The following is a 213,483-nucleotide window of genomic DNA, read 5'->3' as shown; positions in this document are numbered from 1 at the left end:
AGCTCTGCCCATCCAAGACAAGTATTTCTCATTCCCTTTCCAAGCTGCCTCAGTTTGTCAGATGTGGTGTGTGAGCACATGGGAGTAATGCTGTGTTCCGGGGCCTTTCCGCCTCCACACCTTTCTCCCAGAGAAGAAGGACTGAGGGGCAGCAGCAGCTAGTATGAACGGATGTTGTAGGTACATGATCTGGGTCCCCATGATCTGACTTGACTTGGAATGGCTCTGGGCCAGGCCTGGGGATTTACCGTAGAACACTGCCCCCTAGTGGAGCCGTAGCAGAATGGTCTGGCGATGTGGGGATTTTCCTACTGTCTGCTGTTTTCAAACCTCTCTTAGGTGAACCCCAGGCATTCCACTTTAGCTGTAGTCCTGAACTAGCAAAGCAGATTCACTAATCAAGGGCTTGATTATTAGTAGACCAGTTGAATCAGGTTAACTCAGGAGTAGTTCAAGTACCCAGATGGTCTGGGGTTCCCTGAGGAGAGAACAGCCACTATGCCATTCCAACTATTTTGGATTCCTCATACGTTTAGGTGCGATCTGGTAACACGAGCATCCTATTGGTGAAATTGACGAGCTCCTGCAAAAACCCACTGTTCTCAGAAATCGGTTTGACCTTGTGTAAAAGTGATCTCATCCTGTCATAAGACCTGTCACCAATCCCAGTAAGAAGGAGGTTCAGGGGTGGAGCAGGTTGTTTGGGGAGGGGGGAAGCACTCGGTTGTCACTCGTTTTTCTGTCTTCTTAACAACCTTTCGATGATGATCACGTGCCCGGAGTGCATCTTTAATTTGAGGAACATCTAACTTCTAAATCCAAACTCTCTTTCTCATCACTTCCAGGAGTCTCCCCAGGACAGTGCCATCACCAGAGACATCAACAGGACTTTCCCAGCTCACGACTACTTCAAAGACACTGGAGGAGACGGCCAAGACTCACTGTACAAGATCTGCAAGGTGAAGAGATGGTTAGCGGTGCTGGTGGCCTGAAGTGTAGTAGGGGTGGGGTCAGTTGTGTTGGTATTGTAGTAGAAAAGCCTTGTTATCCACAAGCAGAAAATGGGGTTTTCAGCAGAAACATGAAAACCTTTCCAGACATTGCAGAAATGACCCCACTCAAAGATTGGTTGGAATATTAGTCAGATGGCTTTTCCATTGCATGGTACCAGCTCGACTCGGCTCTACACACCTCGGTTCGGTTTGCACTGCAGAAAGTACCCTGTATCCCCCCATAGTGACATCACCAATGCGACACTCATGGGAACAACAATGGTGGATATTGTACACCTGATACCTAATGCCGAAAAGCCAGCATTTGCCAACAAACGTAAACCCTGCTGTGAACAGAAAAAATTGTTGAATGAACTCCATACATTTTCTTATAAATTGACAAGCTTTGAACTTAAAATGGCAAATCAAAAGTAAACAAAATCTGGATAACATGGTCACAGACCCTGTTTGAAAAAGTAGAATAGAATTATCGCCCTGCAGTATAAAAGATGACATATCTAGAATGTTCTGTTACATTTAAGTGTATACACCTAACAACTCAACACCAACACATTTAAACCAACCTACATAACCCCTCCATCCCAATTAAAAGGTATAAATAATTGCCTGATTAATTGCAGGCTATAAGGACTCGAGTAGCCTACTGTAAGCTACAAGGCAGCCTTTATACCGGTGGTACCGAGGAAGCACATGTGAGCAGTAACTTTGGTCTTAATACATTGCAGAGTGCAAAAATTATCAGGAAGCTTGGTAAGGCTGCTTCTGTTTGACCAGTGCAATGTATGCCAGTTAGCCTATAGAAAACCCCAGAGGAGGAAAAAAACGAGGTCCTTTTGTGGGATACAAAAACAGTGCGTGTTTGTGGGTCTCTACCGGGGATAACAATTGATTTCAACGCCCGTGCATAGGTCTAAACCAAGAGGAGATTTGGGAAAATATGATCGCTTAAATTACGAGTCTGGTCCTATGCACTGGCACTGATATTAACCCATTTCAATGCAAGGACTCCTGTGTCAGACCCGCAAAGACGCGCAGTTTTCGTCACTGGAAGGCTAACAGCAGAACGGCCTGTTTTGCTTTGATGCACGCTTTGAGTCACTCTTGTCCAATCAGATGTCTTCCGTGTTTCCACGTCACTTTTTAGTATCGCCTCAGCTGGCTTAGAACCTTGACGTACCTGGTACTATCTATCTTTTGGCCAGTGGAAAAGCAAAAAAGGCGAGGCATGTCGAGCCGAGTCGGTACCATGCAGTGAAAAAGCTCCCAAAGCTGGTAGAGGTGAGGCGAGTAGAGCCGAGTCAGTACCATGCAGTGGAAAAGTGCCAAAAGCGGGGAGAGGCGAAGCGAGTAGAGCTGAGTCGGTACCATGCAGTGGAAAAGCTCCCAAAGTGGGTAGAGGCCAGGCGAGTAAATTCGAGTGGGTACCTTGCAGTGGAAAAGTGCCAAAAGTCTATTGTAATACATGCCGCTATCTAGACTGAGATTATTGACAGAATTGGTACATTTCGTGTCCGATACTAACTAGGGAAATCCGTCAAAGGGCTAACACTTTCAAATGATAAACGTGTAGACCCAGTTCCCAAACTTATTAACCGCTGCTAATGTTTAGGGTTTTTTGGGTTTAAGTCAATTCTGCTGGCCAGAGGGTATTGATCCATCAACGAGCCAAAAGCAGCGTTTTGGTGTACAGTTGACTGGGTTCATTCCCAATCTCCGATGACTGCTGGAAAGTTTTGCGGCCATCTAAGTTATTATTTCTGTCATATAGCATGTATAATTTATACACCCGGGCAAGAATGAATCAATCCTTTCAAACAATAACCCCAGGTGCTTCTCAATAATTCACCAGCTATGTATGTATGTATGTATGAGTGAGTATGTGTGCGTGTATGTGTGTGCGTGTATGTGTGTGCGTGTATGTGTGTGCGTGTATGTGTGTGCGTGTATGTGTGTGCGTGTATGTGTGTGTGTGCGTGTATGTATGTGTGTGCGTGTATGTATGTGTGTGCGTGTATGTATGTGTGTGCGTGTATGTATGTGTGTGCGTGTATGTATGTGTGTGCGTGTATGTATGTGTGTGCGTGTATGTATGTGTGTGCGTGTATGTATGTGTGTGCGTGTATGTATGTGTGTGCGTGTATGTATGTGTGTGCGTGCGTGTATGTATGTGCGTGCGTGTATGTATGTGTGTGCGTGTATGTATGTGTGTGCGTGTATGTATGTGTGTGCGTGTATGTATGTGCGTGCGTGTGTGTGTGTGCGTGCGTGTGTGTGTGTGCGTGCGTGTGTGTGTGTGCGTGCGTGTGTGTATGTGTGTGCGTGTATGTGTGTGCGTATATGTGTGTGCGTGTACGTGTACGTGTGTGCGTGTACGTGTGTGCGTGTACGTGTGTGCGTGCGTGTACGTGCGTGCGTGCGTGTGCGTGCGTGCGTGTGCGTGCGTGCGTGCGTGTGCGTGCGTGTATGTATGTGCGTGCGTGCGTGTATGTATGTGTGTGCGTGTACGTGTGTGCGTGTACGTGTGTGCGTGTACGTGTGTGCGTGTGTGCGTGTACGTGTGTACGTGTGTGCGTGTATATGTGTGCGTGTATATGTGTGCGTGTATATGTGTGCGTGTATATGTGTGCGTGTATATGTGTGCGTGTATATGTGTGCGTGTATATGTGTGCGTGTATATGTGTGCGTGTATGTGTGTGCGTGTACGTGTGTGCGTGTATGTGTGTGCGTGTATGTGTGTGCGTGTACGTGTGTGCGTGTACGTGTGTGCGTGTGTGCGTGTGTGCGTGTGTACGTGTGTGCGTGTGTACGTGTGTGCGTGTGTGCGTGTGTACGTGTGTACGTGTGTGCGTGTGTGCGTGTGTGCGTGTGTGCGCGTGTACGTGTGTGCGTGTGAGTTAGGACTTACTGAACGAATGGGGACCAAATGTCCGCATGAGTATAGTAAAACCAGAAAAAAAGTACCTCATTGGGACCTTTTGCCGGTCCCCGTGAGGCAAAAGTCAATTTCCGGCTCAGGGTTTAGGTTTAGGGTCAAACTTGCAATTGATTTTATAGTTAGAATTGGGGTTTCTTTAAGGTCCAGGTGTTGTTGGTTAAGTTTAGGGTTAAGGTTAGGCATTACATCTATGTAAAGTTTAGGCATAAATGTTACTTTATTGAGGTTAAGTTTAGGGTTAAGTTTAGGGTTAAGTTTAGGGTTAAGTTTAAGGTTAAGTTTAGGGTTAAGTTTAGGGTTAAGTTTAGGGTTAAGTTTAGGGTTAGGTTTAGGGTTAGGTTTAGGGTTAGGTTTAGGGTTAGGGTTAGGTTTAGGTTTAGGGTTAGGTTTAGGTTAGGTTAAGGTTAGGGTAAGGGTTAGGGTTACGTTTAGGGTAAGGGAGCATGCAATTTCTATTTTCTGGTCCCCATGAGGGTAACTGTACAAACGTGTGTGTGTGTGTGTTTGTGCGTGTGTGTTTGTGCGTGTGTATGTATGCTTGTACTGGAGTCTATTAAATCCATGGCAGTACTGCTGTGGCTGTTTTAGCATTGACTGTTTCAGCCAGACACCTCATTATATAAAGTAATTCATTCTATAATGAATATAACTGGGTTTTAGAGTGGGCTACAGCTCCCACTTCTGTCTTCATTTGGAGTTCAGGGAGTTTATCATCGAATTCATTAGGAAAGCTGGAGTCGTGGCGGATCGCTCGGCCAAGTGGCTTAGCACAGTGGAGGCGTTGACGATGGCGGGATTGGGACTGCCTCAGGCAACCCATTCAAAGCACGCCGCTGTTTATAGTTGATAGCTTCCGATAAACAACCGTGTTGTTTTGATGTTGTTCAAATTGAGAGAAGGTACTTTTTGATTTGACTGAAGCCTTAACGTGTGATCTCTGGTCTGCACCATCCCCCAGGCCTACTCTGTGTACGATGAGGAGATTGGCTACTGTCAGGGGCAGTCTTTCCTGGCTGCTGTTTTGCTGCTTCATGTGAGTGACACGCGACCAATACTGAAATGATGTGCACACACTCCTGCTGTTTCTGTATGTTTTATCCGTCTTTCAGTCTGTTTCTGTATGTCTCATCCGTCTTTCTGCCTGTTTCTGTATGTGTTTTATCCGTCTTTCTGCCTTTTTCCTGTCTTTGTCTATTGTGATCTCTGTTTCGGTTTGTGTTTGTCTCTCTTAGTAAAAAGTTAATAGAATGAAACCATTTCCCCAGTTAAAATCTGCTACCGCAACAATACTCATGTACAATAAAGATATAATACTAAAATAGTAGGATGGTTGCATTGAAATGACTAAGAAGCCTTTAGGCGTGACATGAAAACTTGACCCAACTCTATTGCTCTGTTTCTGCATGTTAGCATGTCTCTCTCTTTGTTTCCAGCTCTCTCTGTGTATGTCTCTCTTTGTCTCTCACCATCTGTTTCTCTCTCTCTCTGTTTCCCATTGCATTTATTTGTTTATCTCTGCTTCCTCATGTGTCAATGTCTGTGATGAGCGCTTTGAGCTGGATGAAGCTCAGGGCCCACTACAAGACCTCTGTCTGACGGAAACACCGACACCTAGTGGACAACATGTGAGCTGCACCTCTTTGCCTATCTCGTTGCTGACGCTGGCTCTCGGTCTTGTCTTTTGTCCCGTGTGTAGATGCCTGAGGAGCAGGCTTTTAGTGTCCTGGTCAAGATCATGTTTGATCCACGCTATGCACTCAGGGAGCTTTTCAAGCAGAACTTTGAGGATCTGCACTGCAAGTTCTTTCAGTTGGAGAGACTCATGCAGGTGAGGTGACATGTGTGCTCAGCCAGATATCTGGCGACCTGAAATGTTGGAATCTGTTGCATATTTCATGTGATTTTTGGATTAAAGTATTTGAAATGTCTATCACACCATCTGTTTGGTTGTATCACAGGTGTTCCTCTTTGTCCGTCTCTTAACAGGAGTACATCCCAGACCTTTATAACCACTTCCTGAATGTGGGGTTGGAGGCTCACATGTACGCCTCTCAGTGGTTCCTCACACTCTTCACTGCCAAGTTCCCCCTCTACATGGTGTTCCACATTATAGACCTGCTGCTCTGTGAGGTAGCCCTGACCTCTGACCCCCTCTCCCTGACTCCGATTCCTAGCTTTTACCCCAACCTTCAGCCCTCTCTCCCTTACCTATACTCCTCTCATCCACCCCCTTCTCTCTCTACATTATAGACCTGCTTCTCAGTGAGGTGTGGTAACCCAGTCTCCATCTCTCCTCTCACCCTTGCCCTGTCTCTCCTGCTCTCCCCTCCACCTCCCTCCTCAGTTTTATGCCATCTACAGTGCCTCGGAAGGTATTCAGACCCTTTCACTTTCTGCTTATTTTATGTTATGGACTCAATTAATAATTCATTAAATTGTATGTATTGAAAAATGTAAAAATGAAATATGTAATATATAGGCGTATTCAGGCCCTTTGCCAAGTCACTCCCATTTGGGTTTAGATGCATCATGTGTCCTTTGATCACCCTCAGTATCCCTATAAGTTAATTGGAGTCGACCTGTGGCAAATTAAATTGATTGGACATGTTTTAGAAAGGCACACTCCTGTCAATATAAGGTCCCACACTTCACATTAGAGACGAAACCAAGCCTTAAATTCCAAATAACTCTCTGCAGACCTCTGTGACTATGACTATTATGTTGATGCATTAGATCTGGGAGAAGTATTTTAAAAGATTGCTAAAGCATTGAAAGTTGTCAGGAGCACAGTGTAAAGTGGAAGAAGTTTGGAACCACCAAGTCTCATTGTAGAGCTGGCTGTCTGGCCAAACTACGTAAGTAATCGGACAAGATTGGCCTTGATCAGGGATGTGAGCAAGAACCCAGAATCCACTCAAACAAAGCTTCAGCATCTTCTGACTCAAGTAATGAGTTATTTTTCAGTGAGTCGTTGAGCTGTTCATCATTGGTTTCATATGCCGTCCTCCAGCTAAGTGTTCCAACCAATAACTGTTTATGTTCGCAGAGTAAATTAGATCAAGCCAGGCAGAATTAGAAATTTTTGTAACTGATAATTAGATGCATGTTGCAGTAATGAATGCAACCTGCATCTAGTTGTGATGATACATATATTTAAATGAAAACACACACTGAGGCTTTTTAAAAAAGAACAACTGACTCTGTAAATTTCAACTGTTTCATTATTCGAACAGCTGGCAGCAGAGTTCTACAGCACTGGCAGTATTTATACTCTGTCCTCCAGCTCAGTGAAATGCCCAACAGCTGTTTATTTTACATTCGCATGTCAGAGCCTTAGCTCATTTGCAATTATTTAATGGTAGTTTAGGTACTTTTTAATTATTATGGTAGTAATCTACTTTGTTGTATTAGCTAGAGGGTTCCCTGAGCACTTCATAGCCTTAATTCTCAGAAAATCTATGTTATATGTTGGTATTTTAATTTTAACTATATCCAAATTGAATTAGAATCGGGAGATCAGTTCTAGGATAAGACGAGAACAATACAGAGGTTCTAGAGTAAACATTGTACAGAGTGCACCGAATCTCAAAATGGGGCAAGGATTAATCTTTCAACATGACAACAATCAAAAGCACACAGCCAGGACAGTGATTAAGTCGATTTAGTGGTCGAGCCAAAACTCAGATGTGTACGCCATTGAACATCTGTGGGGAGACTTGAAGATAAGTTAATTTACACTGCCCATCCATCCTGAAACCGCTTGATGGAATCTACAAGGAAGAATTGGGGAAAGCGCCCAAATCAAGTGTAAAAGCTGGTAGTAAGAGTAAAACGCTGAGATCAACGGTAAAGGCACTTTTGCAAGGCACTGAACACGTTCTGAATACTTACATATTTTAGGTATTTTCATTTTTCAATGAATTGTCCTACTTTTTTAAAAACATGTTTTTGCTTTGTCATTATGGGGTATTGTGTGACGATAAATTGCAAAAAAACATTTAACCGGTCATAAATTGGGCCACAACACATCAGAATGTGGAGAAAGTGAATACTTTCCAAAGGCACTGTATATCAATTTATTATTACTAATATTAAGGATTAATTGCATTTGCGTGGTCATAGCACACTATCCTGTTCACATGAGAGTTAATACTTAAAATTGTTCCTCCTCACAGCTCTCTACATCTTTCTCTCTCCCCCTCTCTCGCTCTTTTTCTCTCTGCCAAGCTCCCGCTTCAGGGACTAACGCTTTCTGTTTCCTCTCCTAGGGAATCAGCGTGATTTTTAATGTGGCCCTGGCTCTGCTGAAGGTGAGTTGCCGTCTTGCTGAAAACACACGGGCAGTGCTTCTGTTTCATCCTCACAAACACAAACAAACGGTTCCTCCCACTCTATTCCCAGTGCTCTTGGCAGCAGAAACGTTTAGAGGATTTTCCTCTGAGAGGATGTCTTGGCTAAGCCCGAGGCAGCATCAGAGCTTCTCGTGCTGGGATGCTCTATGTCCTCGCCTCTTCCTCACCATGTTTCTCCTCCTCCTAGACCTCGAGGGAAGACCTGCTGGCCACAGACTTTGAGGGGGCGCTAAAATTCTTCCGGGTTCCGGTTCCCAAGCGCTACCGCTCAGAGGAGAACGCTAAGAAACTGATGGAGCTTGCTTGCAGCATCAAGGTATTAAGACATCGAATGTCACCCTGCAGAGTGGAAACTAAGCTAGCCTGTCTATGTTCCCACCGCCAGCTGTATTTACAATTTAATAAGGATACCGACCACTGATACCGTAAAACTTTACCTGGTGCGCACATCAAATATATGTAAACTGTCCGCCAGCTTCATTGCGTTTTGGTACACCAGAAGTCAATTCATTTCCAGCATGTATGCATTTGCGTTGCCAAGTCTCTTCTGGTGCATTCTGCGCGGTGCCTACGTGGGATATTTCCAACTTGCACTTCAAATTCCATGATGCATGGCGTTGACATAGCAACACTGAACGGAGCATCATGACTCGTTTCAGGCTTTATGAGAAGATTTGAATCTACTGGGAAGCTCTTCTCGACTGCTTTTTGTCTTCAGTTTGTGTGATGTTAAGGGGTTTTAGTGCCGTGTTCTTAGCTGCTAGGGCATGGCAGTCTCAATGTCAGGGTTGTGGGTTCAGTCCCCAACTGGGACCAGTAAACAAAATAACTGATCTCCCTCCTCTAACTCACTCTGGATAATCATGTTTGTGAATTTTCTTGAATGCAAATGTCCTGAGAATACTGTGTGTCCTATATAGATGACTGATACAAATAATACTATTGTTCATAGTTTACTTTTACTAGTTAATGGAAAAACTGCATGTCTTCAACGGAATGCAAACGTGGCACTTCATTCCACTGGCGAACGAATGGCTTGATTAACAGTATTAAATGGGGCTCTTATTTTAACTAGGCACTTTATATGCTCCACTAAAGATAATGTTAAGCTGATTGATGGAAAGACGTGGAAGTAGGCAAACGGGAATGAGATTTAACACTACTCCTCTATGACCAGATGAGGACAGTGTTGAGCTGTAATAAAAGCTGACCAAGTGTGGATGGCAATATTAATACTACCACTAATATGAGTAATAATATTAAAAAATATATACATTATTTAATAATATTTAAAATATATATGCTATTTAATAATATATAAATATTTATGCTATTTAATATTAAAAATAAATACACTATTTAATAATATTTAAAATAAATACGCTATTCAATAATGTTTTAAAATATATGCGCTATTCAGCAGAATTGTTTTTCCAAAATCATTGACAGTCATGCATTCATATGTTTTTACTTGTGAAGGTAACTTTGTTGCCGGAACCAGTAATGACGTACTGGATATATATATGTATATGTTTATTGTTGGGAATGGGACTGTATTTACAAAACAGCATTCTTAAAGAAAGGGTTGGCTAAACCGCCATACATAACACGGTTGAGGATTGCCTGTGATGTATTCTGATTTAAACTCTGGCAAGTCATTACAACAGGTCAGTCTCCTTCAATCTGTGCCTGTATTTAATGTCTATATATCTAACACAACGTTCAGTATGAAGTAGATACTGATAAAGGATGACCATTCTAACTGAGTGAAGGTGGGGCATGGGCCATACTCTCTGACACCTGCTCACTCAGAGCTGGTCGCCTGAGTTTAATTCATAGCCTGATTAGGAGTTTAAGGGTTAAGAGAAACACCCGAGATATTTAGTGGTGTGCAAATTCACATAGACACCCCCCCTCACGGTGTCACCTGTTCCTCGCCCCCACCTCTACCCACCAGGCAGGTAGATGTGTTGTTATTCCATCCTTAGGCCCAAGCAGTGAACCTGCTCTTTTGTTCCAGTAGTCAGAGAGAAAGGGAGTGTGAGACAGACAGACCGCCCTGTCTCCCGGTGGCAGTTGCGGTGGATGTTGTGCGTTGCAGGGGTTGGATTTAGTGAGCGTATGCATCAAGCTACATGCGGAAAAGGCTTGGCGGAAATTGCGGCAACGGGTGAGATTTGAACTGCTGTTGTACACATACCCAGAGAATGAAGTAGGTGGGATGTTTATATTTATACATTTATTTATTTTATTTGTACTTAACACGGTTAGAATCGACAATTCCATAAAGGTACTTGTTTCCATGCGTGCGTGCGTGCGTGTGTGTGTGTTAGGTCTAACTGTACCCATGGGGACCAAATGTCCTAATGAGTATAATAAAACTGGTCCACATGAGACAAAAGTCAATTTCTGGCTAAGTGTTTAAGTGTAGGGTCAAATTTACAATTATTTTAGAGTTAGATTTGGGGTTTCTTTAGGGGTCCAGGCGTTGTTGGTTAAGGTTAGGCATTACATCTAGGTAATGTTTAGGCATAAATGTTACTTTAGGGCAAGGGAGCATGCAATTTCTATTTTCTGGTCCCCATGAGGATAGCCATATTAACTTGTGTGTGTGTGTGGTTTAAATCCTTCAGGTGCCGATTCAGATTTGTTCTCTAAACACACCAACAGCATAGCTTTACTGAGAGGTCATGCTGGGGTCAAAAGGCTTTCTTAAATGCTGCTTTCACACTACACTCTGCTACGTTTGACTTCTGCTTAGGTTTATCACATCTCTTACAGAAAGAACTTCAGTCAATCTTTGTATCATTTAAAACTGTAAATATTTTTGTGCGTGATCTGGCCAAAGACCGTAGCGCGCACACAACTCTATAAGCAAAACTCACAACATTTTAAAAACATATATTTACTTAAAGAGAAAGACAATTGTTAATTTGGGAAGTGTCATTAAATTACAGGTCAAAGCTTTGACAGGCCCTCTCTTCATTGTCCGAGGTAGTTTTAAGTATAGCTTTAAACTCTTTCAAAGAAACAACCTCCTACAATTTCACGCATGTCTGCAATTCCCTCCAATTGGAAGGGTCCGGTGAATAGACCGCTTTCTACCCAACTAGCCACAGCCAACAAAATCCATTTGTCTTATCTTAGGCGATAGTTGACATCTGTCAGCAGGACACTAAGTACACAGATAAAATGGGAACTCCCTCAAAAGGCTAAGTAAGACCAACCGACTCTCATATAGAAAGGAACAATGAAACCATTGGAGATTGTACCACATCTCAGTGTCTAGCATGCATAATGACACCGCAAAAGGAAACTTGTAAGATTATAGCAATCACGTATGGACAGAGACTGAGGAACGTCCTGGTGTGAACTGTTCTTTCATCCATGTGATTCTATAAAAGCCATGGACATTTCGCCGGCCTGTCTCTCGAATCCAGGAAGTGACAACAACCCAATCACGTCATATGTTGTGTCAGTGACTCGGGTTTGGTTCTTATGTCGTTGTTACCAGCGATGTGTCATCTGCCACATGGGTCTTTGATCTCAGCGCGCGCCGACGTTCGGTTTTCTACTCTGATGGATGCTGACCCCGGGATAGATTGGAGCTCTGTCTTGGGCAAGACGGGACTCCTACTGCCCTGAGCGCTCCAGCCCCTCTCGCTGCGCCCGTATCGGTCTCAACACAAACACTGACACACACAGCTCTGAAATATTAAAGGCTAGCATTGACACACTGTTCTAGTTCTGCAAACTCATCCATTAGCCGGAAAGCATAGCAGGTGTGTCCCAAGTCTAGCGTAGCCAGTCTAGCTGCAGTCATCACTGGCACCATTGTGGCCCTGGTACTCCACAACAGACCCGGTTCTGTACCCAAGCCGTAACCGGAGGAAACCACAGTCTGTTCAATAGACTTTATTTACAACGAACCGCCCGATGTAGAAGGACCATATTTACACCCCGGCAGTGTTCTGCCAGCACGTGGATAGTGCTTGGAGAAATGGCCGCTCTGTCCTCTAGCTCTTAGAACAGGGGGGTGGGGAAGTTCTAAGTGAAAGGGGAGATGGAGCATTAGAAGGGGGCTGTTGATGAAAGCGCGTCTGGCATCACTCAAGAACGCTTCATGCTTTTTAATTTGTTTTTTAGCAGACGGAGGCACTTCACAACGCCGCATTTACTGTGTGACCATCAACTCTGTCTTTCTCGTCACGCATGCTGGTTCAGTGACCATTAGTAAACAAATGTTTCCCATGCCAATTAAGCCCAGGAGTTGATTTCAATACACATTGTTTGGTATTGACCTGGTTTTTGTCAGAACGCGCCTGATTGGAACTGGAGGCTGTGTGTCAATTCTCCCTTTGTCCAGTAACCGTGCGGTCTGTCCCCGTCTCCCCAGATCAGTCAGAAGAAGCTGAAGAAGTTTGAGAAGGAGTACCACGCCATGAGGGAGCAGCAGGAGCAGCAGGAGGCTCCTCTGGACAGATATGAGGTACCATCAGTCACAACTCCAGGCTGTCCAGAAAATTACCTAGTTCCCAATAAATTGCCTGTAATGACTCGATAGTGATAAATCTAATTGTTTTGTATCAATTAAATTATTGCTACTAGTTTAACAGCTGTTTTAACAATGATTAGGAGATTAGTGAACCGATTCAATTTCCAACTTTTAATTTCTCTATAGGCTGTTCATCGTAATGAACAACATCACCAAGATTCCTGCGTTGAGCAGTTGGTCTGTTCGTTGTTCATATTCTGCTATTAAGTCCAAGCTACAGTCAGTAAATCAGTCGATCGTTCAGATTCTTCACTTTGCCCCGGTTGGTGTTTTGCCGTTTGGTCTGGCTCCAATAAACATCACCCAAGAGGGATGATCGTCGCACTACACCGGAGTAATGGAGGGGAGATAGTCTCTTGATATACTGCAGTCATCATACATCTACTTGTTAACAGTTTTAATCTCAGCCCAGTTAATCGTTGATTATCGATGAGGTAGTAGTCCTGCCAAGAATGTCTTGAAGGGAATTTGTGTACCCCAGCCTGGTCAATGTTTAATCAAGGCCTGTTCTCAAATGTTGTTATTTACAAGCATAGTTAAACATTATGTACGTCATGAACCTGGAACAGGAAGACTGGAGTTTCTACACTCTCTTCCCCTCTGCCTGTCTCTCTCTTTGTCTCACAGCCTCTACCTCGGTTCTCCCCATCTCTCTACTTTTTCCTTGTCACTATTTACGTCTGTCTGTCATTCCTAACGTCAACGTTTGTTCTCTAGAGGGAGAACCGACGTCTCCAGGAGGCTAATATGCGTCTGGAACAAGAGAATGATGACCTGGCTCATGAGCTGGTTAGCAGCAAGATAGCCCTGCGCAAGGACCTGGACAACGTAAGTTCAACCACCTAAAGTTTCTTTTAAGACTTGTTTAGGTGTGTACACGTGTGCCTGTAACAGTTCTTCTACACTCACCTAAAGGATTATTAGGAACACCTGTTCAATTTCTCATTAATGCAATTATCTAATCAACCAATCACATGGCAGTTGCTTCAATGCTTAGGGGTGTGGTCCTGGTCAAGACAATCTCCTGAACTCCAAACTGAATGTCAGAATGGGAAAGAAGGTGATTTAAGCACTTTTGAGCGTGGCATGGTTGTTGGTGCCCACCGGGTACCACTCATCTCCACTACAAATAGGAAAAAGAGGCTACAATTTGCACGAGCTCACCAAAATTGGACAGTTGAAGACTGGAAGAATGTTGCCTGGTCTGATGAGTCTCGATTTTTGTTGAGACATTCAGATGGTAGAGTCAGAATTTGGCGTAAACAGAATGAGAACATGGATCCATCATGCCTTGTTACCACTGTGCAGGTGGTGGTGGTGTAATGGTGTGGGGGATGTTTTCTTGGCACACTTTAGGCCCCTTAGTGCCAATTGGGCATCGTTTAAATGCCACAGCCTACATGAGCATTGTTTCTGACCATGTCCATCCCTTTATGAGCACCATGAACCCATCCTCTGATGGCTACTTCCAGCAGGATAATGCACCATGTCACAAAGCTCGAAGCATTTCAAATTGGTTTCTTGAACATGACAATGAGTTCACTGTACTGAAATGGCCCCCACAGTCACCAGATCTCAACCCAATAGAGCATCTTTGGGATGTGGTGGAATGGGAGCTTTGTGCCCTGGATGTGCATCCCACACATCTCCATCAACTGCAAGATGCTATCCTATCAACATGGGCCAACATTTCTAAGGAATGCTTTCAGCACCTTGTTGAATCACTGCCACGTAGAATTAAGGCAGTTCTGAAGGCGAAAGGGGGTCAAACACAGTATTAGTATGGTGTTCCTAATAATCCTTTATGTGAGTGTATATTACCTGTATACAGTGCTGCTTGGATGTATGGTCATTTAAAAAAATATATATATGAATAAATTCATAAACTCAGATTTCATGTGTGCAAAAATGTGAACGGCTTAATTTAATAGCTAGTGGCACCTCCTTTAGCAGTGATAACAAAGGAGAAAATGTCACCTAGAACCACTAATCAGTCTCTTTTTTTCTTGAGGAATTTTTGCCCACTCCTTACAGAACTCAGCCTATTGAGTGAGGTTTGAGGGGTGTCTTGCATGTACTGCCCACTTTAAGTCCTGCCACAACATCTTGACTAGAATATAGGTCAGGACTTTACCAATCCACTCATCTGTGTAGAGAATCGACTTTTAGAAACATTGAGGTTTATTCAAGTTGTCTCTAGAAAATGAAAATGGGCAGTTTGGTTTTTTGACAGCAGAGGTTTCTTCCTAGCTTCTTCCATGAATGCCATTTTGATTCAGTGTTCTTGTTATTGTTGAAACGTGCCGGAACCAGAGGTGCCGCAGGGGAGGTCTGCAAATCTCCAGATGTCTCCAGGGTCGGCATTTACCTGATTTATTCTTTGTCTTGTGGCTCATGGGGATATTTTGAAAGCATGTCCCCTACTTTGCTGAGTTGCTGTCATGTTAAATGTTCTCCATTTTTAAATTATTTGCTTAACAGTGGACTGGTGGAGCTCAAATCTTTTTGAGATTTTTCTATAGCCTTCCCCAGACTGATGTGCTCTCACTACCATCTTTCTGATGTCCTGTGATATCCTTTCCTCTCTGCATGGTGAGAGGAACACCAAACTGTCCAGGTTTCTTGCCTCCATTTAGTCCCGCCTAAATTATTTCCAACAGATCCCTTCCCATCTTTGATTGGTACATTTTGTACCCAATTATTTACCCACCTTATTCTACTTACCTACTTGATTTAGCTAATGCTACTTGGGGTTCACTTATATTTGCATCTAATTCCTTTTTAATTTTGTTTTGGTACTACAACCTTAATTTCCTCTAAATCAACATATGGAATTGTTAAATTAAAACCTGTTATATCAGGTATAAAAAGAGACTGGTTGTGATTAAATAAATTCTTCATGGTGAATACTACATAATCTATATTTGCACAAAGGGTTAAAATACTTTCAAGCAGCACTGTATATTAAATAAATCATTTATCTATTGAGCAGATTTTACTGTAGTGTAATGATAGGAAATGTTGTTTACATTTTTTTCAGACCCCTCCACTTTCTCCACATTGTGTTGTATTGTAGACTTAATTGATAATTGATTACATTATGCCCGTAACGTAACACCCCCATAACATCACACCCGTAACGTCATGCCCGTAATGTCACGCCCATAACGTTCTACTGCGTCCCCCATGCATGACAATAGCATGGCTTTAACAGAACGCTAAAACTGAGATGTTGATGGACCTTTCAGCCTTACAACAGCTTTACAACAGCCGTACACCATCAAAGCTACAATGGAGTAGCTAAGGAATATAGTGTAAACATCTTTGAGTGGTCCATTCTGAGCCCAGATTTAAATGTGTGTCATGACCCTAAAGATTGCACTGGCCTGATGCAACCCAAATAACTTGGATGGACAGTTTTTTAAGGAGGAATGGTAAAATATTGCAAAGTTGGTAAAGACCTACCTCACCAGACACACAGCTTAGAGGTAGACTTATTATATTAAAGTTTTCTATTTTGAATACCTCATATTATTTCACAAAGAAATCCACTTAAATGTTTGGATTATAGTGAGTAGATTTAAATGCATGGAACTCTAAAGCACTTACACAACAAAATGTAAGAAAGTTTAAGTTTGCTTTCTGTAGGTAATATACACTCACCTAAAGGATTATTAGGAACACCTGTTCAATTTCTCTTTAATGCAATTATCTAATCAACCAATCACATGGCAGTTGCTTCTATGCATTTAGGGGTGTGGTCCTGGTCAAGACAATCTCCTGAATGCCAAACTGAATGTCAGAATGGGAAAGAAAGGTGATTAAGCAATTTTGAGCGTGGCATGGTGGTTGGTGCCAGACGGGCCGGTCTGAGTATTTCACAATCTGCTCAGTTACTGGGATTTTCACGCACAACCATTTCTAGGGTTTACAAAGAATGGTGTGAAAAGGGAAAAACATCCAGTATGTGGCAGTCCTGTGGGCGAAAATGCCTTGTTGATGCTAGAGGTCAGAGGAGAATGGGCCGACTGATTCAAGCTGATAGAAGAGCAACTTTGACTGAAATAACCACTCGTTACAACCGAGGTATGCAGCAAAGCATTTGTGAAGCCACAATACGCACAACCTTGAGGCGGATGGGCTACAACAGCAGAAGACCCCACCGGGTACCACTCATCTCCACTACAAATAGGAAAAGAGGCTACAATTTGTACGAGCTCACCAAAATTGGACAGTTGAAGACTGGAAGAATGTTGCCTGGTCTGATGAGTCTCGATTTCTGTTGAGACATTCAGATGGTAGAGTCAGAATTTGGCGTAAACAGAATGAGAACATGGATCCATCATGCCTTGTTACCACTGTGCAGGATGGTGGTGGTGGTGTAATGGTGTGGGGGATGTTTTCTTGGCACACTTTAGGCCCCTTAGTGCCAATTAGGCATCGTTTAAATGCCACGGCCTACCTGAGCATTGTTTCTGACCATGTCCATCCCTTTATGACTACCATGTACCCATCCTCTGATGGCTACTTCCAGCAGGATAATGTACCATGTCACAAAGCTCGAATCATTTCAAATTGGTTTCTTGAACATGACAATGAGTTCACTGTACTGAAATGGCCCCCACAGTCACCAGATCTCAATCCAATAGAGCATCTTTGGGATGTGGTGGAACGGGAGCTTTGTGCCCTGGATGTGCATCCCACAAATCTCCATCAACTGCAAGATGCTATCCTATCAATATGGGCGACCATTTCTAAAGAATGCTTTCAGCACCTTGTTGAATCAATGCCACGTAGAATTAAGGCAGTTCTGAAGGCGAAAGGGGGTCAAACACAGTATTAGTATGGTGTTCCTAATGATCCTTTAGGTGAGTGTATATAAACTCTGCTCAAAAGAATTAAGGGAACACGTAATCATCACAGTATAACACCAAGTCAATTAAACTTCAGGGATATCAATCTGTCTAGTTAAGAAGCATAAGCGATTGTGAATCTGTCTCCTGTTTTGGTGCAAATGAAAGTGACAACAGTTGCACTGGAGAGGTAATAGCAAGACAACCCCCAAAAAGAGTATGGTATTGCAGGTGGTGGCCACAGACCATTGCTCTCTCCTTACCCTCCCTGACTGATTCTTCTCTAGTTTTGTGTTTTGCCAGTGTCCTTGTCACTACTGTTAGCATGAGTCGGTACCTGCATCCCATTCAGGTTGCACAGTAATCCAGCTCCTCCAGGATGGCACATCCATACGTGTCATCGCAAGAAGGTTGGCTGTCTCCCCCAGTATAGTGTCAAGAGCATGGAGGAGATACCAGGAGACGGGCCGTTGCACAAGGAGAGCTGGACAGGTCCGTAGAAGGGCATCAAACCAGCAGTAGGACCGGTATCTGCTCCTTTGTGCGAGGAGGAACAGGAGGAGCACAGCCAGAGCCCTACAAAAATTCCTCAAGCGGGCAACTGGTATGCGTGTTCCTGACCAAACTGTCTGAAAGAGACTCCATGAAGGAGGCATAAGGGCCTGGTGTCCTCTAGTGGGACCTGTGCTCACAGCCCAGCACCGTGCAGCTTGTTTGGCATTCACAAGAGAACACCAGAATTGGCAGGTCCGTTGGCGCCCTTTCTTTTCACAAATTTGAGCAGGTTCACACTGAGCACACCTGACAGACGTGAAAGAGTCTGGAGACGCCGTGGTGAACGTTATGCTGCCTGCAACATCATGCAGCATGACCGGTTTGGCAGTGGGTCAGTGATGGTCTGGGGAGGCATATCCTTGGAGTGTTGCACAGACTTCCATGTGCTAGCCAACGGTACCCTGAATGCCTTTAGGTACTGGGATGAAATCCTCAGACCCATCGTCAGAACTTACACTGGTGCAGTGGGCCCTGGGTTCCTCCTGGTGCTGGACAATGCCTGGCCTCATGTGGCCAGAGTGTGTGGACAGTTCCTGGATGATGAAGGCATTGATGCCATTGACTGGCCCTCACGTTCCCCAGACCTGAATCCAATTGAGAACCTCTGGGACGTTATATATTGGTGCATCTGACACCGCCAAGTAGCACCACAGACTGTCCAGGAGCTCACTGATGCCCTGATCCAGGTCTGGGAGGAGATCCCCAAGGACACCATCCGCCGTGTTCTGGAACATGCCCAAACGTTGTCGGGAGTGCATACAGGCATGTGGGCGCCATACACACTACTGAGTCACATTATGAGTTGCCGTGATGAAATTCACGCAAGTTGGAACAGCCTGTGATTTCAGTTGTTTCCTTTGATTTTCAGTGAGTTTGAATTCATTCCTCAATCGGTTGGGGATTTTGGATTCCATTTACCGTTTTGTTCTCAACGAATTACACAATGTTCAGTAAAGATTTTGACCTTTAATATATTTCCTTCATGGGGACCTGATGTGTGATTTAAGTGTTCCCTTCATTTATTTGAGCAGTGTATACGCTAAGTGACTTGGTGTATATGTTATTCAACACATTTCTATATTCGGAGTGCCGTGCTATACCAACTGAGTTAGGAAGGACTGCTAGATGTGGTATTTGTTTGATTTGGTATTATCCATTGTCACTGTACCTGTGTGTGTCCCTCAGGCTGAGGAGAAAGCTGATGCTCTGAACAAGGAGCTGCTGATGACCAAACAGAAGCTTGTGGATTCAGAGGATGAGAAGAGACGGTTGGAGGAGGAGTCAGCTCAGGTCTGTCTGTCAGTCTGACTGGATATCTGTCTGTCTCTCCTGCTGTGTAGATATGTCTTTCACTCTGGCAGGCTTGCTGTCTAGCTGGCTGGCTGGATGTCAGTCTCTGACTGGAAGCCTGTCTAGCTTTCTGGCTGCCTTTTTGACTCCAGCTGGTCTGCTGTGTATGTGTTTGGTGGCTGGATATCTGTTTAACTTTGACTGTCTAGCTGTCTTTCTGTCTGATGCCCAGTCAATCAGTCCATAGCTGACAATGTATGTAAATGTCTTTTTGAAATAAAAAAATTAAGTTAGTCTTGGAAGGACAATATAAGTTCACCCACAAAGGGATTTGATATGTTTCTGAAATGGCGAAATAATGACTTGAAAGTAAACTGCCATTGTCCCCCTAAGACTTCCTGAATATTGTCTCAGTGTGCATGTTGAAACCACCATGACTGGAGAGCAGGGCTATTGCATCCTTCTGCCTGCATTCCAAGGACATTACTTTGTCCCACACCTGCCAATACCTTCTCCTGCTACTTTATTTAGTATGACGTGTGCAGTGCTCTCAGGGGGCATGTGTCCTTGCCACTGTCCTCTTGATTACTACATCACACTCCGCCTCGAGTGTGTGTGTTTGTACCACTCGTTAAGTGTTTCTCTGCTATAGGCGGTATATACAGGTCCAAGGACACTTGAGTCCTGACGGAGATGAGATCCCTTATATTGCAGGTCAGAGGTCAAGTTTACAACTATGAGTGTTATTAATTCTGGATTTAATATAAAATTGACACGTGTGTGTGTGTGCGTGTGTGTGTGTGTGGTTGGGTGCGTGTGTGTGTGGGTGTGTGGTTGGGTGCGTGTGGGTGTGTGGGTGTGTGGTTGGGTGCGTGTGTGTGGGTGTGTGTGTGTGGTTGGGTGCGTGTGTGTGTGTGGTTGGGTGCGTGTGCGCGTGCATGCATCCATGTGTGTTTCCACAGCTGAAGGAGATGTGCAGAAGGGAGCTGGACAAATCTGAGTCTGAGATCAAGAAGAATGGCTCTATCATCGGAGAGTACAAACAGGTGGGGGCAGCAGGAGATCTGCAGGGTTTTCAGATCCATTTTAGATATTTGTCAAGTAGTATTTTTAACCCACAAAATTAAAACATATTTATTTCCTGCCTTAGAACTTCAGATGAAAATTTGCCGCCTGGCATCTGGTACGTTCACAGAAACGTTGATCAATGATCCAAGTTAAAGAAAGTATATTCTGTATCCTCCCTGATGAAACCATCCCGTCAGCCACTTAACACAGCTTCATTTCATGTGTGTTGATCTGAACTGACAGAGTTTCTTTATCCCTCAACGCAAACATCAGGTGACATGCACAAAGTCACACTACACAAGGCTGGTGGCACAATGCGAACAGAAATTGTCCCACTATTTTTAAAGCTGTACCTTTCACAGGAACCAAAAATTCTGAACAGCAAAGTAGAAGATTAGAGGAAATGATCAAATGGATGGTGATTGTAGGCGGGCAGTGCCTATGTGTCGGCTGAAAGCTTCTCTTCAGATCAGGAAGAAAAGAGGTTCTCGCTGGTCCCGGGTGGGGTGCTCATGTGGTTTTAATAGGCAAACTGCCACTGTGATTTATGGTAGAGGATGGTAATTGGCTCATGTGAACTAACCCCGCCCCCCCCCCCCCACACACACACACAAGGAACAGGTGGCTGACAGACAGGGAGATGCAGGTACAGTGGATTAATTTTTACCCCCCACCACACCATGAAGACCAAGGAGCTTTCAAAACATATCCAGTTCAAGGAAGCGCATATACCTTTATTTATATTAATTAAAGGTATTCAGTGTTGTATGTGGTGTTAATCAAAGTGGTGTTAATCCCAATTAAAATACTTAATTCTACAACACACTTAATTGTGGCAACACAAAGTTCTTGGGGGCAGGCTTTGTTCTATCCCAGTACTAACACACCTGATTCCGTAATCAAAGCCCATTGGTAAATTGGAGGTGTTTGAACTGACCTTGTCCAAATCACTTAGTGTGCCGGTTGGCTATCTATACTGGGTTGGTAGAGGCGAGAGTGAGTGTATGTCTGAGGGAAGATGATCCAAACCCTTTATAACCTGTTCTCAATAAAGCACTAATTATGCCCCACCAAAAACCAGCCCCTTTCAAATAACCTCTAGCCTATAAATTAAGTTTTTCTCTGGGATCATTTAACACTTTGTTTGTTAATTTCACTTGCTTATGCAGGTTAAATCATTTCAGTTTTTTGTGTGGCATAACGCTAAATGCTCCCCCTCACTATTTTAACCATGATATAGATGCCTCAATGAGCCAGGCGTTGTTCTCTAAATGAAGATGTGTGTGGTGTCGCCACGGTGACAGTGAGTGCAGAGTGGGATTGATAGGATGTCTGGGGAGGGGGTCTAATTGATCAAATGTTTCCGGTTAAGACGGCTAATTTGCCATCGATCTCCCTGCATGTTTGTGACCGGTAATGAGCATGTGTAATGTTGGGTCGTGTTTATGAAGGCACACAGTAGTAAAACTGTTTTCAATGGAAAACCAGAACGACTGCTGAGTTATAGATGTTAGATTACCCTTAGTGTTTTAATGTCTCCTGCCTAAGTCAGTGCCTCAAGACCCCCCTGAATTTGGTTTGCTAAAGATCCCACAATGCATCTTTACATGTGAAATGGTAAAGCATTTGCTCATCTGCAATCACACATATCAACAACGAGGAGTGATGGGTAGGTGTTTAAGATTTATCTTGTATGTGGAGTTGACTTCTGTGTTCTAACTTTTGACCTTTTTCGTATGTGCCAATGTAGATCTGCTCCCAGCTTAGTGAGCGTCTGGAGAAACAGCAGACATCCAACAAGGGCGAGCTGGAGAAGATTCGGGTGAGACATGGCATACCATCTCATGACCCTACTGTATTCAATTGAATGACACATGGCTACTTGCCTGGCGACTCCCAACTGACATTTTTCACTGCTCTATCGTTCTCTACACATCAGTCTGAGACTGGTGTTGTTAAAGTCAATTCGGTTGACTTTAACATTTGTGGTGTAGAATGATCAGATTTCTAAAATGTACCTTTACCCTGGAGTGTTCATTGTTTTCCAGTACTGATCAGAATGGTTGATTTTATTTCATTTTTTTGCTGTCTAGATTTGGCCTTGGGGTAGCATTTGGCCGGAAACATGTTGTAGTAGTCAGGCAATACACCCACACCAAATGACAGGCCAGTGTATTTTAATCGTACTTGCTTCGTGCAAGTTAGTTTGGATTTCATTTTTTTCACCGTAAGCTTAGTGAGTTCATATTCCTTGCTCATTTATTCCATCTTTATGCATGCAGGTTAGTCTCATCGAGATTAAATCTCTTTTACAAGAGACCACGCACCGTGGAATTTAAAATGTGTACTATTAGCAAACACGATTAGAGCCACAGCCTAATATTCAAACCTCGGCAGTCTTGTATGAGAATGAAGAGATTAGGAGATAGAATCCACTTCTATCCCCATTTTTGATGACCGTAGCAGAATAGCCCAGCTCCTCCTCTCCCCCCTGTGTCTGTAGGACTCTGGATGGCGATAGCAGCTCATAATGGAGTTGCATTAGAGCTCCTCGTTTCGACACTAGAAAATGGTGTTTGTGGTGGGGGAGAGAAGGGGGAGAGAAGGGGAGAGCTCCCAGAGCAGACTGTCTCTCCCGTGGAGGACTGCCACATAAGGCCTCTCATCACCCCTCCTCGCATTCAGCCCCACTGCTCATTAGTGCTGCAGCAGCCTGTACTTACTCAATCCACATGGCACCGCGGGAGAAGAATGACAGGTGACGGAGGGGGGAGACTGAGGAATAAAGGGAGAAAGGGGCCGCTGTGTGAGCACGTTGGAAAGGTGTGAATCCACAGCAAGGCGGTTCTGTGAGCTGTGATCAGTTTCCACAACACTCTTCCCTGAGGTGTAACCCTCACTGGGTTATGTGGTGTTGTCGTGTTATTACACGTGACCTGGTCTAACCTGCCGCCATGACTTACCCCCTTGGTCTAACCGTGACTCTCACTCCAGTCAAAGGTAGAGGGAGGGCTGTGCTAATTGCGGTATTGTTTTCAAAGTGAGGGCTTGTCCGGGATACAGTCAGACATATAGTATTATAAAGTGTGCCTTGTTTAACCTGTGTGCTGGTCACTCTTGCCCCCAGCTGAAAGTGGAAGGCTGCGACAAATGCAGCATCCTGTTCAACAAGGAAGGTCGTCTGAAGGCACTGAAAAAGATTAAAGAGGGCGCAGAGGAGGAGACGGATGAGGAAAAGGAGGCTTTGAAGTACCAGCTCAGGGAGATGGAGCTGGAACTGGCCCAGACCAAACTCCAGCTGGTGGAGGCAGAGTGCAAGATACAGGTATTAGGCTCTCACCAGAAAAATGACCCCCACGCACAGGGTCAAAAGAATTTGAAATTAAACTGTTTTATTCTCATTGTTCAATCTTATGGTCTTTCCTTACCACCTGGTAGTTCTGCAGCCCCTTGCCTAACTTTTTTCCTGTTTTTGTTTTGTCCCCGACCTCAGGACTTGGAGCACACCCTGGGACTTGCCCTGAATGAGGTCCAGGCTGCCAAAAAGACCTGGTTCAACCGAACCTTAACCTCTATCAAGACTGTGACGGGAGCACAGGGCAAGGAGACCACTTAACCTGAGACCCCTCACGCCCCCTCCTCCTGAATCTCCCCCCCGTCCCTCTCCCGGCTTTCCCCTTTCCTCCCCCTGGTCCGAGGTACACCCACTAACTGGGCCCGGAGATAACCAAACGTTAAATCATGGGTGTTTTAAAAAAGGACTATAAGGCTGAAAGGTACCACTAGCCCAAATGAAACATTGTACTTCATTAACAAAAAAAGAATGCATAAAGAAAGGCTTCAACCTTAGTCTTCAAACTACTGATATTTAACAGGAAAGGGGCTCTAGGTAGCTACGGTCCTTCCATTGCAGACATGGGAAATAAAACACTCCATTCTACTGTCCTGTCTACTCGGACAAACATCAACTCCAGCTGTAATCTAGGATCTAGGTACTACGAGTGCTAACAGCCACCTCCTCCAACCTTTTCACACTGAGCTTTTCTAGTTTCCGTTCAACAAGAACTTTTTCTATACATGTATGACTATGAACATGCCTCTGTGTAGATGTGTCCTGTATGTCTGAAGATTCAGCACAACAGTGTGTGTGCATGCCGGTTTGTTTAACCTGCGTGTGAGCGTTAAGGCGTGTGTTTGTATGATTCCTGATATTTCCCAGAGTTTGGTTTCCCTGTGAAGTGTATTGCTAAGCGTATGAGAGACCCGCTTGCTGTATAGTCGAGATGGGCGCTATATGATAATGATGCTGATTTTATTGACGAAGCCTTGACACGAAGGTCGAGATGAACACGATTACAGAGTAACAGTAGATAAGCAGCCTGGCGTCTGGCTGGTCAGTCCGGCTGGTTGCCGCAGTAGCAAACGGAGGCCACTAGTGGGCAGTGTCCTGGCGCTGTTGTCACAGTGCATATACAGGGTTGGGGTTGAAGCATGATCGCAGAGGCTGCAGACAGATATGGCCCTCCCTTGGCTCAGACTCCACCCACAGGTGTAGAAGACCTCCCCGTTTTGGGACTAACTCCTCCCTCCACCTCTGCGTCTGAAATCGCAGCCTTTTGTTCCCCAGTCAAAGGTAGCGTACTATACATGGAATAGACCAACACACCCGACTCACTTCTCCGGGGGTTCTCTAACCAGGGGCACATTATAGAATGACTTGAATAGAGCATTCTACCTATAAGTGGCATGTTTGTTCTACTTTGTGTATTTCTATCTGAATGGTCCCTCTTTAGTGTCTGTGCCCATATTGGGGGAGGTCCTACTGGCTGTCTGGGTATCATGGGGGGGGGCTTTGCACCTTATTATTCATATTTATATAATGTATGGGATCGGGCTGAGCTTGCTTAAGTCTGTTGGTATCAGTCGAAGAAGGAATGCAGGTGCAATGTACCGAGAACAAAAAAGCCGTTTCGATAAGGCACTAGGTTGTACATAAGAAGCATTATGATGATTTGTTTTTGTTTGTTATTTTGTATTTCTACCCCTCTGTAATTGTACTAAAAATAACATTGCCTAAAATAATGACGTACTGTGTTACAGATTAACGATGACCACAATATACATTATTTTATTTTTTTGCTCAAAGCTTCTGTCGTCTAAAACGTCTGACAAACTGCTGTCTCATTCATTACATGCCAAAATGTACCTTCATTCATCCAACATTACTGAACGTGTGGAACATTGTACTAGTGTAGGTTTCATTGTTGTGTATACTTCATGAATTTCAATATAAAGCTATGAACACACTGATCTCTGTTTCACCTTGTATTCAATTTTTAAGTGTGGGTGGATTGTAAACCTTAAAGCTAGACTATTTCTTCTCTTCCAAGCATTTTGTCACATTCAGAGGGATCCTGTAAATTCACTGAATTTGTGATCAATAGAAGGAATATCCGATTCAGTTGCTCTGCCAGTTCGAGCACACAGGCTTCTAACGTTTCCCTGTCCTACTATACAGCCTTGAACATGGGTTTAAATGACCACCACGGCACCCTACTCCCTGTGTAGTGCACTAGTTGTGACCCGGCCCTTGGACCAGTAGTGCACTGGGAAGACTCCCATTTGGGCTCCCCTCCTACAGTATCCTCCCCCGAAAAGACCTTGAAAGACCTTCATTCCAAACAGGTTTCTCCTTTGTGCTCTTTTTAGCATCCTCATCCACCTTCCTCTTTTCAACTCTTCCACTCTCTCCATCTGTCTGCAGATGAAAAGGGACCGTAACTCAGGGGCCCAGTTGCATCCATAACTCCCTCTCCTTCCCTTCCTTCATCTCAAACCTTTATATTCAGCTACAGAAATTGGACAATGAAGGAGACTAGAGAGTGGAATACAAGACTGACAGGCACTGTGAAAGCTAGGTAGGAGTGGCCCTGCTTAGAGACAACATTATTTGGGTTTGTTCTCTAAGCAAGGACACTAACAATTTTTTTTTGTTAGGGTAAAGGTCCTGAATGTAAATACACAATAAAATAAAATAAAGAATGTTTTCCTAAAAAAAACAAATGCAATTTCACTTTTTACCAATTTAACTTACCAACATATTGGTGTAATTTATTTTAATTATAAATTGGGTAAACCAAGGTGGCATAGTTTGAAAAACTGATTGAGTTAGGTTTTGCTAGTGATGGTCGTTATTTTAGCAGCAGGATATTATGCTGGCAGTACTCATTTTCTTTTTCCAAATAAAAGCCACCAATGAAATTTACAAGGCAATATAGTTAATCTAGTCTGTAAAAAAGAACAGACAAGAACAACTTTGTAACGGACATTAACATAAAATGTACCGACTAGATTGTTAACAACATTGCCTTATATATTTCAATTATGGCTTTTATTTTGAAAGGGAAAATCTGAGTTAGCACTGCTAGCATAATATCCTGCTGCTAGAAGAATGGTAATGAAGCCTCAAATGGCCGTCACTAGTTTTTGCTGATTTTAGTTGTGTTTATAGATCTATTTTCTTTAAATTATTTTAATTAACTATATTATTTTCTACCTGATCAACATTTTCAATAAAAAAATTGAAGTGATAACTACTAAATATTCTTTATGCAATACTCTCATGTTTTTTGGTTTACTTTTCACAAAGTCTGGTAAATAACTATTCTCTACCCAGTAGCTGGATGTGTTTGAGATAATCAAAATTTCAATGTATCATTGTTTAATTGGGACAGGGTGTAAAAAGTACAAAGTAAAAGTACTCAACTGGTTTGGCTGTGTTCACCAAGTATCTAATTAATGTTCTAAATAACCAGTTAAAGGGAGTTCAAAACCAATTAAACAAAATTAAACAAAAAGGAAAAGTGTAAATGATCAATTCAGGTCATTGGTTAGTTGCGAACTCTGGTCATTTGGCTGTTCCTTAGGAAATTCCCCAAACTGGTCAACCTAGCCGACTACTTTTACTTTGTACATTTTACACCTGACTGATCTACAAATGTGTCATCTTTTGTGATGAAAAGTGATTTGTAGATCAGTTGTTCTGTCATTTCTATGCTCTTGAACATGGCCATTGTCAATTTATGCCACGTAAACATGCTATCAGAAATTAGTAACATAGGATGAAGAATGAACTTAAGTTATTTGGCGGTGAAAATGAACGTAGGTGAAATTGACAGATTGTTTTGCGTACTACTATGTAACGGAAGTATTTGCAGTGGTAAAGGCAGTGTTAGGGCCACTAGCTAGCTTATGTCACTGCCTCATTCACCTGTTGCCCTAGAATAAACATCCCCTTAACACTAGTAACATCAAGATGTAGAGTTTATTTGTAAGTGGAGTTTGCAAGTCACTAGTGTATAACCTGTTCTTAAAATGTTTATATATATAAAACAAGTGTGAAAAATAATTAACTCTCATTACACTAGTCAAGCTTCATTGATTGGCAATTAGGTTATATTCTATTGAATACTGGGATATGACGAACTTACCAAAGACCAACAGCAAGCCATTTAGCTGGTCTGGTCCACTCCCTCTATGCCTGCGGGCTCAGATCCACTACTCGGAGCAGGAAGTCAAACTGCCTTGGTCAAAATGAAGGTACCTGCAAAAAACATCCCCCAGAAGCGGAAGTAGCACGGGGCCGAGGGGGCATAGGCAGCAGGACCCATCGCATCTAGGGGCCCAGCTAGGGGGTCCACGTTCCACCACATAAAAAAATTATTATAAAATGATATACCAAAGAACATATTGTTTTGCACTATATCAAAATGTATAGTATGTAAATCCTGGCATTGATTTGAGCGGTTGTTGCTTATTTTATGAAGTATTGGATAAAGACATTTAAACAGTATGTCTTTATACCCCGTTTTGGGTCCTCTTGGTCTGGGACGTGCACCTGCACCGCTGGTGGAGCAGGACCAGAGTGTTCAAATTCAGAAATTACATATAAAATACTTTTGGTATCTTACCTCAATGTATCAAAATGCATAAAAATTATTCTTGAAAATTATAATTGAAAACCGTTAACAAAAAAATCATATTTCATATTGACCACTTTAGTAAAATATATTTGGTGCCACAAACTACTGGCCAACATGAGCTACCAAAATGATTTAGAAGTTTGTCAGACCTTCCATTCTCTAATGGGGAGGGGGGAACATTTTCAGCAGGCATGACAATAGAGCTAGCTGAAATTCCACCCCCCCTTACAAATTTTGTCACTAGAGCAAAATACATTGTGGCACACACTACTGGTAAATGTATGCTACCAAGATGATTTTGAAATATTGGGTATGGTCTATAAATGTGTGCTTATAGACTAGTACACGGGAACAAATTGCCTAACAGAAAACTGCAAATTACAGGCGTCTTTATTGTGAACAAACTGCAATTTCTTTCAATAACAAAATGTCTTTAAGGACAGAAATAAATGTTTTGTTCAACTAAGATCAAACATTGGCTAAATTGAGAACCAATTGAAGGGCAAACATCTCCACACTAGCAAGCATATTGCAGCAACCGAGAACAGCGTGTGCGTTCACGTGAGGGGGGGGATCAGATTCTGGCAGGGGGACAGTTTGGCAGAACACCGGGGTAAATGTAATTACTGAGAGCGAATAGCTACCATTTGGCATTGCTTGCGCACACATTTTGAGTTGACTGACTTTCGAAGCTGCTCTATAGAGGACGTGTTCTTAACAATTATGTTGGCTAATTTCTTTACATTTGTCTTTCAGAAGAACTTTCAACACGAGATTAGTTTTCAAATTATCATCATCTTCTGTCACATATGTTAGTTGTCTATGAAAATAATGTGATTATGCAAGACTGACAATGTTGTATTCGAATTTGTGCTGAAAACATGGTATGTTATGTTTGCAATGGGAAGTCATAGTTGTATATTTAGATTTGAAAATGTTTTGTTTTGTGATTGGGGTTTACTGACTTTATACCCAGTCAATAGAATGGAATGTGTTTTTGTTTTCCAGTTTATATTTTTTCTACTGGCCTGGGAGATCTGTTTCGTTAAATGTCCCTAGTCTACATGGAGTGGATAAGGTCACAGACACAATGAAACTATTGCTGTCACATTGTGTCCATGACTGTTGTGGTTATATTAGTATAGGGGCCATTCCATAGAATTGTTGCCATTTTCATGTTGTACGTGTAAGTTTTTAAAATTAAACTTCATTATAATTTTTTTAGCACTGTTTCTAATAACACACGTGTTTAACTTTTACAAATGTGTTAAGGTCAATCTCAGGCAATTGTTTTTTTTTTTTTTTACAAGGTTTCTGGCACTAGAACCGCCAGGCCTTTCAGACCAACAGTATCAGCCAGAGCCAAACACCGTTTGGTGTCATTAGCATATGAATCGTCCCTATTAGCATGGACATCCTCCGCAGCATCACCATCCAGCCAGGGCATCAGTTCATCTACTGGATCGTCCTCAAACTACATGGAATAGTTCCAAAAAAAATATGAATTACAGAATTTGTTTGTTTTAAATGGTTAAAGTATCTCCAAAAAATGTGTTTGTATTGAAGGTCTTATAATACGGAAAAAAAAAGACTATGAAAAGAATAAATAGAACAATTATTTCTAAGAACACAGGCTATAGTATTTTCATTCATTTATTAGGCCCCAAAAAATTACACAACACTTCAAATATTCAAAAGGAATTCCATTACAATTGATTTTCATGTGAATCTCATTTTGATGATGTACAAGATAAAATAACAGACACTATCGACACTACCGCCATGCATTCAGTGAGGGGTGATTAGCGCCTGGGTACTATTTCGGTACCATCGTTAAGTGCTGTGGGCTGTTGGCCGATTAAATCGGAAAACAGGTCAATTGTCACTAAATAGTTTTCTGTTTGTGAGTTTAGAATTCTGACAACTGAACAATGTAATACAGTATATGCCCATGTAAGAAAAGTAATGGAAGGAGGAGGGTGTTGCTTTTTAAATGGAATTACAAACTGTCGTGGAAATTCTGAAACCTGATGCATTCTTACTGTTTAAAGGACTGAGTCCCATTGTTTGGATGTGAGAATTAATGAGTTACTAGTCAAAGATGCCGAGAGGGATCTGGTATTTGTCCTAGGGAGACATCATTGACCAGCATCCTTGACCGGCACCACTGGATTAGATGGTTACTCGTAAATCTGTATAACCCTTTAGTGATTATCCAGACATTGTGTCTCCTCAGGAGTTGAGAAGGATAAGGTGGGGGGACAGCCCGCCCTTTGGGTAAATGTTACACAAGACAGATGGGCAACAACTTACCACACCCCTTTTTGTATGTGATATATACTGTTGAGCTATATTGAGTTAGAGACTCCTCGGACGATTATGTTGGTAAGCGTTTGACACATCTCTCATATTTGCAAATATTAATAAACTGTTAGAATGTGCCTAGAGTATTTCGTCTCTGTACTTCTTTCTTAAAGAGTTCTGATCGATAAAATTACCATCACAAAACCTTAACAGCAGTCCACGTAGGCATTTGGTGGTCCTAGTGTTGATGGAAGATTGCATTTTTCTCCGTCCTGTTATGAAAACTTACTCTAACTTTTTAAATATCAATTAAAAATCAAGCCAATTAGTTTTTATTTTTCCCTCAATTAAGAGGGTATTTTACAGAATTTATTGGTTACATGTTCAAAAAATTTATATCTGTAGCTAAAAAGTCACAATATATGCAGGCCTCAATATTTTATAGAATTTATCATATAAATGTTTAAATGATGGACCAAACATAATTGAAAAATTTGTTGTTTGTTTTTATTATTTTAATAAAACACTATTAAGTAACAGGAATGAACATTTGGTAACAGGAATGAGTGCTTGTGTGTGTGAGAATAACTGGATGTCACACAACTTCTTTCAAATAAACAAAGATAAAACAGAGGTCATTATATTTGGCAGAAAGACCTGTGTCTAAATTTCAACATAAAAGCTGTAACAATTGTGTGTGCATGCTTTTGCAAGTGTGTGTATGGAGTGTATGCGTGTGTGACTGCTTCTTCCCTAAATAGTTCTTGCATAGTTTGGAGCTGTGCTTTGGGTCATTGTCCTGTTGTAGGAGGAAATTGGCTCCAATTAAGCACTGTCCACAGGGTATGGGATTGTGTTGCAAAATGGAGTGATAGCCTTCCTTCATGAAGATGCCTTTTACCCTGTAAAAACTCCCACTTTAGCACCACCAAAGCACCCCCAGACAATCACATTGCCTCCACTGTAGGGCTTGGTGATAATACAATAAATATAATTATCAAGTTCTTAAAAATATTTAAATAATGGAAACTACATAATCTTTGATATTGCTAATTTTGCTTTGTGCATGTCTGATACAAAAAGCTTTTGTTACATTTTTAAATATCTGAGCAGACAACTAGGAGACAGTAAGTGCATACCCATTAGATGCTCACCTGCTAGCTTTCATAGCTATGAAACGTGGTTCGCACAAGCGCTTCAAGAGGAGTCTGCCATGGCAGATATTGGAGTTTCTATGGATGAATGGTCACCAAGAGACGACATACAACTTCTGTAATATGGTTCAGGTTGGTTTTTTTTTGTCTACCAAATATGCGAGAAAGTTGTACAGATGAAGACTGGCAATAGCACCTACGTTTTGTTTTATCTGAAACATTTTGATCCTGTTGAGTACGGTGACAGCATGACTATAATATAATATGACTATAATAACCGTATATAAAAAGACAAGGTTTTGTTTTTGTAAAGTATATATTAAGATAAAAATGACAGGTATATAGTCATTAATATTGTATCGACCAAAAGTATTTGATACATAGTGATGTAAGTTTTGGGCCAAATTGTCCAGCCCTACTCCACCATGCTTGACAGATGATCAAGCACTCCTCCAGCATCTTTTCATTTGGCCTGTGTCTCACAAATTTTGTTCCTTCTGAACACATCAAACCCTTGAATCATCTGTCCATAACACTTTTTCCAATCGTCCTCAGTCCAGGGTCTTTGTTCAGCCTGAGATATGGCTTTTTCTTGATGACTCTGCCTAGAAGACCAGAATTCCAAAGTTGCCTCTGCACTGTTGACAATATGACTGGTGTTTTGCAGATACTATTTAATGAAGCTGCCAGTTAAGGACCTGTGAGGTGTCTGTTTCTCAACTGCGTTTGTCCTCTTTCTATTCTGCCCCCCACTCCTCTTTCTATTCTGCTTAGAGCCAGTTTGCGGTGTTCTGTGAAGGGAGTAGTACACAGCATTGTACGAGATCTTCAGTTTCTTAGCAATTTCTTGCATGGAATATGCTTAATTTCTCAGACAAAAGATTGATGAATTTCTGAAGTTCTTTGTTTCTGACCATTATGTGCCTGTAATCAAACCCACAATTGTGCGTTCTCAAGGTGAGGGCCCTGGGTCTTAACACCTCCCTTTGCAAGTAGATCCTGGACTTCCTGGCAAGCAGACACCAGGTGGTGAGAATGGGCAACCTCACCTGCTCTGCACTGACCCTGAGCATCGGAGCCACTAAGGGCTGCATACTCAATTCCCTTCTGTATTCCCTGTTCACGCATGACTGCGTGGCCACACACAGCTCCAATGTAATCCTTAAGTTTGCGACCAACACCACCATCCTGGGTCTCATCTCTAACAACGTTGAGACCATATACAGAGAGGAGGTAAATTACTTGGCTACATGGTGCCGGGACTACCACTTCTCTTTCAAAACAAGACGGAGGAGATGATCATGGACTTCAGGATGCAGCAGAGGAGAGTGTCATGCCCCCATACACACCAGTGGAGCTGAAGTGGAGAGAGTCTCCGACTTCAAGTTCCTCTGTGTTTTCATCAAAGATTACCTCACCTGGTCCAGGCAAGCAGACTCAGTGGTAAAACTGTATACTTAAGACTCAAGAAGTTTGGCATGTCTGCAAAAACTCACCAACTTTTACTGGTGCACCATTGAGAGCTTCCTCTCAGGCTGCATTACTGCCTGGTACGAAAGCTGGTCCGCTACTGAACGCAAGTCAGCGGAGCACATCATCGGCTGCCATCTCCCTTCCATGCAGGGCATCTACCCTACAAAATGCTTTAGGAAAGCACTGAACATCATAAAAGACTACAGCCATCCAGGCTATGGTCTGTTCACACTGCTGCTGTCTGATAGACGTTACTGGAACATCAGGGCGCACGTACTTCCAGACTCACAAACAGTTTTTACTGCCATAAGGCTTTAGGCCATTAAGCTTCTCAACTAGCAACATTGTTCACATGAACACTTCATATGCTCTGGTCACTTTCTATGTGCATTCAATGTACATTAGCACATTTTAATGTATCCATTTATAGGCACTATTACACTTATACAATATTTAAGATTGATTTTCAAACTGTTCATATTCCCATTTCTACATTCTCTGGAATTGCTGTTTGTTCCTATTATGTATATGTTTGCTATTATTTGTGCTTTATATACAGCTCTGGAATTCAACACTACTGTTGTTTGCTCCTTGGGGTTTAAGGCCGGGTGTCTCTGTAAAGCACTTTGTGACAACTGCTGTTGTAAAAAGGGCTTTATAAATACATTTGATTGATTGATTGATGGAATAAATTAAGAGACCACTGCACCTTTTTCCTTTCCTTTCCAAAAAAGTCAAAAAGGATGATTTTGAGTGAGGAACTAAAGGGTTAAAATTAAGAGACCACTGCAAATTGAACCCTTCTGTTCCTCACTCAACACTTTTCCTTTTCAACTTTTTTGGAAAGGAAAGAAAAAGGTGCAGTGGTCTCAATTTTCTCCGGAGCTGTATTTCTTAATGCCAACTGCATAGATGTCGTATGCCATGTCACAAGAAGTTCACTGTTCAGAATGATGCTAAGTTATTCAGTCCATCTGACAAATAAAAATACTTAGACTTTGAAATTGATGCTCCAGATACTCAACTACTATAAAGAAGGACAGTTTTTCCATTTGTGCTAACATAATTGCAAAAGGGTTAGCCCTTTAAAATAATAAACTTGGATTAGCAAACACAAGGTGCCATTGGAACACAGGACTGATGGTTGCTGATAATGGGACTCTTTCCGCCTATGTAGATATTACATTAAAAAAATAGCTCCAATAGTCATTTACAACATTGTCTACATGTATTTGTGATCAATTCGATGTTATTTTAATGGACAAAAACTGCTTTTGTTAGAAACCGGCGGTTTCGTGTAGTGGTCAAATAATGTAGAACCTGTAACAAATCGGGGGAGAAGTTCACCCAAGTTTATTGGAAAATTGCAGCACAGATGTCATTTGGTGAATGTTCCATTATCTTCTCTGTAATGTTCCATTATTTCTTCACTGTAATGTTGGTTACAAACTGATATATACATTGAAGGGTGTGTCTACCTAGCAAAGATCAGGTTTCCAAGACAGTAACCCCCATGCCAAATGGTCAATGTAAACATTCCTGGGGTTAGTAGAGCGCAACCTACAGAGAGATAATCTAAACAGAGAGGTTTCTGTTGTTCTCATTATCTAGGCACATTCACTTCCAATGAAACGTACATTCACATTGTTATTGTTAATGCTCAGATTCCACACTTTTGATAACAAGGACATTTCTAAGTGACCCCAAAAGGTAGTGTATATACCAAACACATTTAAAATGGCTATTTCATTCATATTTCTCACTCCTGTTACTTTTATTCAGTCATGTTACCCTTCATATGAGTAACAGGACTGAGTTTTTAGCAAAACATTCACAAATACATGAAATGTAGCCATATGGCATCAATGATAGTATCATGAGAACACTTAACAACAAAAAAAACATCTAAGAATTAATTCAGGTAACAGGACTGAATGTTGAGATTGACAGTCTCAGTCATTCTTATAATATGATAATAAAATGCAGGAAAAAAAAGTGTGAGAGAACTATCTTTTGGTCTTCCCATGCACATAGACTCAAACAATGCTACTTCCTGTCGCTCATGTGACTTGTGGAATGTCTGACATTTTTATAAGGGGGAATGTGTCAGGGTAAAAGGACTGAGTGAAAACCTAGGGACATGATCATCTTCTATTTTAGCTAACATTATGAATTTCTGATGAGAAAAAAAAATGGTATGTCTAAATTGGAAATAGTGACACAGTAATACAAAAATCTTTATATTTCATAGTAAAGTGTAGTGTTAGAGAGTGGGGACGGCCCATCAAGCAGTGTCATGCACTCTTTTCAGTGTTCTAGTTTTTATTAAGGTTTTACATGATGCAATAAGGACAAAGTGCATGACACTGCTTGATAATAGAATGTATTAAACAGATCATGCACATTTATGCATTTAATGGTCTGTGGACCGAAAAAGGCACTGATTCGGCAGAATGGCCCATAGGCCTACAGGTGTAACATTTTGGTCGGTGATAGTTGCAAGGTGTCATTACTCTGAGCTGCTAGGATACTGTTGTCTTGCAGCCCGAACCGCAGACCTGAGTAGGTTATGTAAGCTACAATAAATGTCTCTCTCTCATTACTCTTGGCAGTTTGAACAGTTTGGTTTAATTAGTACGAAGGGTTCTCGACGTACACGCGATTGCTGCACCAATTCACAGTAAGCTCACTAGCCAGCTTACCTAAGATCTTTGGTAAAGATATCAAAAGGCAAGCTTGAAAAGACGCTACTGACATTTATCACATAAGATGAATATGTAATTTAGCATAATCAATTACGGTTCCCCACTTTTGTTTTCTCTGACAGAAATGACAGAACATTCGATTTCACATAGATAATCGTAATTTCACAAAATGTTATCAAGCGCTTTAGTTCGACCTTCCTCCCTGCCTGAAATTCCTGTGCGATTTGAGGCAATGCAACAATTAGGGTAACTTGTGCTTAAACGCCTCCTTGGGTTAAACAACAATAAACATAATTCTCCACCAAACTACCAAATAAAAGCAAATTTTATTTGCACACATTTCTTGGTTGCCACTATTCTTGTTCATCTAGAAAATGTTGTTGAATCATCTCAACGGAGTAATTCCACAAAAACAATTTTGACAAGTTTATTATTTTTTGTCATTTAGAAAACATTGTCATGTGATGTGATGAGGTTAGACCTCTAAACGGATTTTTAATATGTCAATAAAAAGGCCTTAGGCTAAGTAATCCATTTGATCAGAGAAAGAAATTATAATACTTTTTTATAGCAATCCTGTTATTTGTGGTGATAATGTTTGGGGCTACAAGCCCCCTCTCCTTTGGGGCAAAATAAGTAGCTTTTAGTTTAATAGCTAGTTTACTGAGTATATATTAACATCTAATATAATATTATTGATTTAATGTTTTTAACTTAATACTTTCACATGGTTTACAAAACATTTGAATATAGTAATCAAAAGTTATTTTAAACTGTAATACATGTTATACATTTTTGCCTTTGGATATTGGAATGTGCAATATAACAGTTAAAACTGGTTTGTTAACTCATTTAAATACTGCTATAAAGATTTAATTATTTTCAATAGTATAGATTGCATAGAATGTGATAGAATGTGTCACGATCAGGACCCTTTACATAGTTTGGCATTTGATTAAGTTGCAATAAAATATAATATTTTTTTCTAAATGTATTCGTCTGATTATAGTCAATACGTTCATATACAAATCTGACCAAACCTTGCATTTTTGTGTCAGAAAATACAGGGCGTTAAGGGGGGCGTTTTCCCCATAATTACCCTACTTCGTGATTTATGAACTGCCACGTTGTTGATATTTGCCGTTATTCCCTTTTAAGTTGAATTGTTTTCATGAAATCTTATAAATAAGGGAAAGCGAGAGGTTGAACCTACCTGAATCGTCCCACTGTAAGTTTTTACTGTATTGACCAAAGGCATATACATTTTCAACTACTCGTTAACACAAATATCTAATCAGCCAATCACTTGTCAGAAACCCATGGTCAAGATTATCTACTGAAGCTCAAACCAAGTATCAGAATGGGCAAGTTGATTTAAGTGTCTTTGAATGTGGCGTTGTTGATGGTGCCAGATGGGCTGGTTTGAGTATTTCAGAAAGTGATGATTTACAGAAAATGGTCCGAAATTGATAATATCCAGTGAGTGGCAGTTCTCTAGGCGAAAATGCCTTGTTGATTGTCGAGTGCTGCCGCCGTATGGTAGACGCTACCTGAGCATCAGGGCACGCACAGACTAATTTTTCCCATAAGCCACATCAACCAACAATACTGATCCATGATCATTATGATCACACACGAACATTCCAGATGCTCTGATGTCCTTTCAGGTACTGGGCATTAGAATAGTCCTTTTCATGGACCATTCATAAGCAGATTGCACTCATATGTATCTATAGTATTCAGTACTTCTACCTTAATGTTCATACTCCCCAAAACTTTCAAAAATTGATGCTAGTTTATTTTTTTTAAATATATATTACTGCCAGACTTGCCACATCTATAATATTCAATGCTACTAGCAATATTGTTTACAGTACCCTTTTAAACTGCTGCTATGTACAGTGTTAAGTTGTATTATTGCTTTATCGTCTTGATATATTTTTGCTGTGTATATATTTTACGTCTTCATTCTCACTACATAGATGTAGTGTGCTATGTCACCGTTCATAAGCTTATTACACTCATATGTACCTATTATATTCAATAATTCTGCTAAATTGTTGCTAGTTTACATTGGTATGTATATTACTGCCATACTTGAATATCTATTAAGTCCAATAATATTACCCAGATTCCTGCTATATCAATAATAATACCCAGATTCCTGCTATATCAATAATAATACCCAGATTCCTGCTATATCAATAATATTACCCAGATTGCTGCTAGTTTACAGTATTTTTGTTTTACTGCTGCTATATACTCTATAGTGTTGCTTTATTTTTTTGTCAGGCTATATTTTTGCTTATATATTCTACTTCTTAACTCTCACTACATAGTTGTTGGGTGCCATGTCACTAGAACTTCATTGTGCAGGATGATGCTGGGTTGATCAGTGCAAATAAATCTTGAAACTTAAGAGGTCAGAGGAGAATGGCCAGATTGGTTCGAGCTGAAAGGCAACAGTAACTCAAATAACCACTCGTTACAACAAAAGCATGCAGAAGAGCATCTCTGAACGCACAACACATCAAACCTTGAAGCAGATGGGCTACAGCAACAGAAGACCGCGCCAGGTGCCACTCTTGTCAGGTGAGAACAGGAAACTGAGGCTACAGTTAAAATATCAACGGTTCAGGCTGTTGGTGCTGTAATGGTGTGGGGGATGTTTTCTTGGCACACTTTGTGCCCCTTAGTACCAACTGAGCATTGTTTAAACGCAGTTTACCGGAGTGTTGTTGCTGACCTAGTCCATCCCTTTATGAACACAGTAGGATAACCTGCCATGTCACAAAGCTCACATCACAAACTGGTGTCTTGAAAATGGCATTGAGTCCACTGTAGTCAAATGGCCTCCACAGTCACCAGATCTCAGTCCAATAGAGCACCTTTGGGAGGTTCTGGAACGGGAGATGGCATCATGGAGTGCAGCCAACATCTGCAGGAACTGTGATGCTATAATGTCAATATGGACCCTGATCTCTGAGGATTCCTGCACCTTGTTGAATCTATGCCATGAAGAGTTAAGGCAGTTCTGAAAGCCAACAGCACTATCAAGGTGTACCTAATGAAGTGGCCGGTGGGGGTATATTTGCAGTTGTCTCAAATTTCTTGTGTAGATCCCCATCCTACAATCCTTAAAAGCAAGTCATAATATTTTGTTTTTCCTAGCACTGGGCTGGGAAATACTCCCTATACAGTTAGTTAGGAAGAAGCCTCTGGCCTGGAACCTGCTAAGTAAACTTTTTTAATTTGTTTTTTGAAAATACCTTAACAGAAATACTTATTGTCAGAAACCACAAACTGTTCTTGGCTGTGGCACTTGAATTTGACTATGGATAGATTTTACTTTTCCTAAAACACTGTATGGATGCAGTTATCATTACAATCACAAACATTAAACCGTTCATTAGGATCAATCTATAGTTCATTCTACCATATTAAGAAGTAATTATTTGATGAGTTAATGTGTAATACATGTTTAATATAAAATAATTGTGATTTAGTTACTTCAATGTCTCTTTCCATGTGCTGCTTCTGTTATTTTGTCCACCCCCTGTATCTACCCACCATCAAGGTTGTCTACCAAACACAGACCCCATTGTTACAAATCACAACTCAATATTTAGATCTGACTGCACGCTCATTCAACCAATGATGTCATCTCTTGTTGTGAAATTTATAAAATACTGTGCTTTATTGTCTGAAACCGCCTCCAATCACCCAAAATTATCTAGGAAGACTGAAAACAATAACTCAAATAATGTCTGGCGATTGAATTTCCCAAAAATGTCACACAAACTATCAAAATGGTAGCCATTGATAATGCGCCCATGATTTGAGGTTGAACATGTTACAAAACCGTTCTAAAGCCAACCCTTTCTATGAATTATACTTCATGCATGCCTTGGTTGTCAACAATACAAGGATGCTCGTCTATTTGGCATGCTGTGGAAATGAAATTCCTGTCGGTTGTCTTTGTATATTCTGTTAGTTTATGTGCTGTTTTTAAACATGCCACATCTGTCTTCAGTTGTGCCTGATTGTAAAGGTATACCTTTATAACATAATTCGGGAGTGTTTATAACATTGGGGCCCCCGTAAAGTTATCACCGTGCTGAGGTTTCCACAGGCGTTATCGCGAGGCGTGGGAAATGTTACTTGACGGGAGTAACAAGCGTCAGCATTATGCAATTAAAACACAGACACGCCAACACCCCCCCTTCTCTATTTAACTTGCTAAAAATACAGCCAGCCATCTCACTGCAGAGTATAGGCATGCTTATGAGGTTATGTTGCAAGCAGGCACTGAGGCAGCATAGTTTTGTGATTTGGGAGTCGAGAGGGGCCAGACGGGTTCACACCGGTTGGGCCTCTGGGAGCCCAACCCATCTCCACCCCACCATCTCTTCAGCCCATTACAGTCTCTGCTTGGTGCAGATACAGGAAAGAGGAGTGGTGCCTTCCTGCCTAGTTGGTCATTTCCAATCTAAAATAGTAGCATCGCGGACCCAATACCGGAGCTGCTGAATGTATGTATGTATGTGTGTTGGTGCTGAGACCCTCCCGCTGTTTTTGATTACTTTCCCAGGTGGAGGGCCGGTGTCTCTATAAACAGCTTGGCTCTAGTCTTCCACAGTACAGATAGTGGTGAGTGGGGGAGCGAGAAATACTTTGGTCTCCTGTCTCAACTGTGTCGCTAAATCAACCATTCTGTGTCTCACCTCACACCTGTATATTAGCAGCTATGGTGCATATCGAGTTGCCTGCATCCTTCCTTCCTCAGTTTCCCATCCATGCTTCCTGTACTATTCTGAAATATTTTGTCTGTCTTCTAGGCTTTAACTTGTCTTCCCTTGATGACGTGCATTATGTTTGCTCTCAATACACATGGAAGGAGAGGAATGAAGAATCAAGGCAAGACATGGCGAAGTACTTTTAGTCTTGATCGGTGGGTTGGGCCGGATCAGCTGACCAAGAACCAATGACTGAGGGTGCAGAGAATGGATCAGGTTGTGTCAGTTTGCTTTTAATGCAATGTCTCAGATTACTCGGGTGGTGGACTGGTGTCTTATGACCCAACAGAACCTAATTTCAGCATGGAAAGCACAACTGGGTTCAACTACCATTCGACCCAATAGACCAAATAGAATAGTCCCAAAATGTGTAACGATGCAAAAACAAAAAGATGACAGGAGCTTTATTGGTCATATGATCTGGTGAGAAGAGGGTAGCTTAAGGCTCTCATTTCATGTTTAATTTTGGTGTATACTGTCATCTCAGTGGTTCTAGCCAGGTCTATTTGTCTTATCTGTGTAATGACTTAGGATGATCGTTTACAGTCTTCACTGGTGTTTAATATGGGAGATGTCATTAGAGATATTAGAGATGTCATCTTATACGTTGACTCACTTAGCAGTTATGCTGCTTTGCACGTGATTGACAGCTGTTTTAGCTCAGCTATGGCCTAGTTTATTTTTCAGCCTTTAAATCAGTCCCCAGCCACCATTAAAATAATCAGTACCTCTGGCCTAACATTTCTCCCAACTCAGTCTTAGAAGGAATGTGACAGTGCAGAGAGATCTGGAACACTGCATTTACTGTTATGTTAGTTCCTATTAGGGCTGCAACTAAGAACTTTTTTGATAATTGATTGATCGGATAACAACCTATTCCGGGATTAAATCCAAAGTTTTTATTTATTACACTTGCACAATTTCCCCTTTAAAGCAACTATATAGTAGTGATGCAACAAATAGAAAGCATGTGCAAAAATGTAAGGGTTTTATGACTGCAAATTAGGGTTGTGAAAGTTAAAGCGTTGAGTTAAAAAATGCTTAACGCCGTTATTTGTCGCAATTAACCCATTTTTCTTGTTTGAGCCTAACTCTCACACTGTAGGCTCGATAGAGCTAGAAAGGCATGCCCTCATTTCCAACCAGAGACAGCGAATCACTGCTACAGTGGGAGAAGCTACTCTCGGAGACAAAATCTCGCAGCAACAGTAGAGAGTTGAGAAGGGTTCAGCTTTATGCTAATTTCCAGTGAGCAGGCAGTGATGGAGTTCGGCGACCGATGGCAGGGCAGATGTTCTCTGGATCCTGAAGTCCCTTATTTTTTCCACTCGCTAGCTAAAAACTCACTCGCTAGCTAAAAACATTGACAAGAAACTTATAATTGAGATGTCTGATTTTCACATTATTTATGATGCTTTTCTGACTTCATACAGAGATATACAGTAAATCTAAAAATGGATGCATGGAACGTTTCAGAGATCGTTGGAATCACATGTGGGCAATACATGCACAACCAAAGAAAATTGCTATTTGAACATTGACAAATCATTGACCTGACATCATCGTAATACATTTTTAGTAGTGGAGTCACGCAAATACTAAATACTTATTTGTAATTGCAGAGACGGATGTTTTCCCTATACTGGTTGACTGGTTGTCGCTGGTATACGGGCCGCGGTGGTGGTTTCAGACTTTTAATTGGAGTAGGGCGATGGGCGGCAAACTGCAAGCAGTTTTGCGAGCGGCATGGTGCTCGATCCGGTGATCGGTGCCGCTTTCTGTGCACGCTTACCCACGGTTGGAGGCGCCCAAGTGTCAATTATTTTTAACTTTTGAACGCCCGCGGCCCATATCAACCAATCAAACCCTCATTCATTGACAGCACGGATATATGAGAGGGAAAAAATGCAGTGTGAAGGAACGTTGGTGCCGTTGTGTGCTTCTCAGGTGGGTGTTAGCCTATATTATGGTCGCAAAAGGAGGACAGTGGGTTTATAATACCCTAGTTCATACTAGTTTGACTGGGTAGCTTCGCACAGGCACAACTAGTGAAGTTGTTAATTGAATGTCAATCTTCATGTGTCGTTTTGTTTTTATATTATAACAATATAATCTAGTAATTATAACAAGAATAATATCGCACACAGATGAGAATTGCAAATATTCTGCTTACCTAGACAATTACATTACCTATTTAAAATGAACACAGGAAAAAAAAAAATTGTTTGGCTTTCATTTTTATTTATTTACAAAAACATGGAACATCTGTAGGCAAGCTTCTAAACAACATAACTTTGCTTTGTTACTATGGTAACCAACGTAAACTCACTTGTCGCTCATGCGCAGGCACTTTTAATTAGGAAGATACACCTGCTCGATTGGGCAGTGTGCACGCTCGGTCCAGCTCAGCTACAGCTGGTCAGCAATTTTAAAGGTTGAGCAAGCAGACAATGTGCGTGCAAGTAGCATAAGAAACATCCATAGTCATGAATCTTATTTACTCGCCACTTGTCTGTGAGTTCTGCCTAACAGTGGGTCGTACGTTAGTCTGCGCTTTTCCAAGTTGTTGGAAATTGGGAATATCGTCCCAAATTCATGAATGGAAACGGTTCCTACCGCTATTGCGAAGCTGCATTGCTAGCACAAATGACTCCAAAACAGTTCAAACTACATTCTGTAATCTGTCGCAGTGGCATAGATTTTTTTTTAAACAGTACACTGACGGCCGGCGGAATTGGCTGAATTCAAACGGGCGAACTATTTCCTATAGCCACCATATACAATGCTTCTGGCATACAGAGCATATCATTCCCTCTTCATTATGTCTGAGACACTCAAAGACATTTTGCCTTTGAGCATCAAAACTATGAATTAGAAGATCTAGGAATCACATAAAAATGTGAAATCACTCATCAAGCTTCATGATTAATCACATTCAAGATTATTGCTTTCTATTTTCATTGTTATAATATGTTCTTATTAATCTGACTTGCATTAAAAATGCATCAGAGCTGTAGGCGTATATATTACAGCCTTGTTGAAATGTTTTGCCTTGATGCCACATCATTTGTCCCCCTCTCCTGACTTCCTTCAGTTGTTAACTACTTGGCTATGCTGCTTTTGCTCATCCAATGTCTTCCCGTTTATATATATTGTTAGTGACTTAAATATGTTAATTGTATATTTTGACACTGTATATTGGATATAAAATGTTGTTGGGGACAGTAGCCTACATACCAGGGATGGAAATTACATTTTTTGTCCACCGGCCACTGTGGCTGGTGGATTTCAAAATCTACCAGCCACTCAATGTTTTTACCAGCCACTTTCTTGTTTTTAACCAACAAAGTGAAGCGTGTTGACGACATACAGAGCAGTACATTATCAGATTTGTCTCGTCGTAAACTAACCAATCGCGGGACTCACCATTGTCTGCTTTTCTCCATCGTTCTTTAAAAAAGTTTTTTGACTTTCGCCTCTTTGTCCACTGGCTCCTCCTGAGATGTTTTCTCAGCGGACCTCTTAACGCCTGCGATGTAACGCCACATTTTTTTTATGTGCGCCGCCTCTAAAGTGTACGTAAGAGGATTAGTGCCAAGCAATAATACAAAAAATAAAACCATCTCGACAATAAAGTCACATCGTTGTGTTTCGAGAAAAAACTCGTTATATTTTGAGAAAAAAGTCAAAATACAATCTTGAGAATAAACTCATGAAATATCGAGAATAAAAGTTGAAATTAAATGTAGAATAACGCATTCGATCAGTGTGCATTGCATAGCCTACTGAAGACAGAGTTGGATCAATTAGTCAAGCTATATTATAGACTTTCTTTCAGTAACAAAGAAATACTATCAACTATTAGCTAATTATGACAGAATTATAATTAGCATACGAATTTAAAAGAGAATTTGCAAGCGGCTAGGTCTTTTTAGAAAAAAAAAATGTGTCCAATTTGCGCGATGTACTCGCTTTTGTCCAACATGAATTGACAACCAGTGGACAAATGCAAGGTTATCGCTGGCTTCACCTATGCGCGATTCATCCCATAAAACGGATTATTAAACTTTATTCTTGATATTTAATGAGTTTATTCTCAAGATTGCATTTCGACTTTTTTCTCCCTAACCCTAACCCTAATCTTATAATTACTTTAATGTCGAGATGGTTTTATTTTTTTTATTATTGCTTGGCACTAATCCTCTTCCGTAAAAGTGTCCGTGTGAAACAGTATGCTATCTTTATTTACCCGCCACGGTGACCGGTAGGTGAAGCGAGTTTACTCGCCACAACACAAAATCACCCGCATTTGGCTGGTGGCGGGTGCTAATTTCCATCCCTGCTACATACCCTAATCTAATCATCTTTTCTAGTCATCTTTGTCTGCCTACAGTACGTCATCTGAAATGTTAACACATTTTATGCGGATTGGATGTAGTTTAGGTGTTAAGTTTTATTTAAATATTTTGACAAGCTTGGGTATTAAAGAAAACTAGGTTCCACTTGTTTTTCCGACATTTCTCATCTCCGCGATGTCAGGACCAGTAAGGTCCTGTATGTAAGGTTGCCAGATCATTGACAGTAAACCGTGAAATCCACGGAAACACTATATCTTCTATACAACCCTATCTGTAAATCGAACCTCCCAAACCCATAAAAAAATAGCCAAATTGTCGGGGAACCCTACCCATCTAGCAATACTGCAAATATGAAAAAAGTTTCCTCCTACCTTGATATTGGTTGCAGTATATCGCTGGTGGAAAGCGCAAAATTATGTTTTACCATGCCCACACACAGAGGTGGTGCGAGAATTTGGGATGGCGGGAATATTTTTGAATTTGGGAATATTTTTGCTATATTTTTGTTTTATACATTTCTTAATTCTTACTTTCATTCTAACTTGTGCAGGATGGCACTGTGTTATTTGATGCATTTGATAAATAAACGTAGAACTTTTGTATTTCCTTTGTTTGAGGTCAACTTCTGCTTGCTTGTGGATCTTGCATTAATCAAATTCTACCCGCTCTGCAATTGGGACAATATCTCTGCCTCTTCCAAGGCGTATTGTGGGAGAATCAATGGATTGTCCCACAAAACTTTTCCAATGAGACATTACATTTTTGTGACAAACATTTTTATACAAAGGATTGTGACCCCAGTTCACTTAGAAGAGGGCTAAAGGCGAATGCAATTCCATTAAGTTACCCAGTTCAACCTGTGGGGACAAGACAGATTGTAAATAATATTTCTGATTGCTATGTTATAAAACACATAGTAAACATTACCTCCAGATATTCTGGACAAGGGTTGGGGATTAACATGTTCACCATCACCGATGTGACTGTTTTAAAAATATTACTCTGAAGGACCAAAAATGTGCCTGAAGGACTGTCACTAAGGGGACTGTCATAGAAATATGATTTATGGACAAACTATCCCTTTAACCTTACATTTAGCATGGTTAAGCTATGTGTATTTCTATGTTGCTGCTAGTTTAAGCTAAGCATTAATGTCATCGCCAGTCTCATTTCCACTAAAATATATTCTAATAGCAGAATCAACTTCCCTGCTATAGTAACAGATGTTTTACAAAGCTGTTTGAAGCTTGTTTGAAATGTGCTCCTTTAAACTGCTTTGATACTTTATAAATAAAAGAATAATGGTGAAGAGTACGCTTAACCGCCCTCCCTCTGACCTCGTCCACTACACCCCCTAGCAAACGGACACTATTTAAATGTAAAGTCGCTCCCCAATGCTCCTTGTGGGTGTCCTAAACATAACATATCCCAAATGGAGTGGTCCAGATTTACCTTAAACTACGTCCTGTTTAGTGTATAAAACTGAGGTTGTTTCTTAGTACACTCCTTGGTCCCAAATATCAGTAGTTGCATTCAAAGTAAACAGGATTACATTTCTACATCTGATTGAAAAGAACAATCCTTGTAGATTTTTCTACACTTTAATTGTAACTTACTGTGAACTTGTAATATATTCACTACTATTAGGCAGTAAACAGTATATAGCCTTTTAAACTGTTATAATAAACATTTCAGTTTCCATTATGATGACACCAATCAAATTAACTTTAAAATGTTCAGTCTCTGCTCGAGGAAAAATAGATATTAAATTACTACACCACACAGCAAGAAATTGTTTATAGTTTGCATTTATTTCATGGTAATAGAAAAGGAGGTTGACACTTTAAAGATTCAGCACTTTTAATTTTTTCAAGCATAAATTATGGCAAAAACAGTGACAAACATATCACCATGGTGATTTTGCTACTAATAATTTAATACCACAGCTAGCAAACATCTACCGCCGTCATTTCGAATGAATGGCTTCTATATTCAAGCACAGCTCGCTCACAGAGGTTTGTGCACAATCACCACTTCACATTGAATTACCTTGTTGATATTAACTTTATAGTTCAAATTGAAATAATGCCACATGATCATCGTAAAACGTGTCGCACAACTCGGACAAGTTGGGCTGCTTTTTATGGGGTGACTTTTGTGTCAAAATCCTAAACATTTACTTGAATTTACTGCCACAAATGTCAATCCATAGTCAAAATAATCCAACTAAAAGCTTCTATTTACACAAAGATGGAGGAAGTTCATCACTTCAAAAAAACATTAATAAGAGAATATTAAATTAAAATGTAAACACAAACCAGGCAGGAAGTGCCCAAATGACCCAAACAAGTAGCTTCAAAAAGATGTATATACGTATACATGTTTATCATATATATATTCTGTTTATATATGTCTCTACAAAAATGCAAGTACAGTAGCTCTGCCATGGTTATACATTCTATACATTCTACTCTACAACAATACTGTACATTCCGAACCAAAAAGCTTTGATCGACAGGATATTGGACAACACTGATGGTCTGAGATCCTCGAGAGCGAGCTTCTTGTATCCATTTGTGACAGACTACCTACCATATTGTGATCGACTCAACGTGACCTTTTGTGCAGCAGCTACTTAGAGCACAGACAAAAAAAATTCACTACAGCAATTCAATTTTGCGCACCTCGCACTCACAGGCCGAAATAAGATCTGACTCCTATTTCTGCACCTCTGCAGGATCGCAAATTGAATTCCCAGCTTTCTACTTTGGCTTAGTCTCACACACAAGTCCCTTTCCCTCTCTCTCTCTCTCTCTCAATGAAACACAACAGTAGAAGATATGAACATATAAAGAAATATATAACTAATGACCTTACAATAACTATACACAGCTACAGCCCAATGTAAAGCACCAAGGTACATGTCATGGTGGAAAGAAGTAGTCATTCCTCTGTAACAAATGGCTCCATTCCTCTGGTATATCTACAGTAATAGCTTGTGGTTCGCACTAAAATACAATCGTCGAGCTTGGGTTGAGAGCCCTATAGGAGAAGAGTATGTCTTCCCTTGTGTTTTATCATTGTTCTCTGGGTTGAGCGTTTTGGGGATGAGCGTGGATGCTTTTGAGGTGGGTTGGAATAACAGCTAGTTTGTATGTGTGTGTCTGGTTGGCCCTGAGTAGGAGGTGCTGGAATATTGCTAATGTGGTTCTGTTGTTGTGCTTGTTGTATCCCATGTCACGGAGGAGGACCAATCCCAGGGAGAGTTATGGGAGAAGTCAAGAGGGACGAGGTTATGTAATCCAATCCATCACACACACCAAACGATATGGAATTCAAACAAATATTATCATTATTTATCGCCAGCCAACCACACTGGCAACTCAGTGGTTTTCCATAATATACTAACTCCAATGCCTCCTCATTATTGCAGTATAGTATTTCAAGCCGTAATATATTCAGCCCAGAGTTCTTTCCACCAATATCTCATCATATATTGGCATACAGTTGTGTGCAGTAAGAACATTTCCCCATTTAGAAGCAGCAAGCCAGACCTGGGTTTCAAATACCATTTTGAATCGTTTCAATAGTTTTACTATTTGTTTTACTGACAGACGGGCTGTGTTTGCACTTTAGCTACTATACTGCTGGTTTCATTGGAGCATGAAGGCTCTGTAAAGTTCAACTTGTGTTTCATATGCTGTCATACAGCCTTTGAACCCAGTGTATGCTACTGAAAAGCAGAAAGGTGCTCTACATTCTGGCCCAACATAGAAAGCTAGAGGCTTGGGTCATCTGCCTGGGGCCATTCCAAGGGGAAATAAAAGGCCAACCAACACTGATTGAAGGAGGGCGTCCAGAAGTGTATTATTTATGTGGGCCATCCCTGCCTAAAAGTCTCTACATGACACATCCTTCAGAGGGAGCAGAATGGTGCATTAAAGGGGTTATTTTATACATTTGTGCCCTGGCCACAGCCTTTGTCTCTGAAGCCTTGAAGTGGATTTCAGAAGATTTCTCGAATATAAGAAAACAAGTCTGAAAACTAACTTTGAGCTCTGGTACTAGCCTGCTACTGTCAGTGATAAGATAGGGGAGCCTCTCCAAGCCAACCCAGCCCACCAAAGCCTAGACTGACACCCCCACCACCAAAAGGGCTATCTGTACCATGTGGCTTTCAGGAAATCATGGGACTAAGCACTCTTTCAAAAACATCAACTGGATATAGTCCATTGGTTCTTGGATAAAGGTGGCCTGCAGGGTTTTCCTCCATTGCATGTGAGGCTTTGGTTTTAGTGTTACTCTGCCTCGGGTATGGTTATACACATTCTCAATGAGACACCCGTATCAGGAGCCTAATCGATAGGAGTGACTGGCCATCATTCAATCAATAGGAATGATTAGTTGCCAGTGAATAGACCCCGATTTGGCAGATTTCAAGTACACTTCAGATCTGAAAGGGGCTTGTGTGCTTGACAACTACAGATTATTAACCACACTATGAAATATTAAATGTGGACATTGTTTAAAAGTAAAAGATCAAACTGAACTAAACTTTCTCTTCAATAAACATTCAACAACTTACCCATGATGTTAGTTAGACTTACCAGGATTTCAAACCTAAAAGATTGATTGAAGTTATTCGTCTTGAAAATTACAGAGGCTTCACATTTAAAAAACAATTAAAATCCCAAGGAAGTAATGCTTTTCATGTACATTCTGTACATTTCTTTCTGCAACTCCTTCTAGCTGAAATCTGGTCTATTAAATTTTTTGAGAGGCTGTTATGTTGAACTTCTGCAAGAGCGATTAGGATGAAAAATAAGAAGCTTTTAGCAACTATAGCTACATACATTACTACACACAGTACCATGTGTTTGTGAAAAGATCTGACCCACCAACCCAAGTTATAAATATATGCTTCTATATTCCTGGGCATTTACCTTAAAAACATGCTTTCCCTTTATGATCTCTTCTATGTAGAAAGTAGTCAGACTGTGCAGTTGTGGATATGTTTAGGGCAATTCATATGAAAAACAAAAAAGTGGTATTGCAGAATTTACTAATGAGATGTTGATTTGGGGTCAGCGAAACATTGTTAGCAGCTTTCATATAAATAGGATTTAAAAAAACATATCTATCTGATCATGTACTTTGTGATCAATCCATTTGGATATAGGACAGATGTAATGAGCCATCCTAATAAAGGATGTGCACTTATTCAAGGCCTGGCAGTATGGCCTTGACGCTGGGTTAGTAATCTTGCTAGGCACTGTAGTTCACGTTCATTACCGCCACACACTAACCTCACACGGACTCATATAACTACAGTTTACTATGAGTTCAGCCCATTAATTACATATAATTCTATGTAGTTATTATATAAAGACTTTTATGCTATGATGTATGTATAAACAGTCGTAATATAGGGTAAAGTAAGGCTGGGGGTTAAGAAACGACTGGGTCTGGCTTTCTACAGCGGAGCTATAATGAACATAATCTCGGAGTATCCATTTAATTAGATGTTGCCATTGATGTGTGGGACAGTTGTAGAGGCTGGTTGGCCTTTAAGGTCTGTACTGACCTTTGGGTTCGTCTGAGCAGCATGCCGGCTCTCTTCACACTCACTTTCCGCTACTGATGTACAACACATTGCCACATCGGCCGTGACACCACAGATCGTTTGGGGCAGTTCTGCCTGTGCGAAAAGGTTCAGAAAATATGCTCTACACCAGCTGCGCAAACCGTGTGTGAATTGAACCTGTTAGGAAGCAGTGGGGCAATGGAGGGAGGGTCAACAGATGCGATTGGCCAGCGAGCAGGTGGTGTTACCGTGACCAGGCCGCCCACCGCTGTGAACTGTGCTTTTGGTCCCACGTTAAGCTATCGGCCATAGAGACGGCCTGGGACTGGTCTGGGCTGGCAGGGGGTTGCCGGGGCTAAATTACTGCAGCTGCTCAACAGGACAATGACACAGAGTACAGTATGCTCCAGTCTGCAGAGGCAGTGGAGCGGTGAGAGACGACAAGTGTGCTTTCTGATAGGAAGTCAACAGGAAGTGAGTGTGTGGCATTCTGAGTGTGTGCGTGGGGGTGCGTGTATGCGTGCGCTACGAATGGTAGGATGACTAGGTTGAGTGAGAGTGCGCCTCTTGTCTGAACGGGCTCTGCTAGGCCAGAGAGACTGAGCATGTCTGGAAAGGCTCAGATGAGAAGACAGATGTAAGGGAGGAAGAAAGAATCACTACCATTAGCACAGGTTAATCAAGAAACTGGTTTCCTATTGCATGTTCTAGTAAGAGTAAATGACTGTGTATATAAAACTGGAAGAAAGCTATATTGTGGGATTATGATTACATTTAACTTTGTAGTTCTAAAATAATGTATACCAACAATAAGTATATAATGTATTTACATACGTACATCATCAATAGTATCAACACATAATATAGACTTATAGAAACATTTACCGTACATATATGCATATAGTCCATGGTACAGCCACACATACACACAGTGAATATACAACTGAAATGCAATTGCAATGCTGTGTTTGGGTAAGACTCAATTGAACATTCACATCATATCAAGTAAGCTTGAAGCCAAACAGTTCAGTTGTAGTATTGCTATGTAAGAAAGAGACCAAATGACCAAGGTACTCAGCCTTTAGTTTTGATGCAGCCAAGAGTCCAAAAAGTCAAATAAAGTATTGCTTTTTTTAAGTTTGTTTCCTTTAATTTGGGTTGTGAGGAGACAGAACAGAGTGAGAGGAGTTCAGATTGACCGCTCGCTGGCTCTGTGCCGTACAGCGGGAGACAAGGGTCAAGAGGTCAAGCTCTGGTGCGGTTCTGTTGGTACGACAGTTTAGAAGCCACACAACCTGATGGTTCTAGAAGTCAGAGAAGAGATCTTGAGGACCCAAGTGAATAATAAAAGGTGCGATGGTCCGAGGCTGGTAAAAGGGATTGTCAATGAAAAGACCACCTACAGTGAGGAGGAGAGCAGAGAGACGGTGTAATTACTGTGGAGCCCTGTAGGAGGCAGCGTGACTCACTCTCTCCATAGGTCGCTAGCTCTGCTCTGTCTGGCTGTATGTGGGGTTTTCATTGCACTGGGGCGGATCAGGTTAATAAAAGACATCAACTTAAGTTGCAACGGTTACCACTTTCTGACAAAATCAGTCCAACTCAAATTACAAAAAAGGAAACTACTTCAAAATAAAAAACTTTGGAGCTCATTCATTTCAGATAAGAAAGCAGAGATACGTGATAAGAAATGTAGCAACTTTGAAGTAATTTTTTCTTTTGAAAGAAAATGTGGTTAGTACATAACTCTGACAAATCAAACCGTATGTGATTTTGGAGAGAGTATTGTACGATGACTGCCAATGTGACAAGACAGAGGGAGCCCATGGGAGGAGGGAGGGGTTTCGGGTCAGGCAGTTTAGTTTATAAGGAGCCCCATTGGCTGTCACACATGCAGCAGCTACATTTCCTTGAGGTCCGCATGAAGGCAGTTTATATGGGCTTCCCCTGGCTGTCACTGAGGTTGGTCCTCCCCTGCTTAAACAACCATTGGACAGGACCACTAGGACCTCTGGCCTATGGCTGCGCCTCATAGCTGTAATCATGAAGACGGCAGTCTAATTGGACGGTCTCCCAGGGGGCTTTTCTCTCAATGGCGATGGTGACCAAGTCCTCTCAGCCACAGGCCAGCAGACTCATAACCTCTCCATAATCCCAAGCAAAACCACTTTTAACCAATCAAATCTGACTATGACTGTCTTAATTGCTTCTGTGGAGATCAAGTTTCACCAAATGGAGACACATCGAATTAGAGATAAGATCTCACATGGGATGAATAGTTGAGCTGTTGTGTGGCGTAGGCAGGATGGATGTCAACATTGTGACTGAGGTAACTGCTTGTTTGTGCTGGCCCATGAGAGAGGACTGCATGAACAGCCGACTCACTGACACACACTCATCAACAAAACGCATCACAAAATAACCACAGAAATGAATCAGGACCAAAAGGTAGAAAAATCTCCATGGGTTCGATAGGGTCCCTTGTTGCTGCTTTCGATTCTCCGGTGTGTAGCTGTGTGGCTTTGTTTCCATGTTGTGCTGTGCTGTACGTGTGTTGTATAGGACTCAAGGGGACCAGCCAACTAAGCAGCCATATTAGATTGCTGTGTGAACTGTGAATGAAGGTCACGACTCGGGGGATGTGATGCCCCATGTGCAGTAAGTGATGGGTGTTCTGGGAGGGTCAGACTCAGGGCATGTATCTAGGACAAGCAGTACCGTTGGCACCCTTAATCCAGTTCAACTCAGTCAATTCAGGATAGAAGAGTCAGAATTAAAAGGATAATTGAACAGTAGCGGATTTGAGCTTGTATCTATTACAAGATGTAACAGAAGTTAGAACAGGCTGTTTACCCTACACTATACTTCCTATTCATTACAGAAGCAGCTCCTATTTCCTGTCATGGTCTTGCAACTTCCTGTTCACATTGGCAAAAAGCTTCGCTAGTTGCTATTTATTGATAGGACTGTACTGTTATTGTACCTAGTTTCAGTTAAGACACCAGGCACTGGTCAGCTTGTTGTAGAGGATAAAGGTTTTATTTGTCCACATTACTTTCATTATTACTACTATACATCCTTCACACAGCTCAGGTTTACAGAGAATGTGTCATCTGTGTCAGAGGTCTAAACCCTTCCTACCGAAGAACAAGAACAACAAGTAACAAAAAAAGGATGTTATAATTTAGATTCGAGAGAATGAGGTAACAATTCACAGTAAAAATCTTTCAAGTCTTTTTAAGAACTTAAACCAGCAGGTTTTTTTTTTAAATCAGTAAAAGTTTGAAACATTAAGAAAACAAAACAAAAAAGCACTTTGTTTACAAATCATCTTCTGCTCAAGTCCTTCAGTTCAGTTCCCCCCTTAAATATGTTGGGAAAAACAAAAAGACTCCGATTCCCTTTTAAAAAAAAAAGTTGGGGTGTTTTGGTACACCTGTGCTAAAAGAAATAATGGGGGACTGGGTAGCCGGGCATTTTCATGACAGGCAACAGAAGCATTCTCTTGGGGGAGAAACCTAGAGAAGGAGACACGAAAAGAGCACTCCACGTGAGTCTATGGCAGGGCAAAATGAATAAAATGGCACGGTTCTGTCCTTTGTCATGATCCACCACAGTGCCTAGGCCATAGAACTACAAACGACAGAAAACTAAGTTAGCCATTTTTTAAGGGCTATTGAGAGGGTTTGTTCCATTTGTTCTACTTCTATAGTCCAGGGCCTGGGCAGAAATACGACAGACTGCAGGGAGGGGAAATACGTGTAGGAAGAGTGTGTGATTGAGAAGAAAAGATAGACTAAGGTCCATGGAGGTGTGAAATGCAGGGTAGTGGTTTGTTTGTTTACCACTATATATGTTATGGAGCGGTTATTCTTGTGGTGTCTGGAATATAGCAGGGCAGTGGTTGGTTGGCTGGTTTGTTTGTTTACCACTATATGCGACATGGAGCGGTTATTCTTGTGGTCGATGGGCTGAGGTTTGGTGCTGTGGTCCTGCTAGCAGTAGAAGTATTGTTGTTTTTAAATGTGTTGTTGGTGTGTTGTTTCTCTATCTCCATTTAGAAATCCCAAAGCAGCAACAGAAGGCTGAGCGCCGCACGACAGTGAGCGTCAGAAATATAAAGAATGTATGACTGTACAGGGAAGGATTAACCAGCATGCAACACCGTCTCAAAATGGGGGAGGGGCAAGGGATCCGATTTCACAGCAGTCAATCACCAGAACTTCATGACTGGCCACATAACCAGGTGGCGAACACTAAGTGAAAATCTGTTTCTAGCTGTTTATATAGCGGGTGGAGACCAGACCGCGTCAAACAGACCCAAGGACTAGGCTACAGAAGCATCTCGGAGTAGAACAGAATTCAAAACTGATGCTTCATCACCATCTAAGAATTTCCCAGGGTCAGCCTCTCCATGGTCTCCCCAGCCCTGTACTGAGCCCGGTCCAGTCTCCGCCGCACATAAGACTTATTCAACAGCCTCCAAAACCAGAGACTGGCAACTCCCTCTGTTGCAGAGGGAAGGGGCCTCTGATGCCACGCAACACAACACACAAGGACTGGTCTGTTCCATGTGTAGCGTAAGAGATGGAGAGAGAGAGAGGGAGGGGGGGGGCAAGTGATGGAGAGGCATATATTTGTAAGCGCAGTAATCTGTTTTTCAGTGGGTACTTATGTATGAACGTTTGCAATGTATTGCAGTGCATAGATCCATTGGTCAAACTGGGTGTGGGCGGTGAAGCCCAGTGAAAGCTCATTGGTGTATTGGAGTTCTGCTGAGTGTGCGAGAGCCGAGCCCACTGAATCTGATCCAGTTATGGAGTGTTGAAAGAGGCTATGGGAGACATTCAAACACTTCAGAGCTCTTTGACGCGCTACTGGTTTCCTGGCACTGAGGCGGGCGGCCACAGCTGAGCGACCACAGCGTCCAGCCAGACACTCATTGAGGATCCACACTGTGTTTAGCGAATTAAACAAACCATTCAGTGAATGCATAGCTACGTGTTTGTAAAGATAAACTGAAGTTCAGGGCAATTTTAGGTTGGAAGGTGCGACACTGTGCGACTGTCGCTGTGTGTGATATTCAACATAGGTTTGTTTTGAAGTTTCTAGAACAAGTATATAGAACCCATGTCCTTGTGTGTGTGTGTTGATGGCATTGGTCTCTGCCTGACTGGGCTGCTTTGAACCAGGGTGGGTGTTGCTTTTGCTGTGAAAAGAGATATAGCACATCTATGTGATGAGTGAAGGGAGGGCTGACGGACTGACAGAAGCGGCAGGCAGAACGAGCAGCAGTCTGGACACTTGGGGGCAGGGGTCGGGTGGTCTGGGGGGGCGCAAAGAAGCAGCGCAGCAAGGCTCGCTCCAACCACAGTAAGAACCACAAGGTTATGATCATTTCCAGTTTTGACTTTAACTTCCCCGTTCAGATTCAACCAAATCTTATGTCAATCGGGACCTCTAACATGTCAGTGAGATTTGTTTGGGTTGTATGATTTTCTTTCAGAAAGGCCTCCAAAAGAGGGGAGGAATGGTGAGTTAGGGCAGGTGTTAACCCATCCCACTGAGTTAGGGCAGGTGTTAACCCGTTCCCCTGAGTTAGGGTAGGTGTTAACCGTTCCCCTGAGTTAGGGTAGCTGTTAACCGTTCCCCTGAGTTAGGGTAGGTGTTAACCCTTTCCACTGAGTTAGGGCAGGTGTTAACCCGTCCCACTGAGTTAGGGCAGGTGTTAACCCGTCCAACTGAGTTAGGGCAGGTGTTAACCCGTCCCACTGAGTTAGGGCAGGTGTTAACCCGTTCCCCTGAGTTAGGGCAGGTGTTAACCCATTCCCCTGAGTTAGGGCAGGTGTTAACCCGTCCCACTGAGTTAGGGCAGGTGTTAACCCGTTCCACTGAGTTAGGGCAGGTGTTAACCCGTCCCACTGAGTTAGGGCAGGTGTTAACCCGTTCCACTGAGTTAGGGCAGGTGTTAACCCGTCCCACTGAGTTAGGGCAGGTGTTAACCCGTTCCACTGAGTTAGGGCAGGTGTTAACCCGTCCAACTGAGTTAGGGCAGGTGTTAACCCGTCCAACTGAGTTAGGGCAGGTGTTAACCCGTCCCACTGAGAGAGAAGGAGGGAGGGGGTGACTTACCGTAGGCGGGTGCGGCTGCGGCTGCACTGTATCCATATGGAGTCCCGAAGCCTGTCAGACATGTTTAGGATTTTATTACGATCATCATCAACATGGCATCAAATGGAACAGGATGGAGGCGGTCACATTGCTAAGCCAAAACTACATTTCAGACACAAATCACAAACCCAGACGGAAAATCCACGTTGCTCAAAATCAGATTCATTCTGACATATGCGGCGCGTAGAATGGAACTGAGAAATAGAGAAGTAGGACCTGAGGCGCCCATACTTACATGTCCCAGGGATCTGCGTGTAACCTGGGGCAGCAGCGCTGACGAAGGCTCCTCTGGTCAGGGCGGCCGCTCTGCCCCTCCCTCTGGCCACATGGGCTGCTACTGCGGAGGCAGCGGCTGCCGCGGCTAGAGCCCCTTTGGTCTGCCAAAACCAGACAGAGAGCGCTGTTGTATAGGCAGCACAGCACCATGCATTGAAGCTGAGCGGGGTCGATCCCTGGATTGGGGACCAGTTTCTTCCGGAAGTGGCGTTGGAGGGCCAGTAGCCCTACATTTTCCTCTGGTTTTAAGATTAAATGCTATCACCCCAGGGCAGTGAAGGGAACGTTGCGTTTGGGACCATCTTTCCGATGGGATGTTAAAAGGGTGTCCTGACGGTGGTCAGTAAAGATCCCATTTTCAATCTCAAACCCTCACACCAACATGGTTACCTAATCATCCCCAGCTTAAAATTCACTCACTGATCCCTTCTCCTCCCCCTATATCCCCTAGGTTGTTGCTGTAAATGAGAATCTTTCAGTCAAATCAGCTGGTAAAATAATGGTAAATAAATTGTTAACAGCTGCTATTGACTACAGATTGGACCTTTTCATTAGACAAGGTTCATGATATCCAGGTTCCTTAGAATGTCCATACTCTAAAAACAAACCTTAACCTGTATGCTTACACTAGGCAATTAGAGTTGTCCTTTTAGAGTGATTGATCAGATCCTCCTGTAAAGAAGCAGTGATGTTCCTCTAGAGTGATAGTGCTGCTTGTCTAGCCAGGCAGTACTGGTGTCAGAACAGAGAGATGGTAGCGGTTACTTACTGTGTGAGGGATGATCTTCTTTTTCTTATTTGCAGAAGCGTTGGGGCCTGAGAAGAGTTTCTCCAGAGCTGCCAGTGCAGCAGAAGCCTTAGCTACCTTCTTATTGGGCCCCGCCCCACGGAACTTCTGACCATCCACTTCCACCTATAGAGTGAGAGAAAGTGAGAAAAGAAAAAGAGTGACAGGTTTACTGAACGTTAGCATCCATTGAAATAGTTGATAGAAATGGTTGGTTGAGTTGAAATAATGATGGTAAGGAGGACTTATGCTACTTCAGAAGCACTTTATAGGTGTGGTGTGATTTCTGGTGACACTGAACTCAAGCTAGCTGCTCGTCTGTTGGATAGTACTGAACTCTAGCTAGCCATTAACTTGTTGGATAGTACTGAACTCTAGTTAGCCGCTCGTCTGTTGGATAGTACTGAACTCTCGCTAGCCGCTCGTCTGTTGGATAGTACTGAACTCTCGCTAGCCGCTCGTCTGTTGGATAGTACTGAACTCTCGCTAGCCGCTCGTCTGTTGGATAGTACTGAACTCTCGCTAGCCGCTCGTCTGTTGGATAGTACTGAACTCTCGCTAGCCGCTCGTCTGTTGGATAGTACTGAACTCTCGCTAGCCGCTCGTCTGTTGGATAGTACTGAACTCTCGCTAGCCGCTCGTCTGTTGGATAGTACTGAACTCTCGCTAGCCGCTCGTCTGTTGGATAGTACTAAACTCTCGTTAGCCGCTCGTCTGTTGGATAGTACTGAACTCTCGTTAGCCGCTCGTCTGTTGGATAGTACTGAACTCTAGCTAGACCGCTCATCTGTTGGATAGTACTGAACTCTAGCTAGACATTCGTCTGTTGGATAGTACTGAACTCTAGCTAGACATTCGTCTGTTGGATAGTACTGAACTCTAGCTGGACATTCGTCTGTTGGATAGTACTGAACTCTAGCTAGACATTTGTCTGTTGGATAGTACTGAACTCCAGCTAGCCATTCATCTGTTTGATAGTACTGAACTCCAGCTAGCCATTAGTCTGTTGGATAGTACTGAACTCCAGCTAGCCATTAGTCTGTTGGATAGTACTGAACTCCAGCTAGCCATTCGTCTGTCGGACAGTACTGAACTCTAGCTAGTCATTCATCTGTTGGATAGTACTGAACCCCAGCTAGCCCGCTCATCTGTTGGACGGTACCCGAACTCTGACTTCAGAGTGCTACTACAAAGCCACAGATGTCATGGGTGGTAGGCCAACGTGATCACACCCTGCTGAGTGCCTGCTCCCGGTTTTCACCTTTGACCAGCTCTGAACTCGGGCCTCACTTAAGCCAAACCTTCAGTCTCTTGATTTTCATAATTATGTTGTTTCTAAATGTTGTTGTTGCTGTTGATTTACAGCAGAGATGGGGACAAGTCACACAAGGTCAAGTCCAAGCAAGTCTCAAGTCTTAACCATCAAGTCTCGAGTCAAGTCTCAAGTCACAGTTCAGATAAATCAAGCAAGTCAAGGGTTCACCCTAAGCAAGTCAAGTCAAGTCCTTATAAGTTTCAAGTCAAGTCAAGTCACAGTACTAAAGAGATGAACACACACACATACACACTCACTGTCCTCTGTTTCTGACGTGCGCTCGGTGAGAAGCTCGATTTCAAAATCAAATATTTTTCTCCTTCGCGGTACAATTTTTTGGAAGCGAAGGGATCTTGAATCAGCCTGAAGGGGTTGTATTCGCTATAACAACCGCCTCGCTATACCTTATCCCACTTATTACATGGCTACCCACCAAATAAATCAATAATTTGACACAAAATATTGATTTCAAAAGGAATTTATTGATTTAAAAACGATTGTATTGCTTCCTCTAAAGAAAATTGTCCGTTCCGTCTCTGGTTAGAATCCTGCTGCGTCCATAGCAACGCGCTGTTTTTCATGGCAACGGTCTGTTATCAATAAATAACATGCATTCTGCACTGGAATTCAGCCAATCCATGTAATAAGGGCTAATAATAACAACCTTATAAACTAATTATTGTGACTGAAAAACTGCCTAATATGTAATTACGCTGTAATTATTCTTGTCTGTATGAGTAAAAAAAATAAACCTTTTCGAAATGTTTAGATGCTAGTAATCACATCGGCGCCTCCATGTTAGCCTTTCATGCAGTAAAGTTAACTGTTATGGTGTAAGCACAATGCTTTTTAGTTTCCACACGCAGTCCACAAACACTTGAAAATGCGCACATTTAATACAGACATTATAGCCTACGTGTAATAATATACATGCCCGCTAATTTTAAGATGCCAATCAACATTAAAATTCAGGCTATGCCACTGTTATAGTCAAATTCCCTTACATCTATTTACCAGACATATTCAGTAATGATAATGGTCACATTTCTAACAAAATAAATAAATAATAATATGCAATCAAGGCCCAATTATGACAAACAAAAGATTAATTCATTTCATTAGTAACTTAATTGTTATAGATCTTAGTGAAACTAAATATAAAGAGATTACTTTCTTACCTTTCCTTGTGGTTCTTAAAATGACGAATGAAATTTGATGTTGTTGTTGTCGTGTCAGATACTCTTGTGTTGCATATTTTGCATCTGGCAAATATTTTTTTATTCACACGGTCCAGTTCAAAGTCCTTGTAGCCAAACGATACTATTTGTGGAGCTCGACTAACGTTACTGTCTGCCGTGTTTGGCGCGGTTTGAATTGTGCAGCGTTAAAGGCACTGATTAGTGGTGCTGATGTCGCAACATATAAAATAATTTTATTGCTGTTTGTTTATTAAGTTCAAGTCATTGTCGAGTCTTCCACTTCAAGTCAAGTCAAGTCTCAAGTAACTTGTTCTCAAGTCAAAGTCAAGTCATTTTCATGCTTTAATCAAGCAAGTCACAAGTCCTGAAAATTGTGACTCGAGTCAGACTCGAGTCAAGTCATGTGACTCGAGTCCCCCACCTCTGATTTACAGTACTTAATTTCTTTGTATACTGAATAGTCATATTATTATTATTATATAATAAATAAAGATGGACTGTAGGTTGGATGGTGATGTTTTGCAACAGCTAGACCAGCCATAGGGTGGATCTAAAGCTCTAATACACACATCAGATGACACGCACACTTAATGTCAGCTGTAACTGACTTGACCTCACAGGGATGAGAATCTCTGAAGGAAGCCCATGTCCCTGGAGGGATGAATGGATTTAGGGAAGACAGAGCGCTGCTCTGGAAGACACCAAGTGGTGTGTTTCTGATGAGATACCAGCTAGCAATGAGTGTTCGCTAACTTTGAGGGACTGTGCTGCATTGAGTTAGGAGCAATCATTCACTGAGGTTGAGTGTGTGTGTCCAATCTAGGGTTCCAGCGGAGACATGCATCTGTTGTATTCCTCACCTCCATGACGAAACGTTTGTCATGGCTGCCGCCACTCTCTGATATCAGCTCGTACTTCAGGCCACGACGCTTCTCGTTCAGCTCCATTACTGGGTTCTTTCCACTGGCCGTCAGAATAGGACCCTGAGTTCGGACCTGAAAGCACATGAGCAGAATCCCAATGAGATTACAGATAACATCTCTAACAATAAGGTTTTAAAATGTCTTCAGTCAAGTCTAACTATTGTATGTGTGTGTCTGGGTTCTGTACCTCCAGTGTATTTGAGCTGTCTAATTGCGTTGTGTTATTGCTTGAGTGTGTGGATGATTCACTCTTCCCCTCGCCGTCAGACTTCTCATCTGCACTGCAGTCCAGGTCCGTATCAAACCCGGTTGGATAGCCCATGGCCTGCAGAACCTAGAGATGGGATGAGTGACAGCATGTTAGACAAATCCAAAATCCAGTCATCTGTGATTTCATTCTCCAAAACCGACCCCACGTTAATTCACAGGTAGCCTGTCAGCAGAGCGAAGTGTCCTTGCGGGTTCCAGAACCGGTTGTGAGGGGTGTTTGAACTCCGACACGCTTCTGCCGTTTCATGAACTGGTTCCCCTCGAGGCTAATTCACTGGCAGCACACACGTCCTGTGGGGGGCTGCAGTCAGTGGACCAGTACCTTACTCTGTGTATACAGAACAGGAGCGCTCTTTGTTTCTGATCCAAATTGGTGTTTGTGCTGCAGCTGTGCACCCCCTCTGAAAACACACGCACGCACGCGTGTCCCCGGGGCAGCGATGCAGAGCTGAGCGGTAGGGAAGTGAAGAGCAGTGGAGTAGCGTTGGGTCCTTTTAGGGCAATACGAAGAGGATAGAGGATTATCCCAGCTCTGTGCTTGGGAGAGCCTCTTTGTTCACAACGACTTTGGGATTACACAGATTTGGCTGCCTCACGGCTGCCAGGAGAGGAGGCGAGGAGGAAGGGGGGGAGCTGACTGACCGACCCCCGTTTGCACTCCTCTGTCTGTCTGTCTGTATGTTGGGACTCTGACCCGGTTAACAAACGTGAACACCCCCATCATGATATTCCTCCGTGCTTTCCATTGCCACCCCACCAAAAACTCTTGACCCTTTCCTAATATTTATCAGCACTCCGCTCACTGATGTGCGGATTGACGTCAAACACTTACCTTGACGGCGACGTGAAGTTTGGCGGTCTTCTTGGAGGATCCTGAGGCTTCGTAGACGGTTGTGTCTACGTCGACTGACATGGTGAAGACGGGAGCGTGGACTGGGCCGGACTGGGACAGCAGCTTGTACTGCAGACCCGGACGGATCTGATTCAAACGCATCAGAGCATTCATTGGTTGGTTGGTGTCTATTGCTTTGCTGTCGAGGACTAGGGAAAAGAGAGAGAAATAGAAAATGAACTAAATGACAGTTGTCTAATCAATCAAGTGTACTATATTTAAAAATGCCTTCAGGTATAAAACTAAAGGAAACCCTTGAGTAAATGAGGGCTACTAAGCTGTTTCCTCTATTGGCCCCTGATCTGTACACTTAAGTGATATAAGAATCATTTCTGACTCCTTATGTGAGTAGTTACTGCTGACCTTTTCATTGTGTTGGAATATAATAATGGGGAAACAAAAAGCCTGCTTTCTATTTGATTCCAACACTAAGTAACATTCCAACCACAAGAAACTATTTCCTCACATCAGTGACAGAAAGCTGTCCATGGGAGCTGCACCGGCCAGCAGCGGGATCCTCAGGTGTAACTTCAGGTTCAGACTAGTTCTACACTATTCCCCTCTGGATTCATCCTTCAAAAAGAAAACTGCTGAATCTGCTCTTCTGGAACCAATTCCTTTTCCGCTAACGGGGAGGACAGAATAGGGGACAGCTGGATGGCTTTGAGAAACATTAGAAATCAATAGGATTTATTTCCCAGTGGGTTGTTGGATCTGCCTCAAGGAGATAGGAGGCCAAGATGGGGAAACGATAACCTGCTGCTGCCAGATCGGTTTGTGTAGTACAGACAACTCTAATGGCATTGTTTAGTACCAACAACGACAAGTCCACTATACCAGAGAGACAGACTCAAAGCAAGACTCCCATTCAAATATTCCCAAGGGGAGTACAGATAAGTAGATAGAAACAAAGACTCACATTTTTAGAGGCGATAAGAATATCTCAAGCATTTCCTCAATCTACAGGAGAATGTGTCTTTTAGGGTTACGGAAATCCCTTTTTCCATTGAGATTACCAGGAAAACCTCCAGGGTCAAGATACTTCCATATTCCGAGAGGCTTTATACAACCCTGTTTCCCAAAAAGTTGGGACGCTTCAGTAAATGTAAATAAAAGCAGAATTCAATGATATGCCAATCATTAAAAACCTATATTCAATACAACATAGTACAATGACAACATCAAATGTGGAAACTGAGACATTGTTTCTTGAAAAATATATGTCCACTTTAAATATGCAACCTATTTCAAAAAAAGTTGGGACAGAGGCAACAAAAGACTGGAAAATAAGTGTAATGATAAAAAAAACTAAACCTGGTGGAATATCACACAACTAATTAGGTCAATTGGCAACAGGTCAGTAACATGATTGGGTATTTAAAGATCATTCCATAGAGGATGTGTCTGTCATATGTAAGGATGGTTGAAGGGTTCACCACTCTGAAAGACAATGCACGCAAATAGTGCAAGAATTTTTGAATAAAGTTTCTCAACATAAAATTGCAGTTTTTGGGGATCTCATTATCTACGGCATTTAATATCATTAAAATATTCAGAGAATCCGGAGAAATATGGGTGTGCAATAGCCGAAAAACAATATTGGATGGCCGTGGTCTTCGGGCCCTCAGACGTCACTGCATTAAAAACAGACACGACTCTGTAGTGGACATCACTGCATGGGCTCAGGAACACTTCCGAAAACCACTCCGTGAACACAGTACGTTGCTGCATCCTTAAATGCAAGTTAAAACTCTACCGTGCAAAGAAGAAACCATACATAAACAACATCCAGAACCACCAGCGCCTTCTATGGGCTCAAGCTCTTTTAAGATGGACTGAAGCAAAGTGGAAAACTGTCCTGTAGTCTGACAAATCATAGGAATCATGGACATGCGTCCTCTGGACAAAAGAGGAGAGGGACCATCCAGCTTCTTCTCAGTGCACAGGATAAAATTCAGCATCCTTGAAGGTATGGTGCATTAGTGCACATGGCATGGGTGACTTGCAAATCTCTGAAAGCACCATAAATGCTGAACAATATTTACAGGTTTTGGAGCAACATGTGCTGCCATCCAGGTGACATTTTTTAGGGAAGGCCTTGCTTATTTCAGCAAGACAATGTCAAACCACGTTCTACACGCATTACAACAGCATGGCTCCATAGTAAAAGAGTCTGGGTGCTAAACTGGTATGTCTGCAGTCTGGACCTGTCACCCATTGAAAACATTTGGCGCATTATGATACAAAATATACGACAAAGAAGGCCCTGAACTGTTAAGCAGCTACAATCCTGTATCAAGCAAGAATGGGAAAACATTTCAATTTCAAAACTTCAGCAATTGGTCTCCTCAGTTCCCAAATGCTAACAGAGCATTGATAAAAGAAGCGGTGATGCAACACAGTGGTAAACGTGCCCCTGTCCTAACTTTGTGACACGTGTTGCAGGCATCAAATTCAAAATGGACATTTGTTTTTCCAAAAACAATATTATTTCTTAGTTTCAACATTTGATATGTTGTCTTTGTGCTATTTTCAATTCAATATAGGGATAAATGATTTGCACATCATTGCATTCTGTTTTTATTTGCATTTTAGGCAGTGTCCCAACATTTATGGAGACAGGGTTGTATAAACAGGCCCTGGTCATTCATAAATTGGAATTAGGTTAGCATTTAAACAAACTTGTTAAACTAATTCATTTTATTTGAAGAACAAATGTGTCAACAGAGAAAACATTTGATTGTCTAATGTACATTACCATAGAGTTTCTATATCAAGCTAATTTTCAACATCTGTCCCTGGATAGTTTTTAATGGAAACAAAAGAACTAGCAATGTTATAATTAAGGAAGGGGGTGTTGGATGGGGCATAAAGAATACCACAAACCCAAGAAACCTTATTGCTATTACAAACCTGTTACCAACATAATGAAAATCTAAATGTCTCATAAATTTCTGCTAACCGACATTCGGTCTTGAATAACCTGTTTTAAAATATGTAATAGCTACAGATGTTTCTGACCAAGCTATAACGTTGAGACAAACTCATAGCGGTTAAACATTACAGATCAACAAGAAAAGGTCATATGATATTAGTATGGAAGCTGACCTTTCCTCAGGTTCCTCTTCATCTTTTTGATGAGGTCTTTGTCATCTGTGGGCCCGTCCTCATAGGGCCTCTTCAGGCCAGAGCCTTCCTTATCAGACCAGGGGTACTTCTGGGAGGGTTTACTTGATGGCAGGGGGTCCATCTCTAGCACCTTGTAGATCTGACCAAATGCCATCAGTCTCAGAGCATGCTGAAAAAGAGTCAACACATGAGGGGGAGTGGGAAAGGGCTGAAGAGAGAAAGGTGAAAAGAACGAGAGGTGTACTGGATGCTAGCCTAATGGAAGGGCTGCTGAACCCGGAACTCCTCCCCAGGTAATGGGGTTCGTGCCTCATCTCCACCAATCTGTGTACTGTATACCCCTCAACAGATGAAAACAATCAGCAGACAGGTGAGGAGAGAAAGACGTGAAACAGCGATAGCGCCTAACAAAACAAAAACAAATGTAATCTCCAACGGTTCATTGATCCCATTTACAGAACACCAACATTTTTTACGGTTGTTTGTTTTGATGCACAAGAGACTCTTCAGCAATAACATCACAGTTACCCAGCAGTCACTGGGGTTACTTAGCAACAGAACCTCCAGTACAATCCCTCGATAAACAACAATAGAAGCGGAAGCATTTGAGCGTCACTTTTCTGGGGCTAAGTAGAGTTATACAGAGAAGCCACTGGGCTTTCATGGTTCACTGTACCTTTGACTAAGTATGGAGGGAGACAGGCCTCTATTGTCATTGGCACTTTGGCACCAACTCCACCACTGAGAGAAGTTAAAGGAAAAGCAGCACTAGTTGTTGTACATCAGGTTTATAATGGAGTGTGAGGATTGGCACCCCTATTCTATTGGTGCAGTGTTTATGTCCCCTGTCAGCTTTGAAGATACTGTAAAGACATATCACCATCACACAGGGCAATAGCACTTTGACCTTATACCACTGCCTTTTCTGCTGCTGGTAGCGAAAAAGTGGTCATTCATCCCTTTTAATCTAGATAATGCTTTCGATGGCTGGGAAGAGGTGGGCATTAACGCCATATGGGATCTGTGCCTAGAAGGAACCTTTGCTTCGTATTGCCAAGGTTTGGTGAGTCTTTCTAAACTTCATTGGGAATGGATTGTTTTGGTTTTGTTTGTGATGTCGCTGTGTAGGTTTATTTTAAGTCTATTTCAATTCTGTCTTGTTTGTTTTCTGACTTATTAAAAATGGTATCACCTAGCCTGCACTAATTTGTCATTGTTTTTATTTCTAACATCCTATTTGAGAAAATAAAATAGTAATGTAATGTCTTTGGGGCTGCACACAGTGTCTAGGGTATTAGCTCAACAGTACACCTCACAAATGCAAATACAACAGAGGTGCTCAAGAAACCGACCAGAATGAATATGAATACAAAGCGTTGCTGCTCTCTATCCTATCAAGCTGTGTATCAGCTACAATACAATTAACCATATTGACATGCGATTGCTGTTTCACCTTCCTACAAAAGAGAGAATAGGAATATCCACTCAGACATGCAGCTCACTCTCTCTAACCTGGCTCAGTGGAGCGCACAAACACACGCAGACATGCCCTCACTACAATTGAAAAATTGAATAGATTTAATAATGTTGTGGCATTGCTTTGTTGTCTCTGATACTTGAGGCCTTGAATTTGTGCAAGGTATGATAAAATAAGCGGACATTTTTTAGGTCATTTTCAAAGCTGTCCAAAAACTGCCACTACATTAAAGGAAAAGGGTCTTCCAGAAGCACCATGACCACAAACTTACTGTATAAAGCTTCCAGGAATGGTTGAGGAACAAATATGGACAAATTCTGGAGTTATCAGAGAAAAGCCCAGATATAAATCAAACAAAACCCAATGTAAGATCTGAAAACAGAAGTAGGTAGAGGACACCACTCAAAGAATTTGAGCAATAGAATGCAGAAATTTCCAGTAGAAACATACAGTAAGCTACTGTAAGTATTTCTCTGCAGCCATCTTTGCCAGACGCTGTGTAACCAAGTACTAAATCTAAAATGTTATCAAGTTATTCTACATTTCACAATGGCCGCGGGTTCAGGCACCGGTGGTGCCACTGCCGATGGTGGCTGGAGAGGGGGGTAATAGGCATAGGGGATTTCCTTGTGCCGCCACGTTCTAGCAAAATCCCTGATGGGCGGGCGCCTCTAACCTGGCTATGAATAAGGCAATGTGAGCAGGCGTTTCCTCCGTGTTGGCTCAGATTGACTTCCTGGTAGAGGGAGGGGGTGTAAAATAAGAACCTGGCTGTTTGGAAAAACTTGGCTACAGAACTTGAAGCCATTATTTATCTAAGGGATGAACATATTGTACATTACCTTCGAAATAATGCACAACGCAACGGGACGAGGTGTAGCAATTGTTTATGTAACCACAGTATACCAACAATGACATAAGCAAACATTTTGTAGTAGAAATTGTGTTTTCATCAATTTATATATGTTTTATTAATGCATTTATGCCTTTTCATGTTTTGGTTGCAACAGACACGACCTAGCCATGCTTTTCATTAGTTTTTAAGTTCTAAATAAATATAGAGTAGTAATATGAGAACCAACATATGAGAAGTAATTTTAGCTTATAAACCATGTAAATATAAACAGTAGTATAATATATAAAGTAACATTTCTGCTAGAATTTTTTTTCCTTATGTTGTTGTTTTTTCTTTTTAAGTCTATAAATCAATCAAGTTGTCCCATGTGAAATGTAAGTAAAGGACAAGAGAAGCATGCTAGTATCATTTTATAGGCTTAAAATGAACAAACAATAACTTTAGCATCCATTTAATAGTAGAAATATTGAAAATAATATTAACTTGTTTCATTATTCATTTATACTTTCTCATATTTTGGTTGCTACAGATGCAACCCAGCTAGCCATTTATATTATATTGATATGCTTAGCGTGCTGTGTCACATCATTCCCAACTGCATTCAGATTCAACAACAGCCCAACTTTACATAGCCTTTTTTTGCTAAATCATATTAATCTGGAACTTAAAATTCTGTGAATGTATTCAATCTTTCCCTTGAATTGGTGAACTGTCAACCACTTGCTAACAATACATATTGGTGTTTTCTGAGCGAGCCACTAGTGCCACTGACTAACAAACAAATACATATGCCATATAAACGACAGAAACATTTATAACACTTATAAAAAAAATATGTATCAAAAAAAGAAACTGGTGGACCATTTATGTCTATGTTGTATTCTTAGTTAAAATTACTACACACAAGTACTGGAATACTAACTTAACTTGAATATTCTAATGACTGTGCACATCATTAATACGGAGGTATGATTCATGGTTGGCCATGGCAGTGGTTTCCCACGCTCATCATTAAGACCAGCTCCTGGGCCAATGGATTGTACTGATGAGGTGTGTGTGTGTCCATGGCCCAGTCCAGATAAGAGCAGGGCATCTTTACAAGGGCTTTCCTGTCTGATAGGAGCCTAATCTCCAGACTACAGATAAGATTAGACTGCTGGAAGCCCCCAGGCCAGCAACTCTCAACAATCGGATGAACCTGAGTACAGATGGTTGTTGGAACTGAGTTTCCACCTGGATGCTATAGACGACGGCCTTCAGAGTTAACCACTGGGTTTCTTTATTGACAGTGTACACTGAGCTGAAGTCAATTAGAAACGCTGTTACCTGTGCGCTGTAGGTGATGGCCTCTGCCTCCTCATCAGTCATGACCGCCAGAGTGTTGGTCGGCTCCTTCTCACACGGGTCGTGTAATCCAGGTCCCCCTGGGATGGGTGGAATTTGACATTCACAAATGGCAGAATCATAGTAGTGTCATTCATATAGTTTGTAAATAGATACATAAGTCACTTAATCACTTTCTGAAAATATATGTATATCAATATAGAACCGATTGTTTTTTTTCACTGCTGCTTTAAAAAAATATACACTGTTGCGAACCACCCATCACCACCCGGGTACCACTATTAACTGAATAACTGAGAAACATCCCAGGATCACAACATCGCTTATTTATTTTATGCGTCCATTATCATGCACTTGGATGACATCCTAAATGAATCAAACATGCCATAGTGTAGTGGAGCTGTTTCATTTAGTTAAATGCAGAACGGTTTAAACAGTTTGCTCTATGACTGTTCTATATTTCGGCATAGCCTACAGCTTGCTTTTGAGTGCCTGAGTGCTTTTTCTCAGCCTACTTCAAAAATAAATAGTAGAATAAATAATTACAGATTGGGTTTTGTTTTATGTATGAATTGAATATGGAGTGAGCATGTTGAGAGTCCGGAGAGGAGTGCTCAGTGAGTGATGAGTGGGAGTACAGACCGTTTAACTTCTCTTACATACTCTGGCCTGTGCTTTGGGTAGAAAGACATAAGTAGCCTGCTGGCTCAAAATAAAGTGACAGAAGCAACACTCCTACAATACGCCGACCCAGATATGGTGCACCTGCCCTAACAAATGCAACAGTCATGGACAATGATGTCGATTTCCAGCTAGGGTCCTGGAAAGTGACAAAGTACACTCACAAGTAGACTACACATGTTAAATAAAACAGATCTTCCAGTTGATAGAGAAAAATTACTGAATATACAGCAAAATAAAAAAAGCATTCAGTTATATACAGTGGGGCAAAAAGTATTCAGTCAGCCACCAATTGTGCATGTTCTCCCACTTAAAAAGATTAGAGAGGCCTATAATTTTAATCATAGGTACACTACAACTATGAGAGACAAAATTAAGAAAAAAAATCCAGAAAATCACATTGTAGGATTTTTTATGAATTAATTGGTAAATTCCTCTGTAATTATTTGGTCACCTACAAACAAGCAAGATTTCTGGCTCTCACAGACCTGTAACTTCTTCTTTAAGAGGCTCCTCTGTCCTCCACTCGTTACCTGTATTAATGGCACCTGTTTGAACTTGGGAGCAATTATAAGAAAATGGAAGACATACAAGACCACTGATAATCTCCCTCGATCCGGGGCTCCACGCAAGATCTCACCCCGTGGGGTCAAAATGATCACAAGAACGGTGAACAAAAATCCCAGAACCACACAGGGGGACCTAGTGAATGACCTGCAGAGAGCTGGGACCAAAGTAACAAAGGCTACCATCAGTAACACACTACGCCGCCAGGGACTCAAATCCTGCAGTGCCAGACGTGTCCCCCTGCTTAAGCCAGTACATGTCCAGGCCCGTCTGAGGTTTGCTAGAGAGCATTTGGATGGTCCAGAAGAGGATTGGGAGAATGTCATATGGTCCGATGAAACCAAAAACTTGTCGTGTTTGGAGGAGAAAGAATGCTGAGTTGCATCCAAAGAACACCATACCTACTGTGAAGCATGGGGGTGGAAACATCATGCTTTGGGGCTGTTTTCTGCAAAGGGACCAGGACGACTGACCCGTGTAAAGGAAAGAATGAATGGGGTCATGAATCGTGAGGTTTTGAGTGAAAACCTCCTTCCATCAGCAAGGGCATTGAATATGAAACGTGGCTGGGTCTTTCAGCATGACAATGATCCCAAACACACTGCCCGGGCAACGAAGGAGTGGCTTTGTAAGAAGCATTTCAAAGTCCTGGAGTAGCCTAGCCAGTCACCAGATCTCAACCCCATAGAAAATCTTTGGAGGGAGTTGAAAGTCCGCGTTGCCCAGCGACAGCCCCAAAATATCACTGCTCTAGAGGAGATCTGCATGGAGGAATGGGCCAAAATACCAGCAACAGTGTGTAAAAACCTTGTGAAGACTTACAGAAAATGTCTGACCTCTGTCATTGCCAACAAAGGGTATATAACAAAGTATTGAGATGAACTTTTGTTAGTGACCAAATACTTATTTTCCACCATAATTTACCAATAAATTCAAAGAATCCTACAATGTGATTTTCTGGAAAAATAAATCTCATTTTGTCTCTCATAGCTGAAGTGTACCTATGATGAAAATTACAGGCCTCTCTCATCTTTTTAAGTGGGAGAACTTGCACAATTGGTGGCTGAATTAATAAGTTTTTGCCCCACTGTAGAAATAGAAATGCAGAACTACTACTTCCCATCACAAACATCAGTCAGCTAAAAAGCTTGCTCAAACAAGGAGACTGCTAGCTATTCTATTCCTTTATTAGTTCTAAGTGTTATTTGGTCCCTCCAAAACAGTCCCACCCATTACAAGTCTAACTGTGGTTGATTTTACTGTCATTCCAAAATTATGATCAAATACAGTTTCCTGGCAGATGCCTTCCCTCCAGATTCTGAAGGCAGCCCTACTGGAACAAATATAATGAATGTTCTGGACAGATACACAGAACCTGTTTTTCTTTACTGGGTAGGACAGACAGACCAGTTGGTAGGTCCAGTATGGTACCTGGAAGGAGGATTCCTGAGGCAAGACATTCCATGACCCTACGGAGGGCCTCCCCTGCCCCCAGCGGCCGATTACACGTGGCAATGGCCTTCTCACAGATCAGCTCCAGGGGCTGGGGAAATACCAAGTCAGAGATTACATCATCTTATGGTAACACACAAACCAGTCGATGTCTCAGAGAGAGCCTTTACTGTTTTTCGGGTATTCAACAGTACCTAAGTGCAGGAAATTCTCTCTAATACCGAATCCTTTTTTCCCCTAGTACGACTGGATATATGATAGGTGAGCAAACTGGTCCTGTTCACCTTTCGTCTGTGGCGTATCAAGACTCACCCATCCTTTGAGCGGCTCCCAGGCCGGTAGTCTGTTGCACATGTCTCTCAGGATTCTGAGGATAATGACACACGACTTCAACCCGTTTACTCTGGCCTGGGAGAGGAAGAGACAGATAATAAAGATGTGAGTCTAGGACACTGACGCTTGAACCTGCACGAAACCAGAGGGGTACATGTCCTGTCTGTGAGTGTACACAGGCAGCCTACACAATGTACTAGTTTGGTTGCCGGCTGTAGATAATTCGCCAATTTGAGATTAGATTCCCTTTGAATAATAACTTAAGACTGCCACTAGCTTGAAGTTATTGAATGACACGTAAGGAATTGTTAGTTTTAGTGTCCAAATAAAGGTTTGGGGGTGTGGGGTGATTAGGGAAGCTTTGACATTTTGGACAGTCAGGCAGGTTCCAAAAGAAACCGAAGTACATAACAATTGCTTTTGTAGCCTTACAATATCCTCCCCCCTTCTGTATGTGCGCTACTGCACCACACACACAAGACCATTGGGAGACTCAAGGAATGGCTCAGTTTTGGATGAGAGAACTGTTCGTTTTAGCATTTGGACATCTTCAATTGTAGCCTACAGATGATAAACAGGGTGTCTTGAATATTTCACTGTTTGACATATTTTTTTTGGACTCATTCATTGTCGTGTGATTGTAAGGCTACAATAACAATGGAGCGGTAGTAGGAACTGAGAGCCAACCTGGAACCATTTGGCATGTCGCAGAGCCGCCAGGGCCACCAGGCATCTGTGCCTGTCCAGCACGTCAGCAGGGTCTGTCAGCTCAACACCCTCCACTGGTGGAATAAGAATGGGATATATATAACAAAGTAGAAAACACACACGCACAAGGGTGTGTTTGTCATTGACTGTCTTGCAGTCGGCGACTGACTTCTGACTCTTCACCGACTGACGTTCGCCAACTGCAACAAAGTCCATTCCAAACCAGACAAACATACATTCCTATTCCCAAATCCAAACTGTAGCCCATACCTCCAAGCCATCTGATCTAAAAGGATTGGAGAGGTGGAAGGAAAGGGTTTCGGTGTTTTGCTGACATCTCTCCTATCTGATCAGATCAACAGGAAAAGACAAGGGCGTAGGTGTCCAACCCATTCCACTGAGTGTCTGCAGGTTTCTGCTCCGTCCTTTCACATGGTTCTTTAAGGTCACATGAGTTAGGAATTTCTCCTCTTCTGTTTCTTTAGATTCTAATTGGACACAGACTGAAAGGAAAAACTAAAAACCAGCAGACACTAGGACATCCTTGATATGAGTTTGACAACCCTGGCAGGGCTGCCCAATCCCTTTCCAGGAGGGCCGAAAAACTTAATTCCTTTCTTTCTACCTTGTACGTAGCTGGTGTCCCAGGTCTGAACGATAAGTGTTAAAATCATACAGGTTTCGGCAATCTGGGAAGAAGATTCTGCAGCCTTGGTGTAGGGGCTAGCGGGACAATATAGAATAGGTCACATGTTGAATGAGGCAATGTTCTGTCAGAACACAGCAAATGAGTGGCAGAGGATAAGCATCCTGGCAATCTGATTGGCAGTGTCAGATTAACAGGGATGAATGGAATTTTGGGTAGTGTAGTTAAGTGAGAGAAAGTGTTAAAGCCCCCATTGCTTCCTTCTAAATTATTTTAAAAAGCCTTCCACATTTGTAGAACAAAATTTTCACATAACATAAAAAATTTAAAAACTTTTCCCGTTCACTGATACCCATATTTCCAGAACATCTCTTTATTTGACCAGCAACAGAAAATTGTCTAGGATGCAATGCAAGTGGGTTATTATGATCAGACAAAAGCACTTTAGAATCATTTATCTTACATTGTTATTTCAGAACCATCTTTTCATCACAGGCACATTAGTCTTAATATGTGTTATGTATTGGTTTAATTTGTTGGGCTCTGTTCTGTTCTGTTTGCGTGTGCTAGCACAAACGTGTTTGATTATAGAAAATACTTCTTAGAACAGAGTAGGAAATAGAATCAACGCTTTCTAAACACGCCATTCCAGAGAAACTGACCTTATAGCTAGAAAGGACAGAAGGACCAGCAAACCTCCTTTGAGCTCATTATAAAGTACCTCCAGGTGCGGAGGTTTCCAGTGGAGAAAAGACACCATAGTACATGTACTCGTATTGGACGACAGGCCTGTTACATTCATTCTACCATATCTTATCACTGCCTGTACAGTACAGGAGAACTCCTAACTAGGTTACTGCAACAGCTCTTCTTCTCTTTGTGGAGCCGGCGGACAATAGCTTATAGTTTCCACTGTGGGCCAATCAAGTCTTTACACTGGTTCTTTCACTCATTTTCTTTCTACTGCTCTCTCTGCTCTCTCCTCTTGGTTTTCCTCCTCTCTCTTTCTCCACTTTTCTCTAAAAGAGTATGAATGGAGGCTCTTTGGGAACAGACTTTTATCGTGGTCCAACGAGTCTCTTATGAACAGAGGTTTATCTAAAAGAAAGTGGAAACTAGTAGCCTTGAAACAATTCCCATAGTTTGTTTCGCAGTATCTCATCTCCAAGTAGAATAAATCCCAACCTCCTTTACATGAACTATTGATTATGAGCTATATGACCAAGCGATTATGAAATCCATACCTTGATCTATACACACCCGGTAAGAGCCGTAATAGTATTGATGATTCCATTAAGGAGCACAAAGCTGTGTCAGAAAGGGCACTTATTGAAACATTGATACATTCTAGATCGTAATATAATCTAAAAATACAAAGCAAATAGGATCTACAAAGCACTGGCTTACAGGGTCTACAAAGCATGTGCTAATAGGATCTTCAAAGCATTGCCTATCTATCTTAATAGCAGTAATAAAGCGTTAGTGCATGCCTATCTGTTTAAATGGAGTGGCTCTCAGTACAGCATAACATACAAAGTGAGCAATGTTAAATCCTCAAAATTACTCATCTGAATAATAACCGGTAGAATTACTCTCTAAAATGCTAAAGGGCGTTTTGCACATTCCTACCTTTGTGTATGTTTTTATGATAATGAAATAACTCCATGAAAACAACTTTTAGGTCCAGGATTACACACATTTCTGTGTAATTACGGGTCATTATAGGAACAGGGTCATTATAGTTCTTGAATTTATTCAGATTAGATTCAGTTAGTTTCCAAAAATGTTTATTTAGTTTCTATTTCTTGTTGTTGATATTTCTATTTTTTTATATTGTCCCACAGTGTTTTAGTTTGTGTTTTTGTTGCTGCTTGTGGACAAGTGTACAGATATCAATAACTACTTTGGTAAGGCAACTTCATATCTCTGTGCAGTTGTCTTGAGTAAAACAAAACACCTTGACACTGTCCTAATGGTTTATGACCAAAGTCCCGTTATCTGACGTTGACATGTTTCAGAGGTAAATAAATCTTTTATTTTTACAAACTCAATTGATTTATTGTTTGTCAAAAAAACGAAACGGTTTTATGTATACATATACTTTGTTCGGCCTCAGAAAACATCTCAGTCTATCAGTTTGCAATTTGATACTGTTAGGGTTGGGTCTGTTACTTTCTAAATGTAATCTGTTACAAGTTACCTGCCTAAAAAATAACATCTGAATTACCCAAAACTCAGAATCGAAATCTATTTAATTTCAGTTGCTTTTTAGATTCAGTCATTAGACATAAGAAAACTAATATGGATTTCCAATGCAGATATACAGTTAAGCATGGGTTTGAAATCAGCCAGCTACTCTGCCAGCTCTGTATTCCAATTTTTTTTTTTAAATGAACAACATCTATTGCAGGATCAGTCAATGTCAGAACTTAAATAGATAGCCATGAATTGATATTACATTTTATGTAATAAATAAATGCCAATAATTATAAACTACGATGTACACCTGCATTTTTGCTTAAACTAAACCAAAAGGCATCTTCAGCAGCCAATATAAACTAGAGATAAAGAGCCACTGAAAATCCTGACTTGCCATGGCTTGCAATCACTGGGTAGAGTACTTAATAATAATTATAAAAATGTATTATATTTATATTGCGCTTTTCAAGACGCTTTACAAAATGAACATGGAACAGAAACAAAACCAAAAAAACTTGCTGCCACACATTTGCTCCTCACAGTGTAATACCTTTAATATAAAAAGCTGCATCTCTTTAGCCGATAATATTAAAGGCACTGCAATGTCAAATTTTTGTTTAGACATTCAGTACTATAGTAGCAACACATTCGGAAATATCTAAACCTCTGGATCCTATAGTTTTGGCGAAAATGCCTCTGAACAAGATTACTAAACTGTATTTTTTTGTAGAAGATAATGTAAATATCAACATACTCTATTTTTACCAGGCTACACCAGAAACTTGAAACCTATATGGGAAATGCTCAGGCGTCTGTGTTTCACAACCAAACTAAATGTTTAGAAGAACATAACACAATCATGTTCATTTAGCTGATTTCTGTACAAAGGCCTGAAAATGTTTAAATTATCATCAAGGCCTTGCACAACTGCGTTATTAAGCCCTTTTATTGATACCCAATAAAGATCTTCGGAGACCAAACTAGGTTTTAATCTTAGTATAGATTTTCTAAAATGATAACGAAGAGCTTGTTGTACCTCACCTTCACAAGCAGCTGTAACAAACCAGAGAAACTGGCTATGTTCTTTCAGCTATGTATAAGCAAAATGCTTTGTACAGACAGCTGCTTGGACTGACATGGCCAGTGTTCATACAAGTTGACATGACGATTTCTTCCTGCCCGCTGAGTTTCCGTATGAAATTGAGCCATCCCTCACTGCGACAGGGCCCGCTGACCCCTCTGATGACCCCTCTGTTCGACCACCCCCTGTCCGCAGTGATCTATGGGTGCCCCCGTCATCTTTTACCCCTCACTCGGACCTTACTGTCGAAGCGGGATGGACCAGGAGTGCGATGGATGGATGTGTTCCTATTGATTTGGCCCGTCTACTCTTTCTCGGCTGCGTGACAAACGACTCCTGATTAACACAGGGCTCGCTTGACTTGAAAGTATTTTGCTACATGGGGATTAGGGCGCGGTTTGGGCCTCGAGCTGCTTTCTACTTCCCAATTACACACCACCCCACTGGCCCCTTCCGGTAGACTACCACCCACAGACAGATGATAACAGAGAGGGCTGCAGCCATTTTGTAACCCTCCAGAGGGATGTTAAAGCAGTAGTTTCGGCTCTCACCACACCTCTTTGTGACCAACAGCTTCTCAGAACAAGAGTGAAACTGCACAGAAGACGGAGAAGGGGATGAAGGATGAAAGGAAAAAGGAGATCCAATCTGATCGCATGTTATTGAGAAGATGCTCTCCACGAACGCTATTCAAGGGAGTAAATATGGTAAAATCAGCTTTTACCCTCTGAGTGAACTGAAAGTATAAACTATAAATCTTCTCTGTGGGGTCACGCATTTTTTGTGGACTTCCCCATGGTCTTTAGCACAGGCCATGGTAGCCATGGTCCTGACACCGAGGGTCTTTAGCACAGGCCAGTGTAGCCATGGTCCTGACAGCGAGGGTCTTTAGCACAGGCCAGTGTAGCCATGGTCCTGACAGCGAGGGTCTTTAGCACAGGCCAGTGTAGCCATGGTCCTGACAGCAGTACATGCTGTCAGAGTAGGCTGGGGAATCACTTGGACCGCTGCTAAAAGTCGAACACTTCTCTTTTAACCCCCGGGAAAACGGGTCAATACATATTCAAGACTATAGGAGCCTAATATGGCCCAAACGGCTGGATAAAGGACAATGTTACAGAGTTGTGTGTGTCAGAGTGTTTCTGTCTGTGTGTTTTGAAGACATTGTGTAGAGGGAATATGGTGTCTTACATTTATCCCCAAGGCTGGCGGATTGGAATCCAGGCATAGCTTGTTGGAGGACAGTGGACCATGGATTTATTTCCTGATCAAAGCAAACTGTGTCCCAGCAGAGAAGTGCTAACAACACGGCTGCTACAGCTCTCTGCACTACTACTGGTGGTTACAGCCACCAGAATGGGGCTATGTGCAAAAATAATTCTAATTAAGAAAGGAACTGTTTTCCAAGATTATAAATTGTTTAAGTAAAAATAGAAGTATGTATACTAGAACAAAAGTGATTTTGATTACTATCACTCAAATCAAATTCCTCAATATTTTTAGCTTATTTCTAAGAACAACATTTCTTCTACAGATTGTAATCTATACAGTTATAATAAAAATATTAATGCGTCCATGAAACAAGATGACATACTCTGCCACCACACTCACAGAGCATTACTATCCTATATTAGTGTTATTCTACACTCACCTAAAGGATTATTAGGAACACTATACTAATACTGTGTTTGACCCCCTTTCGCCTTCAGAACTGCCTTAATTCTATGTGGCATTGATTCAACAAGGTGCTGAAAGCATTCTTTAGAACTGTTGGCCCATATTGATAGGATAGCATCTTGCAGTTGATAGAGATTTGTGGGATGCACATCCAGGGCACGAAGCTCCCGTTCCACCACATCCCAAAGATGCTCTATTGGGTTGAGATCTGGTGACTGTGGGGACCATTTCAGTACAGTGAACTCATTGTCATGTTCAAGAAACCAATTTGAAATGATTCGAGCTTTGTGACAAGGTGCATTATCCTGCTGGAAGTAGCCATCAGAGGATGGGTACATGGTGGTCATAAAGGGATGGACATGGTCAGAAACAATGCTCAGGTAGGCCGTGGCATTTAAACGATGCCCAATTGGCACTAAGGGGCCTAAAGTGTGCCAAGAAAACATCCCCCACACCATTACACCACCACCACCAGCCTGCACCGTGGTAACAAGGCATGATGGATCCATGTTCTCATTCTGTTTACGCCAAATTCTGACTCTATCAACTGAATGTCTCAACAGAAATCGAGAGTCATCAGACCAGGCAACATTCTTCCAGTCTTCAACTGTCCAATTTTGGTGAGCTCATGCAAATTGTAGCCTCTTTTTCCTATTTGTAGTGGAGATGAGTGGTACCCGGTGGGGTCTTCTGCTGTTGTAGCCCATCCGCCTCAAGGTTGTGCGTGTTGTGGCTTCACAAATGCTTTGCTGCATACCTCGGTTGTAACGAGTGGTTATTTCAGTTCAAAGTTGCTGTTCTATCAGCTTGAATCAGTCGGCCCATTCTCCTCTGACCTCTAGTATCAACAAGGCATTTACGCCCACAGGACTGCTGCATACTGGATGTTTTTCCCTTTTCACACCATTCTTTGTAAACCCTAGAAATGGTTGTGCGTGAAAATCCCAGTAACTGAGCAGATTGTGAAATACTCAGACCGGCCCGTCTGGCACCAACAACCATGCCACGCTCAAAATTGCTCAAAATCACCTTTCTTTCCCATTCTGACATTCATGTGCCATGTGATTGGTTGATTAGATAATTGCATTAATGAGAAATTGAACAGGTGTTCCTAATAATCCTTTAGGTGAGTGTATATCCCCCATCTAGAATCAAACATCTGGGGTTTTGGGTCACAGTCTGTTTAAAAAAAGACTATTCCAAATCAGGTCTCCTGATCTATCCTGCTGACGTAAGTCTACTGATAAAACTTTAGCCGACAAGAAAAAAGATCTACTGTTCGATAGTTTATCATCTCAGGATAGAAAGGACTTTCTCTCTCCATTCAGCAGCTTCTGCTCTACTGGAATTTTGAAGTGTGTTGGCAGCTCTGGTAAGTAACGGCTGATTTAATCAGCCAGATTAAATCATATACATATAGCCTGTTTAAATATTAATCTATTTAACTGAAGTGATTTGGTGAAATGGAGTAAAAATTAATTTATTTCAATAAATAATTTCATAAAAGAACGGTTTCGCACACACAGATTAAGCCTAGTCCTGAACTAAAAAAGAAAAATCCAGAATAAAGTTCTCCATTGAGCTTTTTCAGTCCTGCACTAGACTTGATCTTTGTCCACAAAACCAGACTACAAGTACAGCCCACAGAGGAAATAGAAAACCTGTGACTTTCTGGTCTGGAAAGGAGCCTACTGTAACTAAAATATTTGCTTAGAAAAAGTGTTGGTTGGTTCTCATTTACTAGCTATTTTACATGTGTAACCCCGCAAGCTTTCTCATTTTGCTGCACCAAAGATTTTGGAAGTTAACTTGAGTTTCAGATCACAATTTATTCAATTTGAAAGCGGTGCAAATTGCCTTGATTATCGATACCTCTTTCCAACAATATTAAAACCCTTTCCAGAATTAAGTCAGAAGGACTTTGAGTCAGGTGTCAGCCAGGCTAATACAAATGTACGTCCAGTCATATAACCTGGGGATTACTACCTACTCCTGACACATTTGCAAACAAACACCTCTACATACCTAGATTAGACAATTAATTTTCCCCTTGCCGCCATTTCACTGGCTTTGGACGGGAAAAGCCCTTAGGTCAAAACCAACAGATATTTGTTTTTACACCAATAAGTATGGTACCTTGTTCGTCCGTGTCACTATCCTCTCTCATCTTTGGGGAAGTCAGGGTGACCTTTAGGGTGAGTTTGGGCTCCATCGTGCTGCACACCAAGATGGCCGCCTCCGGCACACAGCAATGCACCTCGTACTTCTCGTCTGTTAACTTCTGTTAAGGGTCAGAGGTCAGTAACCGCAGGAGTTAGAGGTCAGGGGTTAAAAGGGCACAGACCGGTCAGGACGACGGCAGACGTTCTCGGGTTTAGGCTGTGGAAGTTATTAAGAGCCAGCCCAACAGTGAAGTTCACTAACAAGAACTTGTTCAAGTACTTACACACTCATAGACAACAACTCACAAACCAACACAACCATATACCCATCCACTTAAAAGATGAGAAGAGGGAGTAAGGGAGAGCAAAAAAAAAAAAGATTTTAAAGAAATTGCTGATTGAAAACAATGTTGTTGTGCAGGCTGAAAGCTGGTTCTGTTACTATAATCCCTGTATTAATTTAGACCACAAAATTACAATGTGAATGTCCTTTCTGAGCATGTGTGTGTGTCAGACCTTTTTATTAATTCCCTCCTCATACAAAGGGAAATCAATTACCCGTGACCCCCGTGATCCGGCTTAAGATGAGATGATGAATTTTAGTGTCAGCCCCGCTCAGTCGGACAGACATCCGCCCGCACGCACAGTATTTCTAAATCCGTAGCCAGAGTGTGTTCGGCGCGAGGCAAATGCTGACATACGAGGTGGCTGTTTAACTGTGCGGCCACACAGGACCAATCTGCATCCCATTAACATGTGATCTAAAGCCCTGGGATCTCTGACTAAGACACTATTACCAGAGGACACGCTGTCTCTTTACCAGGCAGGACATTGTCCTGGGATCTCTGACTAAGACACTATTACCAGAGGACACGCTGTCTCTTTACCAGGCAGGACATTGTCCTGGGATCTCTGACTAAGACACTATTACCAGAGGACACGCTGTCTCTTTACCAGGCAGGACATTGTCCTGGGATCTCTGACTAAGACACTATTACCAGAGGACACACTGTCTCTTTACCAGGCAGGACATTGTCACTTCACTCTGTGGAGTGTGTTTTCCCTTCCTGCTAGCTGGCATATTTTCCGTTGCAATCACTCGTGGCCGTGTGTGCCTGTATTCCGTTGCTGCCGTGTGTGTTTTTCATTAATTAGGAAACCTCCTGGCTGACAGTCCTATATTAATGACACACGGTAGGTAGCAGTGTATAAATAGAAGCGTGTCTTTTCTCCTGACTGTTGCTGCCCTCTCCACGGCATCCAGTAGCCTACTTAGCCCCACCCGGACAGCGCTGTCATGGGATGGCCACGGGGGAAGTGGGGCTGATTCTGACTTCTGCAAAGCAGGCAGAAAGTGGGGTACATTTGTGCTGCAAAACCCCACCTAGCAAAACCGACCGCACGCGGGCATTTAAGTAGCTGCCGCAGCGACTGGTTCTGGGCTTGAAGCCCTGGGGGGCGTGTTAGAGAGAAGTTGGTGTGTCATGTCTCCTACCTGTATCTGTTGAGGCAGGTTGTCACAGACCATGCACAGCAGCGTCTCTGTGGGCTTCTCTCTGCACATGAGGACCAGCTCCAGGTCCATGTCCTGCTTGATGAGGAGGCCTTTAGCGACCAGGCCGATCCTCATCACCCCACACAGCACGCCTCCACTTGGCTCCCTGAGGACCAGATGCACAAAGCCAGGGTGACGCGCCGCACTTTAGCAGGCTGACTGGGCTTTGCAATTTCCCTTGACTACTGACACACTGAACTCATTGAAGGAATCAAACACTGATTATTATTATAAAATCAGGTCATAAAAATATGACGGATGGTGAACATTTCCGTCTTAACCGGTGGTCTGAAGGCAACACCCAATATCCCAACATGCATCAGAACCGGAACCCACCGGCTGCTGCTGTCTGTGGAGTCATCAGGACTGGGACTAACGTCGTCGTCGTTCGGGTCGTCGTCCTGGTCGACACTACCGTCCTCGGTCATGGTGCGTTCTGTGGTGTCGGGCTGGATGTCCATCTGGCCGGCGACTGCTTCCGTCTGGCAGCTGCTGCCCACCAGTTGGTCGGTAGTGCTCTGGTCTATCCAATCGGAGACGTGTTTAAGGGCTCCCTCGACGGTGGACACCAGGGTCTGGACGGCCTCCAGCTCCGACGATGACGGGTAGATGGTGGAGTGTTTGGCCATGACGTGACGGTCATCGTTACCGAACGAACGGAAGGACCTCTGTAGGGTGGAAAGGGACAGCAAGAGACAGAGTGTGTGAGGGAGGGAGAGAGACAGGAAGGACGAAGAGTAAGGAACACACTCATGCGCAAAACACTGAGCTCACAGCAATCTACCAGGCCTGCGCGTGCGCACACGCACAAACATACACACGCACACACACACACACTGCCTGAATCCACTAGGCTACTTGATAACGGCCCGTTTCATCCAAGGGCACCTCTGTGGACAAGCATTCAGCTGTGGATTACAGTCTAATCAATCAAACTCACCTCGGCTTCTCCTGATGGCCAAACAAACGTCTGCCCGGGTAACATATCCTCTAACAGCCCAGTCTGCTCCCTTCCATTCTCAGCCTGCCATGTCCTGGGTTCATCTATATACCACAGTGTGTGTGTGTGTGTCTGTCTGTACCCTGTCCTGTGCTACTCTCTCTGCACACTATGGACAAGCCTCCACTGACTCCACTTTAATTCCGTTTTCACTAACGCATAAGTGCGCACTTTTCAGCACCCCTGTCAGAGTGAACGGCCCTATGACACCGGGCCGGGGAGGCAGCTAGTATTAAAACGCCTGTCAACCCTTCAGTGGTTCAGAGTGAGCGCGTGTGTGTTTTTCCAGAACATGTGTCATCCTTATGGGCGGGACATCAATTCGAGGCCAATGACAGCCCCCCCCTCCACCCTGACAAACCCCACTCAATCAAGCGGAGTGCAAGCCTTCTCCCCTGGGACACTCACCTATTTCAACCAGGCAACCTGTCCCCTGGAAGGAGTGAAATGAAGTGGATACGGAGGAGGCCTTTCTGGTGGAACTATTCTATTCAAATTCATATCTACCGACACACGTCGGAGAATAAAATCAGAGCTTGTTGGCTCCTCGCATTGAACCCTTATCAGGATCCACTCCGGTCGAGCCATTTGATGTAGCCTAACAAGGCTGACAAGCCGAGCGTAACATGCTTGATAGCTTATCTCAGAACATTGACAGCCTGTCACTTCAATTCAGTATTAATCGGCCACACAGTGCCGTTGTCCTTATCAGAGTCCTGTATGCATGTTTTATGTTATAGTCCTCACCCCATACACTTGACCTCTCTCTTGACCTTCAGATTAGCAGCGGACTAGGCACAGAGTGACATGACTCATGCAATCGATCACCTAGGATCGCTGCCTCTGCAAAATACGACTAGCCATTTAGTGAACGGCTACAGAACACTCATTTCCATGCTGACATTTTCCAGCGGGCGTAGCTGGAAGAGAAACACCAAGGAAGGTCAACAGATTTATTTAGTTGTTGTTGTTCCAATCAGGAGGAACATGGTTACTCTTTCATTCCGGCGTTGTTTGGTAGCATAGAGTGTGTGTGTGTGTCTCTGTGAGCATAGCGGGTGTGTGTGTGTGTGTTTGGGAGCATAGCGGGTGTGTGTGTGTGTGTTTGGGAGCATAGTAGGTGTGTGTGTGTGTGTGTGTGTGTGTGTTTGGGAGCATAGCTGGTGTGTGTGTGTGTGTGTGTGTGTGTGTGTTTGGGAGCATAGCGGGTGTGTGTGTGTTTGGGAGCATAGCGGGTGTGTGTGTGTGTGTGTGTGTGTGTGTTTGGGAGCATAGCTGGTGTGTGTGTGTGTGTGTGTGTGTGTGTGTGTGTTTGGGAGCATAGCGGGTGTGTGTGTGTTTGGGAGCATAGCGGGTGTGTGTGTGTTTGGGAGCATAGTGGGTGTGTGTGTGTGTGTTTGGGAGCATAGCGGGTGTGTGTGTGTTTGGGAGCATAGCGGGTGTGTGTGTGTTTGGGAGCATAGCGGGTGTGTGTGTGTTTGGGAGCATAGTGGGTGTGTGTGTGTGTGTGTGTGTTTGGGAGCATAGCGGGTGTGTGTGTGTGTGTGTTTGGGAGCATAGCGGGTGTGTGTGTGTGTGTGTTTGGGAGCATAGCGGGTGTGTGTGTGTTTGGGAGCATAGCAGGTGTGTGTGTGTTTGGGAGCATAGTGGGTGTGTGGGTGTGTGTTTGGGAGCATAGCGGGTGTGTGTGTGTGTGTGTTTGGGAGCATAGTGGGTGTGTGTTTGAGAGCACAGGGTGTGTGTGTGTGTGTTTGAGAGCACAGGGTGTGTGTGTGTGTGTGTTTGAGAGCACAGGGTGTGTGTGTGTGAAACTCCAACAGCGTGTTGCAGTATGTACAGGTGAAGTCAATAATCCTGCACTTCCATTAGTCTCTATTTATACCTCCCTACATGTCACAGTACAGTAATATTACACCATGGTGTGTGTTTGTGTGTGTCTTCCCACTCAATACAGTAACAGGCTCCCAGTTTATGAGGCGTTTCAAATGTGACCGACGAGCTGCAGGAACCGGGCCTGGCGGGCTGTCACGCGGCCCCTCAAAAGACCCTAAAGGTAAGCGGGGGAGCCCACTGTCACATAGGCCTTCTAAATCTGCGCTCTTTCCAAATCTAACAGCTCCATTCATTCCTAGTAGATTAGGCTGGCCCGGTGATTGGATTCTGGGCTTTCATGGTGCTGTAGGTGGTTTTACTCACAACCAGGGACGTGGTAACGTAGGGAATGAGTAGTGGGAGCAGCATGGGGGCTCTGAAAGACACCAGTGGGAGATACTGTTTGGCTACCTTCCAGTGACACACAAATATAGTCTGGTAACACAGTGTGTTCTTCACACCTTGCTATCTCACACACACAATTTGGCACACCACTAACATTCTCTATTCCACCCCATCCCTCTGGAAAGCATTCCAGAGGTCCCTCCTGCAATATGTTTCTGAGACATCGATCAAATCAAACGCTGATATTAACACATAGGAAATCATATCACTATCAGCCTAAAGAGAGCCCAACCAGAGACTGGAGAAATAGCTGGTTTTGCTCAGTTGAAATAACGTTTTAAACACTTGGAATGGTCTCCACAAACACAGCGTACATTAATATTCTCAACCACATATCCTCCTCAGAAGACATCTTTAATGACCTTTTAAACACAGCGTTGAAATAATAGTCCTCTACGAAACCTCACCACTCAAGTCCGGATGCACTGTCAACTACTTACACACACACACACACACACACACACTCCACTGGGGTTTACAGCACACTGGGGACCACTGTAAAAACACCTTTCCCGGGCGGGGGGGCCGGGGTGTTGGAGTGGCATCAGCCTGTGAGTCTGATCTCAAAAACAACCCACATGTGTGTAAAGTACATTAGATTGTTAACTCACAGAAAACAAATGAATCTACTAGGCACCACAAAGGCAAAACTTCCCCTGATCCGCAAGAATAAATGCAGCTACATTTAGAGCACATGATTATGGCTATTTGTGATGCCTTGGACAGAATGCTAAAGGACATACTAATTGCTCCCTGGGCACCAAATGTGTCAGCTCCCCAGACCTTTTCCATGGACGGGGTCATTATGATACACTGGACACAATGATAACCCCTGAATGAGACTAATGGAAAACCCCAAATCTCGTCCTAGCTCAGTAGTTACTTTTATTTTGATTACAGAAAACTAAAGATGGATTCATTGTAACTGCCCACAGGTACACACACTGCTGTTGTACAGTCAAAACAAAAACCACCAATTTCACAGTGTGTTTTAGGACATCAGCAGAACTGTAAGCAGTGACGGATGGTGATCGTTTTATATTCAAGGGAGTGATGGCGATTTATTTAACTATTGAAATCAGGGTGTAATTGTGATAGGAGTTTTGTATTTACAAGGAATTAACAATGAATATCAATAATATATTTGTCTAAGCTCATTAATCGCTAGACATAATTCTTGGACTCTATGCATACAACTTTCTCATTAAGGTGAGCAGGGTTGAGCCAGAGGGTTACACTGATCTTCCCTCAGTAATGCAGTTTGATAGAACTTACATTGAAATTACAGTTACCTACGTTTAAAAAAGTACTGTCACAGTGAAAACTGAATTGGGGAACATCAGATTGTGGTACATACACAGGTACAATATACCTTTTGTGTTAAATGGTAGGGGCAGGTTTAACATGTACCCATTCTAACATCTCGCCCAGTGACGGCTCGTTGGCTTCTACAGTAAGTTCCACTTCTGTCCTTAATAAAAAGTTGAATGACATACAATTCAGTCAAGTACAAGAATTATCACAATAATAACACGTTAACAAAACTAAGTATCGGATCAGAAGACACTCAAAGTCTAGTACTCTGAATTGTTGCTGTTGGTGCATCCCTAAATTCAGTTTTGTATGTAAGGAGATAGGAGTATTGGCTATTTAATGTTTACACTGCAGAGCGAGCATGCTGCTGTTGGTAGTGGTTTGTATGTACACGTGCCAGCTACAAGAGAGCTGTATTTACTTTCGCCCCCCCCACGTGTAGATTAAAGCCACACATATTACACCAGACATGTACTGCCCCGATGTGTCTGACGGCAGCCACATTACTAAAACATAGACCACGTAATAAATGTAGAGCTCTGCTGTGTAGTGAATGTGCTTCCTGCCCTCACCAATAATAACATGTTCTGTATTCAAAGCTCTCGAGTGGTAGCTAACCACTTACTGTTCTGGTAGCACGCAAGGCATGCACCGCGCACGCACATGCACACAACTGTGTTTTACTATGTTGGTGGGGAGATTTATTTGTATTTTTTTTATATTTTTACACCTTAATCCTTTCTTTTAATTTTTGTAACTTAATGTTAGATTGTCTTTTAGCCTGGAAACAGTCTATGAGCTAGGAGAAATGTACTGTATCTACTGTGTGGTTCAGCTTCTTTACACTGCCATTACAAACACCAGTGACAGTTTAGCCACTGCTAAATTAAAATTAGTGGAATAAATGGGATGTGTTCTACTACGGAATTAATTACTATTTGTTTTCAATTACAAAAAGGTGATTCGACCATTAAAAAATAAACATCCTAATATGCCCACATAAGCTCCATTAATGTTGTTCTGCTCTGCAGGGGAAAACACCCAAGCTGTTCAGTGTGTAGCGAATGTTAAGTCCAGAGGTGTGTATGAAGTTGGGCTGCGCGTGTGTCATGTCTGCTTGGAGTGTTTCCGTGCTGTGCGGCCACAGGGGGCGTTGAGCGCACTGCGAGAGACGTGATGTATGTACAGTCCAGGGCCGTAGAAGGGCAGTGACATGGCGGGGAGAGAAGAAGAATATGACCAGCCCCGAGCAGATGGCATAAAAAATTCATCCGGTGATTTATCAGCACTACGCTTGGCAGCTCCTGCACAAAAGATGGCCCCATTTAAGGTTGATTTTTTTATTTATTTCTTACAGTCTTTTCAAATTACCACAGACACGCTTGTGTGCAAGAGCAACACACAAACACGTTACCCACACTAGCATGGATGGAAAACCAGATCCTTTTTCCAATTACTTAGCCTCAGTGGCGTCAAACACCATAAAGTTGGTGAAGAGAGATTTAATAAAGGATCCTGTAAACAAACACACACAAAACACACATCTAATACTACCTGCCATTTTACTACTGTTATTAACACTACAATACCCATCCCCACCTTAATAAAAACATGAATGTTTCAGAACTACAACATCCACTAATAACAAAATAACAGGTTTAATATAGGATTGCTTATGTCTCAAATCATAATAAGACACCAGTTCCTAGATCCGTCCTTTTAGAGGTTTCACAATATGGGCCCAGGAAATGCTACTCATTTTGGCTCGGGGTAATGTGATCGTGTTCAGTGTGAACGTTTATGGTCTGCTATAAAGGCTTATGGCTTCAGAGAATGATTAAGGAGAGTCACTGACTTTGCATGGTCTGACATTTAACTGACTACCTGGGTAGAGCAAAGCTGACACGGAACAAAGGTTTATAACAGGGTCCTGCTGCATCCCTGGAATGCCAGAGGTTTACACAGAAACAAGACCCCACGGATCCTGTGAGATTCGGGCAGGCTAGGAACAGGAGAGAAGATCTAGTACAGGACAAGAATCAACAGACCACAGAAAGGGGCAGTACGGTTACATTTGTGTTTTAAGTGGTTTTAATAGGACATACTGTTCAGAACGTCCTTTCACCCTGCCCCTCAATCTCCCAACAGTTACACATGTTTGAGTCTTCGATTTCTATAAATTAAATAGGGATGCACCAATATCGTCCAGGAATCTGTTGGGCGATCATAGGCAAACATTTTATAATCGTCTGGGAGGTAATTATGTCTGAATAGGCATCCAATGCTGTAGTATTTTTTGTAATAAACAGTACCACGTTTGGACCCCTACTAATTTAAGGGTATTCCTTTAGATTACCTATTTTCCACATGTAGAATTAAAGTGTAGAAATCAAGACTGTGAAATAACACATTTCTAAAAAAGTGTTACACAGTGTTAATCCATTTCATAATGTAGATTCTTCAAAGTAACCACACTTTGCTTTGATGCAGCTTTGCACACTCTTAGCATTCCCTTAAAAAATTAAAGAAATACTCTTTAGTAGGTGTCTGAACTTTTGACTGGTACTGTATATAATATTTAAGTTATTTTAAATATTTAATTTCTTTAAAATATTTAAAATCTTGTATTGTTATAATTTTCTCTTTGGCATTTTCTTTGAAGTCTAATACCTTATTTACCATATTTATATCCTTTTGTTATTAAAATACAAAAAAATATTTTTGTATGATTTAGTCTACATTTGGTGAAATTGGAAGCACTATTTAATCTAATTAATGATAGGGGACACAGATACAGAAATGACTAAACATCAGTATTAACACTGGCTGATGTGTTATATGAATTTTGGTTATCAACTAGCAAATGAGAAGGAGCCAGCTAACGCAAGCTAACAGCTCATCTTGAGAAAAGCCCAAAAGGGAGGCTGATGCTTTGGAAGTGCAGCGAGGAATTGGGGTTTCAGGCAAAGAGATGGAGCTAACAAAGTTATTTCCGATTTCTGTGAGCTAAAAATGAACACAGAACAGAGCAGGGAGACTTTCATTAGGGCAGGACACGTTAGTTGTCGGGGGTTGTGGGATCAGGACAGTACAGAAAAAGAAATGACAGGACAAGACAGGAATTCAATTTCACTCCTGTGTCAACCTCTAATAGAGAAGCTAGGATTGTGTTTGTGTGTATATGTGTGTGTGTGTGTGTGTGTGTTTGTGTGAGCGCTGTGTGTGTACACAGAGGCAAAAATACAACGAAAAGACAATGTGAAAGCGAAGCGTTGGGCTGTGCGGAGCAGAGGGTTTGAGCTCCAAGGTCACCCCAGCTTTCTCCTCTCTCCAGCCTCGCCCCAGTCAGCAGCTTGTCTGCATTTCCTTCCCGGACCAGGAAACTAGCGTTCCTGGCTAGCGTTAGCACAGCCCTAATTATCCAGGGTTATTTATGACCCCGTAGGTTTTAATAATTCATGGTGCTGCCTGCGCTCCCCTGAGGCTTAGTTCCAGAGTCAGGGGTAAGGCCCATTGATCAATCCCAGATCTCTCTTTTCACCTTTCTCTCTTCCTCGATCTGGCTCTATAGTCCTCTCTTTCTCAGTCCTCTCTTTCTCAGTCCTCTCTTTCTCAGTCCTCTCTTTCTCAGTCCTCTCTTTCTCAGTCCTCTCTTTCTCAGTCCTCTCTTTCTCAGTCCTCTTTTCCTCCATGGCCTTATCTTTTTCTCCCTCTTCCTCCCTTGCCTCTGATGTTTCTCTACCCATCCTCACTCCCTCGGTCTCCCCCTCCGCCAACTCTCCCCCCATCTGGCTCTGGTGTTGCTCTGTTATGCTACATCATCAGGTAGACCTCTCATTGCCACACACCGATCTGCACTGCAGTGTCTCACCAGTGCGCCGCTTTCATCAGATTGACCTATCACGGCCCAGTTCTAGAAGCATCCCTTCTGCGGCCTCAGATCAATTTTCAGCCGGCCTCAACCTAATGCTGAGTTAGAATAGTAGCCAACACTTTAAAAATGGCCGATTCCGATCTTACCCAAAGGTCCAATGTGTAGAACTGGGCAGAAATGTCCTTTGGTGCATATGATGGAGATGGTCATGCCCAGGGTGTGGCTACACACTGTGCCACTGTTGTTTTGGAAGCCCCCGTCTTGACATTATAATCACCACCTAGTGACATTATATGGTGGCCTTTTACCAGGCGGTTGTGCTAAATGACAGTGTGTCCTTAATTGACCTTCCTGGTTAAATGCGATGTGTTAAATAAAGACATAAATATTTAAATAGGCATCCATGCTGAAGATATTCACCAGGCTTTCCCAGCGTGTGCTCTACTGAACAAGAACTGTATTGAGCCGTTTGCCATCGTTAAAATCGACAGCTTTTACTGTCGGCGAGTATAGATTAACATCATACACTTCACTCATCCTACACTCTGACAGAAAGCTCTGGCACCAGCAGAGAGAGACACACACACACACACACACACACACACACACACACACTTACCATGCCTGCAGGAGGAGTGGGGGCTCCTCGTCTGTCTCCCTGTGCGGCCCGGGATGCGTTGCCGGGATGTGTTGCTCCGGCGGCTGTGCGTTGTCAGGACAGGTCAGGGATCTTTTCTGCTCTCGGACTCCTCATACGCTCCCCTCTGACGACACCCCCCCACACCTCACCTGGCTATCTCTGTCTCACCTGGAGGAACGGAGAGAGAGGGAGGGAGGGTGAGAGAGATACGTAAAGAGAGAAAGAGGGAGTGAAGAAAGAGGGAGGGAAAGATAAAGAGAAGGGGACAAAGGGAAAGACTGATCAGTCAGATGCACAAGCCAGAGAATCAGAAGCAGGACACTTCATACCAAAACCCTCCTTAATGATCCGCCTCCACCACACCCAAAATCCCTTCCCCACTGCCAGGCTACAGCCATGGTAAAAGCCCCCACGTCCCACACCCCCTGGCTGGGTGGCATCTCCACGTCACCTTTACTGAGCCAAGACTATGACTGTATGTGCGCGCGCAAACACATACAGACACACGTGCGCGCACACACTCATACAGACATACACATACATAGACACACACACACACACAGACATAAAGATACACAAACATAGACACACACACACACACACCTCAGCAGGGGTAAGGGCCTAGTCTTTGTCTGCGTCTGAAGAGAGGAGGAGATGAGAGAGCATGGCTAAGCTGAAGACTAGACAGTTGGCTCTTATTCATATTTCATGATATGGGAGGAGCGCTGCTGAGAAACCACTGATGCAACGCTTGTTTTTATAAGCTGAGATGCGCGCACACACGTGAAAGTATGTGTCTGGCGTGTGCGCGCATGTGCATGCGTGCGCACGAGCGTGTGTGCGTGCGAGCGTGTGCACGCATGCACATGCACGCACACACGCCAGACACATACTTTCATTAAAATAAAAAATAAAAACACTGCCCCAGTTTCAGTGATTTATCTCATCAAAATTATTCCACTGCCCACTGGAGCCCTTCCTGTCTGTCAGCTTTCCTATCCTCTGGCTCACTTCATCTGCTCCGTCGCCCCGCCAGTGAAAGAATTTAGCCCTGGCGGAATATTAATTCATATTCATCCTAATCATCGTTCAGCATCTATGTATCACAGCTTAGCGAGAGGAGCCGGTCCAGATTATGGTTGACCTCTTAATCCTGCTGGTCATCTGCGTTAATCCGGACCTGCTCTTAAAGTGGTTTCCCTGGAAGACAATCTCCATCCCGGGGAATTAAATTGGGCAGCAGGGGGAGAGGTGCCCATGAGGACAGGAGTGTCGGAGGGGAACACACATCGTAACCTCTGGTTACAAAACAACGGCTGCAGAGGCGGTGGTGAAAGTCAACAAGGAATGCAGTCTGGCAAGCCTGCAAAATGGAACCAGGAAGTGGGACCAGGAAGTGAGACAGCACAACAGCGGGGGATGGGAATGCAGGTGACAACATCAACTTTCAGTTGGAAGTTCAGAATCACTTTACCTGTTCTTGAAACTCACCGATCCGGTTCGTATGACAAAGGCAGTTATGTAAATGTCAGGAATGCCCACCGGTGTGGCAAAAACCAGACCATCAGGAGGGTGAAAGACAGGCAAACTGCTATTATGACATTTCTACATTTCAGGGGGGCTGTGCAGTGATGAAGCCATTGTTGTTCCTTCCTGTCCCAACTGTGATCCAGAAAGAACTCACTGAAGTGAGAGAAGAATTCGCTGACATGTTCCCCAGAGTCAGACGTGTAAAATATTTAGACTCTCGCTAGAAGTACCAGTTACCAGCCAGAGAAGTGTGTGTTTGTGTGTGTGCGCGGGTGTGTGCACACGCATCTTTGTGTGCCTGCGTATGCCTCTCTGTCTGCCTGTGAATGTAATGTAAATGGTCCCTCTCTTACTTGTGCCGGAGACAGCAGGCAGTCAGTCCTGCTCTGTCTTCGGCTGCCTGTAGTGAACTCATTAGGCCCACAGATTGCAGGAAAATGAACTGGGTGACAGCCACTTAACCATGGAAATTACTCCTCCAAGATGGACGAAAACCACGCAGCCATCAAAGGGCGACCAGCCAGCCTCTGTCTGAGGGGGAATTGACTGAGGGACCAACAAGTCACACTGTGCTATTGACAAGTCCTCTCCCTCTCTCGTCCCTTCACCCAGTCTTTTTCCTTCATTAACACACACACATGGAGCGGCTTAGGATTGGCATGTAGCTGGTCGCTTGCCAGGGCCAGCTGTTCACCATGTCAGAAATGAGGAGGACCATTTAGGGGCTTTCCTTGCCCTGGTTTGTGTGCAGCAGACTGCAGTGCAACACACGCAGGCCGTTCTATGAGAAGCATCTCTATCAGTGTTCCTCTGCTCTGTACAAGCTAATCATCTTAACACGCGCTGGTTCACAAGGTGCACACACACACGCAAAGAAGCACAACCACACACTTGACTCAACAGTGCTGGCAGCAAACACCAGCCAAGAGGCAAGTGCTAATCACTCCCTATGTGTCCTGCACATTGAGCCCATTGAATCCCATTAATGTACAGTTAGCTGTATAGCTTGAAACTAATGAGAGGGCTGTTGCAGCAGGCCAATTAGACACCCGGTTATCCAAAACAACCCTCTTAACAGCCAACAGAGATGACACAGCAAAACCCCTCAGAACAGAACACTATGTTAAAGTCTGTCAGGCTGCTTCATCACGTCAAGTTCTGGTCAATGGAGCCCAAGGCACCGGAGTGATTTGTTTGTGCGGGCCTCACGCTCCATTCACCGTCCCACAAGGCCAGCCGGCATACAGGCCAGGGCTGAAGAGAGCCTCCTGGAAGGGCGTCCATTTCTTTCCAGAGGGAGAGACTGAGCAGGGCTAGGGTGCTGGGAGGGAGAGACTGAGCAGGGCTAGGGTGCTGGGAGGGAGAGACTGAGCAGGGCTAGGGTGCTGGGAGGGAGAGACTGAGCAGGGCTAGGGTGCTGGGAGGGAGACTGAGCAGGGCTAGGGTGCTGGGAGGGAGACTGAGCAGGGCTAGGGTGCTGGGAGGGAGACTGAGCAGGGCTAGGGTGCTGGGAGGGAGACTGAGCAGGGCTAGGGTGCTGGGAGGGAGACTGAGCAGTGCTAGGGTGCTGGGAGGGAGACTGAGCAGGGCTAGGGTGCTGGGAGGGAGACTGAGCAGGGCTAGGGTGCTGGGAGGGAGACTGAGCAGGGCTAGGGTGCTGGGAGGGAGACTGAGCAGGGCTAGGGTGCTGGGAGGGAGACTGAGCAGGGCTAGGGTGCTGGGAGGGAGACTGAGGGAAGAGGGGACCCATGAACATGCGCGGTGATGTGTGAAGCTGTCTTTAACCCCGGACAAGACTTGACACAGGGAACAGCTATGCCACTACACGGCGAGGGTTTGAACAAGACAAGATACCCCCTGACCAACCGGCTTCTCAGGTGAGAAAGCACTCTGCTGCCCTCCTCCAGCCGTTTGTCTGCCACCTTGGCGTCTCCCATGCATCCCCCTCTCTCTTCCACCACCCTGACTTCCCCTACGCTCGTCTCCTCTCAGTCACGCTGCAGCCAACCACACCTACACACCAGGCCCTGCGGTCCCCGGGCTCATTTCCTCCATCCCACCCCCCGTAGCCCCCTCGCCACCATCCCCCCTCTGGCCCTCCAGGAGACGATCATTACAAAGGAATGAAGAGGTGGTGGCGGCTGAAGCTCCCAAGCTGCACTCCTCTGATTAATGACTAGAACGTAAAAACAAAAAAAAGACAGAAAGAGAAATTAAAGAAAGACCAATGGGGGATGAAGTGTGTGCGGGAGTGACTGATGCAATGGCGGAGAAAGAGAGAGGGACAGAGCAAGACACAGACAACTAGTGAGAGAAGGAACTGTCAGCCTGTGCTCAGCTGGCTCTGTGAACAGTGCCTCAGGCGTCACTCCCACCACGGAAAAACCATCACAGGCTCACCTGACTGAGAGGAACATGGAAGCCAGACTCCAAACCAGCTGGAGGGCAATGAGCGCTAGCAAACAGGGCATTGCCATGCAAACAATGGTACACCAGAAACACACACACACTTCTTATTGCCACTTAAATGTGGCCCAACACACTCCTCTCAGCACAACAACAGAATACTCAGTGAACGAAGCAGAATAATTGTTAGGCCTCTTTTCCTGCTCTGAAAACCTGATTATTGACAAAATGACGATTTTTGTTCTGAATGGATACTGAAAGAGAGATCTGAAGATACTGTACAACGATCAGCTACTATTAGAATTTAGTGTCATGGCAGGATCTGTCACAAGAACATCCTGCTATAACACTAATTTACAGCAAGTCGTATGAAATGTCATGCTTTCTCTGTGAGTAGTTAAGGAGTTCTTCTTTCTGTTTGCCCCCCCTGTAATTCAGGGCTCCAAGCGAATAACCTAATTACAGACACTCCCAATACACCCCCCATTCCCTGTTTCCCACTCTGTTCCTTTCATCAGCCGGTGGTGGTGCTGTCCTCTGGGGTAATCAGTGAGGATGTACCCATCATTACAGTAGGTCCACCATGGAGCCACAACTTCCCTCCCTCACCATGAGGTTACTGGGGCCCAGCGTGACCCATCTTTAACCGGGCCTTTAGGGTTGCCAGGAACCTCACCTTACCATATTATCAAGGCGCTTAGTCTCCGATGCAACAGGTACAGCTATTTCCTGTTTTATTGCAAACTACATTGATTTATGCAATTCAGTGGTTTAAACGTTACTCACAATGTCTGATGTAGACAGGGGAGAGTGATAAAAATGGAATTTAAGTGACAGGGAAATATATTCCCCATTTAAAAAAATATTGACTCTTCAAATGAAAAATGTCTGGCTTATGGCGTGGATACAGCTAACTTGAGCAAACATAATTCTGCAATGTTATCTAAAAAATACTACATGACATATTGTTAAAAACTGTACTCATATTTTTTTCATATATGAGTACAGTTTCAAAAGTGAAAGGCATTCAACCTTACTAATGTGGTGTAAAACATTTACAAACACAGCGCTGTCTTCCCTTCAATGAACACAGATAGTGTTGTCTTGTTTAATGCATAATGTGTTATATTATGTATTAAAAAGTAATTAATTATGGATTTTATTACACTGTGTTTTGATTTATGTTTGGACCCCAAGAAGATAAGCTTCTGCTAAAAACTCCAAATCCTGGGAGCCCACAGCCATGCACAACCTAGCAAAACCAACATAGCCTAGATCCTGGGGTATGTATGTAAACAGTAAAACACCGCAAATCCACTTCAGTCACTCCTGACAGACCTTGCACTCGACCGGTTGCACCCCATCCTGAAACGAGTAGCAGAACCACCAGCTATTTCAGATCAAGGTCCAAATGCTTATAGTAAAGAACTGTGCAGTTAAAACTGAAGGCAATTACTCCAGTCTAAATGATCCCAGTCCCCATCTTCCTCTTCAGGCTCCCCCGTTTCCACTTTCACTTCGTTATAATTGTTGTGTTTCTCCAGCTGATTGTGTTTCTCTCAGGAGGGCATGCAGAGGCCTTGGGATCAGCCTGACTGACTGATGCTAAGCACACACCAACCAAAATACCCAACTGCTGGTTTCTCATTAGTGGAATGAGATCACGGAGTGAGAGAAACCACGTCGATACGAACAACGGAAACAATCCCCCACTGCTTCCCCCTTTCTCTGCCTATCTGCAAAGCAACTCAATTTCATGAATATTCAGCATCCTTCAAGACACCCCAGTTTCCTCCAACTGCGAGGGGAGGAAAGGTGATAACATTTAGAGTTTTTCCTTGCTCAGGAAAATAGCATCAGATCAGCTGCAGGGCTTGACATTAGCGCTTGTCCAGGACCAGTTAAAACTAAAATATTGCGACAAGGAGAATGTAGACTGTGCTTGGCCAACTGGACAAGTGAAATCCTTACTACCAAACAGAGTGATTAGGCTAAATGAATTAGCTGCATAAGTCTTTTATTCATAAAAAACTAAATCATTAATGCAAAGTGACCACAGTTAAGCTCAAAGAGCGAATTATTTCAGATCATTATAATATTGAAAAACAATCAATGTCTCATTTTTTTAGCAGGAATACTAATAAGACTTCCTAAATTAAACTTCTTTAGCTAAATTCCTCCTTTTGCACACCAAAAATACTATATTTTATATATAGTCACGTGCCATATTTCAATAAAAACATAGTAACCTCTGAACCTCTTGCCCACCCCTGTTTCAAGTAGTGCATGACCTTCATCCAGAGCCAGACTGGCCTGGTCAACAGTAGGGTACTATCTAGGGACTTCAGGTGCTGTTAGGAATGCAGTTAGCTATGACATGAGGGGAATTTTAGAACTATTTATTGAGGGGGCCCCAAGAGCCAATTAAGCAGCCAACCCTGAAAACAATCTCCCCTTTGAAAAAGATGTCATACCAGGGCTGCATCCCAAATGAAAACCTATTCCCTCGATAGTATATATCTGACCATGGCATAGGGGGTCAAAGATGCACTATATAGGCAAGAGGATTCAATTTTGGTTGTACACCAGTCATGTGAAAAAGCAAGCACACCCCATGGTAAGTAATTTTTTTCAACATTTTAATACTTAAAATAATAAGATAAATTATCAGAATTAAATTCAAACCACATTCATTGACAAAGGTTTGGGCTTTGACTCAGCCATTCCATAACTCTCCATTTCTTCTTTATACGCCATTCTGTAGTAACTTTGCTTGTGCGTTCTGGATCATTGTCCTGTTGTCAGCTCCACGTTTGGTTTAGCTACAGCGTTTTGACAGATGGACTTACATTCCCCTCCAGAGTTCTGTTTTACAGTATTGAATTCATGGTTGACTCAGTATTGGACAGTTGACCAGGCCCCTACATAGTGTTAATGGATGTGGATATTTACAAAGGATACAGAGGTTGCTTTGGGAACTGAATGATTTTCAAATGTTAAACTAATCTGGGTTTTTATATTTACATTGCAGGTTGGGTATAATATCTGAATACCACTTGTCTTTGTGGGTTTCTGTTGGGAAAATGTATTGCCAAAGACTGGAGAAATGTGTTGGTCATCTATACAGTAGACATATGGGTGTGTAGCTTATCAGGTTGCTAATCCACACAATCAAAATGCCAAAAATATCATAGAAAATCATCTGAAAGGGGCAATAACAGTTTGTAAGGATGACCAAAGGTGAAAGTAAAACAAGTGCAGGTGTGAGTTTGAATACACTGTTGCTGTAATTCAGCTAACATCCACAAGGTGGCATCACATTAGGAATATCCCCTAAAAATAACAGAAATAGGCCTCTATATCAGTAGCTAAGAAAACAATAGATAACAATATTTTTGACCACAACGACTGAGTCAAGCTACTTCAGTCATTCAAACTGCTCCCTCCACTGTGAAAATATTTATGGTTGTATGTATGGCAGCAGACGCATTAGTTCAGCAAGTGTGTTATTGTGCCTCCTGCATTATAACCATATTGTCTTTCACCTGTATGGCAGGGTTCTTCAGAATATAAAATAAAAATATATTTATATCAACAGACCGGAATAATTGATATACCGGTCAAGAAAGAAAGAGCCCATACAATAATTACCTCCTCATATACCTGTCAAGACATGGTTAGTCGGCCTAGTGATGTGCCGTTTGTAAACTTCTCATGTGCATTGGCCACACAGCAGTCTCTCTCACCATTGTCCATTACAAAATTAAATCATGAAATGTTCAATTTGGCATTGTAGACTTACACTATGGGCACTCACTCTCTCTTTTGTTTCATGCAAATAAAAAAGTATTGCATCTTCCCAACCCATAGCTCCTCCTCCACTTCAGTCGGATGTCGGTCTCCTCAGCATCCAGCACAAAAGGGCCAGAAAAGGAGTGAAGGGATGTGTCCCCTACAAGGTCTGACAAATTTCTATCACTATCAGAGGTTTCTATTCCTTTCAGAATCTGATGTTTTAGAGGAAGAGCTAAACGTCTCCGGGTCACATAGTTGAGAATTCAGGTTGAAAGTGAACTCTAACATCCTTTCGCTATTATTCTGGTTAGTAAATGTTTAAATGTAGGTGTTTCGGGTTAAAGTTTGGTCACAGTTAAGGTTAGATATAGGTTCTGACAGATTAAGTTGAGCATTAAGCTTTGTGAAAGTCTAAAAACAGCAACAAAACATTGCGGTCTGTCCTTTGAACTCGAAGCGCTGGTTTCACAGTCACAGTTTAAGCTTATTCCTGGATGAAACATTGAGATTATAAATTGAGCTTGATTTTTTTAAGTCAAGGCTTTTTTCTGCGCCCATGGGCCAAAAAGCACTCACCATTTCCCACAGTGGACGGTTTCCAATTCATAAATAGACCTCTTCCTTAGGTGGGAAACATCTAATATAGACATGAATAGGTGTGACAGAGTGTTTGTGAGATATCTTAATATCATCCCTGACCCTAGTGATTTTCCATTAGGCCAACACTGCTAACAAACTACTCTGAATGTCTGTCTGTGTGCCGGCGGCCATATTAATCCTAACCTCTGTGTACATTCTTGTTATTGTGACTTTATTTTCTGCATCGAATGTTTACACTGAAGCCAAACCATCTGTCAAAATGGATGCTGTTGCTACGTGACACACACACACACACACACACACACACACACACACACACACACACACACACACACACACACACACACACACACACACACACACACACACACACACACACAGAACTCGCGATCCTTGGAGACACTCTCCAGGTGGTCGCGTAACTCAAACAGAACAAAAGATCCAAGCAAGACAGATGCGGCCTCATGAAGAGTATTTCTAGGCGTGTGCAGCCACCTCAACATTCACTCCATGCTCGGCTCTAAAGAAGAGAGATTCATTCTATATGTAAACATCTGCTAGTACATTCTACCACTGTCTGGTCTGTGTTTCTCTGCAGGGATCAGATTGAGAACAGGACAGACTCAGGACATGGACAGAGAGAAAGATACGCAGGATATTGTTATCTGCCACTGTTAGATGACAAACAGAACATGCACCAAATATTTTCATATATATTATTAATGTGTATTTACACACACACACACACACACTTATTAAAAAAACACTACCATGCTTTAGAGCTTGTAGCCAATAGAGCGGCAGATAAAGTGGTGTAGCATGTGACAGTTATTTTTTTTGCATTATGGTTTCATGGGCAGTTGAGTTGGCAAACTTCTATGTATGGCTACCAGTCATCTGAAGCAGGGTGTAGAGCCCAGAGCTACATAGTGATGACAAACTCTGTTTAATCACTGGAGAAAGTGAAAGAATAATAACTTCTCCTTTTGAACTTAGAAGTGCGTGCACGTGTATGCACACACACACGCATGCGTGCGCACAGCCAAAACAATTTCTCTCATTAACACTTCTCTATCGACCAGGCAGATTGAGTACAGTAGTAGCCTTTCAGTCACACCGCAGTGCCAAGCTGGATCAACTCTGGACTCGTACTTTTCCTAATTCAGCAAATAAAGGTAGTATACTGGACCGAAAAACACTTTGAATGCCACGGAACAGCTTGGCTCATAGGACTGGTCTGCCAAAAAATCCATACAATTATTTGACAGTCAAAATCTATTATTTTTTTTTACGTTCCAATCCTCTCATTAGAACCCAGGTGGGTTCTGGAATGCGGTAGAATGCAGTGGTAAAATGCAGTGGTAGAATGCAGTGGTAGAATGCAGTAGCTAGATTCCCCACAGTAACAGTGTGCCTGAATACTGGTGTGTTCCTGTGTTCTGTTAAACAAAGGAAGGGCATGGGAGATGGAAGGATAATCATAATTATGCGGTGTAGAATGGAGCCGTTGGCCAGCGAGTCCCACTGAGCCACAGAAGAGCCCTGCTGTATCATCCTATCTGCCTCAATACAGATACTAGTCCTTACAAGAATAGTAAGGACTATGACAAATCAGGTGAAGTAAGGTCCTTTAGGCAGTCATCCAATTTGGGAAAGTAAGGTCCTTTTGCAACTTACAAAAGGGGATTTGTTTTTAGAGTTTAGAGTTAGGGTTAGTTTTGGGGATAGGTAAAATGTTTAATAACGAGCAGTGTTCTGGCTTGATCTGTCTGCAGACATACAGTATAGATCTTAGACAGCACTGCTTTAGTCACTGACACTGATTGTGTCAATCTTATGTGTGTGTGTGTTTACAAAGTGCTGACGGTACCTTTGGAGGCCAGGGAAATGGATCACATCGATGAGAGCATAACCCCACTGCCAATAATGAAGGAGTGGATGAGAGAAGAAGGGCAGAAGGTTGGTCCTGCTGACTTCAGGTCAAGGACAAGAGTGTGGGACACTGGATAAAAAACAGAATCCCTGACGTTATATCTTGAATTAAAAAATACATTTGAGTTCTTCAGCAGATTTAAAAGAGAGGTTAACGGTCTTTTTCACGGAAAGAAGGACAGATTCTCCACTTTGCTGGCTCAGGGATTCGGTTTGGAAACCGTGGTGGACGGGCCAGCGGGAGCACCGGGACATGAACTGGACCAGCCATAATAATCCAGGCATCAGGCACAACTCTTACTTTTGCACTGCAGTGCCCGTGTGCATCAGGCCTTTGAGAGATGCACATAGCAACAGTCCACCTGCTTCTCTATCGATTACATTTCACACAATTGCATGGCGAAATGCACTGGCAGAAAAGACAAGATGGAGCAGAGAGGGAGAGAATAAAAAAGAGAAAGGCCCTTGCCACAGACATAGCTAAATGCTGCACATTAAGCCACATATTTGCCAGTAAGGGACCGGGTCAGTCAAAAACACTAGCTAAAACACACACACACACAGACACCAGTAGCAGGCTGTTCAGACGCCAGCAAGGCCTTCTATGCTGCCCTAGCCATGTTTGAATGAGAAAATATTTCTTAATAATTTAATAATATATTTTCATTAATGCTAGTTGTATTTTACAAAGTTTGTTCCCATAAATCTATTCATGTAATTGAATTGCTATTCGCTCCCTCAGCTGTGCTATTTCCAGTGCACCTCATATAAATCTGAGCTTATATTCAATCAGATTTTTCACCTGTGCTGAATCTGGGTGAAAATCTACCCTGAGGCCTTCAGAATTTGGAGTGAATCCCCTCTGCTGAAGCAAATGGGGACGATGTTGTTCATTGTCATATTCTTTAACCAATTAGATTTCAAGTTTACCATGTTGGACGTATTCTTTGACCTGCCGGAGCCTTCTAGCTGGCATAGCACATTATGTGGATTACTTTCTTCCCAGATGAACACAGCAGCCAAATTTATAACTACAGGTAGTCGTCGACTTACATCTGCGCAGACTTACGAACTTTCGCGACCAAAGTAAAAATAAAATGTATTAATTAATAATAAATACTGTAAAACAAAGTATACTCTTATATTGTTGTATAAAATTTGAGAGTACGGTAACAAATCTTAGAAAATGAAGCCGAGCAAGCGTAGTAAGAGAAAACGCAAACATGACTACTATACTAAGTTATTAATCTTTGGCCGACTTGTGACCAAATTGACTTCTGACCAAATTGACTTCTAACCAAATTGACTTCTGACCAAATTGACTTCTGACCAAATTGACTTCTGACCAGTAGGTTGGAACGTATCCCGGTCATAAGTCGGCGACTACCTGTAGTTTGGTAGCCATTACAACAACAAATAGGGTTTGCCTACAAAACGAGCGGTCTGGGGGTTTGCATGAACAGGGTGGCCTGAGATGGATAATTGTTTCATTCCAACCGATTGAAAACCTTGCAATTACTGGTCAAATACTCTAAATGCTAGGCTATCTGCGGACGTATGATTTCGTAGTTTTATGGGTTAGGTTTAGGGTTTATGGTGAACGTTAAGGCAATGGTTAGGGTGGTGAGTGTGTGTGTGTGTGTGTGTGTACATGCATGTTGGTGGCTGGCCGTACAAATGAAATGATATCAATATAAATGTGTGAGTGAAGGATAATTGTAGTGGAGTGTGCCAATGTAAAAACACTCACTTAATAGCTTTGACCAAGTGTCATCTATTCACAACGCACAGACTGACAGAGCAGGGAGCGAGAGAGATCAGAAACGTGTGTGGATTGACTTAATATTATGTGCTTATATTTGTGGATATTTGTCGGAAGATTTGCTATCAGATGATCTCACAATGAACCTCAATGTTTATACAGTAATCTCCCCCCCAAAAAACATAAAGTCCTCAGAGTTACTTGTGACGGATTTCTCTTCTGGTGAACATGCAAAGTATATTTCAAGAGCAGCTTGTTAAGGTTTCACGATCGGAACATTGTGAAAACTGTCAAAACATTATGCAGAAAATTGTGTCCACTCTTGTTGCTTCGAGATTAGACAATTGCTTTCCCCTTCTCTTCAGTTACCCTGATAGGAAAACTTCCATTAGTGCAGAAAACATTAGCAAAACGTTTTGTCCTGTGGTACAAACCTACACGTAGGCAACATCGCAAAGAGCAGGCCCCCTAACAGTACCTAGAATGTCTAAACAAACAGCTGGAGGCAGGGCTCTCTCCTATAAAGCTCCACTACTACTGTGGATTGATTTGCCATTTCATGTTAGAGACCGACTCAATCTGAACCATAAGGTGTTTACTGACGGCGGATCTCTGTAGTAGGGTCAATGTTAAGTGTGGTCTGGGGTGGCCTGTTGAACCGTAGGAGTCTGACAACTACTAGTTGTTCCAATCCATAGACCTCCTGGTTGCAGATCAAATTGCTGCCTGATGATTCATGCTGTCACTGCCACCAGCCCACCTGGTATTTCCTGTTCTTGTCATAAAGGCTGGGCATCTGTATGAGCACACAACTGCTAATGTAAATAGGTCTCCATAAAATTGAAGTTGAATTTGACTGATGAGAGAGCGAGCGAGGTTGGAGAGAAAAACACACAGAGAGGAGAGAGAAGGAGAGGAGAGAGGAGAGATAAGGAGAGGAGAGAGGAGAGATAAGGAGAGGAGAGAGAAGAAGGAGAGGAGAGAGGAGAGAAGAGGAGCGAGAAGAAGGAGAGGAGCGAGAAGAAGGAGAGGAGCGAGAAGAAGGAGAGGAGCGAGAAGAAGGAGAGGAGCGAGACAAAGGAGAGGAGCGAGACAAAGGAGAGGAGCGAGACAAAGGAGAGGAGCGAGACAAAGGAGAGGAGAGAGTCAAAGGAGAGGAGAGAGAAGGAGAGAAAAGGAGAGAGAAGGAGGAGAGAGACAAAGAAGTGAGAGAAAGATGAGAGAGGAAGAGAGATACACAGAGAGATGAGAGGATACACAAACCTAATTAAACACATGGCTGCTGAAGGTAATGGCAACAGTGTAATTTTTGCCTTTTTGCAACACAAGTACATTTCAGATAGTAAAGACGCACTAATGAAACTCCTTCATGTTCAAGTGGTCGAATGAGGTTCAAGGTAAAGAAGAGAACAGCATGTGTCCTGTTTCCACCAAATGACAAAAAGATAAGCATTAACAAACCTAAAACCAAGACACACACAAAGTTGTCACTGAAAGTTGAAACTGCTTTTTGCCGGACCACGTAAGAGGAGCCAGCCAAGAAGAGCTAATGTCTCTGAGCACGCGACTGACTCTTGTTAAATAGTGTCGTGGTTATAGACACGGACTCTCACACAAGCGACCAGTGTTTGTGTATCGCTGCAAACATTAAAAATTATGCATTAAGATGTGTTCAGGATAGACAAAAACATCGCTGGCTACAACCTTCAGTAGCTATGTTATAGTAAGCCTAAAATAAAACGGTTATATTGTGACTATATCTGTTGGATTTTTGAAGGGCGCATCCATGCATGCTTTTTGGGGTAATAGCCTATAGATCACAACCCCTTGTGGAGTAAAAGAGGGGTTTCCACGATTCTCTCTTTCTTTTGACGAAATGGTTATATTCACCTATATTGATATTGTATCAATGTCATGCATTAATGAAAGAAAAACAAACATTGTGCTATGAAATTGAATTCTTATGACTATTCCAAGTAGTAAGTAGTTTAGTAAGCCTATTACTGAGTAATAAGCTGTTAAAACAGCCAGTGGCAAAAGCCATACAGTTCATAGATGCTATTTGTGGTGGAAGTAAACTTAATATGAAATGTTAGTCAGTTGAATACAATGCTTAATGGTGTCTAGCGAAATGTTTAAACTTTGCGTGATGTTAATGCGTGAAAAAATTATCTAATGTTGAGACAATTTTCTGAAAAGGTAGTATGTGATTTGAGACTCATACAATGCTTTTCATTTCCTCGTAGTTCACACAGTGTAGTGGTTAGCTATTCAACTGTTATTGTAACTGTTATTCCACAGTTTTTGTATGGACAACCATCTACAGTAATCTTTATACAAAAGTACACATTAGTTCCATTAATAAATACGTTATGTTGCCCACGTTATTTCAGCAAAAATTTAATGGCTGGGAGACAGAGGTGGACTGAAAACCAGCAAGCCCTGTGGTCTTGTGGGATTATCCACAATTTTTTTTACAATTCAATATTTAGTTTGATTCTCCTCTCAGACGTTCCAATTTTTGTCTCTCAGGAATATTTATCAACTCTACATTTCAGCCATCGCACAACAATATAGATCCACTCAGTAATACCATGAATCTCATATTTAAAAGAACAATTATATCACGTGACCCTTTTTGCTGTTATTGTTTTCTAAAGAAACAAACCAGCCATGGAGTGATTGGAGTCATTGTTTTCGTTATAGGTAGGCTGGATACTGTAGCTATTAGTTAGCAATCTCCAGTAATCTTTATGTACACTTTAGTTCTGTTAATAAATGTTCTGTTGTCCAAATTATTTCAGCAAAAATGTCATGGCTGAGGTAAAAGCTGCATTCCCGCTGATCGAAACCAGCCAGGGACAACAACATTCATCCCATCTAATCACGGGCCAGCTGAAATAGGCTTGCTGGTTCCTTTCTGGTTTTCAACTAATACTGATCTTCCTTTCAAGTCGGCCAAGAAATCAGAATAATATCTAATGCACATTCACTAACAATGACCAACATCTCGTAACATTCATTATCAGACCTGAAAACTGGTATCTTAACTAATCTCTCCAGAATCAGCTTGAGTGCTTCCTAGTTGCCAGCTTCTTCATGGGTATAAAACCAGCATGAATCGATTTGCTTCCTAACAATGCAAACGGCTTAACTGATATGAACACACATTTTTTTTTAAAACTGTCAAGCATGTGCACTTTGTTTACAAATCTAAGCAATTCCATTTCCTCAAGAGAGCAAAGGTTTTTCATAATTATATGAAAGCCTAGATTGTGGTCTGGCCTTAGAGGATGGATTTTCAACTACGTGCTAACATTAACTATCCCTGCAATGAAAACAAATACAAATCAATAACAATAAATTACAGAGTAGATTCAGTTGTACAAATATTTAGCAAATTGGAACAGGAAGAACAGAATGGCATTAAGCATTTTTCTAACTGCACAAACACGCCTATCAGTGCAGTACATACATGAGCTTAAAGGTACATAAATAGAAAACATTTCCTTAGTTATCTTCATTGTTGTCCCTGTAGACAATTAGAGTGGATTTATGTTGAAATTGTTGAAACACTGTTACATGCTGGTGTCAGTTTTGTTTTCGGGCTATCTACATTAACTTACCTGTCATCCTCAGCAACTGAAGGGAGTTTATCCAAAACAAGGATTTTATTCACATTGGCCCTCAAAAAAGAGAAAAAAAGAGAAACTTCTCTGACGTGGAGATTGAGACGATCAACAGGGAGGTAGAAATAAATAAATTGTTTCATTTGGCAGTTTAAAAAGCGGAATAAAAGATGATGTGATGTGGAGTACCATTCATTCACATTAATAATTGCATGACAATTTGTAATATTCGTCTTATTATTTTATTATATTTATTATTAATTACGTTTATTGTTATGTAGAAGAAGAATGTCGTTATTACTATAATTTCTATTATTATTTAAAAGAAGAAGAATGTCATTTTTATTATTTTGTCAGTCTGAATTATATTTTGGTCATTAAAAGCCTTTTATTACTGAACCCAGTCCGTGCGCAACTGCCGGGCCTAACCCTGAAACGTCATGTAAAGCACACAGGCTCGCATCTGAAGGAATACATATAAGTCAAATGCTTTGGTAAAGTCACACAAATTAAACCTTGAAGTCTATGTTGCACAAAAATAAACACTGAAGTTTATAATTATTATGTTGTTGTTTTTTATAATATATCATATATTTTAGTTTGTCAGTGCGTTAGGATTTTTTTTTCTGCGCATTTCCGCACTAACTCAAAACGTGCGTACACCACCTCCTGAGCTGGAGTAGGATTTGAGAGTGCCATACGCCAACGTCCATATTGATAAATCTCAAAGTCACCGTGGTTTTGGGTGTATGCCAGGTGTACGCTGGAAATTTGGTGTACGCACTTTTGATAAATGAGGGCCACTGTGTTTTAAATGGAAGTAATAATGGAAGACTCACAGTATATACCACAGTACCACTTCCAGAAATGTGTGAATTAAACATCTAATGAATAATATATTTAACCACTGTGTGATGGTTTCATCCTACAATTGGGCTCATAAGTTTGCATAGCCTGGCAGAAATTGTGAAATGTTAGCATTGATTTTGAAAATATGTCTGATCTTGTCTTTTATTTAAGGATAGTGATCATATGAAGCCATTTATTATCACATAGTTGTTTGGCTCCTTTGTAAATCATAATAACAGACATCACCCAATGGCCCTGATCAAAAGTTTACATACCCTTGAATGTTTGGCCTTGTTACAGACACACAAGGTGACACACACAGGTGAAAATGGCAAATAAACGTGAATTTCCCACACCTGTGGCTTTTCAAATTGCAATTAGTGTCTGTGTATAAATAGTCAATTAGTTTGTTAGCACTCATGTGGATGCAGTATGCAGTCGAGATACTGAGCAATGGGGAGCAGAAAAGAACTGTCAAAAGACCTGCGTAACAAGGTAATGGAACTTTATGAAGATTTATAAAGGAAAAGGATATAAAAAGATATCCAAAGCCTTGCACATGCCAGTCAGTACTGTTCAGTCACTTATTAAGAAGTGGAAAATTCAGGATACCAAGCCAAGGTCAGGTTTCAGCCGAAACTGCCAGAAGAATTGTTCGGGATACAAAGAAAAACGCACAGGTAACCTCAGGAGAAAAACAGGCTGCTCTGGAAAAAGACGGTGTGGTTGTTTCAAGGATCACAATACGACGATGCTTGAACAAAAATGCATGGTCGAGTTGCCAGAAAGAAGCCTTTACTGCGCCAATGCCACAAAAAAGCTTGGTTACAATATGCCCGACAACATCTTGACACGCCTCACAGCTTCTGGCACACTCATTTGGAGTGACGAGACCAAAACAGAGCTTTATGGTCACAACCATAAGCACTATGTTTTAGAGAGGGGTCAACAAGGCCTATAGTGAACAGAATACCATCACCACTGTGAAGCATTGTGGTGGCTCACTGATGTTTTGGGGGTGTGTGAGCTCTAAAGGCACAGGGAATCTTGTAAAAATTAAGGGCAAGATGAATGCAGCATGCTATCAGAAAATACTGGCAGACAATTTGCATTCGTCTGCACAAAATCTGTGCATGGGACACTCTTGGACTTTCCAACATGACAATGACCCTAAGCACAAGGCCAAGTTGACCCTCTAGTGGTTACAGCATAAAAAAGTGAAGGTTCTGGAGTGGCCATCACAGTCTCCTTTGAGCCACTCTGAGAAGATCTCAAATGTGCGGTTCATGCAAAACGACCAAAGACTTTGCATGGCCTGGAGGCATTTTGCCAGGACAAATGGACAGCGATGCCACCTGCTAGAACTCGGGCCCTCATTGACAACTATTACAAAAGACTGCACACTGTCATTGATGCTAAAGGGGGCAATACACAGTATTAAGAACTAAGGGTATGCAGACTTTTGAACAGGGGTCAGTAAAAAAAAATCTTTGTTGCCATGTTTTGTTTTATGATTGCATCATTCTGTTATGACCTACAGTTGAATGTGAATCCCATAAGAAACAAAATACATGTGCTTTCCCTGCTCACTCATGTTTTCTTTACAAATTGTACATATATTACCAATTCTCCAAGGGTATGCAAACTTTTGAGCGCAACAGTCCTTCATGTCTCAGCCATATACATAGTGTATGTACTGTAGACTATGAAGAACTGCTTACAGAGGTTGGAATAAAGATTTGCATTTTTGGGGGGCTTGGCATCCCCAGTGATTTTACTGAAGCACTGTAACTGATGTTGTTCCAAATGATAACAAGATGCCAACTCCTCATCAAATAGTTTTTTTGTGCTCCTTGTTGCATTTATAAAAAACTGGCTATGTAGTTAGTATGAAAGTCTGTGGCTAAAATGGTGCTAGAGGTGCTATGCAATGCAACGTCCAGCATTCACTGATTCTCAGGTGTTGGTAAGGTCTACCAGAGGAGTGGGTGCGTGTGTGTGTGCGCGCATGCACGCACGGACTAACACTTTCCACTGAGTATTTCAGCCATTTGCACTAGCACATAATTTAGTTGCAACCCAATAAATTTGATATTATACTTGATATTTGGCATATTTATACATGAAATGTAATTCTTTATATTTTAGGTTTAGACTGCTGCCTTTACCTGTTTGTTTAAATACAAACCTTTGGTTCAAAACATGAGGTTATCGACAGCTGGATGGGTGATGACCATATAGTTTGTGAACTGCAGAGCATTTCTAAAAATGAATAGTTTTGCACATCACTGATGAAGCCATAGAAAGGTTTCCCCTCCCTTGTGATCTGTGAATCTCTCAATCAATTGGGGAGAGATATCAGTATTGAGGGGGACAAGGCAAGTTGAACACTTGTTTCTGTTTTATTCTATGATGCCAGTAAACTGAGTGCATATTGTCTTCAGCACACGTTGGATTAAGAGAATGTCTGTGCAGAAAGATCACTGACATCAACTTGGAAATCAGCATACATTTTTTTTTGGCAATATTACATGCAAAATGTTGCTATGATCTCGGCTTCTTCACTCAGTTTGCTCTATCTTTCTGCCTCCTTTTCAATGCTTCATTTAAAAAAAAAATTTGATACAGATAGATATTCTGTGCATTTGGTCGCAACTTGGAGCCAGGAACACCCACACACTGATGTTCCAGTCCCTCTCTGCCCAGGTCAACATTGCACTGGTACTTTGTGACATCTCTCAGCTGCATGTTACAACCACTAAGCTCCACTACGGTCCAATCCTACCAGCCCCTCTTCTGCATTAATTTATTAGAAAATCCAGTGCAGGGCTGAGAGGACTAGTAGTCTTAATAAAACCACTCATATTAATTTGATGATGGGTTGGGCTGCAGAGGCGTGTCCTATAACACACCAAAATGTAACACACCAAAATGCCCATTAGGGAATGAGGACACAGCTGGAGACAGCTGGAGGAAAGGACGGCCGCAAACACACACACAGGCACGCACACACACAGGCACGCACACACACACACAGGCACGCACACACACACACACACAGGAACACACACACACACAGGAACACACACACACACAGGAACACACACACACAGGAACACACACACACAGAGCAAAGGGCTTTTTACAGATTAGCACAAGCTCCTGGGAAAAAAAAACAACTAGGGAGCTTTTTATTATGGCTGCTTTGTTGATTTCATTTGTGTCTTGTTTTAGGAGGATGTTTTTAATGAAACCAATATAGCAAACGTCTAATATGGCAGGATGGACAAGCAATATAATCTTTCATATCCCCCAATTTTTCAGTGAAGCTAAAAACAACAACTGGCAGTAGCCAAAATCCCCCAGAGTGGTTTGCTTTTAGAAGCGTCTCTGGGCAACATCTGTACATCAAGGACAGGAAGGAGCCAGCCATGGCAGACGACGAGTCATTGCGGTTTAGTGTTGAGTTATTTATGTCATTTTTAATATATTTTTGGCAAAGTTGACAACAAATATCTAAGAGCTATTTTCACAGGGTACCAAAGGCTGCGGTCTGGTAGAAATCGGGAGCTATACGTTCATTACCATCTAGGGTTGGGTATCAAGAACAGGTTCCAAGTTGGAACCGGTTCCAAATTTCCAAGAACCGTGGAATCGAAAAGAGACATGCATTTCGATTCTGCTTCGGTTCCTAACATTTGCATTTCAGTTGCGCGTTTTACAGTCCATAAATGTTGCACTCATCTGCCAGCACCTGCTAGGCAGACGGCAGACTTAATGCCACGTAATTTCACAAAATACATCACCAAAGCAAGCACGTGAGAACTGAGAACAGAAACTTCTGTTTACATCCTGGATCATGGCTGACCACAACAAATGCTTGAAAGTTTGGCTTAGCTTCCCAATTTGTTTTTATCACACTGCAAAATGTAAGACCTGCACTAAAAAGAATAACCAAGGGAGGAAGCACTTCCATTCACGGCATGAATGTGAAGGAATGCACCGCGTTCGATGTGTTGCATCTCCCAGTTCCAGCCACAATAACGTCCCTGATACAGCTACAGTAACTTCCCAGATACAGCTACAGTAACTTCCCAGATACAGCTACAGTAACTTAGCCATGAAGGGGAAGGCGAGCTTGGAGAAATTGGAAGATTTGTGGTGAAGAGGTTACTGTACATCCGTTTGCGGTTGAGTCTACTTCGTTTAGGTTATATTTTTCTATTATTAATTTAAATAGTTTTGGTTTGTAATTGGTTTTTGTTGATAATTCCTTAAGATTTCTTTTTTTATAAATGAAGGAAAAAAGAAACCTTCCTGAATCCTGTCACTGTTGACTAATTATAACCATATGTGTGCAAAGAATAAAAGTTTGGCAAATTTTCCTTCTTTAAATGTGTTGTATTTCTTCTCTTCCAAAAATATTGGAATCGGAACCGGGATTCGATAAGAACCGCATTCAATAAGCAGAATCGGAATCGATGAAACTGAAATGATACCCAATCCTACTACCATCCCCTGCCAAACATCTCTGCATACCCAATGGAAAGCAAATCTAGCTTGGCACACTTCTGGGGTGCTCTGTCATTCCTACCAGCATGTCTTTATTTATTCCAGGGGTGACCTAAATGTTAGCTCATTGGCATGTCACGATGACGTCCAGATCACTAGTTTTACATCATCCATCATTTGAAATAAACAACTTTCCTTGGCACTTAACATCCTAAAATACTCAGCTACCACTGGCGTTACCAGGTTAGCTACCACTGGCGTTACCAGGTTAGCTACCACTGGTGACTTTATACAACATGCAGGGTAAAAATCAAAGCTAGCAGTCAATGGAAAGCAATTATTAATAAACACCTGATAAAACAGTGGTGCTTTGGACATACATACGGGCAACGCGTTATCCCATGGATTACATTTAGCTAGTGGGCATTATACTAACATAGAAATGTTAGATGGATGAGCGATATATATATTGGCTAAATTAGCTCCAAGCTGGTCAGCAATACCGGTTGGCTAAACTAGTGAACAGAAAGTCTAAATCCAGAATAAGAGAATGACATCACTTTGACATATAAGCTGTATCCTTCAGAGCAATGGCGCTCTGCCCAAGCAAGGCATTTGATTGGGAAAAATGTGTTGTGAGGCTTCCAACTATATTCATACATTTTTCAACTTGATTTTGCCAGGCCTTACATAGAGTGCCGTAGTCTTTGATGCTAAAACCATACTGTCATGTATCTTCACTCAACTAGAATAAGATCCTCAGGTCTTATTTACACATACATACACCAAAAACATTTACAATATGCTAACCATGAAAAAAACCTCTACCCTAACAGCCTCGATACAAGTACAAAAAAACATCAGCTAACTCGCCTAACAATATGAGGCAAAACCAGTGAAATCTCTATTAGAAGTAAAAGGAATCTTGCTTGATAACGTTCTTGAAATCAGTACATGGTAGTAAACAGTCAAAAAAAGTGACCAGGGTTTGACTGTCCAAGCAGGACCGTCCCGAGCAGCCAAGCCCAAACAGCTCTCTCTCTTCTAGGTTGTGTCCCGAAACTAGAGTTTCCTTTGGAACAGGCCCCAAGACTAGTGTTAGTGCACTGTATTCTGATGAACACATGAGCTTAAGTCGGGGGAGGCTGAAAAAAGACAGCTGCCTGTGTTACTAAACAACAGCTTAAAGAGAGCCTTTTAGCCCGGATTAGGCTATTTAGTAAAGTGTTAATGGAACAGAGAGGTGGGCTGGGCCCCAGGCAGCCATAGTATTAGCATTCAGAACAATGCCGTGCCTGACTATATCTGCTCAACGACTAACAAAACGTGTGTTCATCTGCTTAGTTCTTCATCCTTCAGCTGTAAGAGTCAAAGATCAAGCCTGTGTTAGTGGAGACGAGAGAAGCAGGGAAGGAAGGTGTGTGTGTGTGTGTTCAGAGTCAACCATAGCGAGTCATGTTTTGCATCCAGGCAGTGGGTAAATCAATGGTGTTCCTAGGGGGATGCGCTAGAGAATAGATTCTAAATACAGTGCTGCCTGATAGCTCAGAGCGCCAGCTACATTAGATGACAATCAGAGGCGGTGGAGAGCAAGATCAGTCTGTTTCTCTCCATCCCTCAGTATCTCTCGCACTCCTTTCTCGGTGCGTGGAGGTCTGGCGAAGCTGGGGCCTGCGTCCCTGTTTACCGGTGAGAAGGTGGTTGGACAGGCAGACTGGCCCGGGCTGCTCCTCCCGGCGGGGTGTCGCGGGCCAACCTTGCGCTGCGTTGTGTGGCAGCAGTATCCCAGGGACACGATGTGCCATCTGTTCCTGCTTAAATCAGCACAGCCTGGTATCTAAGGTTGTTGTGCTGTTCTCCAGCCACCACACCTACACCGCGCGGGACCCTGACATCATGACTCAGAGAGGAGGGGGATGAAGAGGGAGTGAGATAGTGACTGGGAATGTGAGTGGGAGTGCGCATTTGGACGAGCGATTGAAAAGGCAATTGAGGCTCGGAATGGATGTGGAAGTGTTTGCTGTGTGTGTGTGTGTGTGTGTGTCACACCACCAGCTGCTGCTGCAGTACTGCCTCTACCACCCCCTCTCTCACCGCATACACTCTCTCTCCTTTCTGTGCCAAGTCAGAGAGGATCAGTGAATCCATTCATTCCAGGTCAATTTGGGCACTGTGCTCGACAATGCCAATTCATTAACCAAATCCTGAGGTCTGAGACTTTAAGAGGCTGATACCTTGAGAATCACACAAGAAATACTCAATCTTAAAAATGGGGAAACGGTAGCTATGGCGAAGACTACTGAGTCCAAACCATTGTGAATCAATTCCTTACTAAAATGAAATGTTAAGCAAGAAAAAGGGTGCGTTGTAAATGAGTCCACAGTTATCCCTATAGCCCTAATTGAGTCCACAGGTATCCTTATAGGCCTAAATGAATACACAGGTATCCCTATAGCTCTAAATGAATACACCGGTATCCCTATAGCTCTAAATGAATACACCGGTATCCCTATAGCTCTAAATGAATACACCGGTATCCCTATAGCTCTAAATGAATACACAGGTATCCCTATAGCTCTAAATGAATACACAGGTATCCCTATAGCCCTAAATGAATACACAGGTATCCCTATAGCCCTAAATGAATACACAGGTATCCCTATAGCTCTAAATGAATACACCGGTATCCCTATAGCTCTAAATGAATACACCGGTATCCCTATAGGCCTAAATGAATACACCGGTATCCCTATAGGCCTAAATGAATACACCGGTATCCCTATAGGCCTAAATGAATACACAGGTATCCCTATAGCTCTAAATGAATACACAGGTATCCCTATAGCTCTAAATGAATACACAGGTATCCCTATAGCTCTAAATGAATACACAGGTATCCCTATAGCTCTAAATGAATACATAGGTATCCCTATAGCCCTTGAGAAGTGGAGTGTTTTGAGAATCAGCTGTCAAGCTCAACAGGTGCCAAAATGACACTGGCATCATTCATATTCCACAGCCATTGTGTCCAGGGCCTCTCTCTCTGCCTCTCTTCATCAACCTCCGTTTCGGTCAGTCTAAGACCAGTCACAGTGAGAGGACAAACCCTGTGCAGCTCCTGAAAGTGTGAAGAATGAATATTTCATCACAGCATGCCAAATCTTTCCGGGCTAAATCCGGGTTTCCCGCAGCAACACCTCTGACACCAGATCGTCTTTTGACTTGTTTTTTTTCAATTCCCTGGAGAGTTGGAGAGGCAAAGGAAACTCACCTCTTCTTATATTGTCGCTTCCAACCCCATAGCCACCAAGTAGAGGTTTATTGCGGTGTCAGCGGTGTAGGAAACTGGTGATTGGCTCATTCCCTTGACTCCCCTGAGCGACTTCAACTGACACACGCACTCAGACACCTCCAGTCTGACTGACATCTTACATCTTAACTGACTGAGAGTGGGGCCTTGAGGAAGCCTGACACTAGACAAAGGTGTGTGTGTGGTGGCTGTTAGTGGGGGGGATATGGCAACACACACAGCAGAACAATCCTTCTTTCTTGTGGACGCAGGCAGCAAAGGCAAGATGAATATATCCCCGCTGAGAAAGCAAAGGTCATTCTGTTCACAGAATCTCTCTCTCTCTCTCTCTCTCCTATGTTCTTTCTCTCATAGAGGCAGGACTCCTCAGGGGTTCGATAACACTCACTGTCACAATCCAGGAGGTGACTCCAGAGAAGCCGACTGGTATGTATGTGTTTGTGTGTGTGAGTGCAAGTGTGCAATCGGGGGTGTGCGCACGCATGCGCGCGCGCGCTTGCAGAAAGAGGACATATCAGCCAGCCTCAGCAATGTACTGAATTATTAACCAGGCAGGCTACTGTCTAGGGAGCTGATCTCAAAGAGTGGATGGAGATACACAAACACACACACAAACAAATAAATGAATAAATGCTTTATTGACATGGGGCGTTTGTCGCTGTTACCAAAGCAGTGTATAGAAAGTATTTGCAATTATCAATTTGATTGAGTGACTAAAATGTTATACAATCAATAATGTATGAATTACATCTATTAGGTCTACGGGTGTAACCCAGAGGGAGGTGTTGCCTCTCATGCAAGGACATAACGTGCACCAAGATTTATGGTCTCCATTGTGCTTTTCCTTTCAAAACGCAGTTTAAGAAATCCTGAACATCTTTCTCCACATTTTTGGAGGTAAAAAACCTCAGTCATCGTTGGAGCAGTAGAGTGTAAATGAAGTGCAATCCATTCTCTACTTGGTTCCGACCCACAGTGTTCACAGAAGGTCAGCAAAGAAAGATTGTTTTTCTATGGCATCATGTCCGTGGCCAGAGTTTGCCGCACACACACTGCAACACACACAAACACTTCATAGACCAGAATGAGACCATACCTCTGCACGTTCACTCGGTACAGTTAAACAGACAAGCTATAGCCATATCAGGGTTTACAGAAGCATTCATTTCACTGTGCATATTAGGGCTGTGACGACAAGTATTCTTATAAATAGCTTGCCATGTTGGGTTGAATGACTTGTGAATCTGATTACACGGAAAAAACCTATCAGGCTATTTGCCTTTGCACACGTCAAAATGGCAATAATTGGCGCTTTTCCAACAGTTGTTTTCTGTTAGCTGAACTCAAGGAGGAACAGCTAGTTCAAAAAGACAAGAGCATTGAGGGTGTGTGCGCGCGTGTGTGCGCGCGTGTGCGCGCGTGTGTGCGCGCGCGCGCGTGTGTGTGTGCATGTTTAGCCGCAGATGATCACTGGTACTGTGTCGTTAAGAATAGATGGTTTCGCCATGCTTACAAAAATGCTATTCAGGGTTTAATAGGTCAAATGTTTATATTCTACCTGTAATTCTTTATTTGCACTCTGAATTTTCCAACTAATCAACTGCTGTCTATTTAAAATGTAAGCCCTTCCAACAACAGTAAGGCAACCAATCACCTTTCTGCTTGTCTTGTAGAGTGAACAGTGGAACAACTCACACTAGGACAGTTTCATTTAGTGCTGCTCTGGTATAGTAGCATTCCAAACCACATTCCCTTTGTTTAATATCAGGTTTGACTGGCTGGCTCAGCTACAGCATCAGCAAACGTACTGCTTTCCATGACTAGCAAACCTAGAAGAATAAATGCAGTCTATTAGTCCGTGGTCAAAAGTTACATGTTAAATAACCTACGACCCTATAATCTCCCAGTTGCGGATATTGCAAACAGAATTACACCACCACATTTTGCCTAATCTGAAAGTGCCACTGATCTGGAATAACACTGAGCTCAGCATGTGGTATGTGTTACTGCTCAGTGGTTGTGTGGCAGTGTGGAACTTGTCACTCGCGGCATAGTGTTACTGTTGTTGAAACAATGCTACACAAGCAGCTTTTTCTATACTTGCAAATTTAGGGTCTAGTGCAGGCTTCAGAATTGTACTTCATCCATATAGTCTGGCAGTTGCAGATGGTTTTTTGGTGAATTAATGGCCGTGTGAGTGGAAAAAAATGTATAGGGCCCTTATAACTTATTTATAAAGGCCCTTATATAACCTGTACATTTGACATATACACTATCAGATAATGTTGATAATTATCTATCAGATAATGTTGTATGAGTTGAATTTGGAATTTCTTGCATTCAGTTAAAAAAAATTGGAGATAACAAAAAAGAGCCAAATATATAGTTTAAACACGACAGCATGTTCTCCCCCATCACCAAAGCATTGTGGGTGCAACACATTCCCATGGCCAACGCAGAAAGTGTATGAACATTTTAGGTAAATGTTAATGTGATTGAAATGTCTCCAGACATCTGATTTTAGTATGTATAGGCCCAGAAACACTGAAACAAAGAGAGGGGGAAAGACAGAGAATGAGAAAAGGAGTGACTGCAAAAGTGTGTCTCCTCTTCAACTCTTCCCTTGGGAACGGTCGTCGTCATGGCTACCTCCTTCCAGCGGCACCCAGCGTTCCCAGCTGAGCATTGAGCAAAAAGCATGAGGGAGGCAGGCAGGATGGAACAGAGACAAATAATTAAGGGGAAAAAGGAAGAGAGATGAAGATAGATGTGTAAAAAAGAGGGGGAAAAAGGAAGTGAAAGAGATCATAAGCGAGGCAAGGTTTCTGGTGGTTTGCACATGTGCTGTGTGTGTGTGTGTGTGTGTGTGTGTGTGTGTGCATGCGTGCGCGCGCATGTGTGTGCATACACTGGCAGCTGCCATGCTGAGTATAGTGTATGCAAAATGCAGTTGTGTGTTCAAGATACTGTTCATTACATGCTGCCAGCAAATACAAGAACAATTACAATGACTGTGGGGAAAACAAACGTCTGTCAAAAGGTATACTTCTGAATAATCTGCAATTACCTACATCCCCAGATCCAGCTAAACTCATGGGTAAAACCGTTTGAATAAATGGCATCTACATGCATGCTATCACGCTAACACTAGTTAGCCACTTCAAACTGCACAAAACAATTGCACCATGACAAAGGGCATTTATTGCCAAAAGTCAAAAGCATTGAGAGACTTACAACTAACACCTAATGCCACATCTTCATCCTGGTTGCCATGACACCTTTATGGCGGCCTATGCTGATTGCTCTGCTATTTAAATAGCTTTTGATTGATTTATGTATTTATTTTAAATTTTTCTTGAATACATTTTTGTTGATCAAATGGTGAGCGCTCAAATTTTTCTATCAACCATTAAGAATTTAACAAACATTTTACTTTTCTGCAATCAAGTCAGTGAAGCTAGTTGACCGTTTTCTATTGAGCATTTGTATTGAAAATCTGCACTGAGGTTTCACCTATTACTTGGAGATCAACAAAGAATATTCAGATCTACTCAGGAATATTTCTTTATAGTTTTGGGAGAATTTAACTATTTCTTTTAGCGGTGAGCTTGGGGAACGACTTCTGCAACTTGGACTCTTTCAGAAAAAGGCCAAACATGGAGGAGGACGGTGTGGAATCTGAGCATTGACAATTACAATGTGAATGTAAGTTTCATTGGAAGTGAATGTGCCTAGATAATGAGAACAACAGAAACCTCTCTGTTTAGATTATCTCTCTGCAGGTTGTGCTCTAATGACCAAAGGAATGTTTACGATGGCCATTTGGCATGGGGGTTACTGTCTTGGAAACCTGATCTTTGCTAGGTAGACACACCCTTCAATTTATATATCAGCTTGTAACCAACATTACAGTGAGAAGGGATGAATTGAGATGAGATTGAGGTTGTGTAAGGAAGACCAGGTCCGTAACCTCACGAACAAGACTTTCTAATGCTGCAATAAATAATATAATTTATTTCTCCCTTGACAAACGGGAATGCTAATTATTACAACCACTATACGAAACGGCCGATTTCTAACAACGGGGTGTGAGTGGAGAGGGGGACAGCAGCTTTGGAGAGGTCACTATTGGGTGGCAGAGATGGCATGGTGCTGGGGAGACCAAGAGCTGGGTGAGCTCTGCTGCCTGCCTGCTTCCGGAGGACCTGCTCCTCTTCCTCGTTGAACACATTCGTCCTCACTCTGCTCAAACCATGTTTCTCGTGATGGTTATTCTAACTCCTGAAAAACTTCAGCTCGGTCAGAAAGTCAAGACCTAACTCCATCTTAGTGGTTTTATTTTATTTTGCTTTTCCAAGCAATTAGTGTATACATGGTAGGAGGTGGTACTGTATACGGCAAACCATATTGCATTGTTTTCAATGGGAGCACAACATGAAATGAAGTTGAGCCTGACTGAGAATGCAGACAATAAATGATGATGAAATCAACACCCAGAGCTGTACAACATGTTGAAAATGTTTTTGGAGGGACTTTCCTTAGATCATGCCAGATTTTTGGAAGGATTATATTTCTGTGTTGAATAATTCTATTATCTAGCTATATATTATTTATAGATGAACTGTAAGTATGCAAAAAAAATATACATACAGCATTCATTTATTTTTAAATAGCATTGCCTATTGTACAGCCTAAAAATTTGGAATACAGCATTGTTTATGGATATCACCATGGCAATGCATACCGTTGTGCTTCGTCGCTTCCATCGTTGCCTGGTTTCTTTTGCTCTTTTACGATATGTCAACTGGTCTGAAGGTAATTTTGACCATCATGTAAATTTAGCACAACTAGTGATGGCCAAATGAGGCTTTATTAGCGTTATTTTAGCAGCAGGATATTTTGCTGGCAGCACTCATTTTCATTTTCAAAAATAAAAGCATCATTGAAATTTACAAGGCAATATAGTTAATAATCATTGTCTGCAAATAGAACAGACAAGAACAACATTGGAACGGACATTAAACATAAAATGTACCGACTAGATTGTTAACTATATTGCCTTATACAGCTCAGGGAACAAATTAAGAGACCACTGCAACTTTTTCATTCCATTCCAAAAAAGACGAAAAGAAAGGTTTTGAGTGAGGAACAGAAGGGTTCAAATTAAGAGACCACTGCAAATTAAATACTTCTGTTCCTCAGAAGGAAAATAAAAAGGGGCGGTGGTCTCTAAATCTTTTCATAGCTATATATTTCAATGATGGCTTTTATTTTGAAAAAGAAAATCTGAGTTAGCGCTGCTAGCATAATATCCTGCTGCTAGAAGAATGGTAGTGAAGCCTCAAATGGCCATCACAAAGCACAACTGCCCCTGTCCAAAGCCCACCTGGTCCAGTTGCTGATCTACAGCTTGCCTGACCACTCCTGCTGTCGTTGGCCCACCTGGTCATGTTGCTGATCTTTGCTTGTTCTTTGAGGTATAAATCGTTGTCTCTATTAGACTTTTGTGAAAGCTTATGTAAAAAACGTAATTGAAGTGTCCTTTAAACATTGTAACCATCTATCACACAAATACGTAATTTGTCCTATCCTTGTTGAGGACCCAAACATTATTCCCAGTCAGAATGGGAATTTCAGCCAGGTGTGATGCTTGATTAGAGGAGATTGTTGGCGTTTACACGCATTCCTCACTCTCTGACCTTCCAGTGTAGGGCAGGTCTAGTCACATACGGTCTACTGAAGCCACTAGCCTTAACATTTATTGTAAAGTACTAGGCGTGTTACCTCTTAAAGACTGAAGGGAAAAACTTCAAATGTTTCCTCACGTTCAAGCTAAAACGTGTGTACTTCAGTGTCACAGAAGTACATGCCTTTTCCTTTTCACTGAAACGAAGAAACAAGCATCTAAAGTATCTACTGCAACTATAGTGAGTCCAGGCCATTCCTACCCCAGAAGAATTGGGAAATCAAGCGACTATCCGTAGGGATTGGGGAGGAAGACAATGGAAACTGACTGGGGGTAGACAAAACAAGGCAGAGCAGTCGTTCTGCTCTAATGAAAAATAAAAAAAAAAGTGTGCTGTTCTCGACAAACAGAGCACTCTTACAGACAATAATAGAAATGTTACAGGAGAACAGCCTGCCAGTCTTCTTACAGAGCAATGTAAAATATGGCAGTAATACGAATCCGCTTTACCATTCCGCAGCGAATGTGCATTGTGTTGGGCTCAAAATAGACAATAGCCTGACACAGTGTGTGTGGATTGTGGACACCAGGAAGATTAGCAACAGCGAACGGGGATCCCAATGAAAGAGGTCACACACAAAAATGGAGTTTAACAGCCAAACAATCTGGGGTTTAGGTAACTGCTGTGGGTTGGAGACTACACTAGGCCAGCAGGGAGGTGACACAGGGTGACATAAGGTCTTCAAGCCTAAATTGTCCTTGTCAATCACAGGTCAGAGGGATCACAAAAGAATGACGCACAGGAGACATGTGGCAAAGCGGTAAAGGCAGCCAGCCGATGTATGGACGGACAACCGATCCGACGGAAAGAACCGGAGAGGAAAGAGACCGAAGTGTCGTTTTACGGGGAGATAATGGGCTTAGGCTCTATTCTAACTCGCCTATGAATTTTTCAGATCGAGTCGGTGGAAAACTGTGACAAAGGGAGTGTCATGATCAGGGTCTGAGATAAACCTAGAGACTGACTGTGTGATTGTGCTTTTAATTAAATATTTTAATGTACATGCACACTCACACAAAGAAACATGCACTCTACCTTTTTCATGATATCTATTCCAAATAAACAGCAATACAGGGGATGGGAAAGCGTTGAACTAACTTATTTGTTTCCATCCATAAAATTCAGAAACAATACCTTTAAAGGTCAACATATTTAAACATGTATTCTCCCATGCATAGGGGCCTGGGTAGCTTGCCCATGCATAGGGGCCTGGGTAGCTTGCCCATGCAAAGGGGCCTGGGTAGCTTGCCCATGCATAGGGGCCTGGGTAGCTTTCCCATGCATAGGGGCCTGGGTAGCTTTCAAGTGAGCTTTTTCCAAAAATGGGTACAGGTGCTCTAGACATGGGTCAGAATATACAAAACTATTCACCTTTTGTCAACGGTTTCTGTTTTAATCCTGAGGCTGCATGCGTTGCACATTTTGTTTCGTTTTCGGGTTTAATGTTTAGTTAGCATTGTCTTAACTTGAAACATATTCCTAAACATACTCAGACGTTTGTTGGCTTTATCCACTCAACCCATAGATAAACATCAGATTCCACCATCAATTTGTGATATTGTGTTGGACAAAGTAGCGCCACGCACACACACTCAATGGAAGAGTGAATAGTTTGGAGAATGAATGAGACACTACAGGTAACTGCAATCCATTGAAATATAAAAATGCGGAAATTGAAAATGGAGGTCATGGTAAATAGGCCTATTCATTTCATTATTGTAATGTTTTTTTGTTTTTTTTTTTAAACGCAACAAATGAGTGCTGAGACAGCAAAGAGTCACACAGACATTTTATGACCATGAGAAAAAATATCAACAGCTCGACTAAAACTGAGTATTGGCAGACCACCACCCTGTTGTCCAGGAAATCGACCAGACTATACGTGACCACCAGTCATTTACATAGGTACAGCCCTACTCAGCTCACACAGTCATGTCCTAAATGGCCACCTATTCACCGTTCAGTGCGCAAGGGCCCAAGGGGCTTTGGTAATGCAATCTGGGAACAGGGCGGCTTCATCCTGCCAACAGCCCATCGTATCACCGCTACCTGCAGAGTGAAGGACTGACGGAGCGATGCAGCAACAGCCCAGGACAAACACTTTGCATGATGCTCACTGCCAAAGTCATTGCTTTGTCAAGGACACTGCGGTGAGAGGGAGAGGGGAGGGGAAGAACAAGAGAGAGAGAGAAAAAGAGTGTGGGCGTCAGCTGGCCGAGGAACAAGCGATGGCGTGGGAATAAACTCACATGGATCTCCACTGTAATGTTGCAGTTGTACGAGTCCCTAATGTGATGGTTAAACTACAAGCAGCAAGACATGGAGGGAGAGACACAGGAGAGAGAGAGAAACGTACAGACAGAGGTTTTTATCTTACGTTTTAATGAGACTTTCTCGTTACACTAAAACTACCACCCAAGAAAGAAAAGAGGGAAAGAGAGACAAAAATAAAGGGAAACATGAAAGCTGAGTTGAATCCGGAAACAGTTGCAAGCTGCCAGAAAGCCAACTAATCATTACCAGAAAACTAATGGGTGAAAAAAGACTGGGGAACGATATGTTTGGGAACGAGGGTGGGCAAGCTTGTAGTCATTCCCAAAACACCATGGCCAATTAATTTCTCTCAAGCACACGCTCCCACGCGCATTAGTGTCTGACTGCCATCCAGTCCATCATATGGCATATGTACACCATGCAGAAATGTTAAACTGAGTGCTGTACATATGCTATCCCCTTCAGCGTGCCCATAGTACCGAATGGACAAATTTGCCTTGGTGACGCTGGTGATATCAACGGCAAACTCACAAGAACTGGGGGCGGTGGTTTTGGTGCCCGTCCACCATCCACGATCCCCAAGCAAAACTTCACTTCAGAGAGCCCACACGCACTACCACCCCAGTTGCCGTACTAAACGTACCATAGCATGGTGTGGTCATGGAAGGAATTTGCATACCAAGTACAAGCAAAAGGCTCTATAAGTGTGCCACGTGTGTTGTGTTGTTAGCGTGTATTGTGTTGTTAGCGTGTATTGTGTTGTTAGCGTGTATTGTGTTGTTAGCGTGTATTGTGTTGTTAGCGTGTATTGTGTTGTTAGCGTGTATTGTGTTGTTAGCGTGTATTGTGTTGTTAGCGTGTATTGTGTTTTTAGCGTGTATTGTGTTTTTAGCGTGTATTGTGTTGTTAGCGTGTATTGTGTTGTTAGCTTGTATTGTGTTGTTAGCGTGTATTGTGTTGTTAGCGTGTATTGTGTTGTTAGCGTGTGCTGCACTGGGCTGGAAGTGTTTTTCAGAGAGGTATAAATGTATCATATGAAGGACCAGGGCGCCAACAGCACACTCCTTGTTAATTATTGATGACAGAACATTGTTGTGTTCACAAACCCAGGGAACCAGCCAACCAAGCTACCGCTGGACAGGACCACTGGTGTAACATCCTTCAGACGCTGGAGAACTGCCCTATCAGTAAACTCCAAGTTGCTAACAAACTAGCAATAGAAAAGCTATAAGATTAAAACATGTAGGCATATCAACAGCTGCCCCATTTTCTTATAACACATAGCAAAGCAATTCACACTGTTGAATGGTTATTGCACTGAGGCATGAGTGTCCTCCACCGACCTGTGATTCAGGCCCAAGTGTGTAAACAGCGATATCGGCCCAAGTGTGTAAACAGCGATATCGGCCCAAGTGTGTAAACAGCGATATCGGCCCAAGTGTGTAAACAGCGATATCGGCCCAAGTGTGTGAACTGTGATTTAGGCCCAAGTGTGTAAACTGTGATTTAGGCCCAAGTGTGTAAACTGTGATTTAGGCCCAAGTGTGTAAACTGTGATTTAGGCCCAAGTGTGTAAACTGTGATTTAGGCCCAAGTGTGTAAACTGTGATTTAGGCCCAAGTGTGTAAACTGTAATTTAGGCCCAAGTGTGTAAACTGTGATTTAGGCCCAAGTCGGTGTGAAAAGACAGTGTCTGAGCACACAAAAGAGCAGGAATCTAAAATCATCAGGTCACACAATCACAAAACAGCCCCAGTCCCATGTCTACACACTACCACGGAGTTGTTTACATTGTCCTGGTTCATAAAGCATGGCTGAGCACGCTGGGTTATAAACACTGTTCAGATGGAGGCCTACTGCACTGATGCCACATCTTCCACCCATGAGGAATTAGAAACATGTAGGACTGGTCAAAACACTGCCTATAGGCTAGGGATCACATGCTGTTGTTTTTCTGTTAAAAGACAGGCTTAAATGTTAGTGTCCAAGCCGAGTCTATTCTATCCTTCAACCCTGTCCTGGCTTGGGCAGACCAGGGATCAAATAGTACACCGCTATTTATTTCCTATCAAATTACTGCACAACTTTAGCTATGCTACATTTTAATGGCACAATGGAAACAATAGAACAGGCCAAAACAACGCAAACCTCCCCCTCTGAAACATTATCCAGACAGGCTCAAGTAAACATGTTTGAAAGAACTGAGTAGGACTACTAACAGAACTGAGTAGGACTGCATCCTGCCTGCCTCCAGTTGGACGGCCCTAAATCCTCACAGACAGTCTTCAGTTGGAAAGACAGACCCTCATGGGTGGAGCTTCCTCCAGGTACAGACAAGCATTTCCCAACCTAATAATAACAACCTTAACCATTAGCGAGAAAAACGGACACCAAAATATCATCTAGGGACAACTATACCCTCCACAGAGAGGGTGATGGGTCAGTGGCCAGGGTCGATCAGGGGTCAGGGTGACATGTCAAGTGGTAGTGCAGACAGATCCCAAAAGGTTTAGTGACCACAGCTTAATAACTAGGCCAACTTAGAGAATTGGATGTTTAGGCAGGTTTTCAAACATCTATTCAGTTCCTGCACAAGCCAACCAGCATCCAGCCGATGCACTCAGGCCAGCTCTCTAAATGACTGACAGCTCCACGGGCTAACAATGGAAAACAACTCATTTCTTCTTTGACAAGCATGAATGACTATCATTGCGGAGGGAACACAGACGATCGTGTTAACCTAGGAGCAGGAGTATTTAGTAGTCACCAAAGTGTTTTCTGTTATGTTATGGCTATGGTGGCAGTCTTATTTCCTTACAGAGATTAATAAAATAAACTATAGGATTTAGGTAAGCTGATGTGATAAATTGAGGCCTGCAAACACAGTCAAGACTAACACAGAGAACACGAGAGCTCACACACAACGATCGGCCTTGTTTTCCGGTTGACTGAGCAGCTCTGTACACAGTGAGCCACGCGGCCTCCCAACCCCCAGCACGAAACGCAACACGGACGGGACTCCTTACCTGGCGCTGTGCTGTGTTCTCGTCCCTCTGCGACCTGGGCTCAGTTTCAGGTGTGGAATCTCTACCTGTTGAGACAAAGAAAAGGGTCAAAGGTCAGTCGCAGACACATCTGCCTCCACACGACGGTCTGATTTCTCGCTCTCTATTTCACACCCTGGCCCAAAAAAACTGAAATAAATGTGCTGTGCGGAGAGCAACACCAGCAGAGGAGATCAGAGGAGAAGAGCCTGAGGGCAGGCGTGCTAGGCAGACGGCCCCATAATCGCTCGGGTCGGTGAGCTTCACCGCTGAGTGATTATAGCCTGTCGCTACAACAGAGAAACACACAAACACACAGAGACACACACGGCTGGCGGCTCCGTTCGCCGGCATTGTAGCGCGACGGAGAGACAACTGCCGTTTACCCTACACCCCACCGGGAGGTCATCAGCCCGGAGAGGCACGCGGTCGACACTCGGAAAATCGTGGGAAAATCCTTCTGAGTGAATGCTGAGAGTCCGGGCTAAGGGCTGGGGGAGCCGAACGTCTTATTATCCGTGTCGACTACGTAAGTCCCCTGAAGCTGAGCAGGAGAGAGGAGCTGGCACACCTGGCATCTCCGGCGTGTAAACTGACCGCCGTACTGATGGGAAATGTGCCAACCGGGGCCGAGAAAGATCTGTCTGCACTGCTGTCCCTAGCACTTTCCCTCCTTCTTTCTTTCAACCTTTCCATTTCTCGTCTCAGAGTTCCTCCTCCTTCCCGTGTTCCTCCACTCGCTCTCCCCATCCTTCTTCCTATCCCCTCTGTCACTCCTCAGTTCTGCCCACTCCTCTCCCCTCTCTTGTCATTCAGCCTGGCTGTCTGTAAGGGAGTGTAGAGATTGTTTGATGATAAATAAGGCAGTGAAAATTGTTTTCTCGCCCCCAGACAGTCAGTGACACCAGCAGGCAGCACCATCTCTAATCTCCAGGATGGGAGGAGAAAATTCATTAGCATCTCAGTGACTGCTGCGTTTATGAGCCGTCGGCTTCTTCCAAAGCGCGGTAAGGGAGAGTATGGGCCGGTGTGATGAAAAGAGCCAGAAAGAGAAGAGACAACCAGAGAGTTGAGAGGGAGAGGAAAAAGCCACGACATCGAAACAAGCGAGATGAAGAATGAAAGGCCCAAGCTGACGGGCTTGTTATGACGGGTGAATATTAATGCAGGCTTTATGAAGAACACAGAGGAGTCGGGTGGAAACACTGTCAACACGGCCTACCACCAGCAGCTTTGCATCATTCTACTCTGTAATCAGGTTCAATGGAAATAGCGACACGGGCGCTCCACTGGTTTTTACAAGGAATCTGAGCAATGGGGAGTTGGGGGGGCATTGAATAGTAAATGATTGCCAAGTCTTCTGACAGGCTGCTGCAGAAGAAATGCTACGTTAGCTTCCTGTGCACGGCATCACCTGGCAACATGGTTCAATCAAGAACAGCCTTGGCAGCATGCTTAAGCCACACTGAAACAACAAGATGGTATATACACCAAACAACTGACTCACCCAACGAGACTTCTCAGAGGACTGGAAGGTGTTCCACTCCTCGACTGCGCAGGAGAATGCTAACTTGGCATGGGGCCATAATTTCTGGAAGAGACATTCCTATTCAAGTCTGTGTTTCTTGATGGGTTGCCCGTGGCCAGCGGCCATGTTGGGTCTACTTCTAGGTTATTTCCATGGCGTCGGCTAGCTGGGATACTTGTTAGATGATTAAAGGGACTTTAAAGCATTCCTTGCTCTATCAGCTCAAAAGGCTCCTATAGCTGCGTTTCCATTGATCTATGTCCAGTGGCACTCATTAAAATCTAGTGCTAGGCTAATTGTGACTACATCAATAGGTTGAAGAAACCTTCATTACACTATACGCACTGAGAATTTCCTAAAAATACAAATGCGAGGCTAATGCACTGCCTTTTGCCCTCATTTATGGATGTGGGTAAAATTATACAAAATCCAATACCATGTAAAAGATAAACCAAGTAGTTAAACCAGATGACCACATGATGAACTGGCTGACAGTACACCTGTAAAGGGACACGTCGTGTTTCATAGCACAACCATGTCAAGGTGGGGGGAGGATCTCAGCCAATGGGGTTGAGCGGGACAAACCAGTTCCCTGTTCTGTCATGAGTGTGTAACAAGTGGCACACTGTTCCCTAAAGTGCACAGCTACTATTCAGGCTGTGGTTAAAACAACAGTAGTTGGAAATATGTTGCCATTTGGGACACTATTTGTAACAACTGTCACAACAATTCAACACCTTCTGGTACTTTCCAGGCCATTGTTCCAAATCAGCTAGCAGGGCGAGTCACGGCCTTATCGGTGTAGGCCACCAAATAACTTGTTCAATGCAAAGACCTCCCATTTGGCTCCAGGTAAAGGCAAAAAGACCTCCGATTTGGCTCCAGGAAAAGGCAAAAAGACCTCCGATTTGACTCCAGGTAAAGGCAAAAAGACCTCCGATTTGGCTCCAGGTAAAGGCAAAAAGACCTCCGATTTGGCTCCAGGTAAAGGCAAAAAGACCTCCGATTTGGCTCCAGGTAAAGGCAAAAAGACCTCCGATTTGACTCCAGGTAAAGGCAAAAAGACCTCCGATTTGACTCCAGGTAAAGGCAAAAAGACCTCCGATTTGACTCCAGGTAAAGGCAAAAAGACCTCCGATTTGACTCCAGGTAAAGGCAAAAAGACCTCCGATTTGACTCCAGGTAAAGGCAAAAAGACCTCCGATTTGACTCCAGGTAAAGGCAAAAAGACCTCCGATTTGACTCCAGGTAAAGGCAAAAAGACCTCCGATTTGACTCCAGGTAAAGGCAAAAAGACCTCCGATTTGGCTCCAGTTAAAGGCAAAAAGACCTCCGATTTGGCTCCAGGTAAAGGCAAAAAGACCTCCGATTTGACTCCAGGTAAAGGCAAAAAGACCTCCGATTTGGCTCCAGGTAAAGGCAAAAAGACCTCCGATTTGGCTCCAGGTAAAGGCAAAAAGACCTCCGATTTGACTCCAGGTAAAGGCAAAAAGACCTCCGATTTGACTCCAGGGTAAAGGCAAAAAGACCTCCGATTTGACTCCAGGTAAAGGCAAAAAGACCTCCGATTTGACTCCAGGTAAAGGCAAAAAGACCTCCGATTTGACTCCAGGTAAAGGCAAAAAGACCTCCGATTTGACTCCAGGTAAAGGCAAAAAGACCTCCGATTTGACTCCAGGTAAAGGCAAAAAGACCTCCGATTTGACTCCAGGTAAAGGCAAAAAGACCTCCGATTTGACTCCAGGTAAAGGCAAAAAGACCTCCGATTTGACTCCAGGTAAAGGCAAAAAGACCTCCGATTTGACTCCAGGTAAAGGCAAAAAGACCTCCGATTTGACTCCAGGTAAAGGCAAAAAGACCTCCGATTTGACTCCAGGTAAAGGCAAAAAGACCTCCGATTTGACTCCAGGTAAAGGCAAAAAGACCTCTGATTTGACTCCAGGTAAAGGCAAAAAGACCTCCGATTTGACTCAAGATAAAGGCAAAAAGACCTCCGATTTGACTCAAGATAAAGGCAAAAAGACTCAAGATAAAGGCAAAAAGACCTCCGATTTGACTCAAGATAAAGGCAAAAAGAAAGCACAAGATGAACTTACGTGTCAACAGAACAATAAATATTACTGGCAGTGAGGGGAAGAAATCTACACCGTATGGGGAACAAGCACCAAATTCTATGGCTCCCAGCAGGACAGACAGAGGCAGTATGACTGAAACATCACACCCATCCAGCCCTAGATTCATTCTGCTGAATTGTTTTTCACATCCTAGTCCTGTTCATCATCACTTGTGGAGAAGATCAAAGGATTCAAACAAAGATGAAGAATAGATAAATTCAACGCTGGTATCCACTGGCTACACAATTCAACAGTATTCAAGGTCTACTTGATTATTGTATTTCTCACAGTGTTAACTTCACTGGTATAAATGCAGACTCCCAGTGTGACTACTAAATTTGAACACGCCTGTTCAAATTGATCAGATTTGAATTCCCTGTATAGCCCAATAGGTGACCTATAAGACAAAACAAGTGGAGGAGTTCACTGCGGACATGACCTTGGAATTTCAGATTGAGGACTCTGAAAACAACAACCTGTGACAGTGAATGGTGTGTTGAATCTTTCACTGTAGAATTGTATTGCTTATAAACCAAGGGACTTAAACCCACATTCAGATTCAAAGTTACACCCAAAATAATTGGAAATCAATGAACAAGTCTATCCATATTGAGAAAAAAGACGGAGGCCAAACAGAGAAACAAAGCGAGTCGGCAGAAAATGCAGATCACAGCACCCAGCATGGCACTAAATAAACTCATGGCTGGAGAAGGCCTTAGGTGGTGTAATACAACACACCACTGCAGCACTGCTCCCCAAACAGCAGAACAATGATCAATTTCACTTTAACCCAACCCACACAGTGTCCTAGAGGCATCAGAGGTGCAACGGGCTTCAACCCCCACAGTGTCATAGAGGCATCACAGAGGTGCAACAGCTTCAACCCCCACAGTGTCATAGAGGCATCACAGAGGTGCAACAGCTTCAACCCCCACAGTGTCATAGAGGCATCACAGAGGTGCAACGGGCTTCAACCCCCACAGTGTCCTAGAGGCGTCAGAGGTGCAACGGGCTTCAACCCCCACAGTGTCATAGAGGCATCACAGAGGTGCAACGGGCTTCAACCCCCACAGTGTCCTAGAGGTGTCAGAGGTGCAACGGGCTTCAACCCCCACAGTGTCCTAGAGGCGTCAGAGGTGCAACGGGCTTCAACCCCCACAGTGTCATAGAGGCGTCAGAGGTGCACTGTCTTCAGGAGGGGAAACATTATTTCCTGTTTCTTGTAGGTTTTTATGAAGGGATCATTCTAAGGTCGTAAATAATTATATTTCAGGTAGCAAACTAGATTATGAAAAAAGGTAATACTTCGTAATACCCCTTGTTTTTCTCTTCCTCAACTCCATGACATCCAATTGTACCTGCGACTCGGTCATTTGGCAACAACTAACAAAGGGCTCAAGAGAGTTGAAAATTGCTGACAGTAATTTATTGAAAAATGTACTTGTGGCAGATGTGCCCTGAAGGAGAACAGAATGTGACTCAGTGGAGGGGGTGGAGTTTAGGGTGAAGGGCTGGAGTTCATGACCAAGCCTAGTCAAATGGCATCTCAGACCAATCAGCCTGTGTGAAATGCAAATTCCACTGAGTCAACCAATCACAAAGAATCTTCCTCAATTGAACGTTGAGTAAATACAACAGCCATTTGTTTTAGACATCCACGCCATGCCATCTTGCCTCTTTTCACACTTTTAACCAAGATGTTAAGAGATCAATGAGTGTGTGTGGTCTGCTTATTCAAATGACAACATCTTACATTTAGATTTTTGCCATTTAGCAGATGCTCTTATCCATAGAAATGTACAGTAAGCATATACATTTTAAGAAAGCTAGGTGAAACAAGCACACAGGTTAGTAGTGAGTGCATTCTGATCAATGAATTCGGCAAAGCTCAGTGCTGCAAATAAAACCATACAAATAACAAACATAAAAAAAGCAAATGACAACAGAGATGGTGGCAGTGAAAATATTTTAGATACTCAATGAGAAGGTGAGCATTCAGATACTTACAGAAAATAGTCAGAAACTCTGCTATCCTAGGGAAGCTGGTTCCACCACTGACGTCCCAGGACAGAGAAGAGCTGTGACTGTGTGGGTCGTGAACTGCCCCCAAGGGGAGGGATGGCCAAGAGACCATAGGTGGCTTAACTAAGAGCCAGGGTAGGGATGTATGGTTTGAGCATGGCCTGAGGGGTAGGGAGAAGCTCCTCCTATTGCTCCGTAGGCAAAGAACAATAGTATTGAAGGGATTCAAGCTTTAACTCAAAGCCAATGTAGTGTGCAAAGAAGCGGGGTGACATGTTCAACACCAAACAGGCTGTGGAATTCTGAAGGAGTAGCAGGGGTTTAATTCACACGCAGGGAGATCAAGAGGGAGTTGCAGGAATCCAGATGTGAGGTGACAAGTGCTCCGATAAGTACCTGTGCTGCTTCCTTTGTTATGCAAGGTCGTATTCTACCAATGTTGTAGAGCCTGAACCTGCAAAAGCGATTCACTGCCATTGATGTTAGCAGAGAACAGCAGCGTGTTGTCTTGGGTTTCGCCAAGGTTTTTTGCTCAGTTGTCAACCATGATGGACATACCCTGGAGCTGAAAGGACTTCCCACAAAAGAGCGTCTCAGTCTGGTCAAAGGTAACCTTGAGGAATACGGATTAGGCCTCACTAGTGCCTTGCCTGCTAGTTAAGTCTGAACTTTCTTTAAGGGTCCTTGACCACACTTTTTACCTTATTTGAATGTCTGTCATTCTGTCCATCAGTACATAGCTAAAAAGGTGTTAGTCAACCCTAATTGCTCCCATAAGTTGATCTGGATAAGAGCATATGGTAATTTATACTGTAATGCATTTTAGTAATTAAACTGGTACAGTAAACTTCAACTTTGGTTTAAATCATGCCTCCAAGTAAGATGTCTCCTTTCTGTAATGTCTCTGATTGCAACAGCAAAAAACACTGTCCTGTACACAACTATTTTGGCTTGACTCATTTTACAGGCATAGCAGCAGCTTAAACATCATGATCCAAAGAATCCTCTGAAGTCTTTCCTCCAAAGTCCAGGCCAATTTCATCCGTGGTGCAGCAAGGCAAAAAGTACAAAACCTACATTACAGACCTGACAGACAGACACATCCAGTAACGCTGCCACCCACTCCCCTTGTCTCATCCACTTGACTTCCTATCAGGTGTAAATGGGTGCTGCCTTTCATGCCTTCGCGGCCACAGTTAGCCTGTCTGCTTAAAGGAAAGGTGGGCCCGTTTCATCATAGGCCCTGTTTCAGGTGACTGTGATAATGGACACAGTTTTTGACTAAGACAGAGGAAGGAGTATGAAGCCAAAGCACTTACCTCCCCCTTGCTTTGCGGTACTCGACAGCCCTTAGTGTCTCAATCAGATACCTTCCCATCCTACCTCTCTGCGAGTAAGAGCTTTGTCATCTTTGGGACAGAATTAAGGTACAGGCCTGGAAACGTGCAGTACTATCCATCCAGCTCTCCAATAAAAATTCCCAGTCTGACAATATAGTCTTTACAACTTCAATCTTGGGGCCTTTCAGAGTTGATGATAGATAGCTACCTGTCAAAACGGAAACTGTTAGAACGGTTAGAAGAATTGGAGCACATTCCTTACAACCCAGCAGCGACCACAGAGGGCTGTATGTGCTCGATTCTCAGAATTCCTTAGCAGATGTATGAGCGAGCGTGCATGCACACACGCGTGCGCTCACACACTCACTCACACACGCACGCACACTTCCCAGCAGCAAATAAGGCAGATTCTGCACCCCACTGTCCTCACAGCCTGCCGGAGCCAAAACAGAACCTCCCCACACACCTCCAGAGACCTCAGACACCCACAGAACATCCATAGAATTCCAACCAGGAAATGAATACCATCACAGGGGTTTGTTGAGCGTTGCCCCTGTACTCTCATCATTGGAATGAGCTACAGAGCTGGCCCCTTTAAAATGTCATTCAACTTAATGGCTCATGCTCCACGCTGTGTTGATCTTGCATTTAAATATACCACTCCGGATTGTGCAGCCCCACAGATCAGGGATGCTGCTAACCATGTACGGTCAACTTTATCTCACCTAACCTTTAGCTAAAAACACAGGGCTCAAAATAAGTAAGCTCTATTAGATAAAACAAGTAAAATAATTGATCAGCATCCAGCTGACTCCTCAGGGCAAATAAACAAGGGTGTACAGGCCTGGGGCTGGACCTTTAAAATGGGCCTACTGGGAGCAACATGTCAAATACACACACAGTGCTGCAGTCACTGGCTAGTAGAGTGTGAACTGTGATCCTCTACAAAGACTCCTGTGTGTTGGTCTGGGGAAAACAGACACTCGACCCCTGTGCTCCCCATAAAGTTCCGGAGCTGGTGGAGGGGGCCCTCTGTCCCGCCACACCCCCCTGTCGTCCAGAGAGAGGCGGCACCAGCTCTTAAATTGTACCGTGAGTGAAAAGGGAGCATAAATATTTACGTCAAACACTATTCCTTTTGCCCAGTCCAGGTTAGGGCTATGTAAAGGCAGCGTTGGTCTAGCTAGTCGCTCCGCTCCTGCATAGTAAAGTGGGGGGTATGGTTGCATGTTGTACATAGGGCTACTGTCTTTTCAACTAAAAGCGCTCAGGTATGTTAGATAGGAAAGGGAAAGGCAAGCTCACATAAGACATTAAGAGGTTTCTTTTAAGTACTTCCATTAGGCTTAATGACACACATACACACAGTACACATACACACAAAATAATGACCACTAATCCGCCCAGCCGTCTGTCCGGCAGCGCTGTGGAGTACAGGGATCGATCCTCCAGGAGACATGGGTTTTAAGGGAAAAACATTGTTTTCATCTAAAAGACTATCATGACAGTTTGCCTGGGGCAATGCAACCAATAGAAGAGTCACAAAACCGCAAACCCTGCCCTTCTGACCTTCAACCAACCCTCTGCTGAGTCCCAAAAAATGGAAACATACAGTTTTTTGTGATGCTGCCAACTGGGACCTTGAAAACTGTTCTAGAACTCCGCTCAGGCATCTTTTTTATGGCTGCTACTTTAGAATATAGTTAATTAAAGGCTCAAAGTGAACAAATGGCTTAGGCTGTTGGGTCTGTTGTATTCCAGGTATGTAGGACACTGAAGAGAAACATCTCATCCATCAGCCTGACCCACCTATCAACCAACAACCCAGAAAGCAAGCCAAGAACCAGCACACCCTGGTAAAAAAATAATAATACTGGTTGGAAACAAGATACAGTAAAAAAAACTAAGTGAGAAACAAAGTAGAGCCATAACTTTAAGGGATACATCTTTCTGCTTTTTTAAACACCATCTGGGCCAGACCCAATTATTTCACTTCGTCTCCGGGTTGTCATGGCTACAGCCTGGCCCCTGGTGGTTTTTAGTCGTTTTGGGTTTTAGAGTTGGTGAAATTGGCTGCCCCAGCAAACCAGGCATGAGGAGCTAGAGGAGGCTTCTCTTAGTCTCGAGGGCTCTAGATTGAGCGAGCATTAGCAAGGCTCTTCACAACAGGGGGCAAACAAGGCACAGGTGGAGGTAAACAACAAATTGTAGACACACTCCTGATAAGTCCGGCTTACAATGGGGGGGTGGTGACAGAGAGAGAGAGGGGCCGAGAGAGAGAGGGGGGTGACAGAGAGAGAGAGAGAGGGGGGGGGGGGGGCGACAGAGAGAGAGAGAGGGGCCGAGGGGGGGGGGGGGGGGTCGACAGAGAGAGAGAGAGGCCGAGGGGGGGGGGGGGACAGAGAAAGAGGGGCCGACAAAGAGAGAGAGAGACACACTGCCCAAAAATTGCGGTGGAAACAGAGCTGCGCTTCCTAACCTCCAGCCAAATATATGACCACCTTGAAGCCACATACTTTCCACAAATCATAGAGCTACAAAGAATGTTAGCAAAACACTGCAATAATAATAATAATAATAATAATAATAAACAGTACTAGTCTAAATGTGCAATCACAGCAGCACAATTTGTGACTAGTTGCCACGACAAAAGGGGAGCATGAAAACCAACGTGTCCGTAACTGCTAGTCATGTCTATACACTCCCTTGTCATTTTCACTTTATATTTACTATTTGCACTTTCTTACAACATAGAACATGCATAGCCCAGGGATTTTCTTGCATATAAAACTCAAAGGCGGACACCTTCCCAAAATCTCACACCGCCTGTGTCAGCATGCTGAAACATAAATTTGCGCTTGATAGCCTACCAGCGATATACTGCAGAGAATCTTTTTTCAATAGGAACCTTTTTTCATATTGGCAGTGTAGCCAGATGGTTGGTGTCCCCCTCAATCGGGCTATTTGTAATGGACCAGATTACAGATAGGGTTGTATAAAAGAAATTGTGTTTGCTTAGTTTTATGGTTTACTGTCAATGATCTTGCAACCTTGCATACAAAACCTTACCGGTCCTGACGTCGCAGATATGAGTTGGAAAAACAAGTGGAACTTTACACACAATGTCAAAGAATTTAAATAGAACTTAACGCCTAAACTACATCCAATCCACATAACATTTGTTAACGTTTCAGATGATGTCTAGCAGAATCACTGATTTATTTCAATAGAGTTCGCGAGACAGACAAGGACAGATGAGATCTATGAATGGCGAAAAGACAATTAGATTAGGGTATGTACTGTAGGCTGCTGTCCCCAACAACATTTTATATGAAATATAAAAATATACAATTAGTCACTAACAATACAAATATATGAAAGTGAAGATGCTGGATGAGCGCAAGCAGTACAGCCCAGTAGCCTACAGCTGAAGGAAGTTCAGACAGTGGGATAAATGATATGGTGTCAAGGCAAGTATGGAGGAGAAAACTACACAACAAGGCTGTAATATATAGGCCTACATCACTGACGCGTTTTTAATGCAAGTCAAATTAACAAAAATAATTATATAGATAAAATATGTTAATATGTAAAGAATAGATTTATTGCTTGTTTTTTGGTTGCTATGGTATTACGGAGGATACTGTAGTGTGCATTAGCTGCTGAAGTGGACATAGACAACAGGGCAGATTTAAGACTAATAGTTTTGTTTTTCAAGTGACCAGATATTGTATAAAGTATATCACAGAGGGGCAAAGGGAAGCGCAGGGTAATGGGGGTTGGTGTAACACCTTTGATTAATTTTCAGCCAAGAAAAACCTTGATAGCCTTCAGTAAAACATCCAAAATGCCTTTAACTTTTATTTGTTTACTGAAAATCGATTGAAGTGTTTATTTTTTCTGTTTTAACATTAAATATTACAGCTTTCTTTGTTTCACTTGCTTTGGAAATCTACACCATCTATTCCCATGCCAACAACAGATGGGAATAGAGAGAGAGAGACCGACAGAGAGAGACAGACAGAGAGACAGACAGACAGACAGAGAGACAGACAGACAGACAGACAGAGAGACAGACAGAGAGACAGAGAGACAGACAGAGAGACAGACAGACAGAGAAAGAGACAGACAGAGAAAGAGACAGAGAGACAGAGAGACAGACAGACAGAGAGACAGACAGACAGAGAGACAGACAGACAGACAGACCGAGAGACAGACAGACAGACAGACCGAGAGAGAGACCGAGAGACAGACCGAGAGACAGACCGAGAGACAGACCGAGAGACAGACCGAGAGACAGAAGGGGAGAGAAAGGCAAAGACCATCATCATCATCATCACCACCGTCCTGCTATGGCCTCAGAAAAGGACTAAAGGGTGGGGGTCATTGAGAAAGATGTGGATGTGCAGTGTGTCGATGCACTCTGGTTGCACCCAGGTGTCACTTTGCCTGCTCAAGCCAATTCAAGTTAGAGATGTTACCGACAGCATGCAGCATGTGTCTGTAATCAGCCGGCCTGACATCATTGATAAAACAGTAAACGGATCAACATCCTCCCGAAAAGCTCACTGAAACACTGGCCTTATCTCCCCCTCCTCCCGCTCTCCCCTTCCTACTCCTGCCATCCTTCATCATTAGGAGGTAGATGGATGACCTGTCCCAAACACCCCTCCTCCTCTACGCCTCCCTCTCCCTACAGAGCACAAGGAATGAGGGGAGCACGAGGCTGCAGCCAACCCACGAGGACAGCAGCCATTGTCAACTTCTATGAATTATACTTAAAAAAAAACAAAAGTCCTGATGTAATGTAAACTGGGTCAGCAGAATTCCCAGGGAACCTGTGAGCTGCTACGATTGGGGGGGGGGGGGGGGGGGGGGGGGCAGCCAGTTGTATCAATGCCGAACAGAAAGCAGCTTATCTCAACCGGCCGCTGGCTCATTTCAGCTGACCTGAGGAAGACGGTCTGGTTGCTCCTTGCTGCCACCATCACCTTGCCTGTGCCCACACTCCGCCTGACCCTCCCCTTCTTACCATAACGCCATTCCACATGGCATCACCGCTGAGCTGACATGTACACTGTTCCCCAGTAGCGCCCTATGACTTAGTGTCTATTCAATCTCCAACACATCAAAACATGAAACACTGCGAAAGATATATTATCTTAAAACAGATCTTAAATAACTCGACAAAAAAACAAATGCATTTCCGAACAGCCCGTCTTGTTTTTTTAATGACAACCACTGGCTTGATAGCCAAGGAATGACTCTGTGGATTAACCTGCTCAGGTCAAGTTCAGCTCTAAGAGTTGTCTTAAATAGGCAACAGGACTCAAGAGGTCAGGAATAGTAGCAGCTGACTACAGCAGAACCCGACTATGTGGTCATAAGAAACACAACCCAGAGAGATAGAGAGAGAAAGAGGGATTCAAAAAGAAAGAGATGGTTGTCGTCACTAGCTTTTACAACAGAGGGGTTAAACTAATCTGGCTTACATTGTTTTAAAGAAATATGTATGTATTTTAATTTCTCTACAAAATACTTAAAGATGGGTATAAATAAAACTATATAATATTTCAAACGACCAAAACAACTCAAAACTGGGCTGAGAATATAATGCATCAACAGTCATTGAATTTTCTGACTTTCCAGCATGCTAATAACGACCTAAAATAAAGCTAGGTAGCTAGGAACATAAAACCTTTTTTTCTAAATCAATAGAACTACTGTTTGCAAATTGGCAAGGGGGTATTAAACTGGTTTTAATGTGCGGCTTGTCAGACCTCGGTACCCAGGGTAAAATACGTTTGTCAACCGGGTTTTGCCACAAATTATGGCCAGTTCCTACAACCTATATTCTTAAAATGTAACTTTAAACCTAACCTAAACCACACAGCACACTGCAAATACAGCCTATTTGGATGTCGTGGTTGTGGACTCAAGAACTAGAGAGGAGAGAACCAGGAGATGGAGGCGGACACAAAGAGAAGTACAGAGTTAGAGTTCTTCAATTGGTTTAATCTACTGCGACCTACTGTTTAACTCAAGATTTCTCTGTAGAGAGATTAACAGGGCCTAGCACTAAACACGTTGGCCATTATGTAATCTAGCAACATAAATAGTCTCCCCGAGCCCATGGCCCATGGAGAACTAAAATGACTAGAGACTCACAACACTGCCCTGAACACGAAGCAACACGTAATCAGCCGGTTGAAGACCGAAGGGTCAAAACATTGTCCCAAAACCACAAGAGCATAGTGTTGTTTTTTTTATGCATCTTCTCAGAGTGTTGCCAGTGCCCCACCTGGTCAGCAGAACCAGGAACAATGGGCCACGTAATACGGGCTGGGATGTTCTGTACGGCCATTTTACCACAGCTAGGGGATGTTCTCAGTGTCCGGATACAGCCCTCAGCAGTGTTATAAAGGGGAGGTCTAGAACATTGGGTCAGTAAATGAAAGGTAGCTGGTTCTAATCCCAGAGCCGATGTTATGAAAAACCCAGTCGTTCTCTCTCTGAGCAAGACCGTTAACCTAATTGCTCCAAGGCCAATGTTGTAAATAATCTATTATTAGCAAACCTACATAGTAAAATAAAGGTAAAGAAATGTAGCACAAATTCCCCAAGATGCATTTCTTGTATTAAAAACCTGGCAATTGGAACAACAATTTCAACAAATTATTTTATTCCCATGCTCTAAGGTCATCAATGCAATTTGAGTATCTCATATAAGGTCGCTTATAAGCTGGTTAGTTGGAATCCTGAAAGCTGATTGGCTGATAAAAGACCTTATACAGCAGCTATGACATCACATCAGATTGTACCTCTGTAATTGCCTTGATAACTAAACCAACAACCAAAAAACAACAAAGCATATGCAAAATTGGTTACCGCTGAATCTGCCCATTCTCTTCTAATGGAAAGCAACAGAGCTGAATGAAACTGACAAAAAAAAATCTAAAATGTCTTTCAGAAAAGCAATGAGCAGACCATGGAGTTAAATTGTCTCCTACACGATAACATCCATATTTTCCACAAGTCTGGATATGACTACAATGCCCTGGTGAACAGCCTATTATGATATGATAGCAGTGCCACGGGACACAGAGAAGCAGGCTTTGCCAATTCAACTCTGATTGACTGTAATGGGCCCGGGTGAAGCCCAAGCCAAATCAACTGATGCAGATATATCAAAACACGAACGCAATAAACACACCAAGCTGGTGCTACAATCGCACAGTGTGTCGTTCAACAGCGCACGCACACCTTGATAAAACACGGACACCCGGTTGCATATTCTCCTCTGTCCCATGGCATCTCAGTTCACCTTGGCCTAAAAACATCAGGAGGGCCAAGAACATTGTATGCAGCTCCCTGGACTGCCTGTCATGACTTAAGCCTAATTTACACTACAAGGAAAAAATTAGGATATATCCTACTGGCTCCGGGGGAACAGTGAGAACGTGGAGAGGGAGAAAAGGGAAGACCAATAACAAGAGAGAAAGGGACAGAGTGTGAAAGGCATGGAGGGAGAGAGAGAGAAAGGGACGGAGGGAGGGAGAGAAAGAGAGACAGATGTCCCTTTCTCTCTCTCTCTCTCTAATGGTTGGCATAAATCCTGAGGATTTAAGGAAAGTGAGAAACGAGGGCTGGATATTCAGCTGGAAGTTTCCTCCCAGAGCCTGGGATATTTCCAATTACACACCAGCCTTAAGGGCTTACAGTGTTGGCTGCTGCTTGCTGTGAAGAATGACCTCCCTGAAAAGACGCTCCCGCGTGCACACGCACACCCTTTTTAATCAGTCATTATCAGTGGCGACGTGAAGAGCCAAACATCCCGAGCGATGACACGTGGCCCGATTAGGCAAACACCTGAGGTAACAGGGGTCAAGCGTCAGGTGTAAACGCTGAGACACACGTGACCCTTGTTTAGCCTGTTTAGCCAACTGTCAAGGCTTGGTTCTGGGGATGCGGTTCTACGTGTTGGAAAGACCACAAGAGCTGTTCACTGAACACCAGACAGCGCCGCTGGTGGTGACGGGCCGTGCACCAAGGCAGCCAGGGACCACTCCATCTGGCTGCCCGGCGTTGGACCTCCATGCCTCTCCGGCGGTATGGTAAGATTCTAATTGTCCTCCTCGACATCCCGTCCCACCACTTTGTTACATTGGGATCAGGTTGTTTCAATTTATTTAGCAATTCAACAAAATAGAGGCAAACATCCACCCGACATGTCAACAAGTCCTCTGACAAGACAGCGAAGTCAAAGGCTGTCTGTTTATGCAGTAACAGTAGACGAAGAGAGAGAATCCTCTAGCAGACAGAAAAATAATGAAATAATGCCATGACAAGTCACTGAGCAGGCGAGAGCAGAGCGCCGGACCAGGCGGTTGGTTCCCACTTTCTGACGGCGAGGCAGAGGGACACCGCCTGTCAGTCACGCCTGAACCGGACTGAAGCCGGGCGGCTCGCCCCGGATCTCTGGAGAGGAGCCCGAAGCGGACTGGAACACTGCCTGGACAGACAAACAAATCAACATGCTGAAAACAAACCTGGAGTTCTGACGGGGACGAGATGACCTGGGTGGGAGTAAGAAGTGGGGACTGGAGATTCTAAAGAACAGGCAGATACGTGTTCAACATCCTTGTAGAGACTGAGAGATGGTGGCTGCTTAATTTCTTCCAGGCTTTTGTGAGTTGTCGGGTGCTGTGATTCACCCGGTACCAAGGTGGGAGAAACAGCCACTGACCTAGATACTGACCATCTGTAAACGGATCGTTCTGAAACAATGCGAGACGAAGCTCAGTTCTGATGGTTAAACTAGATAAATCCATTCAATCCTCTTCATGTCAATCTACGAGGGACTTTAAACTGCGTAGGTTAGGGCACAAATGGCCAGTCATTATTTATAGATCTTACCTAGCCAGCACAGAAGTCTACACAAACACACAAACTCTCTCACACACACACACACACACACACACACACACACACACACACACACTCCTAGTTTTGACTCTCCATTTATTCAACTCCAACAGTTCAACCGCCAACAGAGCTGCAATCAGAGAATATTGCTTTAATTGGTTAATAATCTCAGGGGGGGCACTGAGATTTAGGTTAATATCCAGGAAAACAGTGTGTGCGCGCATGTCTGTCTATGGGGTCAACTGAGGTGTGGGCCCTCCCCCTTATCTCTGTGCCTAAATCAGCCATATCAGTGAGAGCCACACAGAGCCACAATCAGACAGGGCATTTAAAACAGCACCGTGTCTTCGCTGACTAACAACTGCAGCAATGATGATATGCTACCGTTTTAACATGAAAGGCCAGTGATTCATAACAGTTAACAGGGTTAACACGCCACGTTACACAACATGCACATTAAAAGGGATCAAAAGGGACGGGAAGGCACCAAATTAAGCCTATTCATTCAAAGGTGTACAGTGGTTGAAAGATTTTCAACGCAGATACAACATGGACAGTTTAAATATTTTTTCACGGTTTCTCGAATGGAGGGGAAATCTACACAGCTGGGGGTTGTTTCCCACATACTGGCCTGAAAAGGTACTGATAGATGATTTGGTGTTCTTTATTGGACTGAAAAAACAAATGCAGCCATAGGCTTCTTCATGAAACCTGAGTGACCGAGTCTGTCTACTGTTCACTTGAACCCGAATAGCCTTGTTAACTAGGAGAACATTATTAGTAGCATCTTTAAAAGCTTAGGCTCTGTTTTTTTAGGAAGTGTGTGAATTACTTTACTAGGCAGTGAAAGGTCAGAGTCTTGAGAGTGAGGAACATAGTTTGCAATCTATGTCTGGAGGCTAAGGGGTTCTTTAACATAACACCCCCCATGGAATCCTTTTTCAGTGTTTCGTTGGCCAATACATTTTTTGTAATACCTATTTTTTTTGTAGCTATCAATTTATGCATTTAGTATTCTGAAGCATTGTAATGTGAAAAACAATCCCTACATAAAGATCCCCCACCCAACAACATTCCCCCCACAGCAAGAACATTTCCCAGAGGAAATGCTGAATCGCATTATTAATTTCATAGCTATATGTATACAAACCCGAGTATTAACCACACCCATATATAAACCACATTGCCTGGAGAATTATGAAACGTACATACATTGTACAGTCATATTAAATCTGTCATAGGGTGCTACCAACATTTATTTGTTGAAGAATAAAATATGTTTTTGAAAACCCTGTAATGCCAGTTGTATCATATTTGCTAACTTAGTTTCTGAGACTTATGTCGCCACGCAAACTGTTTTAATGTAACCTTATATTAGCCACACCCATGTATTAACCGCTGTGGTTGAAATCTTTTTTTAAAGTCTGTGTATAAGCCGCGGTCTATAAACGGGAAATTACAGTAGTCCACTCCAGGAGTCAGCCTAAGTAGTTGCTTTTTGAGTGGGGCTAAATATTAGGTTTCCCATGCAATGATAATGGGTTTTCGAGCTTCAAGTCAGCACGCATCTCAGCTCATACGGTGGGTTCTTTTAAAAATTTTGCCCATATCCAAAATGGCACCCTTTATTGACACTTTTCGCCTCTGAAATCACTACCCTAAGCTGTGCGCTTTTTAGGGAACGGTTCCATTTGGGCCAGTGACTGAGACTCAGGGTCCATCATTGAAATGGTGTGACAGTGACATGAAAAAGCCATCTGGTCCGGCGTGGATCACTGGCTGGTGTCATCTCTCAGAGCCACTTCCTCCTTTTTACTGATGAAGTGTGGCTCTGTGCTCGCTGTCAGCTCAAACCGGCCGCCACTTTCCTCTCAAGTTCCTCTTTATTATTCTCACACACACTCATGGACTGACTGACGGTTAATACTCGGGTTTGTATATATACAAAGCTATAAAATGAATAATGCGATTCAGCATTTCCTCTGGAAAATGTTCTTGCTGTGAGGGGAATGTTGTTGGGTGGGGGATCTTTATGTAGGGATTGTTTTTCACATTACAATGCTTCAGAATACTAAATACATAAATTGATAGCTACATATATAAAAAAAAATAATATTAGGTATTACAAAAAATGTATTGGCCAACGACAACTGAAAAAGGATTCCATGGGGGGTGTTATGTTAAAGAACCCCTTAGCCTCTAGACATAGATTGCAAACTATGTTCCTCACTCTCAAGACTCTGACCTTTCACTGCCTAGTAAAGTAATTCACACACTTCCTAAAAAAACAGAGCCTAAGCTTTTAAAGATGCTACTAATAATGTTCTCCTAGTTAACAAGGCTATTCGGGTTCAAGTAAACACATCATTCAATTCAGACTGTCATCAGTTTAGCTAGTAACCTGACACTTTTGACCCTGCCCCCGCCCCCCCCCCCCTCCTCTTTTGCTGCCATGATTAAAAAATAAAACAAACTCCTCTGAGGAAAGAAAAATCACATTGTTCCTCAATATAACTGGGGATACAACTGTGGCACCAATATTGATAGCTAGCGTAGAAACGTATTATCTGCATAGCCAACAGCAGTTTTTTGGACTGAGTAATCATTTGAGCAAGTTGTCAATTCTCAGTGATTATTACTGACATACAGACGTTAACTAGCATGTCATTAATTAGCATTTTTGAAACGTCAGTGGAGACATTAATATTTTCAGCTAGTTGGTTAGCAACGTGGCTAAAAATACCCTCCCCCTATTAAGAGCTATTATTATCGGCCACCTTACTATTTTGTTCAAAAACGTTTTATTTCCTTTTTGTGTTACAAATGACAGATCACGGTCTTCTCTCAAGTTTTTACTAAAATGTTTTAGCTACCCTTCATGCTTTCTGGTGAAGAAAAAAAGTAATTACACATTTGATTGCTTTGATACAGAATTACATGATGTCTAGTTTGTTGCACAATACGAACATTTGGAACAATTATTTTCATACACAAATATTTTTTAATCTAAAAAGTATTTACCCTCCATACAGCTCTATAAAAATGGTGGCGGGCTACTTGACATGATATATTTAAGTTTAATAGCAAAACGTATCATTGTTTTCCAGTGCATTTCAATTTTTAACTTGAGGGGATTTAGTTCTCCAACCACTGGAAAAGGCCGATATGGTGGCGAATAATAGGGGGATGTTAGCTACGTCTAAATTAGGTGAGAATAATTTGTGCTTTAACTGAATAGTTAGCTTGTTAAGCAATCAAACGACTGGTACCGGTATCGAGCGTTCTTCAGGTCGGTCCTTCCCGCTGAAGAGGCACATGGTCTGAAATGAGCTGTTGCGTGCGTCGGCAGAATGGAATGAGTTGTTTCACACACGGTGAGGACGTCTGTTAAGCCTTACTACTCGTTCAGCTCTTCTGCATAGAGCGTTATTGGTGGCTCCGAATACTATTACAGTGCAATCTGTGTTTCTCAAACTGCATGCAGAAAATAGCACCACGAGATAAATACCTTTATGAACGTTGTTGTATCATGAAAAAATGTGTCAAACAACGTTTTGATAATTTGTTGTTTTTTTCTGGTGGGGAGGATTTTGCCAGGAAACAATGGTGCAGTTTATACATGGTCCAGTTAATAAATGGGGAATTATGGTACTGGTGAAGAGGAGCGGATTGTTTCAGACATACCTACATCTCCACTCAGTGACTTTGCTGAAACTTGCTGGCATTTAAAAATGAACTTTATTTGCATTCAAAGATGAACTTCCTGCACATGTGTGTGTGTGTGTCTGTGTGTCTGTGTGTCTGTGTGTGTGTGTGTGTGTGTGTGTCGGGGGGGGGGGTTGTCCACACTGTCACCTCCCGTGGTCCCTCTGTCGCAGTATGCGGCAGGCCTTACATGGCCATTCCTATCCATGCCTCCCTCTGCCTGCTTAAGATCTGGTTTCTGATGGCTGTAGCACATCTCTGTGGCCGCCTCCCCAAACCCACACTGTTCCCTATCCTTACTTTTAACCAAGGGCCACAGGGCTCCCATCAGAATTAGAGCGGAGAAGGGACTCGTTTGGGACTCGCATCTCTGTATCTGTTTCTGCTACTTGCTTGCGTTGCTCCCTGTGCTCCGCTCACTGTCAGCTGCTCATGCAAACACACACGCATGCATGCACGCACGCACGCACTCATGCACGCACTGTTTACATAGCAGCACAGAACAGGAGCCTTGTTTCCATTGACCCCACTCAAACACACATTATAAATATTTTATTTACAAATCACATTACAGACAAAAGGATTTCAACAACTGAAAAGCAGTGGATATCTAGACACCTATCGGTACAGGAAGCCCCTCTCACCGCCACACACACCACACACGTTGCACTCAAACACAACGCACGCGCACACACCACACACGCGCACACAGTCTGTATGCAAATGTGTGTTAGCGCTCCTGGGGTAGGTGAAGACTACCCAGCTGCTGTCTGCTACCAAGTCCCTACCAACGGCTCAATGTAAAGCGTGACTAAAACATCTTGATTTATGCGAGCCGAGGGCAGATTCTAGCACTGAACAGCACTTTTGAATCTAATCTTGCTCAGAATCCAGTTGGCTGGATCACTGGAGCTTCAGTAAAATACCCCCTAATTGGCATAGACTCTGCTGTCTGCCAACAGCCAACCATCCAATAAACAGAATATTGAAATATGCAGAAGAATTCCCTCCGGTGCTGTGAGGGAGATTATTTTGTGGCCAGCAGGTAGAACAAACACAGGGACACACAGACAGACCTGGCCTTCGGCTTAAAAAGACATTGGAATATTCCAACACTTAGCAATTTAAAGAGCCAGCCTGGCTACAACCTGCTGACTCAGTGATGGAACGCATGCAAGCGCACACACGCTCCTATTGTACACCTTTCATTCATCTCCAGCTGACCTTATCTATCCATCACAACAAAAAAAATAAAAAAGGTGTTGGGTCGTGCATAAAATGACAACAAACCAATCAAAGTCTGATCAACATTGGGCGGAGAACAAAGGCACAGTTCACATTTCCTTTACCTTCCGCATGGAATCCAGGAATAGCTCAGATCAGCAGGAAGGAAAGGGGGAGAGGGGGAGATCGAGACAGAAACACAGACAGAGAGAGAGAGAGAGAGAGGGGGGAGATCGAGACAGAAACACAGACAGAGAGAGAGAGAGAGAGAGAGAGGGGGGAGATCGAGACAGAAACACAGACAGAGAGAGAGAGAGAGAGAGGGGGGAGATCGAGACAGAAACACAGACAGAGAGAGAGAGAGAGAGAGGGGGGAGATCGAGACAGAAACACAGACAGAGAAAGAGAGAGAGGCCCACATACACCTCAGTCACATGGAGAAAGATGGGTACATTTTCCCTTTTCAGCACGTTCATCAATACAGTATGGTGAACTCCCACCACACACACAAACCCAGATACGATAAACACCTACCTACACAAGTCTACCTGCAAAAAAAGGAGTCCAGAAAATATCTGTAAAATAAAGGAAGTTAAGTATAAAAATTATATATATATATATATATATATATATATATATATATATAGACTATGCAGTTGTGTGCAGATGTGTGCAGATGTGTCTGTGTGTGGTGAGCAGGGGGTGGACACCAAAGAGTGTGTGTCACCTTAAGTCACCTTAATCTCAGTGTCTACTCCAAGTTCAAGGTCAAATCCATTAATGGTAGTGTACCAACACTAAAACCTGTCCAATCACCTCCCTATTTCCACATGTCAATGAACTTTAAGCCCATGTGGTTTTATAGGAAATAAGGGCTGTAGGCAAATGTCTCATTTGATATGAAGGGAATGTCTGCTTGTTCACGGAGCTCAATGGGATGGTAATCATTTACATACTGTGTTTTCTAAATACTAAGATAACGGTGGTTCACAGGTTTAAAAGTTCTTGAATCAAGCTCCCATACGCAAAAATCCTTAACCTAACAGGGGATTGATTACATTTTTAAAAGTATGACAATGTGGTTAGGACACTTAAAACAATAATGGCCAAAGTTGTAACTATTCAGCTGGGTTGGGGTCAATTCAGAATTTACGGAATGTATATTTGGTTCAAATAAAGAATTGGAATTTGGATTGGCCACATATGCTACACAAGAAGCTGTATTATAATTAAATGATGTGAACTGGAATTCAAATCAATACAAATTGAAAAATAATTTGTCCACAAGACCTGCCTTTAATAATGCACTACCATTTTAAATAGAAATTTGATAATGACTATTGTCAAACTGGATTTTCTCATTACGTTACATTGTCCTCTTTCATTTGTCAGTGTTTCATTTAACGGATTTTGTGAAATGTATTATTTATCTTTTTTAAAACATAAAGGACATGCTTGTGATAGATATATACAGACAGAAAACCATAAACATGATATTTAACTCTTCCTAGGAAGTCTGGTTTAATTGTTAAAAACAAGGGAAATTCATTAGAGAAATTTAATGTTGAAATCTTATTGGTAACCAAAGAAAACAATAGCATGGTCATGTGTAGCATATACAATAAATGTAGATATCCTTGAATTTCACTGAAATCTACTTAAACTCAATTACAATTAAGAAATGCTTACTGTGGGGTATGACCAACTGAAATTCAGTTAAATTTAAAGGGCCCTTCGCAACTAAAAACAAAATACCTCAAATAGTGCTGAGCAAAATGGCCATAACACAAGTGAACAATATTTCAGTGACAGCATGATGGCATTTGACTGTATTTTATATTTTTATGTTTTACAAGTTGTGTGTATTACAAGGGTACCAGCTAATTAATTCAAATTGGTTTTATGGGGATTTTCACCATTCTGAATTCATGATAGGGTGATTTATTGGACAAAAACGGAACTGAAGAGGCTACATTTGTTTAAATGTTCATTCAGAAATGTATCAAAATGACTTACAACTGCTGTAAACCTTTAAAAAGATGCCAAGCCTTAACCCTGTTTTTCAGCTTCATCATCACAGACTGAAATAATTAAAACTTTAAAGATCAATGATATATAAAAATGAGTTTGTTTGGGGGTCCAGTGCTGTGTTTTCTGTTGAATGTAACATTCACCATGACAACCACCAGACCAGGCAATATACAAACAAAGCATCATAAACGTCTCCCACTAAAACGGACTACAACAAAAAACCATGGGGTCATCACATTGGGAGTAAAAGGGAAAGAGGGTTTAAGTAACAAAGCGTTGAACTTTCACCCACGACCCCATGGGAAGAACGTCTCTTGCTCTATTCAGGTGGATACATCACAATCCAGCACTAGTACCAAGCCTGCAAATTTGTAGCACTAAAAATGTATGTGGGAGGAAGATACAGTCAAAACCCTTAGCCAAAATGTCAATCTCCAGTACTTTAACCAAAATGTATATCTTATTCAATAAACAAATAAATATTGGTACCACACATCTATTCCCACAAGCCATTTTCTATTTCTGCCAGTGTAAAGTATTTCCCATGTCAGACGTTGAGTATGACAATAGACACACACACACACACACACACACACACACACACACACACACACACACACACACACACAGAGAGAGAGAGAGAGAGATAAGACACGCATACAGCTATGAGAAAGATGAGGGAACAAAAACCTAAATGAGGAAATACAAGACCAAGGTTTTTCTCTTGTTCCTAGACACCCATGTAAGTTTCACAAAGATACAACTGCAATAAAACTGTAAAACCATAAGAATAACAGAACTAATTTGTTCACACACAATTGGTGTTTACTTTACTCGAGCAATGGTTCCAGACATTAAGGAAGATCCCTGCGTCATTAAAACAAACCCAGAAATTATATCAAAAAGTATTTCCAAAGTCATTTTGAGATAGTGCGACACATAAGACGCACATAACGGCGAATTATTTACTACTGTTAAGAATTTTACGTGTACCAGAATTTCTGAAGAAGGACGAGGATCCGGTCCAAATGGAAATTTAGCATAAAGATTTATTAATAAGAATTGATAAGTCAAAATACATGAAATACACTGCAGCGGTCAAATATTTGTTCAACCCTCGAGCTTCCACAAAATATTCGCCCAGAAACAAGATCGAACATTGGTTTTAATACTCCCGCCACAGGGGCGGTTACTTTTCACTCTCGTGAGTAAAACCCATCCTTGTTGGCTCTTCGTTGGCATGGTGACATGTTGGACGAATTTCTTGGTTTTCGCTATCCAATGAGGAAGGACATGCACTAACTCTCGAGCATAGATCAACAGGTTCTTTGCATACAGGTGTGAAATCTTAACCAGGTTACAGTAATTTACATTCTATTGTCCTAACCTAGACTATAACATCAGGGGGCTGGAGACAGAAGGTCTCTTTGTGCTGTATAGGGGGCAGTTTCATTTGTATGTTAATTGTGGGGTTTTAATCCTGTCTCTCTATCAGAGCCAGGTGTAAAGTCTGAGTGTGGCTGAGTGTAATTTAAGGAGTTCTAAACTTTATGGTTATTGTATTCAATCATATTTCCCTAACCTGGCTGCAGCATACAATTTAATAAAACAAAAACATAAGAATACATGGTTATTAAATCAGCATTATTTAAACTACATTTATCTCAACAATCCCCCGTTTCACACCATTTATGGTGTGAAAATAACTATAAATGTCACTGAGAATAAGATCATTACCTAAACAGAAATATGACAAATGTAAACATCAATTATTGTAGACCAGTTGTAAAAATACTTCATGGTAGATTGCTGGAATGTAAACAAGTTGTAAAGAATAGAGTACACCATGATTTATACAAGAGATTCAGTTTCTTCTCCTCATCTCCTCATCTTGCATCCAAGGTGACCAGAAAGAGAGACCAAGGTTTTCTGGTTCTGCTGTGTCTAATCCAAATTCACCATTATCTCAATCAAAACCTACTTGTTCACCGCATGGTCAACTAAGTACTCAGTCTCTCTCTGGACTCCAATTAGATCATCCCAAATGTACTGCTCCTCCAAATGTCAGATAGTCAGTTGTGAACCATTTCTTTGTAGACCGGTGTAACAGGACATAAAAATCTGATGTATATTCCAAGGTGTTGTCCTTCATAGCTCCAATGCAGCTGTTGTTGTCTTCATTCCAGCTGCTTTATCAGCCAGGCCAGGAGAATCTGTGTGTCCTCCCTTGTGAATGTCAAGATGACCAGTTTTAGCCCAAAAGCTCCATAGCTGCAGGCTTTGAACTCCGAAGCCCTCCTGTAGAGTGTGTCGTCAATCTGCAGGTTCCTCTCTCAGCTACCTGGACAGCCGATGAGATGTTACCTGGTATGGACCCAACCAGCGTAGCATGATGTTGTGCAGTAGATCTTTTCCGCGCCCCTGTAGATGTTGTTCAGAACCGGCGCTTTCCTTCAGCCCCCATCTGCTCGGTTGGATGCTGCCTTCTCCATCTCACGGCAGAATCGTCAGGACTAGGATTAGTCCAGCTCACAGGAACCCGGGACCTCTCTGTAGATGTGCGGCGCCTCAGTGTAGACTCTGCTTGCAGCTGTAGACCAGTCTGTGTGGATGTGAGTGTGTGTTTGTGTGTCCATCTTATCTCTGCCCACCTGCCTCTTGTCCTTTAAGCCAAGCTCAGTCTCTGTGGGCTCCAACCAGTCGAATTGTTTTCAAATGTCCGGTACCTGAAGTGTGAATCATCCTTGAGAAGATTAGTTGTAACTGCACAGTACACCATCACAAATAGGTCCAGTACATTAGCTTGTAACCCAGTTCCATCAAACACTCAAAACCGTATTCCCAATGTCTTTCTTCTTCCTTTGACTAAATAGATTAGTAACAGTATCGTTAAAACATTAACATTTCTGGTGCTTCTGTTCTGCTAGTGTAGCAAAACAACAATTCCACTCTTTTCTATAGTTAGTTTACCAACCAACAAATAACAACAGTACATAATTTCTCATTTCCTGTCACTGTTTCAATTACTCATCAGCTAAGATAGTTTGTTTACATTGAAGTATCACTCTCAAAGAGTAGTTCATGGACAACTCTCAGTTCACCTATATAATTTACATCTGATTGTGTTCGAATTCACCATTGTTTCACTTAAATGATAAAAATAAAAATAATGAAGAGGTATTGAATATGTAAATAAACCTGGAATTAGAATACCCAATTTGATGTCCCCATTTAGTCTGTTTCTCTGCTTAATAGCTCAAACAAGACAAAGACCTATTTCGAACAGCCCCCCACCCATTTCACTTGTTTTGTGTCAGTGAGTTGGGCACGCCATGGGGTCTGTACCTCTCTTTAAGCAGAATTACTTTCTCAGTATAAACCTGTAACGAATAACCAAATGTGCTCCCTGCACCTTTTTACCCACTTATTCCCTAGTGGATGAGATTAAAAGGATTACTTCTAATCAAATATCAAATACCTGAACAATCCCATCAAATTAGTTGTTTTTGCTAAACCATTTCAAAATGGTAAGATGTATTCTACTTAGATTTTGTATAAAACAAACTTTTCAGAAAACCAAATTAGATAAACTGTGAACGGACATTTTTTCAGCAACCAATTATCTGCTATAACTATGAAACAAAAACAAAATTCTTCATGTAACTCTCTAAATACCTATTTAAATCCCTTTGAACTTTAAGTTCAACTCTTTTTCATTATAGACAATTATTTCATATATTCCCCCCTTTGCTTTTACAATCCAAGTGAAAGCAACAATCATACAGTAAAAACTTTTTAATCGCAAATGTAACAAAAACAAATGAAAATGACAAAAACTTTATGTAAATCAGAAAATAAAACAAATATGCCCCACGTTCGCTCGTGTGAAGGAACCCAGAAAACCTATAGGCCAAATTAGCATATACACATTTTGCATTTCCACAGGCAACGGCCAAACGAATTTGAGACTAAACAAACATCATGACTCAATTTACCTCCTAACGTCTAGGGCATTTTCTCAACTCCAGATGTATGTCTATGTTATTCAAATTAATGGCGGACAGCCAAAATCGCTACTTTCATGTATATGTCATGCAAAGACATCAAATTTGTACTAGCAATTAACAATGTTGGATGACTTAAGGTCTCCACCCTTATTACAATTTGATTCGAAATCATAAATGTCAACATTAAAGCTACTGAGAGGAAAATGTATTTAGCTTCCACTTATTGTTTGATTATCCCAAAACTGAATGTACTTGTGTTGGTGAAATGACCATAGATGAGACCAGACTGTACACTTGAATGTAACCCTTAGTAATAGGCGATTTTGATTTAACCCCCCTTCCTGAAGCTCTGGGCTCCACACATTTTTGGAAATTAGGAAATTAAGAAAACTCGTAAGAATGGTAATGTAGACAGAAACCAGATGCATGACATCACTAAAATCAAGGTACAATAAGTAATCCAAAGGAAACTCAATGTAGGCCTTAATACCCCACATCTATACCCCATATGTGCATTTGTCAATTTACCATTTTAGAATTTACTCCATTAACGAGTATCAGGCATTGGTTTGAAAACACCAGTATTATCCCAGATATAATTGTAAATAAAAACAAAGTGAAACTATATTAATTAACCAAACTCAATTCAGCATTTAAAATACATCTACTTTTGATTGTGGGGAGTAAACTCGCTTTAGGTTTATTACCCTTTTAAGATTTATGACTATATTGGATTCAAATTCAGTCCTCTTGGGACACAGCGTGTCTCCTTAATGTTCAAGTTTATCCCCATGTGGATAAACTTCATTCTACCACCTATTCAATATATGAGGAGAGTGAAAATAATACGTTAACCATGAGACTATTTTACCAGATTAGAAAATCATTGTACCAAATTCTAATTCATCACTAGGTTTCAGACGTACCCACTTGTGCTAGCGAATAGCTCCGCACGCAACAGTCAGGTACCACGTGGTAGGCCTTGATTAAGGCAGACCTACTTTTCCGTGAGACCCCCCTTGGGGCCTTACGGTTTTACACATTATCATCAACGCCTATATAACATTCAAATGTTTCTTGAACTACATGTAATATTTAATTAAATAAGCTTGGCTATTACCGAGGAAGGTGATCAGGTTTCCTTGATAAGTTCCAGCTTCATGTTGAGGTAGATAAAGTTTAACTATATACAGGAGCACTCAACTTCTCCATCTCGCAGTCCAACTGCCTAAAATCCTGTACTAATCGCAACGCAATAGGCTAGCTGCAAGGGAATGGTTGTCAGGACATGGAACAAAACGACATCATTCTAATTACAGGTGCTTATGACTAAAATACTCCAAAAATAACCTATAGTTTCCACACTTTCTCAAATCCCTCTATCAACTTCCACAAAACCCTCAAATCTGACATACACAACCCAACCACATAGTTTACTAAAGCATATGAAAATTGTACTTTCCCAAAGCTTCCATCAGTCACCACTTTCTACATTCCGTAGCCTACACCTTCCAAACAACTTAATATTGCGCCTTCTGCAACTTTCATACGTTACCACGTCCATCTGCCTCCAAACAGCCTGCCAGGCCGCGCATCCGTCACCGAAAGGAAACGCCAGTCACCGGAAACCCTGATAAAACTCAAAGGAACATTCGTTCACATGTTCAAACAACTAAACACTTACTTTGTCGCCAAAGACGTACCACAACGCTTTCCCAACATCAAACGCATCAAAGATATTTATACAATTTACACTCCAAGTACACCCCAACACTAGTATTGAAACTGGTTATGGCTGAAGTTACTATTTTCCTATATTCCTCAAAACTCTAGGAGCCTCAATTTGTTCCCTCTTTTGTGCCGGTGCCTATTGGTTGAAGGTGTGGTGGGGTGGGAACACCCGAAGTTGGATTCTCTGGGTCCCATCATTGCTCCTCCCTCTCCATCCTTCTGAGTGTGATGGTCCCCTACTGTACGATGATTCTCTTCCTCTTTGTGAGCCATAAGGCATGGGTGCTGGTGGACCCGCGGAAGGACAATCTCTGACCCAGTGTGTGAGCTCTCCACAGTTGTGGCAACCTCTGTGTCCTCTTGGTCTCCTCCTATTCCGTCCTCTCTTTGGAGGATTAAGTGGAAGCAGTGGTGGTCTTTGGTCCTGCATGGGGTATTGGTGTGGCGTACCTGGTTCTGGTCCCATCAGCGATGTTGGCCCTATGAGTGGAGGCGTGGCTCCCACTGGGGGATTCTTCAATGCTGCAGCGACAGCCTTTTGAACTGCATCGCTCAGCATTTGCTGTGCATTTTGAGTCGCCACCATGACATCTGACAGCATCTCACTCAGTTTTTGGGTTGCCACAGTAATTTCATCAAATTCAAGGATCCCTCCTTTTACCTGCATGACCGGGGCCTGTACTTGCGGACAGAGGGAGTTAGGTGCCCTGTAAGGAGGGGGTGCCATGGGCTTTGAATGTAACTTGAGGATTCTTAATTCTTCGTTGGAGATGTCTGAGTCTGAATCTCTCTCTTTGCTAACCCCAATGAGTCTACCTGGTTTTGGTTCTGTGGTGGGCTCAATTCTTTTGAAAATCGTATTCTTCCAGTCTTCTGTTATTTTGTTTAGGAACAACTCTAGGGGCTGTTTGTCTACCCTTGTGCTAACCTAGACTGTGATCAGTAGGTGTTTTTGAAACTAAAGATAATAAAAATCTATGAGACCCGAAAGTTCTTAGAATAACAAATACAATTTGAAACAAAAATGTAAAATGAATCTATTGTGAGTTTTATTATGATTTCTCTTTTCTTATTAGAAGTTTGCTAAATAAAATGTAATAAATGAAACTAGGGAGTTCTAAAAAATTACAAATAAATTCTAAACAGAAGCAGAAGAAATTAACCTATTGTGGAAATCTAGAAAAGAAATTTAAAACAAAACGTAAAATTGATCTAACTTGGATATTTAAACGAGTATGAATCTATGTTGAAAAATAAAAATTTGCTTAAAGAAATGAATGAAACTAGAACATTTATGTAAATAAGGAAAGGAAGCTAAAGGCCATGTACTAATTCAAGGAGGATTCTAATTTTATGCAAATCTTAGTTTGGTGCCTGATTTCACTTCTCTCTGTTACTTTTCCTGGTCTGATGTTCTAATGTTCAAACTGATGGGGATCAGGGGATTCTGTCTACAAATCCCAAGGGAGATTTATTTAATTTTCGCTTCTTTAACTACTAGTCATTTTAACATTAGAGTATTTCCTATTTGGATTGTAATATTTATTTTAGTTGGTTTGGATCGAGTAAATTAAGACAATTCCACTCTGTTTCCAGTGTTACTTTTTGTTCATAAGAGGAAACAACTTCCTCACACAGGTCTAGACGCAGTCTGCTGCTCCAGTCCAATCACGATACACAATTAGTTTACACACAGTTCCCCACCCCCTTTGCCACAGAGTAAAACTCAAAGATCTGTTTGTTTTCTTACACTTAATTCACTTAATATAGAGCCAGGCTTCTACCATTTTCAGGCGGACACTTATACTTTGAATGTGTTACTTCAAACAGACCTTTCTGATAAGTTTTTCCAGTTTAAAAATCCTCCCCACATTCCCCAGTCACTACAGAATTGGCGCTAATGGACGCTTTCTCCTGTTTAAAACCACACTGCTTGAGCTCGCTCGCTCCCAATTCAACAACCCAATCTTATGCAATTCGTTATTTACAGTTTATCACAAAACACACACTGCGCGAGTCGCTGCCACGGACTCAAATTATCAACACCATTCTATTTCAAAATATTTACAGTAGGCCTCTGTACATTTCCTAAGTGTATCTTCACACAATTCGACTATACCTATGTTCCAATTGATTCCTATTTTTGGCTATTAAGTACGAGAGAAAAAACTGAAAGCACTTCCAATGGCGCATCTACGTCCGTCGTCACGCCAACGTCAGCGTTACCAAGTCCTTACTTCCACAGCTGTAACAAGTAGATTACCTACAACTATTTTCAGCTGGCTTTTAAAAAAGTCTTAATGTTTATCTTCGTGCCTAACAGAGACTATTACTCTGTTGCCGCCCCGCGGTCTTTTTTATTTAAAATTTTACTGAGTCTAAACTCGGCCGACCCAATCCGGACCTTTAACGTTTACTGAAATTTTTCCAGGCGTCCCAATACCTCCTTTTCTAGATCAGGTTTCCAAATGTATACATGTTCAACAGAGTAGCCCACCCAAAATCAAGAATCCACACAGGTTTACCCTGGTCGCATCACATGAAATTAGGGTCTATGTATGTTGGACACGGCCTATCCTTCCAAGGTCTCATACATCCAAAACCTAAGCATGTACCCCGGCCGTTCTCTCGGATTTCTAATGCGCACTTACCAGGCACCCTTCCTCTGGCTTTTAAGGCAATCACAAACAATCACACACAATTCACAGACATTGCTTTTGACTTATCATTTTCAACAAAGTTTTCAATTGGATATTACTTTTATCAATAACTTTTACAGATTTGAATAGACTTACGAGTTGATGGCCGTTGACTCTTACATCTAATATTTCTACATAATCCTACGCCAAATTCGATTAAACAGGAATGGCTTACCTTTTTTAGATGGGCCCATGCAAGAGTCAAGCGGCAGAATCAACCTTTCAGTCCTCTGAATCTACTCGTTCCTCCGTCCTCCTATCAGAAATCACGTGTACGGGGTCACCAATTGTTAAGAATTTTACGTGTACCAGAATTTCTGAAGAAGGACGAGGATCCGGTCCAAATGGAAATTTAGCATAAAGATTTATTAATAAGAATTGATAAGTCAAAATACATGAAATACACTGCAGCGGTCAAATATTTGTTCAACCCTCGAGCTTCCACAAAATATTCGCCCAGAAACAAGATCGAACATTGGTTTTAATACTCCCGCCACAGGGGCGGTTACTTTTCACTCTCGTGAGTAAAACCCATCCTTGTTGGCTCTTCGTTGGCATGGTGACATGTTGGACGAATTTCTTGGTTTTCGCTATCCAATGAGGAAGGACATGCACTAACTCTCGAGCATAGATCAACAGGTTCTTTGCATACAGGTGTGAAATCTTAACCAGGTTACAGTAATTTACATTCTATTGTCCTAACCTAGACTATAACATCAGGGGGCTGGAGACAGAAGGTCTCTTTGTGCTGTATAGGGGGCAGTTTCATTTGTATGTTAATTGTGGGGTTTTAATCCTGTCTCTCTATCAGAGCCAGGTGTAAAGTCTGAGTGTGGCTGAGTGTAATTTAAGGAGTTCTAAACTTTATGGTTATTGTATTCAATCATATTTCCCTAACCTGGCTGCAGCATACAATTTAATAAAACAAAAACATAAGAATACATGGTTATTAAATCAGCATTATTTAAACTACATTTATCTCAACACTACATCTTCTTAACATTAATTCATCTACAACTGTTAGCGCGAAGCGAAATGCAGGATTGTCTGAAGCAGCACACTCGCCTTACAATATCAACTACGGAAGTACAGACACCTGCTTCAGTAAGTGATTAACAACACAAACGATGTTATAATAGCTATTATTGGAAGACAACGTTCCTGTTCCATTTACACACAGTGTTTATGAAAAATAACTATAAAAATGTATGAAATGATCGAATGACACTCAGTGACTGAGTAAAGTGCTGTATATATTCGGCTAGCTTCGCTTGCTAACCATGAAAGTTGTTTATAATTTACGTTTACTATCAGTATAGTTGTTAAACGGCTGAGTCCATTAAATTGTCAACAAAGTATCAATCTAGAAAAATAGTATACTATCAATATTTGGATGGCAATTAGTTACAGCGTTGTAACAACGTTATCTAAAACAGATCCACCGACACTGGTGACTGACCATGCTTGCCACTTCGCCGAGTTCCAGCTTGCTAGTCCCATAGGTTTATTGCCCGTGAGCTGTGTGTAGCCCATGGCAGCAGAATTTTAAATAAAATTCATGTTGCCGAGTACTTACGAGTAAAGTGTAACTGTAGTGAGAAGAGATATCCAAACACACGTTGATAACAGGCACAGTTTACAGTTCTGCCTCTCGCTGACAGGACCAAAAATCCAAGTGCGAACGTTCAGCCAAAGCGCTCTCACGTTTGACACCCGCGCGAGCCGCCTGCTGGTTTCTTCTTGCGCCAGATTCAAATATGATTTGACTGCGCATGCGTCTCCAGGATTGATTCATTTAAATCGCAGAAAAAGCCCTAGCAATTAATTTTACCTTCAGTACGGGTGGACATGAACAGAGCGTATGTCTATAAACCACTAACAATAACATGTTGAACGCATTTGCTTGTTTAATTTCTGGTAAGAGCGGCACTATTCACATAGCTTGTACTGTAGTCTACTGATTAGAAAGTAAGTCTTATTGGACTTCAATTATGCTTACTGCACTGTGGCATTTTAAGGGAATTATGAGGAAGCTAAATAAAAAGTTTGGGTAAGAACTATGTTCTGCCTTTTGAAAGCTATTTGAGTTTCTTTCCAAATAGCTTCCTTTATTTTAGCTACACAATCTAATACATAATTCGAATTGGCTGGCGGTCTGCCTAGCTGCACCAAACACAGGCTAATCTCACAATAGCAGATGGAGTCAAATGATAGGATAATAACAGCGAAGTTCAATCAGAGTGGGCACAGAGACATGATTCCGAAGCTGTGTAAACTATGAATGGCTTGTGATGCTTGACTGAGAAGAATAGTCCTACTACCGTTACCTAATAGCCTACGCTGCCCGCACTAGCCTGCTATGTCCTGCCGTTGGACGAGAATTGTCTAGGTCCGCCTAACCTATCAAAAATAACAGCGAAAACATTACTGATGTCAAAACTACATCACAATTCCGAGTACACAATGCACAGAAAGGTAGCCTAAAAGTGTTATGATAAATACATTACCGTAATTGCTTGCTTTCAGTCCCCGGTACAGTTACTTCCAGTCAAATATAATGTGCGTTTCCCCGGTTCTCGAGCAGCTTGTTCCCTTATGAAAATTTAGACTACGGCTTTGTTCACGTGGTGATGTGCGCTTTTCCTAATTGGAGGACCGAACAGGAGTCGGTGAAACTGTCATTGCTCCTCTGCTTTCTGCACCTGAACAATATATAATGCCGATAGAACCAGCACAAAATTATGTAATGTATTCGAGTCTGTTACGAGCCAAACTACAGTGCGAATCAAGAGAAGCTACCTTACACTTTAGTGCATTCCTTGGTGGAGGCTGGACTGCGAGTGGGATGAAACGTTTGGAACGATATAATTAAATGTCTCACTGTGTGTATAACTGCAATGGCAGAGGCTATGACAAAGAGGATGGTACAGTAGCTAACCTTTTTATTTAAAGAAACCTATTCCACTCAAACATAAGCACCATATTTCGAGAGGTTGTTATTTCATTAAATGTAATATTCCACTTTTAAATACGTTAGCCTGTACAATAAATAAGTCATTAAGTGGTCTTCCACATTATTTCACACAAACACACACACACACAAGCTAACTCAAATTTTGCCTCACTCTAAAAGTTCAACTGAGTAGACAGAGTGAACAAACAAACAGAAAGGCTCTTTGAGTAAGGTGTCTGGTGGATATTTTGGAGCATAGATGAAATCTGTTCTGGAGTTCCAGGAACTATTTCACAGCTAGGCTTGACTAGATCAGGCCCACTTCAGGTATGCGCACAGCTTATAAGTGCTCTAATGGACTTTCCTGTGGAACAGCATACAAGAGATATGCAAGTGGTAGGCCAAACAAGCGGCACACAATCCTTTTTTTTTTTACCCAAAACATTCTTCACATTGGCCTATATAGCCTACAACATTTTCAATTTGTTATCCTTAGTATTAACATTGCATCTCAGTACATGTGCATAGTTCAAAATAGTTCAAAATCCAGTAACTGTGGTTCCTACATCCCACACTGCAATTGACACGTATTAGCTCAGCAATGATCGAGTCTATAAAAGTATCTGATGGCAGTACCTTCTTTGCCACTCGGATGCTCTTCTTTCCATCTCATAGTCAAATATCAGTATCCAAAATGGTGGCCCACCATTCCCGACTTAGTGCACATCTTTTGACCACATTCTACAGGGCTCTCCATCAAATTGAGTGCACTACAGAGGAAATAGGCTGTCATTTTGGAAACAACCCGTAGAGGCCACAGAAGAGCCACAGTCAATGGCTGAAGGACTGTTGGCTGCTGAAAGTATAATTTAAGATTGCATGTGGGCTGCAGATGAACCAGGTCTTACAGGAAAGTGTTGTCACTATTATAATGTAAGGCTATTTTGTTTTCTGTTTTGTTTAAGCCAAACAGCTTCACAGAGCTGTAGAGTTTTCAGCATCAGCAGTTCCTTGTCCTCCTCAAATTTTGCTTCAATGACATCCGTCACATCACTGAAGAATACAGCTGTCACTGTCTTTTCACTACTGTAAATGTTTTTCATTTGAAATACTATACAGCCTCAGAACGAGGTGCAATCTGTAATTTGATTATTATGAATGGTCTCCTTCCATCCATACCTACATATTGAGTAGTTGTTTTTCTTCCGCTCCATACCTCTGCTTTTTACAGTATCAGTGACGGGGTAACAAACTTTGGCTTTGTTATTGTTCCAACAGTGGATTTCCCATTTATGGTACAGTACATGTTATAGTAAATGCTTCCCAGCGATGGATTCTCAGAAGTTTGGGCAGCAACATCCAGCTTTCTCCTTCTCAAATTTGTCCGGAATGAGAATCTGAACCTAGCCATTTTGTCAGAAAGGAAAAAAGTTACATAAAAGAGGAAACAGCTGTGAATGAACATGGCTTTTGTTTGCACTGGTACGATACAACAGTAGCTCCAGGTATCTTGAAAGCATGGCCTTTTCTGATTCTGATTCTGTGTTCATAGAATGTTTATAATTTGTGCTTATTTACTTATTATGTACAGAGGATATAAAAAGTCTACACACCCCTGTTAAAATGCCAGGTTCTTTTGATGTAAAAGAATGAGACAAAGATAAATCATGTCAGAACATTTTCCACCTTCAAAAATCTTTGAGGAAAAAATGAATAAATAAACTCACAATAACCTGGTTGCACAAGTGTGCACACCCTTAAACTAATACTTTGTTGAAGCACTTTTTGATTTTATTACAGCACTCAGTCATTTTGGGTAGGAGTCTATTAGCATGGCACATCTTGACGTGGCAATATTTGCCCACTCTTCTTTGCAAAAGCACTCCAAATCTGTCAGATTGCAAGGACATCTCCCGGGCACAGCCCTCTTCAGATCATCTGACTAAGGCCCCGGTTCCAGCTGTAGAAAACCAGCCCAAAAGCATGATGCTGCCACCATCATGCTTCACTGTGGGTATGGTGTTCTTTGGGTGATGTGTTGTTTTTGCGCCAAACATACCTTTTGTTCAACGTTGGTTTCTTCAGACCATTACACATTTTCCCATGTGCTTTTGGGAGACTTGATGTTTGTTTTTGCAAACTTCAGCCAGGTTTGGATGTTTTTCTTTGTAAGAAAAGGCTTCCGTCTTGCCACCCATAGCCCATTCATATGAAGAATACGGGAGATTGTTGTCACATGTAGCACACAGACAGTACTTGCCAGAAATTCCTGCAGTTCCTTTAATGTTGCTGTAGGCCTCTTGGAAGCCTCCCAGTTTTCTTTTCGTCTTTTCATACATTTTGGAGGGACGTCCAGTTCTTGGTAATGTCTCTGTTGTGCCATATTTCTGAACTTTATTTGTGATTAAGCAGATTCACCTTAAATGATGGCTTGTGTGTAATGACTTCTATTTAACATAACACCCCCAGTTATAAGAGGATGTGCACACTTATGCAACCAGGTTATTGGAAGGTTTTTATTTTTCATTTTCCCCCCTCGAAGATTTTAGTTTGTTTTTCAATTGAATTGTTCACATTATAGGTCACATTAAAAGTTGAAAAAGGTCTGACATGATTTATCTTTGTCTCATTTTTTTACATCACAAAAACCTGGCATTTTCACAGGGGTGTGTAGACCTTTTATATCCACTGTATCTGTTTGTGTAAGAATGGGTGTCACTGAGTTTATTTAAGAGGTTGCTCTATGATTGTAACAAAGAAATGCTACAGTGTCAAGCTGTACATGTTGTGTAATGATATCCACCCTAGTTCCCCATCACCCCCTCTGACAATGACAGAGCAGCCTGCAGAGCTAAATGCTCCTACTGGGAACATCTGTCCCAGCCTGCCAAACTAGGGACAAAAAGACAGCAGCGTTATACCTTAGAGGACGAAAGCACCTTAGAACGACATGCCCCCCCCCCCCACACACACAAACACTATTTGTCTCTATGTGTCCCTCTTTCTGTCTCCCTTTGCCTTTGTTTCTCTCTCTCTCACACACACACACACACACACACACACCAAAACCTGCATCTCTCAACAATTCAGGGAATTGTCTTGAATGTTGTCTCTTTCCAGACACTTAAGAATAAGAATGTAGACAAGACACTCTTTCTGTTCCTTCCTGTCCCTTCTTGTCCCTTCCTGTTTTTTCTAGTCCTCTTTGCTAAGCTGTCATGAGTGTGTTTTATAGTCCAGTATTCCAGCAACACAGCAGGTCACTCCTGGGCCTGCTGCCTTCTTCCATGCAGGTTTGGGCCAGACAGGCAGATCCATGGAAAGAGTTTAAACATGAATGACAGCTGGACAGGACCCCACCCACTGGCATCCACAACACTTTCTGACAGTTGCTAATCTGGAACTGAGATAACACCCTTAGAGTGTGAAAGGGAGTTTGGTCAGAGTCATGCTACCAATGCCTACTGGTGATTTGTTTCAAAATACTATATTGTTTCATCAGAGGTCAGGCTTGGCTACAGAGCATATCTAATTGAAAACCTACAGATTGACTGAAATGAACACTGTGGATGTTTCATTTAAAGGTGTTTCTTCCTTTACTTTTTGTTCCCTGCTCCTGTAGTAAGTGAGAAAATATTTTTTTACCAGTCTTTATTGATGGGGTAGTAACATGCTGGAAGACAGGGTTTCCATTAGATGGCCAAACTGCAAAGTCCAAATTCACTACAATATATTGTAAAAATGCATGAAACCTAAAATAAACATTTTGGTCTCCATTTAGGGTCAGGGTTAGGAATTATGTAAGCAGTGCGGTTAAGGTTAGGGCTTAAATCACATTTTAAGTTGATACATTTTGGAACTAGGCAGTTATTTTGACTGAACCTTTTCCAAAAAGTGTCGACTAGAGGACAGAGAGGTCATCCATCTTCCTGTCGTTCTCTCTTCTGCAGCCCAGCTCCTAGCCTTGATCCTGTGGCCGCAAAAACTCACACAGAGACATCCGGAGTTGGGGGTTGGTCATATGCCACCTGGCTATCTGGACACTGCCAGGATCACTGTGTGTGTGTGTGTGTGTGTGCGCACGCACTCACGTGCGTGTGTGTGTGCATGCCAAGCCGAAAATCACCAGATGGCAGTGCCAGCATGCATGGGCATCAGATGCAAGTGGCGGTTGGAGAAGTGGTTAAAAGATGACCGAGCGAAGGAGGAGGTGGGTTGGGTGCATGCAGTCACAGTGTGTGTGAGTGTGTGTGTACTGACAGACAGAGGGTGTAGACAGTAAAAAAAAAACTTCTCATCCCAGTTCAAGCTGGCTTCATCATCTAGCTATAATTTCCATTGACGTGATTGTGTCAACAATGGTCCCATTTCTAAATGCTGATAGGCTGAGGCAGCTGTGTGAAGTGTGGAGGTTTGTGTTGAGGCTGTTTGATCGATGAGGCTCGTCCTCATAAGAGGGGGGAGAACAAAGGTTGTTTTGTCGCATGTTTGTCTTTATAAGGAACGGTGACAGATAAAAACATGGTTCTGTCTGTCTAACTGAAAGTGCAATGTTGACAAAGCAGGTGTGTTTTTTTATGTTTCAGAAAAGGGAAATAAATAGCTAATGAAAGTGTGAGATCTGCATTTACTTCTCTTCCAGGACAAACTCATATTACCTATATAGTTACAGTGTCGAGAACAAGTATTTGATACACTGCCGATTTTGCAAGTTTTCTTACTTACAAAGCATGTAGAGGTCTGTAATTTTTATCATAGGTACACTTCAACTGTGAGTGACGGAATCTAAAAAAATCCAGAAATATATCATATTGTATGATTTTTAAATAATTAATTTGCATTTTATTGTATGACATAAGTATTTGATCACCCACCAACCAGTAAGAATTCCATCTCTCACAGACCTGTTAGTATTTCTTTAAGAAGCCCTCCTGTTCTCCACTCATTACCTGTATTAACTGCACCTGTTTGAACTCGTTACCTGTATAAAAGACATCTGTCCACACACTCAATCAAAAAGACGCCAACCTCTCCACAATGGCCAAGAACAGAGAGCTGTGTAAAGACATCAGGGATAAAATTGTAGACCTGCACAAGGCTGGGATGAGCTACAGGACAATAAGCAAGCAGCTTGGTGAGAAGGCAACAACTGTTGGCGCAATTATTTGAAAATGGAAGAAGTTCAAGACGATGGTCAATCTCCCTCGGCCTGGGCCTCCATGCAAGATCTCACCTCGTGGGGCATTAATGATGCCTTTTTTCATTCCAGGGCTCATCAGTGCATTCTTTATTTCTCAAAATGTACTAAAATGTTGATTTGGCCACTTCAAATGTTCCTGCTATCTCCCTGATGGATATTTTTTGTAGCCTAAGGATGGCCTGTTTCACTTGCATTGAGAGCTAATTTGACCGCATGTTGTGAGTTCAGTTTCCAAATGCAAATGCCACACCTGGAATCAACCCCAGACCTTTTATCTGCTTAATTGATGAAGAAATAACGAACTAATAGCCCATACCTGTCCATGAAATAGCTTTTAAGTCAATTGTCCAATTACTTTTGGTCCTTTGAAAAAAAAAGGGCCTACACATTGAAGTAATTCCTAATTAATACATAATCCCTTCCTCCAGTTTGTATGTGAATACCCTTAAATTAAAGCTGAGACACTGCACTTAAAGCCCATATTCAATAATTAACAGTAAATTGAATATATTTTGGTGAACAGCTAAAATAACAAAACTTGTGTCAGTGTCCAATTATTTCCGGACCTAACTCTGTGTTTCCTTCTACAATAATCAAAAACAATGTTCCCAACAGTAAAACAATACTAATATTTTTGGCCGATTTTCTCTCAGACATTATTAGTTCACATGCATTTGTCCCTCTCCTACAATGCGAGTAAACACACCTAGTGAATATGTTGACTGTAATGAGGGACAGTAAGGTGAGAGCGCTCTGTAACACACACAAACACACACATACAAACACAGATGATAATTGTGTGTGTAGCTCAGTTTCCCGGTTGTCTGGTTTGGTCTACCCATGTCTCTATGACATCTCTTTTCACAACACCCTACAGTTGCATGTCACACACTCACATATGCATAGATTCACACTATACACTCTACTCTTTATAACAGAACGTCAGGCACAGATGTTTACGGTCTTGACATCTTCCCCTTCACAGACATGTCCATTATCCAGTACCGTAGCATTTTATGACAAGACTTGGCTATTGGGAAGTCAGCCCTCTTCATTTTAGCCTTCAAATACACTTAACCATCCACACAAGCCTGCTCCACTCTTAACCTGACAAAGTGGAACCATTAGCTGTTAGCATTATCTCCAGATCACCTACAGTAAGAGGAAAGAGTCAATTACCTATGGCTAAAAAACAGTAAGAACCTAAGGATGTCATATTTTAATCATGTTTCACTTAGTAAAGGTACTATAGCCTTAAGGAATGTGTGTATCTGTGTGTGTGTGTGTGTGTGTGCCTTCAATCCCAGGATTGCTTATGATGAAAAGTTCTTCCCAGGTGCCAAATGCCTTCTAACAGACAATGTATAAGCTCTGCTGTTTTCACCACTGATTTGTCAGAGTCTTCAATTACATGTCAACCAACATTGACATATGAACCAAAACAACAAGAGGAATATACTAAGATGTGGTAGTAGCTGAATATGATAAAAGTGGGAGAGTGGAGGGAGTGAGAAAAAGGCATAGAAGGGAGGAAAAAGGAAAGGGTGAAAGAGAGAGAGAGGGTCAGTGTTACCTTTTCATCCATGTCCGCTAGAAAGACAGGTTAAACCAGAGAGACATAGATCAGAGAAATTGTATTGGAGCGTTGTTATGACCTTGGAGCATTGGTAACTCCCCTCTGCATGCCCCTATCTTTCTGTGGTCCTCTTTCCTACTTGTTTCCTAAAACCTTTTGGTCCTTTCATCTTCCACATATCCTTCTCCCCATCTCTCTGGAGACTCACTCTGCCCCTCTATCCTCTATCACTTCAAAGCAACACACTAGAAAGTGCAGGAGAATAGAGGAGTGCAAAGGCTTGGAAAATGTCAATAGTATAGCAGAAAGTGGGAATTCTGGGAAATCTAGGTTCTAATATAACAGCCAGTGTCATCATTCTGGATGAAAAAATCAACAATCTCATGGGACCAGTGGCTCTGCTGGATTCTACAGGATTCACATAGAAATCATGTCCAGGGATTGGTAAATGAAGTTAGAAACTCCCTGTACATTATTTTAGAAACATTGAAAGGAATAGAATTACAACCCAGTTTCCAAAAAAGTTGGGACGCTGCATAAAATGTAAATAAAAACAGAATGCAATGATGTGCAAATCATTTAAACCCTTTATTCAATAGAAAATAGTACAAAGACAACATATCAAATGTTGAAACTGAGAAATATTATTGTTTTTGGAAGAAATTTGCATTTGAAGCAAGCAACACATTTCAAAAAAGTTGGGACAGAGGCAACAAGAGACTGGAAAAGTTGTGTAATGCTAAAAAAAAATAAAACAGGTAGAATATCACAGAACTAATTAGTTAAATTGGCAACAGGTCAGTTACATGCTTGGGTATTAAAAGATCATTCCAGAGAGAATGGGTCTGTCAGTCAACACAGTATCTCGCTGCATCCACAAATGCAAAGTCAATCTCTACCATGCAAAAGAAGAAACCATGTATAGGTAAAATCCAGAAAAGGCAAAGTGGAAAACTATCCTGTGGTCTGACGAATCAAAATGTGAAAAGATTTTTGGGATTCATGAACGCTGCGTCCTCTGGACTAAAGAGGAGGGACCATCCAGCTTGTTATCAGTGCACAGTTCAAAAGCCAGCATCCTTGATGGTATGGGAGTGCATTAGGTGACCTGCAAATCTGTGAAGGCACCATTAATGCTGAATAGTATATACAGATTTTGGAGCAACATATGCTGCCATTCAGCATACTGTATCAGGGAAGCCTTGCTTATTTTCAGCAAGACATTTCCAAATCAAATTATTCACGTTTTACTACAAGCATGGCTTCTTAGTAAAAGAGCCCAGGTGCTAAACTGGCCTGCCTGCAGTCCAGACCTGTCCCCTATTGAAAACAGTTAGTGCATTCGGAAATGAAAAATACAACAAAGAAGACCCTGAACTGTTGAGCAGCTGCGATCCTATATCAAGCAAGAATGGAAATATAATTTAGTTTCAAAGCTACATCAATTGATCTCCCCTGTTCCCAAATGTTAACAGAGTATTGTTAAAAGAAGAGTTGATGCAACACAGTGGTAAACATGCCCCTGTCCAAACGTTTATGAAATGTGTTGCTGGCATCAAATTACAAAATGGCCATGCATTTTTCCAAAAACAATATTATTTCTCAGTTTCAACATTCGATATGTTGTCTTTGTACTATTTTCATGGCAGCGTTTGTGGTGAAATATGAAAACAAAAATGACAAGCTCTGCACACAAATATGTCACAATATTTGTTTATTTAGGTCATACTCATTAATGTGATTGTGATGTTAATGTGATTGTGAAGGACACTTAGCGGTTTACATCTGGGTAACTGAGGTAGGCCTAATGTTATCCTTCTGCTATCTAGCTATCCTAGTTTGTTTGTTGTCATGTGAACACTCCCAACTAAAACTTCTGAAATGAAACAGATTCCAGAATCTATAAAAATTTTTGAGGGAGGATTAGATGTAATTTTAAGGATTAAAACATGATAATTAAACTTTTTATGTGGAAAAAACATATCAGTTATAATAAGTTATAATTCAAAATATGATATTAAAAAGTGAATAATGTATATGTTTTATGTCATGCATGTTTTTTTTCTTATCAACAATTCAAGTTGTTTATTTGTAAGCTTCAAATTCTCATATTTCACTCAATGGTCTTTGTGCCCTGGCATGTGGCCTTTGTGCCCTAAAATGTTTTGTGATACTGAAGGCCAAATGACCGTGCCCCTAAAATGACGAAATTCCAAGCCTGGTTATGGGATGTTTGAATACTCCCTGTCTTAGCCATATATTGTTGAACAAGGATGGTATATGTAAGAGGGGACCAGATTAGATATGAAACTTTAGAAAAGGGACATCACTATTGACCTGTACATTTTGAAAAATACAAATCTCTTTGTCCATCAGCTCAAAGTGCAGCTAAAGACACAACACTAATGGATTTACATAAACCTGGTTAAGAGAGCGTTCATGTTTTAAATCTCTTCAATATATTGGAGGTATTAGTGGTATTACAAAGATTGGTGGTGTTATAAAGACAGAAGACGAAATGTCCATTGTCATAAAATTCAGACAGGTTTCTGGTGCTACTGAAGTTGATGTGGATGATGAAGACTGAATGTCTCTGCTGAATCAGTGTCCAAGGCAACATTTGCTGTGTGTATGAGTAAAAACAACTGGGCCGTCATTTTACAGCAAAACTTTTATAAAAAATACCTGACACAGGAAAAAGAAACACCAAAAACCTGTCCAAAACATATTTCAAATATTTGACACAGGAGAGTTAAGCTTAATTTAGCTTGTCAGGCACAATGGAACCAATTAATATATTCCCAGAATATCTCTTACCAGAGAAGCTAAATCTAGCTCACCTCAAATGGGCAACAGGGGAAGGTAGAGGTGAGCTAGAGACCATCCAAAATACCACCTTATTCCTTATTTAGTAAACTATTTAGCTATTAGCCCATGGGCACTTGTTAAACTGCAGCCTAAGGTGGGCCAGCAGTCTGAGTCGCTGCTTCTGGGTAAAAACAACCCACCGCAGCATGGGTTTGATTCTGGCCCGCTGATGTTCAAGCACACTCTTTCTTTTCTCACTTTCTCTTGCCAGTCAATAAATGCATGAACGTCCAAAAGAAAAAAGTACACTCTACAGACTAGGTTGCCATTAGATTTTCAGCCTGGCTAGACTTTGGTCTACCTCTCTGGCTAGAATCCCTTTCTAGTATTTCACGTTAGATGAAGTGTCTGTAAATGGCCTATAGTAGATAACACTGCTATATTGTAGAGAGATGGTTTGGTGAAAACAATCAGTGTGAGAAGAAACACTGTGGTGCTCCTGGATGAGTCATGGCTATTATTCCAGAGACAGATGCAGCAGGCAGTCAGCATGAGTGTGTCTGTGTATGTGTGTTTATACAGTATAACCCTCCATCTGTGAGCCACCATCTCTTGATTATAACCTATTCTTCCATATTAACACAGGGCATCGGTACAGGACACGCAATGATGTTGAGAAATATGGTGGGGATGATGATAATAAAGATAAAGATGATATAGATGGTGGTGATGATGATAGGGTGAGGATAGTAGTGGTGATGATGATCAGGGTTAAGATGACGGGTAGTTGTAATGACATTGGAAATTATGATAATTGCAACGATGATAACGATGGTGGTGATACTGGAGGTGATGACAATAAAGATAATGATGGTGGAAATTATAATGATTAGATGATGATGATGGTGATCATATGAAGATTTTGGTGGTGGCAATGACAATGATGATAATGGTGGTGGTAATGTTGATGATGATTGTGGTGATGACAATAATATTGATGATGCTGGTGATGATGATAAAAATAATGATAATGGTGATGAAGGTGATGATCAAAATAATGATGATGCTGGTGCTGATAATGCTGGTGATGATGAGAATAATGACAATAATGATGATGGCAATGAAGATAATGATGGTGGTGGTGACCTTTTAGATAATGACTATGGTATTAATAACATGGTGGTGTTGATTGTGGTGGTAATGATGATAATGTTAATAATTATGATTTAATGATGATGGTGACGTTGATACTGAAGATGGTGATAATTTTAATAATGGTTGTGGTGATCATAACAAAGATGGCGATTATGATGATGATGATGCATTTTCACTGTAATACTGGAGCCTTTTTAAAACATAAGCTTTTTTGTTGAGTTATATTTATTTAAATGTATATTTTTGATGAACATTGGATAAGATTGGGATACTATACAATATAGATAAAAAGGAGACTGTTTAGGCTTATACTTTAAACTGGACCAGTCCACCTGAGCACAATTGGGCTCTACCTTTAGCAGATAGCAAATGGATTGGAAGGTCCAGAACAAAAGGCAGGGTAACAAACTCTCTCTCGATCTCAAGGTAAAAACGGTCGTACTATCGGTGTCTGAATCCATCGATGCCCTGACAAGCCTTGAAGGTTGTAGGTGTGCCATGCGCACACTAAACACTCCATCATATCCAGTATGTTCTTCCTTAATCCATCCCACAGTAGAGTTGTGCGATTCCATTCTAAGCACGCTCAGAATTCAGACATTCCCCTGTGGAATGCATAAAATTACCTCCAAACATGAAAAAGAAATTGTATCCTGACCAAAAATATGTTGCACTGATTTTTCATCATGACCGACCTGCAGAGACATTGAACACATAATTCTAGGGTATATTTTTTCTAACCTATGTGTACAATAATAATAAAAAAAGATGACTACTGTAAAAATAAAGGCATTTTGCTTTATTTACATTTCAATCATAGTCAAAAAATTTGTGTTTTAGATTTTTTGTGCTGAAGAATGAGGCTGCGGCCCCCTAGGTCACCATTTAAGCTTTTATCTAATAACAGACTACTTACAACTGAGACAACTCTGAAGGACAATATAATTCCAAAACAAAATACTGATGTATGAAGCCATAATAAAATCAGTGTTGCCAAAATAGCAGGACTGTCAGTGAAGGATTTCTGGGGTACAGCAATTAAGATAGCATATGATTTTCTTCATCTGTAATTGTGTAGGCTCTTTTATATCCTATTTAATGTCTGTCAGACAGCGATTGCTGAGCCAGGTTGGAATCTATATAAAGTTAATGCCAAGCACGAGAGCAGTTGGTTTTGCCTGTCATTGCATAACATCCTGAAGGCTGCTGAAATATAGAATGGTGGTTTTAATTTATGTTGTGCCGATAGCCTAGCAACTCAAAGTATCTGAAAAGCCCCTAAGAAATTGAAGTGAATCTCTGGATTCAAAAGAGTACCTTGGTGCCTTGGAGGTTTCAAGAAGGGATAAAATGAAACTGTGAAATTACAATTGTGTGAAATAATGCAGCTCTTGAGCAAAATATTTTATTGATGAATTCCATGCAGGAGGAAACACTCTATGTTTGGGAAATATTTTGTGTAGGAGGTTTCAGAAACTATCACTATACTGTAGCTGTATTTACATAGTCATGGGGTCTTGTTCATCTCCGACCAGGTCAGATATGTACAGTATACACTCATTGCTGTAAGTCGCTCTGGATATGCGCATCAGCTAAATGACTAAAATGTAAAATGTACTAATTTGGCCAGTTGCTCTTATATAGTGAAACTTACAGTTAGTACATACATTTTAACATTGCTAGGTGGAAACACCTTGTAACTCAATAGTAGTAAGCATGAAGGAAATCCTACTCAATAAGGTATGAATTCAAATGAAATGTTTGTGTGTGTGTGTTAGAGGAGTGTTGCTGGAATACATCAATAATCAAACACTATTGGTTAGTTTTAGATTGAGGATGATTAGGGTCACAGGAGGACAGTTTTTTAAATGTTGTTTTGGTCTTGAACTGAAAACATACAAGAACACTAGGTAATGCTTAAGAACAGAGAAAAGTTACACAACCTTTAATCCATCCCCAGTCCATAACCCCCCCCCTCACGAGCTAAGGTCTCTAATGACTGCTCAGGCCCTAAATCTGACACACTTTGATAAAAATGAACAGAGATATTTACATCAGCAAGATAATCCACTTTTAATGTGGCCAGGCCCTTAATCGGCTTGCTTTATTTATGTGACTTGCTTGCGTGCTCTTGGTTTAAACACCTTAATTGCCATCTGCATTTAGAAAGGCATGTGTCCATCCCCATGAGTGCATGCTTGGTGGCGACACCCCCCAATTATTGAAAAACACACACACACACACACACACACACCATACACACAGGCTGTGTATGAGAATTATTAGAAGGCTCAGGCAAACCACCAGACGGACACGTAGTCCACTCTACACGCTGGCTCTCTGGTGGTGTTGTTTTTGGCTGATGTTGTGTTTCCCACCTCGCCCAGAGCCAGCCCGCCTTTACAGCTCATTCCTCACAGATGTGAATGTGATTTCTATTCAAATGGCTTTTACCAAATGGCTGTGGTCTCTCTCCCTCTCTCTTCCACACTCTCTCCTCCCTTTATAAAGTGGTCTGTGTCACTGAGTGGTAAGATGACAGGAGAACTAATGAATGGCCACCGATGCTGGGCTGAGGTGTTATGACCGGAATGAGAAACATACAGCCTCCCTCATCATACCATTTCTAGAAATGATGATGAGAGGGGGGAGATGGAGGGGGTCCATCTATTCCTTCAGCTTTACCGCACAGGCAAATAGAGACCTTCTGTGTCAGGAATCAAGAGTTAATCCACGAGATGCATTCCCAAAGTGCTTTCACCCCTCGGTATAGACGGAGAACAAACCTCCTCTCCTTCTCCCCACGAAGCCCTCACTAATTACACTAAACCCAGTGCCCAGAAGAGACAGGCCAAGGTCTAAACTTAGGCCCTCTGCAGATCCACTGTCTGGGACACCAGTCTGTTCAGAGGGATAGACAGACCCATGATCCTGGGAGGTCAAACAATGTCACTGCTTATGTCTACAGACTCCACTCACTGTCAGTCGTTTGGAAGAGCATTCCGACCACAACCACTTGATCTGCACGGCTGGTAACCAATCTCAGGGCATGATGGTGACCGACATGACAAGATCTAGTGTTAAGGATGCTAGCTACAGAATGTGATTAATAGGAAATAATCACTGGGAGAGAGTGAGACAGAGAGAGTGTTAGGGTTACTAAAAAGAAGACACAGAGAAGGAAGATACAGAGAAAGTATCAACTAAGATAGGAGGAGTCTGACTGATAAACACACCATATTGTGAGGGCTATACACCGCTAACCCGTCTTTGAATGACAGGGTCCTGGGGCCCTGCGCTGAAACCTGGTGGTTGCTTTAAATAGTCAGATACCCAGTGAAGATACTCAGATCAACCATCCCTCTCACTTTCCTTTCAATTCAATTTAAGCCTCAATTTTAAGGGCTTTATTAGTATGGTAAACATTTGTTGACAAAGCAAGTGGAAAATTGTAATAATAAAAAACAGCAGTGATTAATATATCTTTCTCCTTCTGTCTCTCAAACCCTCTCTCTCTAGCTCTTGACATTTTTCCTTTCCTCTTTCTCTTTTTTTATCTTCATGTTTCTCACCAATGCTTTTTCTATCCTCTTTTTCTCACTTCCTCTGCTTTTTTTGTACTTGGCTCTCCGTTTCTTACACTCTCACTTCAGTTTTCTATTCATGTCTCTCTTCCTCACTGACATTCATTTCACTCTTTACCTCATCTTCACCCTCACTCCTTTTCTCTCCGCATGTTTTTTTCTTTATCTCTCTTTCTCTCTCTCACTTTGTCTCTTTCATTCTTCACAAGCTGTCAGCTTGTCTGTGAGAATGTCAGAGAGACTTCTGATGACTGACTCATCTCAGGAAATTCACTCTAATATTGTGAAACGTGTGAAAGAGACCAAACTCCATTACTCCTGAAGAGACAAGGAGTGTGTGTGAGAGGGAGAAGGAGACAGGAGAGGGAGGAGGGGGGAGAAATACGTTGAACTGACGAGCCTTCAGAAGGATAGGAAGAGGCTGAATAAAGAGCAGCTTGTCTAATACAGATCTGTGTTTTCAGACACTAACTGACTGGGTAGAGCACATGAAAGGTCTCTGTGTTTTAATGAGGAGTTTTTAGCTAGCAGTCCAAAACACACAGTGAATATACAGGCAAACATGCAGTACACAATGACAGATAAATTATAGAGTGTAATACTGCACACAAACACACACCTTGGCATCACAACGCTTATGGGTACTGACAATAGATCACAGTTAAAAGATGTCCCTAACCCTACACCTAACCCTACACCTAACCCCTGATACTAATAGTAATGTTAATTCTAACCTTTGCGTTGCTGGTTAGGACTGGCCAAATGTCCTCACTTCACAGAATTATCCATGGTTTAGTGTGCATGAAAACTCAGAATCGTATCAAACTTTATTGATACATATATATATATATATATATATATATATATACACTCACCTAAAGGATTATTAGGAACACCATACTAATACTGTATTTGACCCCCTTTCGCCTTCAGAATTGCCTTAATTCTATGTGGCATTGATTCAACAAGGTGCGGAAAGCATTCTTTAGAAATGTTGGCCCATATTGATAGGATAGCATCTTGCAGTTGATGGAGATTTGTGGGATGCACATCCAGGGCACGAAGCTCCCGTTCCACCACATCCCAAAGATGCTCTATTGGGTTGAGATCTGGTGACTGTGGGGGCCATTTCAGTACAGTGAACTCATTGTCATGTTCAAGAAACCAATTTGAAATGATTCGAGCTTTGTGACATGGTGCATTATCCTGCTGGAAGTAGCCATCAGAGGATGGGTACATGGTGGTCATAAAGGGATGGACATGGTCAGAAACAATGCTCAGGTAGGCCGTGGCATTTAAACGATGCCCAATTGGCACTAAGTGTGCTAAGAAAACATCCCCCACACCATTACACCACCACCACCAGCCTGCACCGTGGTAACAAGGCATGATGGATCCATGTTCTCATTCTGTTTACGCCAAATTCTGACTCTACCATACTAGTGCTATACTAGTGATCATATCCCCGTGCATCCAGAAAAGGGGGGAGGGGTTGCTAATATTTATGACTTTAAATATACATTTACTCTTAAACACATCACTGGTTTTCATTCTTTTGACATTTTACTCATGAAAGTTAACCAGGCTGATAAATCGTTTTACACAGCTACTATTGTTCCTCAATGAGTTTCCAGAATTATTGTTTAACCTTGTAGTCATGGCAGATAGTATGAATTTTTTTGGTGATTTCTATATTCATATGGAAAAGTCCAATGACCCTGTTCAAAAAGCCTTTGAAGCCATAAATTACTCAATGGGTTTTATCCAACATGTATCAGGTCCAACACACTGCCACAATCATACCTTAGATCTCGCCCTGAGATTGTAGATATTCTATAATTTTCCCCAGAAATCCTGGAATATCGGATCACTGTCTTATTACATTTACTGTTAAAACAAGAAATCCACTTGCCCCCCAAACAATGAGTTTCAAAAGCTGTACTATAAATTCTCGGACTGCAAACAGATTTCTTGATATTCTTACAAATTCACTCATCAACAGCAGAGTAAATAAATCTGTAAACGATCTCATCGAGGTTCTAAATTCAACACTGCGAAATACTTTAGATACTAAAAACAAAATAAATATGCAACAAGAAACTTGCTCCTTGGTACACAGACAGTACAAGAGCATTCAGGCAAGCCTCCAGAAAATTGGAGCGAAAGTAGCGCTCCACAATGTTGAAAGTATTCAGACTAGCCTGGATAGACAGTACACTACAATAACGAAAAGCACTCACATCTGCTCGATCAGCTTATTTCTCCAACCTGATTGAGGTGAATAAAAACAATCCAAAATATCTCTTAGATACAGTTGCTAAGGTAACAAAAAAACAACACTCAACAAGTGAAGTGGGTCTTTAATTTAGCTGTAATGAATACATTAACTACTTTGATGAAAAATGTATCACCATTAGAAAACAAAAAACTGACTCCTCTTTAAATAGTTATAGTCCCCAAAATCCCAGTTGTCCTCAGAATGTCCTGAACCTCCCTGAACAGGTGTCAATGGGGACACTTGCATTTTATTATCCCGTATTGCTCGACACATTCACAAAATTTGTAATGAGTTCTAAACCCACAAATTGTCAGCTAGACCCGATTCCAACAAAATTACTTAAGGGGCTATTTCCTATGCCTGGTCAGCCAATTTTGAACATAATAAATTGCTCCCTTTCCTCCGGGTGTGTACCAAACTCACAAATAATTGTGGAAATTAGGTCTCTTCTAAAAGAAAAGATTTCTTGATCCAGACATATTAAACAATTATAGGCCAATATTGAACCTCCCTTTCCTCTCAAAATATTAGAAAAATGTGTTTCTCAACAACTGAATGCCTTCCTGAAGACAAATAACATTTATGAACTGCTCCAGTCCGGTTTCAGATCCCATCATTGTACTGAGACTGCACTCGTGAAGGTAACAAATGACCTTCTGATGGCCTCAGACAAAGGTTCCGCATCCGGAACCAGCATTCTGTTGCTTCTTGATCTTAATGCTGCTTTTGACACTATTGATCACTCCCTTCTCATAGAGAGACTGGAAACCCATATTGGGCTATGTGGACATGTTCTAGCCTAGTTTAAATCTTATTTATCTGAAAGATATCAGTTCGTATGTGTGGATGGCATATCCTCTGACAAATCAAAGGTATGTTTTGGTGTTCCTCAAGGCTCTGTTCTGGGCCCATTATTGTTCTCACTACATATGCTGCCTCTGGGTGATGTAATCTGGAATGCTGATGACACACAGTTATATATTTCAATGAAGCATGGAGAAGCCCCAAAATTAGCTACTTTGGAAGCATGCATTTCAGATATTAGGAAGTGGATGACAGAGAACTTCTTGCTTTCAAACTCAAGAAAAACAGAAATGCTCGTTTTAGGACCCAAGAAACAAAGAGCGTTGCTAGCAGATCTCACTGTGAACCTCGACGACTGCATGGTCATATCCCAAAAAACTGTAAGAAATCCTCGGCGTTACCCTTGACCCTGAGCTCTCCTTTGATGAACATATAAAATATGTCTCAAGAGTTGCTTATTTTCATCTTCGAAACAAAAGTCTGAAACCTTCTATCAAAAACTGATGCAGAAAAACGAATCCATGCTTTTGTTACTTCTAGATTAGATTACTGCAATGTTCTTCTTTCTGGTTACCCTGATAAATCAATAAATAAACTTAAATTAGTGCTGCACACGGCTGCTAGAATCCTAACTAGAACAAAAAAAATTGAACACATTACTCCAGTACTAGCCTCTTTACACTGGCTGCCTGTTAGGGTAAGGGCTGATTTTAAGGTTTTATTGTTAACCTATAAATCAATACATGGACTTGCTCCTACTTACCACGCTGAAATTATCCAGCTATACATACCCACATGTAACCTTGGATCGCAAGATGTAGGCCTTTTAATTGTACCTAGAATTTCTAAACAAACAGCCAGAGGCAGGGCCTTCTCTCATAGAGCTCCACTACTGTGGAATGATTTGCCAATTAAGGTTAGAAATGCAAACTCAGTGCAAACTTTCAAGTGTCTACTAAAGACTCATCTCTACAGCATGGTCTATGATTAATTGTAGTCTGGCCCAGTGGTGTGAAGGTGATCAGAAAGACTTGATACTGTCCACTCTTGCTGTCTTGCCAGATGGGCTCTCATCGCCACTGAGATGCCCTCCCTCCAATGCCATTTGGGGGTGGAGTCACTGGCTTGTTGCTGTCTCTCTGTTTCTCACTTGTGCAATTGGGCTGTACTCTGCTTGCAATACTTTGACCTCATTCAGGGTGCTTTCTGTTGGTGGGGGTCCCTTTGGTTGATGCTTGAAAATGTGGGTGGATTGATTTCCTGCCTGTTGGGCCCCCTCTAGGGCCTCCCCTGGATAGGGCCACAGTGTCACTGGACCCACCTGTCTCAGCCCCAAGGTCTTACACTGCTGTATTATTGTGCTGGGGGAGTAGGGTCAGTTCTCCTTCTCCACTATAAATCCCTGTAGATCTAAGGAATGCATTTTCTAAAATGTCCCTGTCGCCTGCCGTTTTAAACTTAAGAGGACATGAGGTCTTGGCCCACACCTGAGGAGTACCAGGCTTGAAAGACCCATTGCTGTCCCTGTCCAAAGTCCTGTTGGTTGTGTTGTAGATCAAGACGATACCTAACGATTTAAGCTGCCACTGTGCTGACACCTCCCCCCTGTTGTCCCTGTCCTTGTCCATCTGGTCATGCTTCCGACCTGGACTAAGTTTAAATAGACTCTGGACTCTGGCATTTATTAATTATTACAATTTGTACTCTTAATATATTCACCCGGCACAGCCAGAAGAGGACTGGTCATTCCTCTGAGCCTTGGTCCTCTCTAGGTTTCTTCCTAAATTTCGACCTTCTTAGGGAGTTTTTCCTAGCCACTAATATTCAACACTACTGTCGTTTGTTCCTTGGGGTTTAAGGCCGTGTGTTTTGTAAAAGCACTTTGTGACAACTGCTGATGTATAAAGGGCTTTACAAATACATTTGATTGATTGATTGAAAAATATTGTAATAGGATTACAGATACTTTTGAAACAAATTAGGATTTACTTTTGAAACAAATGTTATTTATCTGCTGGACCAGGTGCGAATGGTCTTTAGGGTGTTGTCAACAGAAAGAACTGCAACAAAATTGTTATTTTAATTTCTCGAAGATTACTTATATATATTACCTATACTTTATTATCTATGAATATAGCGTATTCCTAAATTGAATATCATTTGTGTTAGGATTTTATTTCATGTTCATTGGTCCCTGCCTTGCTGCTTCAGACTGCGTTCTGCCGATTCGAGTTCGCAGAAACTTGAAGTAAAGCGACTTGGTGGCCATCAGCCACAGGATACCGTCATCACTCAAACTGCTGGTAAAAGTAACCGCGGGTTTAACGTGGAGTGGTTTTTGAAGAAAAGGTGGCTAACGGTTAGCATACAAAAGAACGCACTCTTCTGTTTTCCACGTCTGCTATTTGGTGGAGATGGTACTTGGTCCAGGACGGGTTACAAAGATTTGAAAGATTGCAAAACATGAGAGCAGCGGGAGTCATCTTGACAATGCTGTGAAATTGGGCTTACTTGGAAGGGTAAATGTCGCAGCCCAAGTTAAGCAGCATAACAAACAGGTGGAGGAAAACAGGTACGTTCTCAGTCGGATCATAACATGTAACTGTGTGGAAAATGTGAAACCGCACTGCGGGTGCACGACGAGTATATTGTTGAATATTTCTCTTCTAGTGCAAAGTTAGGGTAATGGCTGTCAAGTCTGCCTCCTATAGTTGTCTTTTATCTTTGTGAATTTTGGTTTTAATCCTTTATTCCATCATTTCGTTCAACAACACATGTTGAGAGTACGCTTTTAATCCTGGTTAATGGCTGTCAAGTCTGCCTCGTAGTTTTCTTTCATCTTTGTGTATTTTGGTTTTAATCCTTTATTCCATCATTTCATTCAACAACACTTAGTTGTTGAGACTACGCTTTAAAAAAACAAATCACTCCTTGAATCCTGGAATATTCAGATGCATTTTCAAGACTATGTGTGAGGGCGATTCGAGATTTCAGAGGCACTATGACGCTCAGCCCATCTTCAAAGGACATCTAGCACTGTACAAAACGAACTGTTAGACTGTATGTATGTAGTGTACAGGGAGGAGTTGGCCAAGCAAGTGGACGAGACATAATTTGTTACCATACAGGCAGATGAGACAACTAATCTGTCCTTTAAATCACAAATGGTGGTTGTGTTGCGATACATGTTGCCTGACAATAGTGACAGAGAGGTTTTTGGGAGTTGTGAAGTCAAAGACAAAACTCGGCCTCTCTAATAGCATCAAGGGTGTGCTGGAACCACTGAAGCTGGGAGAAAAGTTGATCGCTCAGACTTACGATGGTGCGGCTGTAATAAGTGGAAACGTCTGAGGGGTAAATCAATTAGAATGGTTAAGAACTTATAACAGCCTGTTCCAAAGGACAGGGTTTATAGCGGCAGAAAGGGACCTCATCAAACATTTTGCAAGTGCCAACATTTTTACAAGGAATGACCACGCACAAAATCTAAAAAGCGTGTCAGACATGTATTTGGGTGCAAGGCCATGAAGTGCTATAAAAAAAAGCAATGAAGCAATTTTATAATCGATTGTAAAACTAACAGGCAGCCATTGGGGGGACTTTAACATAGGTGTTACGTGTTGTTTATTAGAACTTGTGGTGCTGTATTCAAAATGATTTGCAATTTGGTGATGTTTTCTGGGGGTATGACCAGACAATAACAAATGCAATAGTCAAGCATACTAGTGATAAAACATGCACTAGTCTCAGTGTTGGCTTAGCAGAAAAACAAACTGAAAGGCAGATTTTGTAATATTTCTGATTTGAGCCTAGTTAATCAGATCACAGTCTAACATCACACTTAGGTCTAGTAAGTGCAAAGCACTTAAAGATGAATTTGCTATAGACCATACAGTATATTGGCTTCTGGATTTTGTATATTTAAGTACCTGTAAACAGGAAGTTATTGACAGTAGTTTGTATATCCTCACCTACACAGTTAAATACTGTTTAACGATGTGGGGATTAAGGTCAAAGAGAAAAGTATACAGAAAGTGTTGTTCTAACGGTTATACAACCCTATTTCCAAAAACACTGGAACGCTCTGTAAAATGTAAAGAAATACAGAATGCAATGATGTGGAGATCATTTAAACCCTATACTTAGCAGGAAATGGTACAAAGACAACATGTCATATGTTGAAACTGAGAAATGTTATTGTTTCTTGAAAAATATATGCCCACTTTGAATTTGATGCCAGCAACAAGTTTCAATGAAGCTGGGACAGCGGCAACAAAAGACTTAGTGATGGCCATTCGCGCTTCATTACCATTCTTCCAGCAGCGTTAACTCAGATTTTATTTTCAAAATTAAATCCATCATGGAAATATATAGGCAGTATAGTTTATCTAGTCTGTACATATAATGTTTATGTTACTCGTCTGTTCTTTTTCACAGACTAGATTGTTAACTATATTGCTTTATAAACTTCAATGATGGAAGGGGTTCACCATTCTGTGAAAAACAGCCAAATAGTGCAAAAAATTTAAGAATAAAGTGTCTCAACGTAAAATTACAAAGAGTTTGGGGATCTCATCATATATGGTACACTTGGGTGACTTTAGTGCTGAACAATATATACAGGTTTTGGAGCAACATATGCTGCCATCCAGACAATGTATTTTTCAGGGAAGGTCTCGTTTATTTCAGCAGGACAATGCCTAACCACATTACGCACATATTACAACAGCATAGCTCCATAGTAAAAGAGTCTGGGTGTTAAACTGGCCTGCCTGCAGTCCAGACCTGTCACCAATTGAAAACATTTGGCATTATGAAACAAGAAATATGACAAAGGAGACCCTGAAGTGTTAGACAACTGCAATTCTGTATCAAGCAAGAATGGATAAACATTTCACTTTCAAAACTACAGCAACTGGTCTCCTCAGTTACCAAACGCTTACAGAGTATTGTTAAAAGAGGTGATGCAACACAGTGGTAAACATAACCTTGTAACATGTTGCTGGTATCCTCTTCAAAATGGGCATGCATTTTTCCAAAAACAATAACATTTCTCAGTTTTAACATTTCATATATTGTCTTTGTACTATTTTCAAAATATTAATTATAGGGATAAATTATTTGCAAATCATTGTGTAATGCCTCACAGTAAAGTGCCAGCTACTAATGAATACTATGTAGTATAACCCCTAATTCGTGAACCATAAAATAAATTTAAAAAATCCTATAACCTTTGCTTTATTGTAAAGCATGTAAATGTAAAAGGGCAACAAAATACTCTTGATTTTTTGGTTAGAGAACACAACCTTAGAGCATATATATTCCAAGGCTCCCCAAAACAATTGTGAAATATGGGTCCATTAATAAATTATACAACCAAAATCACCCTTCAATTCTTTCGTCTTCAAAGAAATAAAGGTGTTTTAACAAACAAATGAACAGTTGTTTCACTTATCACATCAGAAATGGCCCAATACTTTACAAACAGTGATCAACAGATCTTAATGCATTTTCTAATCTTCTTTCCTGTCCAACACAGTAACAACAAATTGTTCTTCCGTACAGTAGAGAAAGACACTCCCTCGAGATTCAGGTGCCGGTGGACTGGTCACTGTGGCAGGGTGAACCCCTGGCTGAAGCCCATAGCTGCTTTCCCCAGTGGACAGAACGGTAAACTGAAAACTTTAGCAGCGTTTCACATGTCCGAATGACGACACGCAATGTTTGCTCTTCTCTTCCCCTATTCAACGGCAAAGTTACGTTTCCCAATGCGCTCACCCTCTCCTTTCGGTCCACTGCCCTCGCCCACACCCTAGACTAGCGATGTGCCCTTTCACAGCTTCCGTTCCTCTTTACATTCCCCACTGCTAAACCCTGCCATACAGTGACCTTTCCACCACAGCCTGGGTTTGGTAACAATAACTAGAACATGTTAGTGCATTCACACACAGAATTACCTTTCAGCCCGTTACCTAGCGGGGAGTGTAACATTGGCACCTCGCTGTGGGCATCTAGGCCCTTGAATGTCGTCACTTTGAATATCTGATTCATCCGCATCTCCTGACAACACTTGAAATTCTACCACCTCCGGAAAAGCTTCTAACCCCAAATCATCCCCTTCAACTACCTCACCCAAACCTTCTCCTATGTTAGTGTCAGGTGCAAGTGTGGTGTTAGGAATGTAAACTAGATCAGCATGCTCTGTGGCTTCTCCCTACGTGTTGTGTGTTCTCTAGCAGAGGATGGGAAAGTGCAGAGTTTCAGCTGATTCCCATGCACTAGCTTTGTGAGGCCACCTGACACTGGTCGTATAGTGAACACAGGCATGTCTGGCTGGTTCTGTGCAACCGAGAGGGACCGCATTTGATTTTTGCCTCAAAACTACGCCCCTGGTCTGAGTGCTACCAAGAGGGACAGCTGTAACAGACAAACCAATGCTTCAGAAGAGCCTTGGCTGTAGTTCTTGCAGTTTGATCCTTGGTGGGCACCACCACAGTGAAACTTGTAAACATGTCGGTCAATACAAGAACATTCTCATATCCCCCTGATGATGCCTCCAGCAGCGTATAGTCCATAGCCGACACCTCCAAGGATGTGGTCACGTTAGTGCAGGTCATGGGTGCACAGATTCTAGGAAACACATCTTTAGCCAGCACACATCTCTTGCATTCTTACACCCAACACTGGATGTCCTTACCCATGGTGGACCAATAGAAGCTTCTCCTCAGCATATCAACCGTGCTCCTCTCTCCGAAATGCCCTCCATAGGCATGCAACTTAAACGCATCTGTCTGCATAGGTGTAGGCACGACCAACGGCCACACTTCTCCTTCTCTTGGGTCCAGTATACAGCAGAACAGTACCTGGTTCGATTTCTTTAAACGATCCCATTGACAGGCCAACTACTTCAATTGTGGCTCCATTTCACGTACCTGATCTCTGTCTGGACGACACTTATTCTTAAAGGCTAGAAACACAGGGCCAATGGTGGGGTCATCGCTCTGAAGTTTCTGGATTTCTCCCCAGCTGAAACCTGTGATGCACCGCCTTTGAACTACGACTTAAACTCCCCTCCCTTTCTCTTCAGCCTCTTCCACAGCTGGCCACAGACATGGACGCACTTCATCTGCTCCCATCACTAGGAAATCCTTTTCGGTATCCTCTCTCTCAAGCTCCCAAGAGGACAGCATACGAGAAAAGACATCTGCATTCAGGGTGTTTCTCCCCGACTTGTAAACTACATCAAAGTGGAATTCTGCCAGCGGGGCAACCGAGCATTGCTCCACAGCGCCTAGGTTTGCAGTCTATCGGAAGGGGTTTTGGTCGGTGATAACTGTGAACTTAGAGAATAATAAATGATCCCAAAACCTTTCGGTGACAGCCCATTTGAGTGCTAGCAACTCCAATTTGAAAGCACTGTAATTTTTGTTGTTTCTTTCAGACTTGCATAAACCTTGACTTGCGAAGGCCACCACACAGAACTTCGTTCTGTTTTAGGCTTAGCACTGCTCCCAGACTGTTGAGGCTCCCATCTGTGGTTAAGGATAAATGGGAGACTAAAATCAGGTACGCCAGCACCGGTGCCGCCACCAGACATTTTCTCAGGCTGTCAAAAGCAGCCTTACTCCACAGGAAAGGTTCAGGCAGAGACTTCTTGGTTTTACTACCTGCCTTCCCCATCAATACATGAAGGGGTTTTGCAAGTTGCAAACCGCCTATATTGTCCCATGAACCCGAGCATCTGTCTCACTTCCCTGACATTGAGGAGGGTGGGCCAATCTGCCAGAACTCTGACCTTATCCATGTCGACTTGGATACCCGCAGAGGATATCACATGGCCCAGAAACTTCACTTCTGTATTGAACAAGAAGCACTTGGGTTTCACCTTTAACCTGTGCTGCCTCAAGCGGTTGAAAACAGGTTCCAACCTTTCCCAGTCACTGTCAAAGTCCTTAGAGAAGACTATGATATCATCTAAGTAAATGAGCAGGAGATCAAAGGCAGGGTCACCCAGGACCACCTCCATCCAACACTGGAAAGTTGCTGGAGCGTTACATGAACCAAAAGGCATCCGGGTCCATTTAACAAACCGAACAGGGTAGTAACCGCTGTCTTCTCTTGGTCTTGTTCAACGACAGCAACTTGGAAATACCCTGCAGTTAAATCCAACATAGAGAACAGTTGAGCATTTCCAAGCGCATCAAGCGACTCCTCCACCCGCGGGAGTTGGTAAGCTTCTTTGCGTGACACATTGTTTAATCGTCTGTAGTCACAGCAGAAGCGTACGCTATTGTCCTTTTACTGCTGGCGATGCCCACGGGCTGCCGCTCTCTTTCAGGATGCCCTAGGCAACCAGGTCCAACACATGTTGCTTGAACTCCTGAAACACCTGTGGCGGAACACTACGGTGTCTGTTTGGCGAGGTGTGCATCTCTGGTTTGAATGTTGTGTTTCACCATGGTTATATAACCGTAGCCAGTGTTGTTTTTGGAGAACACCTCTTTATGTTTTTCCAGTAACCGATTCAGAACTTCCACTTGAGCTGAATTGAGCCCCTCAAGGTTTACTTGAACAGGAATCACCAATGGTGGGCTTTCCTTAGAAGGGTCTTCCTTAATGTCATTGCCATTGGTCATAGCCCTCACATGCAACACCCCTTCCTCTTCTTCAAAGCTACCAACTCTTTGGACAACACATCCTGTGGTTTACAGAGTTCCGCAACATGTGTTTGGGGAAGTAGTCGGATTGGTTTCCCACTCAAATTAAGCAGCTTGACCGGTAATTTACCTTCTGCGGCATCAGCCAACACATTTGCGACCAGGAGAGCCTGAGTCAGGGTTGTGTCGGGGCAGGCCTCCACCAGCACTTGGCACTTTGTTTTAACGGGCACCCCGCAATGTCCCTCTATTACTTTTTCACTGAAAGCAGGGATAGTTATTGCCTGTTTACCGGCCACCTTTCACAAATCCAATTTTCCCACTTGGGCCAACAAATCGATGTGTTTTCTCAATCTTAGCCAGGACACGCCTCATGTGCGCTTCTTCGGTTGGCTGGCTGTAGTGGTTCACGCCCTCCGCTTTTATAAAAAGGTGCTGCAACTCGCTGATCACGTTCATTCCTATTATACCAGGAACCACCTCCATCTCTTTTACACTAGAGCGGGTATCCTTCAGTACAAAGTCACACTTTCCTCGCATCGTCCTTCCCAGACACTCAACATCAGCCTCCAGCATCCCACAACTGGGATATCGAGGCCATTAGCGGCCGTGAGCTTCACCCACTTGGCTGACGACAGCGTAGACTGCCTCCCTATGATGTGGTCTCTATAATGGGCCTCTGATATGGTCGTCACCTCTGAGCCGATATCCAGTAGACAATTGATCTTCACCCTGTCAATGGTCACTTCAATCGTCAGGCAATCGCCAAATGCACTACTCCGCATCTGCAACGTTTTAACCCTTCTGCACGTTGCGGCCCTGCTCCCTACCATAGACGGACTGGATCGTTACTGCGTGCTTCCGGGCAGGCATTCCTTTCCATCCTTGAACTCCAGCGTACGCATTCTGGGATGCGTAGCTTCGCCTTTCACCCCTTTGCTCTGCTGACACCCTCTGCTGATGTGACCTGGCTGGCCACATGTATAGCAAATAAACCGCCCTTCACTGTCTTTCAGTGATGGCTTCTTCTGCTTTTCGTGAATACTCTTTTCTCTCTCAACCTCCTTCACTGCTTTGAAAAGCTCCTCTTGGTGGGCAGCTAACTTCTTAATTTCCTCATGCATGGCTTCCAGTATAAGGGACGTGTTAACGTTCTCAGCCGCTGTAGCATTGATTGCACCCCGTGCGCTGTCGCTGCTCCTGGTTGAGAGAATCCCAGAACCTTCTTCATCTTTGAAACATGTAATGGCTGCCTGTGTGAGTGTAAGGAAGTTGAGACCCTCTTCTTCTTTCACTTTTCTTGTCATCTCTTTTCGCAGGAAATCATCTCTAAGACCCAGCACAAGTGGCTCTTTCAACACAAAGTTTGCGTCCGGCACTCGTCTGGGATCCCTGCGTTGAACCTTGCGTTGAACCTCTTTTAATGTTGTTTCACCAGCTCGACACTGTCATCTTCGGGCACTCTGAAGGCAGACTGCATAGACACAATCCATTCTTCCATACATAACTCGTCAGGCTGAGGTTGGTTACCTCTAAAATCGGTTAACTTCCTTTCTCTAGGGACGTAGACAGCAGCTGGGGCCTTCTGTGCAGCCGACTGTAGGTCGATGACTGCTTTTGCAAGGGACAGACAGCGCTTCCCTATTTTCTTCTCTAGTCCGTATCAATGCCTGTGCCTGGTCTGACAGTTTACTCTGTAGCCTCTCAAACTGTTCTTTTAAATTCTCTAGCTCAGCCATGGTTGCTTTGCTTTACAGAATATATGTCCTAAACTCTTGAGATAAGTGGCCTACCCAGATAGCAAAAAATATCCGCACAGCTTCTTTTTGCTGCCGGCCCTAAGCTGTCGGCTATAGGTGCGTCTGGCTGGCGGGGATGAAACGTTTGCCGCCGAATACGTCACTCCCATTTCTTGTGAGATGCCGCCGTCAATTTTTCTTCATTTTCTCTGGCGGTTGCCTCGGTCTAATGGACCACGGCCGTCTGGCGGCAAGCCGCTTTGAAATACAAGGCTACTCTCAAAATCGACCAGCCATGTTGGTTTGGACACGCATTCCCATCAGTTTGTCGCTCAATCGCGAGTTACTACAGCCTGCAGTTTGCTAGCTAGCAAAGTCATCGACTACCATCGTTTAAGTAAGTACATGTTTCCTTTTTATGTAACGCAATGTTATGTTTACATTGTTTTTAGTTTATATATTTAAAATCTGTAGTCATCATGGTTCTTGCCTAACTAGTTAAGCCAAAGTAGCCATGTTTACGCAATGTTGGTAGTACATGTAGAAATGTAACTAGCTACAGTAGGTAGCCAAAGCTTTACATCTACAAAGACTAAGTTTAACTTTTGGTGTTTTCTTACAAAAATAACGATGTATATAGGTTGTTTAAATGATTAAATACATTTTATTTGTAATTTCACTGTTCCACATTTGGCTGATAATGTCACCCCCCCCCCCCCCCCCCCCCACAGCATAGCTACTGTATATTCCTAACATTAACAATCCGGTTTGGTTCACGTTTTCTTGCAGATACCTTGACCAGAGCATAACCGGTTATCTTCACCAAAATGACCTACTATTGGACAATCGTTTTGGCTTTAAAGGTAAATGAATTGTTAGTCAAAATGTCTAGTTACTGGGCCAAAAGGAAAATAATATTGAAAGGAGTTGAGGGGGACAAACAGGACATTGCAGCTGCAAACAATGCTCTACTTGCTGTTATTCCCGACTTTGACCAAGTAAATCCTCATGTTAATGAACATCAACATGGAATGGCTTTCTGTTCATGGTGCATAACTGACTCTTTCATTCATTATTCCCTGATCTTGAATCTTGGCAAGAGGTGATGAGATATTTGGTGTGCTTCCAAACAGGTTCCAGCGTTGAAACGACGGACGATGACAAGAAGGGAAAGTGAAAGATGATCTCAAATTCCAAGTACAGACCCCAGGCCTCTTCTGATGAAGTGGAGTCTAGTCTTCCAGATGCACCAGCAGTGCTGTCGTTTCGACAACCTCTTTTGAGATTTGAAAAAGTTGTTCCTGGTAACTGGTTTCAGTGCTGCCCTCGATTCCAGAAAACCAGGAAAAAGTTGAGCCATCTGCAGACTTCAGAGCTGGTATGTAAAATGTATTACTGTGATGCTTATTTGTGATCCTGCAACTAAACTATACCCTTTGTTAGATTTTCAAATTTCTCATTCCTCTTTCTCAGAACCAGGTTTCTCCCCAGTAATCCAGACTCCATTTCACAGAGCCAAGAGTTTGAGTACATGTAAGGGATTTTTTTTGTCTTGGAAACAATTGCTTCTATTTAAGATGAGGAATCCTTTTATCCATAATCTGTTTTTCATTAGGGCACTTTACTTTCTTGATTGACAAGGGGAGGACGGACCATTGACAAGGGAAGGACGGACGATTGACAAGGGGAGGATTAAAGCTTAATCGTTTTTAAACAGTTTTTAATACATTTTGGTTGTTTCCCTTATAGAAACTAGACAGAATTAACCAATTTCTTCTTTAAGGTTTTTAACCACCTTTCTTGGTCAATTAGGGCAAGAGAGTCCATAGGGACTCGTCCTGGTGTTGGATGGATGGGTAGTAGGCTATATCTTAAAGACTTGGCTGAAATGAGCTCCAAACTCTTAACATTCAGAGGTATACAATAGATTATAAGGGGTGGAGGAAGTAGGATTTACAAGACTTTCAATCATTTAGAAAAACACACCCTTGGAATAATCTGAATATCAGTAAGGTAGTTCAGGTACAGTACACACAAGTTTAGTAAAACAAGTTCACACACACACACTATTTTAGGTTGTAGAATTTACCCAGATTCACAGCAAATGGAGAACAGGAATGGAGAGAATCTTGAACAGAGGAGAGAGGAACGTCTCAAAGTAATTTCCTTCTTAAACTGGAGAAGGTCATAGCTGCCCCTAAATTACCAGACCATTGCTGTTTCCACTGAATAGCAACACTTATGCACACATGCGCATGCAGACACACACACAGCTCATTTTCTGTCTAAATTAATTCCTCACTGAACACACAGCTGAGAGACCCAAATAGTCCCTAATCGCCTTTGTATATCATCACACAAAAGTAGTGGTTTTGCACTTAATGCCACTCTCTTCCCTATGTAGTTGATTACTTTTATCCAGGTAGTGCACTACAAAGGAAATTGGGTTGCTTTTGGTTAGGCAAGCCAGTGTCACATTCATTAACACCCCGTATGACTGTAGAATTACATGTTGGATTCTATTTCCTAAGCGTAATTCATCTCCCTTGACAATGAGCTGTGTTCCATTATTCCCCGCCAGTGTTTGGTTCATGTTGACAGTTATTGCTCAACTGCCGGGCAACCATTACATAGCATTATATTATAGTGCTTATGGTGTAATGCTTGGCTAGGTTCACTAGCAACCCTCGCATGTAAGCTAGCTGCACTTTTGTTAGATCAATGGCCAATGGGTGCCAAGATGTTGCAGAAGGTGAAAGGTCAACTTATTGGATGTGCTTCTCTTTAGTTCTAGGAGTGGTGAAGGACCTGGACAAAGACAAGAATATATTTTGAGTGGAACGTATGTCTATATAGCATCATCCTGTAAATTCACTGGAGGTAGACACCCTGCTCATCTGAACAATGTCTTGACATATATTCTCATTTGGACTGAAATTCTGTTCCAAAATGATTGACCGTTATGTGAAGCACATCCAGTGGCCAGTGTACTGAACAGACATGCAAAAAAACTGCCCAGTTTTTTCAAAATGTTTGTTAAATATGACTTATAACTTCTTATTTCTTCAAACAAAAAACGTTTTTTTGTTCGTGTGGTCATGAAAGATATTAACATGAAAAGACCACTGAATGGCCAGATTGGCCATAGACTTTCCCTTGGCACAAAATTCTACTGAACATTTGTCTGTCTGAGTCACAAGTTTGAGGTGTGAATTTTTTATAGTTTTCTTTCCAAAATAAAATCTTTGACCACAAATACAAATGTAGGGGAAATTTACAGAATATTAACTTTTGTTACTTTAATTGACAGTTACTTTAATTGAAATTGGATATGCAGGGATGGTAAACGGTTGATTGGTTAAGTTCCTTTTGACAATCCTTTTCTTTTATGCATTACAGCTCAGCCAGGTGAGAACTTGGATCTTCTCCCAAAATGCTATTGGATTCTTTTGAAGAAAAAGTGTCAGAGTACTGTGTACAATACTTGGAGCTCAATTACACCGTCAGGCACAAAGAGGGGAATGTCTTGACAGAGAGAGCGAGAGAGACACGTCAGGAGTGGAAAATTGATGTGACCTAACGTGGGCTGGTGCAGGGCAGGATATCATTTACGCAGTTAGCGCTTCATGCCGCAAGGTATCCAGACAGCTGCGTCAGTGTGGGACCAGAATCCCCTGCAGCATAATGGGCTGGCTACAGTGTCACACCTAATGAGACGACGATTCTGGAGAGCCCACATTTGTGAACACACACACCTTTTGAGATATTGGATTATGTCAGCAGCAGGCTACTTCTTACATTCCATCTGAAATAAACAGATTGATGTCTGTGCTCTCTCTCTCTGTATGTGTGTGAGTCATACAGTTTGAAACTAGGTAGATGCTCTCTATTTCCCATAATGCTGATCACAGTTGAGTGCTCCAACAATATTCTGCTACTCTATGAGGACAGTGGCGTAGAGTTCCTAAAATGGCTGAATAATGTCCTCTTCAATTGGTTCTTCTAATTATGCACTTTAGTGAGGGTTAGAGGCAGCTTTGAAAATGTCTATTATATTATTAAACAAAGTGGAGTGGCCATAGTTCAGGAGTAACTGATTACATGTAAAAAAATATATATGTAATAATAGGTTACATTACCACCAAGAATACTGTAATCAGATTACAGATACTTCTAAAGAAAGTCAGTGATTACTGATTGGAATTTCTGAAAATGCATTGAAAAAATGTGAAAAGAAATACGTTTAACGGTTTTGCACCTGGGTCTACCCAAACATCAGAGACCACAATGATGACACACCTCCCCCTCTCACCGTCTCCCATCAAAGGACATTTTTGTGCACTTCTAAAGCCTTTCATTAAATGTATATTTCTAGTAGACGACTTGTGCGTGCGTTTGAATATTTTGTGTGCTCAGCATGTTTAGTTTCTGCCTCCATTTTACTTACCCCTTAATAACCAAACTCCAGCCGTTGAAATGAGTGGTAATTTTTATATTAAAAGCTGCTTCTAGGAGTAGACAGCGGGGTGAATGAGGAGAATGTATGTGCGTATGTGTGTATGTGTGGGGGGGTTGAGTCAAATTCATATAAAGCTAATTTTCTAATTCAAATAAAGCAAACATTTCTAGATAATTCCATTACTTCATGTGTTCAATCCAAAACACTTGAAGTAAATAAAAGCTTGTGCTGTGGAGATTATATTTCAGAGGAGCGTTATATTGCTGTCCGGCTGATCTGCCAGGCTGAATTTGTTCAGTGTCTCTTATTTTAATGAACACTAACTGAAACAAATGACCAGATTCAAAGCAAAATCATGCAGACATATGAGCTGCACATCCTTAATGTTATGTGACACACAAACACTCATATGCACGCAGGATTGTCGCCAGGTATCCTGGGCCCCCTGAAAAGATATATGCCTGGGTCCACTCACTTATAGAGCACATTGATATTATTATGTTCAGTGGGCCCTGCCAAACCATCGACCCCATGAATCATATCAATCTTTCCCCGCATTAGCAACGGCCCTGTATGAACGTGTGGTAATATCCTACTTCAGCGCTAGTGAGGGCCCTGTATAAACGCATGGTAATATCCTTCTTCTGCGCCAACGACAGGCCTGTATGAACGCATGGTAATACCCTACTTCTAAGCTACTGTGGCGACAGCCCTGTATGAATGCATGGTAATACCCTACTTCTGCACATTAGCGATGGCCCTGTGTGAACGCATGGTAATACCCTACTTTTTTGCTTGAGACACCCCTGTATGAGCGCATGGTAATACTCTGCTTCTGCGCTAGCGACAGGCCTGTATGAATGCGTGGTAATACCCTGCTTCTGCACTTGCGACAGCCCTGCATGAGCGCATGGTAATACTCTGCTTCTGCACTAGCGACGGCCCTGCATGAGCGCATGGTAATACTCTGCTTCTGCACTAGCGACAGCCCTGTATGAATGCATGGTAATACCCTACTTCTGCACATTAGCGACAGCCCTGTATGAATGCATGGTAATACCCTACTTCTGCACATTAGCGATGGCCCTGTGTGAACGCATGGTAATACCCCTACTTTTTTCCTTGAGACACCCCTGTATGAGCGCATGGTAATACTCTGCTTCTGCGCTAGCGACAGGCCTGTATGAATGCGTGGTAATACCCTGCTTCTGCACTTGCGACAGCCCTGCATGAGCGCATGGTAATACTCTGCTTCTGCACTAGCGACGGCCCTGCATGAGCGCATGGTAATACTCTGCTTCTGCACTAGCGACAGCCCTGTATGAATGCATGGTAATACCCTACTTCTGCACATTAGCGACAGCCCTGTATGAATGCATGGTAATACTCTGCTTCTGGCTAGTGGAAGCTAGAGAGCAGGTCGCAGGTTACCGCACAACTTAGTAAAATGTCACATTTAAAAAAAAGTGCAAACATGATATGTTTCTTTAAATAGCATTAGGTTTATAATATGCCGTACAATATGTTAACAAATAGCAAAACATTTCAAATGTTCGGAATGTGATACCAATTAGTACTAGAACAGCAACAGGAGAATAGCTATTCATCACTCCTGGCTAGCATGGGTCTAGCCAAATGGCCAATCCGTCTGTGCTAATGTGCCTACTCCTTGTCATCGGTTAAATGTTTGCCTTGACATGGTCGGTAATGGAGTCATCAGGAACGCAAACCGATCTGGGACCAGGCTACTGTTGATCCATCAGGTGCAACGGAGAGTTGATTGTGGCGTACGCAGCAGTGTGGCTCTGACGGCATATACCAGACCAAGACAACGAGCTGTCCGTCTGCCAAACAAGTGGGACGCCATGCCAGAACGTTATCAACAGACAATGAACAGTATGACAATGAAAGATTGAAAACAGCTCAGTGCAATCTGAATGACACTGCCAGGGCTTCTATCAAGACAGTGTTGGTCAGAATTAGTGCCAAGCATAAGGATGAAGAATCATTGTGTGTGTGTATGTACGACTGTACACTCACTTTCTTTGATTTAACAGCTTGTTACACAACCACTTGCCATTGTTTATCACGGCCGATCCAGTGCATCTACAGTTGACTTGAGAGACTTGGGAGAAAAAAAGAAAGAGGAAGAGAACCTAAATAGAACAGGTGGGGAGAAGAGAGGGAGGGCAAGACAAGCAAGGTGAAAACGAGGAGGTGAAAATGAGAAGGAGGAGGGGGCAGAGAAGGTGTTGAAGGGGAAGTAGAACAGGGAGGAGGCAGTGTGTCCTGGGAGTTGGGTGAGAGTGGGGGGGTGCTTTGTTCTCTTTCAGGACCAGCTGTGCCCCCCAACTTCCCACTCTCTCTCGCTCTTTCTCTAACTGACGTGAGTTGGTAGGGAATAGGATAAATGTTCTAATTATAGCACTACACGACATCACACCACACAACTCAGGGACTGATAGAGGCTAGTGAACGGAATAAGGTTGAACAGACACAATGAAGATGATGGTGATGATTAGCAGCAAGGCTTTGTTTTTCGACTGGCTCACATGTCATTGTCTTGACTGTAGAACAAAAATAGGCCTACTATTTATAGTTCACATGTCAACTTTTTGAGATATTGTTAAAGTGCTGGCGTGTTTCCTTTGAACACTGGAGGATGGAGAAGAGAATGTATATTTTCAAACACAGGAGGGAAAAGGAGACTAAGTTTGCGCCCCAGTAAGCTACACCCTCAGGCGTATACCTATGAGTGCCAAGGTTGTTGTTGTTTTGATATTTATCAGATGATCTATTTCTCTTGAACATTTCAGAAGTTAACCTTGGGGACTTTCCTCTCTGTCCTCCCCCTTCCCTTGTGTTCCCTTTCTCTCTCTCACCTGCAAGAACGCACCCCCTCCCAGGCTCAGTTAAAGACAAGGGGAGGGGGCATGGGACAGGAAAGGCCCATACAGCAGTAATATGTCACTATGACAACATATTGCCTAACCAAAGTATGTTTAATGTGTATAAATCATAATGGAAATGTGGAAGAATGGACCGTATCAATGTATTCGACGTGCCTGATGCATCCCTTGACTGTGTGAGGCTGGTGCATGAGGCTGGTGCGTGTGGATGTGTGTTGCCTTGCGTGCGTGTTCTGCCCTTTACAGACAGGAGGGAGGAGATAGGCTCATATTTCCTGCTGATCAATAATACAGGACCTTGCCAGACTGAGAAAGAGCTGTCAGTATGCTGGCTATAATGTTCGGCATGACCCCAGGTTCAACCACAATTTGGTTTTCTTTTAAATATGTTCAGCTTTTCAGTCTCTGCGCACAGCATGGTCGGTAGGAGGTGTTTGGATTTTCGGAAGGTCCTTCAATTTGAAAGAAAGAAAACAACTAGGGTTTGAACCCAGCCCAGGGCTCAGTGTGATTCATTCACTGCACGCTCTTTGGTTTTGGATAGTATTGCCCTGCGTCAGCCGTCAGATCATAATGAGCTTCTGTTTCAAGACCTTTTCCATTCAACGATAAACTTAATCTAATCTCATCCTCTCATTCTGCTTGCCACAGAATAACTGTGCTTTTTCCAATGCTTAATAATAAGTTTACCCACCAGCCGGGTTGAAGTCAATTTCCTTACAACTTTTGATTTGGAATAATTTGTGCAATAACAGAATAGTGATGAAAGGATGTATTGAAAAAGGGGATAGTAGGCCCTTTTTTGTAGTGTTTTAGTGGACAAAGTCACTGCCAGGTGTTTGAATCGTGGTTGCGACGTACCGAAATGCCCGGGTTCCAGCAAAGGGTAACACACATTTTCTCTGCTCTTTCCGTGGTAGATGGATGTCAGACAAGGCTGTCTTGTCTTGTTGCACTCTAGCAACTCCTTCTGGTAGGTGTCTGCAAGCTCAATCGTGGTTGTTGGCGAGGGAATGTGTTAACCAGCGCATATGAGTGTGATAAGAAGCTGAAAACAGCTTAGAGATTTGTGAAGCGGAGGACACGCCTCGAACTTCGACTCGTCTGAACCTGCTGTAGAACTGTTGCAGTGAGGGAAGCCCATAATCACGAATTGGACAAAATGAAAAATTGGCCAAAAAATTTATCAAAATGAAATTAGTAAAAAAATGAATTTTTAAGGAAAGGTGGCAACAAAAGATATTAGGCTAATTGAAGATATTAAGCAGATAGTGCAGATGCTACTAGGCCTTTGGACTGTTAGAAGACAGGAAGTACTGACAGCTTTCGCAGATTAAACCCATACGCTCAACTCCATGAAGGGATTCATGCTGCCCGATACGCAACACTGACGTGTGCACTTCCGTCTGCCTCTGGGCCTCCTCAGTGGGTCCCTCTGGGCCTCCTCAGTGGGTCCCTCTGGGTCTCCTCAGCGGGTCCCTCTGGGCCTCCTCAGCCAGTGTCTTCATGGCGCCGGGTCATTCGGCCATCTTGCAGGAGTCTTGCTACCACACGCAAGCACGCACACTTCACAAACTCTCCAGAGGTCTACAGTGGGAGCGAGCCTGTGATAGATTTCAGCGTGGGGCATGTGTGCCCCGCTCTTCTGTTTTCCAGGAGACCAGACGTCGGCACGTAGCAGGGCCCCGACAACAGATCCACCAGACGCAGGAGACGGCGGCCAGAGGGAGGTGCGGAGTTGCTATCGTAGAGGTCAGAGAGTAATCCTTCCATCTCTCTATCTCTCCGTCTCATCCTTTCACACTGTCGCCACCTCTCTCTCCCCCCGCCTCACCTCCCCCTCTCACCGTCTCCCTCTCTCATCATCTCCCACTCTCACACTCCACCTTGCTCCTCTTCATTTTTCTCTCTTCACCTCCCACTCTTGTCATATAACATGACAGACTGCCATATGCAAACCCCCTGAACTCCAGTTCTGCTGCTCTCTGTATCTATACCAGTCAATTGAGGGGAATGATGCAGATTCCAGAAAATCAGCCCTGGGTCTATCGCAAACAACCAGGAGGCTCTGCATTCACCTCCCTTCTCCTGTCCTCATCCCTTTCTACAACCCGGTGGCCTGGGATGTTGTGAACGAGGCTGACGTCACGGGAGGCCAGGAGACATCTTCAGTGCATTGGTGTGAATGTTCCTGTGTGTTCTGGCGTGTAACCCCCCTGGGCTTTGTCTCAGTGGACAGGCCACAAGCTTCTCTGTCCAGGTCATCGCTGGGATCCACCTCCTTACAGATGCAGGTCTCTCGGTTTCATCCCAGCCTGTGATTTAACCAGCACAGAAAATAACTGGCTGTGGGGGAAGGATGTTTGGTTGTGGGGAGGGGTTGGTATAGCACAGATGTATAGCAGAGCACTTTCCCTACAGAAGGAGGAAGAGGTCGTTTCCTTACGAAGGCCCTGGAGCCTGGACAGTCAAACAGGCTAAAGAGGGGAGTTTCCTCTGTTAAAGGGTGGGGCATAACATCCGTAGAGTCTGCTCTAGGGACCGACGTTTAACTGTTGATTTCGCTCTCTGTCACTAGGAATCAACAATCGCTTGACATTCCAGTGACACAGATAACTCTGAAGCAATTCGCCAACACTTCACAACTTGGCAGTTGTGCGTCTCTCGCCGTTTTACCAGCGCCATTTTGAAGCAACTACCTTATAAATAGCGGTCAAAAATAAACGCTATGAACATATCTCAAGCAATGGTTCCTAATCTTTAGTTGATGGGCATGAGGTGACCATTCTATGAACCACGGAGCAGACAGATTAGTTGAGGCTGGTGTTCTGCTACAGCCACACTGGAAACTCATCAGAGAATCATCAGGGTTCCATTCTTCCCCTCTCTCTGGCTTCTTCCCCCTGTTTGCATGTTAAATCTGAGTGGGCTGCTGTTGAGTGACCACTTAGTAGTTCTTTGTGATGAATGCGAGGGCTGAAAGAGAACAGAACAGGTTGAGAGGGGTCTGGCTTCTGCCTGCTCTGTTCCGTACGATTACTGTCTGTGTGTTCGTGTGTGTATGTATGTATGTGTCTACATCCCTATCTGCCCACACACGTGGACGGACACATATGCACAAACAGAAGAACACACAAACACACACGAACACACAACAAATGAGAACATGCGATAGTTCCACTCACCACAAAGCAATTAGGTGTCTGGGATAATGACTAGATTAATATGGCCACATGCATTTTCATTAATCACCAACAAACAGGCATCTGGGCCAAAGTGCCTTGGACTGACAAACCCCATTGCCGCAAATGACTGTTTTCCCAGTACACTGTTTCTACCATATATAGGAGAAGAAAATAGAACAGCGAAGACATCATTCTCATTGAATTCAAAATGTCGACACAAAACCAGTGTTGTTTTTCATGTGGAGTGTGACTTGTTTAACACAGGACGAAGCCAAAGTAGGAGCACACTGAAAAGGCCCGTTCCACAGTAACAGAATGACTACGATTTTTCACTTTAGAATAAATGCAAGAAAAAAACGATTGAAGTTAAACAAAACATGAAATAGCATGCATAATGATTACAATGTTTTTAACAAATTCCAAACATTTACTTGAAAAGTCTTTTGAAAAGTCCGACATGAGAAAACTATTTTCTCAACTTGTGGGTTCATTGTTTTTTTGCGCTCAGTAGATACTGTTATTGAATCCACAGGAGGATATTCAGCTGACTGATGCTAACTCATTCAATCCAGTTTTTGAATTCTTCTTTTTCATAGGATTATTTTCAATAGATTACTTTTGCGATTTTCTGTGAGCTGTAGAGAACTAAATGATACCTTTAAGTCATTTTTGTAAAACATGGAATGTAAATTGCTATAAGTTGTCCTTGTGCATGGAATTGTTTTACATTGCGATCATTGATTTTAATTTGACATACTTCTCAGCAAAACTTACTTTGATGATTTCCGGCTCTGTGCATAGTTTTACAACGGTTTTTTATCTTGTGTCTTGATGCACTGACAACTAGACTGATTAATCAGAATGAAGCATGATAAAAAGAGACCCATACAAACATTTCCTACAAACTCTTAACTATCTATCAAATATCTCTCTAATGGCAGGGGAAAATTGTTCTTGATGGGATTCAGCCTAGTGAGTGTGGAGTACTCTCTTGTGGACAGACTACATCAATGTAATTCGTAATGATTCAACAATCATCTATTGTCAACGTCTTTCAAAAAGTGGTGGGGGTCATTTGGCCCATAACTTAAAAAGAGAGATGGGGAGGAGCTTTTTGTTCTGGTTACTTGGAGTTAATCGAGCATCTGACCAATTATGTGAAACTAAAGGTTAACCAAGATTAGTGTGAGTGTGGCTAGGGAGGAAAGTGGTACTGGGAGGAGGGATTGATTAATCTGATAACGTCTTTATGCAGTTTAAACACAGACACGTACACACACACACACACACCTTGTCTTGCTGAGTTGCAGCTGAGCTCACTGTGTGGCTAGCCCTCTAAACCTCAGCCTCCTTTTATTAGATTTAACCATAAATATTTGATGACTCTACTCTCTTTCTCTCCCTCTCAATTTCTCTCCTTTTCTCTCCCTCTATTTCTCTCATTTTTCTCTCCTTCTATTTCTCCCCCTCCCTCTTTATTGTGTCTTACTATCTCCAGCTTTCTCAGTTTATCTGCCTCTCTCTTTCTCTCTCTCTAGCTCTCTCAGCCAAGTCAAGGGTACTCAAGGTTGGAAAATGCTGCGTCACTTCCTGTAGGGCACAGCCTGGGGGGACCGCAGGAGGCAGAACTAGACGAGTGGCACACACCTCGGAGACAGCTGGTACTCGGCCGCTGAACAATGCAGAGGTGAGATACTAAACCTAAGATGGAAGGAGGAGAAATAATATGATGAGAAATAGAGGCAGAGAGAGCAAGGTGGGGAGGGGAGCCAGTGACAGAGAAGGGTTCTGAAGCCACGTCAGCCATCTTGGCAGGTGGACTGGAGGAAAGTTGAAGATATCCTTACTGCTGTGTTCCCATTCACTCCTAGTAAATAAACAGACAGACAGACAGGAAAACAAACAAACAGACAGGCACATTGCTTTCCCAGTTTCTAAACAGAGAAGAGCTGAGTTGAGCTGCTAATTGCTGTATTTCTCCTGCATGTTGTTTGTCGCACGGCTGCCGCCTCCTAGAATAAAGCCTCACACATACAACACACACAGTCTCTCTCTTTGTCTGCACGCCCATGCAGTCTCAAAACATTTATAAAGAGCCCTGCATTCTTTAATTCTTCTACGCTCCATAGCTTGCATTTAATCAGGCTTACTTAGCTTAGCAGCCTGAAGCCGGGGCCCTGAAGGGCCCAGAGGGGCCATCTATTTCCTTCTATTACTATTACCTCCCAGCTACCACACAGACCCTTGAAATTCTGTGGCTAATGTGGCTAACTCTGTGGTTAACACTGTATCTAACTCTGTGGTTAACACTGTATCTAACTCTGTGGTTAAGACTGTATCTAACTCTGTGGTTAAGACTGTATCTCACTCTGTGGTTAACACTGTATCTAACTCTGTGGTTAACACTGTATCTAACTCTGTGGTTAAGACTGTATCTAACTCTGTGGTTAAGACTGTATCTAACTCTGTGGTTAACACTGTATCTAACTCTGTGGTTAACACTGTATCTAACTCTGTGGTTAACACTGTATCTAACTCTGTGGTTAACACTGTATCTAACTCTTTGATTAAGCCTGTGGTTAACATTACAGCTCTGGAAAACATTTCCAACTTTCAACAGAAGGGTTAAAATTAAGAGACCACTGCAAATTGAAAGCTTCTGTTCCTCACTCAAAACCTTCCTATTCAACTTTTTTGGAAAGGAAAGGAAAAGGTGCAGTGGGCTCTTCATTTTTTTCAGAACTGTATATCTAACTCTGTCATTAACTCTGAATCCAACTTTGTGGTTAACACTGTATCTAACTCTGTCATTAACTCTGAATCTAACTTTGTGGTTAACACTTTATCTAACTCTGTGGTGAACACTGTATCTAACTCTGTGTTTAGCGGGGTAATCTACCCCCAGAAACTAAAGTAATTACATTTGGAAAAAGCTTATTTTCTAGTAGTCAGTGACTGCACAATTGTTTTTCACTTCTGTGATCTGTCTGTAAAATCAGGAAACCATGGCATAACGCCTGATCAAATAAAATTAGTGGGTTTGAACAATAGCACACATTTAATGATTACCTGCACTCTAGATCCTCAAAACAGCCAGTAGATGGGATTAGCATGCTTGTCTACAATACATCCATCTGTTTATATAGTCATGACAAAGTATATATTTTGTTAAAAATATCTGAAAGTACACTATGCCTTAATGCAGAAAGAAAACATCACTGGGACACTTGTAACTTACTCTAATTTTGTTCCCTATATGTTGTAGATAAACTGCAGGATGCATTATCAATTTCATGTTGTTTGCTAAAATTACTGTAACTATGAAATGCAGAAAGAATTCACAGCATATATTGTTATCCTTAATTGGCTTTATGTAACTATGTACATCATACCAATGTGTGGTCCTGGGTGGATTACTCCTTTAACGCTTTGGCCAATGCAGTGCTTGTGGCTTTGGCCATCAAAATGGTTAACATATACTGTAGCTAAAGAGACGCTCCAGTCACGCGGCCATCCATTTGAAACCTCCTTTCAAAGTCCCACTTTGCAAACCAAATATTTGTTGAGAAGACAAAATAAAAGTGGTTACTGCCTTTGTCCTGTTGAAACTGTTACAGTGCATTAACCTCCACAAATGAATGTACTTTTGAAAGGACCTGAAAAGTCCTTTTTAGGCAAGGTGAGATCAGTCTTTAAAATATGTGTTTTGGAGGAGCTTGGCAATTATAACATGATGACCACAAGTAACAGAGGCTTTCAGTGTCCAGTTAACTGTCAGTCAGCCTCCTCTCATTTCCTGCCCCACTTCCTATACCCTGGTCAGCAATAGGTTATTACCCCAGGCAAACACACACACACAAGCAAAGGACATAATAAAGCAGAGGCAGTTCAGACAGGAAACCTGAGTGTTTTGCTGATAGCACCGGCTGATATTGCATCACTTAGATGTATCACTCCACCTTTGCATGAGTCATCCAGTTCTGCACACAGATCCCCTGGCGGCTGTCTGGCCACCAGCTCTGTCCTGGGGGTTCTAGCTGTTTATGCAGTAGCAGTAGCATAAGGTGCCTACTGTCAGTGTGCTGCTCTCCAACCACCCATCCTTAACTGACAGCCTTTTATTATTATTATGGTAAAAGCATGTTTTTTGAAGATTTCTATGTATTTTTATTGAGAAAAAAAGAGACACAAGGGGCAAGAGAGTTTAAGTCAGATTGGCGTGGGTCAAATATGTAGTCAAGGCAGTTTGCGTACCAGGAGCCATGTTGTAACCATTGGAACATGGTCACTTTAAATGATTTTGCCTTCATATGGCATGGATCTATGTAGCCTATTGTACTGTCATAAACATTCTATAGTTTTTCACACTATTTTTCTCAGTGTCCAATTTCGTGATGTCCGACTGGCAATTTTGGCTTTGCCTCGTTGAAACTACTTCACAGCAGGAGTAGGGTAATCAGTGTCGGGGACTGTTCTGAATCTCATCACGCTGCTCGCTCAAACAAGGTGTTTTCGTTTTCGCCAGTGCACATGTGCTCAAGGAAAACATATGTTTATTTTTGTATACAAATTTTGTCTTGTTTTAATATTTTACATTTGTGATGAAGGGTCAGTTTTATTGTTGCAACTACCAGAGAACTTGATGTGAATTGTCAAAATGTTGATGTGAATTGACACCATTCTGCTTCCTGTCACGCTGCTCCCTTAACCAGGAAGTGTACACCAGAATCCCTACATACTGGAGTTAATTGGGGCCAAACCAGGGCCAAGGAGTCAATGGAGCGTGACAAGTATTCAATGATAAACCTACCAATCCCAGACAGATCCTTGAGCGAATCCATAAGGAGGATTTATACCCTGATATATAAATTACACAGCTGACTGTTAGGGTTTTTGACTTGGTTTTAAGGTGCTCCCAATGGTAGACAATACACATATTGCTTTAGAACATAAAATAACCCTGATGGAGCTTGCAGGCACCCAAACTACCACAAGGGGTCAGTAGAGTGTGGCAAGGCAACCCCATTGAACTACCACAGGTCCCACTCGGGTGGTGTGCTGATCCCTTGGCAATGTCGGTACATTTACTCTCAAATGAATGGTTAAATGATTATGTGGCACTTTGCCACTGCAACACTCCTGCCTCCACCCAGCGCATTTTACCAACACAGACCCAGCTCTCAGTCCTTCATCTTTCCACCCAACCTCTCAGCAGGTCCTCAGGGGCTGAATACAGCTGTGGTTTGGTCCTGCTGACGAGCTGTTAATGACGCCCCAGTGTAAACCAAATCATAACATACACAGCACACAGTCCTGAAGTAAACCGTGCATCTCTGGGCACTTCCGACTGGCGGCAGCACTTGATGGGGGCCTTCAGAGAGCCGCCGTGCAGCCAGGCGAATGATAGGCAGAAAGCCTAGCGCACAAACAGCTGCTACGGAGACATCTCCGCGCGTTATTACGACATCCAACAACAGCGGAGAGAGAAGAGAGAGAGGGAGAGACAAGGAGGAAGAGAAAGAGAGAGAATCTCACAGCTTAAGAGAGAGTTGTAAATGTCAATGTGCCTTAGTTGTAATTACAGAGCTCAATAGCGTTTGCTCATGAGTGGTGTATTACAGATAAGCATGAATAGAGCGCTTGTAGAGAGACCAGAGCCAGTGTCTGCTGTGGCAGTATACTTGACTGTGTTTGTTCAGTTCAGGGAGGCTGATTGCTTTGGTTAATTCAGTGTAGAAATGAATGAATGAGGCTCAGACATGAGTCGGCACCTCTCTCTGCTAGCCAGGTGGCTGTAACAGGATGCAGAAGCAGACTAGGGAAATATTAGAGTGCTCAACTGTCAGAATAACAGAGTATTTACATATATGTTTTCTTTTTACTTTTAGACAATCTAGTCGTTATATTATCGCTGATCATTTTATTTATTTTTATTATATTTATTACACTATAGGATCAGAAAAAAACATTTAACCTTGTTACTTTTTCATCATAGCGTTAAAACTTGCTGATATACTTTATTTTGTAAAATATAAAGTACACCAAATGATGACAAATGCCCTTATTAGTTTTATAAGACAACTAGTTAACCATTCAAGCCCTCAGCCTTACTGACCTATAGGTCATCATGAACTTGACCTCCTGACCTCTAGGCTTTATCACTTATGTCCTCTGTTAATATGTAACTCAGGTCGTAAGGATCAGATTGATGATGAGGGTACTGTTGAAATGAGACCACTCTCATTCTCGTTCTCCTTCAAGCTCTACTCTACATCTTCCAGCACATCAGCACTTAAAATTCTTAAAATCTCACCCTTCGTGGAATTCTCAGATTCTTCTGAATAAAAAAAGGAAGAGTTTATAATTTGCCTATAGAAAAGGATTGTGTTATTTCTGAGTCCCCGAAAAAGAGTCTCTCAAAGCACAGGAATTAAATCTAATGCACAGCCTCTCAGGGCAGGATGAAGAGAGGAAAGGCAGGAATGGGGAGGAGAACATGTCAGCAATGCCACCATCTTGGCTTCAAACCAGGAAGAGCAGAGGAACAGAATTGCACGGCAGGACCTAGTTTTGGTTCTAACCACGGCATCTATCTCCATCATGTGGTGAAAGACACATACACCAACGTACCGTGCTATACTGTACTGAACTGACGTGTACTGTACTACTGTATACCCTACCGTAATACATATACTGTACTGTACGATTCTATCCTCAATGGTACTTGTACTATACTGTACTATACTCTATGGTACTAGAGTGTGCTATATTCCATAGTGTACTATAGTAAACTCAGTAATGAGGTACATGTCATGTGTTCTCCTTGAAATACAAATCACATATCAGGTCTCGATGAAGGAAATATATTAAAGGTCAAAATCTTTACTGTACATTGTATAATTTGTTGAGAAGAAAATTAAGTTACAACGATCAATGGAAACTAAAATCACCAACCAATTGAGGGCTGGATTCAAACTCACACTGAAAATCAAAGTGAACCATTTAAATCACAGACTGTTCCAACTTGTGTGAATTTCATCATGGTAACTCATAATGTGACTCAGTAGTGTGTATGGCCCATGTGCCTGTATGCAGTCCTGACAACGTCTGGGCATGCTCCTGATGAGACGGCAGATGGTGTCCTGGAGGATTTCCACCCAGACCTGGATCAGGGCATCAGTGAGCTCCTGGACGGTCTGTGGCGCTGCTTGGCGGAGTCAGATGCAATGATACGTAACGTCCCAGAGGGTCTCAATTGGATTCAGGTCTGGGGAACGTGAGGGCCAGTCAATGGCATCAATGCCTTCATCATCCAGGAACTGCCTACACATTCTGGCCACATGAGGCCCGGGCATTGTCCTGTACCAGGAGGAATCCAGGGCCCACTGCACCAGCGTAAGGTCTGATGATGGGTCATTTTGTAGGGTTCTGGCAGTGCTCCTCCAGTTCATCATTGCACAAAGGATCAGATACCGGTGCTGCTCCTGGGTTGATGCCCTTCTACGGCCCTGTTCAGCGCTCCTCGTGTAACGGCCCATCTCCTGGTCTATCTTCCATGCTTTTGAGACTATACTGGGAAACACAGCAAACCTTCTTGCGAGGACACCTATGAATGTTCCATCCTGGAGAAGCTAGACTACCTGTGCAACCTGAATGGGCTGCAGGTATTGCCTCATGCTACCAGTAGTGACAACGACACTAACAAAATGCAAAACCAGAGAAGAATCAGTCAAGAAGGACAAGGAGAGAGCCATTGTCTGTGGCCACCACCTGCAAAACCATTCCCTTTTTGGGGGTTGTTTTGCTGTTTCCTCTCAAGTACACCTTTGGTCACTTTCATTTGCACAAAAACAGGTGACACTTTTTCACAATCGCTTATGCTTCCTAACAGGACAGATTGACATCCCTGAAGTTTAATTGACTAAGACTGGTGTTATACTGTGATGATTACGTGTGCCATAATTGTTTGGAGCAGTATATGGTTATTTTTTATCTAGAGGAGGGTTGCAAATGTACTGGTAATTTACCAAGATTACTGGAATTTTCTGTTATTTTTGAGTTAACTGAAAATATAAGGCACTCTACTAGAACTTTGGTTTTGTACACTTAAATAGCTTTAAAGAGTTGCCTTTGTCATTTGTTTAACCCTTGTTAAAAAAGTAGACTGAAAACACTTTCTCATCTAGAACAATTCCCTGGGAGAAATTATGGTTAAAAGCCTTTGTCAAAGAAAAAACTACAATCGTTTTTATCAGTCTGGCAGGGTGAGTCCATCCAGCAACCTTTCAGCTACTGTCAAATGCTCTAATCCCTAGAATAACAGCCTAGGAGAGCTCCCTAGGATACCTGCGTGGTGATTCAGATTTTGTCATTCAATTTGTTATCAAACCAATGATTTTCTATATGTGATAAGAACTCACTTGTGGTATGTACCATAGATAATGAATACTAATGCTGAACATGGGTCACAGGTCTTTAAATTGTTGACTGAGCCATATCACAAGCATTTTACTAATACATCCACAATATCGACTGACCCATAAACTCTACTGAAATATGAAACCTGAATGCAAGACATGCTGAGATGTTCCCAGATAACCACACTACACCAAAATGTCATCTTATTCAATTCCAAATAAACTTTGTAAGTTAGCATTATTTATCAAAAGTTTCACTTTAGAAATGTTCCAATATGAACTCTCTTTTCAACCCTTGTCCATTGGCTTTACTGTGATGTTAGTACTGGTTGATATAACGACCTCTTAGGGACCAGACAATATCCTCTTTGATTTGTATTTCTCTATCCTTGCCTTCACAGTACCCCCCTACCTTATGGTAGTAAAAATATGTTGAAATAGTTTATCATGCTTCAACTGCTTTGCCCTTATTTGCACATCTGTAAAATACACACAATCAGACACACACACACAATCAGACACACAGACACAAGCAGACACACACACACCATATCTGGGCTGTGTTGTGGAAGGTGTTGGGGGCTTGAAAGCGGTCTCCAGTGCATCACTGATCAACGCGGGTTGTTGGACAGATCTACAATGAATCATCCCTTTGCTTTGTTCCTGTCTGAAGCACTGTCACACACACACACACACACACACACAGGGAATACAGGAATGTCTATATCCTGCAGGATGAGTTATTTCCGCTGAGGAGACAGTGAATGGCAATGTGTGTAGGTGGGCTGGAAAGGAGATAAGAAAGGAGAGCGAAGATAGAGAGCTAGGTTGAAAGGCAGATGAATATCTCTGTTAAATCGTTTGTGTTGTACCAGTGGAGGAGTGGGTGTTTTTACTTGTGTGGCTGGCCTTACTAATGTCTATGTGTGTGTGTTTGTGCTTCTGTTCTTCTAGTTTCTCTCGCCAGCTGGTGCAGTCTTCCATTTAGAATTAAAATTAAAAGTACCTCAACACATCGGTTCAAAGTCACCTCAGTCCCGTTCATTCATCCAAGAGATCCCAAAGGCAAAGGTCACCAAGGTGTAATTGCTGGGGCAACAGAACACTTACTAATCACCTGACAACTGAGCAAGCGTGAGTGTATCAGTAGAACTGATATTACATAGAAACACATGAGCCATCAGATTCATTTCAGGTGTTCACTGTGGAGTGCACGTCTTTGTTTATTTTTTTTCTGCATGCAGTTTTCCTGTTCTTCAGGTCCTAACTGACAGCGCTAAGCCCAGCAGGAGCAACTGACCCTGGGGCAAGATTCAGGACGCAAGCCGCAATCCCCAACCCCCCCCCGAGGCCCTGGACGCAGCTGATTGCTCTGGCGTGAAGAGTGCTGGCAGGCTCTTAACATGCACCGCGCTCCACTTTCCCAGCCACCTAGTACTGGAGAAGCCACTTAGGAGCCAACTACCCTGGCCTGGGAGGAGAGAGGGAGGGGGCGAGGGCGTTGGAGACAGATGAGGGTAGGGGCTGGAGAGGAAGGGAGTGGGGAAGGGAGAACGAGCGGGCAAGGAGACAGCGTGAGACAGAGAGAGGGGGAAAGAGGGAGAGGAGAGAGGGCAACAGAGGGCAGAGCTCACCTGCTGTTCAGTCAGCTGCATGGAAGAGACGAGAAGAGCGCACAGCAGAAGTCACCTTCAAGTTCCTGTCTCCCTGGGAGTCATTAGAGAGGAGAGAGACTGAGGCTGAGTCCTATATCTAACCCTATTCCTTGTGTGCTGCACTACTTTTGACATCCATACTAGTGCACTAGGGAATAGGGTGCCATTTTGGACGTGTCCTCCATATTGACTGACTGTGTTCCCAATTATTCACCTGGCCTAGGCTACTCTGTACTCCTGGACCACAGTGACTTTGACATGGTGTGAGCGTTGGCAGGGAAATGACACATACTCAAGGTGTGTGTGTGTTGAGGTTGGAGAGGAGTGTGTGTATACCAAGAGTTTTTATGGTTGAGGGCTATGGAAGACGGCTGCATCACTACCGACACTTTGAGGTTGACCTGTGAGATCCTGCTATGATACATGTGTTGTAATATGAATCACATTCACCATCAAGGTACAGTTTGTCACCGAGTTAAATTGGTTGATGGTTACTGTGGTAAAGATTAATACCACTAACACAGATACTAAGTCAGTCAGAATTCTATATAATGCAAAATCCTAATTCAGAACCCTTTGAAGTTGAAGCCAGGCTTCAAAGACTGGACCAGACCCGTTCCCCATGTCCCCATTGCTTCTGCTGGTACACTCAGCTGGGAGTTGGAATATAGGCAGGCCAGGACCAGCTGAACAAGACAGAGACAGATGGAAAGAGGAGGTAAGGGAGAGACAGATGGAAAGAAAAAGAGGGGGAGAGAAAAGTGAGATGGAGAGACAGTGAAAGGGGAGAGAGAGATGGAGAGAAAGAGAGTGTGAGAGAAACAGAGGGAGAGAAAAAGAAATGGAAGCAGGACAGAGTAAGGGAAAGAGAGAATCTGAGAGGGAGAGACACAGATGAGATGAAAAGAGACATTGAAGGAGAGAGACAGGAAGGATGCGAGAGAATGTGGGAGAGGAAGTGAGAGATTGAGAGAGACAGAGCAGAGAGACAGTGGGAGATGTCTGAGTGCTTGAGATGTAGAGCAGAGAAGTCACCAGACCAGAGCTTTTGCATCAAATGTTCTTGGCTCAGCCCCATATGTTTTGGCACTGGCAGCCCCTGATCTTCAGCCCTGAGTGTTCTGAAACGCTGGTGACATCCCAGAGGAAGAGAGAGAGAGAGAAAGGAAGTGAGGATGGGAGAGGGTGACAGAGGAAGTGAGTGAGGAAGGGAAGGAAGTGAGGATGGGAGAGGGTGACAGAGGAAGTGAGTGAGGAAGGGAAGGAAGTGAGGATGGGAGAGGGTGACAGAGGAAGTGAGTGAGGAAGGGAAGGAAGTGAGGATGGGAGAGGGTGACAGAGGAAGTGAGTGAGGAAGGGAACGAATTGGGATCTATGCTGGCAGGAGTTTGTCTAAACCCACCTAGAGAGCTAGAGAGAGGAACTGTGTGATGAATGCTAATTGATGTCAACCCTGTGCTAATATCTAATTTCTGACTCACCGTGCAAAGCAGAGCTACTAATCCGTCGATAGCTTGAGGGCCTGTGTAGGAGAGGAATAGAGAGAATCCAACTGCTCTTTACTGAGGAGACACCCCCGCCCACAGACTTAATTCGACTGTCTGGATCATTTGGAACAGTCTTAATCCACTTTCTTGAGGAGTATAATGCATGACAACAGAGATATGATACCTCACCTCAGAGACCATACATTTACATCAAGATGTTTACCACGGTATGATTCAATCTCCTCCATGGTGACAGACGATATCCTGAAATGTTTCTTTCCTGCAAAGAACACCAGAATGTCTGCAGCAAACCCCAGACAATACAATACTTGCTATTTTCCTGTCTTTTGTTCCCTTGTTGGTTAGAGGATTATGGGTAGTGGTGCAAGACAGAAAGGCAATCCTGAGCACAGCTCCCTCTCTTATACTCCTCCACAGACCACTCTCTCCCAGACCTCCCTCCACTCTCTCCCAGACCTCCCACTACTCTCTCCAACGTTTTTCCACTCTCTCCCAGACCTCCCACATCTCTCTCCCAGATCTCCACTTTCTGTCTCTTTTATTTTTTTGTTACAGATTTATTTTTTTACCTCAGGTCTTACTTTAACAGCCATCTCTGTTTATTTGACTGTGTACGGTCAGTAAGCAGCCGTCCTCTTCTCTTTCTCATGCTTTTCTTTCTTCTGAGGCAGACAGAAAGCAGCGCGTGGAGGTGAATGTGCAGAGGATGCTAAAAGAAGACTTGCCTAAACATTTGCAATTGTCACTGCGACGAGAAAGTAAAAAAAAAAAAAAAGAGACCCTATTACCTGTCTTGTTTGTCAATTGATTGGTAGGGAGTGGAAATTAAATGTTGAAGTAATCCAACTCATTGGGGGCCCCATCTGAATAGGGCTGTCTATAGTTGAATTTCTGTTTGTATATCAAAACTTCAGACATGATGCATAACATGTAAACAATAGTTGAACGCAAACAAGCAAGTAGGTTCCTTCCAAATCAACAGGAAGCATAATTGAAGGTTTCATTGCAGCAACTCCCAGCAGACACAGGACATTTGAAATCCCTTTATATGCACAGTTTGCCTGTTGAAATAACTCCCTGAAACAGGATGTTTGTATAAGAACCAACGTGCATGGAGGAGAACACGTTCTCTGATATTCTCTGCCCAACAAATTCAAATGGTGCTTGCAGGCATCTGACCTTACATAAGCAGTTGCAAACGGGAGACAAAGCAATTTGCACTGCCCTGTGTGGGACCACTCAGAACTGTGGTTTGTTTAGCTTGGCCATTGTTTTGCTGGGCCATATCCAAAAACTGAAATGGAAACATCAGAACCAAATACAGAAAAGCATTATTAAAAGTTAATAGTGCAAAATTCCTGTTTTTTTGTGTTGAATTAACTCCTGCATAAGGACAACAGACACAATGCTTTCAAATGGTATTTATTTACATGATGACCTGTGATGTGACTTCATGAAGTTGTCGGTACAAAGGTAAAACATTTATTGTAAAAGTCAATCCAAAAGAGCCAAGCAAGTGGACAGATTGAAAGTGGGACTGCAAAAGAGAAAAAGATTGAAAGGGATAAAAAGATTACCTATCAAGACATCCCATACACTTGTATAACTGTTAAAGTGGAATAGAATTTGTATGTTTAAAAAAAAAAAAAATTTGAATAAGTTTACTGAGAATTTAAATATTGTATATTTAATTGTGCCAATGTTTTCTTAATAAATAGGAGTAAATGATAAATATTGTGTGGCTGTAATGAAATATGTCTATGAATGTACATTAGAAAAAATATCTTCAACAAAGACACTGGAAGATTAAAGGTGCCTACTAAGGTATCTACTCTAAATGCATTAGCTACTGAGGCTTGAAAAGAGGACACCATCTCTAAAGAAAAATTATTATTAGCTAAACCGTTGTCACCTGATTGATTTTAGATACAGTAATGTTAGCTAAGACTGATGTTAGTGTACCACATTTGAGTAAGCTAACATTTCTAGTTAGGTAACACCGTTTGCATGTATAGGTTTTTGACTGACTCTGCTAGCGATACTATTTTGGAAATGGCATTCAATATTATTTTGGAAATTGTATTCAACTAAATTTTTG

At 42.3% G+C, this 213,483-nt stretch overlaps 2 protein-coding genes across 6 annotated transcripts in view; one reads left to right on the top strand and one right to left on the bottom strand.

Annotated features, from left to right (window-relative positions):
• LOC105014768 (rab GTPase-activating protein 1) overlaps positions 1–25,931 on the top strand; it is an 88,278-nt gene extending 62,347 nt beyond the window's left edge. For both annotated transcript variants that reach the window (XM_010877335.4, XM_010877334.4), the window contains 13 exons: positions 846–959; positions 4,907–4,981; positions 5,645–5,776; positions 5,935–6,078; positions 8,217–8,258; positions 8,488–8,616; positions 12,697–12,789; positions 13,573–13,683; positions 19,449–19,553; positions 20,516–20,599; positions 22,372–22,443; positions 23,749–23,946; positions 24,115–25,931. In XM_010877335.4, coding sequence (XP_010875637.1) covers positions 846–959; positions 4,907–4,981; positions 5,645–5,776; positions 5,935–6,078; positions 8,217–8,258; positions 8,488–8,616; positions 12,697–12,789; positions 13,573–13,683; positions 19,449–19,553; positions 20,516–20,599; positions 22,372–22,443; positions 23,749–23,946; positions 24,115–24,237 — 1,422 coding nt within the window. In that variant the 3' untranslated portion in view covers positions 24,238–25,931. The remainder of the gene's footprint in view (positions 1–845; positions 960–4,906; positions 4,982–5,644; positions 5,777–5,934; positions 6,079–8,216; positions 8,259–8,487; positions 8,617–12,696; positions 12,790–13,572; positions 13,684–19,448; positions 19,554–20,515; positions 20,600–22,371; positions 22,444–23,748; positions 23,947–24,114) is intronic.
• Positions 25,932–50,521: 24,590 nt separating this feature from the next.
• Positions 50,522–161,247, bottom strand: strbp (spermatid perinuclear RNA binding protein). Of its 4 annotated transcripts, none has more exons than XM_010877338.5 (18): positions 161,006–161,247; positions 127,155–127,219; positions 91,762–91,950; positions 83,014–83,345; positions 82,618–82,783; positions 81,097–81,241; positions 73,337–73,431; positions 72,629–72,724; positions 72,296–72,407; positions 69,599–69,696; positions 65,919–66,108; positions 62,751–62,959; positions 61,836–61,982; positions 61,586–61,720; positions 58,194–58,337; positions 57,384–57,525; positions 57,110–57,160; positions 50,522–52,376 (listed from the first exon to the last, which is right to left on the bottom strand). In XM_010877338.5, the coding sequence occupies exons 3-18, from the start codon at positions 91,762–91,764 to the stop codon at positions 52,282–52,284; spliced, it is 2,160 nt and encodes a 719-aa protein (XP_010875640.2). In that variant the 5' UTR covers positions 91,765–91,950; positions 127,155–127,219; positions 161,006–161,247; the 3' UTR covers positions 50,522–52,281. The 4 variants fall into 4 exon arrangements, with proteins under 4 accessions (XP_010875640.2, XP_010875639.2, XP_010875641.2 ...); XM_010877337.4 differs by lacking the exon at positions 161,006–161,247 and adding an exon at positions 160,075–160,229; XM_010877340.5 differs by lacking the exons at positions 50,522–52,376; positions 161,006–161,247 and adding exons at positions 53,995–54,495; positions 160,075–160,229.
• Between the last annotated feature and the right edge of the window lie 52,236 nt (positions 161,248–213,483).

The sequence above is a fragment of the Esox lucius genome, chromosome 14, assembly GCF_011004845.1.
Source record: "Esox lucius isolate fEsoLuc1 chromosome 14, fEsoLuc1.pri, whole genome shotgun sequence".
Lineage (NCBI taxonomy): Eukaryota > Metazoa > Chordata > Actinopteri > Esociformes > Esocidae > Esox > Esox lucius.
The sequence above is the reverse complement of the archived record's forward strand: the minus strand, read 5'-3'. Positions and strand labels throughout refer to the sequence as shown.

Coding starts and splice junctions, on each gene's coding strand:
- strbp (XM_010877338.5), bottom strand. Junction 82,784..83,013: donor TCCACAGACAGCAGCAGCCG/GTGGGTTCCGGT, acceptor TCTGGTCCTCAG/GGAGCCAAGTGGAGGCGTGC. Junction 72,408..72,628: donor GGGAGCCGCTCAAAGGATGG/GTGAGTCTTGAT, acceptor GTATTTCCCCAG/CCCCTGGAGCTGATCTGTGA.